General features: G+C 43.3%; 2 protein-coding genes and 1 long non-coding RNA gene across 5 annotated transcripts; 1 reads left to right on the top strand and 2 right to left on the bottom strand.

Moving 5' to 3' along the window:
• Nucleotides 1-34849: 34849 nt before the first annotated feature.
• Nucleotides 34850-42686, bottom strand: LOC148090981 (uncharacterized). Of its 2 annotated transcripts, XR_015716027.1 has the most exons (3): nt 42497-42686; nt 41694-41939; nt 34850-35126 (listed from the first exon to the last, which is right to left on the bottom strand). It is a non-coding gene; the product is annotated as an uncharacterized LOC148090981 (long non-coding RNA). The 2 variants fall into 2 exon arrangements; XR_015716026.1 differs by having other exon boundaries at nt 41694-42686.
• An 869-nt stretch (nt 42687-43555) lies between these two features.
• Nucleotides 43556-196040, bottom strand: LOC107543706 (DNA mismatch repair protein Msh3-like). The gene is made up of 24 exons (XM_087827169.1): nt 195843-196040; nt 194327-194444; nt 190540-190760; nt 188414-188629; nt 186188-186304; nt 185788-185905; nt 183844-183980; nt 181685-181851; nt 166060-166172; nt 162688-162802; nt 149669-149753; nt 143949-144058; nt 129985-130117; nt 113628-113815; nt 112738-112906; nt 106374-106438; nt 102674-102790; nt 92855-92962; nt 80130-80241; nt 67849-68006; nt 56285-56471; nt 52849-52978; nt 47157-47322; nt 43556-44248 (listed from the first exon to the last, which is right to left on the bottom strand). Exons 1-24 carry the CDS (start codon nt 196038-196040, stop codon nt 44146-44148), a joined length of 3351 nt encoding a protein of 1116 aa, XP_087683295.1. The 3' UTR covers nt 43556-44145.
• A 190-nt stretch (nt 196041-196230) lies between these two features.
• On the top strand, nt 196231-213647 carry LOC107543707 (dihydrofolate reductase). Of its 2 annotated transcripts, XM_087827194.1 has the most exons (6): nt 196231-196355; nt 196631-196677; nt 200388-200493; nt 206901-207027; nt 209163-209278; nt 212412-212677. In XM_087827194.1, the coding sequence occupies exons 1-6, from the start codon at nt 196270-196272 to the stop codon at nt 212488-212490; spliced, it is 561 nt and encodes a 186-aa protein (XP_087683320.1). In that variant the 5' UTR covers nt 196231-196269; the 3' UTR covers nt 212491-212677. The 2 variants fall into 2 exon arrangements, with proteins under 2 accessions (XP_087683320.1, XP_087683319.1); XM_087827193.1 differs by lacking the exon at nt 196631-196677 and having other exon boundaries at nt 196267-196355; nt 212412-213647.
• The last annotated feature ends 31869 nt before the right edge of the window (nt 213648-245516 follow it).

Below are 245516 nucleotides of genomic sequence, written 5' to 3'. Positions count from 1 at the left end.
GGGGCGGGGGCGGGGCCGGGCGGGGCTCTGGGGCTCGCGGGCGCTGCCAGCTCAGCGCGCGGGTCCGCGACGAGCCGACGGGCGCCGGGAGCCGCGGCCCGGCTGGGTTCTCTCCTCGCCCGAGCAGCGAGAGTCTGACGGGAGCCTCTCAAGGGGCGGGCTCGGGTCCGGTTCGGGTCGGGCTCGGGTCTGGCTCGGGGCGGGCTCGGGTCGGGGTCGGGTCGGGTTCGGTTCGGGCTCGGGTCTGGCTCGGGTCTGATTCGGGTCTGGCTCGGGGCGGGCTCGGGTCTGGCTCGGGGCGGGCTCGGGTCTGGCTCGGGTCTGGCTCGGGGCTGGTTCGGGGCTGGCTCGGGTCTGATTCGGGTCTGGCTCGGGGCGGGCTCGGGTCTGGCTCGGGTCTGATTCGGGTCTGGCTCGGGTCTGGCTCGGGTCTGGCTCGGGGCGGGCTCGGGTCTGGCTCGGGTCTGGCTCGGGGCTGGTTCGGGGCTGGCTCGGGTCTGATTCGGGTCTGGCTCGGGTCTGGCTCGGGTCTGGTTCGGGTCTGGCTCGGGGCGGGCTCGGGTCTGGCTCGGGGCGGGCTCGGGTCTGGCTCGGGGCGGGCTCGGGTCTGGCTCGGGGCGGGCTCGGGTCTGGCTCGGGGCGGGCTCGGGGCGGGCTCGGGTCGGGCTCGGGTCTGGCTCGGGGCGGGCTCGGGGCGGGCTCGGGGCGGGCTCGGACGGCCGGGCAGGCCGCGGGACGGCGCCTGGGTCTCGGCTCTGTGAGAAGGGGCAGAACGACTCCCGAGGTTGAGACGGTTCCGCCGAGGAGACGGGGATGAGCTGTCGCCCTCGTCGCGCTGCCCGCCCACCCTGGCCTCCTGCGGCCGCCCCGGCGCCCCTCGGCCCTCCGGCCCCGCTCTGGCCCCGCTGCCCGGTGACCCGCAGGGGGATCCATCCCCGTGGCCGGCGCTGCTCTGGGTTCGGGGACCTTTTCTTCCTGCCGACGTGCGTTCCCTGATGACTGACCGTGAGCTCCGATCGCCCGCGGGTTCGGGGTCGGGCCCAGCGGGCCGGGTGCTGACCCTGCAGCAGCGGCGGGAGCGGCCGCGGGGGGCGAGGGGGACCCTCGCCGGGAGCGCCCGGCACGCCCCGCGGGTCTTCGGGTTACTGGCGGTGACCCCAGAGAGGCTCGCGCTGCTGCGGCGAACACCTGCGTGTGCGGGGGACCAGGCTGTCCCCGGGGGACACGTGACGAGCCCCGCCCCCGGCCCGCCCCGCCCGCCCCCACCCGGCTGCACCCGGAGCCGAGGAGCGGGGCGGGCGGCCCTCCGGAGGGAGGCCCGGGGCCCTCAGCTCAGGCCGGCCTCTGGGAACCGGCGCCACCAGCGGACGGGAGGCCGAGCGGGCCGCGCCCCGAGCCCCCTTTAGCACCTGCAGGCAGATTGTGCACCGGTGCTCTTCTTCCAGACCCTTACTTACTGGAGAACTGTCATAGTCAGTACTCAGAGGGCCCATCTTTGGATTCAAACAAACATAATAAAACGTGAGAACACTTCAGAACCATGAAGCGCCTGCAGCGTGAGGCGCGCGATGCTCCGCGCCCACGGCGCCGCCCCAGGGCGCGGGGACCCGGGCTGCGCCCCGCCCGCGAGCCGAGACCCCGGCGCCGTGGCCAGCGGCGGCCCCAGGAGAAAGGACAGTTGTGGCGCGAGGACCAGGACACCCGCACAGCAGGCAGTCCTGCTGAGAGCCGCCGCCGGCGCTGTCCGCCCGTCCTGGCCCAGGGCAGGGCCAGGGGAGTGGGGCAGGGCTGACCGACGCCCCGTCTTCTCAGCGGTGCCCGCCTCGGCTGTGTTCTAGGCGCTGCCGTCCGCCCGGAGTCTGGCGGCAGGGGCCGGCCCGCCCACGGCGAGCGGAGGACGCGCGTGCTTGGTCCCGATGCCCCATCTGGGCACCTGGAGAAGAGCGCACACCAGCCTCGCCCCCTCGCCCCGCAGGAGTGTCCACAGGCCGCCCTTCCGAGGCGCGGGGTCCGCTCCGCGCAGGGTGTGCCTGGCGGCTGCCGCCCGCGCCGGCTCCTCGGTGCGCCGCTGGTGGGACGCGGCGGCAACGGCAGCAAGAGGCTGTGCTGACCACGGACCCTCGGGCCCTGAGCGGCTGTCAGCCAGAGGCGGCAGCGCCGCCGCCAGTCAGTGCCCGAGCTCCGCCAGGCGCCCTCTGACTCAGTCTCCAAGGCGAGCACGGCTCCCTCTCCTAGGTCAGGCACGTGCAAGGGAAAGCGGAGCTCAGTGGGAATGCCTGACCCCGTGAGACCCTGACATCCGCCCCTCACCGCGGGAGCAGCGCTGGGTTTATCGCTGGGGACCATTTAAATGAGAGATGTGCCTCCACATTTCTGTTATGGGAACGAAGGCATGAAACCCTGCCGTTCTCCGTCTGTGTCCTGGCATTTCTGTCTTGGGATCAAGGGGCTTCATCCAGAGGAGAGGGCTTCTCAACTGTGGCAGGCCCAACAACAGCGGCCCTGCCATTTCAAAAGAATTTTTATTTTTAGGTTACATCTCCCAGAGCAGAGAGAGTGGGTTCTCTGAAGTTAGATGAGTCTGGGTTCAAATCTAGCTTGGGTGTCCCTGTGTTAGCCTCATCCCATGCCATGGGACAAAAATCCCTGTGCCCTTTTCATAGATGATAAATAGGTAGGTCTGACCACTTCCCTACCTGATCAGCTGTCTGCTCTGTATGTCTACAGGACAAGGCTGACAGGAGCAGACAAACTCCTTAACCTGCACCGCAGCTCTGGAGGCAGGTGCCACTGTGAACTGATTTTGATGAGGGAAACAGAACTGAGAAGGAGATACTTGGGACTTGAATCCAAGGCCCACTGCCTTCAGCGTGTCCCTGGAATTTAGGCCAAGGCCCTACCTCCTTTCCCCAAAAGAAAGCAGCTCAGAGCTGAGGGCCCCAGATGCCCCAACCAGGTGGCCGCCTGTCACCATTCTCTGTGGCTGAGCAGGGCCAACCTGAGGAATCCAGACCCCATGTCCCTGGGCTTACGCCCAGTAAGCACCAGACAGATACGTCTAGGTTAGAGCCCTTTAAGGCCAGCCAAAGCATCCAGGCTTGTGTGGCCTGTAGGCCTCACCCAGAATCATCCCCATGCCTCTGGCAGGGCCATGGGCTGCCTAAGAGCAGGCACGAGGGTCTGGCCTAATGGGGCCAGTGCCAGCTCTGCCATTGTTGCTGTGTGACCCCCTGAGCTATAACCCTGTGGCCTAAATACCTTCTGTCCAGGAGTGGCCATGCACCACATTCTGGCTCATGAGGGAGCTCCTGGTATGGAGAGATGTGCATGGCTCTTGCCCTCCTCCCTCCATGTCTTTCTGGCTGGACGAATGTGATGCCAGACATGCAGGAGCCCCCTTGCTGCTAGGAGGACAACACACACAGTCTCAGGGAGACGAGCAGAAAGGCAGAGGGAGCTGTGTGCTGGCGACGCTGCCTGGCAGCTGAGGCTTCTGTGTCTGGACTGTGTGACAGGGAGCAGTAATCCAGTCATGCTGCTGAACCACTCTGCTGACATATCTGGGCACGTGGCTGAGGAATCTCTGCCTCGTGGAGTTAAGGTCATGCAGGTGAAACATACGGCATACACTGCTCAGGACCCTGGGACTGATGGAGAGACACTGGTGTGGAAGAGACACGCTGACTGGTGGCCTCACACAGGCCCAGCCAGGGCCAGGGACCAAACTGCCGCTGGGCCCCTTGTATCATTCACGGCTCAGAATGTCTTGTACTCCCACGTTTCCTTCCTGTCTTTGAACCGCTCCTGCGTGTGGGGGTCCCTGACTCTCTCATGAATGTGAGGTTCCCATACCCACGTATGTCTTAAATTTGTCTTTTTTCTTTTCTTTTCCTTCAAATATGTTTTTATTGATTTCAGAGAGAGGAAGGGAGAGGGAGAGAGAGAAATATCGGTGAGAGTCACCCATCAGCGGCCTCCTGCACGCCCCCTACCGGGGATCGAGCCCGCAACGGGCACGCGCCTGACTGGGAATCGAGCTGGGACCTCCAGGTTCATGGGTTGATGCTCAACTGCTGAGCCACACCGGCCGGCTAATTTGGTTATTTCCTGTTCTTAATCTGCATCATATCTATTTGATTATTAGACCAGAAAAAAACCTTGACTTTAGAGAGAAGTGTGTTTCTCCCCCACATAAGCAAATAATCAGATATTTTATAGGATGTAACTTTTGGAAGTACAGCTACTTCACCCTGTCCTGAAATAAGATTTAACAATTTATGTAAAGTAACATTCTCTGGACCGAATGATTTTATCAATGAAATATAGAACAGTGTACTAATTTAGCTTCTGGATGTAAAACTTTTATTTACCATTCCAAAGGTGGAAATGAAGATAACCACAGTTTAGCATTTTGCATGTTGATTTTAAACTATTAGTTAAGAAAAAAGAAGCTAAGGAAGAACCTATAGTTCTTTCCCATTTCTTCCTAGGAGATTTCAGTGGAAAAGCCTGGTTTTCAGAAGGGAACGTTGCCTTAGCTTGAGACATTAAGGCTCCAAAGGAGCCTGTGGACCACCCCACCCCTGCATGTCCTGTTGCTCTTGGGGTTGCCTTACAAAAAATAACCTCGCAAGGGTGCTGCACTTCTCCTAAATAACCTGCATTTCACTCTGCTTCACCATTTTCCAAAACATCTTATACATCAAATATCACCTCATCGTTTTTGGCAATCAGATGTATGCGAATTAATGAAACAGAATAGGAGGTTAGTAAGTGACCCAAATCCACGGTTAAATTTAGTATGATAAAGATGTTTCCTCAGATCAGTTGCAAAACTACCCCTTATAAAACAAATGGTGCTGGGACATGAGGCAAGCAGCCGACGACCAGCAGGATTTTTTCCTGAATCCAGAGGCATGGCAGTCCTGGCTGGTGTGGCTCAGTTGTTAGAGCACCAGCCGGCGCACGGAAGGGCAGTGGGTTTGATTTCCGGTCAAGGGCACATAACTGGGTTGCAGGATCGATCCCTGGCCCCATTCAGAGTGTGTGTGAGAAGCACCCAATCGATGTGTCTCCTGCAATGATGTTCTGATGTTTCTCTTTCTCCCCCTCCCTCCCTTCTGCTGTCTCAAAGGAAGAAAAAAAAGTCAAAGGAAAAAATACCTTTGGGTGAGGATTTCCTGTGGGACACTTTTCATGAGCACACCCCAGGCTGAGATGCAGAACCCCGAGTGCGCGGCTTCCCTGAGCACTGCCGGGGCCAGCCTTCGTCCCCTGGAGGTAGAGTCCAGACCTAGGTCCTTCAGCAACGAATGTTCTGCGCAATGAAAGTAGGAAGCTGTACCAGTGACAAAACAAAGGCCCCGAGAGGTCTGCTCCATGTTCCAAATAACCAGCTTATAAATGTCAGAGCCAGGCTCGGCCCACGCCAGGGCCCAGAGCCCAGCAGCTCCCTCTGTGGGACGCCTGCCCTTTCACAGGGAGAGGGGCAATGAGAAGCAGCCACTTTGAGCTAAGCAACCAGAAACAGTCTTCACCCTCTTCAGACCGACAGGGGACCAGGCTGGCTGAGCAAGGACAGGCTTCTCGTGCTCTCACCACAACAGTCTAGCTTATTCCTTTAAAATTGTCTCGTTTCCTGTGGTACTTTCCCCCTAAGATGAAAATGGCGAATAAAACTTATTCAGAATTCTACCCCAAGAAGTAAAACCTGCAATGGTTTTGTGTCTGTGCCCTTCCAGACGACTCTATGGGCATTCATTTCCTTTTTTCTATTTTCTGTGGATATAATTTATGATTCTATGTTCTTAAGAAGGGTGCAAAACTTTTGAATTTTCAGTTTTATTTTTAAAAATATGTTCGGTCCTGGCCGGTGTGCCCAGTGGTCAGAGGTCCACCTGTGCATCCGCAGGGACGTGGGTTTGATTCACGGTGAAAGGCGCGTACCTAGGTTGCAGGTTCCATTCCTCCCACTCCAATCGGGTGTGTGCAGGAGGCAACCAATCACTGTGTCTCTCTCTCACAGATGGTTTTCCCTCTCTCCCCCCCTCCCTCCCTCCCTCTCAAAAGGAAAAAAAATCAGTGGAAAAAAATCCTTGACTGAGGATTAACAACAAAAAACTGTTATAAAATATGTCCATTTAAAGCCGTATATTTTTCCATGTTTTGGAATTTAGTATTTTTATTATCATTCAGTTCAAATTATTTTCTAACTCGAATTGTGATTTATTTTGGGGGTTATGTAGAAGTGTATTTCATAATTTTTAAATAGAAGGAGTTTCTAGGTACTTTCTGTTCCCGATTTCTAGATTAACTGAAATGACAACAAGAAACATACTGCATATAAATTCAATCCTTTGAAGTTGAAACTTGCTTCATAGTCACTTAAAAAAACGTTCAAGCCGGGAGGGGCGAGGCTCAGCTGTTGAGCCGCTAGAATCCAGGAGATCGTGGTTTGATCCCCGGTCAGGGCACATGCCCGGGTTGTGGGCTCGATCCCCAGTGGGGGGCGTGCAGGAGGCGGCTGATCAATGACTCTCTCTTCATGGATGTTTGTCTCTCCCTCTCCCTTCCTCTCTCTGAAATCAATAAAGACACTTTAAAGAAAAAATAAAAAAAATCCCAGTGTGCCTCTCTGCTGCCATCTCGTGTGCAGCTTGGGAATAACACCTTAGTGCCGTTCAGCAGGGAAAGTTGTTGGGTGCAGCGGATTATCTGAATGTTGAATCCAATTCGACATTTTCCACATTCTTACTGAATGTTTTGTGGGAGTCTATTGGTTCTGAAAGAAGTATGCTCTGTGTCTGAATGAGAGGTGTGTTAAATTTTTCATGATTATAAATTTTTCTATTTTTCTTTGTAGCTCTCTTCTATATACTTTGACTTTATGTTATAAAGCGCTTGTGAATTTAGATCTTCCTGGTAAATTAAACTTATTCACACAAAGTGCTCTTCTTTATTTCTACTAATGCTTTTTGCCCTCAAGTCTCCTGTATTATTACATTATTTTTATGTGGTTTATGTTTGCATTATACAGCTTTTCCCATTCTTTCACTTTCTATATCTTTGTACCCTTATGTTTTAGGCTGCTCTCAGTGTTTTATATTAGTTATGAGTAGCTGTTAATGTGAATTAATTTTGGTGGAGGGTATGATGTAGGGGTTCTATATTTTTACCCATTCAGTTGTTCCAACACCATTTCCCACTGATCTAAGGAGACATTTTTATTAAACAAAATTTTCATATGGATTTGAGTCTATTACTGGACTTTGTATTGTTCCATCAATTTATCTATTCACAGGGCATTGCCCAGATTTTTAAGTTACTGCAGCTTTATAACACAATACATTTTTATATCTAGTTGGGGTAGATTTTATTCATTACTTTGCTTTTTCAGAATTTTCTTTTACATTTTTCACTTTAACATGTGAACTTAAACGAGCTTGCCTTAATCTTAAAAATCTTGCTGATATTTTAATCAAATCATATCAAATTTATAGTCAACTTTGGAAAATTGACATTATTATGTTTTTTCTATTCAAAAATTCAATGTTACTTTCCCATTGTTCAAGACTCTATTATTGGGTAGCATTTAAAAATTTTGTTCATACAGATCGTGCACATTCTTGTTAAGATCACTCCTAGGCATCTTATGTGTTTTGTTGCCATTGTGACTTTTCTTTGATTATATACAACTTACTTTTTGTAAAGGATGTGTATTTATGCATGTTATCTATTTCTCACTTTACTAAATCCTATTATTTTAAATAATCTGAAAGTTCATTTTTGAGAGTTATTGGGGTAAATAAGCTATCATGCAACAATAAAATGACATCAGTTTAACTGTATAAAAACATGTACAAATAGTTAAAACATGGAAGAAAATATGAAGAAATGTGGTAATGTGAAGAGTTAAAAATTTTCTTTTTGTTATACGTCCATTAATGATTAAACAAAATTGTAACAGAGTTCTTAGCATTTTTAGATGAGTTGAAGACCTGGACCCACGGTGCTTTAGAAATCAGAAATTTTTTTTAAGTGAAACTGTGCCCCCGGTAGTTTATCTGAGAAACTCTCGATACGACACCTGCCCACGTTTTCAAAGGGGGGCACTTTAGATGGTGAATTCTGGGATCTAAAGGAGGAAGACTACTGATTTTTAGCAAAATTATGGAAGTTTTTAAAGAGCGATTTACGAGCGACGGGTGAAGAGCGGCGACCCGCGGACGCCGGCAGCGGTGGCCCCAGGACCCGCCCCGAGGCGCGGCCCGCCGCCCGCTCGACCCCCGCCGCCCGCTCGACCCCCGCCGCCCGCTCGACCCCCGCCGCCCGACGCCCGCCCGACGCCCGCTCGCCCCCCGCCCGCCCGCCGCCCGCCGCCCGCCCGCCGCCCGCCCGCCGCCCGCCGCCCGCCCGCCGCCCGCCCGCCGCCCGCCCGCCGCCCGCCCGCCTCCCGCGCCCCGCGCCAGGAGCCCGCCCCGGGCACGGTCTCCCCGCCGCGCTCTCCGCCCGCGTCCCTCGTGCGCCCCGAGGGCCCCCTGTGGTCCGTCCGCCTCGGCCAGCGGCCAACCCCGTGGCGTCGTAACCGCGGCTCGCCCGGTTCGCCGTCCCCGTGGGAGGGAATCGCGGGCAGGGAGGCGGCGGCGTCTGCGACCCGTTCCAACCGCCGGGCTTTCAGCTCTTAACGCGGCGGGAGGGGCACCGGGGGCGTCGGCGGGCGCGGAAAACCCGGAGTCCGCCTGGACTCGCCCCCGCGCTCTCCGCCTGCCTGTCTCGCTTCTTTCATGGTTCTAGGAAGAAGGGACCCGGGAAACTCACGGGCGTGGTCGGGGGTCCCAGTTCTCAGCGGCGCAGGAGCAGCGGCGTCGCGGCCGGTGGCCCCGCGCTGCAGGGGGCGCCGGCGGGAGGCGCCGCCCGCTGCCGCCGCCCGGTGTGCGCCGTGGGAACTGCAGCCGCAGGACGCGCCGGCGGGAGGCGCCGCCCGCTGCCGCCGCCCGGTGTGCGCCGTGGGAACTGCAGCCGCAGGACGCGCCGGCGGGAGGCGCCGCCCGCTGCCGCCGCCCGGTGTGCGCCGTGGGAACGGCACCTGCGCGCGGGCGCCGCTGCCGCGGCTCTGCCGGGACGCGCCGACTCCCCGAGGCGCCCTCCTCCTTCCCTAGCGCCGCGGCGTGTGACATACTCTCGGGCAGGACCCAGAGTCCACGCGACAGGGCCCACCACTCTCTCAGGTGGCACTTTCCCCGACCTACGTGACCCAGGACTGACGTGACCGCCTCCGCTCTCTCGGGGGCTCCTCCGCGACTCTCGGGGGCGGGGCTGACCCCCGGGCACCCAGCTTTCCCAGGGAGACCTTTCGAACAGGACACCCCGCCCCGCGCGGTGACGCGCTGCGCTTGCACCCAGGGGCGGTGGGGTGGGTTCACTCTCAGCCGCGACCCCTCCGCGCTCCTGAGACCCCGAGCTGGTGCACAGGAGCGCGGACCCTGGGGCGCCCTCGCCGCGCTCACGGGCGCGGAGCGGACGGCGCACCCCCGCGTCCCCGGCGGAACCGCTCAGTCCCAGGACCTGACACCCCTCCTCCCCAGAGGCGGGCCGGGCCGGGTGTGGAAACGCCCGTTTCACAGGGAGCGGCGTGTACGGATCCGCACAGCGCCCGGCGCTGCGGGACAGGACGCCCGCCTCCCCCGTGCGGCCCGCTCCCGCCACGGGACCGGACCTGAGGTCACGGGGCGGCCGTGCTCTCGGGGTCACCCCTCCCTTTGCTCCCAGACCCAGGGCTGACGACGCGACCCCTTATTCCCTCTGCTGAGGGCAGAGACGATGCTGCAAGAGCCCGCACGTTCTCAGGTGACGCTTCTCGCGCGGGCCGAGGGCCCGCAGCCCTGGGACCAGACCCTCCGCCTGGGGCGGGACCTTTCGCGGGTGGCGCACACTGCCGCCCAGTGGACGCCGTGGGGACAGCACCTCCCAAGGACGCTTCGGCCGCGTCTTTCTGCGGGGGGCTTCTGAAGCCCCCAGGACAGCTTACATCGCGACCTCAAACTGCTTTATCTTTTTATTATTTTAAAAGTTTTGTCTTTATTGTTGAACGAATTACAGGTGTCTCCTTTTTTACCCATTGACCCCTTCTACCCCCCCCCCCCCCAGGCTTTCACTACACTATTGTCTGTGTCCCGGGTTATGCATTTATGTACATAAGCTCTTCGGTTAATCTTATCCCACCGCCCACCCCCCACCCCGGCCTTCCCTCTGAGAATCCTCAGTCTGTCCGTGCTTCTGTGCCACTGGATATATTTTGTTCATCAGTTTATTTTGTTCCTTGGATTCCACATATGAGTGAGAGCATGTGATGTTGGTCTTTCTCTAACTGGCTTATTTCACTTAGAATAATACTCTCTAGTTCCCTCCATACTGTCCCAAAGGGTACAAGATCCTTCTTTACAGCTGCCTAGTGTCCATGGTGTGAATGTCCCACAGCTTTTTTTATGCATCACCTACTGACGGGCACTTGGGCTGTTTCCAGGTCTTAGCTGTTGTAAACTGGGCTGCTATGAACATTGGGGTGCGTATATTCTTTATGATGAGTGTTTCAGGATTCTTAGGATGCATTCCTAGACGTGGGATCACTGGGTCAAAAGGCAGCTCCGTCTTCAATTTTTTGAGGAACCTCCACACTGTTTTCCACAGTGGCTGCCCCAGTCTGCATTCCCCCCAGCAGTGCACCAGGTTCCCCTTCCCCACACCCTCGCCAGCACATGTCGTTTGTTGATGTGTTAATGGAGCCATTCTGACAGGTGTGAGGTGATACCTCATTGTGGTTTTAATTTGCATCTCTGATGATTAGCGATGTCGAGCATTTTCTCATGTGTCTCTTGGCCATCCGTGTGTCCTCTTAGGAGAAGTGTCTATTCAAGTCCTTTGTCCATTTCTTAATTGGGTTGTTCTTTAGATTCCTTGTCTGTTTGCTGTTATATCGCAACTTTCATTTCTGATTTTGTTGAGTTGTGTGAATTCTTTGTATATTTTGGAAATTAGCCCCTTATCAGATGTATCCCAGACCGTGGGAATGGTTCCTTTGTATTTTGAGGCTGTTTTCTTTTGCTGTGCAGAAGCTTTTAGTTTGATGTAGTCCCATATGTTTATTTTTTCCTTTGTTTCTCCTGCCCTAGGAGATGTATCAGTGAAAAGTCCACTACATGGAATGTCTGTGACTTTACTGCTTACCTTTTCTTCCAGGATTTTTATGGCTTTGTGACTTACATTTAAGTCTCTTATCCATTTTGTATTTATTCTTGTGTATGGAGTAAGTTGGTGGTCTAGTTTCATTTTTTTCCATGTACCTGTCCAATTTTCCCAACACCATTTATTGAAGAGACTGTCATTCCATTGTATGGTCTTGCCTCCTTTGTCAAAAAGTAACTGACCTTAATGGTGTGGGTCAATTTCTGGGTTCTCTGTTCTTCTCCATTGATCTATATGTCTGTTCTTGTGCCAGTACTGGGCTCTATTGATTACAGTGGCTTTGTAGTACAGTTTGATGTCCGGTAAAGTGATCCCTCCAACTTTGTTCTTCTTTCTCAAGATTGCCATGGCTATTCAGGGTCTTTTTTGGTTCCATATACATTTTTGGAGTATTTGTTATAGTTTTGTGAAATATGCAATTGGTACTTTAATAGGAATTGCACTGAATCTATAGATTGCTTTGGGGAGTATGGATTTTTTAATGATATTAATTCTTCCAAACCATGAACATGGTATATTCTTCCATTATTTTATATCTTCCTCTATTTCTTTTTTCAGTGTCCTGTAGTTTTCTGAGTACAGGTCTTTTACATCCTTGGTTAAGTTTATTCCTAGGTATCTTATTTTTTTAGTTGCAATGGTAAATGTGACTGTTTTTTTAGTTTCTCTTTCTGAGAGTTCATTGTTGGTGTATAAAAATGGCCTCGATTTCCAGATGTTAATTTTGTATCCAGCTACCTGGGCCAAATTCATTTCTCAAATCTAGTAGTACTTTGATGGAGTCTTTAGGGTTTTCTATGTACAAATCATCTCATCTGCAAATAATGAGAGTTTTACTTCCTCCTTTCCAATTTGCATGCCTCTTATGTTTTCTTCCCGTCTGATGGCTGTGGCTAGGACTTCCAGAACTATGTTGAATAAGAGTGGTGAAAGTGGACACCCCTATCTTGTTCCTGTTTTGAAGGGAAATGATTTTAGTTTTTGCCCATTGAGTATGATGTTGGCTGTAGGTCTGTCATTTATGGCCTTTATTATGTTGAGGTATGATCCCTCTATTCCCACTTTGCTGAGAGTTTTTATCAGAAATGGGTGCTGGATTTTGTCGAATGCTTTTTCTGTGTGTATTGATATGATCATATGATTTTTGACCTTCATTTTGTTTATGTATCACATTTATTGATTTGCAGATGTTGTACCAACCTTGCATCCCCGGAATAAATCCCACTTGGTCGTGGTGTATGATCTTTTTAATGTATTGCTGGATCCGGTTTGCTAGTATTTTAGTGAGGATTTTAGCATCTATGTTCATCAGGGATATTGGCCTGTGATTTTCTTTCTTTGTAGTATCTTTATCTGGTTTTGGGATTAGGATGATGCTGGCCTCATAAAAAGAGTTTGGGAGTTTTTCCTCCTCTTGAATTTTCTGGGATAGTTTGAATAGCATAGGTGTTAATTCTTCTTTGAGTGTTTGGTAAAACTCACCAATAAATGCATCTGGTCCAGGACTTTTGTTTGCTGGGAGTTTTTTGATTACTGCTTCAATTTCATTAGTTGTTATCGGCCTATTCAGGTTTTCTGCCTCTTCTTGATTCAGCTTTGGAAGGTTGTATGTTTCTAGGAAATTGTCCATTTCACCTGTGTTGTCCAATTTGTTGGCATACAGTTGCTCATAATATTTTCTTGCAATCCTTTGTATTTCTGTTGGGTCAGTGGTTACATCGCCTCTTTCATTTCTGATTTTATTTATTTGGGTCCTCTCTCTTTGTTTCTTAGTGAGTCTGGCTAAAGGTGCATCAACCTTATTTACCTTTTCAAAGAACCAGCTCTTGGTTTCATTGATTTTTTATATTTTTTTCATTCTCTGTATCATTAATTTTTGCTCTGATCTTTATTATTTCCTTCCTTCTACTTCCTCAGGGCTTTTCTTGCTGTTCTCGTTCTAGTTCTTTTAGTTGTTGTGTTAGATGGTTCATTAGATGTTTTTCTTATTTCTTGAGATAGGCCTATAATGCTATGAATTTTCCTCTCAGGACTGCTTTCGCTGTGTCCCATAGATTTTGGGTTGTTGTCTGTTCATTTTCATTACCTTCCATGAAGTGTTTGATTTCTTCCTTGATCTCATTAGTAACCCATTTGTTGTTTAATAGCATGCTATTTAGCCTCCATGTGTTTGAATGTTTTTGAGGTTTTTTAAAGTGGTTGATTTCTAGTTTCATGGCATTGTGATCCGAGAAGCTGCTTGATATGATTTCAGTCTTCTTATATTTGTAGAGACTTGCCTTGTGCCCTAACATGTGGTCTATTTTTGAGAATGTTCCCTGCGCACTTGAGAAGAATGTGTATTCTGCCGCTTTGGGGTGAAATGTTCTGTAAATGTCAATTAAATCCATTAGGTCTAGTGAGTCATTTAAGGTCTGCGTTTCCCTGTTGATTTTTTGTCTTGATGATCTGTCCAATGCTGACAGTGGGGTGTTAAAGTCCCCCATTATGATTATGTTGCTGTCAATCTCCCCTTTAAAGTCCCCCAAGAAATTTTTTATATATTTAGGTGCTCCTGTATTGGGTGCATAAATGTTTGTAAGGGTTATTTCCTCCTGTTGGATTGATCCCTTTAGTAATATGTAGTGACCATCTTTGTCTCTCGTTATGGTCTTTATTTTGAAGTCTGTTTTGTCAGAGATAAGAATTGCTACTCCAGCTTTCTTTTCCTTTCCATTTGCATGGAATATTTTACTCCATCCCTTCACTTTTAGCCTGTGTGAGTCCTTTGCTCTCAGGTGGGTCTCTTATAGACAGCATATATTTGGGTCCTGTTTTCTTATCCATTCAGCTACCCTTTGTCTTTTGATTGGATCATTTATTCCATTTACATTTAAGGTTACTATTGATATCAACTTACTTAATGCCGTTTTCCCCTTTTATGCTGATGTACCGTTCTCTCACTATTCTTTCTTTTTCTTAAAGCAGTCCTTTTAGCGTTTCTTGCAATGCTGATTTGGTGGTACTGAACTCCTTTAGCCTTCTTTTTTGCCTGGGAAGCTTTTTATTTCACCTTCAAATTTAAATGATAGCCTTGCTGGATAAAGCAATCTTGGTTGCATGTTCTTGCTTTTCATTACTTGCAGAACTTCATGCCACTCCCTTCTGGTCTGAAGAGTCTCTGTTGAGAAATCTGCTGTCAGCCTTATGGGGGTTCCCTTGTAGGTCACTGCTTGTCTCTCTCTTGCAGCCCTTAATATTTTCTCTTTGTCCTTGACATTTGCCATTTTAATTATGATGTGTTTTGGAGTGGGTCTCTTTGGGTCCCTCTTGTTTGGAACCCTCTGTGCTTCCTGAACTTGTGTGGCTTTCCCCTTCACCAGCCTAGGGAAGTTTCCTATAATTATTTCCTCCACCAAGTTCTCTATCCCTTGCTCTCTTTCCTCCCCCTCTGGCACTCCTATAATGCAAATGTTGTTTCGCTTCATGTTGTCCCAAAGCTCCCTTAGATGGTCCTCATGCTTTTTTTAGTGTTTTTTCTTTTTGCTACTCTGATTGTGTGATTTTTTTCTACCTTGTCTTCTAAGTCACTTATTCTATCCTCTGTTTCATTGAGCCTGCTTTTAATTCCTTCCAGTGCATTCTTGATATCAGATACAGCACTCTTTATCTCTGTCTGAGTTGTATTTATGGTATGTATCTCTTTTTCATGCTTTCACTAAGGTTCTTGATCTTATCATCTAGAGTCTTCTTAAGTTCCTTGAACATCTTCATCATCCATACTCTGAACTCCATTTCTGATAACTTGCATAACTCCATCTCATCAACGTCTTTTTCTGGCGATGTTTCCTTTTCTTTAATTTGGGGGTTGTTTATTTGTCTCCCCATTTTGGTAGGTCTTAGTGTTTGTATCTATATATTAGATATATTTGCTGTCTCCTAGTCTTGTGGGGTGGGATTTTGTCTTGTGGGTCCAGTGGAGCCCAGAGGTGTGTTTTCCTTACACTTCTGATCTCTTTGCTCTAGGCGTGTTCCTCTTGTGGGTGCCCCTTTTGTGGTTTCTTTATGTTCTCCTGTTGTGGTTGGGTCTAGATTGTTGTTGATCAGTCCTTAGGGAGGACCCTGCTCTCAGGTTGGCTAGCTGTGTCTCAGCCCCAACCTCGACGTGTAAGCTGTTGTACGGGCGCTGGCAAGGCAGGGCAATACACAACTAAAATTCCAGGAAAAAAGAGGTAACTTACAAAATATCTTGACAGTCACAATGAAAACAACCCATGTGAAAATAGAACTGGGAGAGTGAAGAGAGAACGCATACACACACACACACACACACACACACACACACAAAAGAATGCTTAAAACAAAAGAGAGAAAGAAAAGTAAAGCTTAGAGAGAGAGATGTATATTGTTAATACTGGTGAAAATTTAGAAAATAATAATAAACTAAAATGTAAAAAATAGAGAAGCTACTGGGAGATAACAGAAGCAGAGAAAGATTCTGAAAGAAGGGCCAGCAAAAAATTAAGGGAGAGAATAAGAATAGGATAATAGTTGAAAATGAGAAAACGAAAATACAATAAAGAGAATAAGAGAAACTAACAATCGGGCAGGACGACAGAAGGGAGCATAATGAAAAAATGAGAGAAAAGTAGAAAAAGAAAAAGAAGAAAAAAGTTATGCCAATGGATTGAGAGGAGAGAGAGAGATATAAAGCCCAGGCAGGCAGGGAGTCCAGTAAGAGATTTGGGGTAAACTATAGAGGAAAGCAGTAAACTTGGTTATAATGATAAAGTCCCAGTCGTTAAGCAGGGATATCAAGAAAGTCTTGATAGTAGAAGTAAGGATAAAACAAAACAAAGCAAATAACCAAAACTAAACTAAAAACAAGCTAAGCAAGACAAAATTCTTTTATAAAAAAGAGAAAATTTAGTTAAAAAAATGTTTTAGAAAAATTATTATAAAATTTAAAGAAGAAGAAAAAACAAATATTCTCCCCTTTCTCTTCTTCCTAAGGAAAAAAAGAGAAAAAATAAACCCACAAACAAAAACCAAACAAAAAAACCCCAAAACCAAAAAAACCCAAACCAAACCAAACCAAACTAAAAAACAGCAGAAAAAAAGGTAGTCAATCAGCTGAGTTTCTTCTGGGCAACTTATGTTGTCTGAGGGTCACTGTTTTGTGGGCTGGTTTCAGTTCTCCTGGGAGGTGCTTATGTATCACCCCAATGTGAGGAGCGTCTAGGTTTGGCTCTGGTGTCCTCAGGTAGATGGTTGATCTGAGGCTCTCCGTGGGCCACCTCCCCTTGTCAGCTATTTTGCAGCCTTGTAGTTGCCTGGTCTTGCTCCAGAGTCTCCTGTAGAGTCTTTAGGGTGCAGGGTGGCTAGTGTAGCTCAGGGTATCACTCCCCTTGAGGTGTAGCTGTCAGGCGCTCACTCTGCAGGAGTTAGTCTCTGCTCCACCACCAGCTCCTCAGTCCCTACCCTGTCCTCTGATCTAGGTCCCCAGGCTCTGTCCTGGTGCAGTTTCAGATTGACTTCAGCCTGTTGCCTTTTCTGTCTGGGCCGTTTCAGCAGCCTGGGCTCAGTGGGTTCCATTAAAGAACATTCCAATGAGCACTTTGCCTGCCCAGCCCCCAGGAGGGGTTTCAGCGTTTCCTCCAGCTCCCAAACAACAGTCCCTGAGAGTCTTATTCTTGTAATGTCCTCCTGTGAGCTGCTCTCCCTTCCCCCTCAGGACTGTGCCCTTCGCGTGTGTCTGGGGCTTCAGTGAGCGGGACCCGCCCCTTTCCTGTTGGGGGCGGGGCTCCCAGCTCCTGGAGAGGCTGGCGGGCTCCACCCCCCCTGCTCAGCTCTGGTTGGCTGGTCGCACCAGGCCCGCCCCTCAGACCGTCTACTGTGCAGATGCCAATCCCAGCCTCCACTGGTCTATCTGTGCAGTGCACCCCAGGAAGGTGGGAAGCAGTTCCAAGATCAAACTTGCAAACACACAAAGCAACACACAGGCAGAGAGCCCGCCCTGCAAGGTCCTGCCGCGGGACCCAAAGTCAGCTCCACGCAGCTCTCCACACCGCTGGTCTCAGCACAGCTGGAGCGGCTTCACGTGCCAACACAGGGCCCCTCAGGGCTGGTCACAGATCCCAGCCTCCCGGAGCCGGGAGCTCAGGGCGGGAGGCCTCCTCCCCTCCCCCGTGTCACGCAGACTCAGCGCTTTCTGGGGCTCAACACAGTTCCCCACAGAGAGGCAGAGGGTCCCTGTGTGCGGCTGCTCAGCGCAGTCCTCTGGTCCCTTACCACTTGGGTGCCACCGACCTTGGGACAGCCTTCCCTATGGTCGGCACCCCGAGCACCAGACGCTGGTCACAGCCGCCACTAGATGCTTTGTTTCCTAGGAAGGCGCCATCCCCTCCGACACTCACCGCTCCCCGGGGTCCCGCTGCCCTGTGCGCGGGGCGCTCCTTCCCCTCTCTTTGCTCTGGGTGTGGGATCCCCGTTTTTGGATGCCGTCCGCACTCCTGAGGGGCAGGAGCTTTGCAGCTTCCAAGCCTCCAGGCTCGGAGCCCAGCATAGGCTTCAGGGGGACTCCCCCTTCTTACGGCCCCCCTCTCTTACCGGGCTCCGTGATGTTTCTTCAGTGCTCCCCACTCGCACTCCGTCCACTCAGGTATGTTTCTCTGGCTTTTCCAAGCTGGTCACATAGGATTTTAGGAGTAAATTGAGTCTGTGGCTGGGAGCGGGGGCCTCTGCTGCTTCTCACAGGGCCGCCATCTTTCCTCCCCTACCCCATGTCTTTTGATTGGACCATTTATTCCGTTTACATTTAAGGTTACTATTGATATAAACTTATTTAATGACATTTTCCCCCTTTATGCTGATGTACCTTTCTCTCACAATTCCTTCCTTTTTCTTAGAGCAGTCCCCTTAGCATTTCTTGCAATGCTGGTTTAATGGTACTGAACTCCTTTAGCTTTTTTTTTTTTTTTTTTTTTTTTTGGTCTGGGAAGCTCTTTATTTCACCTTCAAATTTAAATGATATCCTTGCTGGATAAAGCAATCTTGTTTGTAGGTTCTCACTTTTCATTACTTTGAGAACTTCATGCTTCTCCCTTCTGGCCTGAAGAGTCTCTGTTGAGAAATCTGCTGTCATCATTATGGGGGTTCCCTTGTAGGTCACTGCTTGTCTCTCTCTTGCAGCACTTAGTAGTCTCTCTTTGTTCTTGACATTTGCCATTTTAATTATGATGTGTCTTGGAGTGGGTCTCTTTGGGTTCCTTTTGTTTGGAACCCACTGTGCTTTCTGAACTTGTGCAGCTTCTCCCTTCCCAGCCTAAGGAAGTTTTCTGTCCTTATTTCCTCCACTAGGTTCTCTATCCCTCGCTCTCTTTCCTGCCCTTTTGGTACCCCTATGATGCAAATGTTGTTACGTTTCACGTTGTCCCAAAGCTCCCTTAGACTGTCCTCATGCTTTTTAAGTGTTTTTTTCTTTTTGCTGCTCTGAGTGGTTTTTTTGTACCTTATCTTCTAAGTCACTTATTCAATTCTCTGCTTCATCAATTCTGTTTTTAATTCCTTCTAGCATATTCTTGATGTCAGATATAGTGTTCTTCATTTCTGCCTGATCCTTACTCTTCATTTCTGCCTGATCCTTACTCATAATATCTATGTCTTTTTTATGCTGTTGTAGCTTTCACTAAATTCTTTGTATTTCCTACTTATTTCTGATTGTTCCCATTAAGTGTCTTTTGGTTCTCACTAATTTCCTTGAGCATCTTTATAACCATTACTCTGAAATCTATTTCTGACAACTTGGTTACCTCTAGCTCATCAAGGTCTTTTTCTAGCAATTGTTCTTTTTCTCTAGTTTAGGGGTTGTTTCTTTGTCTCCCCATTTTAGTGTCTCTTTGTATTTGTATCTGTATATTAGATATATTTGCTGTCTCCCAGTCTGGTGGGGTGGGATTTTGTAGTGCGAGTCCAGTGGTACCCCAAAGTGTGTTTTCCTTGTACTTCTGAGCTGTATACTCTAAGCATGTCCCTATCATGGGTTCTTTGGGATCTCTTGTTGTGATTGGGTCTAGATTTTCATTGACCCGTTCTTGAGAGAACTCTCCTCTCAGGCTGACTAACTGTGAGGCTCAGCCACAGCCATGTCCAGGTGCTGACAGGGCAAAACAAAACACAACCAAGTTGACAAGAAACAAACAGGAACTTATAAAATATCCTGACAATCACAATGAAAACAAGCCATGAAGGTGGATGTCATGGGGTGCTGTCCAGTAATAAAAAATATATAAAATAACAAACAGGTAGAAAACATTCTTGGTGACTATCTGGCATCCTTGTACCTCTAGTCCAAGCAGGAGTGGTTACAAAGTCAGCCCCACACAGGTCTCCCACATAGCTGATCTCAGTAAAGTTGGGGCCGCTCTGTGCATGCTATCTTGGCTTTCTTCAGGGCAGGTCAAGAATCCCCAGTCCTCCCCACTGCCAGCTCTGGTCTCTCTCTGGAGGCAGGAGGGCTCTCTTCTCCTTCCTTGAGCCACACAGTTCAAATGCTTTCTGGGGTTCTACACAATGCCTTACAGGAAAGCAGAGGATCCTTTTAGGTCACTTCTAGGTGTAGTCCACAGGCCCCTTCCTATTCTGGAGCTACACACTGTGGGACAGCCTTCCTGCAGTCAGCACCTGGAATGGATCTTTCCTGCCTGGGCTGCCACCACTAAGCAGGTTCTTTCACTGGGAAGGTGCAGTACCCCCCTTGAAGGCAGACTGTTCCCCCAGCTCCCTCTGCCTGACATGCACAGGCTTTCTCTCCTTCCCTTCTCCACCACTCAGGGTTTGAGATCTCTGCTGCTTTCTGTTTTAAAATAAAAAAAATGCTATTACAATAAGTTTATTAAAAATATTTATATATATAAACCCCAAAACCTAATTATGAAAATATACCTACCTCCAAACCCAATAAAGACTACTAACTATATTCATTCCAGTAAAAACCACAATGAATCTAAAAATATGGCCCTTTATAACTGCTATTAAGGCACAAAAACTTTACTTATAAAACTCTTACTGTTCTCCTGGCTTCTGAAATTTTAAATAATAACCACAATTTGCAGCATTATATTCTTACAGCCTTTACCTCAATTAAAAAAACACACATCACATGGCTGGCGTGACTCAGTGGTTGAGTGTTGAGCTATGAACCTGAAGGTCATGGTTCAATTCCTGGTGAAGGCACATGCCTGGGTTTTGGGCTCAATCCCTAGTGGGGCGCTTGCAGGAGGCAGAGGACCAATGACTCTCTCATCATTGATGTTTCTCTCTCTTTCTCCCTCTCCCTTCTTCTCTTTGAAATAAATAAAGCATATTAAACACACACACACACAGAATACAGTTTCCAGTTACACAACTAGAGGGAATAAAATTAATAACAGCACCTGAATGTTTCCAATGGGAAGTAAATGGGCCAAAATAAAAATGCACCTCATAATTATAAGAAATAAAAAATGTATGTTTTGCCCTCAAACTATAAGTATTATACCAGATACAAAATACAAAAAATAAGGCAACAAAACCTGAGTCTTAATGAATTATAAATTAAAAATACTCCATAATGTTTTTGTTAATAAAGCCCCATAAGACTTAACTGCCTACCATTAACCTGCCTTTCACTTTGGAGAAAATAAAATTTTGCCTTGACTTCCATCCAAGGTTACAGTCCTGCCTTTTTCCCAATGGTCCATTGGTTAGTAAGACAAATGCTAACGCTAAAACTTCCTAGAAATAAGCCTTCCTAGCACTGTGGGAACTCATCACTCAACCAAAAGGTTGGCTATCAAATACATCCCTGGAATTATTTTATGACCAAAAGGGAAATATATGAACAAAAAAGGGGCCACATACTAACCTGACAAGCTCAGTGAAAGCCTGTGTGATGGCCTTGCAAACTCAGAGACCTAAAATAACCACAAGCGTGGTCTGAAATTAAAACTTTATAACTAAAAGCAGTTTATTGAAGGTAGTCATGTCCTACAACAGAATCTTACCTGAAAAGTCAATCTTTACCATAACTAATCCTGTCAATTGTCTTTTACATTTACGATAACTTCCCTTTAAAATGTCAAAATAGCCTGGCTGGCATGGCTCAGTAGTTGAGCGTCGACCTATGACCTTGGAGGGCACAGTTCTACTCCTGGTCAGGCACATGCCCAGGTTGTGGGCTCAACCCCCGGTAGGGGGACTGCAGGAGGCAGCCGATCAGTGTCTCTCATCGTTGATGTTTCTCTCCCTCTCCCTCCTCTCTCTAAAATCAATAAAAACATTAAAAAAATGTCAAAATAACTTCCCCTTTTCCGGACCCCTCAGTATACATCCAATACAGCCGAACAGAAACCACAAATGCTCTCATTATTATTTTTGTCTTGTTAATTATTAACTATCCTATACCCACCTCTATAAAAAGTATAAAGGGTGTCCCAAAAAATGTATACACACTTTGGATAATTATTAATTCGAATGGGTTAAATCTGAAAAGAAAGAAACATCAATTGAGCTGTCAGCTCTTAAGTGTGCATACATTTTTTTGGGACACACTATATGTATATTTCTATCATTTTACTTTTTACCTGATCCCAGAGGTTTCCCCACTTTACTTTTTTCTGTCTCTCTAATCTGTTACAAATAAACTTCATATAACCAACTTACGGTCTTCTTTTTCAATTGTAATATATAAAATAAAATACAAAACTGCCATTCTCTAAAACATTATTTCGATCCGTTAAAATTTTGCTTCCCAGCAATTGTCAACAGTTTGACTCAAATTCACAAAAATTCTTTACAGGTTCACATATTTCTTACATTGACAATTGTCACCAACTTTAATAAAAATACTCTCCAAATCCCCTGGACTTGTGTTGTGGAATTTTTGCCGCACGAAGTCAAGAACCCCACATTCCCGACCGTGCGGGGCACTTGCCTAGAGCTCAGCCCTTTCTAGTGACAGAGTGACAGAACCTTGTGTACTCACGCGCTTGTTGGGTACTTTCTACCTTTTGGTTACTGTGAACAGTGCTATTTTCAGTTTCTTGGTTACATATTTTGCAGTGGAGTTATTGAACACTGTGTGGTAATTGTTCATTTTACACGGGCTATGCTGCACTATTTGCACAAGCAATGTTTAAGAGCTCCAGTTTTTCCATTTCATTATAAATACTTGTTTTCTTGATTATAGCCTCGTCTGTGAAGGGGCTATCACAGCATGCTTTTGATGTTGAACAGTCTTTTGTGCTTGTTGACTTAGTGTGTCTTTTCTGGAGATGGAATTAGTCAAGCTCATTTTTGAAATTTACTTGTCTTTTCATACCTAAGTTTTACAAGTTCTTGGTTATGGATAGCAGAGTGTTATTGGAGATGTGGAGTGTAACTATTTTCTTGCACTCGTGGGCTCTCTTTTTCCTCTTTGGATAGCTTCATCTGATGCACAGAAGTTTTTAACATTAAAGACATTTTATTCATATGTTTATTTTCCACTGCTTGTGCTCTGAAAGAGTTTGCTCGGGTGCCTCAGCAGCAGCCGCCTGCCTCTCGTGTGTAATGTGCATTGTCATTGTGTCATTTCATTGTGTTTGATATGCTCTAATGATTTCCCCCCTTTTAGGTTAGATTGAAAGTTTAGGGGGGTTGGGGCTCAGGCCCTAAGCCCTAAGTGTCACCCTAAGTGTCAGGTCAGGGGTAGGGTCAGGGGTAGGATGAGGATGAGGAGTTGGGTTAGAGCTGGTGCTGGGGTAAGTGTTGGAGTTAGGGTTAGGGTTAGGGTTAGGGTTAAGGTTAGGGTTAGGGTTAGGGTTAGGGTTAGGGCTAGGGTTAGGGTTAGGGTTAGGGTTAGGGTTAGGGTTAGGGCTAGGGTTAGGGTTAGGGCTAGGGCTAGGGCTAGGGTTAGGGTTAGGGTTAGGGCTAGGGTTAGGGCTAGGGTTAGGGCTAGGGCTAGGGTTAGGGTTAGGGCTAGGGTTAGGGTTAGGGTTAGGGTTAGGGCTAGGGCTAGGGTTAGGGTTAGGGTTAGGGTTAGGGCTAGGGTTAGGGTTAGGGTTAGGGCTAGGGTTAGGGTTAGGGTTAGGGTTAGGGTTAGGGTTAGGGTTAGGGCTAGGCCTAGGGCCAGGGTTGGGGGTTAGGGGTTAGGATTTGGGGTTAGATGGTAGGGGGTAGGGTTAAGGTTTACAGTTAGATTTTTGGTTTATAGTTTATGGTTTATGGTTAAGGTTTGGTTTAGGACTATGGCTCGGGTTAGGGTTAGGGTTAGGGTTAGGGTTCAGGTTAGGGTTTGGGATAGGGCTAGGTCTAGGGCTAAGGCTAAGGTTAGGGTTACGGTTAGAGGTTAGCTTTAGGGTTGAGGTTAAGGTTAGGGGTGAATGTTAATTTATTTTTATTTTTTCATTTGTGTGTTATCAAAGATTTATTTGAATATGTTCCAGATATTTAAAGCATGAACTAGTTTATGCCTAACAAGAATTCAATACATTTTGTAAATGCTAATAGCAAAGACTTTGTAGAATTGTGTACTTTTATTTTATTTTATTTTTTAAAATAACTCTTTATTGAATTTATTGGGGTGACAATGGTTAATATGAACAGAGAGGTTTCAGGTGTGGGTTTCCATGTTACAAGATCTGCATATTGCTCCGTGTGCTCACCACCCAAAGTCATATCTTCTCCCATCACCACATATTAAGACCCCTTCACCTCCCACCCCCTTCCCTCTGGCAGCCACCACACCACTGTTTGCGCCCACAAGTTTCAGTTTTATATCCCACATATGAGTGAAATTATGTGGTTCTTAGCTTTTTCTGACTGACTTATTTCACTCAGCACGATATTCTCAAGGTCCATCCATGTTGTGGCAAATGGCAGCATCTCACCCTTTCCACGGCTGAGTAGTGTCCATCGAGTGCATGTCCCACAGATTCTCTATCCCGTCCTCTGTCGCAGGGCACTTGGGTTGTCTCCATGCCTTGGCCACTGTAAATTATGCTTCAGTGAACGTAGGGGTGCAAATATCTAGGTGAATACGTGTTTTCAAGTTTTTCGGGTAGACACCCAGGAGAGGGATGGTCCTATGGTAGCTCTATTCTTAACTTTTTTTTTTTTTTTAAATATATCTTTATTGATTTCAGAGAGAGGAAAGGAGAGGGAGAGAGAGAGACAGAAACATCAATGATGAGAGAGCCGTTGATCGAGCCCACAACCCGGGCATGTGCCCTGACCGGGAATCGAACCCCGATCACCTGGATCCTAGGTCCACGCTCAACCGCTGAGCCACGCCCGGCCGGGCTATTCTTAGCTCGTTGAGGAATCGCCAGGCTGCTGTCCATGGTGCTCGTGCCAGTCTGCATGCCCACCAGCAGCGAGGGAGGGCTCCCTTCTCTCCACAGCCTCCCCGACGCTTGTTATTACCTGTCTTGTTGACAGTAGCCACTCTAACAGGCGTGAGGTGGTAGCTCGTGGTAGCTTTCGTATTTCCCTAATAGCTAGTGAGGTCGAACATCTTCATATATATCTATTGTCTGTTCATATGTCTTCTTGGGAGAGGTGTCTGCTCAGGTCCTCTGCCCACTGTTTGATTGGGTTGTTTGTTTATTTGGTGTTGAGTTTTATGAGTTCTTCGTATATTTTGGAAATTAAACCTTTGTGGGAGCTTCTGTTTGCAAATACCACCTCCCATCCGGTCGGCTGCCTGTTTGTCTTGTTGTTAATTCCTTTTGCTGCACAGAAGCTTTTTAGTTGGATATAGTTCCATTCATTTACTTTTGCCTTTACTTCCCTGGCCTTTGGGGTCAAGTTCATAAATTGTTCTCTGTGGCTAAGGCCTACAAGTTTGGTGCCTGTTTTCTTCTATGTATCTTATTGTTTCAGGCCTCACATTTAGGTCTTTGATCTATTTTGAGTTAATTCTTGTACACGCGGACAAACTGCAATCCAGTTTCATTCTTTTGCATGGGGCTTTCCAGTTTCCCAGCACCATTTATTGCAGAGACTGTTTTTACTCCATTGTGTGCTTCTGGCTCCTTTGTGGAGAATGATCTGCCCACATACAGTGGTTTTATATCCGGGCTTTCTGTTCTGTCCCACTGATCTGTGTGTCTGTTGCTGTGCCAATGCCATGCTGTGTTGTTGTTGTTTTTAAAATTTATCTTTATTGTTGAAAGTATTACAGGTATACCATTTTTTCCCAATTGACCCCCTCCACTTCGCTCCCACCCCCTCCTGAGGCCTTCACCCCGTTATTAACTGTGTCCATGGGTTATGCATATATGCATATAACTTCTTTGGTTAATCTCTTCCCACCCTCCAAACCCCTTCCCTCTTTCCTCTGAAATATGATCGTCTGTTGCCTGCATCAGTGTCTCTGGATCTATTTAGTTCATCAGATTCTTTTGTTCATTAGCTTCTTCTTAAAGAAGACCCTTCAGCTTTTCCTGTAGTGCTGGTCTGGGGGTGACAAACTCCTTTAGCTTTTTCTTATCTGTGAAGCTCTTTATCTGACCTTCAATTCTAGTTGATAGCTTTGCTGGGTAGAGCAATCTTGGTTGTAGGTTCTTGCTTTTCATCACTTTGAATATTTCTTGCCACTCCCTTCTGGCCTGCAAGGTTTCTGTTGAGAAATCAGCTGACAGTCATATGGGTGCTCCCTTGTAGGGAACTAACTGCTTTTCTCTTGCTGCTTTTTAAGATTCTCTTTGTCTTTAACCTTCGGCATTTTAATTATGATGTGTCTTGCTGTGGGCCTCTTTGGGTTCCTCTTGTTTGGGACCCTCTGTACTTCCTGGACTTGTAAGTCTATTTCTTTCCCCAGGTAGGGGAAGTTTTCTATAATTATTTTTTCAAATAGGTTTTCAATTTCTTGCTCTTTCCTCTCCTTCTGGCACCCCAATAATATGAATGTTGGGCCTCTTGAAGTTGTCCCAGAGGCTCCTTACACTGTCTTCATATTTCTGGATTCTTTTTTCTTTTTGCTCTTCTTGTTGGGTGTTTTCTGTTTCCTCATGTTCCAAATTGCTGATTTGATTCTCAGCGTCCTCTACTCTACTGTTGATTCCCAGTAAATTATTCTTCATTTCAGTTCGTGTAGCCTTCATTTCAAATTGGTACTTTATTATGTCATCGATTTTCTCGGTTATTTCCCTAACAGTCTGCTTAAACATTCTTATAAACAAAATTGTGAACTCTCTATCTGTTAGCTTGCTTGGATCTATTTCATTTAGTTCCTCTTCTAGAGATTTCTTCTGTTCTTTCCTTTGTGATATGTTTCGTTGCCTCCACACTTTGGCTGCTTCCAGGTGTTTGTTTCTATGTATTAGGTAGAGCTGCTATGTTCCCTGGAATTTGTAGAGTGGCTTTGTGTAGTAGGTGTCCAGTAGGGTCCAGTGGCTCAGTCTCCCCAGTCACCTGAGCTGGGCCTTCCAGGTGCTCCCCTGTGTGGGCTGTGTGCACTGTCCTGTTGTAGTTGAGCCTTGGTTGCTGTTGGTGTCCCTGGGAAGAATTGACCCCCAGGCTGTGGGGACCAGCTGCAGCTACAGCCAGAGAGCTGCTGTGCTGGAGACACCCCTGTGGAGCAGGATTTACTTCAGTGGGGCTTTGGTGTTCACCAAGTGCACCCCTTGAGTGTGTCACTCGTGGATGTGGTGGGGCTGTAATCCAGCATGGTAGAGCCTGATCACCAGGTGCACTGTCTCTGGGCCTACTGGGAAGTGCAAAGTCAGCCTGTGCCAGTGCCTTGCCCAGGGCCACCCAGCATGAGCTACACAGCAAAGTGTAGTTGGCTGCTACTTGTACTGGGCTTGGAGGTGTCCAGGAGAGGCCAAGCTATGAGCCAATGCAGCTGCCACTAGTGCCAGGCCTGGGGCCGCTTATCAAGCTGTATGGGGCCCACTGCTGCTTGTTTGAGAGATTTTAGGAAAGTCCTAAGCATGAGGCACGAGAAGCCACTTGCATAGAAAAGCCACTGGAAATGGCCTGGATGAGCTTGCAGGTGGGGAGGGGCGGGGCCAAAGGTGTGAGTCAGGTGCTGGCGATTCAAATAAGTTACCTGCCTGCTGGCTGTATGCGGGGACGACTTGCCAAAGAGCAATGGCCTCTGCCAGCTCTTCTGCCTGGGAGAAAGCCACCCCTCCACCTCTCGCCCCAATTTCAGGCAGGTTAGTTCCTCCGCAAATGTCCCTGGTTCCTTTCAGGCTGCTGGCCGGTGCTGGGGCTCAGAGGGAGTGCATCCGAGTGAGTCCGTGCCCGCCCTTTAAGAGGAAAGCCTGGGGCTCCCGCGGCCTCTGCGACCCTCAGGGACAGTCCCGCTGGTTTCACAGCCCGGAGTTGTGGGGACGTCTCTTCTCTGCCCTGGAGCCCTGGGCTGGGGGCCTGCTGTGGGGCTGGGACCCCCCCTCCTCGGGGAAACCTCCACCGCCGAGATTCCCTCCCAAGTTTAAACCGCAGCACTGGGTGTGGGCCGGAGGCATGTGTCTCCTATTCAGCCCCGATCCGCCCTCGTCTCTGCCCCTCCTACTGGTCTCCCGCCCTCGTCTCTGCCCCTCCTACTGGTCTCGATGCTTCTTCAGCTCCCTGGTTGCAGGGCTTTTGTTCAGCCAGATTTCAGGAGGCCCTGAGTGATGGTGGTTCTGTGTTTTAGTTGTAATTTTGATGTGGTTGCGGGAGGCGGCGGGTGCGGCTGTTACCTACGCCACCGTCTTGTTTCTCTCCAGCCATGCTGTTCTGATTATCGTAGCTCTGTAGTGTAATTTGAAGTCAGGGAGTGTGATACCTCCAGCTTCCTTCTTTTTTCTCAGGATTTCCTTGGCTATTCAGGGACTTTTGTGGTTTCATACAAATCTGATGGTTTCTCATTTGATTTCTTTATAAAACAACACTGGTATTTTGATGGGGATGCATTAAACCTGTGTATTGCTTTGGGTAATATGGCCATTTTAACTGTGTTGATTCTTCCAACCTCTGAACACAGGATATTTTCCCATTTTGTTGTCTCATTTTCAGTCTATTTCAATAATGCTTTGTGATTTTCAGAATATAGTTCTCTCAGGTTCTTTGTTACGTTTTTTCCTGGGTACTTTATTCTTTTCATTGTAATTGCAAAAGGAATTGTGGGATTTTGTTTTCATTTCTTTTTCTGAAGTTTTGTTGTTAGTGTACAGAAAGGCAATGGGTTTTTGTACATTGATTTTGTATCCTGCAACTTTACTGTATTTGTTTATTGTTTCTAATAGTTTTTTGGTGGAGTCTTTAGGATTTTCTAAATACAGAATCATGTCACCTGCAAAAGCATCAGTTCAATTCTTCCTTCCCTATTTGGGTGCCTTTTATTTCTTTCTCTTGCTTGATTGCTCTGGCTGGGACTTCCAGGCTATGTTGGATAAGTGGTGGAGTGGGCATCCTTGTCTTGTTTCTGATCTTTGAGGAGAAGCTTTCAGTTTTCACCACTGAGTATGATATTAGCTGAGGGTTCATCAGATATAGCCTTTATTATGTGAAGGAATTTTTCTTCTATTCCTATTTTATTGGGTGTTTTCATCACAAATGGATGTTGTATCTTATCAACTGCTTTTTCTGCATCTATTGATGAGGTCATGATTTCTATCCTTTCTTTTGCTAATGTGGTGCATCACATGGGTTGATTTACACATGTTAAACCATCCCTGTGCCCCTGGAATAAACCCCACGTGATTGTGATGTATTATTTTTGATGCACTACTGCATTCAGTTTGCTAGTCTTTTGTTCAGGATTTTTGCATCTGTATTCATCAGAGATACTGGTCTGTAGTTTTCTTTTCTTGTGTTATCCTTGCCAGGTTTTAGTATCAGGGTTATATTGGCCTCATAAATGTGTTAGAAAGTATTGCCTCTCCAATTTTTTAGAAGAGTTTGAGAAGGACAGATGTTAAATCTTTGAACATTTGGTAGAATTCACTGGTGAAGCCATCTGGTCCTGGGCTTTTATTTTTTGGGAGGTTTTCGATGCTTGTTTCAATTTCCTCACTGCTGATCAGTCTATTTAGATTTTCCAATTCTTCATGATTTAGGCTAGGAAAGTTATATATTTCTAGGAACTTATCCATTTCTTCTAGGTTATTGAATTTGGTGGCATATAGTCTTTCATAATATTCTAGTGTGATCCTCTGTAAGCACCCAATGAGGGAGCACTTAAACATATAAAGCAACTGCTCACAAACTAAAGGGAGAAACAGATCAAAACACAATCATAGTTGGGGGCCCCAATACTCCATTGGCAGCTCTAGACAGATCAACCAAACAGAAAATCAATAAAGAAATATTGGCCTTAAATGAAATGCTAGACCAAATGGACATAATTGACATTTATGGAGCCTTTCATTCCAGAACATCAAATTATACAGACTTCCCCAGGGCACGTGGAACATTCTCAAGGACAGACCATGTGTTGGGTCACAGCACTAGCATCAACAAATTCACAAAGATTGAAATCATACCAAGCACAGTCTCCGGCCTCAGTGCCATGAAATTAGAAATCAACTGCAAAAAGGAAGTAAAGAAACCCACAAATACCTGGAGATTAAACAACATACTGGTAAAATATGACTGGGTCAAAGGAGAAATAAAGGATGAGCTCAAAATATATAGAGACACAAATGAGAATGACAATACAAAACCTCTGGGATGCAGCAAAAGCAGTAATAAGAGGGAAGTTTATATCATCACAGGCCTATCTCAAGAAACAAGAGAAATCCCAAGTAAACAACCTAACATTTCATCTTAAAGATCTAGAAAAAGAACAGAAGCCACCCAAAGTCAGCAGAAGAAAGGAAATCATAAAAATTAGAGCAGAATTGAATGAAATAGAGAACAAAAAGACTATACAAAAATTAATAAAACAAAGAGCTAGTTATTTGAAAATATTAATAAAATTGACAAACCCCTGGCTAGAGTGTGGTTACTATCAGGTTTATAAAAAATAAAGTTGCATGTATACAATAGTTTTTTTCCTTCGAGTGCATCTGATGTTCACCCTCCTTTGCCAGTTCAGACCTTTATATTTAAAGGATACTTTTGCTGGATATATTATTTGTGGCTGGTAATTTCTCTCTTTCAGACATTTGAATATTTAGTTCCACTCTCTCTGGCTTGTAGAGTTTCTGCTAAGAAGTTGGATGAATTTCTGATGGGTTTTCCTTTGTAGGTGACTTCTTTCTTTCCCCTGGCTGCTTTGATAATGTTTTCATTGTCATTAATTTTTGACACTTTTAGTACAATATGCCTTGGAGGGGGCTTCTTTGGATTGAAGTAACTAGGTGTTCTGTTTTCTTTTTAGATTCAAAGATCTAGTTGTTTCCATAGGTTTGGGAAGTTCTCATCCACTATTTGTATGAATAGACTCTCTGTTCTCTTCTCCCTCTCTTCTTTTTCTGGAATGCCTATTATTCTAATATTGCTTTTTCTGATGGAGTCAGAGAGTTCTCGTAGAGCTCTTTCATTTTTTCTTTGTGCTCAGGTCTCTCTTCTTTCCTCTGTGTCATTTCTAGATTCCTATCTTCAATATCACTAATTCTCTCCTCCATCTGGTTGGCTCTGTTTTCTGTGCTCAGTGGCTCATTCCTAACCTCCTTAATTGCATGCTTCATTTCCAGGATTTCTGACTGGTTCTTTTTTAAAGTTTCAATCTCTTTGCTAAAGTACTTATTTTGTTCATTGATTTATTTTTTGAATGTACTGAATTGCCTTTCTGTATTTTCTCACATCTCGTTGAGTATTTTCAGGACTGCGATCTTGAAATCTCTGTCACTTATATCACATGTTTCCATGTGTTTCAGCTTGCTTTCTGGGGATTTTTCATTTTCTTTCTGATCATCCTCATTACCATGATTGTTCATAGTATTTGCTCCTCTCCTTTGTCTAGGCATGAATAGCTTTTCTATAGCAGTGTTCTCTGAAAAGGTCTTTCTGCTATTTTCAAGTAAGTGGTACTGAATTGCAAGATTTTTTACCTCTGTGCTCTCCCAGACTCAACTTCCATGTGCTTCCATAGGACGGTACAGCCATGCTGCTTGGGGATGGGGTTTGATTTGCCCTCACTGTAATGGCGGCCCCAACATCCATGGGGGTCCCACCCCAAGCACCAAACCCAGGGATCAGTCACAGAGGGAAACAGTGGTTCTACTGCAATAGCTCTTTGTTTACAAATAAAATGTTCCTCAACCCGACACTGAGGGCAACAGGAGATGAGTTTTGGGAGCACAAGGGGCAGCAGGGCTCTGTGGTTCTATTTCTTTGTCAGAGACACTCCTGCCTGACAGTGGACAGTGGCAGATCCCCACACTCTGTCAGCCATCTGCTGGCTCAGTCACTGTTCTCTCCCCTCGTCCTGCTGGGCTGCACCCCACAGTTTTCTGTTACTCCTGGCCAGCCAAAGAAAGCTCCTGCTCGCAATGGCTTCCTCCCCTCTCTCAGCTGTGCTGCAAGCTCCTGGATACAGGGCTGCACCTGAGGGCCGTCTGAGCTCTTCTCCCTTCCTGCTTATTCCCGGTTGCCCACCTTTAGATGTTTCAGTGGGCGGGTCTCTCGGGCATGCCTCTCTGTGTTGAGTAGGGAATTATGTGTTGAATTACAGTTGGTTAATTTGTTGAAATTTTAAGGGGAGAGGCCAAGGGTATCTCTCACGCCTTCATTGCTCTGACATCACTCCTCTATTGATTATATCTTATGTTATAGACTAATACATGCATTAATTATTTGGAATATGTTTCAATCTTTGAAGAAATACACAGGTGAATTAATGTGTAGAATGTTTATACCTTCTGTGAGGTCCTATAATATAAATCCATTTTCTGTGGATGCATGTTGGAACATTCACTATATAGTTAGTTTCTTTTTATTAATTTTAGCCTTTGCTTAAAATATTTCATCAAAATCCTGCTTTGTATGTATTAATTTTAGAATGATCAAGCAAGTTTTACACAATGAGTGGCTCACTGAATCTCTAAAACTGGGCTATTATAATCATGTTTTGCTAGGGGCATTTACAAATGTATTGATGACATGTTATGTAACACACTAATACGTGCATTTTCTACTTGGAATATGTTTCAATCATTGAAGAAATACACAGGTGAATTACTGTGTAGAAAGCTCATATCTTCTGTGAAGTATAAAGCCATTATCTGAAGGAGCATGTTAGGACATTCATTACATAGTATAAGTTTCATTTAGTAATTATAATCTTTGCTAAAAACAGTTTATCAAAATCTTGCTTCACACAAGTTAATCTGTGTGTGTGTTTTTTTTGTTATTGGGCATGAGAGTACTCGTACCAGAGCAAAGCCTTATAAATTTGAAATATGTGGTAATGCCTTTCACCTACATTTTCTTGCTACTGTACTTGAGAGAATTCATACTGTAGAGAAGCTTTACAAATGTAAAACATGTGCCAAAGCCTTTGATTACATTCAACTGTTACACATAATGAGAGAATTTAAACTGGAGAGAAGCCTTTCAAATGTGGAACATGTGCCAAAGCCTTTAATAAGCATTCCCTTGTAACTGCACATAAGGGAATTCATACCAACAGAAGCCTTACAAAAGCAAGCAGTGTGGCAAAGGTTTTATTCTGCACTCACCACTTGATTGACACAGAATTTATACTAGACAGAGCCCTAGTACTGAAGACTGCAGGAAAGCACATAACTGGACCTGCGGCCTCACTTGATACCAGAGGACAAGTACTTGAGAGAAATCCTGCATTCATACCACACAGTGAATGAACTTAGTCCAAAATAGACACGTCAGAAAACCATAGAAAATTCATTTTGCCAAGAGAACTTAAAGATATAAAAAAAAGTGTTGAAATTTTGAATTGAAATCAAATCTAAGATATCAGTGACAATCAATAACAGTGTTCAGATATTGCTCTAAATTATTTATTATAGAGAAAAATCCAAAGTTTAAAAATGTAGATGACTTACTTTTTAGGATTCTTCAAAATATCAAGAGGATGGACATTTGCATTTATATAATTACTTACACAATCTATTTTAAAAAATACTGACAGTATTTGAGATGTTTAACATATATATGAATGTGACTCCTCTCTCAAATCACGTAGTGCTATGTTTTTATTTTTAGTGTGCATGTGAAACTGTGGATTGACTGTTGTTGCCTCAGAGACCTGTGAGCTTTCCGTATTAAGTTGGCTTCATGCATATTTACTTCTCATTGAGTATCGAGGACACTGTAATGTATTATATATGAAGAAAACCTAAACGGAGATGCTGTTTGTGGTTGACCTAGAACATTGATGTACGTCAGTCACCGTGAAGGATGTGTTCAGAGCAACATTTTTTGAATTCATGTGATACAGGGGAATATTCTGAATTTTAAATCTTGTTACCATTTTCTCTTTAAAGAAAATAAAGTGGCAGTTTGTTAAAATCTGATGTATCTTCATAGTAACCACAGGTAGGTGTGATGAATATTAGTAGATGTGGTGGAAATAAAAGTTTCCGGAAATATCTGAGAATGTATAGAAAACTCACCCCTAAATAAATAAAATTATCGTACATCCATGTTTCCCAAATAATTAGCCTCTGTTCTGAAAACCAAAAAGCCACAACACTCAGATCATTATTAGAAGATCAGGAGTGCTTTATGAATGTGTGATGTATTTGGACAAATGGCCCCACAGTGGGTTTGGCATGCTTTATTCAGCCTATGTTTGAACTTAATATTTTCATTAATAAAGCTGTATGACCGAATGTTTTTACTATCCCTCCTCGTTCAAAGTTGCACTTAACGGTATACTCTTTGGTAACTCAGTGGAATTACTTTATTAGCAGTCCATTTCCCAGCACCCACAGACCTTAAATAATGTGAAAAGATTTCTCAGTAATTATATTTTTCTTTAAAAATATTTTTAATCCTCACTCAAGAATGTTTATTTATTTTAGAGAGAGAGGAAAGGAAAGAGAGGAAGAGAAGCATCAGTGTGAGACAGAAACATTGACTGGCTGTTCCCCGGATGAATGTGCCCAGACTGGGAATCAGCCCCCTTCGCAGTGCCTGTCGCTGAGCCCCAGCCAGCGGGACGCAGGGCTCAACCCACAGCAAGTGCGACACGTACCTACGGGGCGCAGAGACGGAACGTGGGGCAAGGGGACCGAGGAAGGGGTGTGCGCGTGTGTGTACACACCGTCTTCAGAAGTAAGGGAAAGAAGGGAATAAGTGATTTAAAGTTATGCGATAATTTACTAGAAAACTAAAAATCTAACAGATACATAATATGAATCATTTTCTGTGCATTACATTAAGTTGTTTTCCATATGCCGTGGCTCTTGAATTAAGCATCTAAAATTTCAGGTGCCTTGTTTACCTCCTGTGTCTCATATAAAACCTATTTTTCCCCTTCTCATAACTTTTTTCTTCTATGTAGGTGATGAAATACTTTTTACGAGACCCTCTCAAAGATTTTAAGAATGGTTTTTATCGAATTTAGTGGTATACAGAAATCAACTTGAAAATGGAAATAGTTCCACAGAGATCATATTAGTTGCATTTTGTTTAGCATATTTTATTTCATTTGTCTTTTAGAGAAAACACTATTAAATTAATGTCCTTTATGGATTCTCACTTTATAGAACTGATTTCACCAAAGTTACTCTACTTTCTCTGCCAATCACTGTGGCTGGAAACTTGGCAACATCATAAGCCTGTGTTTTGATGCTTATATGAAGTAAACACACACAAGACAGCACTGTCCATGCAACAGCTGCTCCCCAACGGAGAGACACCCCTTCCAGTCGCAGGGGTGCAGCACCAGGTCGCGGCAGAAAATGTACAGATGCGTCGTCAGAGAGGGACAAACACCGTGTGACTCCACTCATATGTGGAATCTAAAAAACCAAAATAAATAATTGAAACAGACTCATAAACACAAAGAGCAAAGTGGTGGTTGCCAGAGAGGATGGGGTTTGGGGGCTGGGAGGAGGTGGGAATATTAAGTGCAAGTTGGTCGCCACAGACTAGCCCCAGGACGTGAAGTGCAGCACAGGGCCGGGTCAGGAGCACTGTGGTAACTGTGTGGTGGGTGCTGGAGACGGGGGCACCACTTGATAAAGTACATGCTTATCTAAACACTATGCAACACACCTGAAACCACTACAAAATAATATTGAAAGTAAACAAAAAATTTAAAAAGTATAAAAAATATCCATGACGAAGAATTGGCATGAACTCTGCATGTGGAGAGAGGGCTCCTGTTCTCAGTCTGCACTACTCACTGAACTCAGGAAAATGAAATCTAATCGTTTCATTTCCTATTTCCCATCTGTCTCTGTTTTCTCATTCGTATTCTCAGCTGGAGACATCACATTCTCCTGTGAAGTGCTATGGCCACAGCATCACTGCTTTCCCTCTTCCACATCAACCACGCGAGCCCTCGAAGGTTCTGTTCAGTAATTTAGAATTTTTCTTACAATGACACACATCAGAATTTGATGAATATTTTGCATTATATTTTTCTAGAAGTATGTAGCTCACAACTCGTTTTCATGCAGAACCCTCTATATTTGAATTTGAATATGGATTTTTGGAAAAGAGCAGAATGGCATCTGTGTGTTAGAAAATTGGAATAATCTTCCTGTTTTTGATTTTTATTAGTGTCCTAAAGAATTTCTCCGGGTGACATGATTACCTTCTCCTTTACAGAAGTGGGACCAGGACATGTTTAATAGGTTTTACCCTCACTCATATATATATCTTGGTCACTATTTATAAAGAAATCTTAGACAAACAACGATAGCTTTGGTTCAAACATTTTATTACTTTGGATGCAAATTTATTTTTTATATTCACAGCATGGCCAGAGGTATGTCCATAGGCATTACTTGGCCTTGAGTGTTCCCTAAGCCACCACCATGAGTCCCAGGGACTCCAGGTGAGCAGAGATTAAAAGGAAAGCTCCACAGTCCAGTATTTCTCCAGTGTCCTGTGCTGGATGGCACAAGTTGGTAAATATCAGTTCCTGTGCATGTGTCCACACCAAGGAACAGCACAACCATCACATAAACTGTAGACACTGGACACTGTTCTACTCTCCTTCCTGACAGACTCACCATGTGCAGCGTTCACGTCTACATACATCTACTGATGTTGTGTGTCCGGGACTCATTACCTGGATTTGCGTCTCCACAGTTTTTTTTCTGTTATAGACCAAAGTACAGGGCTTAGAACATGCACAGAATGAAGTTGCAGCTAGATGGGATTCCATTTCCTGGGACCCTGGCGAGAAATCCTAGGCAAATGCAGCGATCTAAACGATGCGTGAGTCTGTTCTTTTGTTTCGCGTGGTGATAAATCAAACAGATGAAGCGTTGTACTTGCATTAACTGATCATTTTATTTAGTTTTCTTTTTCTGTTGTATGTGAGCTAAGGGGACCTCTTGATGGACAGACAGAAGAGGTGTTGTTAGTAACAGATTTCATATTCGTATTTCATTGTCATACTTAAGAATAAAGCATTTTTTCATATAGTTGTTTCAGAGAATTCTAAGTATGAACATTAAGTCGTTTATTTTATGTAACAGGCAATTAGGTTAATAGAACAAAATCAGACAAAGCCTGGGAGTATAGTTTTTATGGAAAGACAGCTCTGGAAGGAACCCAGATGCACAGGATGAGAATTTAAATGCCTTCTCTGCACCAACGCGCCCCCATCTGCCTCCTCAGAGGCTGTTCCCAGCTCTGGCCTCACCTCGGACTCTCTTCACACCAAACAGATTAGTCAGAAGTTTGGTGGCTGGTAATTTTAATTCTCTGGGCTGGTGTTTAAAATTTTCAAAAACTTAAAAGCAGGTACATGAAACCAAAGACAAGTTCTGGTGCCTTCACGTCATTTTCATTAAAACCTGTGCTCTGAGAGGCTCCTGTCCAGCTCTCCGCTTCCCACCCCTGCAGATTCAGGAGGGCGCGGGGGCGGGAAGCCCTGAAGAAACATCACAGCTCTGGTAAGAGAGGGGGGCGTAGAAAGGGGGAGTCCCCCTGAAGCCTGCGCTGGGCTCCGAACCCCGAGGGTTAGAGGCTGCAAAGCTCCCTCCCCTTGACACTGTGGACTGGCATCCAAAAGCTGGGATCTCAAACCCGGAGCAGAGGAGAAGGGAAGGAGTGGCCCGCGTGGAGGGCAGAGGGAGCCAGGGGAACAATGTGCCTGTAAGGAGGGGACTGCGCCTCCCAGTGAAAACATGCCCCTAATGCTGCAGACGGCACAGGTCTCTTTCACCCCGGCTGCTGCCTGTGGGAAAGGCCGTCCCACAGTGTGTGACTCCCAAATAGAAGGGGCTGGAGGGCTGCACTGAGCAGCCACATACAGGGACTCTCTGCCTTCCCGTAAGGCATGGTGTAGAACCCCAGAAAGCATTTGATCTGTGCGGTGCGGGGAAGGAAATGAGAGCCCTCCTGCCGCCAGAGAGGGTCCAGAGCTGACAGAAGGGCAAATCAGGACCCCAGCTCCCAGAGCTGCCAGGGTTTTTTGACCTGCTCTGTGGGGAGCTGGGGTAGAGCTCAAGGAGCTGCCCCAGCTTTACTGAGATCAGCTGTGCAGGGCAGCTACGGGGGGGTGAGGCTGACCTTGAGACCCCTTCTGCTTGGTACCAAGGCTCGGGGGCGACGGGACCTTGCAGGGTGGGTTCTCTCACTCTGTGTTGCTTTGTGCGCTTCTGAATTTTTCACTGCTCAACAGGTGTCCACCTTCCTGGCTTGCACTGGGGAGACAGACCAGCAAAAGCTGGGACTTGTGTCAGCATTGTGGAGAGTTTGAAGTAAGTGCCCTGTGCTTTTAGCCAAAACGAACTGGGGAAGGAGGGGCGGACGGAGGACAACTACCTTTCCTGCAGCCGGGAGCACCGCCCCCAGTAGGAAAGGGGCTGGTTCAGCTCACTGAGGCCCCAGGTATCCCCAGCAGGGCAGAGTCCTGAGGGGGAAGGGAGATCAGCTCACAGGACAACAATACAAGAATAAGACTCTCAGGGACTATTGTTTGGGAACTGGAGGAAATCTTAAAACTCCTTCTGAGAGCTGGGCAGGCAAAGTGCTCACTGGAATTTTTTAATCAAACCCACTGAGCCCAGGCTGCTGAAACGGCCCAGACAGAAAAGGCAACAGGCTGAAGTCAATCTGAAGCTGCAGCAGGACAGAGCCTGAGGACCTAGAATCAGAAGACAGGGTAGGGCTGAGGAGCTGGCTGTGGAGCAGAGACTAACTTCCCCACAGTGAGCCTGACAGCGACACCTCTAAGGGGGGTGACACCCTGAGCTTCACTAGCCACCCTGCACCCTGAAGACTAGACTCTGGAGCAAGACCAGGCCACTACAAGGGGGAGGCAAATAGCTGACAAGAGGAGGTGGCCCGCGGAGAGCCTCAGATCAACCATCTACCTGAGGACACCAGAGCCAAACCTGGACGCTCCTCACATTGGCTGAGACACAAGCACCTCCCAGGAGAAACAAAACAGTGACCCGCAGACAACACAAGCTGCCCGGAGGACTCACCTGACTGACTTTAAAAAAATTTTTTTTGAAAAGAGAAAAAAACAAATTTTTCTTTTTAAATTTAAAAATTTTTAATTAAAAAAAATTTGTTTAGCTTTGCTTTTTCTTTTTTTTTTTGCTTTGTTTTGTCTTTTGTTCTATTATCAAGGTTTTCTTGACATTCTCTGCTTACCTGCCAGGACATTACCACTGTAACCAGTAAGTTTACCGATTTTCCTCTGTTGTTTCCCCCGTATCTCTTACTGGTCTCCCTCCTTTCTCTGGATTTATCTCTCTTTCTTCTTGTTCCATTGGCATAAATTTGCTTTTATTTCTTTTCTTTTTTTCTTTTTCTCCCTTCTGTCTTCCTGTCTTTTTGTTTGTTTCTGTTTATCTGTTTATTGTATTTTTTCAACTATTTTCCTATTCCTATTCTCTATCATTAATTTTTTGCTCACCCTTCTTTTAGAATCTTGTCTCTGCCTCTTTTATCTCCCAGTAGCTTCTCTATTTTTTACTTTTACTTTTATTTTATTATTGCTTTTTTAACTTTTCATTACTATCAGCAATAATATCTGTTCTCTATTTTCTCTCTCTCTCTCTCTTTTTTTTTTTGCTTTAGCATTTGTGTTTTCACTTCGCTCTCCCAGTTCTACTTTCACTTGGGATGTTTTCATTGTGATTGTCCGGATATTTTGTAAGATGCTGCTTGTTTCCTGGAAGTTTGGTTGTATATTGTCCTGCCTTGCCAGCACCTGTGCAACAGCTCACATAACATGGTTGGGGCTGAGCCACACAGTTAGCCAACCTGAGAGGAGAGTCCTACCAAAAACGGGTCAACAACAACCTAGACCCAATCACAATAGGAGAGCCCAAAGAACCTACAAAAAGGGACACGCCTAGAGAAAATAGCTCAGAAGTAGAAGGAAAACACACCACTGGGCTCCACTCAACTCAGACTACAAAATTCCACCCCACTAGACTGGGAGACAGCAAATAAATCTAATATACAGATACAAATACTAAAAGCCACCAAAATAGGGAGAAAAAGAACCCCCAAACTAAAGAAAAGGAAAATTCATCAGGAAAAGACCTTGATGAGATGGAGTTAAGCAAGTGGTCAGAAATAGAGTTCAGAGTAATGGTTATAAAGGTGCTCAAGGAAATTAATGAGAACAAGACACTTCATGGAAAGGTCGAGGAACTTATTGAAAAAATGAAAAAGTAGATAGATATCACAAATAAGAACCAGGCAGAAGTGTAGAACACTATATCTGATATCAAGAATACACTGGAGGCCTGGTATTGGTACAACAACAGGCACATTGACCAATGGAACAGAACAGAGACCCCAGAAATAGACCCACGCCCTTACGGTCAGTTAGTATTTGACGAAGGAGGCAAGAGCATCCAATGGAGTAAGGACAGTCTCTTCAATAAATGGTGCTGGGAAAATTGGACAGATACTTGCAAAAAAATGAAACTAGACCACCAACTTTCACCATACACAAAAATAAACTCAAAATGGGTAAAAGACTTAAACGTAAGTCATGAAACCATAAAATTCCTGGAAGAAAAGATAGGCACTAAAGTCACAGACACCCCACGTAGTGGACTTTTCACTGATACATCTCCTGGGGCAAGAGAAACAAAGGAAAAAATAAACACACGGGACTACATCAAACTAAAAGCTTCTGCACAGCAAAAGAAAACAGCCTCAAAATACAAAGGAACCCCACGGTCTGGGAAAACATATTTGCCAGGGATGCATCTGATAAGGGGCTAATTTCCAAAGTGTACAAAGAACTCATAGCCCTCAGCAAGAGAAAGACAAACAACCCAATTAAGAAATGGGCGAAGGGCCTGAATAGACACTTCTCCAAAAAGGACACACAGGTAGCCAAGAGACACATGAGAAAATGCTTGATGTCGCTAATCATCAGAGATGCAAATTAAAACCACACTGAGGTGTCACTTCACACCTGTCAGAATGGCTCCATCAGCAAATCAACAACGGACATGTGCTGGCGAGGGTGTGGGGAAAGGGGAACCCTGGTGCACTGCTGGGGGGAATGCAGACTGGTGCAACCACTGTGGAAAACAGTGTGGAGGTTCCTCAAAAACTTAAAAATGGAGCTGCCTTTTGACCCAGTGATTCCACTCCTAGGAATGTATCCTAAGAATCCTGAAACATTCATCAGAAAGAATATACGCTCCCCGATGTTCACAGCAGCGCAGTTTACAATAGCTCAGATCTGGAAACAGCCCAGGTGCCCATCAGGAGATGAGTGGATAAAAAAGCTGTGGGACATTCACACCATGGAATACTACGCAGCTGTAAAGAAGAAGGATCTCGTGCCCTTTGGGACAGTATGGATGGACCTGGAGAATATTATGCTGAGTGAAATAAGCCAGGCAGAGAAAGACAAACATCACATGATCTCGCTTATACGTGGAATCTAAAGAACTTAATAAACTGATGAACAGAATAGATTCAGTGACATGGAAGCATGGATCAGACTGACGAATGTCAGAGGGATGGAGGAGGGCGGGTGGGTGGAGGGGGAGAGAGTGACTAAAGAATTTATATGCAGATATGCACAACCCAAGGACACGGACAATGGTGGGGAGAGGGGCTGGGGAGGGGTCAATTGGGAGAAAAGGAGACATTTGTAATACTTTCAACAATTAAAAAAGAAAAAAGAAAACTATATCCCACAAAACACCACACATTTACAGCAGCTTAATTCATCGAGAGAATGGAATATTACTCCAGTGCTAAAAATAAATGCGCTTTCATACCATGAAAATACATCAAGGAAAGTTAAATGCGTATTACTAAGTGAACTAAGCCAATTGGAAAAAGATACATCCTGTATGATCCCAACATTGGGACATTCTGGGAAAAACCAAACTATAAAGAGAGTAAAGAATCACCGGTTGTCAGGGGTTAGAGAAGAGGAAGAGAAGGCCGGGCGGAGCACCGAGCGTTGTCAGGGCAGTGAGCGCTCTGTGACGCGTCGGGCGCTGTTGTCCAAACCCAGTGTGCTGAACGCCGAGGGTGAAGCCCGATGGAGATGCTGCGGCTGAGTGATGCGGCCACGGAGGGGGTCAGCTCAACCAAACGTCCCCTCTGGCGGGGACGCTGTGCGCAGACGGGTAGATGGCACCTCGCTCGACTTCCTGCTCCAGAAAAAAGTCTACTTAAAAAATTTATTAATAAAGTTTCCTGGGCCCCACACAAGACCTACTGAATCAGAATCTTGGAGAGGGGTTATGATCCAAGAAATATGATTTTTAGCAAATTCGTTTACAGATAAGATTATTAACAATGTAGGGAGAAATGAGAAAGGGAAAGGGGAGAGAAAATGGGACGGAAGAAACGAGCACAGAAACGAACGCTGGCTGATGTTCCTGCTGGGTGCCGACCTCAGAGATTCAGACTCAGCAGAGCTAGAGTGGGGCCCAGGAATGTGCTTAAAAACTTCCTTAGGAGATTCTGCCAGAGGGAGGGACAGCCCTGCGTCCAGCGAGGGAGCTTCACGGAGCGAGGATGTTAGAAACGGAGCCTGGGGCTGAGCAGCAGGTTAGAACGGCCCCGTATTTCTGCAGGAGAAGCGAGAGTGTCCTGTGTAAAAGGGGGGGGGGGGGCGGCGAGGCAGCGAGGGAGGCAGCGAGGTGGTTTCTGCAGGAAGGCGCCCTGCGACGTGGCCCGTGAAGTCGCGCAGGGGCACACTCACCGTGGCCTCATGGAAGCTGCAGGTCGTCTCAGACGCAGGCCAGGCAGTGGCGCTCTACGGTGCCAGGCAGCAGAGCTGTAGTTTCTAAACGCTGCAGCTGAGTATTTCTTTTGAACAGGCAAAGCAAGTGGCAGGCCTGGGGATAAAAATCAGTACAACGGGCAAGAAAAAAATAGATTTTTTAAGACGACATTCAAACCTATCAAGGCAGTGAGTGTGCCTGTGAACCAGCACCTTAGCTGGGGAAACCACATCATTTATTACTCAGAACAGGATGCTTGAGAGTAAAAGAGGCTTTTAATAAATATGCCAGGAAAACAGGTACAGGCCAGGACTGTCCCAGGCAAACCAGAGTGGATATCCCCCCCGATGGTAAACTTGTTAGAAAGAATATAAAACATTCAGTCACATAGAGCATTGAAACACCAACAAGTATTGTTCTTTTTTAAAATTTAAAGAGGAAATCCCAACTAAGTCTATTTTGAAACATTTCTGAGAATTTCTGGAGGGGCGGTGGATCAATCGAACTACATCACACTCTCTCCGGAAAGGCGAGCGGCTGAAAAGTGTGGCGACCAACTACCCTTCGTCAGCCTGGGGGGCGACACTGACTCCCACGTCCGGGGTCGCTGCCGGGGCCACTGCAGGAAATAATCTAACAGAGGAATTAGAAATACACCCATCAAATGTGTGTGGGAGGCGTTTAACTGAGCGGCAGTAACTGTGGGAAATGGGACGGCAGCCTTCCTGCAGGCCATTTATTTAGAAACGAAAGATGCATGGATCTGAGAAGCCAGATGTAAGTGCTGTGAAACCTCAGGAACACAGCGAGCAGGTGCTGTGCCTACCAGGGCGCGGGCACTGCCCTCAACCCACAGGGTGCGACTCAGCACGGAGCTGCACAGCCGCGGCTGCCTGACCAGGGCCCAGCTTGCTCGGCCCAGGGCTGTGCGCCTCGTGGGAGAGCAATCTTGGTTCCATAATTAAACTTTAAAAGTAGTAACTGCCAGAAAGTTGAAAACCCCAAAATTCAACAAAGAAATTATAATTTATAGCAAGTATTCATTAAATGTTTATTATTTGAACGAATGACAGATAATTTCATCCAACAATCTTTAAATTGCTGAAAACTGACCATACTTAACATTTCAAATTTCATATGACTTTATTCCACCTGTGGTCGTTTCTAAACGCTTGGTAAGTCCATTTCTTATCAAAAATACTCAAGCCCAGAGTGAATAAAGGGGTGGATTATAAAATTACTTTAGTTCAAGTGAAAAGGGAGAGTCTTACCAGACATTTCACCCAGTCGCAAGTTATCTAAACTGAAACAGATAAAAATATAAATTAAGTTTTTAGGTCACTCCTTACACACTCATGCACTATATTCTACCACGTTAGGCTTCCTCCAGGTTCTGATTTTATGTGAAGCTTACCGTCCCTGAGGTTTTCTAATTACAGAACACAAGTCTTAATATTCACAAGCGTTTACACTTCAAACCAGGGCGCCAGGACCGAGGGAGACCTTCGACACTGATGCCGTTTCCCACAGGAACGTCCCACGTCCTGCTTCACGCTCAGAGGGGGGCTGCTCTGCACAGTTGGTGTCAATTCTCTAGTTTTCATTTGAAACGTAGTCTTCACTTTAATCAGGAGTCTGCCATGCCTTCCACTTCAAACTCATCTGCCCACGTCCGCAGGTCTTTGGCATCCTTTATTGTCCAGAATTTTGTAAAACACTTTAGCCTTTTCCTGGAGAGAAAATAAAACACTATTTACTTTATAAATGAAATGCTGGGGAAAAGCACATCTCACCGGAAGCTCTGCGGCCGGGACATCAGACCCCACCCGGGCTGCGGGCGGGAGGGGCTGGTGTGGCGTCCGGGGTTCTCAGGGCCGCCTCCGTTCCTCCCTCTTCTAACTCAGCCAGAGGCTGAGTGTGCTCACAGGATAAAAAGTAAAACTGATTTAATAAAATAAAGCTAACTAACGGGTAAAGTGCCAACATAACACAGCCCTGCTTTTTTCTGCAGAGAGCGACCCCGCTGTGTGTCTGGGTCCGAAGCGGTCTCTCCGTTCCAGTCGCTGCCGGCCACTAGCTTCCCGGGCGACCCGGTTTCTCGGGGAGCTCCCACCCGCCACGTGGGCCTACAGCAGCCCCTCTCCCCCGGCTGCCGCGGACTAAATGGGCTCATGGACACACAGCAGCGGGAACAGGAGCTGAGGCTGGTCCAGGCTGCTGCAGACGCCGCAGCTCCATTCAGCAGGTATTAGCACTGTAACCAACCCCATCAACGCACAGGATCTGGCCAACGGAGCTGATGAGATAAGCACTTTTAGTGAAAAGGTAAAATAATAAATATCATGTCCTGATAAGTCAGCAGATTTTATCCCAACACAACCTTTTCCTACAATTCTCTGTTTGTCAAGGTAACTTTCTAGATTTCAGAATGCCACACAGTAGTTGGAAGGGTTAAAATATTTATTTGTAAGTCACCTGTGAATTTTATCACTTTTGATTTACAGGCTATATAGTAGCAACAAGTATAAAATATATTCTATTGACACCCAGCAGTGCATGTTTTGTAGTAAAGTTTTATTCTAGTTTCTTCAGGGAAAAAGGAAAATCATAGTTAAGACAACCAAAGAGGAATTAAAGTTGTCTTTGGACTTTGCAAAGAACTAGGGCTAAGCTTTTCTTTTTTAAAAAAATTTATCTGTATTGTTGAAAGTATTACAGATGTCCTTTTTTTACCCCCATTGATCCCCTCCACCCTGTACCCCCTCCAGGCCCTCCCCATAGCAAGGTCTGTGTCCGTGGGTGATGCTTATAGACACACAAGTTCTTCGGTTAATCTCTCCCCACTCCCACCCCACCTTCCCTCTGCGATCCCTCAGTCTCTTCCATGCTTCTGTGTCTCTCGATCTGTTTTGTTCATCAGTTTATTTTATTTATCATATTCCACATATAAGTGAGATCATGTGGTACTTGTCTTTCTGACTGGCTTATTTCGCTTAGGGCTAAGTTTATTTTCAAACGCACAGATAATTCCTTTTCTCTTTGGAAAAATTTTGTATTAACTATTTCGTAACAATAGTTACAAATAGAATAATTACACATATTTATAATTAGAAATAGGCTGTTGCTGATTACACCACCCCTCCTAATCTGGCGCTGCAGATGACCCAGGAGAGAAAGCCGCTCGTCGCCTGCAGCCCAGCCGCACCGCGAGGCGCGGAGCCCGGGCGGAGCCGCAGGGGAGGCAGAGCCGCGCTGCACACTGTTCCGGTAACTGAACTGTGTATCAACACTCAGTGTGGTCACGGCCCGGCCGCGGGGCTCGGCGGTCGAGCGTCGCCCTAGGATCCTGGCGATCGGGGTTCGATTCCCGGTCAGGGCACAGGCCCGGGTTGCGGGCTCGCCGATCAGTGACTCATCATTGATGTTTCTGTCTCTGTCTCTCCCTCTCCTTTCCTCTCTCTGAAATCAATAAAGATATATTTAAAAAAAAAAAAAAAAATGTGGTCACGATTTCCTGTTGGGGGCCTCAGGTTGGCGCCTCCCGGCCTGCAGCGGCTGCTGGCCGGCCGCCGGGCCCTCACGGGCTGCGGGCCAGAGGCAGGTCCTTCCCATGTGGGCCTCTGCACACAGCAGCCCACGGCAGGGCCACTGGCTTCCCTCGGAGCCAGCAGGAGCCCCCGACAGGCCACGATCTTTTGTGTCTAATCTCAGATGTGACATCCCATCGTTTCTGCCGTATTTTGCTCATGGACGCAGGCCACTGGGTCGGGCCTGCACTCAAGGAGAGGGGGTGACGCGTGAACACCAGGAGGCAGGGATCTCAGAGGCTGCCCACGACCCGCCCAGCAACCTACCCCCAGGCAACTCAGAATCTCCAGGCCGAGCAGGAGTGGGGCAGGAGGTAGATGAGAGCTTATGTGGTTTGATAATATAATCTTATATTTGGGGAACAAAATACTGTAATTTATTATTTATTTATGTGATATTTTCCTAGGAATGTCTTCCAAAGTATATCTTGGGTACATCTTAAGAACAGCTTATATACTGACTATGTCCAGGCTGGGCATCCAGGGTAAAGGGTGGAGTGCATTCACATACGTATTCTAGGGACAGAGAGAAGCTGGGTTTAGAATGAAAAATTTGTCAAAAACAAACCCACAAAGTGACATGTAGATACTGTCCAGGATTGCCTAGATACATAATACTATTTCCATTCTGTCCTGACAGACGTCCTAATCTCTGAGCAACCACTGCATATCTGAATGTAATGTGTGGGGGGGAAAGAGGTACCCCAAAGGTTTTATATATTGAGGTGTGTCTTTTTTAGTAATTTTTCTGTACAAATGAATGTTTTAAGCAACTAATGTGTTGGCACACATTAAGGAGTTAACAATTCTTTAGAAAAAATGACAGAAAAAACAATTTAGCAGCTTCCTAGATGACAATCTGGCTAGAGGAGCAGGCTGAATTTCACGCGCTTCAGGAGAGCTGTTTCCATTTCACTGTGATTAAATGTTTGTGTCTGAAAAGGTACTTAAAGGTAGAGATGCTCACGTACAGGACCAAGGACAAGCCTCTTCCTTGGAAAACTTGGAAGGTTTCGTTATAAATAAAAAAAAGCAACACAATCATTCTGACCTCTTCATATTTACTAATCCTTCCAGCTCTTCTGACTTGCTGGCTGCTTGCTTTAAAATTTCTCCAGGAACGTCTGCCAGCTTAGCCACATTCAGTCCGTAACTCCTCGCTGCCATTCCTCTGGTGATCTGATAAAGAAAAGTGACAGAACCAGGGGCTTCCTCACCTGCAAAATAAAGTAAAACCAAAACAGATGAAAACCGACCTGAAAGTTGGAAGAAATTAGAGGACTGAAGACAGTATCTAAGTTCTTGTAACTTTATTAAAGTTTCTAATCTGAAAACGAAACCCTCGCTCCTTATCGCCGGGTAGCTCCTTTGATCAAGTTTACATTTCCAGAAAAAGAATAAAAACTGTTTTGAAAATGCTTTTGCATTCAGGATCTTTTAGCTTAAAATGGTTTTTTAAAAAAATGCCCGTCCGGGCGTGGCTCAGCAGTTGAGCGTCGACCTGGGATCCAGGCGATCAGGGTTCGATTCCCGGTCAGGGCACATGCCCGGGTTGCAGGCTCGATCAATGACTCTCTCATCATTGAGGTTTCTATCTCTCTCTCTCTCCCTCTCCTTTCCTCTCACTGAAATCAATAAAGATATATTTAAAAAAAAATAAAAACTAAAAATGATTCATTGCAAGCTAAGAAATACTTAGTTTTATGCTGCTCACTGAAAAACTTGAAGTGAACGTCTGTATCAAACAGAGATCTGATACGTGCTGCACTGTAATTTCTCCTTTAAAAACAGATGTTTAAAAGTGTTACTATGGTGAAAGAACTGTCCAAACAGTTAAGTAACTAAACAAACTGGTTTGTTTCTAAATGTGCCAGAAACAAAACAGCAACAAAAACATAAGGAGACATTACATGTTGCAGTTTAAGTAAGACAGAGAAATTCTGGTTTATTAAGTATCCTAGTAACCAAGTACATGTCGAGGTGGGTGCTGATCAGTAGCACCCAGGTCCCACTTGGGAAGGATGGCTTTATTGCCCCAACTGTTAGAAAAGCTGTTGGCCAGGCCCCCAGCTCCTGCCTCCTTAGGAATTGCCTCAGCTGAGGGGAGCTGCTTCCCCACGGTCACGACCCATCGTCCGGGGCAGCCTGCATCCAGTGACTGGTAGCTGGGCGGGTCGTGGGCAGCCTCTGAGATCCCTGCCTCCTGGTGTTCACGCGTCACCCCCTCTCCTTGAGTGCAGGCCCGACCCAGTGGCCTGCTTCCATGAGTAAAATATGGCAGAAACGATGGGATGTCACATCTGAGATTAGACACAAAAGATCGTGGCCTGTCTCGGGGGCTCTTGCTGGCTGGCTCCGAGGGAAGCCAGTGGCCCTGCCGTGGGCTGCTGTGTGCAGAGGCCCACATGGGAAGGACCTGCCTCTGGCCCGCAGCCCGTGAGGGCCCGGCGGCCGGCCAGCAGCCGCTGCAGGCCGGGAGGCGGACTTCACCAGTCACACCCTGAAGGGGCTGCCCCCCGTCAACACCTGCTGGTAGCCCGTGAGAGGTTTTCAGGCAGAGGTATCAGCTCAGCTGTCCCTGGATTCCTGACCCACAGGCATTAGGAGATAATATATGTTTGCTATTTTAAGCTGCTCTGTTTGGGGTAATTTGTTAGGCTCTAATGGATAACTGATAACGGGTTTAAGGCCTGAGTCCCTCACCCCAAGTTGCGGGAACTCTGAAGGACCAGCCCAGCCTGAGCTCTCTGCAGGGCTGCTGAAGCCTTCTGGCTGCCTCTCAGCCCATCCTGCCCTCAGGCGGGGACCGTGCCTGCACCATTCAGCAACCTCTGGTACGTAAATCTCAGGTTCAGCTTCCTGGGGAACCCAGGCTTCTACACACGTACATGCATATGGATGAAAAACTTTTAAAGAATTGGTATGTAATGAAATACAATAATACAAACACAATACTGCATACAGTTTAATCTTTGATAAACCTAAAGCAACTCAGGATTATGCAACTTTTATTATAAAATTCAATATAATTACACTGTGTTGCAAAAATGTCCACCAGGAACCACTTTACAATGATTTCTGATCCCCTCATACACATGTGATAAATGTGTCTGCATTAGTCTTTCATCAGCTAAAAATTAAAACATCAAAAGAGTGAACACAACAGAAAAACCGGATAATGGAATTTTCCTTTAGGAAAATAATACCTTTCTAATGGTGGGTGCTGGCAGTGGGAGGTGCAAAGATATAGACTAAAACTCACGTTACAAAGCACCAAAAATACCTTCTGCCTCCAAGTAAAACTTAAGGAACACAAAGAACAGGTGAGGAAGTGGGCGGGAACAGACAAGGAACGGAGGCACGGGGAAGCCAGTGCCTGCGACCCCACGTCTCACCTGCGTGCTCACGGACCAGGAGGGACGTGAGCAGCCGTCGGCTGTGAAGAAAGCAGCTCTTCTCCTCTTGCCGACAAACATTCTCTTTATCACTTCCACTGGGTTAGTGCTAACTGATCTCCCGCGCCCTGGACTCACCTCTATGACCTAGCCTCATGCTGGTCTTTCTGATAAAGATTCATTCATCTATCTGTCGATTATAAACGGACAGATGGACAGACACAAAACGCCTTACTTAAACCTTGCCTTGCCGACATGTTTTTTGCTTTATATATAATATATAGTATATACAGCTATAAAGTGCTTTTTACATTTCATATCGCTATCAAGCAGCTAAGTATATAAAATGTTACATTGTTCTGAATAACTTACTAACATACCTCAGTACTGGTTATGGTAGTTTTCACACCATCGAAGTGAGTGAGTGACCGCTCTCCCAGCACCACCCGGGGCACGTTCTACCTAAGCGGGCTCCGCCCGTCCTTTGCCCCGTGACGGGCGGGGGCGTGTGCACCGGTGCAGCGGGAACGTGAGGCGGAGAGCACAGCCCACTTCTCCACGGCCCACAACGGAAAGCCGTGGTAAGAACGGCACTTCTCAGCTGTGACACTCTCACATGGGTGCCCTGAAAAGCCCGCCTGACACAGCGGGAGGGAGTCGGGAAGTTGTGACCCACGTTCTGCTTGTTACAGGGAAGCAGTGGGATCATTTTACAGCCAAACTCCTACAGGCAGTTATTAAAGGGACGCATCCTGATCATATAGGCTCTGAAGCCACTTTGAGGACAGACCCATTAAAATGTAGAGGTGGGAGACTTGCCCCAGATTTTAGAGACTGGAACAGCCTAAAACACAGGTTTCTCTCAGGTCCACTGCTTTATCCACCAGGTCATGGTAAATGGATAAACACAGTGTCCTGGAAGACACTCAAAAGGGGATTTGGAGCATTTTACTGATGAGCTATAATGGCCCCTAATTTAGACAGATGACTTAGGTTAGAGGTAACAGATGGAATAACACTGGAAGTGAGCAGGCGATGGAGCAATGCTTCAAATATCTGAGTGAAAATGATTTTCAACCTAAAATTCTAGCCCTTGCTAAATTATAAATCAAGTATAAGATATAATGGAGACACGTTGACTCACTCAGGCAAAGGAATTAACTCCCTGAGCATTTAACTCAGGGAAGTGTTCTCATATCCAGCTCTCAGTTGACCCTGACTACAATCTAGGCAGATCAAAGCCACCCTGCCCCTCTCGCATTTAAGAATGAGCATGTGATTCAATTCTGAAAAGGAGATGGGACAGTGACGAGCTGCTAGTGAGCATCTGAGAAAAGGTCCTTTGCTCCTAAGACAGAGTCGCAGGGGATGCTGACCCTTCTCTGCCTTTGGACACCGTCAAGTCTGGATGCAATTCCCGAAAGGGCTGCCGCCGTCTTGCCACTGGCCCGACGGCGAAGCCAGCAGAACAGGAGTCGGAGCCTGGAGATTTGCGAAGAGGAGCTGAGGCCACTCTTCCTTGGAGGCTTCTGTGAAGGGAGGCTGCACACAGCTGTACTGCTGGAGCCAGCGTGAGTCCAGTGCTCTGTTACTTGCAATCAAATGTGCAGTAGAGAGGGTAAGAGAATTCCTAGGATGGCGGGATGGCAGGTCTCAGGACAAGAGCTGGGCGGCCGAGGGGGTAATCAGGTCAGACGGGCAGGAGAACAGGGGGCTCCAGGAGGAATGACCCCAGTGGGGAAAGGTGGAACCAGCAGACTCAGTCATGGAGAGAAATGTCTAGAGGGGTTTTACAAAGCTACTGGAGGATATCGGAGATTCAATCACAGGCTCAAATAAAACAATGAAATGAAAAAATAAAAACAAGGCAATTATTACCTTTAAGAAAACAGAAAATGTTGTGAAAGAAAGTGCACTTTGCCTTCACACCTGGTTCATGAGAAAGAAATACCTACTGGCAATAACTGAAAATAAGGAACATGAACAAAATAAAAAAATGCAACTGCACTGGGGCGAGGGTGAGGGGAAAGCCAGAGGCTCGTCTGACAGAATGGAAAGTCGGTCAGCACTCAGCCGAGCCGATGAGCCGGGAGGAAGCAAACAGAAGCTAAGGGGAGGGCTGAAAGCAGGAGCTCTGACGGAGATGGGAGGGCGCGTGCGGGGAAGGCTCAGGCGCAGGGACTGCCGCCTGGTAGCTCGAGCCTTGAAGCATCACTTAATTTTTAAAATTATGTTCACAAACAAAATTCCAAATCAGTAAAATGAAATGCCAAACACAAGATGTAAGGCTCCGGGTTAGTCAGTTCACATCAAATACTTATCACTGACCCTTGCCTACTGGACCTGTTTTGCTTATCCCACTGGGTTTTAGCCTAGAAGCTCCTCCTGTCACTTTGGATGCAGATTAATAGACATGAAACTGCTTCCACGAGGGAACTTATAATGTGTTTTTCAAGCCTGCATGGTGGTGAAAGGCCAGGGCTGCCTCACATTACTTTATCTTGGGCCCAGTGCATTGTTTTATTTGGGTTCGTGGCCCGATTTCTTTTTCAGGTCCATACTTGTTGCTCTTCCAAAACAAAACTTGGACTCTGAAGTGTCCTGGATAATGGACTTTCCACTGCAGCACATCGACTGTGCAAACCATCACGGGCCGACATACTGGTGGCTTTAAAAAACTGCCACCACAGGAAGGCACTCGCGCTAAGATTTACTACATTACACACCGCACTTGGATTTGTTTCTGTTGGCTAATGGTGTTCTTCTTAATGAAACATCTCATTCCTGTGACGCTAAATGAGTAATCGGAAAGGCTGGGGCAACACTGTAGATGCCACGCAGCGGTCCAGCCGAGTGGAGAGAGAACCGGCAGCGAGGACACGGACCCCGGGCTCGGCCAGCCCCACCCAGGTGGCCAGCACGGCAGCCACTCACCTGTCAGATTCAGTGTCCTTATGTCCACACGGAGTATGGCTCTTAGTGAGTAATTAATGCTAAATAATGTTTTGGGAAAATATTGGGCATTTCAAAAGACGGCTAATTATACTCGAGCCCTGACTGTCAGGGCATCTCTCCTGAGATGAGTCTCAGAGGAAAACCTGCTGTCCCCACCCCACCCTCTTCTTGTGAAAAAGCGAGTCAGGAATAAAGGGAGACTCAGAGACGGCAAGGACGGGCGAGTTCCATCTGGCCCAAAGCGTAGACAACATTTGGACAAATGTCATTTACGATCAACAGTCACAGCTTTTATTATTAATGAACAGTAAGTTCATGTTCTTATAAACTTTAAGTTATCAAACACGAAAGCCAACCCCATCCTGGCTGCACCTACCGCGGGACGGTCCATACCTGGCTCGGGTCCGTGCTCACCCTCCCCGACCAAGAAGCCCATGTGGTGGTTCCCCGCCTGCTGGGAGTAACGTTTCTCTAATTCACACACTGGCGGATAATGGGTGACAAACAGGGTTAAGGATCGCACCTAAAGTAACAAGACATATGATAAATGTTATTTTATTTTTAAATTTTATTTAATTAAAACTTTTCTCCAATTTTGATTTGAAAAATGTTTAATTTTCATTAAAGTTGCAGTAGAGGTAAAATGAACACCCGCATCCTCTTATCCAGGTAACATCAATCCTTTGCCGTGTCTCCCTCCTTCCCTCCCTCCCTCCCCACTCCACACACATACACACTCCCCGCCCCCCCGTCCATCTGAAAATTAATGGCAGGCACCGTGACACTTCATCCCTAAATACTTGATTCTTACTTCCTAAGAACAAATACATTCCCCTAATCAGGATAAAATTTATTATACTCAAGAAACTTAACACTGGTATATTACTATTCTAGCTAACATACAGCCGATATATTTCCCTAAACGGTTCCTCTAATGTTCTTTATAAGTGTCCTTTTCTTTTTTTAACCAGGGGTCATGCAGTGCGCTCAGGCACGTCTTTAATTCCCACTACTCGGGAAGAGTTCCCCAGCCCTTTTTTTGGTCTTTTATGACACTGACATGTCTGAAGTATCTAAGAGAGCTGTTCTGCACAATGTCCCTCAATTGTGGTTTGACTGACTGTTTCCTCCTGATGAGATTCGGATTAAACCTCACTGCCAAGGTCGTCACGTATCTGTGTGGGTGACATGCCCTCTCCAGGTCGTCACACCTGGCAGCACACATCAACTGGACCCATCACTGGGCGTGCCAAGCTTGATTATTTGGTTTAAGTGGGTGCCCAGATTCCTTCACGTACTGATACCTTCCTCCTTTGTAATTAAGATCATTAGTTCATTACTTTGAAACTCCAACCACCTTTCATTCAAAGGTTTTACCACCTATTATCTGCCAGAATCAGTTATTACGGTAGTTACTAAACATTTTTAAAAAACCCCCCCATTCTGTACATAATTATTAACTGGCATTCTATAAACAGTGCTTTCTTTCCCGTATCTCCACCCTACCCCTACCATTTTAAAATTTATTTTTATTTTGTTGGTATCAATATGGATTCAATGGATTCTTTAACAAGCATTATTTTAAAGCCTACATTATTACGCATTCTAGAAATCCCTACCTTGAGGGAAGTGAATACCGAATCCTGGTCTGAAATTACCAGGAGAGGGAACCTAAACTGAAGGCTCCGGTTCTGGTTCCTCTGCCATTCCTGCACCCGACTGGAGGTCAGGGCATGGGCCTTCTCTCTCAAAATAGTCACAAATAAAGCTATTAAGCAGGGTTTCTTTGACAAGCTCCTCCTAAAATCCTCCCTGAAGGGTCTCTCCGCGCGCCCCTCCCTGAGCTGAGGGACGGACGGACTGACGGGTTTGCTCCGGCCCTGCTCCCTCAGGGCTGTGCTAACCTGCAGCAGCAGCGACACACAGCCTCCCCCATGACTCCTCTCGGACCTCTCTTCCCCATCTCAGCAATAAAAGGTCACCATGAAAAGAAGTATTTTCATCCATAAAAAGGTTGGAGACTTGTTCCAGAAGAATCCTCTTCAATGACTTACCTCTAAGGTAAATTTTATCTGAAAATAACACTTTCTTCATTAGCATTTAAAATATCCCCAAACTGCTAGAGATGTGACAAATTCAATTGTCAGAATTTGTTCCTGAAGGTTCCTAAAAGAATCTCTGAAATATTACCAAACTGATTTTGATAGCCAGCCTCCAGCACGGCTCCCGTATCTCCCCTCCCACTGTCCAGCCTTTCGGGGTCCCTTCCCACTTCCCACCGTCGGGACGGCCGTGGGCTGCAGGCGGCAGCGGGAGTGCGTGGCGCCCGAGGCCCGGCCACAGAAAGCACTGCTGCTTCCACCGTGGTCTCTCGGACTGCCTTCTGAACGGACACCGAGGCGGCCCCGCGGACGGCCCACCGGGAAAGCAACGGAGGGTCCTGGCCAAGCGCCAGCACCGGCTCACCCCGTGTCAGTGGGCCACGCCGGAAGGACACCCCACCCCAACAGGCCCTCGGGTGGCTCCAGCCCTGGCTGACCGACTGCCTGACTGCAACCCCAGGAGACACCGTGAGCCAACACCACCCGGCCAGGCTGGGCCCTAGTGCCTCACCTCCAGACGCCATGAGAGGCAATAAACGATGACTGCTGTTTTAAGCCACTACACTCTGGAGTAACTTGTACTCAGTCGCAGTAAAACATGCAGTGTTGCAGAGCAGAAACAGTAAAATCAAACTCAAGGTGGCAGACTCTGTCCTGCCACACTTTCCTGAAGGCTCTGAAGGATGTTTACAGTGTGTGCTGGAGGCAGTGCTAGGACTTCACTAACCCTGTCACGTGTGCCTTCTATGATAATTACAGAAAACTTTCTGAGCTGTATCTTTTCGCAAATAAAGTATTTCTTCTTAAAGAAAAATAAAGGTATTTATTTCACAGTAGAAAACATGTCATCATTAACTAATCTAATTGTTTAAATAAAAAAACTGAGGGCCACCAAAGTTTAAAGAAAAAGAGATATTATTTTTGCATTATTTTTTTTGCTAAGAAATCTTGAGTAAAAAGACAACAATGTGGTGAGTGGGGCAAAGGGGGGGGGAAGGGAGACATCTGTAATAATCTCAACAAAAAGAAAAAAAATTAAAAATATGCTTTGATTGCCTATTTATAGAAGAGGGGAAGAAATGGAAATGAGGGGAAGACACAGAGACATGAGTGAAAGAATGGGGAACAAAACAGAAAAAGATAAACCGAAGGGGAGCCAAGGCTCAGGGCAGAGAGGGAGAGAGACCAAAATGAACACACACAGAGAGAGTAAATAAAAGCCAAGTCTGATGGAGACGCCTGGGATTGAAAGTTTGACACCATCAAAATTTCACACTGAGCTGCTTGGAAAGCGCTCTGAGGACAGATGCGCAGTGTGGGAGGGAGGTACTGGAACAAGGGCCCAGCCGAGATCAAAGGCCTGACGCAGGCCGCTCAGGATACTGCTGCAAAATGTAATCCACAGGCTGAAAAGCGCCTCCTTTCTGTTCTTTCCTCAAGGATCGGGTTGCAGGTGGATGGTCCCTGCTCTTGACACAGAGCTTGCCACCAACAATAAGATACAGTTGTTGGTGGAAATATTGCCAGGGAGGCACATCAAATAATTACAAATAATTAATTAGGGCCCATGTATCGGAGCTCAACGTATTGCACTTGAATAAATCAATTGCAGGGATAGCGTCAATTGTAAAAATTAAAGATGATTTTGAATATTTAGAAACTGAAGTCAGGAAAACAATTTGTATAGTATGTACCATTCATGTACAAAAAATATGCAAGATACTTACATCTCTAATAAAATGCTCAAGTGTAGCATAAGCAATGGCAATCCCATCATGGGTGCTCGTCCCTCTTCCCAGTTCATCCACAATAACCAAGGATTGTGACGTGGCTTTTCTCATTATTTCTGCCATGTCAGTCAGTTCTTCCATAAAAGTACTCCGTCCTTTATATATATTATCTGCAGCACCCATCCTACAAATAGGAAACTAGGCATTATTTTTCAAGCAATAAATATAAAAGATCGTTAGGAGTCTATACACTTTGAGCCAATAACAGCTGAAATTACATTAAACAAAAGGCAACGTATTGGACATAAAGAGTGCCTAACATCAAACTGCACCTTACAGAAACATCCCGGATAGAAGAATCTGAGTGCTGGACAGAGCTCTTGAAAAGAAGGGAAACTTCTGACTGCCTTTTCCTGACCGTTTCAGACCAAAGTTTTGGTACTCACAGGAGAAAACAGTGCTTTTCTGTGTCGCCGTGTTTAAAATCCGCAAGTATGAGGATATTGTACAATTAAAGACTTTTTCCAGTCTTTTCTTAACTGATATTTCAAATTAAAAGCACCATGTTGACATAACTTATTTAAAATGACACTTTCTTACTAAAACTAGAATTATGGAGGTTTAGTAACCTCAGACACCTGATACAGGTTCCTCAAGTTAACTTCCTGGAACACAGTTCTCGGCGATGTCAAGAAACGGGTAAAAGGACGTACAGGTTTCTTTGCTGTAAACTTCTTAGAGCCTTTGTTATCCTGTGGTGGCTGACTAATTGTTCTATCCCCTATTCCTGCCTTGCCTATAACCCTTTTATAAATCAACAAAGCTTAATAAAGCATCAGTGGAGGAAATAAATTATTACTTTTTTGAGTTAGTTTCTAAAATGAAGAACATTTTCATGAAAATTTGAACAAGAGTTTGTTTTTATGCCCAGCTGGCGTGGCTCAGGGGTTGAACATCGACCTAGGACCCAGGAGATCGCGGTTCGATTCCTGGTCAGGGCACACGCCCAGGTTGTCGGCTCCATCCTCAGTCGGGGGCGAGCAGGAGGCTCTCTCATCATTGATGTTTCTCTCTCTCTCCCTCTCCCTTCCTCTCTCTGAAATCAATAAAGATATATTAAAAAAAAGTTTGTTTTTATGAGATCTTGATATTTTCAGATAACATTCTAAATGTTGCTAAATTATAGCAAATGGGGTGGGCTTCTGTCTCTTCAAATCACAATCTCTGAGCCTTCTGTAAGTAAAATGCTAACATGAGGGAGAAATACTATAATTATGGTGGGGGTGGGGGGAGGTTTTCATACTGAAGGTTAAGTAATTGGAGCTTAAATATAAAAATTGTTAAACACAGGCAATGATTATTTATATTGCATCAGTTTTAACATACTTTAAGGGCTTTTAAAATAATTGTGGGTTTTTTTATATAAGTAAATAAAAATGACCAATTTTAGGCGTGTAACTCAGTAATATGGAGCACACTCAACGCTGTATGGTCATCACCACTATCCACCAGCAGAACTTTTTCACCATCGCAAAACAGTAATTCTGCACCCATTAAAAATAACTACCCCTCCTCCCTGCCTTCAGCCCCTGGCTGCTGCATTTTACTACAGTTTTGGAAGTGTTTCTGTAGCCGTTAACCTGATAATGATTTTTTAAATGAAAAAAATCTACTTTCTGGGTCTATGAATGATGTGTTCTAGGCTCCTCCTATGAGTGGAATTATGCCCTCGGTGCCCTCTAGATGTTTTCGGGAGGGTTCTTGCTGGCTTGTTTTCTCTTCTTTTTGAGATTGAAGATGTTCTATTCACTTTACTTCGCTAAACACCTATGCAGAATTCTGTGTGGTATGGGAACCTACATTTCTTGTGTGTGTTTTTTTTTTGTATATTAAGTAAATTTTACAAAAGGAAAATAATCTCCTGCATAACAAAGTACTCTAACTTTTGAGAAAGATGGCGTTAAGTATGGAAGAAAAAACCAAAATTTAAAGTCGAAGAAAGAGAAAAGGCGGCAAAAGAATAACAATTATTAACAATTATTAAAAAATGTGTAGAATCGCGTGAAGGATTCCATGATGGCGGCGGACTCAGTGGAAGATACACTGACTCTCTCCTGGGACCAAACTGGAATGACAACTAAAATATAGAAAAACCACCCTGAATCATCAACTGCAATTGAAGACGAGCTGGGAAGCACCCTCATAACCAAGGAGGAAACGTGGAGACCGCATAGAGATGGGTAGGAAATGTGGAGGTGCAAAGAGGGCTGGCTGGGCTCCCACAGGCAGCAGCTGAAGGTCCGGAGGGAGATCTCAGCTGTGGGGGGCTCCTACCGAAGACTCTGGGGCCTAAACCCCAGGCTGGGCTCCCCAGTCAAGAGACAAGAACTGAGACAGGTGCCCACATAACATCTGGCTGTGAAAAGCAGCTCGGTTTCTGTCGGCCAGGGAGAGACGCCTGGAACTGCAGGTACCCACTTAAAGAGCCAATGCACAAAGTTTCATGTGCAGCCACTCACCTTGGGCTCCAGCAGAGGGAGGGCAGAGTGGACTGCAGCTCTGTGAGGAGAATCCAGGATTGGGGACTCTGGAGATCGAGCTCAGAGGGCACCCCTCTGGATTCCTGTGCCAAGTCATTCCCCCATACTGCAGAGGCAGACATTTACCTTCCAAGTGGCTTTTACCTGGGGGGGGGGGGGGAGAGCAATAGCCCCATCCAATGAAAACCTCTCACCCCACCCTGTGGAATTTCTAGAGCCTGAGGCTCATTAAGAGACTGAATAACAGCCTCTGGGTGATTTGAGTCTTTGCCTGATCTGCTTCGGGACCCAGGGCTTGGAAAAGCAGACTTTGGTGTGCATCTTGGTCCTGTTCAAACACACCCAGACCCAGCAGAGGGAACTACAAGCTGTGGAGTGTGGAAAGCTTTAAACAGGGTACTCAAGGTCAGTCACAGACAGCATCGGACACTGGCCTGCACCAGAGACTATCCAAAAGACTGGGAGTCCTAGCAGATCTACCTAACACACAGAAACAAATCCAAACAGGCAGCCCAAATAGGGAGACAAAAAACAAACCCCAAGTGAAAGAACAAAAGAAGTCTCCAGAAGAAGAGCCAAATGAAATGAAGATAAGCAATCTATCAAATATATAGTTCAGAATACTGATTGTAAGGATTCTCAACAACATGGAAAAGATATGGAAACTATGAAGGAAATTAAGAATGACATAACAGCCTGGCCAGGTGTGGCCCAATGGTTGAGCATTGACCTATGAACCAGGAGGTCAGGGTTCAATTCCCAGCCAGGGCACATGCCTCGGTTGTGGGGTCGATCCCCAGTTGGGGGCGTGCAGGAGGCAACTGATCAATGATGACTCTCTCATCATTGATGTTTCTCTCTCTCTCTCCCTCCCTCTCCTTTCCTCTCTCTGCAATCTAAATAAAGATATATTTAAAAAAAATAAAATAATGACATAGTAGAAATAAAGAATACACTGGAAGGAATAAACAGCAGATTAGAGGCAGCTGAGGAGCAGATCAGTGAACTGGAAGACAGGGTAGAAAAAATCAGAGATCCAAAAGGAAAAAGCAATTAAAAAACAGGACAGTCTAAGGGAGCTGTGGGACAACATGAAATGTAACAATATTTGCATCATAGGAGTGCAAGAGGAGGTTGAAAGTAAGCAAGGGATAGAGAATCTGTTTGAAGAAATAATGGCAGAAAACTTCCCTAATCTGGTCAAGGAGAAAGTCACACAAGTTCAGGAGGCACAGAGAGTCCCAGGCAAGAAGAATCCAAAGAGGCCCACACCCAGAGACATCATAGTTAAAATGCTGAAAATTCAAGACTAAGAGAAAATCTTAAAGGCAGCAAGAGAAAAGCAAGCTGTTACTACAAAGGAGCTCCCATAAGGCTGTCAGCTGATTTCTCATCAGAAACTCTACAGACCAGAAGGAAATGGCATGATGTATTCAAGGTAATGCAAAACAAGGATCTGAAACCAAGACTACTCTATCCAGCAAGGCTATCATTCAGAATAGATGGTGAAATAAAGATCTTCCCAGACAAAAACAGGCTAAAGGAGTTTATCACCAAAAAAACAGGACTACAGGAAATGTTACAGGGACTGCTGTAACAAGAACTTGAAATATATAGAGAGAAACATAGGCATAAAGAAATAAAATGGGAATAGATAAGTACCCATCAATAATAACCTTAAATATAAGTGGATTAAATATCCCAATCAAAACACACAGGGTAGCTGAATGGATAAGAAAACAAGACCTGCCCGGCTGGGCGTGCCTCAGCAGTTGAGCATTGGCCTAGGATCCAGGAGATCGAGGTTTTGATTCCCGGTCAGGGCTTATGCCCTGGTTGCCGGCTCGGTCCCCAGTTGGGGGCATGCAGGAGGCAGCCGATCAATGACGACTCTCTCATCATTGATGTTTCTCTCTCTCTCTCTCTCTCTCTCTCTCTCTCTCTCTCTCCCCCTCTCATCGTTTCTCTCTCTTAAAGCAATAAAGATATATTAAAAAAAGAAAAAAAAAGAAAACAAGACCTAAATATATGCTGTTTACAAAGACAACTCAGAACAAAAGACTCACAGGTTGGGAAACAAACAAACAAACAAACAAACAAACTTCTGGAGGACTTTAAGGGAGGGATCGACAGCAATACAGTCATATTAGGGGAGTTTAACACCCCAATGACTTTACTGGATAGGTCTTCCAGACAAAAAAATCAACAAGGAAACAGTGACTCTAAATGACACACTAGATCAGATGGATTTAATTGAGATTTACAGAACATTTCCCCCAAAGCTGCAGAATACGTTTTCTCCTCAAGTGCACATGGGTCACTCTCAAAGATAGACCGTATGTTAGGACACAAAACAAGTCTCTACAAGTTCAAGAAGATTGAAATCATATCAAGCATCTTCTTGGGCATTTACGCCATGGAATACTATGCAGCTATAAAAACGAAGCATCCCTTACCCTCTGAGACAGCGTGGTGGGGCCTGGAGAGCATTATGCTAAATGAAATAAGCCAGTCACATGATCTCATGCATACGTGAAATCTAATGAACAAAATAAACTGATGATCAAAATAGATCCAGAGACATAGAAGCAGGGAACAGACTGAGGGATCTCAGTTGGAAGACAGTGGTGGGTGGGTGGCTGGGGAGAGATTAATCTAAGAAGTTATATGCATATGTGCATAACCCATGGACACAGACAATAGTGTGGTGAAGGCCTGGGGAGAGGGGTGTACGGTGGAGGGGATCAATGGGGAAAAATGGGGACATCTGTAATGGGGATGTGGACATTGGTGTGGGGAGGGTGTGGGGGTGGGATGGATGTGGGGTCGAGGGGATCAGTGGGGTTAAAGGGAGACATCTGTAATGGTCTCAACAATAAAGATAAAGTCAATAAAAAAAAATTAAAAATAAAAGATGTGTAGATATTGCATGGTATTTAAAGGGTATGAAAATGTGAAGTAGATCTGTATTGCATTTAATGAAATATAACCATTAACCCAGAAATGGAATGAAACCACAAATGATTTATCAGTATATGTGTGCATTTTGTAAGAGACTGGAAGGCCATATATCTAAAGAACAATGATTTTCATGTGGTAAAATTATAGGTGATTTAATATTTTTCCTTTTCGAGCTTTTCTATAGTTTTAAGTTTTGCACAATGAACAAGCATTACAGGATAATTAGAAAAACAAATGTTATTTTTTAAAATCACAAATGATACATTTAAAAATACTTTATAGTCCTATTTTATCATTATATTAAAACAAAGTAATTACCAGGTTAAATAACTAGCTTTCTTTCACCAATCTCAAAAATACTTTATTAGCACTAATGTAATTATTATAATAGACAAGAAAAAGCTTCCTTCTCTAGTAAAATTGTTTCCAGTAACAGCTGCAATCAGATCACACTATAGTATGCAAAGTCAATTTACAAAAGCTCTAACACTGAACTGCAAATACAGCCAAGCAAAAACCACTGTAGCAATCTTTCAATTTCAACTGAAACATTGAGAATCAACACAGCAATCCAGGAAAATGCCAAACTTGTATCGGCTCATAAGATACCCTGTTCACTGGAACCGCCTACAAAGCACATGCAGACCATCTATGAAGGACACAAGTGCTTTCCTATCAAGGGAACCCACAATGTACCGACCGGGCAAATCATTCTTTTAACACATCCACTAGTCCACTCTGCGAGGAAGCCGGAGGATGTCAAAGGAAATAATCAACAGAGCAAATGCTCTTTACCAGCCTTAACTAGATCTGTGAAAACCACAAGTAACCAAGGCCATCAAAGGAAGGGTAAGATTAATCAGAACAATCAGTAAGATCAATAGAGGGGAACATGAGGCATCCTTAAAATTGAACTCGCAAGCAAATCTCAATATGTTTGATTCTGTTTTTCCTTCTGTAAAATGTCAAGAATTGAAATTGAACAACAGCTCCTAAGTCTGGAAGAATCACAATGCATGTGAAACCAGGATTACAAACCATACAGTAGATTCTGAAATTTAAGACAGCGAATTTCGCATGAGCTTTTCAAGTGCAAATTGTGGGGTCTCACGCTGGAGATTCCAGTTTAACGGGTCTGTGCCAGGCCTCAGGAAGAAGCATTTCTAACGAGCACCCCTGCTTCTGACGCAGCTGTTACAGGAACCATGCTGGAGACATATTCCCAGGTAAGAAGAGAGGGGGAATCAACACAAATCTGCTTCTACACCTGAGCCTTGAAGTTTAGCTCTTGCCTTCTTGGCAGTCAAGACAAAAAGGAATTAAAGAGGAAGCAGCCACTGGTGATGCCAGGAGTCCTGGAGGTTCCTCAGGGAAGCCAACCAGCTGTTTTACATCTCTGTAAACAGGCACAGCATGTGAGTGCAGAGAAAACAATCTCTTAGCATGAACAAAAAGTGAGTTATGTGATGGCACTGCATGTAAAAGATATTAAGTAATAAAAATAAAATATCCTTATGAAAAACTTTGGAGAAAATAAAGAAACATCATCCAATGGGTATTTCTCACTCAAATTTAATTTTAAAGCATCAGGTCCCACTTTCGCACTCTGCTGGTAGGATTCTGAGCTGGCCCAGCCTCTCCGAATAAGGAAGACGTCCATTCCTCACTCCACAGCCCTGCGCCTGGACAAAGCCTAGGCTCAGGAAACTCATTTCTGTGCACTAGGAGGTGTATAAGACAAGTACCAAGACTGTTTGCACTTGCAATACATCTGCATCATATTAAATATAAATCAATGAAAATAAATGAACTTTGGTATATGCATACAGTGGAATATCATCATTAGAGAAAAAACAGGTGGACTAGAATTTTATGTATTCATATAGACGAATTTCCTAAATATAACATTGCTGGGGGAAAAGTCACTTGCATAGTGTGATATGGTACATATAAAACTGAAAAGCATACCAAACAATTCTATGTATTGTTTCAAAAAAAATACCTACATAGTAAAGTTACAGAGGAATTCATGGGATGAAAACCAGAGCCAAGAAGGGCAGTTACTCGGGACAGGGAGGAGCGGAGCGGACGAGGGTTAGGGAGGCTGGAGGGTCCCGTGTACTGGCAATACTTTATCTTCTTTTTTTTAAATACAGCTTTACTGATTTCAGAGAGAGGAAGGGAGACGGAAACAGAGAAACATCAATGATGAGAGTCACTGACCGGCTGCCTCCTGCTGGGGATCCGGCCCACAACCGGGGCCTGTGCCCTGACCGGGAATCCAACTGTGATCTCCTGGATCACAGGTCGATGCTCAGCCGCTGAGCCACGTTGGCCGGGCCAATACTTTATCTCTTTAGTAGGGTGGTAGCTACACGGGAGATTATGTCTGAAATATTTCATAATAAATAAATGGAAAACATCCTAGTAAACGTCCTTGGGATACAACTGAACATGTTCCACACAGACTCCTTTCCCATGGTAACAGGAAGAGGGGCTGAGGCGAGGGAGTGGACAGGGAACAGGGCTCTGGCTCAAGCAGCGCATCCCAGGTGGACAGGGAACAGGGCTCTGCTCAAGCAGCGCATCCCAGTGGACAGGGAACAGGGCTCTGCTCAAGCAGCGCATCCCAGTGGACAGGGAACAGGGCTCTGCTCAAGCAGCGCATCCCAGGTGGACAGGGAACAGGGCTCTGCTCAAGCAGCGCATCCCAGGTGGACAGGGAACAGGGCTCTGCTCAAGCAGCGCATCCCAGTGGACAGGGAACAGGGCTCTGCTCAAGCAGCGCATCCCAGGTGGAGCTCTGTGGTTCAAGAGGTGGAGGCACCTCCGCACAGCAGATCCCGCAGCTGTCAAAGGGCTAATCCGCATGAGCTAAGGGAGAAATGCCCCTGCATGTTAAGAAATAAAGTCAAGCTACATAATAGTAATGCTTAGTATAACATCATCGAGAGAGGGAAGATTTCTGTCACCTGTAAATTTGTAAAATGTGACACAGAGTCATTACAAGTTGCTGAGCTGGGGAGGAGGTGAGCGTGTCGCCTCATGCTCCATAAGCTGTACTGCTGATCCGGGCGGGAGGAGCGGCACCGCCAGTGCTGAGGCGGCTGATGCCACTGCGGTTTCCACTGGGACGTGGGATGTGGCGGCCGCCTCGCCGCGCCACAGGCTCGGATGCCCCGGGCAGCAGATCCCCTCCCGCACTGCAGTGTCCCCAAAGCGCCGCCCTTCCCTTGCCGTGGCCACCAAGCTCAGGCCTCAGTCTTCACCCAGCTTCCTCTTCTGCTGCACTGCTAAGGCCTGTCTACTCCTTTTATTGTTCGTTTAATCCTCACCTGAGGATATCTTCTCCATTGCTTTTCAGGGAGAGTGGAAAGGGGGAGAGACACAGGTGTGAGAGACACGTCGATGGGCTGCCTCCCGCACGTGCCCCAGCAACTGAGGTAGGTGCCCCTGGCCAGGATCGAACCTGGGACCCTCCGGTCCACGGGCCGATGCTGGAACCACTGAGCCAAACCAGGGGGGCAGGCCTGTCTATTCTAACCCTGCAACATCTCTCCTCTGTTCTCCACCCACTTCCATTTCCGTCAGTCTAATTAAGACGCTCAGGATCTCCCCAAGAGCGACTCCATGACATCATCCCTGCACAGAGGCTTTCACAGTGCTGCCAGACTAATCTTCCTGAAACCTAAACTGTACGCCTGGTCACATTACCTTCCCACCCACAGGTCTTCAAGGACTCTCCACGGTCCGTGGGATTACTGTCTCCTTGCCTGATCTTGACACAAGGGTCAATTCATTCAACAGCCCTGTCCTTGAGCGTCTGCTATGTATGCACAGAGCAAAGCCCTAGGCTAAGAGAGGGGAGAGAAATGTACTAAACAGGAGACTCATCTTCTGGGAGCAGATAACACCATAGCAGAGGTAACGTACACAAATATCTACAAAACTAAAGGTGGTAAGAGCTTTAAAAGAGGAAAAACACATGTAAGACGGAAATAGAGAGGTGAGAGGTGTTAATACTTCCTATGGGACTCGAGGAAGGCTTCACGAAGGAGGCATCTGAGTGAGATCTTGAACAGTAGGTGATATTTTAACAGAAAACACCCCACAAATTTCAGTGAGTAGCAGGCCAAGGAAACTGCAGTCACTGAAACAGCAGAAGCAGCCGCCCACCTCAAGCCTTCTTGTTTTGTAAGAAAAGTTTACCTTCATTTTCTTTTCTATTACTTGCATCTAAAAATCTCCCTGACTGGTGTTCTCCTCCCTAAGAAGATTCTCTTTCAGACCCTTACCTTACCCAAGATGCTTTTTTCTTCTTAAATTTATTCTCTTTATCACATTTCTGTCACTCTCCCTAATAATATAACCAAAGTAAAATACCTAGCCCAGCCGGTGTGGCTCAGTGGTTGAGCACCAACCCAGGAACCAAGAGGTCACCAGTTCAATTCCCAGGGCACATGCCCGGGTTTTGGGCTTGATCCCCAGTGGGGGGCACACAGGAGGCAGTCCATTGATTCTGTTTCTTTCTTATCGATCGATGTTTCTATCTCTATCCCTCTCCCTTCATCTCTCTCTAAAAATCAATAAAAACATATTAAAAAAATAAAAATAAAATACCTAGTGTATTTTTCTTACAAAATGGAAGGTTCATTATGATTTAAAAACTAAAGAAAGGGTCTTTAAATTTCTCATGTTGAATTAATTTACAAATATGTGAAGATCAAAATAACATGTTTGGTTCATATGGCATAAAATAGAATTTAGGCTGCTCTGTTCATTCTCAGATTAAACACCAAGCTTTAATGTACTTTAATGTCTACTCAAGTACATCAACATTAATGTGATATATTCTGATGTGATTCCAGAGTCAAATATTAAATAAATATGAAGCTGGATAGTAAATAAGATACTCTATATACACAGCTTGACTATACACTATGGACTATATTCACTTTTTTTCTAAAAATGTAATGTAAGAAATATAAATAATATTTTAAGAACTAATAAATCTAATGTCTAACCACTATCTGTACACCTAAAGCTAATACAGTATTGAATATCAACTGTAATTGAAAACATTTTTTTAAATAATCATATTGTGGTAAGTTTGAAGCGACATCACTCGAGTTAGTGGGTGGCCATGCTGTAAAGGACAAAGATGCCAAATCACTACCTTGTACACCCAAAGTTAGTATAACTATGTAGTGCTGTACACCAACTACACTTAAATTTTAAAAATCTCAAAAGCAAAAAATACTGATAATATCTAAATTGATAAACCTATATAAATAGATTAAACTATGAATTCTCGTGAAAGAGACCAGAGTATTTCAGTGATATTCCTAGTAAAAGGCATGAAATTTAGGTTTATATACTGAGGGTTGAGACCTAGTCAGTTGTATGCAATATTATTAGTAAAAAAAGATGAGGAATTATCTTGGGCCAGTGCCTTTTTCAGTCTGTTCTCAGTTCCCACCTACCAAACAGGGAGAATACACTAGTTTCCGGACTGGGCCAGGTCTCCAGGCTTCCCACCCCTGATCCAGGCAGAACAGGTCTTTTTTTTTTTTTTTTTTTAATAAATATATCTTTATTGATTTCAGAGAGGAAAGGAGAGGGAGAGAGAGAGAAACATCAATGATGAGAGAGTCATTGATCGGCTGCCTCCTGCACGCCCCCGACTGGGGACCGAGCCAGCAACCCGGGCATGTGCCCTGACCAGGAATCGAACCCTGATCGCCTGGATCCTGGGTCGACACTCAACTGCTGAGCCACACCTGGCCGGGCTGCTTTTATTTTTGTTTAAATACTAACCTTTGACATAAGATTTTTAAAGCAAGCATTCAGTAACTAAAAATAACTGAAAAACTACTGGACAAAATGATCCTAAGTCCCTCCTAGTATTAATATTCATGATGTAACGATTTCTTTATACTCTTAAGTTCTAACTATCTTAAGAACCTACCTGTCCATCAAAATATGTACATAGTAAGAAACTGCATGTGATAATATGGGCTTGATTTATTTCAGGAATATATTCAAACAGAAGGCTTTTACCTCGTGAAAATGCCATCCACAATTCCAATGGTCGCTTCCTCTGCAGGAACATAGGAGCCCATCTGAGCCATGATTGTAATCAGTGCAACTTGTTTTATGTAGGAGCTCTTTCCACCCATGTTTGGTCCAGTGATTATCATCACTCTCTCTGAGTCTCCCTAGAAAATTAAAAAGCAATTTCACTATTATACCAAAGGAGCTCTTAGGTAATATTTACAATTGATTCCATAAATGGGGATGCATTAGGTAAAAGACTGCTCTGTGGTATTTAGATGTTCATCAATTAAGTATCAGAGGGAGAGAGGACCTCTCCATCTTCAACCGGACCAATGCTATTGCAGAAGTTCTTAGCAGCACACAGTTGTTTCTAGGCATTAAAAAGTTGTTCTCAGAGCCACCTCAGGGAATGGGGAGAGGGTAGAGGTGGGGTGGAAGGGGTTAATGAGGAGGAAAGGGGATATCTGTAATATTTTGAACAATAAAAAAAGAAAAAAAGAATGCAGGAAAAGGAAATAAAAGGTATGAGGTTTGAAAAGAAAATAATGAAACTCATTATTCCTGTATGTCATGATTGTCCTCCTAGAAGATCTAAACAAATCTATAAAAATTATTAGAATCAATAAATGAATTTAACAAGATATTCTGGTATAAAAGTTCAGTATTCAAAAGTCAATTTTATTTCTACATTTTAGCTGCAATTGAAAAATTGTAATTAATGATATAATTTACCACAATATAAAAAAAAAAATCAAACACTGAGAAATAAATCTAACAAAATGAACAAGATTTCTATACAGAAAACTACAAAACATTATTGGAAGAAATGAAAGAAAACCTACTTAAAAGGAGGAATAAACCATGTGTCTCAGTGGTTGAGCATGGGCATGGGACCCAGGAGACCGAGGCTTGATTCCCAGTCAGGGCAGTTTTGGGCTCAATCTCCAGTGGAGGGCACGCAGGAGGCAGCCCATCAATGACTCATCACTGATGTTTCTCTCTCCCCCTCTCCCTTCCTCTCGCTGAAATCAATAAAGACAAATTAAAACAAAAAAAAGAAGGTATATACCAGTTCATAGACTAGAAGGCTCCATACTGCAATGTTGCATTAACTTAGTATAATTCTGGCACAAAGGCATACGAAGAGACCAGAGGAACAGAGGAGTCCAGAAACAGATTGTGTGTATCTAGTTTCTAAATTTATAACAAAGGTGACAAAGGATGGCATTTTCAATAACTGGTGCTAGGTCAAAAGGGTATCCATATAGAAAAACAAAGAATTTTGATTTTATAACTTACATCCCAAACAAAAGTCAATTCCAGGTGGATTACAGGTTTGAAAGACAAGAAAAACAATGAATTATTAGAAAAAACATGACCTTGGGGTAGACAAAAATTCCTTTTTTATTTTTTTATTATTGTTTAAAATATTGCAGATGTCCCTTTTTCTCCCCAATGACCTGTTCCACCCCGTTCCTTCCCCCTCCCCAGTCCCTCTCCCCACCATTGTCCATGTCCTTGGGTTGTGCATATCTGCATATAAATTCTTTGGTCACTCTCTCCCCCTCCACCCACCCGCCCTCCTCCATCCCTCTAACATTCATCAGTCTGATCCATGCTTCCATGTCACTGAATCTATTCTGTTCATCAGTTTATTAAGTTCTTTAGATTCCACGTATAAGCGAGATCATGTGATGTTTGTCTTTCGCTGCCTGGCTTATTTCACTCAGCATAATATTCTCCAGGTCCTTCCACACTGTCCCAAAGGGCACGAGATCCTTCTTCCTTACAGCTGCGTAGTATTCCATGGTGTGAATGTCCCACAGCTTTTTATCCACTCATCTACTGATGGGCACTTGGGCTGTTTCCAGATCTTAGCTGTTGTCAACTGTGCTGCTATGAACATCGGGGAGCGTATATCCTTTCTGATGAATGTTTCAGGATTCTTAGGATACATTCCTAGGAGTGGAATCACTGGGTCAAACAGCAGCTCCATTTTTAATTTTTTGAGGAACCTCCACACTGTTTTCCACAGTGGCTGCCCCAGTCTGCATTCCCACCAGCAGTGCACCAGGGTCCCTTTTCTCCACACCCTCGCCAGCACATGTCGTTTGTTGATGGAGCCATTCTGACAGGTGTGAAGTGACACCTCATTGTGGTTTTAATTTGCATCTGTGATGATTAGTGACCTTGAGCATTTTCTCATGTGTCTCTTGGCATCTGCATGTCCTCTTTGGAGAAGTGTCTGTTCAGGTCCTTCACCCATTTCTTAATGGGGTTGTTTGTCTTCCTGTTGCTGAGTGCTATGAGTTCTTCATACACTTTGGAAGTTAGCCCCTTATCAGGTGCATCCTTGGCAAATATGTTTTCCCAGACTGTGGGGTTCCTTTGTATTTTGAGGCTGTTTTCTTTTGCTGTGCAGAAGCTTTTTAGTTTGATGTAGTCCCATATGTTTATTTTTTCCTTTGTTTCTCTTGCCCCAGGAGATGGATCAGTGAAAAGTCCACTACATGGGGTGTCTGTGACTTTACTGCCTATCTTTTCTTCCAGGATTTTTATGGTTTCGTGACTTACATTTAAGTCTTTTATCCATTTTGAGTTTATTTTTGTGTGTGGTGAAAGTTGGTGGTCTAGTTTCATTTTTTTGCATGTAGCTGTCCAATTTTCCCAGCACCATTTATTGAAGAGATTGTCTTTAACTTCATTATATGCTCTTGCCTCCTTTGTCAAATATTAACTGACCATAATGGCGTGGGTCTATTTCTGGGGTCTCTGTTCTGTTCCACTGATTTCTATGTTTGTTGTTGTATCAATACCAGGCTGTTTTGATTACAATGGCTTTGTAGAACAGTTTGATGTCCGGTAAAGTGATTCCTCCCACTCTGTTCTTCTTTCTCAAGATGGCTGCAGCTATTCAGGGTCTTTTTTGGTTCCATATGAATTTTTGAAATGTTTGTTCTAGATCTGTGAAATAAGCTGTTGGCATTTTAATAGGAATTGCACTGAATTTATAATTTGCTTTGGGTTAGACAAAGATTTCTTAAAACATAATAAATCACAACTAACTATAAAGGAAAACATTGGAAAATTAGAGTGTCTTAAAATTATGAACTCCTTATTCATCAAATGATGCCATTAAGAGAATGAAAAGCTGCAGATCAGAATACATATTACACATTTCCAAAAGTGAACAGTATACATAAAGAACTCCTACAAACCCCTAGAAAAATGGTCAAAATTTTAAAAGAACATGAGAAAAGAAAATATACAAATGGCCAATAAACTTATGAAAAGGTGTTTAACTTCAAATCTTTTGAGAAGACACTAATCAAATCATAGAGACATCACTTCATAGGTACGAAATAGCTATAGTTAAAACACACAACAGCCCTAGCTGGTTTTGCTCAGTGGTTAGAGCGCTGGCCCGTGGACTGAAGGGTTCCGGGTTCGATCTTGGCCAAGGGCACGCACCTCGGTTGCAGGTTTGGTTACATGTGGGAGGCAACCAATCAATGTGTCTCTCTCACCTGGGATGTTTCTCTCTCTCTCTTTCTCTCCCTCCCTTCCACTCTCTCTAAAAGATCAATGGGAAAAAAATATTCTTAGTTGAGGATTAATAACAAAAACCCCCAAAACTGTCAATATTAAACTTTGGCAAAGATATAGAACAACTGGAATTCTTATATAGAGCTGTTTGGGAGTACATTGCACACTATTTTAGAAAACTGTTTGGCAGAATCTACTGAAGCTGAAAACAGATCTGAACACTTCTGCTCCTAGGTGTATGTCCAACACGAATGTATACCAAAATAAGACATGGAAACACATTTAATTAGAAAAAAAACCTGCTAAAAAAAGTCATCAAACTCAAAATGAAAAGGCATATAACAAAGGAGTACTCCTACATATTAATAACATCAAGACAATGGAAAAGCGGGCAAAGGATGTGAATAAGATAGAGGAAGAAACAAAGGGACAAAAATATATTATTAATCAGGAAAAAAATGAAATCAGTAGTGTTTTTCAAGAAACCTAAAAGTGATTTGTAACATTCATTTGAAAGAATAAAGATATAGGAATAGTAAAAAATTCTGAAGGCACAGCCAACAAATTATCCACAGGTTTGAAAATCTATTCATGCAGCGTGTTGGCAGGATGTGGAGAGCACTTTGGAAATATCCAGTACAGTTAAAGGTTTCCATATACTGGTCTATAACACCCAGCAATTCCTCTCTTCAGAATCTACCCTAGAAAAATATACAAGTGCTCAAAATGCAAAATCAACTGCACTCTTCCATAAGAGCAACAATTAGGAAATATAATTATAAAAAAGTTATGACAGAAATAGCAAAAAAAAAACACACACAAAAAAAACTGAGTAATAAATATGACCAAAGATGTAAAAATCCTTTATGGAGAAAATTTTAAAATTTTGAGAGAACTTACAGAAAACCAGATTAAGTGTATACTATATTCATGGAGAAACAAACTCTGTCACATCTAGATAAAGATATGAACTCTTCCCCAAATTGATCTATAGATGTCAATGTAATTCCAATAAGAATCTCAATTTCCCCCCCCCAAAGAACTGGATAAGTGGACTCTACAATGACATGCAGAAAGAAATGCTAGAGAAAACTCAAGAAAAAATGTTGGGAAGATGAAGACCTAAATCTGAAAAGTAAAACTTTAAAAGATTTATAAAAACTTTTAGGTGAATATCTTTATAATCCTGGGAATAAAGAATTTCTCCCCCACCCCAGTTTTCTTTCTTTTTTTTTTTTTTCATATCTTTATTGATTTCAGAGAGAGGAAGGGAGAGGGAGAGATAGAAACATCAATGATGAGAGAGTCATTGATCGGCTGCAGCCCGCAACCCAGGCATGTGCCCTGACTGGGAATCGAACCCCGATCGCCTGGATCCTAGGTTGACACTCAGCCGCTGAGCCACGCCCGGCCGGGCCACCCCAGTTTTCTTGAGAAATAATTGACAAACATGATGCTTTGACTTACACATAGGTTCGGCTAACACCCATTTTCTCATATAGATACAAAGAAAACAATTTTTCTCTGTGATGAGAACTCCTAGGAGTTACTCTTTTAACAACTTTCCTGTCTATCCTACAGCATGTTAGCTGTAGCCACCACGCTGTACGTTGCCTCCCTAGACCTTATTTATCGTATAACTGTAAGTTTGTGCCTTTTGACTATCTTATGGTATTCTATGTTGTAAATAATTTGCCTTAATAATCGGCAAAAAACTTCCTTTTCACCCACTCTGGAACGGGCTGAAATGACTGGGAATGCACCAAAATGGACTGACCTGGCAGTACCCAGCCTGTGCCATGCGCCGAGCAGGATGCCACACCCAGAGCAAGTTCTCAAGAAACCACAGCTGAGTGGATGAGTGGCAGTAAAGAAAAGCTGAAGTATTGCACTAAGGGGACTATATTTCCAGGTGGCATGTACTGTCTTCATGAACCTTTGGAGCAGCTGGAAGTTCATTCTTTAAGGTTTTTGCCTTAGTACTGGCAATGTGTCTGCAGAGTATCCGTCATAAGATCTTAGCATTGTGTATCAAGCGTCAAACACTGCATCTAAACCAGTAAGTTTTGAGAAACTAATCAACTTCCACATTTAACGTGATCTTCTGTGGGAGGAAAGGAGAAGGTGCGCTTTAAGGTGTCATAAGGACAAGTGCCAGGCATTGTGCTAATGATTTCATACAAATCATGCAGTTCTCACGAGGCCCGTGGGGTAATGCTAGGTCACTGTGTTAGTATTACTGCCTTCCCCCGTCACAGGCGAGAAAGCGCTCAGAGAAGCCAAGTGCCTTGCCCTGCAATGCAGAGCTGCTCAGGGGTGGCAAGGGGGTGTGAAGTGAACCGGCTCAAGGGGTTCCCTGCTCAGGGCCATCAAGGCACAGCTGCTGCTGAGCTGGGGGCCGGCTGCCCTTGCTCAGGGTCCCTCCCTGGACCCATCACCGACTGCGCTGGAGTGATGGTCAGGAGACCCCTGAGGTGGAAAGATGCACAGCAGAGAAAAAACTCACGTTAATGTGCAAGACTTGGGCATCAGCTAATTTTCCGCAGAAAATGCTTCCTCCCTCGACAGGTACAAATATTGACATGTCTTAAACAAGGATCATGGCAGACCTATTTTCATAGTAGCTGCAGGCTTTTGAAAATGTTGGCAAGTGTTTTATTCCCATAATGCCAATGGCAGGTTCAGTAAGAGACCCTAGTGAAGGCTCCTGCAGTCGCACTCAGCCCACCCCTTCCTTCCCTTTAAACCGGAGGGGACCTACGAACCCCAAGCGGTGACCTACGAACCCCAAGTGGTGACCTACGAACCCCAAGGGGGGGGGGCCGCCGGCTGCCCGCTGAGACGCGGGTGAGGCCAGTTACGCCCGGGCCGGTCGTTAGCGCCCCCGTTTCACACGTGAAGACGGGAGGCGCCCGAGCGCCCGGGAGGAAAAGCAGCGCGCGGCCGGGACGGCGCCCCCACGGCCGCGGGCACGCGCCCCCCCCACGCACAGGCGGCCGAGCGCGAGGAGTCTGAGGGCGACCAGACAGGCGCGGGCGACGGAGGCCCTGGGGCGGCCCACGTGCGGCCGCGGGGACCAGCGGCTTCGTTCCGCGGAGACGGACGCGGGCGGGAGGACGCGCGGGGTCAGCGCGCTCGGCGGCCCCGCGGGAAGCGGGGCTGTTCCGGTGCCCGAGCATTTCCTCTCATTTTTAATAAGATGACGCAACGACCGTGCCACGTGGGAAACGCATTTATAGCAAAATCTATGAGAAGAACCCAGACATGGAATTAAATTGAGCTCAACACTCAGACGAATGTCACGGCTGTTCCGCGGGGGAGCCAGGCGCAGAGCCCACAGCTCGTGGCTATGGCTGCAACTAGTCTTCAGCTTTTATGTGGCCAAAGCCGATCCTGGGAAACGGGGTGGCCCCCGCCTCCCCATCTTCACCAGCTTCAGCATCGCTCCCGCTCCTCAGCACGTGGGCACCGCCCCGGAGCCCCTCCTGATCGCGGGGGGCTGTGCCAGGCGCCGGGTCTGCCCCGCCCCCGGAGCCCCTCCTGATCGCGGGGGGCTGTGCCAGGCGCCGGGTCTGCCCCGCCCCCGGAGCCCCTCCTGATCTCGGGGGGCTGTGCCAGGCGCCGGGTCTGCCCCGCCCCGGGAGCCCCCTCCTGATCGCGGGGGGCTGTGCCAGGCGCCGGGTCTGCCCCGCCCCCGGAGCCCCTGGGCTGCAGGGGCCTCGGGGAGACGCCAAGGTCCCCGCACCCTGGGGAGCCTCCGGCTCGCACACTGGGTTCGGTTTCCTCCCTTCCACAACCTGAGGTCGTTCACCCCCCGTGAATCTGTGTTATTTATATTAAAAGCAAAAGCAAAACACACAAACCAAAAACCTCCACCGTGACAGCTGTAAAAACCCGGCCACCCGGGGGCCGTTTGGTGAAGGGACCCATCGGGCGGCAGGGACCACGGGCCCCGGGCAGCGCCCCGGCGCCGGCCCCGACCCCCCCCCCCCGCCGCGACTGGGGGGCTCCCGCGGCGTGGGGACGGGCGCGGGGCCTCGGGACCCGGCCGTCGGGAGCGCAGGCCAGCCCCCCGCGCCTCAGCTCGCCACGGGCGCAAGGCGGTCACACGGGACCCCGTGTCCCCTGCCCCCGACACCCTGAAAACGACGCTCGCGGAGAGCCCAGGACGCGCTCGAGGGGAGCCCGGGGCGGCGCGGGGGGGGGGGGGGGCGCGCCTCCCGCAGTTCAGCTCGCGGCCGCCCGCCGCACTCCCCGCCCCCAGCCGCAGGCACCGGCGCCCAGCGCCCCCAGGGCCGGGCGACGCCGACCCGCCCGCGGGGCTGGTGCCCGCTGGGCCGAGGGTCACGAAGCCTCGCTCTGCCCCAACCCAGCAGCAGACAGAGGAGGCGCCGCCCTCGAGCGCGGGCCGCGGGGCGCTCGGCCCGGCCCCCAGGCCCCGCAGGAGCCGCGGGCTCAGGGCTCCGGGCCGGGGCTGCAGGCATCGGTTCAAACGGGACGCGCCGGGACAAGCCCCGTGGAGGCGGAGGGCAGAGGCGGGGGCGGCGGGGAGACCCGGGCCCGGGAGCCTCCCGGAGACGTGGAGCCGGGGCCCGGGCAGGAGGCGGGCACCGCGCCACCGCGGCCGCGGGGTTCTCAGTTTCTTGACGTTCAGGCTAAACCGTGACTCTCAATCCTAAAGGTAAGAGGGAAGTACGTTTAGAGAGCCCTGACCCGCCTTCAGCCAAAGCCCTCCAGCGGAGCGGCTCCTCCGCGCCGCGCCCCGGTCTCCCCCGGCCTCCCCGCCCGCCCACGGCCGCCCCCCGGCCTCCCCGCCCCCCGGCCTCCCCCCCGCAGTCCCCCGGCCTCCCCACGGCCTCCCCGCCCCCCGGCCTCCCCCCCCGCAGTCCCCCGGCCTCCCCACGGCCTCCCCGTCCCCCCCCCCCGGCCGCCCACGGCCTCCCCACGGCTGCCCCCGCAGTTCCCCGGCCACCCCCGGCTGCCCCCCGGCCGCCCACGGCCTCCCCACGGCCGCCCCCGGCCGCGCACAAGCTGCCGAGCGACAGCCGGAACCCAAACCCCCGCACACGCGCTGCGGTCACCGAGCCCCGCGTCTGCAGCGCGCCCCGCTCGCGGGCATCGCGTCCACCTTGGCCTTGGGCTCCCCACCCAGTGTCCCTCAGCCCTCAGAGCCACGGCTCCCTCCTGTCTGGCTCTTTGCTATGGTCCTGCCAGGGAAGCTACGCAGTCACATCTCTCTTCTTGTAGCCTGGCATCAGGAACAAAATAAGTGTCAAGATCCATAAGAACATACATTCATAAAACAATGCTAACAAAAACTCATAAATAAATGCAAGATCATGAAATGTGGAGGGTGGCGGGAGTCTTCTAAAAACCAGGAGAGGAAAAGAGGGCAGGAAGCTGGTTTGCTGGGAAGCACTGTAGGTTAATGGAACACAAACTCCAGAAAAGTGTACTTGTACTTACATGGACGAAAGACCATTGCTTACTTACAAAGCAACAATATCATTTGACTTTCAGCAAATTATTTTCAGGGTATATTTTATAATTAACACCTAAAAAATACTTTAAATTGCGTTTACACTAAGTTCCTTCTAACACTATCCCTCCACACCCTGCAAAACAGACTGCGCGTCACCACCACAGCAACAGTTCCCCACCCGCTCCTGCTCCAGTTGGAAAAGCGCAGGCGGAAGAGTCGGATGTGCTGCACATCCTGAGATGCCTGCTGGAATAAACCACTGCATTGATTTGGTAATAATTTAAATGTAAGAGTTCAATGTATCTTTAAAACATTCTTGCAATTAGGCAGAAAGCTATTTTAGTTTCTCAAGTCTGACTTTATTAAATACTATAATACATTATTTAAAAGAAAGAGGAAAAGAGAAAAAAAAGAAAAAGGGGAAAAAAACAAAAAATGTCAAGGCCAACACACTTGGGGTCGAGCTGGCTGCTGTTCTGGGGGCACTGAGCTGCGCTGGGGGCGGGGCAGTAACAGGAAATGACGCCGAAGTGATTTATTAGTAAATTATAAATCAAGGGACTAAATGTTCTAACCATACACTTTCTCAAGAAAAGCTATGCCCTACTGGTAGGAGGGAACTGAGAGTCCTCACATACACGTAACCTTCCTTTAAAAGACAATGAAGCACAGTGCTTATTCACTGGGTTTGATAAATTGAGTAATCTACAAATTCCCTAACAAGAATGAGCAAGTCTATACGTACTGGGGATCGGGTTATAATACCAAAGTCTTTGTATGGTATCAAAATGTACCATTAAACTAGCTGTAAGTCAAAGCCTTCCCTCCCACTCTACCCTGTGGTTGGCCTAATTCATCGGCAGCATCTTTGCCATCCTTGCTCACAGCCCGAGATGGCTGTTATCGTCCCAACACCCCTGGTGTTCTCAGCTTCCTCCCTCTGACCTAATTTCCAACTGCTCCCCTACATTTCCATTCGTCCACTGTCCTCTGAAAAATTCCCCAATATGCCTACGTTTCTGACCTCTGTGGCTAACGTTTCCTTCATACGCTGGCTTAACCGACGCCTGGCTGCTCTTCCCCTCAGTCCTCTCATTCGGAGGCTGAGTTGGTTGCCACATCCTGCCCCATGTATCTCAGGGTTCAGAGGTTCTCCTATCTGCTTCTTTAGGGCTTTCCCATCTTTACTTGTCCTCAGGGAAGACATCTACAAACCTCCGGGTCACCAGTCCCCATCCCTTGAAATCTGATATCTGGACAACCTGCATCTTCAACTACAAATCCTGCAGTTACCTTAGGTGATTTCAACATTCACATGGATGACCTTCCCCAAACCCTTTCCTTGATCTCCTCATCTCGAGGCCATACCTAGGATCTTGCCGTTACGCAGAAGAACATGACCTCTGAAATCTTAAAGCCACACATATCATTCTCTGATAGGACCTCTCTCACTTCACTATGCCCTACATATTAATTCTTTGATCTCACCACCAGATTAATTTTACTCTATGTTGATAAAGACTCTCTCTCCTTGACCAAAGGCTAGCAGGCCTCAAACCTGGCCTATAAAAACTGCACCTGCCTGGCCAGCGTGGCTCAACCTAGTTGAGCATCAACCTAGGATCCAGGAGATCGAGGTTTGATTCCCGGTCAGGGCACATGCCCATGTTGTGGGCTTGATCCCCAGTAAGGGGTGTGCGGGAGGCGGCCGATCAATGACTCTCTCTCATCATTGATGTTTCTATCTTCTCTCTCTCTCCCTCTACCCTTCCTCTCTCTGAAATAAATAAAAATGTATTAAAAAACAAAACAAAACACACAAAACTGCACCTTCTCTGTACAAATCATTTCATTTACCCTCTCCACTAAGAGACCAGAACTAACAGCTCAAGGCCACAGCACTGCCAGGAGCATTTACTGTTTGTTCCAGCCAAAACCTGGTGATAAGCAGATAGGCCCCTGAACCCTCTCTTAGAGCAGTTACTTCAGAAAGCTTGCAATTATAATTCATTTCTCTGTCCCTTTGAGATGTAAATCTCCCACCAAGAACTGAGCTCTCAAGGATAGAGAACCATCTCTTTGAAACACAAAACATTTCCTTCCCAGTCCCTGTGGGAGGGTATGAGCATTAGTGCCAGTCAGTAACCCCCAATTAACCAGTCCCCTTTCGTGCTCTTAGTCAGGTCCCACTTCCCGAAATGTGCTCATCACCGCCCACCCCCACTCCGTCCCCTCCCTGTTCTCACGGCGCCTTTAAAATGCCCAGTCCCTCGGCACAAATGGAAGATGAGAGTTCAGTTCATGCTAGACTCTTTACCCTACTGCAATACTACTAAATAAAACTACCTTTACCGCTTTAATTTGCATATGGCTTTATTTATCTTTGACGATGAAACTATGTAGCGCGCACACGCCATCCCACAAGATCACTTCTTTCCCCAGCTTCAGTCACTCCTGCTAGTACAGTAGCCCCCACTTGTCCATGCTTTCACTTTCCATGGTTTCAATTACCCAAGGTCAACCAAGGTCCAAAAATGTTACATGGAAATTCCAGATATAAACAATTCCTAAGTTTTAAATTGCTTGCCATTCTGAGTATGGTGGATTTCTTGCCATCCTGCTCCATCCTGCCCTTGGATGTGAATCACCCCAAACCCTACCGCAACGCCTGCCTTCTCCGCGGGACGCAGCCTGCGAGGGCGGCAGGTACTTCCGTCTTGCTTACCACTCTCTGTCCTAAACTTGCTTCACTACCTGGGGCCAAACAGGCACTCAGTATGTGTAAAATGACCAGGTATTTAGATCATTAATGCTCTGTAAGAGAACTCTAGCCCAGATGACAAAAATTCATCACTGCAATCAGCATCTGTGAGTCTCTCACTGGACGTGTGACTACAGTGGAAGCCCAGACAGAGCACAGAACACAACACACAAACAGGAATGTGCAAAACCATCGTGTGACCCCACTTCATTAGCACCCGTGGGCATTTATAAATACAGAACTTTTTGCTGGGTTACCTAGGATAGCTAATTAAGACTAATCCTTTGGTTGCTAAATCTTTCCCTCTACAGAATACTTTTCACTGGAAAGGGCACCAATTCCATATTTAGCAGTAAATATAAAACTACAGCCAAGGATTAGACCATTTAAAGCCAAGGTCAGAACTTGGGTAAATTTAAAAAAAAATCACTTGGTATTTAAAAGTTTGTGATCGATGTTATCACCTTCTATGTATCTGAGGCATGATGTACTTACTGATAAACTTGTACTGTTGGGAACATACTGATCCTGTTCGCCCAGCAACACGTCAATCACAGGGTGCCGGCCATTTTTTATGATGATTTTCCTTTCTTCTAGCACAGTTGGTCTGTAAAAAGAAGCATGTTTTAATTTACTAGGCAGCCCGGCCAGGCACGGCTCAGCAGTTGAGCATCGACCTAGGATCCAGGCGTTCAGGGTTTGATTCCCGGTCAGGGCACATGCCCGGGTTGTGGGCTGCAGCTGATCAATGACTCTCTCATCATTAGTGTTTCTCTCTCTCCCTCTCCTTTACTCTCTCTGAAATCAATAAAGATATATTTAAAAAAAAATTAAAAAAAAATTAATTTACTAGGCATAGAAAATAGCCTTTAAAAATCTCTAAGATAACATGGAAAATTTCTGTGGTCAGTGTGTCAGACAACAAAACCTTAGGTGTGAATTTCAGGAGCATATGTCAAGATGTAGTCTTTGAGTATAAAAGTTAAATTTTAACTATAAAATAAGCATTGGGAAGACAATTATTATAATAACAGTTCTCTGAAGCACAGACTTTAGTAGAGTCTTATGATGGCTCCACTACTGAGATCTACGTCTACAGGACCCTTTATTTCTATATTTCTATTATTCTCTAAGATACTTTCGTTAATAAAAAGTACAGTTCAGATTACTGCTACTTAAGTCATTTTAGTAATAAGAAAAAAGTCATGTAAAATCATTTCTAGATTTAATGATCACATTGATGTTGGACTTGGGGACAGAAGGCCTCAACATTTTCATATTCTGTTTCATTCAACACCCTTCTATGGCCTTTGATACATTTTTTTGCTACTAAAACATTTTTTTGCTTTGCTAGTTTTGTTCTGTAATGGTATTTTTAGTCTATAGCTTTATCTATTTATCAGATCTTCAGCATTCTTTGGAAGCTGCTGCATAGATGAGCGAGCTGTTCTCTGTTGCTGAATATTTAGACTGTTCAGATTTTTCACTGTTACAAGCAATGCTGCAATGAACAACCCTACACATGTGCCCATGCGCCTATGTTCAAGTATTCTCTAAGCAAAAAGAAATTCCTGGAGTGGAAATTCTAAGTCATAGGGTATGCATTTAAAAAAAAATTTTAGTAGATAAGAGTAGCTGTATCAATTTACCTTCCCAACAGCAGGATATGAATGTTAACTTGTTTTTTCATATCTTCACCTAAGTTGGTATTGATTCTAATATTTCATAATGTGGTGGTGAGGTGCTATCTCATTGTTTTCATTTGCCTTCACTGACTACTAAGGTTGAAGATCTTTTCATCAATTCCTTGGCCACTTGTTGGTCATTTTCATCATAATACCCTATCAGTGATCTCCTCAAGCTCTATGACACAGAGTTTTCACATCTTTTAAAAAAAAAATTGTCTTTATTGATTTCAGAGAGAAAGGGAGAGGAGGAGGGAGAGAGAGAGAGAAACAACGATGAGAGAGTCATTGATCGGCTGCCTCCTGCACGTCCCCTACTGGGGATCAAGCAAGCCCACAACCCAGGTATGTGCCCTGACCAGGTATCGAACCTCGATCTCCTGGATCCTAGGTCGATGATCAACCACTGAGCCATGCAGGCCGGGCTACAAGTACATTTCTGAACTTACTCATAACACCAAGAAATACTACTTTCCTAAATACTTAAATTCTTCTTAATATATCTGGCTAACAGAACCCTAAGAATGTACACTCACATTCCTCAAAGAAAGTGACTAAAGTAGCTTCTGAGTAAGCAATTTAAAACCATCCTTTCGAAAGAGACATTTGTAATTACAGGAAAAGGACAGTTTTTAAATTTTAGAGTGTGCCCGGCCGGGTATGGCTCAGTGGTTGAGCGTCGACCTAGGATCCAGGCGATCGGGGTTCGATTCCCGGTCAGGGCACATGCCCGGGTTGTGGGATAGGCAGCCGGTCAATGACTCTCTCATCATTGATGTTTCTATCTCTCTCTCTCCCTCTCCTTTCCTCTCTCTGAAATCAATAAAGACATATTAAAATAAATAAATAAATAAATAAATTTTAGAGTGTAAGTCTAAAAATAGAATTTTTATCTTAATGAGTTATGAATTAACTGTAAAAGAAAAAAATAAAACCATCTGTAAGTGATATCAGTTCCAAAACTCTGAGGGGCTCTGCCAAGTAAAATCAATGTGTCATATTCATGACATTGACATGGCTTTCCAGGGAGGTTTCACTTCAGAATAAATTTTGAGTGATCTGTTCTGCTCTAAAGTCTACAATGACTTATTTGGTTGCTATAAAAATTATATATGACAAAACACTTCCTGATAGAGTAAGGAGCAAATGATAATTCACAGAGCTGAGAGGATACACTAGGAAAGGGTAGTTATAGGAAAAAAGATATAAAAATCATGCTGATGAAATCTTATGTCATTGAAGAACTCAGGAAATCTGGGTGCTGCTGGAAAGACTGAAATATTGAACATAAATAAATTTATTTATTTTACTTTGTATTTTAAAAATTACTTCTTTTTTAACTGCCCCAGAGAAAAAGAACATGTTTTACATTAGTAAAAACAGTATAATAGCCAGAATTCAACTGAGCAGGGAGACCCTGAATAGGAACTTCTGCCTACAGCTGACAAACTGTCTTAATAGGAAGAAAAGATACAACTAATGACGTCAAACAATCAATCTGAACTCACTGCAACAGCTCAAATGCACAAAAATCTTTAAACAAGATGGAAACCTACAAAAAAATCCCCCCAAAACTTCAGATACTTAAGTACTAGCTTAAAATGTATTTTAGATAAAAGTATTCTATTCCAAGGCTATTTGCAATCAATTTTATGGCTGCTAAAAGAAAAAACTGATCACACTACTTAAGGCTATGGAATGATTGTTTATTTAAAAATTTTCAAGTGGGAGATTCCAAGATGGAGGCAGACTGAGTGGAAGCTACACTGACTTTCTCCCTGGACGGAACAGAATTTAAAACTAAACTATAGAAAAACCACCCTGAATAACGAACTGCAACTGAAGATGAGCTGGAGAGCACCCTCATAACCAAGGAGGAAAAGGGGAGACCACACAGACGGGTAGGAAGTGCAGAGGCACCAGAGGGCTGGCTGGGCTCCCACACGCAGCAGCTGAAGGTCCAGAGGGAGATCTCAGCTGTGGGGGTTCCCACTGAGGACTCTGGGGCCTAAACCCCTGACAGGGCTCCCCAGCCCAGAGCACCAGACCTGAGACAGGGGCCTACATAACATCTGGCCCTGAAAAGCGTCTGGGTTTCTATCTACCAGGGAGAGAAAGCCTGGAAATGCAGGCTCCGCTCCCTCTTAAAAAGCCAACACACAAAGTTTCATGTGCAGCCATTCACCTTAGGATCCAGCAGAGGGAGGGCAGAGTGGACTGGAGCTGTGTGAGGAGAACCTAGGGCTGTGGGCCAGGGACATGGAGCTCAAAGGGCAGGCCTCTGGATTCCTGGAGCGAGTCATTCCCCCATACTGCAGAGGCAGACACTCGCCTTCCCAGAAGCTTTGGCCTGATGGGGGAAGCAATTGCCCCACCCTGCTGGAAAACCTCTTGCCCTACTCCCAGGAGCTTCTACAGTCTGAGGCTCATTAAGAAAATCAGATTAATCAGCCTGCAGGCAGAGGCAGACCTCAGAGTGTTTTGAGTCTTTGCCTGATCTGCTTTGGAAACTGGACCTTGGAAAAGCAGACTTTGGTATGCATCTTGGGTCTGTCCAACCTCACCCAACACCAGCAGAGGAGAACTCAAGCTGTGGGTTGTTGATAGCTCCAAACAGGGTACATGGGTCCAGTCACAAACTGCGTCTGATACTGGCCTGCACTAGAGACCATGTAAAATGACTGAGAGCCTGGCCGGGCGTGGCTCAGCGGTAGAGCGCTGACCTAGGAACCAGGCGATCGGGGTTCGATTCCCAGTCAGGGCACATGCCCGGGTTGTGGGCTCGATCAATGACTCTCTCATCATTGATGTTTCTATCTCTCTCTCTCCCTCTCCTTTCCTCTCTCTGAAATCAATAAAGATATATTAAAAAAAAAAAATAAATAAATAAAATAAAATAAAATAAAATAAAATAAAATAAAATGACTGAGAGTCCTAGCAGGCCTACCTAATACTTAGAAACAAACCCAAACAGGCTTCCAAAATGAAGAGACAAAAAAAACAAGCCCTAAATGAAAGGACAAGAGAAGTCTCCAGAGAGAGCTAAATGAAATGGAGATAAGCAATCTATCAGATATAGAGTTCAGAATACTGATTGTAAGGATGCTCAACAGCATGTAAAAAAGATATGGAAACTATGAAGGAAATGAAGAACGACATAGCAGAAATAAAGAATACATTGGAAGGAATAAACAGCAGATTAGAGGAAGCTGAGGATTGTATCAGTGAATTAGACGACAGGGTAGAAAAAAATCACTCAATCAGAGATCCAAAAAGAAAAAACAATTAAACAGAAGGAGAGTCTAAGGGAGCTCTGGGACAATATGAAATTAACAATATTCGCATCATAGGAGGGCCAGAGGAGGTCAAAAGTAAGCAAGATGAGAGAACCTGTTTGAAGAAATAATGGCAGAAAACTTCCCTAACCTGGTCAAGGAAAAAGTCATACAAGTTCAGGAGGCAGAGAGAGTCCCAAGCAAGAAGAACCCAAAGAGCCCCACACCCAGACACATCATAATTAAAATGCCAAGAATTCAAGATGAGAGAATCTTAAAGTCAGCAAGAGGAAAGCAAGCTGTTACCTACAAAGGAGCTCCCGTAAGGCTGTCAGCTGATTTCTCATCAGAAACTCTACAGGCCAGAAGGGAGTGGCATGAAGTATTCAAGGTAATGCAAAACAATGACCTGAAACCAAGACTACTGTATCCAGCAAGATTATCATTCAAGGCAGATGGTGAAATAGAGCTTCCCAGACAAAGAAAGGCTAAAGGAGTTTATCACCACCAAAACAGCATTGCAGGAAATGTTAAAGGGAGTGCTGTAACAGGAATGAGAAATAGAGAAAGAGAGAAGCAAAGGAATAAAGAAATAAAATGGGAATAGATAAGTACCTATCAATAATAACCTTAAATGTAAATGGATTAAATGCCCAAATAAAAAGACAGGGTGGGTGAGTGGATAAGAAGACATGACCAAAATATATGATGTCTACAAGAGACCCACTTCAGAACAAAAGACTCACACAGGATGAGAGTGAAGGGATGGAAAAAAATTTTCCACGAAAAGGAAATGAAAAGAAAGCCTGGGTAGCAAAACTTGGACAAAATAGACTTCAAAATGAAGACTATAATGAGAGACAAGAAAGGTCACTACATAATATGAAAGGGATCAATCCAACAAGAGGATATAACCCTGATAAGTATATATGCACCCAATATAGCAGCACCTAAATATATAAAAAAACTTCTATAGGACTTTAAGGGAGAGATCGACAGCAATACAGTCATACCTGGGGACTTTAACACCCCACCGACTTCACTGGATAGATCTTCCAGACAAAAAATCAACAAGGAAACAGTGATTCTAAATGACACACTAGATCAGGTGGATTTAATTGACATTCACAGAACATTTTACCCCAAAGCTTCAGAATATACATTCTTCTCAAGTCCACATGGGACATTCTCAAAGACAAACCACATGTTAGGACACAAAACAAGTCTCTACAAGCTCAAGAAGACTGAAATCATAACAAGCATCTTCTCGGACCACAATGGCATAAACTTAAAATTCAACCACAATAAAAACACTAAAAAACATTCAAACACAAGGAGGCCAAATAGCATGTTTTTAAACAGTGAATGGGTTACCAAAGAAATCAAGGAAGAAATTTAAAACTTCCTGGAAACAAATGAAAATGAACACACAACAACTCCAAATCTATGGGAAACGATGAAAGGAGTCCTGAGAGGGAACTTCATAGCACTACAAGCCTACCTCAAAAAGCAAGAAAAACTTTTAATAAACCATCTAAACATACATCTTAAAGACTTAGAAAGAGAGCAACAAGAAAAGCCCAGAGTAAGTAGAAGAAAAGAAATAATAAAGATCAGAGCAGAAATAAATGACATAAAGACTAAAAAACAATACAAAAGATCAATGAAACCAAGAGCTGGTTCTTTGAAAAGATAAACAAGATTGATGAACCTTTAGCCAGACTCATCAAGAAACAAAGAGAGAGGACCCAAATAAACAAAATCAAAAACGAAAGAGGTGAAAGAACAACTGATCCAACAGAAATACAACTATATACCACCAAGCTGGACAACCAGGACAAAATGGACCAATTCCTAGGAAAATATATCGTGCCAAAACTCAATCAAGAAGAGTCAGAAGACCTGCATAAGCCAATAACTGCTGACCAAAGGGCTCCCAGCACACAAAAGCTCTGGCATGGATGGCTTCACAGGGGAGTTTGACCAAACATTCAAAGAAGAACTAACACCTATCCTCCTCAAACTATTCCAAAAAATCCAAGAGGAAGGAACACGTCTGAGCTCTTTTTAAGAGGCCAGCATTAGCCTAATTGCAAAACCAGATAAAGACACTACAAAGAAAGAATTACAGGCCAATATCCCTGATGAACATAGATGCTAAAATGCTCAACAAAATATTAGCAAATCAGATCCAGCAACATATTAAAAAGATCATACATCATGACCAAGTGGGATTTTTCCAGGGATACAAGGCTGGTATAATATTCACAAATCAATAAGCGTGATACATCATATAAACAAAATGAAAGACAAAAATCACATGATCGTATCAATAGATGCAGAAAAACCATTCCACAAAATCCAACACCCATTTCTGATAAAAACTCTCAGCAAAGTGGGAATAGAGGGATCATACCTCAACATAATAAAGGCTGTATATGTCAAACCTACAGCCAATATCATACTCAATGGGCAAAAACTAAAACCATTTCCAATAAGAATAGGAAGAAGACAGGGATGTCCACTTTTACCACCCTTATTCAATATAGTTCTGGGAGTCCTTGCCACAGGCATCAGACAGGAAGAAAACATAAAAGGCATCCAAATTGGAAAGAAGGAAACAAAATTGTCGTTATTTGCAGATGACATGATATTGTACACAGAAAACCTTAAAGACTCCACCAAAAAACTACTAGATTTAATAAATGAATTCAGCAAGGTAGCAGGATACAAAATTAACACCCAGAAATCGATGGCATTTTTATACACCAATAATGAACTTTCAGAAAGAGAAACCAAAAAAAGAATCCCATTTACCATTGCAACTAAAAAAATAAGATACCTAGGAATAAACTTAACCAGAGATGTACAAGATCTGTACTTGGAAAACTACAGGACACTGAAAAAAGAGATAGAGGAAGATATAAACAAATGGAAAAAAATACCATGTTTGTGGATTGAAAGAATTAACATCGTTAAAATGTCCACACTACCGAAAGCAATCTATAAATTCAATGCAATCCCTATTAAAATACCAACAGCGTATTTCACAGAGCTAAAACAAACACTTTGAAAATTTATATGGAGCTAAAAAAGACCCCAAATAGCCACGTCAATCTTGAGAAAGAACAAAGCTGGAGGGATCCCAATACCAGATATCAAGTTATACTACAAAGTCACTGTAATCAAAACAGCCTGGTACTGGCACAAGAACAGACACATAGATCGGTGGAACAAAACAAAGCACCCAGAAATTGACCCATGCCATTATGGTCAATTAATACTTGAGAAAGGAGGCAAGACCATACAATGGAGTAAAGACAGTCTCTTCAATAAGTGGTGCTGGGAAAATTGGCTAGGTACATGCAAAAAATATGAAACTAGACCACCAACTTACACTATACACAAAAATAAACTCAAAATGGATAAAAGACCTAAATGTAAGATGTGAAACCATAAAAATCCTAGAAGAAAACGTAGGCAGCAAAATCTCAGACATCTCTTGTAGCAATATGTTTGACGATACCTCTCCTAGGGCAAGAGAAACTAAGGAGAAAATAAACAAATGGGACTATATCAAAATAAAAAGCTTCTGCACAGCAAAAGAAACTATCAACAAAACAAAAAGGGAGCCCACTGTATGGCAGAACATACTTGCCAACGACACACCAGATAAAGGGTTAATATCCAAAAAATATAAGGAAATCATACAACTTAACAAAAAGAAGACAAACAATCCTGTTAAAAAAATGGGCAAAGGATCTAAATAGACACTTCTCCTAAGAGGACATACCGATGGCCAAGAGACATATGAAAAAATGCTTAATGTCGTTAATCATCAGAGAGATGCAAATGAAAACCACAATGACAGCCCGGCCGGGCGTGGCTCAGCGGTTGAGCGTCCACTTAGGATCCAGTCGATCGGGGTTAGATTTCCCGGTCAGGGCACATGCTCGGATTGCGGGCTCGATCAATGACTCTCTCATCATTGATGTTTCTATCTCTGTCTCTCCCTCTCCCTCCCTCTCTCTGAAATCAATAAAGATATATTTAAAAAAAAGAAAAAAGAAAAAAAAAGAAAACCACAATGACATGTCACTTCACACCTGTCAGAATGGCTGCCATCAACAAACAACAAGTGCTGGCGAGGGTGTGGAGAAAGGGGAACACTGCTGGGGGTGGGAATGCAGACGGGTGCAGCCACTATGGAAAGCAGTATGGATTTTCCTCAAAAAATTAAAAATTGACCTACCATTTGACCTAGTGATCCCACTTCTAGGAATATATTCTAAGAATCCTGAAACACCAATCAGAAAGAACTTATGCACCCCTATGTTCATAGCAGCGCAGTTTACAATAGCTAAGATCTGGAAACAGCCCAAGTGCCCATCAGTAGATGAGTGGATAAAAAAGCTGTGGGACATTCACACCATGGAATACTACGCAGCTGTAAAGAAGAAGGATCTCCTATCCTTTGAGACAGCATAGAGGGAACTGGAAAGTATTATGCTAAGTGAAATAAACCAGTTAGAGAAAGACAAGTACCATATGATCTCACTCATATGTGGAATCTAATGAACAAAGTAAACTGATGAACAAAATGGATCCAGAGACATAAAAGCATGGAACAGATTGAGGGATCTTAGAGGGAATATGGGGATGGGGATGGGGGAGTGGGCGGGGAGAGATCAATCAAAGAACTTACATGTTTATAAACATAACCTATGGACACAGACATTGGTCTGGGGAAGGCCTAGGGGTGGGGTGGATGCGGGGAGAGGTGATCAATGGGGGTAAAATGGGACATCTGTAGTATTTTCAACAATAAAGGTAAAAAAAAAAAGGAACGGAAATTTCTACTTGTCAACAGCATTCTTACTTGATTTATACTCTGTGTAAAGATATATCATATCTTGGTTATTAATTTTCCCGGGAGACTGTTCTTATCTTTAAAAACAAGCAGATTAAAAAATTTTAGGTGGAATTTTCTAAATATATGATATGCAGTTTCTGAAGTACTTTAGCATGTGAAATATTTCTTGAAATTGCCTTATTGATAGAATAGGTGTTTTGGAACAATCCTATTGAGGACAAATAAAAAGTTGGGTAAAGTATAGAAAACAGCTACTTGAAGGCACCTGGTAAGTAACAAGACCAGGCCCGGATCTGGGGTCAGACATAGGCCGAGGGTGGGTGACATCTCTGCTCTAGGCCGAGACACTCGGGGTGTCATGCCAGGTGTTAGAGTGTATTTGCAGTAAGAGGTGCAGTCTTTGACATCTTGACCATCTTACACCCAGATGTGGATTAAGTGATGCCAGATTGTTATGTGTCTTGAGATGCCTAACGGAAGCAAATGTGACTTTCAGAAGAAAGGCACCATCAAATTATTTCTACAAATGATTTTGCAAATACAATGCCCATAGATAATCTAAACAATGAGACATTCAAGGAGATACATGAGCGAGAGAGAACCAGCAGAAACAAAGAGAACAGAACAGGCTCACAAAGATTCCACATATTTGAACGATCAGACACAGACTTTAAGATGACTATGCCTATTGTATTCTTAGAGACAAAAGACTGAGCACTGACACAAAACTAAAAACGATTTTTAAAATATAATAAATTACTATGGGTATGAAAGACACTAACAACCTTTTAAGTTCAGATATTTTTATTAAAAATAAAATTTTTTATCATACTTTAAGAATTTTTACCATACTTAATTCTTTCTGATTTTTGAATAATTAAACATCTTTCAGTAAAACAGTTACTATTTACTAAGTGCCTATCATTTGCCTGGTCCTGCTTTCATATATCTTTATCTCATTTAATCTGTACAACATCTTTGAGAGACAGGTTATTATTTTGTCAATGTAGGAACTGAGTATCAGAGAGGTTAAGAAACTTGCTTGAAGGTCAGATGTTAAATAACTGAGCAGATATTCAAAACCCCATGCCTGTCTGATCCGAAGCTGAAGGACACGCCTAGAACAGAGATTCAAATTTCCCTTATGCAAATCAAGGAGCCTCTTGAAATATATACTGGAAGATGCCAAAAGAACAAGGGGAAGCATCAAATTGAAAAATCTAGGATGAAACTTGCATACAGTGGATACTCTAAAAACGTGTTAATTTTCTGCTAAGTCTAGGAGTTCACCATAAAGTTTTACAGTGATGTACTAAGACATATTTTTACTACTCAGGTAGCTTTTGCTAAAACTACATCTCAATAAAGAATCTCTATAACTTGAAGATTTATCCCATTACTAGTTCATAACTTTACTTCTTACGTGTCTGTATGGATATGTAAGACGTAAGTGAGAGCACAGGACTGGTCGGTGACAGAGGGTGGGCGGGAGCCAGGAGTTCCGACAGCAAAGCCAGATGCTGATCGTTACGTCACACCGAAAGTTGGATGTTATGTGTAATCATAAGTATGTCTCGGTGTGCGTTCAGGTATGTATAAACATGCGTGCACACGTGGCTGCGACACTTCCGACGTGATGCTCTGCGGCACAGCACTACCTGTCCTCCTTCCACTACCTACAGCATCAGCGGCTGCAAACAGCAAAAAGCCACCTGAAGAAGCCTAAGAAGCCATAAATAACAGGCCTAAGGATTCCTCAGTGGGAAGGGCTTTGCCTGGACACACACCAGGTGCACAGGCTGTGGCCAATCCTCTGCTTCATTCAGAAGTAGAATCCATCGGGAACAGTCTGCTTCACAAACCTGGCGCACTGAGAAGGGACCCCTAGTAAGACTGAGACATCAGGAGGACACCAGCCGCTGAGGGCAGGCTCTTACTCTTCCAGCACTCAGTTCCGCTGCAGGAGAGGTGTGCAGCTCATTTTATACATTAATAGAATATAATTTTCCCCATTTACTGCACTGTAAAGTTTCAGCTCTAAAATGGCAAGAAATTGGGCAAAAGTGAAAATGCAAAGATTCTATTTTAAACAAAACTATTGTGCTTGACACTGTAGGTACACTCCACATCCATGGAGAGCAAAACACAATGAAGCAAAACAGCAAACTCAGTACTTTCTGAGTCTATAAGTGGTGTAGCCAATTCCTTCTCCTCCCACAAATAAACAAACTATTAAACTGTTTTTTGACATCCACTATGGGTACTATGCTAGGTACAGAGGATATTTAAATGTTAAAAAAGATATCTGGCACAAACTAGAGAGGAAACCAAGATATGGAGGAAGTATGAACAGCAAAACGCATCTCCTAATGCTCTGTGTGCCACAAGCGCTGATAAGAGAGCATCTCTTCCATGTTTTCTTTTTAGTCCTTACAATAAGCCATCAAGTTAAACACTCTCTAGTTCTTAGGTATATGAAAAACTAAGGCTTTGAACCACAAACCAAACACTTGTGTCCCCCTTCCCAAATTCACATGTAGAAACCTAATGTCTAACGTGATGGTATTCCCAGGTGATTAGGTCCTAAGGGCAGAGCCCTCATGAAGGGCTTCCCCAGACAGCCCATATGGGGCAATGTCCACCAGAGCCACAGAGAGCCACCAGCACAAAATTCCGGCCCAAGCTGGAGCAAGCCAAGTCCAGAGTGCCGGCACTAGCAGAGCCACCACAGAGAACCCCCGCAGGGCCAGGCCGGGCCCAGGCACAGCACCACCATGGGGACAGGGACACCTGACTCCTGGAACCTAAGTCATTGCCCAGAAAAGCTATGGGAACAGGGCTGCCACCCTAAAGAGTCTGGAAGGCAGGGCGCACCTCCTACCAATCTCCCACCCCCAATCCCAGAGAGCTCAGCAAAAAGACTGGCTCAAGTTTAAGGTTTTGGATTTAGGAAGAGCAATAGGGAGCAATAGGGAGCAATCTGCCTCAGAATGACCCACAGCTTGAGAGTCACCCGTATCTGATTTAGATATTTAAATGATACTTATAATTATAAAGTTAAGCATATTATATCAAGTGCTCAAGTCAAAGCTAACAAAGGAAAGGATTGCACCTTTGTAAAAATGTCACCCACATAAATTTAAAGATTGAAATATCTAACATTCACCTCTAGAATTATCATGACCATCTGCTATCACTGTATTTACTGACAGACCAAGAGAGGGATTTAATTTTAAATTGAGCTGTATGTGTACGATATTCAACTTCACCAACACTCCAGCGTATCTGAGTAATTTTAGTGTTTTATAATAAAAGCACTAAAATTGATTGAATAATGCCATCTGATCTAAAGCACTGAAATGGGGGGGAAATAAAAAAATGTATTACCTGCAGTAATCGCCTTGCTTAGTGACCTTGGCCAGGGAGAAAACGCAGTCAACAGTTGCTAGGTGATGTACTGCTTTGCACAGGGAGTGATAATGTTCATTGAAATTCCTACAGAAGCAACAAAAAGGTGAGCAGAAGTGATTTCTCAGACTCACAAAGCTGAAGGACAAGTCCTTTATTAGCTGAGATCAACTAAAACAAAATAACCAGTCATAACTAGCAGTTAAGAGAGTTGGAAATTACATAGAACTACTTTTCTGTTTAATATAATAATTTAATCACTGAGGCTTTTTCTTCCATTTGGATAGAATTTTATGTATTTAAAAGTGTCTATGCAAAAACGTTTACTGTTAATACCTATTGCACATTTCGTCTCACTATGACATTTCAACTTAGATATAATGAACACAAATGCAGCGAATGTTTTCATTTAGTTTCAGTACCACTGAATTGGAAGCTTCTCCATGGCAGAGTTCACGTCCATCTTACTTACCTATCAGTACAGCCCTAACATCTAGCCCAAAACCTTGTCATAATCTTGAAGGCAAGCACAAAGAAAAGGACTTTTTTCAGTGATCTGCAGTTATCTTATTAATAGTGCATACAGAAATTTACTTTCAGATTTGTTTCCAAAGGATGATGGCCACTGCCTCAAATCTTTGGCTAATATTTAAATAACTGATGGTCTAGAAGCTTAAAAGCACCCTTTATTGAAAGACATAGTCAGAAAAAAATACAGGAACGTACACAGGTGTGTGCACTCTCTCTCTGTGGCTTAAACTACCCTGTTATCTCAGGAGCACAGGCATCCCTTACAGTGTCCTTTTAAAGAAGAACCCGGCCCCAAAAGAGATAACATTCACCACAGTACTTCTCTTAAAGCAGATTTCACTATTGTACTGTGAGTTTCAGAAACCTTGAGGTTTAGTCTGTCTGCTCTGTAAGAACAGAGGTTTTCAGAGCGCCTCCTAGCTCGAAGAGGCGACCAGGTTAAGCTGCCACATGACCAGTTGTTGTTATACTGTCACTATACTGATTTTTAAAAAAATGTATCTTTATTGTTGAAAGTATTACAAATATCTCCCTTTTTCCTCCAGTGATCCCCTCCCCCTTGCAGTCCTCCCTCCAGGCCTTCACCACACTATTGTCTGTGTCCATGGGTTACGCATAAGTGCATATAAATTCTTTGGTTTATCTCTTCCCACTCCTACCCTGCCTTCCCTCTGAGATCCCTCAGTCTGTTCCTTGCTTCGATGTCTCTGGGTCTATTTTGTTCATCGGTTTATTTTGTTCATTAGATTCCACATATGAGTGAGATCATGTGATACTTGTCTTTCTCTGACTGGCTTATTTCACTTAGAATAATACTCTCCAGGTCCCTCCATGCTGCCTCATAGACTAAGAGATCCTTCGTTTTTACAGCTGCATAGTATTCCATGGTGTGAATGTCCGAGAAGATGCTTGATACGATTTCAGTCTTCTTGAACTTGTAGAGACTTATTTTGTGTCCTAACATGTGGTCTATGTTTGAGAATGTCCCATGTGCACTTGAGGAGAATGTATATTCTGAAACTTTGGGGGAAATGTTCTGTGAATGTCAGTTAAATCCATCTGATCTAGTGTGTCATTTACAGTCCCTGTTTCCTTGTTGATTTTTTGTCTGGAAGATCTGCCCAGTGAAGTCAGTGGGGTGTTCAAGTCCCCTAAGATGACTGTATTGCTGTCGATCTCTCCAGAAGTTGTGTTTTTTTTAGCCTGTGTGAGTCTTTTCTTCTAAGTTGGGTTTCTTGTAGACAGCATGTATTTGGGTCTTGTTTTCTTATCCATTCAGCTACCCCATGTCTTCTGATTGGGACATTTAATCCACTTATATTTAAGGTTATTATTGATAGGTACTTATCTATTGCTATTTTCTTTCTTTATGCCTATGTTTCTCTTTCTCTCTTTTTCTACTTCTTATTACAGCGGTCCCTTTAACATTTCCTGCAATGCTGGTTTGGTGGTGATAAACAACTTTAGCCTTGTTTTGTCTGGGAAGCTCTTTATTTCACCACCTATTTTGAATGATAGTCTTGCTGGATAGAGGAGTCTTGGTTTCAGATCCTTGCTTTGCATTACCTGGAATACTTCATGCCACTCCCTTCTGGCCTGTAGAGTTTCTGATGAGAAATCAGCTGACAGCCTTATGGAAGCTCTTTTGTAGGTAACAGCTTGCTTTTCTCTTGCTGCCTTTAAGATTCTCTTTTTATCTTGAATTTTTGGGATTTTAATTGTGATGTGTCTGGGTGTGGGGCTCTTTGGGTTCTTCTTGCTTGAGACTCTCTGTGCCTCCTGAACTTGTGTGACTTTTTCCTTGACCAGGTTAGGGAAGTTTTCTGCCATTATTTCTTCAAACAGGTTCTCTATCCCTTGCTTACTTTTGACCTCCTCTGGCACTCCTATAATGTGAATATTGTTACGTTTCATGTTGTCCCACACTTCCCTTAAACTGTCCTCCTGTTTTTTAATTGTTTTTTCTTATTGGATCTCTGATTGAGTGATTTCTTTCTACCCTGTCTTCTAATTCACTGATACGATCCTCAGCTTCCTCTAATCTGCTGTTTATTCCTCCCAATGTATTTTTTATTTCTACTATGTCATTCTTAATTTCCTTCATAGTTTCTGTATCTTTTCTCACGCTGTTGAGTATCCTTACAATCAGTATTCTGAACTCTATATCTGATAGATTGTTTATCTCCATTTCATTTAGCTCTACTTCTGGAGAATTCTCTTGTTCTTTCATTTGGGGCTTGTTTTTTTGTCTCCCCATTTTTGGCTGCCTGTTTGGATTTCTTTCTATGTATTAGGTAGATCTGCTAGGACTCCCAGTCTTTTGGATGGTCTCTGGTGCAGGCCAATGTTAGACACTGTTTATGATTGGCCTGTTTGAAGCTTCCCACACTCCACAGTTTGTGGTTCCCTCTGCTCTGGCTGGGTGTGTTTGAACAGGACTTCACTATATTGATTTTTAAAAGTCTGTAATTTCTGCCCAGCCGGGCGTGGCTCAGCGGTTGAGCGTCGACCTAGGATCTGGGCGATCGGGGTTTGATTCCCGGTTAGGGCACATGCCCGGGTTGCAGGCTCGATCAATGACTCTTTCACCATTGATGTTTCTATCTCTCTATCCCTCTCCCTTCCTCTCTCTGAAATCAATAAAGATATATTTAAAAAAAAAGAAAAAAAGAATATCATGAAAAAAAAAATCTGTAATTTCTGATTTTTCTTATAACATCAGACTAAAGTATTCTATGTAAATGAGTTTTTCAGATACTAAAAACATTTTAAGTGTCCAGCTTTATTTTTGTGTTAACTATTTATGAATTAAAAAATGTACTTATGGTATATTTTATACTTCTCTGAGTACAGAGAACACAGTGAATATAATATACCTATTTCTCACTGAATTAAAATTCATCAAAACAAACAACATGAATCCCACTAACAGTGTTAAGAGTCAGTGCAAAAGTCCCACACAAAGGAGACTGGCCCCTGGTACCAGACAGGTGGTGCTCAGTTGCCACCTTAAAATGCCTCTTGATTTTGAAGATGCCACACGCTGCATGGACCTAACATTCCTGGAGTGGTTGCCCAGAGATTATACCTTGACCTTCCTGTTCTGGCATCAGTTTTAGATCTGACCACTCATTTACCTCTTGGACTGTGCCCATCCTGTCCCTGTTCTAATTACTGACCCAGTTAGTCTTCCTATCCTGGCGTGTGTGCTCTCTCTCTCTTTTTGCCAGAGAGCAGCCATGCATGGTATTTCTGCTCTTGCCTATCTGGATACGAGTGTCAGAGGACCTCTGGCATGAAAAACAGTCCATTTTTTGTTCCTCTCACTCCGTTTTCCTAATGTCTTGTCACTACAGCCCTAATTTGCTTTAAGATAGCAGCCTCAGGGTGAGGGGAACTGTACCTGATGATATTTCTAAATTTCTAGAAATGAAATGAGGGACACAGTTCTTAGTAGAGACCATTTCAGTTAAAAAAATTATAAGAAAAAGTCATGGAGGGATAAGGTAATTATTTTGATATGGACAACAATGTTCTTTCTCATGCCAATTATATGAAGCTCTGAATGCGATGAGCAAAGGCCCTAAATCTTGAGCATCGTCACCATACCTCTACCGAGCCCTGCTTGGCTTCTTGCCCTTATCCACTTTCCGTATCACAGTCATTCTCACACTGAGAATGAGCAGTTGAAAACTGGGCGATTCGGGTAACAATCGGAGAGACTGGGTTCATGTCAGACAACATGCAACTCCATCGATAAGCCACCAGCCAACGAGAGGGCAGCCAAAGCCTGAACCTCAGTCTCAGCTCAGAAGGTGCTGCGGAGGCCGGCTGAGACACTCGGGTTCTAAGGCTGCCGGTACAGTTTACCATCAGGCGTTGCTCAATGATATCTGAAGTTAATAAAAATGGAAGGGATTTTATATTTTAGTTGAGCTACTGTGTAAAAGATATTATAATTCAATTTTAAAAGAATTTGCAATTGAGGAGATTCTTCAATATCCACAGCCCATTTTCTAGAAGACAGAAGATGAGACATTTTTGAGAGAGGGTTCCATTGATAGAATTTCTTACAGCCTTGATTTCTTGCAGTATTTTGATCAAAAGTAATATGACTAATGTACAACAGTTCGTATCTCAGTAACAGACAAACACACTTGTAATAGCTGGTATTCAATCCTCTGATGTCAGGTTGTTGAGGTCTGGCACCTCAATTAATAGTGCACATAACAACCAATGCAGGAGCGCTAGCTGCAAATGTCTCAGTCAAATTTCAGCCAGTATCCTTTTTTAGATAAAAAGTAATATATTTTTCTTATTTTGAAAGTAATACTTGTATGTCATATAAACTTCTGAAATCATGTATTTGCAAAGTAAATTAAAATTTCCAGAAACCTTTCCATTGAGAAATAATCAGATATTTGAGACTACATACATGTGCACGTATATGAATAGATTTATACAAAGAATATAAAAAAATGGACAATAATCATATTAACATAAGCATATATATTTGATTTTTAAAACATACAGCTTTATATGCTGTGCACAAATGTGAATTTACACATACAGAACTGTATCACACTCGGATACTGTTGTGCATCCTTCACTCAACAATGTATCACAAGCATCACAGCCTCCTGGTGTGTCTAGTTAGTGTCGGCTCACTCTCCGCAGCTCTCAGCTGCAGTAGACGGTGGTGCAAGGAGGCAGAACTCCCCTGGGTTAATCTGGCAGAAGGGCCCAGGCCAAGGGCTGACACAGTGAGAGAGGCATCGGTACTGGAGGGATGACAGAAGAGAAGAGGAGAGGGCAAGTCAAAGAGATATTTCAAAAGGAAAGAAGACAAACAGGAATCTGGTAACAGCTAAGGGACGAGGGAGGAAGAATGAGAAAGCTCATGTAGGAGCTGGGAGACGCCTTCTTCAGCCCAGAGTAATGACGGGAGAGCAGAGCCCAGGTTTCTGCAATCATGCCACTATGACTGAATGAATACCAAGAACCTCACCGAATCCCAGAGCCCGAGAATGTGGCCTGTGAAGCTGGGAAGAAGTCATTTTAGTCCAGTTTTCACATCCTCAGTGATGCTGCTAAGGGAAAAGCCAGGAGAACTAAAGGACTCAAGGGCCCTGAAAACCGTTAAAATGGGAAACTGAAAGTGAATTGGAGATATCAAGACGGCAGCGTAGGTAACAGCTGCACCTGCCACCTCCTGCAACCATATCAAAATTACAGCTAAAATACAGAACCACCATCACTCGGAGCCTCCTGAAATCTGGCTGAACAGAAGCCCTGCAACCAGGGAACTGAAGCAGCACCGAGACTGGTAGGAGGGGCGGAGACGCGGGCGGATCGGGGCTGAATTGTGGAGACGTGGTTGCAGGCCCACACCCGGTGCCTCGGTTTAAACCCAGGAGGGAATATCAGGGGTGGAGGTTTCCCGGAGGAGTGAGGGGTCCCAGCCCCACAGCAGGCCCCCAGCCCAGGGCTCCAGGGCCGGGGAGAGACGTCCCCACAATTCCGGGCTGTAAAACCAGCGGGGACTGTCCCTGAGGGTCACAGAGGCTGCGGGAGCCCCAGCAGCTCCTCTTAAAGGGCCCGTGCTCGGCCTCACTCAGACGCTCCCTCTGAGCCCAGCGCTGGGCAGCAGCCCGAAAAGACCTGGGACACTTGGGGAGGAACTAACCTGCCTGAAATCCGGGAGAGAGGTGGAAGGGCAGCTTCCTCCCAGGCAGAAGAGCTGGCGGAGACCACTGCTCCTTTGGCGAGTCCTCCCTGCAAACAGCCGGCAGGCAGGCGCCATATTTGAATCACCAGCACCTGACTCTCACCTTAGGCCCCGACCTGTGATTGTCGGAGGCCCCGCCCCTCCCCACCTCCAGGCTCATCCAAGCCATTTCCAGGGGCTTTTCTGTGCAAGTGGCCTCTCCATCCTCATGCTTAGGACTTTCCTAAAATCTCTCAAACAAGCAGCAGTGGGCCCCATACAGCTTGATAAGCGGCCCCAGGCCTGGCACTAGCGGCAGTTTGCATTGGCTTATAGCTTGGCCTCTCCTGGACACCACCAAGCCAAGCACAAGTAGCAGCCAACTATGGATTGCTGAGTAGCTCATGCTGGGTGGCGCTGGGCAAGGGACAGGCAGAGGCTGACTTTGCACCTCCTGGGAGGACCCAGAGACAGTACATCTCTGCCCACAAGTCTGGTGGTCAGACTTGACTAGGCTGGATTACAATCCTACCACATCCATGAGTGACACACTCAAGGGGCACACTTGGTGAACACCAAAGCTCCGCTGAAGTAAATCCTGATCCATAGGGGAGTCTTCAGCACAGCAGCTCTTTGGCTGTAGCTGCAGCTGGTCCTCACAGCCAATTGGCCAGGGGGTCAATTCCTCCCAGGGACACCAACAGCAACCAAGGCTCAACTACAACAGGACAGTGCACACAGCCCGCACAGGGGAGCACCTAGAAGGCCCAGCTCAGGTGACTGGGGAGGCTGAGCCACTGGACCCTACAGGACACCTACTACACAAAGCCACTCTACAAATTCCAGGAGACATAGCAGCTCTACCTAATACATAGAAACAAACACCTGGAAGCAGCCAAAATGTGGAGGCAAAGAAACATGTCACAAAGGAAAGAACAGAAGAAATCTCTAGAAGAGGAACTAAATGAAATAGATCCAAGCAAGCTAACGGATGCAGAGTTCAGAATTTTGTTTATAAGGATGTTTAAGCAGACTGTTAGGGAAATAACTGAGAAAATTGATAACATAATGAAGTACCAATTTGAAATGAAGGCTACACGAACTGAAATGAAGAATAATTTACTGGGAATCAACAGTAGAGTAGAGGACGCTGAGAATCAAATCAGCAATTTGGAACATGAGGAAACAAAAAATACCCAACAAGAAGAGCAAAAAGAAAAAAGAATCCAGAAATACGAAGATAGTATAAGGAGCCTCTGGGACAACTTAAAGAGGCCCAACATTCGTATTATTGGGGTCCAGAAGGGGAAGAAAGAGAGCAAGAAATTGAAAACCTATTTGAAAAAATAATGACAGAAAACTTCCCCTACCTGGGGAAAGAAATCGACTTACAAGTCCAGGAAGCAGAGTGTCCCAACAAGAGGAACCCAAAGAGGCCCACAGCAAGACACATCATAATTAAAATGCCAAAGGTTAAAGACAAAGAGAGAATCTTAAAAGCAGCAAGAGAAAAGCAGTTAGTTACCTACAAGGGAGCACTCATACGGCTGTCAGCTGATTTCTCAACAGAAACCTGCAGGCCAGAAGGGAGTGGCAAGAAATATTCAAAGTGATAAAAAACATGGAACTACAACCAAGATTGCTCTACCCAGCAAAGCTATCAACTAGAATTGAAGGTCAGATAAAGAGCTTCACACAGATAAGATAAAGCTAAAGGAGTTCATCACCCCCAGACCAGCACTACAGGAAAAGTTGAAGGGTCTTCTTTAAGAAGCAGCTAACGAACAAAAGAATCTGACGAACTAAATAGATCCAGAGACACTGATGCAGGCAACAGACGATCATATTTCAGAGGAAAGAGGGAAGGGGGTGGAGGGTGGGAAGAGATTAACCAAAGAAGTTATATGTATAACCCATGGCCACAGTCAATAATGGGGTGAAGGCCTGAGGAGGGGGTGGGAGCAAAATGAAGGGGGTCAATTGGGGGGGAAAAATGGGACACATGTAATACTCTCAACAATAAAGATAAATTAAAAAAGAAAGAAAAAGGAAAAAAGAAAGTGAATTGAGAAAGGAACAGAATAAACCACATTTCCATCCCTGGATTTAAGACTCTGAGTCAAGATACCCTCAAAAGACTCAGGATAAGTAAATTAGAATCTCTTTCTGACCCTATAATTGAAGACTCCTCCGGACAAAAAGAGATACAAACCTTTTAAAAACTGTCATATTTTATCTTTTTTGTTCTCCTCCCCCCACTTGTAGGGTTGTTTACTTTAAATATATAAAGCTCCCTGAAGGAACTTACTGAATATTTGCTGTTCAAATTTTTAAAAGAGAGATTTTTGTTTAGAAAGATGCCTATGGATTCATCTTGGGCAGGCTCGACAGCCTGAGAGCAAAGGGTATAGATGCCACCACCAGACACCCTGTCTTGAACCTGGGATCTGATCCTTAACCCATGAGCAACTTATTTCTGCATCTCATTTTATTCGTTTATAAATTGGGGGTGATGATAACACTTAGTTTGCAGGGCTCCTGTGAGGAGTAATGAGCTGGTACATATTAAAGTGCTTATATGAGTGGTTGTCCGGAGCCAGCGCCTACGGACTTAATGCAAGCCAGCTGTGCACATCTCTTCCCAAGTCCTTCCAACAGGAGCTGAAAATCAGTCATGGTGCAAGTATTCACCACAGGGATCAGCAGAGAGTGGCCATAGCCATTCTCCAGCACACTGCTGACTTAAACTTGCCAATATGAACACAACTATCAACAAATCCAGAATGAGAAATCTCTAAGACAACGGCAAGTACTCTTCCAAAAAATCTGATACTATGAAAAACGAAATCTATTCTAGATTCAAACAGACTAGAGACAGAATAGCCAAATGCAGTGTATAAAAATTGATTAGATCTTTCATTTAAAAATTTGAGGGAGGTAATTCAATATATTCTTAAATTAATATTATTTTTTCTTAGGTGTGATAATGGTGTTAAGATTATATAGCAGAACCTCCTTATTTTTAGAAAATGTAAGTTTAAGTATTTAGGGGTGAAGTGTTATGTCTAAAACTTACTTTCAAGTATTTCAGGAGACAAAGTGCATGAGAGACAGAAAACAAACACAGCAAAATGCTAACACTTGATACATCTAGGTGAAGGGTACAGAGGCATTCATTCCCATAAATTTAAATTTTTAAAAAATAAAAATTAGGGAGTAAACAAAACAACTCACCCACACTCGTCCAACTCTGAAAATGTTAAGCCTTTATATAAGAAAAGTAAAACAAGTCCAAGGTGGAATTTCAAAAGAATGACTCTAGTAAACATCCTTAGCAACAAAGTGTTAGTACAGTAACAATAAAGTATATTTAGTCTCTCAACAAAGACCAAAATGAGCTTACATTTCAGTGGATTAAATATAAAATCAAACACACATACCCAATTGTTCTACGGCAGGTCACAAGCAGTAATCCTGGCTTTTCTTTTTTTATGGAAAGATTTTTTTCTGGTCTATTTCTAATAGCAAAAAGTCAGGTTACGTTTTTATTGTAAACTCACTCTAGAAAATCCAGCCATTCAGCACTGCAGTCCAGGACCAGCTGCTCCCGGAGCTGACTCAGATGTCTGTAACTTTCTACAATGAAAGGAGAGTGGAAGCGGCTCACAGCTTTTGTGCTAGAAGAGGGGGAACATAAACAGGAAATCAAGGTTACTAAGAAGCCAGTAATGCCATCTCTTCACAAAACTAAAGAAGATATTTATTATTCTCTGATGAACCTTGAAAGTAAATAGTGGTAAAAAGAGAACATTCTTTAATTATGGCCCTGAACTTTTATTTATTTATTTTATTTTAAATATATCTTTATTGATTTCAGAGAGAGGAAAAGAGAGGGAGAGAGAGATGGAAACATCAATGATGAGAGAGTCATTGATCCGCTGCTTAGCCCGCAACCCGGGTACGTGCCCTGACCAGGAATCGAACCCCGATCGCCTGGATCCTAGGTCGATGCTCGACCACTGAGCCACGCCCGCCCAGGCTGAACGTTTTTTTTAAAAAAGATGTTTTTATTGATTTCAGAGAGAGGAAGGGAGAGGGAGAGAGAGGTAGAATCATCAATGATGAGAGAATCACTGATTAGCTGCCTCCTGAACACTCCCTACTGGGTGGGGATCAAGCCCACAATCTGGGCATGTGCCCAGACTGGGAATCGAATGGTGACCTCCTGGTTCATAGGTTGATGCTCAATGGCTTAGCCACGCTGACAGGGGTGGCCCTGAACTTTTTTGATTCCAAAGATTTTGTTGTAAATAAAATACTTGGAGTTCACAGGACTTTGTTCAGGCAGCTTTTAAAATGCATTTCAAATTATATCCATATATGGCAAAATGAAAATTTAGAATTTTCATTTCATATGCAGAAAGCCTTTTCTTTAAATTATATTAAATGAAAATGCTTGCTTTAAGGAAAAAAAGATCAGAAGCAAACATGGCAAAATAAGTGCTGACAAAGCTGGGAGGTGGATATGTTGGTGAAGCCCATACTATATATTCTATACTTTTCTGTATCATTAAAGCATTTCAGTGAAAAACGGAAAAATACAAAGCATCACAAAGAATAGTGACACGTTAAATCAGGAGGCAAAGAGGAGCTTTGTCGATCTCACTGTAGATTCCCGGGACCGGGCATGGAAAGGAACGCCCCGTGCCCTTCCTCTGGGCTTGTGCACAATCTCTGATTCTTCATCAAGAAGCTGCAGTGCACACCGGGGAGGCCGTGGGTCCCCAGTTGGAGAGTCTGGCCAAGACCCCAACTCTGCCACTTACTTGCTAGCTATATGACTTTGTAAATATAACTGACCTCTAAACATCACTTTCCTTGTCTATAAAATGTGCAGAACAGTATCATCACCTCCAGGCACTGTTGAGGATCGAACAGAGAGTGGCTAAGAGTCCCTCTGTCATTAATACTCAGGGTTCGGACTCGATCTGTGGTGCTACCGCGGTCGATGTTATTACTATGAGGAGACCTTCAAGAAGAAAAGGTCAGGGTTGAGTGATAAGCAGGTGGGGACAGAGTGCACTCCCATCTCTGTCTGCTCCCCACTCTATCTTTAATGTGGCAAGCGGCTGGACTAGGGGTGACCCTGTCACACTGAAATCTGACCAATGATGTTCTAACGTATCCCTGTCAGGGCTCCAAACAACAGATAAAAATTACAATGAACCTTCCCCAGACCACCTCACTCATTCAACTGACATCACTGAACGTTCAGAAGACGCTGGCACTGATTTGGGCCTGCCTGTTGCTTTTAAATTATGTCACCTAGATTATTATGCAAACATATTTATCATAGCTTTCTCTTCTACCAAACTCATTCAGTGAGACATTTGTTATTGTTCTACATAGACTAACATGATTTTTTGTAATTCCTCTTCATAAAGCATATTTCCGTTCATTAGCTGTAGTACAGGAAAAAAGTAAACAAAGGAAAAATGCCTGCAAAAAGAAAACAGTATCCCCTAAAATCAACAATACTCAAATCTCAATTACAGTTTCTGGTAGCACAGAAAACAAAGAGGCTGGTATTTAGAACTAACAAAACCCGTGATGGTGTCTTCAGCATCCTGTGATAGTGGCAATGGATAACTGTTGTCGTTTTTTATTAAAATAATTAATTACCATTCACACATCATGTCAATATTTTCTTCCATTCTTAACATTTATTACTTCATGCCATCACCAGCTATAGTCAATCTTCTATTATCTAAGGCAAATGTAATGTTTTCATCCCAAATTCATGCAAGCATATTAATAACAGTAGCAATAAATATTCCACAAAGGATGCTACTCAGAGGGGGATGCACTTCTCTAATACCACTTCTTCAAGTGAGTCCCCTCTTGGGGATTAATGCCTGACCAAGGCGGAGAGGCGGCGTCTCGGGTGGTCCCTTGAGTTCTGTTTTTGATTTATTTTCATCAATTCATGATATAACTCACAGAAAAGATGTAATGAACTATTATAATATGTGCCATGGAAGGCACCGAGAACAATGAAATGCAGAGCTCCCTGAAGTAGAAAATGAAATTTCAGCTTCGTAAAAGTTCAAGCAACCAAATTTATCTTTCCTCTGATGGTTCCTCAACTTTCTTTCCTCATGTGTTTAAAGTGTACTCTGAGGTATAAAAATAAAACAGTAATTTTACAAAACAAGAAAACAAATGTTCACAAATAAAATACCCTTTGGAAAAAATGTTTTAAAATTAATGATAAAAAGAATAAAAAATCAATTTTTCTTTCGTTGAAGTTCCATTAAAAGAAACAGGCAAGGAAAATGCTCGACATCGCTAATCATCAGAGAGATGCAAATTAAAACCACAATGAGGTGTCACTTCACACCTGTCAGAATGGCTCCATCAATAGATCAACAAATGACACGTGGTGGCGAGGGTGTGGGGAAGGGGAACCTAGTGCACTGCTGGGGGGAATGCAGACTGGGGCAGCCACTATGGAAAACAGTGTGGAGGTTCCTCAAAAAATTAGAAATGGAGCTGCCGTTTGACCCAGTGATTCCACTCCTAGGAATGCATCCTAAGAATCCTGAAACATTCATCAGAAAGAATATACGCTCCCCGATGTTCATAGCAGCGCAGTTTACAATAGCTAAGATCTGGAAACAGCCCAGGTGCCCATCAGCAGATGAGTGGATAAAAAGCTGTGGGACATTCACACCATGGAATACTACACAGCTGTAAAGAAGAAGAATCTCGTACCCTTTGGGACAGTGTGGAAGGACCTGGAGAATATTATGCTGAGTGAAATAAGCCAGGCAGCGAAAGACAAATATCACATGATCTCGCTTATATGTGGAATCTAAAGAACTTAATAAACTGATGAGCAGAATAGATTCAATGACGTGGAAGCATGGATGAGACTGATAAATGTCAGAGGAATGGAGGAGGGCGGGTGGGTGGAGGTGGAGAGAGTAACCAAAGAATTTATGTGCAAATATGCACAACCCAAGGACATGGACAATGGTGGAGAGAGGGACTGGGGAGGGGGAAGGAACGGGGTGGAACAGGTCATTGGGGAGAAAAAGGGACATCTGTAATATTTTAAACAATAATAAAATGAAAAAACAACAACAGGCAAGAATTGCTTTTATGAAAAGGGTATGGTTATTATCAGTCAGTAGCACAGAGATATACAGATATCATTATAGTTCATGTTAATTTAAAAATATACATTTTTAAACCTACCTTCCAACTTTAATCCAATCAGATGGTATACAAGATACAGCAGAGTTCTTTATTTCAATCATAAACTAAAATAAATATAAATCAAAATTAGATATTTAAATGATTATCCATATTTTAAAGTTTCCTCAAAATTATGCTAAATATTGATTATAAATAGTAAATATTATTCTGAATAGTCAAAACAAATCCAGTACTGTTTTTGGGAGAGTTTATATATGTCCTTACAATCCAATATTATTAATTGGGGTTCCAATACTTGGGATAAAGTACAATCTGTATTGAGCAAAGGAGATCACTGGACACTTTAATGTTGTAGCACTGCATTGTGCATGCCACAAATGGTGGTTTTTTTCCATCAATGGCCTATTTCATTTATTAGTACCCACTTATCTCGAGAAATCTGTTACTCAGTAGTAAGACTGAATTTCTAAGTCCATAAAATTTTTAGATGCTCAATTATTAGATGCTATACACACTTTAGATATGGCCTCTCCCCGATTCTGAACAGAAAGGGACTTTACTATAATAGTTTCTATTCAAGGAACCTAACTCCTCCAAAAGTCCTACGAAGAAAGCGCTGACTGTCACGGAAGGTGCTTCCCCTGCGTGCCTCGTGCCTCGCCTGTAGGAGCCTCAGCTCTGTAGGCACAACGCGCTCTGCAGACAGCGCCTCTGAAGCCAGCCAGGAGCAAGCGAGGCCGAGCTCCTCTCCCGCCTTCCGTCTCCAGGGCTCGTAAGGCAGCATCTGGCCCTCCTGCGCACACTGCAGGGCTGTTACAATGAAAGCCAGTATTTTATTCAAATAAAGAAACTTATTTTGTACAGGATGGAACCCAGTGGCACTGTGGCCATCACTAATCTTAAGATGGCTATAGGAATTTTTTTTTTAACACTAATCAGATTTATAACATTTCAGGTATTTATAATATGCTTATTATTAATAGTATCAGCCTGGCTCTTGAGTTTACCTTTCTATTAATAGAAACACTAGCTTTTACATTAATTATAATAGGAACTAATAGTTAATTTTAAGAATTTTCATTCTTAGCAAAAATTCTGTAACTAATGACGTCCTCTTGCATAGAGGTAAATGAACACTTGAGTCTGCCACACCCAGTTCAACAGAGTGAAGAGTCCAAAGTTCACTTTGGCTACAAAAATTGAGGAAAATACACAAAATAAATATCATGGGTGGGAGAGATAAAATCACTTTAAAACTAAGCTAAAAATTTTTGCTTAAATATTATTTTTAAATGTATGAGAAAACATATTGGTCTTTTGATAAAATAACTCTGGGAAGAGCTATCTATGCCAAAGGCAAACTGAAAAATTTGGGAACATACTGGATCACTAACAATCGGGAAGGACACATCTAGATCAGAACGGTTGTGACTAGGGGATGGTGGAAATTTTGCAGATAAGCCCAAACCGCTTCAATGAGGCCGTGGGCAGCCAGCGAGGCTGGTTACTTAAGCGCATAATTTGACATACTTTGCCACGACAGCGCTGGATTCAAATGTGTGTCTTATACACCTGACAAACTGCTACTGGTCACAGCCCCCTGGAGTGGCTTATGAATAGTCTGGAGCATACTGTTCGATCTGTAAGTATCAAGGGTCTACGCTAAGGAGCACAGCCCCTCAAGAAGGCCGTGTGCAGAACCTGCAGGGGGCCGAGGGAGCCAGGAGAGCCCATGCGGTTCTGCGTGGCAAGCCCGGGGCCACTTCCTCGGGGTGCTGATCCTGGGTTTCCTCCTTTTTCCTTCGGTAGTCCCAGGTTTTCAGCCTGGGTTTCTCCTCAGCATTGTGATCAACCAGCAGTTTCCCTCTTCTACATCGTTAGTGGGGGAGGAAAGCCGCCACTGCCTTTTACGAGCATTCTAAGAATGGGCAGAGAGGCCTTTTGTTTAAAGATGGCTCAAGAAAAGAAAATCAACTAAAACTGGAAAATAACATCTATTTCAGAAATCTTGGGAAGTTCTCACAGCAACTCTCCCTGCTCTATAGTCCCTGGCTTTGTTTCTTAGGTGTGATGTGAGAAGCCTGCCTTGATTTTTGCAGCAATCCCTCGTGTGCTTCTTCCGGATCCAGGTCTGTCTCGGTTACGTGTCAGATACTGTGGCTCACTACAGCCTGTGGGATCCCTGGCCGGCATCACTGCTGAGTCTGCTAACGTTCTTAACACCCCAGAAGCTGCTTTGTTTCCCCAACAGCACACTCAAGCCAGTCCTCTCCCCTTTTTTTTCTTACTCTCTTAAGAATGTGCAACTGTTTTTTTTTAAATGTAGGAGATTTAACAGAGAATGCTTTCCACATCTTAAACACCCTAAGCTGGTATTTGGATATGCTGCATCCTGAGAATGCAATTCTTCTAAAGATTTTCTGCCAAATGTCTTTCCCTTTCCTTAAGAATACTACTACTTATCAATACTTCCCCAAATCTAAATATCACCCGTTATCCTTCCATGTTTAATTCAAGGTTAAGAGAGAATTCTCTATACACATAACATGTGACAGAGACCATTGCAGGAGCAGTGAACCAGGTACAGCTATGCAGGCTTTGCTTTCATTATTTCCTTATAAGCTAATACTCTCAGTCAGCGACGAGGCTCAGGATCCTCACGAGTGTATAAAAGCTGGGAACGGGGAAAACCAATGCTGCCTAAAGGAACCCTGGCGTGGCAGTCTGTCTACTTATTGATTTTAAGTGATAACAACAAGATCCGTGTACCGTGTGGGACTGCTATAAACAGGTTTATAAAAACTGTAACAGTTACTGTATAAAAGAAAGCTTCAGAGGGAGGGTATGAAATAGAAGCACGTGGACCTAAGATAAGGGTTTCCTCCCTTCTTCCCTCACGTCTTGGAGGGAATCACATTTGATGAAGTCTGTTCTCAGTCCTTCAAGTATCTCAAAATAATTTGCTAATACCTTTAGTACAAACTTTTAAACAGAATTTGATTATAACAATGCCAAATACTTAGAATTCATTTGGTGTTTAAATAAACAGACTCACTAATTCTAAAAAATGTTGCAAAAATTATTCTGCATTAATTTGTACTATTAAATTTCTAGAGAAGGTTTTAAAAAACCAATGGGACTCCATCCTACTGTTAATAACCAAGAAATTTATTGTCTCAGAGGCATCATCTTAACCTAGTAAAGATTAAGAATGGAGTGGGGCGGATGCGGGGTGGAGGGGATCGATGGGGGGGTGGGGGACATGTGTAACACTGTCAGCAATAAAGATAAATTTAAAAGCAGAATAAGAGCATCTATCTCCCTCCCCAGTCATCTGTAATCCAATTACTTCATCTCCGTGTGGGGCTTCTTCTTAAACTTCAATGCTGCACTGATAAAGAGTAATAATTTAGTATCTTTTACAAATGCCTGGTCGTTTTTACTTAAAAACTGCCAATCAAATCCAGAACTGTCTTCCCAAGACTTAAGCATTATTTCAGTTTGAATAGTACGAGCTCTAAAATGTCTGGATTTTATCAAATAAAATCTATGATGCTGATAATCCCTTATGTTAATATCTATGAGTAGAGTGAAACAATGACATGGTAGAAAGACTGGAGTCAGGCAGAACTGGGATGGAATTGGGCTTCTGACTTGGACAACTTACCTCCTACTCCAGCTTTCTTTCCAGCAAAACTGGAGTAACCCTCCTTATGCTGTGACAGGGATTAAACAGCATGTGCGAAGCACCCAGCACTGTGCTGGACTCTGACAAGGGCCAGATAAAGGGCAACTACATCAGTATTAGTACCATCATCATCATTATATGAGTGACATCTGTGTAGTGCTATATGATTAGAAAGCACATGCATGTATTTAACACGATCGGTCTTCATGGCAGACTCACAACAAAGGTGACCTTCTGCGGTCACACCGCATGCGTGCGCAAGAACTGGCACTTAAACTCAGCTTTCCTCACCGCCACACCAGGGAAGCACTTTTCTTTTTCTTTTCTTTTGAAAAAAATATATCTTTATTGATTTCAGAGAGAGGAAGGGAGAGGGAGAGAGAGAGGCAGAAACACCAATGATGAGAGTCATTGATCGGCTGCCTCCTGCATGCCCCCGACTGGGGATCAAGCCCACAGCCCAAGCCTGTGCCCTGACCAGGAATCGAACTGCGATCTCTGGATCCTAGGTTGATGCTCAATCACTGAGCCACGCTGGCCGGGCTCTACTATGTCTTTCTTTAAAGTTACTAAGCAGTTTTGATTGTCTCATTTCATTTTTTAAAAATTTAATCCTCACTTGAGGATATTTTTCCATTACTTTTCACAGAGAGTGGAAGGGAGGGAGAGAGAGATCGATATGAGAGAGACATGCAGATTGGCTGTCTCTCGCATGCACCCTGACCAGGCTGGGGATCGAGCCTGCAACCAAGGCACGTGCCCTGGGCCAGAATAAAATCTGGGACCCTTCAGTACATGAGCTGACACTCTAACCACTGAGCCAAACTGGCCAGGGCTGGTTATCTCATTTCAATAAAAAGCCAGAATAGTGGCACTAAGGTCACTTGTCACTTTGCAAGGTCATGATTGCATGCTGACACCAAAACATACAATTAAATATTTGGTATCTGGTATTCTGGTATTTGTTCAGGGGAAAAAACCAAAATACAAATACTGTCAAATAGTTTTCCTGTTATGTACAGACAGCTCCATGTGGAATGGCTGTAAAATGTCTGCCTGAGTATAACATCTTAATAATTTTAGTCCAGAAGACAGGCTGACTTTATCAATGGTGTATTCAATGGCATAAGAATAATAAACATTTTAACGATTATAATTTACTATAGCTTCTTATTTCAAATAACCATATAAATAAATCATCTTTTGGCTAAATAGATAAAGCAATGTAAATACCTAAAAACTTGATTTGAAATTAAGCTTTTCACTCCAAGGAAAAAAACCTGTTTTTAAAATCCTACAAACTTGCCCAGCCAAGCGTGGCTCAGTGGTTAAGGGTCAACTTAGGATCCAGGCGATCAGGGTTCGATTCCCGGTCAGGGCACATGCCCGGGTTGCGGGCTGCAGCTGATCAATGACTCTCTCATCATTGATGTTCTATCTCTCTCTGTCCCTCTCCTTTCCTCTCTCTGAAATCAATAAAGATACATTAAATAAATAAATAAATAAATAAATAAATAAATAAATAAATAAATAAATAAAATAAAATAAAATCCTACAAACTATTCACAAATATCTTAATTTGCTATTTCAACAAAGCAAAATTTCTCAAATTCCTCCATCAGGATCTTTATCTCTTGTTAAACGTAAGACCTAGAGGAGGCATACCTCAAGAGCCCTAACAGGGCCACAGGGCACAGCCACGCCTAAACGTGTAGTTTATCCTGGTTCTCGTTCGGAATGAGTATCAAACCCTAAACAGAAGTCTATACCAAGACCACATTCTAAACAGGGCCATAATTCCATGGAAGACGCACTAACGTAGGTTTTCACTGTCGTTTTGCTCTTTGTTTTTAGCACCTACACCAACATCAGAAGGAAGCCCTGCCATTGTCCCTGTGTGATCCATCAGCGCTGGTGGTTCACTTGTAGCCTTTCAGCATCTGCAAGCACGTGACCAAACACTAACTTCACTCTCCTGGATTTAGGGTATATGAATTCTGTAAGTTACTATTTACAATAGTCAAAGTTTTCTATAATTTCAACAGATAATATTAAAGCACATATAACATTAAGTTACATGATTTTACCAAGTTTATTTGCTGTAGTAAATAAGCAAACAAAAATACTTATTAAAATAATTATCAAAATAAAGTGCTACAACATATTTCTTAGGAACAAAACAGAAAATCTGAACAAAACAATGTTTTCATCCTATCCTCGTATTTTTATTTACATTAAAAAATATATATCTTTATTGATTTCAGAGAGAAAAAAGGAGAGGGAGAGAGACAGAAACATCAATGATGAGAGAGTCACTGACCGAGCCCACAACCTGGGCGTGTGCCCTGACCGGGAACCGAACCCCGATCTCCTGGATCCTAGGTCGACACTCAACAGCTGAGCCACGCCAGGCTGGGCTATTTACATTTTTTAAAAGAATAGTTGATTGGTTTTTAGAGAGGGAGGAAGGGGGAAGAGGGAAACATCGATCTGCGAGTGATCCATCGGCTGGCTGCCGCCTGCACGCCCCACGCCCCCCACTGGGGATCGGGCCAGTAGCCGGGCACCTGCCCTGACCGGGAATCCGACCAGCGGCCTTTGGTGCAGAGGATGCTGCCCAGCCCACTGAGCCGCACAGGCCAGGGCTTTATTTACATTTTAAAACACTTCTTTACGGAGGAAAACTAAAGCAGATAGAGGTCTTTTTGACATTACCTCCTGTCCTGATACTGTCACATACTGTGCGGAGGGATTTTTCAGTAGTTTTCTTATGTCTTGCAAATGCATTTGGATCTTGTCCGTCACTCCTTGAATTTCATCCTTCCTCTTTCTTATTAAAGGGAAATCAGAAAGTTCTTTGAATAATTCAGTTTTATCCCCAATTCTAAAAAATAAAAATGCAAATATACACACTGAGGCATATAATGTAGATCAATTATCAATTATTTTTCACAACATCATGAAAATCCAGAGGGTTGGGAGCCCAGAAAACTGGTGCTAAATATTTATGGGTAAGTTTCTTAATTTCTTGGAAGACAGACAAATTTACCCTAACATCATTTTCATTTTGCAAGTTCATGATTCCAATGATAAAACCAAGAGAAAAAATATTCATTGTTCGCCTATTCAGAAGACAAACACAAACACAAATACTGTCAAATGCTCTTTCTTTTACAGAGTTCTTTGTGGGATGAATTGTAAAAGGCCTGCTTATGAAAGGATCACTCTGCTTCTGCAGTTTCTCAATATAAGGCAGATCATGCCTAGATTTCAAGCAAATGAGTGAGTGTAAGATGCCACCTGACCCCCATTTTTGGATGAACAGACTGCTACTACTTGCTCTGTCTGGATTTTAAGTTTCATCATCTGATGCCTGAGCAAGTACTACATCTGTCCTAGATGATGAACTGCCTAGATTTTGGACAGCAAAGTGTTACTTCTGGCTGTAATACAGAGCCTTCAGTATCCAATCACAATTCTAATTTCACATGCAACTTCTTCCACTACTTTCAGTGAAGCTCACGAATCCACACATCAAATGGCAAATGCACTGGGACAAGCAAAGTAACCCTCCACCACTGGAAGAAAGAGCCACGTCTACTTACTGGGCTGCTTGCTCATTAAGGACCTTTAGGTAACGCTCCACTGGACTGAGGAGCTCAGGAATTTCTAAAATAAGTGTCTGGAGCAGGTCTGACTGAACGTGGGAATTAACAGCAGGTATTAATGCTTGAAATTCTGACTTCAGGTGATAAAGGGTTTTGACAATCAAGAAGAATTCTTTGGTAGAACACTGAAAATAGAAATACGTTTTTACCTAAATAGCATATAATACATGAAAATAAAATTTAATGAGTGATCTATTTAAAGTTAAAATAATAATTAAAGAAAAAATTAATTTATTTTATAAACTAGTTAATTGAAATAAAGTCCTGTTGATACCTTCTAAATGTCAAATCAATAGTTGAAACACTTTTTAAAATAATATTTTAAAGCTATAAGGAAAATAATTTGAGACAGGGATAGTAAAGCCAATAGTTGCTCAGTATTTTTTCATTTTCAAATACACTGATCACATAGCAAAAATAAACAATGTCAAAAATATAAAGAACAATTCTGGGGAAACATCTGTAAGACATATGAGTGACAAAGGACAAAGTTCCCCCAAATATAATGAACTCTTACAAATCTTACAAGGAAAAGATAAATAATCCAAAGAATAAACTGAACTGAATCTGCAACTCATGAAATAATGTCCAATAAGCACACGATCGACCTCACATATAATTAGGACGAGCAAATAAAAAAACACAGCAGCATTTTCCACTTATCAGGATGTCAAAAATTTTAAAGCCTGATAATAACCAAGTCACACAAGGTGTAAAAAAAGACACTTTTATATACCATTGGTAGAGAAATAACCTTTTTGAAGGGCAATTTGGCATATCATCATAATAAAAAAGTAGGCATATCTTTTGGCTAAGCAATTATACTTTTAAGAATTTAACTAAAAATACACTATAGCAAGTAGTGAAAATATGTGTATCTGAATATTTATAGTGAATTATTTGTAATAACATTAAAAAGATAAATAAGAAACAAATATCCAGCAACTGAGATATTAGAAAAACTCATACACTGTATGAAACAGTTTTAAAAATTCAGATGTGTGTATATACTGATGTACAAATTGATATGGAACTCCAAAATTTCAATATATATTAAATATACATAGTATGAATATACTATATATATTTGCACAGTAAAATTTCATTTGTGATTCTTTATATGCATTATTCTATAGAAATAAAAGTATAAATAAAACATTTCTGGAAAGGTACACATGTAATTACTCTGGGCAGTAGTTGTGCGGAGGGGGTGGAGGCTTCTCATCCTGTTTCATTCCTGTGAACACTGTTGTAATCTTTTATTTTATTATTATTATTTTTTTTTATGGTTTTGAGAGCACTCTTTTTTTTTTTTTTTAAATATATGTTTATTGATTTCAGAGAGAGGAAAGGAGAGGGAGAGAGAGATAGAAACATCAATGATGAGAGAGTCATTGATCGAGCCCACAACCCGGGCATGTGCCCTGACCAGGAATCGAACCCCGATCGCCTGGACCCTAGGCCGAAGCTCAACCGCTGAGCCACGCCTGGCCAGGCCACTGTTGTAATCTTTTACATGAGCATGACTAACTTTTACATTAGAGCTTCTGAGAAAGAATGGGCTAAACATGTGCATCTAATTTCACCATATCTTGAAACTACAGTCAAAGACAGCTTAAAAAGGTCCGACACCGCAAGAATAACTAGGAGAAAAAACAACAGCAACACCATCTTATACTGGGTCTTGGCCTTTTGGCTAAGATCAAATGCAACAACATCTTAGATATTCTAAAGTACGCAGAAGTGGTAAATGACTTGGAAGACTCAAAATACTTTAATCTTAAACTGGCCCTGAGGAAAACTAGGACCCAACTTGAGTTACACCAAGAATCCTAAAATATTCAGGAGCTGGTGGAACAAATTCCCTCTGGAAGTGAAATCTGGGAGGCAGGTGTAGAAAAGGACTGTTTGGAAGGATTTAACAAGCAATGAAATCCCTCAATCTCCCATTATTCCTGTCCATGTCCCTGAGCAACCACCACTCTCCCACCCTAGAAGACTAGTTTTAGTTTCTGGAGAAGGTAAAACGGGCTATCTTGAACCAGCCTCCGGCACTGTGAAGGATGAGGGTACCACCAAAGCAAGGGATTAAAAGAATGGTTACAAACTGAACACTGAGATTCCCAGTGGTCCCATCTAGCCCCCAGAATCTTGTTCGTTAGTCCAGGGGCTGAAAGGGTCTCTGGGGAATCTCACAAGCCCAAAGGAAAATTTAAAAAATACTATACGAGTTCTCCCAATAAATGGGCCAGCTGGTTGCAAGTCACATTCAACCACAGAGACCTTCCTATAGGCATTTTTGTCTTCTGATCTTAAAAAATTATCAGACCATATAAAAATTCTAATATGAAATGCAAAGACCAAATCAATCAATCAGTCAATCAATCAATCAATCAATCAAAAAACCTGACAGGAATAGAGCCTATGCAGACAGAAGAAAACTTCTAAATAGTAGTAGTAATACTAATAATACTAATATCCTCAGTGAAAAAGAATGTTTCAAACACGGAACAAAAATGGGATGCTATGGGGAGAAAAAGAAACATTAAAAGAATAACAAGAAAACATTCTTAAAAATTAGTAGCCCTGGCCCGTTTGGCTCAGTGGTCAGAGCGTTGTCCCGCAGACTGAAGAGTCCTGGGTTTGGTCCCAGCTGAGGGCACGCACCTCGGGTGCAGACTCGATCCCTGGACTGGCCCCGGCGGTTGGGGCACGTGCGGGAGGCAGCCCATCGATGCTTCTCTCTCTCTCCCTTCCACTCTCTCTGAAAAGCAATGGAAAAAATATCCTCGCATGAAGATCAAACAAACAAACAAACAAACAAAACCAAAAACAAAACATTAGTAGAAATGAAAAATTCAACAGGAGAGGTAGGAGATAAAGGTGATGAAATGCCCAAGAAGGTAAAGAGATGAAAAGTACAGAAGAGAGACACTCGGTTCAAGTCAACTCAAATAAGAGTCCAGAAAGAAAGAAATCACCAAAAAATTCATTCATAAATACTTCCCAGAACTTCAGAATTCAATTTGCCAGGCTGAAAGGCCAAATCATGACAAGTCATCATGACATTTCAGAACTGTGGGAACAAAGAGAAAATCTTCCAATTTCCAGAGGGGTAGAAAAAAGTAAGGAAAAAAAAAAGACATGCAAAGACTCCATAATCAGAATGACTTCATACTATGCAAGGTAACAGAAGCTAGAAGACAATGGAGTAAAAAAATTCAAAGGAAAATTATTTATTTGTTTATTTTACTTTTTATTGAACTTACTAGGGTGACATTGGTTAATAAAACTATATAGGATTCAGGGTACAATTCTATAATACATCACCTGCAAATGGTACTGTGTACTCACCACCCCAAATCAAGTCTCTTTCCATCACCGTTTATCTCCCTAAACTCTCTTCTGCTTCCCCGCCCTCCTCCCCTCTGGTAATCACCGTACTCTTGTCTACGTCCTCGAGTTCTGCTTTTTGTTTTGCTTAATCCCCTTCCCCTCTGGCAGCTGTCAGTCTGTTCTCTACCTATGAATCTGTTTCTGTTTTGTTTGTTCATTAGATTCCACACGAGTGAACTTGTCTTTTTCTTGACAGGCTTATTTCACTTAGCATAATGCTCTCCAGGTCCATCCATGCCATCACAAAGGGTAAGAGTTCCTTCTTTTTTCATGGCTGAGTAGTATTCCATGGTGTGAATGTGCCACAGCTTTTCTATCCACTCATCTACTGATGGGCACTTGGGCTGCTTCCAAATCTTGGCTATTGTAAATAATGCTGCAATGAACATAGAGGTGCTTGTATTCTTTAAAATTAGTATTTCAGGTTTCTTTGGATATATTCCCAGAAATGGAATTGCTGGGTCATGAGGCAGTTTAACTTTTTGAGGTAACTCCATATTGCTTTCCACAGTGGCTGCACCAGACTGTATTCCCACCAACAGTGCATGAGGGTTCCCTTTTCTCCACATCCTCGCCAGCACTTGCCGTTTGTTGATGGCAGCCATTCTGACAGGTGTGAAGTGATACTTCAGTGCGGTTTTAATTTGCATCTTTCTGATTAGTGACATTGAGCACCTTTTCATGTCTATTGGCCATCTGCATGTCCTCTTTGGAGAAGTGTCTATTCAGGGCCTTTGTCCACTTTTAATTGGATTTTTTTTTGGTACTGAGTTTTATAAGTTCTTTATAAATTTTTGATATTAAGACCTTAGATGTATCATTGGCAAATATGTTCTCTGATTCTGTGGATTGTCTTTTCAGTTTGTTGGTGGTTTCTTTTGCCATGCAAAAACTTTTTAGTTTGATGTTGTCCCATTTTTATTTTTTCTTTAGTTTCCCTTGCTCGAGGACATATAACAGAAAAAAACATCACTAGGAGAAATGTCCAAGATTTTACTGCCTATGTTTTTCTTCCAGGATTTTAACATTTAAGTTTTCAATCCATTTTGAGATTATTCCTGTGTATGGTGTAAGAACGTGATATAGTTTCATTTTTTGCATGTATCTGTCCAATTTTCCCAACACCATTTATTGAATAGATGATCTTTACCTCAATGTATGTTTCTGCCTCCAAAGAAAAATCATGTGTAACCTAGAATTTTATACCCAAACTACCAAAAAATGTGAAAGTAGAAAAAATAAGTCATTTCCAGACATCAATGTTTCAAAACATTTACTCTCAATACCCTTTCTTGTAATGCTTCTGGAGAATATATTCCAACGAAAAGAAGAAAGCAAAACAGGAAGACATGACGTAGAAAAAACAGAAAAGTCCATTCAAGGGAAACAAAGGGAATCTCAGACAGTATAAAGGGAAACTGGTCCTGGTGTATCAGGTCAGAAAGTTCAAGAAAATACAATGAATAAAATATTTGATGCAAATAAATATCTTGAGGTGAAAAGATTTAGGGTTGAGTTAAAGGTAAGTATATATAGTAAGTAGTATATATAAAATGAATTAATGCTAAGAACATATTTAAAAAGATAATTATTAAACTACAGGGAATGAAGTAAATTATGCAGGAAAATAAGTTAGGTGCAACTGAACAAAAGTTTAGTTGAAAACGTATCATAAACCACCTCTTCTCCAGACAGGTCCCTGTGTACTGGGAAAGGTACAGACAGGAAGCTGGATGTTTGCATAAATGTGGGACATAGAAGCTTTTTGGACAATAGTCACTTAATGATACAATTCTAACAAAAATGAAGCACTAAAAATAAACATTAAAAAATTTTTTTTTGAATAATAGATGAGTTTAAAGATTAAAGATGGCGGTGGACTGAGTGGAGGCTACACTGACACTCTCCAGGACCAAACTGGAATTACAACTAAAACACAGAAAAACCATCCTGAACAATCAACTGAAGACAAGCTGGAGAGAACCCTCATAACCAAGGGGGAAAAGTGGAGACTGCACAGAGACTGGTACAAAGTGCAGAGGCACAAGAGGGCTTGCAGGGATCCCACAGGCAGCAGCTCAAGGTCCGGAGGGATATCTCAGCTGTAGGGGGTTTCAACTGAGAACTCCGGGCCTAAACCCCAGGCTAGGCTCCCCAGCCAAGAACTAAGAAACTAAGAACTAAGAAAGGTGCCCACATAACACCAGGCTGTGAAAAGCAGCAGTGTTACAGTCTGCCAGGGAGAGATAGCTGGAAATGCAGGCCCCCTCTTAAAGAGCCAATGCACCAAGGTTTCCTGTGCAGCCACTCACCTTGGGCTCCAGCAGAGGGAGGGCAAAGTGGACTAGAGCTCTGTGGGGAGAATCTAGCGTTGTGGGCTTTGGAGAGAGAGCTCAGATGGCAACCCTCTGGATTCCTGTGCCGAGTCATTCCCAAGATTGGAGAGGACATCTCTCTCAGGCACACAATTTTTGGCTTTTGCCTGGGGGGTAAGCAATAACCCCTCCCTGCTGGAAAACCTCTTGCCCTACCCTCTCGAGTTTCTACAGCCTGAGGCTCATTAAGAGAATCAGGTTAATCAGTCTGAAGACACAGGCAGACCTCAGAGTGCTTTGAGTCTGCCTGATCTGTTTCTGGACCCGGGCCTTGGAAAAGCAGACTTTGGTGTGCATCTTGGTCCTCTCCAACCTCACCCAGCACCAGCAGAGGAGACCTCAAGCTGTGGGTTGTTGATAGCTCCAAATAGGCTACTCAAGGCAAGTCACAAACTGGGTCTGACATTGACCGGCACCAGAGATCCTCTAAGAATACTGAGAGTCCTAGCAGATCTACCTAATATTTAGAAACAAACCCAAACAGGCAGCCGAAATGGAGAGACAAAAAAACAAGCCCCAAATGAAAGAGCAAGAGAAGTCTCTAGAAAAAGAGCTAAATAGAGATAAGGAATCTCTCAGATATAGAGTTCAGAATACTGATTGTAAGGTTGCTCAACAGCATGAAAAAAGATATGGAAACTATGAAGGAAATGAAGAATGTCATAGCAGAAATAAAGAATACATTGGAAGGAATAAACAGCAGATTAGAGAAAGCTGAGGATCAGACCAGCGAATTAGAAGGGTAGAAAAAATCAGTCAGAGATCCAAAATGAAAGAAACAATAAAAAAAACAGGAGGGCAGTCTAAAGGAGCTGTGGGACAACATGAAATGTAATAATATTGACATCATAGGAGTGCCCAAGGAGGTTGAAAGTAAGCAAGGGTTAGAGAACCTGTTTGAAGGAACAATGGCAGAAAATTTCCCTAACCTGGTCAAGAAAAAAGTCACACAAGTTCAGGAGGAAGAGAGAGTCCCAAGCAAGAAGAATCCAAAGAGGCCCACACCCAGACACATCATAATTAAAATGACAAGAATTCAAGACAAAGAACCTTAAAGGCAGCAAGAGAAAAGCAAGCTGTTACCTACAAAAGAGCTTCCATAAGGCTGTCAGCTGATTTCTCATCAGAAACTCTACAGGCCAGAAGGGAATGGCATGAAGTATTCAAGGTAATGCAAAACAAGGATCTGAAACCAAGACTACTCTATCCAGCAAGATTATCATTCAAGATAGATGGTGAAATAAAGAACTTCCCAGGCAAAGAAAAAGGCTAAAGGAGTTTATCACCACCAAGCCAGCACTGCAGGAAATGTTAAAGGGATTGCTGTAATTATAAGTGGAAACAGGAGAGAGAGAGAGAGGGAGAAACATAGGCATAAAGAATAAAATGGCAGTAGATAAGTACCTATCAATAATAACTTTAAATGTAAATGGATTAAATGCTCCAATCAAAAGACACAGGGTGGCTAAATGGATAAGAAAACATGACCCAAATACATGCTGTCTACAAGAGACCCACCTCAGAACAAAAGACTCACACAGGATGAGAGTGGGGGATAGAAAAAAATTTTCCATGCAAAAGTAAATGAAAAGAAAGCCTGGGTAGCAAAACTCATACTGATCAAAACAGACTTCAAAATGAAGACTATAATGAGAGACAAGAAAGGTCATTACATAATACTAAAGGGATCGATCCAACAAGAGGCTATAACCCTGGTAAACATATGCACCCAATATAGGAGCACCTAAATTTATAAAAACTTCTAGAGGAATTTAAGTGAGAGATCAACAGCAATACAGTCATACCTGGGGACTTTAACACCCCACTGACTTCACTGGATAGGGCTTTCAGAAAAATAATCAACAAGGAAACAGTGACCCTAAATGACACACTGGATCAGTTGGATCTAATTGACATTTACAGAACATTCCACCCCAAAGCTTCAGAATATACATTCTTCTCAAGTCCACATGGGACGTACTCAAAGACAGACCACATGTTAGGATACAAAAAAAGTCTCTACAAGCTCAAGAAGACTGAAATATCAAGGACCTTCTCAGACCACAGTGCCATGAAATTACAAATCAACTACAATAAAAACACTAAAAAACATTCAAACACAAGGAGACCAAGTACCATGTTTTTAAACAATGAATGGGTTACCAAAGAGATCAAGGAAGAAATCAAACACTTCCTGGAAACAAATGAAAATGGACACACAACAACTCCAAATCTATGGGACACGATGAAAGGAGTCCTGAGAGGGAAGTTCACAGCACTACAAGCCTACCTCAAAAAGCAAGAAAAACTTTTAATAAACCATCTAAACATACATCTTAAAGACTTAGAAAGAGAGCAACAAGAAAAGCCCAGAGTAAGCAGAAGAAAATAATAAAGATCAGAGCAGAAATAAATGACATAAAGACTAAAAAACAATACAAAAGACCAATGAAACCAAGAGTTGGTTCTTTGAAAAGATAAACAAGATTGATGAACCTTTAGCCAGACTCATCAAGAAACAAAGAGAGAGGACCCAAATAAACAAAATCAGAAACGAAAGATGTGAAAGAATAACTGACTCAACAGAAATACAAAGGATTGTAAGAAAATACTATGAACAACTATACGCCACCAAGCTGGACAACCTGGATGAAATGGACAAATTCCTAGAAAAATAAAACGTTCCAAAACTCAATCAGGAAGAGTCAGAAAGCCTGAATAGGCTGATAACTGTTGATGAAGTTGAAGCAGTAATCAAAGGGCTCCCAGCACACAAAAGCCCTGGCCTGCATGGCTTCACAGGGCAGTTTGACCAAACATTCAAAGAACTAACACCTACCCTCTCCAAACTATTCCAAAATATCCAAGAGGAAGGAACACTTCCATGCTCTTTTTACGAGGCCAGCATTAGCCTAATTCCAAAACCAGATAAAGACACTACAAAGAAAGAGAATTATGGGCCAATATCCCTGATGAGCACAGAGGCTAAAATCCTCAACAAAATATTAGCAACTTGGATCCAGCAATATATTTAAAAGATCATACACCATGACCAAGTGGGATTTATTCCAGGGATGCAAGGCTGGTATAATATCTGCTAATCAATAAAAATGATACATCCGATAAACAAATTGAAAGACAAAAATCACATGATCATATCAATAGATGCTAAAAAGCATTCAACAAAATCCAACACCCACTTCTGATAAAAACTCTCAGCAAAGTGGGAATAGAGGGATCATACCTCAACATAATGAAGGCCATATACGACAAACCTACAGCCAACATCATACTCAATGGGCAAAAACGAAAACCATTTCCCCTAAGAATAGGAACAAGACAGGGATGTCCACTTTCACCACTCTCATTCCACATAGAACTGGAAGTCCTCGCCACAGCCATCGGACAGGAAGGAAACAGAAAAGGCATCCCAATTGGAAAGGAGGAAACAAAACTGTCATTATTTGCAGATGACATGATATTGTACGCAGAGAATCCTAAAGGCTCCACCAAAAAACTACTAGATTTAATAAACAAATTAGGCAAGGTAGCAGGATACAAAGTTAACACCCAGAAATTGATGGCATTTTTATACACCAATAATGTATCCTCAGAAAGAGAAACTAAAAAAAAAAAAAAAAAAAAAATTCCCATTTACAACTGCAACAAAAAATTTAGATACCTAGGAATAAACTTAACCAAGATGGTAAAAGACCTGTACTTAGAAAACTATAGGCTGCTGCAAAAAGAGACAGAGGAAGATATAAACAAGTGGAAGAATATACCGTGTTCATGGATTGGAAGAATCAATATCATTAAAATGTCCATACTACCCAAAGCAATCTATAAATTCAATGCAATCCCTATTAAAATACCAACAGCATATTTCACAGAGCTAGAACAAACACTTTGAAAATTCATATGGAACCAAAAAAGGTCCAGAATAGCTGCAGCAATCTTGAGAAAGAAGAACAAAGTTGGTGGGATCGCAATACCAGACATCAAGTTATACCACAAAGGCACTGTAATCAAAACAGCCTGGTACTGGCACAAGAGCAGACATAGATCAGTGGAACAGAGCAGAGACCCCAGAAGTTGACCCACGGCATTATGGTCAGTTCATATTTGACAAAGGAGGCAAGAGCATCCAATGGAGTAAAGACAGTCTCTTCAATAAGTGGTGCTGGGAAAATTGGACAGGTACATGCAGAAAAATGAAACTAGACCACCAACTTACACTATACACAAAAATAAACTCAAAATGGATAAAAGACTTTAATGTAAGATGTGAAACCATAAAAATCCTAGAAGAAAACGTAGGCAGCAAAATCTCAGACATCTCTTGTAGCAATATGTTTGCTGATCCATCTCCTAGGGCAAGAGAAACTAAGGAGAAAATAAACAAATGGGACTGCATCAAAATAAAAAGCTCCTGCCCTGTCCAGTCTGGCTCGGTGGCTGTGGCGTCGGCCCAAGGACGCAATGGTCCCAGGTTCGATTCGGGCCTGGGGCATGTACCTCGGCTGCAGGCTCGCTCCCAGCCCCCAAAGGGGACACGTGGGGGAGGCGACCCATCGATGTCTCTCCCTCCCTCCCTCCCTCCCTCCCTCCCTCCCTCCCTCCCTCCCTCCCTCCCTCCCTCCCTCCCTCCCTCCCTCCCTCCCCTCTCTCTGAAAAGCAACGGAAAAAATATTCACAGATGAGGATTGAATAGAAAGAAAAAGAATAAACCTCATTTAAAAAACAAACAAACAAACAAACAAACAAGTAAATAAAAAGCTCCTGCACAGCAAAAGGAACCATCAACAAGATGAAAAGGGAGCCCACTGTGTGGGAGAACATATTTGCCAACGACACGTCTGATAAAGGGTTAATATCCAGAATATAAAAGGAACTCATACAACTTAAGTAACGGAAGACAAACAATTCAATTAAAAAGTGGGCAAAGGCCCTGAATAGATGCTTCTCCAAAGAGGACATGCAGATGCCAAGAGACATGAGAAAATGCTCAATGTTGCTAATCATCAGAGATGTAAATGAAAACCACAATGAGGTATCACTTCACACCTGTCAGAATGTCCACCATCCACAAATCAACAAACGACACGTGCTGGCGAGGGTGTGGAGAAAGGGGACCCTGTTACACTGCTGGGGGGAATGCAGACTGGGGCAGCCACTGTGGAAAGCAGTTAAAAATGGAGCTGCCATTTGACCCAGTGATTCCACTCCTAGGAATGTACCATAAGAATCCTGAAACACTCATCAGAAAGAATATATGCGCCCCGATGTTCATAGCAGCACAGTTTACAACAGCTAAGATCTGGAAACAGCCCAAGTGCCCGTCAGTAGATGATGGATGAAAAAGCTGTGGGACATTCACACCATGGACACTATGCAGCTGTAAAGAAGAAGCATCTTTTATTCTCTGGGAAAGCATGGAGGGAGCTGGAGAGAATTATGCTAAGTGAAATAAGCCAGGCAGAGAAAGAAAAGTGTCACATGATCTCACTCATATGTGGAATCTAATGAACAAAATAAACTGATGAACAAAATAGACCCGGAGACATAGAAGCATGGAACAGACTGAGGGATCTCAGAGGGAAGGTGGGGATGGGGGGGTGGGTGGGGAGAGATTAATCAAAGAACTTATATGTCTATAAGCATAACCTATAGACACAGACATTGGCCTGGGGGTGGGGTGGATGTGGGGTAGATGGGTTCAGTGGGGGGAAAAATGGGACATCTGTAATACTTTCAACAATAAAGATAAAAAACCAACCAACCAACAAACAGATATATGGAATGAGTTTAAGAAAAAGCTAAAAGCCTGTAAACACGTAAACACACACACACACACTTGTATCCCTTAGTATCACCGGCAGCATCTGCTTTTACACCCCAAAACCTTCATTTGAGTGGACAGTACACAATGAGTGGCCATGTTCTCCAGCTATCACATCGCAGGGGTCGTCTCTGCATTGGCTGCCCCTATCAATGCCCCATTAGAACTGGGCTCCATGCTGCAGAGCAGTCAGAAGTCCATAAAACTGAACCCCTTCTCTGTGAGGGTGCTTGCCAAACGCATCACAGGTGGGGTGATAAGGTGTGTTCAGATCTGACCCATCTTCCCCTTCAACCTATGGAGCTTCAGAGGCTTTTGGGGGCCAGAGAAGTCAAGAGGGTCCCCTCCCTGCTAAAGGAAAAACCAACTCTGGCTGGAGGAACCTAAAGGTATAACCAGCCTTTACTTCCATGGCTCTTCAGCAAACATCTTTATTGCAAAAGCATCTTAGATTTAGAAAAAGTTATAAAATCACCTTCTACACAATCTTCCAAAACATGGTCAAGACATGCCCCAGTATTCACTTTCACTGAGCATGTTAGACAGACTAAGGTGTAAAAAAGCAAAAGACGTATTGAGACTTACTGGGCATCCTCACAAAAACTGTCTAAGCATCTTATCCTGATTTTACAAATGAAACCAAAGACTAGAGAAATTAAGGCTCTCATGCAAGGTCACAGCTGTCGTTTATTGAAATGAAAGGAACTATGTGATTGCCTAGAATCACATACCTGAGACAGGATTTGCTCCTAAGCCGATACATCTGCCAAAGCTATGCTAGTTTCATACTGTTCCTCCACCTCTCTCGGTGCACCAGCCTGTGCTCAACCTACACCACGAGTGACTGTTTGAATAATCAGTTAACATTTGTCCCCGACTAATGTGGCAAAGCTGCATTGTTCAGTTAGCCCATTGCTTCTCAAATTCTATTTTTGCTCTAATGCTCAGGAGAGGAAGATGTTTAACTTATATTTAAGTTACCTCTCCTGGGGGAAAATACTTAACTTATACATGGAAAAAATAATTTACATGAGATTATTGCATCCTCAGAAGCAAGAAAAAGGGTTGATTTTTTCATGCTCAGATATGATGTAAAGTTTAAATCAGCAATAGAAGCAGTCTGAAAACCAGAAGTGCTTTTCAATCAAGTCCTAAGTGCCCAAGGGAGGTTGTTTTCAAGTTTCTTTCAGTGGATCTGCAAGAAAGCTGAGGCTGAGGGTGAAGCGCTGCTCCTGAGCCGCTCTGGTTGGCCTGTGGAAGAACTTAAGTACAACCCGCGAGCCCCAGCTGGAGCTTGACGCTGGAACCTAACATTAGGCTTTCAAGGTCTGGCGAAGAAACTACTCTCACCTAGGGAGAATTCTGGGATCACTGTCCTCCCACCATTTCCTAAGTGCTACTATCCTCTAAGTGTACTTGCCAACCTTAGCAGCTGTGTGTCACTTTCTTACAAAAAAGTTCTTGAGCTAAGTTAATTGCTTCTTGTGAGTATCCGTATTTTCTAAGATTTGAATTTTAAGTTCTATGAAAAAAAATGTTTATTTTATTTCAGGATTAGCCCACTTGGGACCCTCTATTATTATCTCCATAAAAATACCTACTTGTGCCTATTCCATGGCACTTTTCACACAGCCAGATGGCCTAGGCTCACCACTTCTACAAGAGCCAAACAGTGTTCCTTACTATGTTATAAATTTCACATAGTGGAAGATTTTCAGAATAATCTAATGATAAAGAACAGATATGTGGTTGATGGTCGGTTCCAACAGCCACCAAGGTTTCAAGAGTCTAAGTATCTATAAAAAATTGGCTTAAAGCATTTAGACTTCCTAGTGATTTGTTTTGCTACCGTATCTTTTCTAACCTTCACTTTTCAAACCAATCTTTAGGCACATTAAACACTAAAACAGTAAACATTAAAAGAGCAACAAGGAACAGCTTCTGAATGAGTCATAAGTTCTTTAGTCAAGTGTATTTTGAAACTCTAAAATAAAAGCCATTCTTTCTCAACATATTGGATACTTTTAAAATGAATTAGATTCTATACTGTATGATCTCACTTACAGGTGAAATCTAAAAAAGCTAAAAAACAGAAACAAACAAGCTCATGGGTACAGACAACAGATGGGTGGTTGCCAGCGGTGGGAGTGGGTGAAATGGGGGAGGGTGGTCACAGGGTAAACTTCCAGTTATAAAATAAGTCAGTCCCGGGGATGTATGTGCAGCGGGGTGACAACAGTTAACAATTCTGTATTGTATATTCAAAAGTTGCTAAAATAGTGGATCTTAAAAGTTCTCATCACAAAAGGGAACCTTCATGTACTTTTGGTAGGATTGTAATTAGTGAGGTACTATGGAAAATACAAAGATTCCTCAAAAAATTAAACACAGATGGCCCTGCAGTTCCACTTCTGGGTGTTTATCTGAAGAAAATGAAAACATTAATTCAAAAAGATATTTGCACCCTTATGTTCACTGCAGCATTATTTATGATACATGGAAGCAACCTAGGTGTCCACAGATGGAGCACAGATATGCAGAAGAGCATGACTCAGCCACGTCAAAGAAAGAAACCTTGCCATTTACAACAACATGGATGGGCCTACAGGGTGTAGGCTAAAGGAATAAGTCAGACAAAGAAAAACAAATAACATATGATTTCACTTACATGTGGAATCTAAAACAAACAAACAAAACAAAATAAAAACAGACTCGGAAAAAGAGAGCAAGCTGATAGTGCCAGAGGAGAGAGGTAGGGAAATGGCTGAAAACGGTGAAGGGAAAAAGAGGTACAGACTTCCAGTTATAAAATAAATAAGCCATGGAGAGGGAGAGCACAGCTCAGGGAGGACGGTCAACGTGGACGAACCATGATGCGGACAGACCGTCACTAGACTTAGTGCAGTGATCACGTCCTAAGGCGTATAAATGTCAAATCACTGTGTTGTACGTACACCTGACCCCTAATGTACCATTGTATGCCAACTATATTTTAATAAAAAAATTGTTTTAAGTTCTCACATAAGAAAGAAAACTTAGTAAGTATGTGCAGTGATGGATATTAACTAGACTTATTGTGGTAATTGTTTCACAATATTACTTATTAAATCATGTTGTACACCTGAAAATAATATGTTATATGTCAATTAAAAAAAATAGATTCTGACCTTTATCCAGAGTTTTAAAATTTTATAAATACACAAACCTTATGACATGCAAACATCAAAGTCAAGTTTATAGAGAGGCAAGAGGCATAACAGAAACCACAGCTGCATGGAACGATGCTGCCATCTTGATGCCATGGAGCCTTGACTAGCTCTTTTGATTTGCAATTGATAATTTTTCCAGCTTTGCTCCTATTTTTCTCTCCCTATCTTATCTTAAGAAAAACAGACATCTCTGACATCTGCCAGTGAGCCCTTTCAAGTAGAGGCAAGGTGCTTGGAGATCTGCTGCTTGAGGAGGGCAATATACTATGCACTGATTGCCAGGTACCGGCCAAGGATACAAAGTAACAAATGGTTTGGCATCTTCTCTGTATCCCAAAAAAGTCAATCACAAAACTTTCAGCTGTCAGCACAGCCTCTGATGTTGCCAGCAAACAACGAGTGCACCAATAATGGTACAACAGACTCCACTGGCTCCATGAACAACTCACGCATTTTTCCCTGGAGATTAGAATTCCCGATTCTGGCTTGTTCTTTGTTTTCAAATTCAGCTGGAGCATAGAGAACAGATACACACATCCTCTTGGGCACTGCAAGTATCCTCAGAAGCACTACTTTTGGTTCTAGTAAAACTATGTAACAGAAAAAGCCTAAAAGAAGTAAAGACTAAAATTCGGGGGTGTAAAAGTCAAGTGTTCTACAATGACATTATTAAGTTGGCAAGGATTTACATTTGGAACAAAAATTATAATTTACAACCAGGAAAAAAATGTAAAGGCAGTCCAACTACTACTATCACTATGACAGTGTCCACAAGTGCAGCCACCAAAAACCCAGTAAGGACCCTGGTTAAATGCTCATTCTGGTACTTACTAGCAAGTTACCAGCCCTCTCTCAGCAGCATCGCTGTACCCAAGGCGATGCAGGCTGTTGCAGCATTACACATAGATAGCAGTAAATACAATTTCTCATCAGCAAGAAGGTGACAAACATGGTCTCGTCTCAATCTCTTGAAATAAGGAACAAAGGGTATAATGTAGGTGTATGACTTCTGCAAAATAATGTTTTAAAATTACCTTCAATATCTAAACTTGTTTTCATATTAAACCACCACAAATAATACACAAGCAGATTTTTTCCTTTAAGTCAAATTAGAAGCTATTCTGAGGTCAACATAATCAGGCATCTCTTTTTAAAAGTAGCTAGTCTAAGCAAATTTCCCAGTTTGACAATGGTCCACACTTTGAGGCTGAAACATAAGAATATCCTGTATTATAACAGAAGGGCCTTTGTGTGTTGCTGTAGTTAACAGAAGTGGGCAAACTTTACTTTTTACAGTGCAAAAATTGGGCTACCCTTAATTTGTGCCATTAAAATTTTCCAGGATTCTCTCTGTTCTCTGCAACATTTTACAAGATACAATAACAACACAGCTGAGATGTTTTCCTTTCTATCTGGTGTCTTCATGCTGAGGAACATTATCAGTTTTAATAGATTTGATTTCTAGCACTTACTTTTTTGTGATAAATGCTACAGAGTCCTCTCTCTAAGTCAGGCAATTTACACAGATGATTTTCTATCTGACCAAACACACTGGATTCAGAATGGAGAACTTCGGACACAGCATCCAGCCGAGCATTTATTTCCCTGTGAGAACAGTAATAGCAATTATGAGATACATTAACAATCAGAATGTAGACATCTCCCACCCTAAGGCCCAGTACTGGATATGAAGCACTTAGAAAACCACACAGGAGGCTTCTCCACATCTCTGGTCCTTTCCTGACCCTCACCATTTGAATCAAAAAGCAGGTACCACACAAGGAGAGTCATTAGCAGGGGCAGAGCCTGGAACACTGGGCTTTCCCTTCCTCCTGGGCAGACACAGAGACTGCATTTCTGTCTCCCCTGAAATTAGGTATGGCCATGTACCCAAGTTCTAGCCAATGAAAGGTGGGTAGGAATGATTAAGCCTCTCCTAGCCCTGGCCCATAAAAACCTCCTGGGTCTGCTCTCTCCCCCATGCCAGCTGGATGTTGAGCTCAGGGCAATCTTGTTGACTCCATCAGCTTGGTCCATGAATGGAGCAAAAAACCACTCCAATCCCACATCCACTACCCACTGGACTTTACATTAGCAAGAAATTGCATTTAAACCAGGTTGAGGATTTATGTGCTACAACTGCTTGTGTCAATCACCTTGGCTACGGTAACAGTCAACAATGGGCAACCAGATACTCCTGACTGAAATGACTGGACATCTCAGTCAAAAACAATCCATTCCGTTAACCAACAGCTTTAACAGAGGGCATGGTGGTGGGTGAGCTGACCAAGTGTTCGAGTGAAGTGAGATTAGCATGTGGAGCAAAGACTGGGGGCAGCTACAGAAGGTGCTGAGGACATGACATCAGAGACGGGAGAACAGGGATGGAGGTCTATCAACGTCTACACCCTATGTGGAGGGTCACGGGGAAGAAAGGTGAAGCTCTGTCACCTTAAAATGGAAACCAGACTGACTGTCCTACACGCGATGTGGCCCATCTATTCCTTTAAACACCCGAAGCCCACCCTGGGCATAGTGGCTGCATGTGGTATTCAAGACTGAGAGGAGTGAACCTTCCTAGCAGCTAGCAGGCCTCAGCAAATGTTATTCTGAATCAGTGAGCGAGCAAATGAAAGAAAGAATGGACGTCTTGGGGGGAGGGGAACGTCAGCTAAGTGCACATGTGCTCATCAAAGTTCTGTTGACATCACACACATTCATGTGAGAGGGCAGAGCTCACACCAGAACCCTGTCTAGGTGACTGTTAATTGAATACTTTGCCATTCATTGGGTGCTGTAATCTTTATTAGCTTTATAACTATCCTGTGAGGCCCTGCCTGTTCCTGATACAGAAACTAATTTCAGGTCTCACTTCTGCTCTGCTTTTCTCTGGCTGCGAAATGGGCATTTGTTTACATGACAGAGCAGAACAAGGCAGAGCGCGGTCGACACGCAGACTGGCTCTTCTGTTCCCGCTGGGTGGCCTCTTAAATCCACCCATTTCTCTCCATCTCTGCTGCCATTAACTAGTCTCCGTGAAAGATCGTTTCTCAGAGAGATGCCTGGAACAGCCCCCTAACAGTCCTCCCACAGCCATCTGCCTCTTTTCCATCTGTTCTCCACCCTGTACCCTGAGAGGTCTTCCTAGAACCCACGTCTGTTCACGCCATACCTCTGCTGTATGCTCATCAACAACTTGCCATTGATCTTAGGTTCCAATCTGGAATCCTGACCTGACCTACAAGGCAAGTGACCCTGCTTACCTCTCGAGTCTCACTCCGAGCACCTGTCACCCTCTTCCTCTTGCCCGAGGCTTTGGTCTGAGGGAACTTCTGCCCATAGCTTGGTCACTCCAAGTTCTCTGACATCAGAGCTGCCAGGCTCACTGCCTACTGTGCCTTCAGGACCCTCCCCTCTCCTCCCCACGATCTCCATCCGCGCTTCCCCGAGAGGCTCTCTGGACACACGAGACCAACCTAACCCTTTCCATCCCTGTCCACACCACCCTCCACTTTCTTTCCATAACGAAAACCCCAACTCCGGTCACTTCCTCACTGTCTTTTCTATTCAAACGCAAGCTCAGTGAGCACAGGGACCTTATCTTCATTCCCATAGTCTGGGATCACAATATGTTCAATAAATAGCTGTTGAATCCCATCCATCCCATCCCATCCCATCCCATCCCATCCCATCCCATCCCATCCCATCATCCCATCCCATCCCATCCCATCCCATCCCATCCCATCCCATCCCATCCCATCCCATCCCATCCCATCATCATCCCATCCCATCCCATCCCATCCCATCCCATCCCATCCCATCCCATCCCATCCCATCATCCCATCCCATCCCATCCCATCCCATCCCATCCCATCCCATCCCATCCCATCCCATCCCAATGACTACATATGAACTAAAGCAAGATGAGGTAAAAAGTAAATCAATAAAAAAGTAAGTTTTCTTTGCATAGGATTGTTGTGATAAAATAAATCAATGTTTTACCCTAACATTTACCTAAAATGCTAAACAAATATAAAGTTTATTTTAATAACTCACTCCTGAATAAATGAAAGACGACACCAGCTGAAACAGACTAAGATGATACCACGACAGAAAAAGGAACCACAAAAGAACACCACCCGTGAGTGCAGAAGAATGACAAAGAACACTGGGCTCTCAGCAGTTAAAGAGGCTGGCTGAGCTACGAAAAGATAAAAGCAAAAGAGGCGAATAAAGAGCCAAGTCATACCTATGAAGTCCACCAGAACATTTTTTAACATAAACATAAAACTATAAATTTCTTAGAAAGACACCGAAAGGTGTGCTAAGTTGGTTTGCACTCTGGGAAAATACAAAGGTAGTGGCTTTAATTTTGGCTTAGGGACACCACAGGCAAAAGCATGTTCACGAGGAATCATTCTGGCTGTAACCCAGCCTCACTTGTTCTAGGGAGGTAACAGCTCAGAGGTTAGAAACTGGGGCTAAGGCGGCAGGTGCTCTCAGTTCAAATCCAGCCTCTACAATTTCCCCTCATAAAGTTACAAGGATTCAATGAAATAATACATGTTAAACATTTAGTACAGTGCCTGGTACATAGTAACACATACTCAAAACATGTTAACTGTTACCATCGTCATTTTTATGGTGATCTTTATTGGTTTACAAATTTTTTTTTTTTTTAAATATATCTTTATTGATTTCAGAGAGAGGAAAGGAGAGGGAGAGAGAGAAACATCAATGACGAGAAAGTCACCGATCGAGCCCGCAACCCGGGCATGTGCCCTGACTGGGAATTGAACCCCTATCACCTGGATCCTAGGTCGACGCTCAACCGCTGAGCCACGCCTGGCTGGGTGCAAAATTTGTTTAGTAGATTCCACAAAGAACAGCACGGGGAGGGGAGAAATAGCATCCCAAATATAAGCTTGAAAGTAACTATGTGCAGACAAAGCTTAAGACGTTGACAAGGAAAAAGATATTTTGTGCAAAGTGAACAAGGAAGGATGACACAAGGAAAGCTAGTTCTTGGATCTCAAGTGTTAAATCTGATTGGCAGCAGTGACGTGAAGGACCAGGTTGAGACGGGTCGATAGGCTGCGCTGAGAAAGAACGCCACAGCCGGCCACACATGTCTAACAAGGGCGGGGGGGGGGGTGCTGTTTACCAGGGTCTCTCAATACTGAGGCAGCTCTAAGTCCACTTTATCTCCTGCGAGCAGGTCATAATGCAAAGAAATAAAAACGACCTCTAATCAAGTTTTTCAAATAAAACAGCTTACATATCTCAGAACTGTTCTTTAATTAGCAGGGGTAAGAAGGCTTTCCAACCAACTGGAAAACAATGTGTCAGACCACTAGAACAGAACAACTACTCCGGTGCCATCAATACGAGATTTGGTGCCAGTCAGCAAAACAGGAAGAAGCACTGCCAATTAGATGACGGTACAGATATTACCCCAAGGTGCCCTGTAGTATTCTGCAGCTGACCTTAACACAAGGCTCAATCTAAAGCTTCCTCAAGAAATGGTGTTGGAAAAATCAGATAGCCACATGCAAAAGAAAGAAACCAGACTGCTACTGGAGACCATACACAAAAATTAACTCAAAACGGATTAAATACTTAAATATGAGAAAACATTAAAGTACACAGAAGAAAACATAGGTATTAAACTTATGGACCTTCATCTCAGAGAGGTCTTTGTGAACTTGACCCCAAAGGCAGGGGGAGTAAAAGAAAAATAAGTGAATGGGGAGAGCATCAACCAGAAACTCCTGCGCGGCAAGACCCCATCAACACGATGGGGCAACCGACCAACAGGGACGAGATACTTGCAAACAACACTGCAATAAGGGGCTAATATCCAAAGTATAACTCATACGATTCAACAACAACAAAATAAACAACACAATAAAAAAATGAGCCAAGGACACTTCTCCCAAGAAGACATACAAACGGCCAACAGATATTTAAAAAGATGCTCAACTGCACTAACTATAAAGGAAATCAAAACCTCAATGAGATACCGCCTCATGCTTGTCAGAGTGCTATTATCAACCAGACAATACTAACAAGTGTTGGAGAGACGGGAGGAAAAAGGACACCCACACAGTGCTGGCGGGGATGTAGACCAGGAGGGCCAGTATGGAAAACAGCAGGGAGGTTCCTCAAAAAATTAAGAACAGAGTTGCCATATGGCCCCGCCATCCCTCTTCTGGGTATCTACTAGAGAATTTTGTAAAGACAGACATACCCCTATGCACAATTATTCAGGGTGGCCAGCATGCAAACAACCCACCTTCGGCGGGCAGGTGGAGAGAAGCTGCGGGACGTGTGCACAGTGGAACACGACTCAGCCACAGGAAGGACGACGCTGCCGTTTGTGACCACGTGGGCGGGTCCTGAGTGTCATGCTAAGGGAAACAGGTCAGGTGGCAAAGGACAAGAACCCTGTAACTTCACTCAGAGGCGGGATGCAAAACGGAAAGCAACAAAGGAACAGTCGAGTCGAACAAACAAACTCACAGGCAGATAACTGCGTGGTGGCCGCCGGAGAGATGGGGCGAGGCGCACGAAGGGGGAGGGGCCAAGAGGATGGCGGTGACAGGAGACCAGACTCGGTGATGAGCACACAGTGAAACACTGTCTACCGTACAGGAACCAGTCACCCCAATAAATTTAATTTCTTAAAAAACCACGATACATTCTAAACGAATGGAAAGAAGACACCTGAGTAATTTCATTCCATATGATAAAAACAATGAACTTGAGGTTCTGGGGACGACAAAGATTGTTTTTTACCACCAAAACCCCAAGGACTAATTGTGGGTGTCACTGAGTCCTTCACATCTGGAGATGAACGAGGTGATGGCGTCAGAGTCTGCCGGTGTGGCTGTCGCCGAGAAGTGCGGCGCGTGGCCCCAGCTCCTGCCACTGGGAGGGCGTGCGGCGGAGTCTGGGCCTGTCGGCTGCTATTCATGGAGATGCCTCTGCAATTCTAACTTAAGGTTATTTAGGGGAAAACATTAAAATACAAACTGCTGAGGAAAGGTGGTTTTTTGTTGTTCTAATTTCTTCTGAAAGGTTTGCTCTAAAGAGAGTCAATATAAAATGAATAAATTAAATTCAGACATTAACACACTGGTCATGCAATATGGCTAAAGCAACGACCTAAACAGATTCCTCCTGTCCTAAATGTCTCTCTTACCTCTCTTTCAGATTCCTACTGATACTGATTTAGCTCAGGCCCTCAGAACCTCTCCGTGAACTTGGTAATTTGTCCCCCCCCACTCTGTCCCCTCCTACGCACATGCCCAGCTCTGACCCTGCCACTCCCATGCTCGGAATCACTGAATTAGCTTCCTCTGGCTGCCAACCCCTCAGCCCAGCCCGCAGAGCCCTCTACAGAAGGCAGCGCCACATCTCTCCAAACACCCACTTACACTGCTGATGATCAAACTAAGTGCATAACCCACTTTCCGCCAGAAACCCCATGTCTTCCAATCCGCAAACAGGCTCGTTCCTGGGGAAAGGAAACTTCTCACAGTATTGACAGTCTACTGCCAGATACAAAAGAAAATCTTCCCCAATTTAAAACTGTGTTCTTTTGAGCAAGGAAGATGGTGGCACTGTGACAAGAAGCAGAGCGCCCTTACTCCCAGCCATGGACTTGATTTACCACTAAAATACTGCGTAACCAGCTTGGAAAAAGCAGAGAAATATACCTGAGTGGATATATTTCAAGGAGGGAGCCCTGAAGAAACAACACAGAGTCTGGTAAGAGACGGGGGCGTAGAAAGGGGGAGTCCCCCTGAAGCCTTTGTTGGGCTCTGAACCCCGAGGGTTAGGGGCTGCAAAGCTCCCTCCCCTTGACACTGTGGACTGGCATCCAAAAGCTGGGATCTCAAACCCGGAGCAGAGGAGAAGGGAAGGAGTGGCCCGCGTGGAGGGCAGAGGGAGCCAGGGGAACAATGTGCCTGTAAGGAGGGGACTGCGCCTCCCAGTGAAAACATGCCCCTAATGCTGCAGACGGCACAGGTCTCTTTCACCCCGGCTGCTGCCTGTGGGAAAGGCCGTCCCACAGTGTGTGACTCCCAAATAGAAGGGGCTGGAGGGCTGCACTGAGCAGCCACATACAGGGACTCTCTGCCTTCCTGTAAGGCATGGTGTAGAACCCCAGAAAGCATTTGATCTGTGCGGTGCGGGGAAGGAAATGAGAGCCCTCCTGCCGCCAGAGAGGGTCCAGAGCTGACAGAAGGGCAAATCAGGACCCCAGCTCCCAGAGCTGCCAGGGTTTTTTGACCTGCTCTGTGGGGAGCTGGGGTAGAGCTCAAGGAGCTGCCCCAGCTTTACTGAGATCAGCTGTGCAGGGCAGCTACGGGGGGGTGAGGCTGACCTTGAGACCCCTTCTGCTTGGTACCAAGGCTCGGGGGCGACGGGACCTTGCAGGGTGGGTTCTCTCACTCTGTGTTGCTTTGTGCGCTTCTGAATTTTTCACTGCTCAACAGGTGTCCACCTTCCTGGCTTGCACTGGGGAGACAGACCAGCAAAAGCTGGGACTTGTGTCAGCATTGTGGAGAGTTTGAAGTAAGTGCCCTGTGCTTTTAGCCAAAACGAACTGGGGAAGGAGGGGCGGACGGAGGACAACTACCTTTCCTGCAGCCGGGAGCACCGCCCCCAGTAGGAAAGGGGCTGGTTCAGCTCACTGAGGCCCCAGGTATCCCCAGCAGGGCAGAGTCCTGAGGGGGAAGGGAGATCAGCTCACAGGACAACAATACAAGAATAAGACTCTCAGGGACTATTGTTTGGGAACTGGAGGAAATCTTAAAACTCCTTCTGAGAGCTGGGCAGGCAAAGTGCTCACTGGAATTTTTTAATCAAACCCACTGAGCCCAGGCTGCTGAAACGGCCCAGACAGAAAAGGCAACAGGCTGAAGTCAATCTGAAGCTGCAGCAGGACAGAGCCTGAGGACCTAGAATCAGAAGACAGGGTAGGGCTGAGGAGCTGGCTGTGGAGCAGAGACTAACTTCCCCACAGTGAGCCTGACAGCGACACCTCTAAGGGGGGTGACACCCTGAGCTTCACTAGCCACCCTGCACCCTGAAGACTAGACTCTGGAGCAAGACCAGGCCACTACAAGGGGGAGGCAAATAGCTGACAAGAGGAGGTGGCCCGCGGAGAGCCTCAGATCAACCATCTACCTGAGGACACCAGAGCCAAACCTGGACGCTCCTCACATTGGCTGAGACACAAGCACCTCCCAGGAGAAACAAAACAGTGACCCGCAGACAACACAAGCTGCCCGGAAGAAACTCACCTGACTTATTTATTTATTTTTTTTAGAAAAAAGAGAGAAAAGAACAAATTTTTTCTTTTTAGATTTCTAATTTTTTTAATTTTAAAATTTAAATTAATTAAAATATTTTGTTTAGCTTTCCTTGTTTTTTTTTTTTTTTTTTGCTTTTTTGGTTTTTTTTTTTTTTGCTTTCTTTTGTCTTTTGTTCTATCATGAAGATTTTCTTGACATTCCCTGCTGGGACATTATCATTATAACCAATAAATTCACTGCTTTTCTATATTGCTCCCCGCAAAACTCTAATTGGTCTCCCTCCCTCCCTGCCCAGGCTCCATCTCTCCCTCTTCTCTTTCCACTGGAATAACTTTTGTCTTCTTTCTTTCTTCTTTGTTTTTCTCCCTTCTGTCTTCCTGTCTATTTGTTTGCCCTTTGTTCATAATCTTTTCTCTGCCCCTTTTATCTCCCAGTAGCTTCTCTATTTTTCACTTTCTATTATTATTATTTTTTTCTTTTTTGATACTATTAGCAATAATATTCTTTTTCCTCTCTCTCACTGTATTTTTTCTTTCTCTTTATTTTTTTTTTTTGCATTAGCATTTGTGTTCTCCTTTCACTCTCCCAATTCTACTTTCACTTGGGATGTTTTCATTGATTGTGAGGATATTTTGTAAGATACTGTTTGTTTCCTGGCAGTTGGGGGTGTACTGTCCTGCCTTGCCAGCACCCGTGTAACAGATCACACGATGTGGTTGGGGCTGAGACACACAGTTAGCAAACCTGAGAGGAGAGTCCTTCCAAGGACTGGTCAACAACAATCTAGACACAACCACAACAGGAGAACCCAAAAAACCCACAAAAGGGACACCCACAACAGGGATACAACTAGAGCTAACAGCTCAGAAGAATAAGGAAAACGTACCTCTGGGCTCCACTGGACATACACTACAAAATCTCACCCCACAAGACTGGGAGACAGCAAATATATCTAATAAACAGATACAAACACTAAGAGTCACCTAAATGGGAAGACAAAGAACCCCCAAACTAAAGAAAAGATTGCCAGATAAAGACCTTGACGAGACTGAATTAAGCAAGTGATCAGAAATAGAGTTCAGAGTAATGATTATAAAGATGCTCAAGGAAATTAATGAGAACAAGACAATTCATGAAAAGGTCCAGGAACTTAGTGAAAACATGAAAAAAGAGCTAGATATCATAAATAAGAACCAGGAAGAAATGAAGAATGCTGTATCTGACATCAAGAATTGCTGGAAGGAATTAAAAGGAGGCTCAATGAAGAGGAGAACAGAGTAAGTGACAGAAAATAAGGTACAAATAACCACCCAATCAAAGCAGCAAAAAGAAAAAAAACTTAAAAAGCCTGAGGACAGTCTAAGGGAGCTTTGGGACAATATGAAACGTAACAACATTCATATCACAGGGGTAACACAGTGAGAGGAAACAAAGCAAGGGACAGAGAACTTTTTGGAGGAAATAATAACAGAAAACTTCCCTAGGCTGGCGAGGGAGAAGCCACACAAATTCAGAAAGCACAGTGGGTTCCAAACAAAAGGAGCCCAAAGAGACCTACTGAAAAACACATCATAATTAAAATGGTAAATGTCAAGGACAAAGAGAGAATCCTAAGGGCTGCAAGAGAGAGGCAATCCCTAAACTACAAGGGAAACTCCATAAGGCTGACAGCAGATTACTTAACAGAAATACTTCAGGCCAGAAGGGAGTGGCATGAAGTTCTCAAAATAATGAAAAGCAAGAACCTGCAACCAAGACTGCTTTATCCAGAAGGCTATCATTTAAAATTGAAGGTGAAATAAAAAGCTTCCCCGACAAAAAAAGGCTAAAGGAGTTCAGTTCCACGAAACCAGCATTGCAAGAAACGCTTAAAGGACTGCTCTAAGAAAAAGAAGGAACAGTGAGAGAAAGGTATATCAGCATAAAGGGGGAACTGTCATTAAATAAGTTTATATCAATAGTAACCTTAAATGTAAACGGAATAAATGCTCCAATCAAAAGACATAGGGTAGTTGAATGGATAGGAAAACAGGACGCAAATGTATGCTGCCTACAAGAGACCCACCTGAGAGCAAAAGATTCACACAGGCTGAAAGTGAAGGAATGGAAAAAAAATACTTCATGCAAATGGACACACACAAAAAAAATCTGGAGTAGCAATACTTATTTCTGACAAAATAGACTTCAAAATAAAGACCATCACAAGAGACAAAGACGGTCACTACATAATACTAATGGGATCTATCCAACAGGAGGAAATAACCCTTATAAATATATATGCACCCAATATAGGATCATCTAAATATATAAAAAATTTCTTGGTGGACTTTAAGAGGGAGATTGACAACAACACAGTCACATTGGGGGACTTTAAGACCCAAATGTCATCACTGGACAGATCATCAGGACAAAAAATCAACAGGGAAACACAGGCCTTAAATGACTCACTAGGTCTAATTGGTTTAATTGACATTTATAGAACATTTCATCCCAACGAAGCAGAATACACATTCTTCTCAAGTGCACATGGAACAGTCTCAGAAATAGACCACATGTTAGGGCACAAAACAAGTCTCTACAAGTTCAAGAAGATGGAAATCATATCAAGCATCTTCTTGGATCATGATGGCAAGAAAGGGGAAATCAACCATTCTAAAATCAAAAATATTCAAACACACAGAAGCTAAATAGCATGATATTAAACAATGACTGGGTTACCAATGAGATCAAGGGAGAAATCAAACACTTCCTGGGAAAACATGAAAATGAACGACAACAACCCCAAATCTATGGGGCACAGTTACAGCAGTCCTGAGAGGAAAGTTCATAGCAGTACATGCAGACCTCAGGAAGCAAGAAAAAGCTGTAATAAACTATCAACACAGCTAAAAGAATTAGAGAGGGAGCAGCAAGAAAAGCCCTATGTAGAAGGAAGGAAATAATAAAGATCAGAACAGAAATTAATGAACTAGAGACTAAAAAAAATACAAAAAAAATCCAAATCAATGAAACCAAGAGCTGGTTCATTGGAAAGATAAATAAGATTGATGCACCTTTAGCCAGACTCACCAAGAAACAAAGAGAGAGGACCCAAATAAATAAAATCAGAAATGAAAGAGGCGATATAACAACTGACCCAACAGAAATACAAAGGATCACAAGAAAATACTATGAGCCATAATATGCTAACAAACTGGACAATATAGGTGAAATGGACAAATTCCTAGAAGCATACACCTTCCAAAGCTGAATCAGGAAAAAGCAGAAAACCTGAATAGGTCGATAACAAGTAATGAAATTGAAGCAGTAATCAAAAAGCTATCAGCAAACATAAGTCCTGGACCAGATGGATTTATAAGCAAGTTTTACCAAACATTCAAAGAAGAATTAACATCTATTGTCCTCAAACTATTCCAGAAAATTTGAGAGGAGGGATGACTCCCAAACTCTTTTTATGAGGCCAGCATCACCCTAATCCCCAAACCAGATAAAGATACTACAAAGAAAGAAAATTACAGGCCAATATCCCTGATGAACATAGATGCTAAAATCCTCAACAAAATACTAGCAAACCAGATCCAGCAATGCATTAAAAAATCATACACCACGACCAAGTGGGGTTATTCCAGGGATGCAAGGCTGGTATAGTATCTGCTGATCAATAAATGTGATATATCATATAAACAAAATGAAGGACAACAATCATATGATCACATTAATAGATGCAGAGAAAGCATCTGACAAAATCCAGTACCCATTTCTGATAAACACTCTTGCAAAGTGGGAATAGAGGGATCATACCTCAACATAACAAAGGCCATATGTGACAAACTTACAGCCAACATCATACTCAATGGGCAAAAACTAAAATCATTTCCCCTAAGAACAGGAACAAGACAGGGGTGTCCACTTTCACCACTCTTACTCCACATAGTACTGGAAATCCTAGCCACAGCCATCATACAGGAAGGAAACATAAAAGGCATCCAAATTGGAAAGAAGGAAGTAAAACTGTCATTATTTGCAGATGACATGACTTGTACATAGAAAACCGTAAAGACTCCATCAAAGTACTACTAGATTTGAGAATGAATTCAGCAAGGTTGCTGGATACAAAATTAACATCTGGAAATCGAGGGCATTTTTATACACCAATAATGAACTCTCAGAAAGAGAAACTGAAAAAACAATACCATTTACCATTGCACCTAAAAAAATAAGATACCTAGGAATAAACTTAACCAAGGATATAAAAGACCTGTACTCAGAAAACTACATGACACTGAAAAAAGAAACAGAGGAAGATATAAAGTGGAAAAATATACCATGCTCATGGATTGGAAGAATTGACATCATTAAAATGTCCATACTACCCAAAGCAATCTACAGATTCAATGGAACACTGTATTTCACAGAGCTAGAACAAATAGTCCAAAAATTTATATGGAACAAAAAAAGACCACGAACAGCCTAGTCATCTTAAGAAAGAAGAACAGAATAGGAGGCATCACTTCACTGGATATCACACTGTACTACAAACCATGGTAATGAATACAGTCTGGTATTAGTACAACAACAGACATAGAGATCACTGGAATAGAACACAGACCCCAGAAACAGACCCATGCAATTATGATCAATTAATATTTGGCAAAGGAATCAAGAGCATACAATGGAGTAAATAAAGACAGCCTCTTCAATAAATGGTGCGGGGGAAATTGGACAGGTAGCTACAAATAAATGAAACTAGACCACCAACTTACACCATATACAAGAAAAAATTCAAAATGGATAAGACTTAAATGTAAGTTGCGAAACCATAAAATTCCTTGAAGAAAAAATAAGCAGTAAAGTCACAGGCATCTCACATTGTGGAATTTTCACTGATACATCTCCTTGGGCAAGAGAAACAAAAGAAAAAATAAACATATGGGAATACTTCAAACTGAAAAGCTTCTGCACAGCAAAAGAAAACAGCCTCAAAATACAAAGGAACCCCACGGTCTGGAGAACACATTTGCCAGGGATGCATCTGATAAGGAGCTAATTTCCAAAGCGTACAAAGAACTCATACTACTCAGCAAGAGGAAGACAAACAACCCAATTAAGAAATGGGCAAAGGACCTGAATAGACACTTCTCCAAAGAGGACATGCAGATAGCCAAGAAGCACATGAGAAAATGCTCAACATGGCTAATCATCAGAGAGATGCAAATTAAAACCACAATGAGGTATCAATTCACACCTGTAAGAATGGCTGCCATCAGTAAATCAATAAACAACTTGTGCTGGCGAGGGTGTGGGGAAAGGGGAACCTTAGGACACTGCTGGGGGGAATGCAGACTGGGGCAGCCACTGTGGAAACAGTATGGAGGTTCCTCAAAAAATTAAAAATGGAACTGCCTTTTGACCCTGTGATCCCACTTGTAGAAATATATCCTAAGAATCCTGAAACACTAATCAGAAAGAATATATGCACCCCTGTGTTCATAACAGCGCAATTTACAATAGCTAAGATCTGGAAACAGCCCAAGTGCCCATCAGTCGATGAGTGGATAAAAAACTGTGGGACATATATACCATGAAATACTATGCAGCTGTAAAGAAGGATCTCATACCCTTTGGGACAGTATGGATGGACCTGGAGAATATTATGTTAAACGAAATAAGCCAGGCAGAGAAAGACAAACATCACATGATCTTACTTATACATGGAATCTAAAGAACTTAATAAACTGATGGACAGAAATGATTCAATGACATGGAAGCATGGATCAGACTGAGGAATCTCAGAGGTAAGGAGGGGTTGGATGAGTGGGGAGGCAAGAGACTAACCAAAGAATTTATATGCATATATGCATAACCCAAGGAGACAGGCAATAGTGTGGTGAGGAACTGGTGAGGTGCGTGGGGGAGGGTGGAAGGGGTCAATCGGAAGGAAAGGGGACATCTGTAATATTTTGAATAAAAGAAAAAACAAATGAATCAAACCAAAAAACTGTTCTTTTAAGTCATGGTAATCTTGGTTTTAATGAGGTCAGCATACCTTTAATTTCACAACTTTATATAATTTCAGATTAAACACACACGCACAAAAATTTTCTCTTTACCTTAATTTAAGGAGTGGTTGAGTCACCCACTTCTTTAACTTCCGTCTCCCAAATGAAGTTTTAGTATGGTCTAAAACCCAAAATAAACTTCCTTTGGTTTTCATATCAGTCTAAGAAAGATCAGAAAACAAACAAGTTTTATTAACTGGACAACTGTATTTGTATCAAAATCACTAGTTGATTATGAGGTCTAATTATTCCATGTATCAAAATTTTCAATGTCACATATGCCTAGTATAAAGTATGGCTCATAACAGGTGTTTATTTAATGTTGCTGAATAAATATGTGTGTACACACACACACAAACATACACATACACACACACACACTATATATAGAAAGTATTGATATTTTGCTCAGAAAAGGGATAGTCTATGTGTCGTTTTTGGTTAACTAAGAATAAATTATTCAGAAATCTCTTTTGAAGTATATATTTGTCCTAAGCATCTTAAAAATATAATTGTATATTTTCCTGCCTTGGGAAATACAGGGAAGATAATTTAATTTTCCTTTGGCAATTCAGTCTCTCTCCCTGACTCAGCATGACTGTCCTATAGACTGACCCTCCCATGACAGCACAGACTGAGCCGAGGCCCAGACGGACATGAACTTGCACTGCCCCCAGGGAATTTACTTGGAAGGGTTTTATTTTAGTCTGTTTTATTAAATCCTTAGTAAGTTTATTTATCTATACTTTGCTATTTGAAAGTTGAGTCATAAAAAAATTTACAACTAACTAGAGATGATGGTTTATTTTAGCCAAGGTTTCATTGTATTACAGAAAGTCTATTAGTAGATTAAACCTTGTTTGGAAAATAAAGTTGCAGTTTTCCCGAGAGGTTTTAACTTTTTCCTTTGCCTCTGAAACCATCAAGCAGGTGCTTACAGGACACCTGCCCACGCACTCAGACGTGCGGCTGGCAAAGATATATTAAGATGTGTTCCCTCCCTCAGGGCACTTATATCCAAGTTTGGGGAAAAAGGCTCATGATTAGGATACAATGCCATCTGGCAGAAAGAAACTATAAAAGGTATGACATAAGCTCCCCAGGCCTTCAGAGTTTAAAGCAGAGCACAGGGAAGCTACAGTGGTCTCAGAGGTTCCCTAAGGATGGAGCTGGACAGGCAGAGCTGACCCACGAGGCTGGTCCAGATCAGCAACAGCCCCACTTGTCTGAGACAACGACTTGACTGGATACCTGCAGTGAAGGGTCCCAGAAAGAAGGCAGTGGAGGGGAATCGTGTTCCAGTTATCTGGCGTCACTGGAGGAGCAGGCTCAGCAGAGAGAGGAGGGGGAAACACAAGTCCTGTACACCTATGCTTGCCCTGACACCTGCCCACCTCACTGCCCCTTTCCACGCTCACCCCTGGGGGAGGCCAAAGCTGATGTGTAAAGACACGCAGATATTCATTCTCAGCTTCTATTCTATGAGGGCCCAAGTCTTGGTAATGAAAGGACTTTTAAAGGGTATTTTGATTGCAGATGATTTTTTCCTTAGGAATGTGACCTCAGAACTGACTCCACAGTAGTAGGATTGGAACAGGGAGGGTGTGGCAGAACAAGGACACCTTGGAATGCTGGGGCTGTGTCTGTAGACTGACTGAGCTCTTCTTCATCCAATCAGCATCCTTTTATTCCTCCTGTGTGTTTCCTACTACGGGGATGTACAGAGAGCTTATTAGAAAGACTTATGGGAAAGACTCTCACTTCTGGACAGTGAAATGACAAGATAAGCAAGTTACTGAATGGAAATAAGGTGGACTCTAGGATAAAAAGATAGTGTAGAAGAGGGAGAAACTAGTTAGTAATGTACACATTCCGGAGCCTGGAGAATAAATTAGGCGTTTACTGTAACTCACAACAGTAATAAATATTTCTGAAGAGCTTTAAACCATTTGACTCAGATGGTTCAGTTTCCACTACTTATTCAAATGACTTGAAACTGCTTATTTTTATTACTTTGTTATAATAACATCAATTTTATAATATAATATCTCACATTACCAAGTGACAATGAAATAAATAAAAGCAATAGTTTCAATGACTCCATTCTTTTCCTAATTCATTAATAAAGGGCAAGTAAACAATGATGAAAGTTTGTAAAGGGAACTATTACGCGCCTTATAGTTTAGTGAATATCACAGAAACTTTATAAGCTGTGTAACAAAATAAGACTGCAGAGATTTCAAGAAAAAGTTAAAGTATGTAGAAAAATATAATCAATCATACAAAACAATCCACTTCAAATGAATTTTCAAAAATGCTGCTCTTCCAGGATTCTAAGATGGCGCGTGTTGAGAGGAAGCTACACCGACACTCTCCTGGGATCAAGCCGGAATGACAACTAAACTGTATAAAAACCACCCTGAATAATCAACTGCCAAATGAGGATGAGCTGGGGAGCACCATCATAACCAAGGAGGAAAAGGGGAGACCCCATAGAGACAGGTAGGAAGTGCGGAGGTGCAAGAAGGCTGGCTGGGCTCCCACAGGCAGCAGCTGAAGGTCCGGAGGGAGATCTCAGCTCTGGGGGGTTCCCACCAAGGACTGTGGGATCTAAACCCCAGGTTGGGCTCTCTAGTGCAGAGCACCAGAACTTAGAAACGTGCCCACATAAGATCTGGCTGTGAAAAGCAGCAGGGTTTCTGTATACCAGGAAGAGATGGCTAGAAATACAGGCTCCTTCTTAAAGAGCCAACACACAAAGTTTCGTGTGCAGCCACTCACCTTGGGCTCCAGCAGGAGGGAGGGCAGAGTGGACTGCAGCTGTGTGAGGAGAAACTAGGGCTGTGGGCCCTGGAGATAGAGATCAGAGGGCACCCCTCTGGACTCCTGTGCTGAGTCATTCTCCCATACTGCAGAGGACATCTTTCTCAGGCAGACATTTACCTTCCAAGAAGCTTTTGCAAGGGAAGGAAGCAATTGGCCCACCCAATGAAAAACCTCTCACCCCACCCTATGGAGTTTCTACAGCCTGAGGCTCCTTAAGAGACTGAATAACAGCCTCTGGGTGCTTTGAATCTTTGCCTGATTTGCTTCTGGACCCAGGGCTTGGAAAAGGAGACCTTGGTGCATATCGTGGTCCTGTCCAAACACACACAGCCCCAGCAGAGATAACTACAGGCTGTGGAGTGTGGAAAGCTTCAAACGGGGTACTCAAGGCCAGTCACAAACGTCTGACATAGGTCTGCACTAGAGACCATCCAAAATACTGGGAGTCTTAGCAGATCTACATAATACACAGAAACAAACCCAAACAGGCAGCCAAAACATGGAGACAAAAATACAAGCCCCAAATGAAAGAACAAAAGAAGTCTCCAGAAAAAGAGCTAAATGAAATGGAGATAAACAATCTATCAGATACAGAGTTCAGAATACTGATCATAAGAATGCTCAACAGCATAAGAAAAGATATGGAAACTATGAAGGGAATTAAGAATGACATAGTAGAAATAAAGAATACATTGGAAGGAAAGAACAGAATATTAGGGTAAGATGAGGATCAGATCAGTGAATTAGAAGACATGGTAGAAAAAATCACTCAATCAGAGAACCAAGAAGAAAAAACAATTAAAAAACAAGAGGAGAGTCTAAGGGAGCTGTGGGACAACATGAAACATAACAATATTTGCATCACAGGAGTGCCAGAAGAGGTCTTAAGTAAGCAAGGGTTAGAGAACCTGTTTGAAGAAATAATGGCAGAAAACTTCCCTAACCTGGTCAAGGAAAACATCACACATGTTCAGGAGGCACGGAGAGTCTCAAGCAAGAAGAACCCAAAGAGGCCCACACCCAGACATGTCATAATTAAAATGCCAAAAATTCAAGACAAAGAGAGAATCTTTTTTTTTTTTTTTTTTTAATATATCTTTATTGACTTCAGAGAGAGGAAAGAAGAGGGAAAGATAGAAACACCAATGATGAGAGAGTCATTGATCGGCTGCAGCCCGCAACTCGTGCACGTGCCCTGACCGGCAATCAAACCTCGATCGCCTGGATCCTAGGTTGACGCTCAACTGCTGAGCCACGTCCGGCCGGGCCAAAGAGAGAATCTTAAAGGCAGCAAGAGAAAAGCAAGCGGTTACCTACAAAAGAGCTCCCATAAGGCTGTCAGCTGATTTCTCATCAGAAACTCTACAGGCCAGAAGGGAATGGCATGAAGTATTCAAGTTAATCAAAAGCAAGGATCTGAAACCAAGACCACTCTATCCAGCAAGGCTATCATTCAAAATAGATGGTGAAATAAAGAGCTTCCCAGACAAAACAAGACTAAAGGAGTTTATTACCACGAAACCAGCATTGCAGGAAATGTTAAAGGGACTGCTGTAAGAAGTTGAAATAGAGAGAAAGAGAAACACAGGCATAAAAAAATAAAATGGCACCTTGGCAAAACAGCTCAGTTGATTAGAGCATTGACCCAATACACCAACGTTGTGGGTTCAATCCCTTGCCAGAGCACATACAAGAATCAACTAATAAATGCATAAATAAGTGGAACAACAAATTGATGTTTTTCCCTCTCTCTCTTTCTCCCCTTCCTCTCTCTCTCTAAATCAATAAATTATTAAAAAAAATAAAATGGCAGTCGATAAGTACCTATCAATAATAACCTTAAATATAAATGGATTAAATGCTCCAATCAAAAGACACAGGGTAGCTGAATGGATAAGAAAACATGACCCAACTATATGCTGTCTACAAGAAACCTACCTCAGAGCAAGACTCACATAGGCTGAAAAACGACTTCTGGAGGGCTTTAAAGGAAAGATAGCAATATAGCCATATTAGGGGACTTTAACACCCCACTGACTTTACTGGATAGATCTTCCAGACAAAAAATCAACGAGGAAACAGGGACTCAAAATGACACACTAGATGGATTTAATTCACATTTACAGAACATTCCGCCCCAAAGCTTCAGAATATACATTCTTCTCAAGTGCACATTGGACATTCTCAAAGACAGACCACATGTTAGGACACAAAACAAGTCTCTACAAGTTCAAGAAGATTGAAATCATGTCGAGCATCTTCTTGGGCATTTATACCTTGGAATACTCTGTAGCTGTAAAAAGAAAGGATCTCTTATCCTTTGGGACATCATGGTGAGACCTGGAGAGTATTATTCTAAGTGAAATAAGCCAGTCAGAGAAAGACAAGTATCTCTTGATCTTACTCATATGTGGAATCTAATGAACAAAACAGATCCAGAGACACAGAAGCATGGAACAGGCTGACAAATCTCAGAGGGAAGGCAGGGGTGGGCAGTCAGTGGGGACTGAATATCCTAAGAGCTTACATGCATATGTGCATAACCCATGGACACATACAATAGGGTGTTGAAAGCCTGGGTGGAGGGGACCAATAGGGGGAAAAGAGGACATTTGTAATATTTTCAACAATTAAGATAAATTAAAACATTAAAAAAATGCTCTTCCAAGGAAATATTTGATATGGATATTATTTGGATGAGCATGTTACTTCAATCACTGAAAAGGACAGCTCTATAGCTCCCAAAGTAACTCACAGAAGTATTTCCCATATTGTATTTGATTCTCCAAAAATTGGGTGCTACAATTATAAGTCGATAACAGGCAGAGTGGTCAGTTGAAGACAATACTGTTGCTTTCACCTGTACTCCTAAGAAGAAGAAACTGCTACCTTATTCCAAATTTTGTTTTCAAAACCATTTGAATCAGCTCTTATGTTTACCTGACCTGATTCTGTAGTATTTCAAGATTCCTTAATGTTGTTCCGTTAATTGTCATAAATTCCATTTCACTTGACAACTGTTTAAAATTCCTGTAAAAGAACAAAATTGAGCCATGATGTAAGATCTTAAAGAACTTTTAAAAACTAACTTAGGTACTAGAAATATTCCAGTCATGTAACAAAAATCAGCTTCTTGATAGAGAATCAAACCAAAAGGAGCCAAGAGAATATTCCCTGGGAGACTGTCTCCACTGACGCCAGCGTCATTAAATAGACTTGACAGCAAAGGAAGGACAGTTGCTCTCAAACCAAACACAAGAACAAGGAAAGGACACTAAGTGCTACCAATAATTTTTTAAATATATTTCCAGAAATAGAACCAAGCATAGTCTTCTATCATTGGCCGGGGATGTGGTAGTGTGGTATCTTCTGGAAACAACTATATAATTAGCTAAAAAATATGTCAAGATACTTAAGAACGTCCTTCTTATTCTTTAGCATGAGATCATTTTGATAAACGCTTTAATAGATTTTAATAGACATTCTGATATATGCAAAAAATGTAATTTACTCTATAATTAACAACACACATTAATGTGGCTAAAGTTTCAGTAGAGTATAAAACTGAAAAAGCTAGCAGAAATTATTTCCTTATGCTCAAAGAATTCATATTCTCCTTATGTCCCTGTAACTATCTCAAACTAGATTTAAAATGTAATAAATTTCAAATAGACTTGAGTACTGAGTTGCAATATGATTAACAAACGTATGAGCAATTCCAATTTTGTCGCTGTTAGTTAAAAAGTGTATTAATCAATGCACTACTGATACAGGAATTCAATTTCCTTCATAAGTCAGCCAGTCCTTTGTCGTTTCTATCAACAGCACTTACAGACTTGATGTCTTAAAGGCAAGAAACATAATGGCAAGGCCACTAAACTATTTGCAGGGAGAGCATGAGTGTTTCCATTATGAACCTAACTGCACTTATCACGGCTGCAATAAGATTTAAATAAAACCCAGTTTCCCAAGCCAGTTGTGGAAACAAGCTCTCATCCAGGAATCCAGAGCCTAAAATCAAAGCCAGTGTTCATCACAAGATGCCTCCACTTCTGGATGACTTCCCAATTACAGTTTTAGAGCCCGGAAAAAGAAACAACTTATAGCACATCAGGAATGTTGCCTAGTAACCGAATGCTGTCCTTTGTCAGTGTAATTTATCGGCAAAGGATCTGACCTGGCATCGAAAGGATGGTAACCTGTTAATGATTTTCAGAGGGAAGCAACTCCAACCCTGATTGATACTAGGAGTATGTTGACTTTTCTCTCCTTCTTATAGCAGTTATTCATTCAATAACTTAATTAGCCTTGCATTATAGCAATTAATGTTCTTGGTCTGTCCTCATCAATAGATCGTAGCCCCTAGGAAGGAGGAGTTATTTATGTCACACCCTTTGCAGCACCTGCAGGGTCTAGCAGACAGTAGATGCTCAATCAATGTCTCCCATCTTTCTATAGGGAAGCCAGTGTGAGTCTGTTTTCCTTTGATCAGAAATGTCTGTAAACACTCAAGATCAGTAATAAAATGTCAAACATTATTTTCAGGAATAATTAAGCAGTAATTGGCTGTGAAGCTGACAGGTGCTCACACAGCTTCATGGTAAAAAATCCAAGCTGGAAGAGCTGACAGCCTAGACTCAGAGTTGGTACCTAACCAGTCCCACGTGTTTAGATATGTCACTTACTTCCCCTGTTCATGAAAGTTGGGTTTAACCTACACAATTAACACTTGAATACCTTAATCAAACATGGACTCTAGAGGTTTGCTTAGCTGGTATGAGAGACTAATCAAAAACACATAACCCAGCAGTGTTCCTTAAAACATCTCAGCAAGCTGCCTTATCTCCCAGGAACACCACAGGTGTAAAATAAAATAGCAGCACATAAAATATGTGGGCTGTCCACAAATACTGCTCAGTTGCCTTTACCCTCACAAGAACTTGTAAACCCAACAGTCCATATCCTGACGAATGGTGTCTTAGGTTTAGGATTCCGAAAGGCTCTCATTCCACCAATTATCTGAGAGTGTTGTCAACACCAACGAAAAGTGAAATCCTGGTCCTCCTGTGTCTTGAGTGAGCCTCTGAAGCAAGGCCCCGTCAGAACACCGAGGAGACCCAGAATTTGAATCTCAAGATGCTTACAGAAGAGTTTACATGACTGCTTTTGCATTTGTTTGCTAAAACATATCTACATATGTGGCAGAATTTTGTTTGGACTTACAACCTGGAAGGGAGAGGGTTGGGGAGGAGGCTTAGGCCTCACCTACACATAATTACTGGGGCTCCCAATATCTACAATATCAAAAAGAACCCAGTAACTGTGAAGAACCAAATTGGTTTGTTCCTTTTACTGAGCCTCACGGATCTGCATATGCAGCATTACAAATAGATGGCTAGACCCTCCACCAGCAAAATGACTACAGCTCACTTTATAATGATATTGCTTTACCGCAGTGGTCTGGAACCAAGCCCACAGTGACTCCGAGGTCTGCCTGTAGGTGATTTCTCATTTAGCAGTGTTAATGAGATGTGCATATGGTTCTTCTGTTTATGTTTGGCTTTTGCCATTACTCAACAAGTCATCTGGACCTCAAGGTAGATGCTGGGAGAAGCAAGAGTTTCTTTAAACTGACATCTGCATTGATTTTTAATAAAAGATCAACCCCTGGACAATATTAAATTAGACTGATCCCCATGGAACAATAATGATCTAGCAATTACAAGAACCAATTTTGCTGTTGGGTTTCCCAAATGTTTGGTTGATAATATGTTCTGGAGTTGGGACTCTTCTATCCAAACACAGAAGAGATTTCCTTCTGTCAGCCCTAGATCCATTGGAAATTGTATACATTTTTGAACTAAGGGTTGAATCTGCCAGCATCCTTAGGAATTTAGCAGTATATGGTCACTGAACTAAAATACTCAAACAATTCTGAATTATTTATCCTTTTGCAAGAAGCCAAATTTCATGTGCTTTGAAATGAACCTCATAAATAATGCCTGACTAGAATTCATGCTGTGTGAACCTGGATAGAAATATTATAAGTAACATGAGAAAATATTTCATTAATATTTAAGACAACAAAAATATAAAGAATGCTTTTGTTTTCTCAGGTTTTAAAATGGGAGGAATATACTTGCTACTAACTTGGCAAAGAAATTTAAGACACTACTACATCATTCCTTGAAAAATGGAAACAAAGAAAAAAAATCTATCATGTTACATATGAAATCAATAGTGGAAAATAGTTCTCTACGTACAGTTTTCAGAGGTCATACATTTATCATCTGCCTAATCTTTTGATGGTTAATTTATTATACATTTAATTTTATAAAATTAATTTTAATTATCATAATTTATATTGTATTACAAAATTTGTTTTATTATAGATTCACTTCTAGTTGATTTGTAATTAAACAAAATGAGTAAGCATATTAGAGAGGAAAATAAAGGTGTGTAACAGTCCCCAGTGACTGCCAGGTTCAACGACTCACTAGGAGGGTAGAGGGGTCAGCATGTATCCATTCGGCTCTGATTTATTACAGCGAAAAAATACACGGCAAAGTGTGTCCTATCTAATAAAACCTCACTTAATCCATCCTTAGGAACAATTCCTGAAATGGTATATATCCCTCCAATAACCTTTGTAAAGGCATAAAGATCTTTAAATAAAATGTATATCAAGATTTTTAGGAAACACGCAGCAACTTTTGTGAAAGCATTTTCAAAACAACACAACTAAATTTCCCCCAATCACACGGCTCCTGAAGTAACTATAATCATATCTTATGTTACTGAGTTTTTAAAGCAATACAACTGAATTTTAGATACAGAAGGAGAACATTCATATTTCCCAAGGTAATTACCTGAAGAGGCTACATTCTTTTTTCAAGATATAAGAACCGCAGAATTACACTTTGGGAATTATACTCAGAGTCAAATTACATGCCACCCAAAAAACATCATCACTCACGTTTCATTTTTAAGCAAAAAAAATAGTACCAGTTGGATCTTTATTCATTAATCTTGGCTCCCAAGAACATTTTTTGCAATTTCTAATCAAATCCATGCTCACAGGATGAAGAATTCCTTCCTTTCTTTCTTGTTAATCCTACATTTAGCCTGCTAAGTGCTGGGCATATGCTAGTGACGATGTGAGGGCCTAACATTTTGGAGCTCTTTATACCTTCTTTTGTCTGCTCTCGGGAAGTGAGGGGAGGGTTGCCTGACAGGCAGATGAGACACACACTAAGCCAGCAGCAGATCCTGCCCCCTGACCACTCCCCAGCACCACCCCTCAGTGTAAGTCCAGCTGCATTCAACTTATCAAGTCAGGTCATTTTAAAATAAGCTATTTTAATTTCAGGACAAATAAACATTTAATGTCTGAATGCCTAGTACTATTTTTACTTTGAATTGCATATGACGAAGACACAACAATGTTTTCAGATCCAAATTAATCTTCTAAACACATGAGAGCCTGATTTTAGAAAAGGTCAGGTTTCTAGAAACCAATCTTTTATTTTTTCAGAAACTTTTTGCTTTTATTTATTTTTGAATTTTTTTAATGTTTTTCAATTATGGTTTACATTCAATATGATTCTGTATTAGTTTCAGGTATACAGCATAGTGGTTAGACAATCATGTCCTTTACAAAGTGTCCCCCCTGATACTTCCAGTACCCACCTGGTAATGGGCAAGCTGTTAGTCACTAGTTGTACCTCACCAAGTTAGGGGTCCCTGTGAGGAACATGTCAAATGGTAGACAGCTTGTCATCCTTCCTTATGGCGACCCAACACTATCAGCCACACAGAGCAAACTCTGCGATGTCTCCTATTATTGGATCTTAAAGAGGAATCTACAAGGTATAATGCCAGGGCGCTACTTTTTTTAATAAAACATTTCTGTCATACTGAAACATACATAGATTAATATAACACTCAGGTTAAAAAATAAACATCAAGCAGAACCTCCCTGTGCCATTTCCCTCACTGGGCTCTACAGATTCCCCTCCATACCCTCTTCTGAGCTGTTGCTGCTCATTCCCGCGCATGTCTTTATACCTTCTCAGGATACGTATGTATTCTTTTTTTTTTTACTATATCTTTAATGATGTCAGAGAGAGGAAAGGAGAAGTGGGGGGAGAGAGAGAGAGAGAGAGAGAGAGAGAGAGAAACATCAATAATAAGAGAGTCATTGATCAGCCGCCTCCTGCACACCCCTGACGCGATCGAGCCCGCAACCCAGGCATGTGCCCTGACTGGGAATCGAACCCCTATCTCCTGGATCCGAGGTCGATGCTCAACCGCCGAGCCACCCCTGGCAGGGCTCAATATATGTATGTATTCTCAGCAATATACCCTACTGTTTCACATGCTCCTCAATTCACATAATGATCTGCATTGTATGTCCTTCAGCAATTGGATTTTTGACTCAATATAATGCTAATGAACTTTTTAAAAAGAATACTGACACATTAACTCGAGTCCACTCATTTTCATTGCTCTGTAACATTACAGTGCAAGAATATAACACAGTGAACCCACGCTCCTGTGGATGGACACTTAGGCTGCTTTTCAACAGGACAAAACTATTTCCAGAGAAATTATACTCTGTTCTATTCTAAACACCACATACTAGAATACACACCAAAATAAGACATTACAAAAAGATTCACAAGGGACCTGCCTTTCTTCCACTTTCTCCAGCAACCTCAAACCAGCACCACCTTTTTGTTCCTCAGTTCACACCCAGCCACTTCACTCAGATAGCTCCTATGTGTCCACCCACCTCTGCAGGGCAGGAAGGAGTTGATTTATCCAGGGTCAATGCGGTGGAGGGTAATTCTTTAAAGAGCCAAAGACAAGGGGCTGGTGAAGGTGCACAACAGAAAGCAAGAAAATCATCCCCTTTTAATTCCACTGACTTTTAAACTAGTATTTCCCTAGAATGTCACTTGCCAGCTTTCAAATCTCTAAACTCTACAAGTTAATCACTCTTTTAAAAAGCTGTCTATGTTAGAAGCTGTCCTCTCTGTCTCCAACTTTATGGTCTATGAAATGAGAACTGAAACCAAGAATAAGAAAGGCAGTGAAATTTTATGAATGCTTTTTTTATTTTTAAATTTATTAACTGTTGAGAGTATTACAGATGTCCCCATTTTCTCCCCTTTAGTCCCCTCCCATTTCTTCCCAGTTCTTCAACTGTCTATTGTCTGTGTCCATGGGCTGTGCATATATGCTTATAAGTTCTTTGGTCAATCTCTTCCCGCCCTCCTTCCCACCTTCCCTCTGAGATCTGTCAGTTTGTTTCATGCTTCCATGTCTGTGGTCCTCTCTTGTTCATCAATTTATTTTGTTCCTTAGATTCCACATATAAGTGCGATCATGTGATATTTCTCTTTCTCTGACTGGCTTATTTCGCTTAGCACAATACTCTCCAGGTCCATCCATGCTGTCCAAAAGGGTAAGAGATTCTTCTTTACAGTTGCATAGTATTCCATGGTGTGAATGTAATTAGTGCTGCTATAAAGATAGGGGTGCATATATCCTTTCTGATTGGTGTTTTGGGTTTCTTAGGATATATTCCTAGAAGTGGGATCACTGGGTCAAAAGGCAGTTCCATTTTTAATTTTTTAAAGAACCTCCATACTGTCTTTCACAGTGGCTGCACCAGTCTGCTTTCCCACCAGCAGTGCACCAGGGTTTCCCTTCCTCCACACCCTTGCCAGCACATGTCATTTGTTGATTTGTGGATGGTGGACATTCTGACAGATGTGAAGTAATATCTCATTGTTGTTTTCATTTGCATCTCTCTGATGATGAGTGATGTTGAGAATCTTTTCATATGTCTCTTGGCCATCTGCATGTCCTCTTTGGAGAAGTGTCTATTCATGTCCTTTGTCCATTTTTGTTGAGTTGTGTGAGTTCTTTGTATATTTTGGAAATTAACCCCTTATCAGATATATCATTGGCAAATATGTTCTCCCAAACTGTGGGTTCCCTTTGCATTTTGAGGATGGTTTCCTTTACTGTGCAGAAGCTTTTTAGTTTGATGCAGTCCCATTTGTTTACTTTTTCCATTGTTTCTCTTGCCCTAGGAGATGTATTGGCAAAAATTTCACTAAGTGAGATGTCTGTGATTTTACTGCCTATGTTTCCTTCTAGGATTTTTATGGTTTCACAACTTAAAGTCTTTTACCATTTTGAATTAATTTTTGTGTATGGTGTAAGCTGCTGGTCTAGTTTCATTTTTTTGTATATATATGACCAATTTTCCCAACACTATTTATTGAAGAGACTGTCTTTACTCCACTGTATGCTCTTGCCTCCTTTGTCAAATATTAACTGACCATAATGGTGTGGGTCTATTTCTGGGGTCTCTGTTCTGTTCCATTGATCAATATGCCTGTTCTTGTGCCACCACCAGGCTGTTTTGTGCCAAATTCATTTATTAAATCCAGTAGATTTTTGGTGGAGTCTTTAGGGTTTTCTATGTACAATATCAAGTCATCTGCAAATAATGACAGTTTGACTTCCTCCTTTCCAATCTGGATGCCTTTTATGTTTCCTTCCTGTCTGATGGCTGTGGGTAGGACTTCCAGTACTATGTTGAATAAGGGTGGTAAAAGTGGACATCGCTGTCTTGTACCTGTTCTTATTGGAAATGGTTTTAGTTTTTGCCCATTGAGTATATGATGTTGGCTGACGGTTTTTCATATATGGCATTTATTATGTTGAGGTATGATCCCTCTATTCCCACTTTGCTGAGAGTTTTTATCAGAAATAGAATGCTTTTTCTGCACCTATTGATATGGTCATATGGTTTTTGTCTTTCAATTTGTTTATATGATGTATCATGTTTATTGATTAGTCGATATTATACCAGCCTTGCATCCCTGGAATAAATCCCACTTGGTCGTGGTGTATGATTTTTTAATGTATTGCTGGATCCGGTTTGCTAGTATTTTGTTGAGGATTTTAGCATCTATGTTCATCAGGGATAATGGCCTGAAATTTTCTTTCTTTGTAGTGTCTTTATCTGGTTTTGGGATTAGGATGATGCTGCCCTCATAAAAAGAGTTTGGGAGCCTTTATTCCTCTTGAATTTCCTGGAATAGATTGAGGAAAATAGGAGTTAATTCTCCTTTGAATGCTTAGTTAAATGCACCTGTAAGTCCACCTGGTCCAGGACTTTTGCTTGCTGGGAGTTTTCTGATTACTGCTTCAATTTCGTTTGTTATCGGCCTATTCAGGTTTTCTGCCTCTTCTTGATTCAGCTTTGGAAGGTTGTATGCTTCTAGGAATTTGTCCATTTCATCCAGGTTGTCCACTTTGTTGGTATAGTTGCTCATAGTATTTCGTTATGATCTTTCGTATTTCTGTTAGGTCAGTTGTTACATCGCCTGTTTCATTTCTGATTTATTTGGGTCCTCTCTTTGTTTCACGGTTAGTCTGGCTAAAGGTGCATCAATCTTATTTATCTTTCCAATGAACCAGCTCTTGGTTTCATTGATCTTTTGCATTGTTTTTTAAGTCGCTATGTCATTAATTTCTACTCTGATCTTTATTTCCTTCCTTCTACTTCCTCAGGGCTTTTCTTGCTGCTCCCTCCCAAATTCTTTTAGCTGTGCCGATAGTTTATTACAGCTTTTTCTTGCTTCCTGAGGTCTGCATGTACTGCTATGAACTTTCCTCTCAGGACTGCTGTAACTGTGCCCCATAGATTTGGGGTTGTTGTCTGTTCATTTTCATGTTTTCCCAGGAAGTGTTTGATTTCTCCCTTGATCTCATTGGTAACCCATGATCTTATTGTTTAATAACATGCTATTTAGCTTCTGTGTGTTTGAATATTTTTGATTTTAGAATGGTTGATTTCCCCTTTCTTGCCATCATGATCCAAGAAGATGCTTGATATGATTTCCATCTTCTTGAACTTGTAGAGACTTGTTTTGTGCCCTAACATGTGGTCTATTTCTGAGACTGTTCCATGTGCACTTGAGAAGAATGTGTATTCTGCTTCGTTGGGATGAAATGTTCTATAAATGTCAATTAAACCAATTAGACCTAGTGAGTCATTTAAGGCCTGTGTTTCCCTGTTGATTTTTTGTCCTGATGATCTGTCCAGTGATGACATTTGGGTGTTAAAGTCCCCCACTGTGATTGTGTTGCTATCAGTCTCCCTCTTAAAGTCCACCAAGAAATTTTTTATATATTTAGATGATCCTATATTGGGTGCATATATATTTATAAGGGTTATTTCCTCCTGTTGGATAGATCCCATTAGTATTATGTAGTGACCATCTTTGTCTCTTGTGATGGTCTTTATTTTGAAGTCTGTTTTGTCAGAAATAAGTATTGCTACTCCAGATTTTTTTTGTGTGTGTCCATTTGCATGAAGTATTTTTTTCCATTCCTTCACTTTCAGCCTGTGTGAATCTTTTGCTCTCAGGTGGGTCTCTTGTAGGCAGCATATATTTGCGTCCTTTTTTCTTATCCATTCAACTATCCTATGTCTTTTGATTGGAGCATTTATTCCGTTTACATATAAGGTTACTATTGATATAAACTTATTTAATGACATTTCCCCCTTTATGCTGATGTACCTTTCTCTCACTGTTCCTTCTTTTTCTTAGAGCAGTCCTTTTAGCATTTCTTGCAATGCTGGTTTGGTGGTACTGAACTCCTTTAGCCTTCTTTTGTCTGGAAAGCTCTTTATTTCACCTTTAATTTTAAATGATATCCTTGCTGGATAAAGCAATCTTGTTTACAGTTTCTCACTTTTCATTACTTTGAGAACTTCATGCCAATTCCCTCTGGCCTGAAGTGTTTGTGTTGAGAAATCTGCTGAAAGCCTTATGGGGGCTCCCTTGTAGTACACGGATTGCCTCTCTCTTGCAGTCCTTAGGATTCTCTTTTTCCTTAATATCTGCCATTTTAATTATGATATGTCTTGGTGTGGGTCCTTTTGGTTTTATCATGAAAGATAAACTTTCTGAACTTTGTAGCTTTGTCTTTCACCAGGTTAGGGAAGTTTTCTGTGATTATTTCTTCAAACAGGTTCTCTATCCCTTGCTCACTTTCCTACCCCTTTGGTACCCCTAGGATGCAGATGTTGTTAGGTTTCATGTTGTATGTTGTCTCAGAGTTCCCTTAAAGTATCCTTGTTCCTTTTTTTTCTTTTTGTTGCTCTGTTGTTTTTTCCTACCTTGTCTTCCAAATCACTGATTCTATTCTCGACTTCATCTGGCCTACTTTTAATTCCTTCCAATGTGTTCCCGATGTCAGCTATGGTATTCTTTATTTCCAACTGGGTCTTACTTAGAGTTTCTATCTCCTTTTCACATTGAGGTAGTTGTCATTAAGTTCTTTGTAGTTCTCACTAAAGTTGTTTGAGCATCCTTATAACCATTATTTTGAACTCTGTGTTTGATAAATTGCTCGCTCCCATTTCATTTAGCTTTTGCTGCAGATTTTTCTTCTTTCATTTGGGGATTGTTTCTTTGTTGTCTCTGCATTTTTCCTATGTGTAAGATAGAACTACTATGACTCCCAGTCTTCATAGGGTGGCCTTATGTAGTAAGTGTCCTGTGGAACACAGTGGTAAAGTCTCCTTGAACTCCTAAGCTTAATGCTCTAGTAATGTCCTTTGTGTGGGTTATGTGGACCCTCCTGTTGTAACTGGGAGCTGATTGTTGTTGGCCTGTTCCTGGGTGAGATTGACTTTCACCCCACGGAAATGAGCTTAGCAGGATGGGGTCAGCTGGAAATGGGAGTGCCAATCCAATCCTCCCTTTGATTGGGGTGACACAGGCTCTCAGACCTCAAGAGGGGAGCTAAATGCTTGCCTTCTAGCTCAGCAGTGCCCCATCAGAGACCCTGAAGGGAGGCTCCAAGGGGTTCACACCAGCTCTGGGTTATGTCCCCTTTCCCCTGTGAGGCTGCATCAGCAGGGATGTACTGGCAGGGCTTTGAGGAAGATAAGAAGGTTGCCCCCTCCACTTGCAGTGCTGCTTTCCCTTGGGAGGAAAGAGAGAGCTGCTTGCCTCCTCCTATATCTGCAGTGGTCTGCCAGAAGCTCTGTTGAAGTGCCCTGAGTGAGTCAGGTCCGATGTCCAAGCTCTTATATTCCCCAGTGGATATGATTAGCAGGGTGGGACCAGTAGAATCTGAGGATGATAGTTTTAGCCACTCTATGATTGACGTGGAACAGGCCCTTAGCCCTCAAGAAGGGAGGCAGGTATTCTCCTTTAGGCTCCACTACAGAGCTCTGGAAGGAAGGCTCCTAGTGGGTCACATCAGATTTCACAGTTCTGATTTATGACCCATTTTCCCTGAGTCTGCCCCTGCAGGATGGTGCAGGTAGGGTTTGCAGTAATAGATTAAGGTTGCCCCCTCTGCTTGGGGTTGCTCCAGCTCTTGTGGGGGGACAGCTTGTTGCTCTTCTCTATTCCTGCAGCTCACTGTGAGATGCCCTAGTGAAGGCCTCTGAGGGGGGTGGTACCAAAGATCCAGATCTGGACTGCAGTTTGTTCCTCCTGTGGATCTGCTCTAGGCTTGTGTAGGCAGGTTTTGGAATGCAAATCCAGGCTCTGGGAATGCAAATTCAGACTGTCCCTTGTAGGGGGTGGCACAGGATCTCAGCAGGTTAGCTGCTGGCTTTCTAGCTTGGTGGTGCCTGCCAAATATCCTGAAGGGAGGCTTGCAAGTATATACCTCCCCCTCATTCTGCAGCTTCCTAAAGCCTGAGACCCTGCCCAGGGCGCCTTCCACTGGGGACTGCGCCCGCCTACCCCGTGGGGGGTAGGTGGGAAGATTAGCTTTTGTTTCCCAGCTACTCAGTTCAAAGTCTGTCTAAGGCTGTCTATAGTTTCTCCAGAGGAAAAAGCACTGTTCAGGTCCCTTTTGGGTAGAGCCTAAGGTTCTTTATGCCAGACTCAAGCTTGGCAGGGTGGTGTTGCCAATACTTGGAAGACAGGGTCAGTGCACTTTCTCCAGCTGGTGATGAAAGAACAGAAGTGCTGGACCCTGGGAGATGGTGTCTGGGGAAGGTGTGGGATGTTGGTTTGGGACTGGGGACTTAAAAGCCTGCCTTCCCGATCACTGGAGCTATGCTACCCCGATCTTCTCCTTATGGCTTCCGTGTGCCCTGAGTCTCCTTGCCTCCAACAGAGCCCCAGGTGAGTGACTGCAAGTAAGTGCCCGTGTGTTAGCCTTTATGCAGAACGTTCGCCTGGGATTCAAGCAGACTCCCTCCCCCTTCCAGTGGGCCAATTCCCTGCTTATTTTTGCTGCCAAATGTTATGCAGGCTCTTCTTTCAGGCCCTGGTGTTCTGGGTTGGGGGTCCTGGTGTGGGATTGAGAACCCTCTCTTCCTCTGGGGGGCTTTTGCAGCCACAATATTTTTCTGGCTAAAGCTGCTGCCCCTGGGTGCTGGGACCAGTCCTTTCTGCACCTCCTCCCCTCTTACCAGTCTCTGTATAGCTTCTTCTTTTCACTCCTTGGATATAATACTTCTGTTCAGATGTCTTTCTGTTGTTAATTCAGGTTAAATGCTCTAAGTTTTAGCTGTAACTCCAGATCAGTGCCAGGTGTGTGTTGCTTTCACCTATATCGCCGCCATCTTCCTTCTCGTATGAATGCTTTTTAATCCCACTTCTTATTACTACTGGTTAATTAACTGTGCTTTAGAATAAAGCACCATTTTGTAGTAAAAAAACTAGACTACATTAAATAGCTATCATGAATACAAACTGACAAAATTCTCAAGGATTCTATCAATGTTTTTGTACCAGTTAATATTTTTAATATTCTTCAGCAACAATAACACACAGCTCATCCTTGCCCTCGGACAGAGTGCTTTATCAACAGCAAGTAAAATTCTGAGTATAGTTCTTACCGCATTAAAGAGATGTTGCTAATATAAGCCCACCCCTTTTTTTATTTTTGAAAAATCACTTACTTGGGTTTGGAAAGCACCTTTGCCAAGTTAAAGTCTTTGAGGTATCTTATTATAGCAGCCAAAGAGCAAATCACAGGCTTCTCCAAGTTAATGATGTCAGAAAAACTTTGGGAACCTAAAAAACAGAATATATACCTTTGTTAGAATTATTATCCACCATTATTATAAACAAATTTTAAGTTAAAGAAAATTTAATTTATGGCTATTGAAATAACAGTTGTCTAGACAATAGCACCTAAAACTGCCCTCTGGAAAAATGCAGACGATGACGAATACTGTGGGCAGAGGGGAAGGGGTGCTGCCTGGCATGGAATAAATCTTTGTAAAGCAACTGAGCAACTTTTTCAAAATGCAGAATGCTCATCTCCTTTGACCCAGTAATACTCCAGAATGCATGCCAAAGGTGTGTAAACAAGGGAGTTGAAAAATCTTTTGTAATAGCAAAAAACTAGAGACAATCTAATTGAATGTCAACAGAGCAATAGTTAAATAAATTGTGGTAAATCCAGATTATTATACACCTGCTGATACGAATGACTTACCGCCATCTGTACTGATATGCAAAGCTATCCACACTACACTCCTGTGAGGAAAAGAAGTTGTACCATCTTTCTCATCTCTCAGCAGCAATCTTGCAACAGTGTTCCATCTGGTCTCTCAGCTCATCCCTGTGCCCCACAGGGTAATTCTTAACAAAAATCCGAAGGAATCCTTTTTAAAATGTACATCAAATCATTAGACTTTGCTAAAAAGTCTTCCAACATCTCCAGGCTCACTGAGAGAAAAAGCTTAAGCCCGTAAGTCTGTAAGGTCCTACACACCTTGCCTTCCACCTCCTCTTTAACACTGAGCTCCCCTCTTAACATTCCCCACTGGTTACTCTGCTCCAGCGCCAGCTCCTTGCTATTCCTTAAACACAGGAGGCACTTGAGGGAGCTGTGCTTCCCTCTCTCTGCCCGCAGCTCCTTCACACGGCTTCCCTCACTCCCTCCATCTCTGTGAACAACTTTGTTCCAGGGCCATTTCTCAGTGAAGCCTTCCTTCACCACCCTGTTTAGAAGTTCGCCCTCAGGGATAGAGAAGTACAAATTGGCAGTTATAAAACAGTGACAGGGACGTAAAGTACAGCATAGGGAATACAGTCGACAAAATTGTACAGCCATGTTCGGTGTCAGGTGGGTACAACACTGATCAGGGGGCTCACCTCGTAAGTTATATAAATGTCCAACCATTATGTTACATACCTGAAACTAAAACAATATTGAATGCGAACTTAATTTAAAAAAATAAAATAAAATAAAAGTTCACCCTCTTCCCTGCCTTACTTTCTTCATAGCACTTGCCAGCTTCAAACACACTAACTTATTTTATGGTTCACCTTCCCCCCATTAGAATGTAAACTCCAAAAGAGTGGGGAATTCTGTGTTTTATTCCTTATTGAAGGCGCAAGGCCTCACACAATAGGCATTCCAATAAAATTAGCTGAAAGAATAAATTCAAGTTAATAAACAAATACACACAATCACATATGTATGTTTATGTGTACATGTGAGGATTTGTACATAAAAAGATTCATAAGGATTTGAGGGGGGACTTTTACTTTTTTCTTTATTATTATTATTTTTTTCTTTTTAAAATATATCTTTATTGATTTCAGAGAGAGGAAAGGAGAGGGAGAGAGAGAGAAGCATCAATAATGAGAGAGTCATTGATCAGCCGCCTCCTGCACGCCCCTGACTGGGGATCAAGCCCGCAACGCAGGCATGTGCCCTGACCGGGAATTGAACCCCGATCGCCTGGACCCTAGGTCAACGCTCAACCGCTGAGCCAAGCCCGGCTGGGCTACTTTTCTCTTTAAACACAACTATGTTTTGACTTTTTTTGCAATAGGCATTTATTACTTTTAGAAATGAGAATTTTATCTTCCATTAACTTTCTAGCTCCATTACCCAGGAAACCTGATAAAGATGAAATGCCAGTGTGTTATGAAGCAACATTGCATATGCTAAAAATGACCTGAAATCAGTAAATTCCACCTGGACTAGGAGGAGTTATGAACACCTGATTCCAGAAATTTGGCCTTCCCTGAGAGCACAATGCCTCTTTGAACTTGGCATGTCCATTGTAGAAATTCCAGCAAGGAAAGTGGGTTCCTGCAGAACATGGGGTTTCTGAGCCAGGATGACCCTGCACCCACCTAATAAGAGTCTCCTTTCCTTTCAGCTAAGCTGTCACTAGCGGAGAAGGGAAACGTAAGCACCGATGGCTCTGTGAAATGCTACAGAGACCACCGAGGACTACTCCCACTAAAAGGAAAACATGTGCCCTTCCGGCAAGTTAGATTTTTGGTCTTACATCCTAAATCAGGGGTGGGGAATGTCCGGCCCACGAAATCATTTGGTCTGGCCCTGCCAAGGCCTCACCAGAGAGAAGCAGTTCCAGCCATCACTGTATGGGCGAGCTAATTAAATGTCTGACCAAATATAGCAGGCTAAATTTTAAGTGGATAATTCTGTATGGCCCACAAATGAGGTTATAAACATCCAAGTGGCTCTTGGCAGAAAAAATGTTCCCCATCCCTGCTGTAAGTGATCTGATGCCAAGAGTGGCTTATGGTAATCTTGTGACTTAGTCTTGTCTTTAGTTGAGCATAAGACGATGACCCGTTGGTGATACTGCAGACTGGTGTCAGATGTGGGTCACACCCTGAAACACTCGATTCAATTTGGCCAAGGCACCATGAGATTAAAGGGATAGGGAGAGAAACGCTAAGACACTGATGCCTGGGAGGGAGCTGGGGGAGGCTGATCTATCTATAGGCTAACAGTGAAGGCTCTGTAGCCTGTGACAAGGGATAAAAATGGACCTTCACATAAGCTGGACTGGCAAGAAGGAGGGGTCCGGACCAAAGCAAGCATAGATACCTGGATCAGGAAATGTGAATCAGACAAACAGTGGTTCCCTAACATATTCAGGCCCTGTCACTAATGTTCTTTCCAGAATTTATGTATTTAACTTTTGGTAATCAACCTTGTGAAATGCTACCCTTCATCAAGAGATTTACTTATCCAAACATCCTATAAAGCTGCCAGGAAAATGATGGGCCATCTTTTAAGAGGAACAAGGGAAGTTGGTCAGTGAGTGACTCCTTACACTACAATGGACAGGTCAAACATCAAATCGCTAAATGGTCATAACTACAAAGGGAGAGCTATAGTTCTGCTCTGATGAGTGAGAACAGTAAACTCTTTCCTCTGCTTCTTCCAGCTATGTACTGGCAACTAGTTTTCACTACATCGAAGGTCAAATTTGCACCTTTATGTAAACCTCAACTCCATTAAATTTGAGGACCTATGGTAACATATAATTTACCTTTGATGTCAACCACATCTTTTGCATAAAATTCTGTGACCACCTGGAAAGCATGGCTGTATTCAAAATACATGGCATCCATCCTTTCTACTCGAATTCTGTCGTCCCGCACACTGCAAGGGAAAAATGAAAATGTCAAAGACAATTCTCTATAATCTTGCACTGTCTGTATTTAGGCCTTGGCCTGGCCAAAAAAAAAAGACTATTTCTTATTCTCTCCCAAGTTGGAAAAAAAGAAAGATCTAAAGTTTCCCTGTGGAAAAAGTTCCACTTCATAAAATATCATTATTACTTTTACTACTCATATTTTATGTGCCCTACCACATTTCGAGTACTTTATACATGTTGTCAAGAACTCACTGAAATTACGGTCAATTACTTTAATAAATACCAAAGAGAGAACAGGGAAGTGCTGTGTGATTTACCTGCACCATCTGTTTCACACTCTAGTGACAGAGCCCATCATCAAGCACATCTTTCTCCAAGGTATGGTTAAATCTATGTCTGGTTGGCGATCTGCTAGCTCTACTTCTACCACAGCCTCTGGTGAAATACAGTAAATTCCCCTTAGGTCAACCCTCACTCTTTATTTAAAGTGGGTGTGTAGGTTTTTAAAAATTTTAAATATATACATAAATGTGTATACATAGATATGTGTGTGTATAATTACATATATGTAAAATTATGTTAGTATGTAAACAAAATTACATCATCCATGCTGGGTAGTGCAGTTTCTTTTTTTCTGTTTTGCTTGGCTTCCCATTCCCCTCTCCTCTCCTCTCCCCTCCTCTCCTCCTCATCTTATTTCTAACCCATGTAAACAGCCTAGAATGAATCCTTCCTAATTTTTTTCATGTTCATATACAAATATATCATATACATATTCATTCATGTCATTGTTTTATAAAGATAGGATCACTCTGTACAAACTTTTGTGTCGTTTTCTTCACTAAGCAGTAACTCTTTGAAATCCCTCCATCTAAAGTACCTTAGTTACCAATCGTTTGTTTGTTTTTTAATTTATCTTTATTGTTGAGAGTATTACATGTGTCCCATTTTCCCCCCCCCAACAGGCCCCTCCACTTCGCTCCCACCCCCTCCCCAGGCCTTCACCCCGTTATTAACTGTGTCCATGGGTTATGCATATAACTTCTTTGGTTAATCTCTTCCCACCCTCCACCCCCCTTCCCTCTTGCCTCTGAAATATGATCGTCTGTTGCATGCGTCAGTGTCTCTGGATCTATTTAGTTCGTCAGATTCTTTTGTTCATTAGCTTCTTCTTAAAGAAGACCCTTCAACATTTCCTGTAGTGCTGGTCTGGTGGTGATGAACACCCTTAGCTTTTTCTTATCTGTGAAGCTCTTTATCTGACCCTCAGTTCTAAATGATAGCTTTGCTGGGTAGAGCAATCTTGGTTGTAGTTCCATGTTTTTCATCACTTTGAGTATTTCTTGCCACTCCCTTCTGGCCTGCAAGGTTTCTGTTGAGAAATCAGCTGACAGTCATATGGCTGCTCCCCTGTAGGGAACTAACTGCTTTTCTCTTGCTGCTTTTAAGAGTCTCTCTTTGTCTTAACCTTTGGCATTTTAATTATGATGTGTCTTGGTGCTGGCCTCTTTGAGTTCCTCTTGTTTGGGACCCTCCGTGCTTCCTGGACTTGTAAGTCGATTTCTTTCCCCAGGTAGGGGAAGTTTCCTGTAATTATTTTTTCAAATAGGTTTTCAATTTCTTGCTCTCTTTCTTCCCCTTCTGGCACCTCAATAATACAAATGTTGGGCCTCCTGAAGTTGTCCCAGAGGCTCCTTGTACTATCTTCAAATTTCTGGATTCTTTTTTCTTTTTGCTCTTCTTGTTGGGTATTTTTTGTTTCCTCATGTTCCAAATTGCTGATTTGATTCTCAGCGTCCTCTACTCTACTGTTGATTCCCTGTAAATTATTCATTTCAATTTGTGTAGCCTTCATTTCAAATTGGTACTTCAGTATGTTATCGATTTTCTCAGTTATTTCCCTAACAGTCTGCTTAAACATCCTTATAAACAAAATTCTGAACTCTGCATCCGTTAGCTTGCTTGGATCTATTTCATTTAGTTCCTCTTCTAGAGATTTCTTCTGTTCTTTCCTTTGTGACATGTTTCTTTGCCTCCACATTTTGGCTGCTTCCAGGTGTTTGTTTCTATGTATTAGGAAGAGCTGCTATGTCTCCTGGAGTTTGTAGAGTGGCTTTGTGTAGTAGGTGTCCTGTAGGGTCCAGTGGCTCAGCCTCCCCAATTACCTGAGCTGGGCCTTCTAGGTGCTCCCCTGTGCGGGCTGTGTGCACTGTCCTGTTGTAGTTGAGCCTTGGTTGCTGTTGGTGTCCCTGGGAGGAATTGACCCCCCGGCCAATCAGCTGTGAGGATCAGCTGCAACTACAGCCAAAGAGCTGCTGTGCTGGAGACACCCCCATGAAGCAGGATTTACTTCAGTGGGGCTTTGGTGTTCACCAAGTGCGCCCTTTGAGTGTGCCCCTCATGGATGTGGTAGGGTTGTAATCCAGCGTGGTCGAGTCTGACCACCAGGTGCACTGTCTCTGGGGCCTCCCAGGAGGTGCAAAGTCAATCTGCCAGTGCCTTGCCCAGGGCTACCCAGCATGAGCTACACAGCAAACTGTAGTTGGCTGCTACTTGTGCTGGGCTTGGAGGTGTCCAGGAGAGGCCAAGCTATGAGCCAATGCAGGCTGCTGCTAGTGCCAGGCCTGAGGCCACTTACCAAGCTGTATGGGGCCCACTGCTGCTTGTCTGAGAGATTTTAGGAAAGTCCTAAGCATGAGGATGGAGAGGCCACTTGCACAGAAAAGCCCCTGGAAATGGCCTGGATGAGCTGCAGGTGGGGAGGGGCGGCGCTTCCGGGAATCACAGGTCGGGGCCAAAGGTGAGAGTGACGTGCTGTTGATTCAAATATGGTGCCTGCCTGCCGGCTGTGTGCTGGGAGGACTCGCCACAGGAGCCATGGCCTCTGCCAGTTCTTCTGCCTGGGAGGAAGCTGCCCCTCCAGCTCTTGCCCGGATTTCAGGCAGGTTAGTTCCTCCCCAAGTGTCCCAGGTCCTTTCAAGCTGCTGCCCGGCGCTGGGCTCAGAGGGAGCGTCTGAGTGAGTCTGTACTGGGCCCTTTAAGAGGAGCTGCTGGGGCTCCTGCAGCCTCCGCGACCCTCAGGGACAGTCCTCACTGGTTTCACAGCCCGGAGTTGTGGGGACGTCTCTTCCCGGCCCTGGATCCCTGGGCTGGGGTCTCCTGTGGGGCTGGGACCCTCGCTCCTCTGGGAAATCCTCACCGCTGAGATTCCCTCCCGGGTTTAAACCACGGCACCGGGTGTGGGCCCAAGGTGAGTCTCTGATTCAGCCCCAATCCGCCCTCATCTCGGCCCTTCCTACCGGTCTCGGTGCTACTTCAGTTCCCTGGTTGCAGGGCTTTTGTTCAGCCAGATTTCAGGAGGCTCTGAGTGATGGTGGTTCTGTGTTTTAGTTGTAATTTTGATGTGGTTGCGGGAGGCAGCGGGTGCAGCTGTTACCTACACTGCCGTCTTGTTTCTCCCACCACTTGTTCTTTTTAACAGCTGAAAAATGTTCCATAGTACGTGAAAGTCCTAACTTTTACACACTATTTATTACAACCATTTCTTTACTGGCAAATGTTCACTTGGTGCTGAAATTCTGTCACAAGTTGCTTTAAAACATTTTTACCTAAATAATAATAAAACATTACAAATGTATAACATCCCATTGTTGAAGAAAACATAATTTATTCATGCATTTTATATCTAGCAACAATGTTCTATAATTTTCTTCATGTTTTATGCAACCGATTGTGCTCCCTCTTAGGTATAAAGGGGTGGGCAAAAGCAGGTTAATAATAAATAGTACAATAATTAATATATAATAATACAAGAATGAATTCTGTTTCGTGAACTCACAGCTATAAGCCTAATTTTGCCCACTCTGTATTATAGATTAATACTACCATAAAGGGAATCTTTTCTTCTATTATATTTACTAAAGTGTTATCACTACCATACATGAGCCTATCAATTTTTATATGTAACAACTATGCTGAACACTAATTGATTTTTTTGTAATATCTTTGCATGCATCAATGTCATCTGTAAATAAAACCTGTTTGCCTCTCTCTTACAATTTCTATTCCTCATTTTTTTTCCCTACCTCATTACACTATTGGCTAAGACCTTCAGGGCTGTGTTGAACGGAAGTAATGTTATCAGATGTCTTCTTACTGACACCAATGGGAGTGCTTCTAAAGTTTCAACTCCTAAGTGTAACGTTTGCTGTAGGTTTTGAGATAAATGACTTATTAGCCTAAGGCTTAGTAAGTTTCCCAGTTTGGACAAAAAGGAAAATTTTAGCATAAAGGATTATTAAATCTTACCTAATGTTCTGTCTACATGTGTTAAAATGACCCTGTGGTTTCTCTCACTTAATATCTTAATATATTTTCGTATTTTCTGATGCTGAATGATTCTTGCTTTCCTGGGATATAATATCCTTGTCATGATGTTCCAGGTTGATCAAATTAAGTTATAAACCCAATTTCTTAGTGTTTTAATCTTTCCTCAGGAAATCTGTGCCAGCGTACCTGGCTCCAAAGGCTCTTCCTGTTCTACTACAAGACTAGGCAGGCATCGAGGATTCAGGAAAAATCTAAGGAGGATTTTCTCCCGTCTGTGGTGCTAAAGAGGAATTTTCCACTTTGCTCCACTGGAGGGAGAGTGTCAGACTAACTACTACAACAAGTCTCCTATCAATTTTTATCTTGCTATAGACTCACTCCTGTAATACCTGGATTTTGAAAAGCTAGAGCAAAGTTATTATTTAGCAACTCAAAAAGCAAGGAATGACCTTACATGAGCTCCATGATGTTTTTGTACAAGTTCCTACAGTGAACACAGAGGCAGCTGGTAACTCAATTACTGTTCTAATTAAGGTTTTGCATAAGCAGGAAAGGATTTAGAAACCCATTAAATCTTATAAAAAAGGCCTTGTCAGTTATCTTTGAAGCTTTCATGGAAGTATTACAACAGTGTTAAGTTCATTGTTCTGCAAACTGTAAATTAAACGTCCTTATGCAAAGTTTTTTCACAAACCAGTTAGAGCTAAAATCTCGTATCTGTGTTTTCCTGGATTTCTTAAATTGAAGATAGTTGAAACAGTTGTATATATAATGAGTAATATCCAACCAGAATTTTGTCAAACTGTATTTTAGTAAATTTCTACATTAAACACAGAACTGTCAATCTTGATTTCCTCAAACTGTACGTGGAACACCTACATCAGAATTGCGTGCAACACACAGTAAGAGCTCAGATTCCATACTTCAAATGTGTTCAGTCTGAACTCAGCAGGAAGCTACAGAGGACAGCTTTTCATTTTTAACAGGGTTTTGCAGGGGTGATTCACAGGCAAACTGCAGACTGAAAACACCCGTCTACACAAACAATACTGGCAGCCATCCTAGGATAGGCTGCAAAGTAGAAATACAAATCTCCAAATATAGTCCATGTTTCAGCTGCTCCATCAAAGATGGGCAGTAAATACCTCTTCACCAAAAGAAATCAAAAGTCAACCATGGCCCTGGGCGGTGGCTCAGTTGGTTGGAGGATCATCCTGTACACAAAAGGGTTGCAGGTTCGATTCCCAGTCAGGGCACATCGGCAACCGAGTGATGTTTTCCTCTCACACTGATGTGTCTCTCTCTGTGTTCCTCCCCTCACTCCCTCCCCCCTCCCTCTCTCTCTAAAACCAATAAAATTATATCCTTGGGTAAGGATTAGAAAAAAAGTTAAAAAGAACAAAACAAAACCAAGTCAACTATGGTCATATAATTGACCCGGGCCTAACGTATAATGAAGACACCTTCTGTTTCCCAGCTTCCAGGAGGCTGTCTGTTTCCCCCGGGCTGTGGTGGCGAGTCCCCTTCAGTGCTGGACGGGCCTAATACCAGGGTACGAGCCTCAGTCATTACATGAGGTAGCCACGCTGGACCGTTTTAAGATAAGATTTGTAATTAAAAAAAATTTTTCATACGTGACATGTCTCTCTGTTGCCAAATATGTTGTTTTTGAAATATTAAATGGTGATAAAACTTTCAACAAGTGTGGAGCCCACACTAAAAAAGGGGGGGACTTCAGACCCAATAATAACTTTTAATGTCAATGTGGTGGCTCTGGGGTTGAAGAACAGATCACTATAAAGACTCTGAACTAACATCCAATTGTGACAAACAAACGGCAGCTTACCAAGTCTATAATCTATGCTGACTTTAGAAACCATAATTTTATAGACAAAAAGCCTCTGGGAAACTCACAAGGCCTCTTCTGACAGTGTGCTGCTGCTGCTAATAATCCTGACTGCGTTCCAAGCTTCCTGGCTGAGTGATTAATTCTCTCCTTTGAGAACAGAATACAACAGAGGTGTAGACTGAATAAAAGAGACTACATAACATAGTTACAGTGTCTCTACTGTAGAACTGGGTATGAAATTAATTTCATCACCATTCATAGTAGGAACCACCACCCTTCTCTTAAAGACTAAGGGCTTTATGTGAAATTATAAATATAAAGACAACCACTAAAACAAAGGTATCAGAACCACCCCATGGACCACATAATGAAAATAGTTTTAAAGGTATAAAAATAGAAAACAAAACAAAATTATATGACCAGCTAATATAAAATATATCTGCCACATAGACAAATGTAAATTTGTTAAACTTGCCTATTAAAAGAAAATTTATCTCAGATTGGATTACGAAGGGGAAAAATAAAAGTTCTGCTACAAACAGGAGCACAACTTAAAACAAGTTTTGAAAGACTGAAAATAAAAGGATAGATGAAAAATACATTGCCCAGATGGATATACTAGGCAAATGCAAATACATAAAAAGAAATCAGGGAACAAGGTTTTATTATCAAGGATGATAGAATTCAGGGCAAAAAGCATTAAACAAGACAAAAAGAGGTACTTTATGATAAAAAGGGCACATAAGATGAAAACTTTTACCCCCATGTCCTCTGAAAATACTTTTAGGTTTTCAAACCACTGGAATCTACTACTTATTCAAAAGTTAAAATTTTTCATGAAAAGGAAAAAGCGAAAGGAAAGGAAAGAATGGATTCAGGGTTTACGCGGGAGCTCCCAGGAGCCCTTTGTGCCCTTTCCTCGGACCCGGAGGCTGAAGTCCTGGAATGGAGTGACGGGCGCCCTCTGCCGCCTGTAGGCCTGAGGGGAAGACAAACCCAAGGAGGAGAGAGAAGGGGGAGCCCCAAGCCCAGCCCCCCGGGCTCTAGCCTGCCTTCGCGCTTCTCTCTCACCTGAGCCAATGTTAATTCACCTTTAAAATATTCACTGAGTGTCCACTAGAAAGGATTTAAAAAGAAATAGGGGTCCTTTGATGTCCAAAGAAAGAAGTGGACATAATCTAATGAAGCAGCCAGCTTCTCAGGAACATGGCCACCTCTCTGAAGCCCTCATGGCCCACAGTGGACCAAGGTGAGAAAAACCCAAAGTCTGATTTCCGCTAGTGAATTTGCTTCAGACCAAACCAACAGGCAGACAGAACACAAGTGAGAGATTCTGGGGACCAGGAGGATCTCCTCCCAGTCCTCCCCACCAAGCAGAGGGAAGGGGACCTTAGCCAAGTTACCACTGGGGCAGAGAAATTAAAAGCAAATTTAGGGCCAGGTCCCTGCAGGATTAAAAAGAGCTGAGGTAAAGAAACAGCAGGACCATGCCTGGAGGACAGGCCCGCTGGGGAGCGAGGGGGAAGCTGAGGATTTCCTCCCTCACTGTGTGAGCTCCACGGGCCTCAACAGAGGCCTAAGGCTCAGGAAGTAATCAAGCTTGCACAATGGTTGTGCTGTTCAAAAAACAAGAGATGGGGGATAATATCTGGATATAAAAATTCTGTACTAGGTAAATTCATGTGTTGGTAAACCCTTCTCTAGCCTTTTCTAAACTTTAGGGTTTACTTTTTCCTACAGTGGTTGCCACCCTTGTGAGGTAAAGCTCTGTCAGAAACTTTCTGATCTGTCCTGCAAACCTGACAGAAAAGTACTTGAATCTGCAATGAGGCCAGGAGTGCTGCAAGCGCTCAGACCTGGGAGCCCAAAAGGAAAAGAGAAGGAGAAGGGGGAATGGGAGGCGCAGAGCCCTAGGGCCTAACGAGGCCGTTGGTCTGCCTGTAGTCCTGACCTCCCTGCTCTTCTTCCCTGACCCCGGGAATCTTCTCTAAGGATGAATTCCCTTGTAAGGATATTTTAAAATCTCCATCCTTTCTTAATGTCTCAGCCCATCCCAGTCCTGGGTCTCTCTCTACCACCCATCTGCACATACCACACCCCAGCCCAGTGTGTACATTCTTATTTAACAAGTGGGCCAGGCTCACCTCCTCTCCGATGCTTTCCCAGAAGGATGACCACAGGCTAGGATGGCCTGAGCTTTCTATTGGACACATGGGACTGCAGTTTGCAAAGTAAGACCTTAAGAAAGAGAGTGACTTTGTTTTTGGCACACAGGCTTTGTGTCAGAAACTTTACTGCCAGAGATAGAAACACAAACTGTAATATGCATTATAAAGGAATGAAAATTTCATAAGATATTAGCCAAAATGTCAACTATGCTATAAAATATTACTCCTTTTGAAATCCAGAAGCAGGAGTGAAGGAAGGAATGGCTGCTCTCCTGTGTTATTCCTAGAGGCCATACGACGTAGTGGTTAAGAGCATACACTTCAGAGCCAGGAAGTCTGGGTTGAATCCCAGTTCTGCCACTTACTAGCTGTATAATCCTGGGCTCAACATCTCTCTGCCCCAGTTTCCTCATCTATAAAATCTGTATCAAAAGAATAGTAGATCCTTCACAGGGTGTTTGTGAACATTAAAGCAGTCAATAAATATGAAGCCCTCAGAATAGTGCCTAATACACAGTGTTAGTTATTGCTGTTATTATTACTGCTACTGTTGTGCTCAAAGGAGAAGGGAAAAGGGGGAGAGAGCTTTAGGATAAAAGTCACTGGGCAGGATGAGCACAAATAAACCACATGTCAACAATAATGACTACTCTCAGCAGCTACCAAGGTATGTCTCTAACACCACCCTTTTCACTCCAGGGTAACAGGGGATGAAGGTGGGGAAAAGCTAATGTGTGATATTAGAAACCACAGCTCCTCCACAAAATCCCACCTCACCTACTTCTGATGCTTGAAATGATTTTAAATAGACACAAGGCATTTTCCTTTCAAAAGTTGAAACTAAAGGAGTTACTCAAAGGTCACTTAAATAGCTGTCTTCAAAGATGAGAAAACAAAAGACATAGAAAGTCCAACACTACATACTAAGGAGAAAAAGGAACTTCAACCCTTACTCACATACTGTGGCCAAAATTAAATAAAAATATTGAACAGAGTTAAAAGTAAAAGCTAAAACAATTAAACTTCTAGAAAAAAACATAAGAGAAAATCTTCATGACCCTGAAGTAGGCAAAGATTTCTTAGGACACAAAAAGCTCTAACTATAAAAGAATTAACTGATAAATTGGACTTCTATCAAAATTAAAACCTTCTATCCTTCCAAGGTCATCAAGAATTTAAAAGTCAAGCCACAGAGTGGAAGAAAATATTCACAATACATGTATCTGATAGTAGGTTTTTATTCAGAATCTAGAAAGAGTTCTTGCAGCTCAATTATCATAAGCAACTCAATTTTTTAAATAGGCAAAGGAAGATATAGGAATAACCAATAAGCACATGAAACATCACTGGTTATCAGAAAAAGCAAGCTAAAACCAAAACAAGATGCCACTTCACACCCATCATAATGGCTAAAATTTAAAAGGCTGGCAATATCAAGAGGTAGCAAAGATGTGGAACAACTACAACTCTCTTATCCTGCTGGTAGGGTGTATAATTGAGGCACTGCTTTTAAAAACTTAGTTTGGCCCATTCTTACACAGTTAAACATATACTTACCCACACAGCCCAGAAATCCACTCCAATTTACCCATAATAAAAAGATATGTCCATAAAAAGCCTAGTTACACATATGTTTTACAGGTTTTACTGAAAAATCCAAACACCCAAATGTTCAGCAAGTGAGTGGATGAACAAATTCTGGTATATTCATACAATTCAATTCTCCTGAATAACAGAAAGGAATGAATTACTGACATACTTAATAATATAGGTGAACTTCATGGGACCTATGCTGAAAGGATCTGGACACCAAAGAGCACATACTGTAATGATTCCATATATATGAAATTCTAAGAATCTAAAACATCCTATAGTGAGAAATCAGATCAGTATTTGCTTGGAGTAGGAGGTGGAGGTGGGGCTAAAATGACTGTAAAGAGGCACAGGGGCTTTCTCGGAAAATAGAAATGCTCTTCTTAATTGCTGGAGATGGCTACATTGATGTATATATTTGTCAAAATTAATTGACTCATCCACAGAAAATGCATAAACTTTATTGCATGTAAATCATACTTAATGTAATGAAAAATAAAGCTTCTGGTATTTGCCATATAATTTATAGCTGAAAATTTTCTATTAAAAAGAAATCTGAACAATTAGACTAACAAATTCCTGTGCAAATAAGTATTCCAAACACATTTTGGGGAGTAAGATTTTGATGTATCTCATTTGAAGAAAAATATTTAACTTCATAAACTACACTCCAGATTTACATGCTTTGAGATAATCACAGTTTAAATGCATATATGTATATATTACATCATCCTAACACAACGTAAATTCTAAAACATAATTTATGGAAACACACCCAGCCCCAGCAGAGGGAACCACAGGCTGTGGAGTATGGAAAACGTCAAGCAGGGTTCTCAAGGCCAGACACAAACAGCATCTTACACTGGCCTGCACCAGAGACCATACAAAAGACTGGGAGTCCTAGCAGATCTACCTAATACACAATAACAAATCCAAACAGGCAGCCAAAATGGGGAGAGAAAAAAAACAAGCCCCAAATGAAAGAACAAGAGAAGTCTCCAGAAGAAGAGCTAAATGAAATGAAGATAAGCAATCTATCAGATAGAGTTCTGACTATTGATCTAAGGATGCTCAACAGCATGAAAAAGATATGGAAACTATGAAGGGAATTAAGAACGACATGATATATCAAGATGGCGGGGTAGGTAAGAGCTGTACCCGCCGCCTCCCACAACCACATCAAAATTACAACTCAAATACAGAACCACAATCACTCAGAACCTCCTGAAACCTAGCTGAACAGAAGCCCTACAACCAGGGAACTAAAGAAGCATCGAGACGAGTAGGAGGGGCAGAGATGCCAGCGGATCAGGGCTGAATCTCGGACACGCAGCCAAGGGACCACCCCCATTGCGGAGATTTAAACCCAGGACGGACATCTCAGTGGTGGGGGTTTCCTGGAGGAGCAGGGGTCCCAGCCCCACAACAGGCCCCCAGCCCAGGGATCCAGGACGGGGAAGAAAGGTCCCCACAACTTCAGGCTGTGAAAACCAGCGAGGACTGTCGCTGATGGTTGCAGAGGCTGCGGGAACCCCAGGCTTTCCTCTTAAAGGGCCCGTGCTCGGCCTCACTCAGACGTGCTCCCTCTGAGCTCCAGTGTCCAGCAGCAGCTTGAAGGGAACCTGGGACATTTGGGGAGGAACTAACTTGCCTGAGATTGGGGCGAGAGGTGGAGGGGTAGCATTCTCCCAGGCAGAAGAGCTGGCAGAGGCCATCGCTTCTTTGGAGAGTCCTCCCCCCACACAGCCGGCAGGCAGGTGCCATATTTGAATCACCAGCACCTGATTCACACCTTTGGCCCTGCCCCTCCCTACCTACAAGCTCATCCAAGCCATTTCCAGGAACTTTTCTGTGCAAGTGGCCTCTTAAGCTGTATACTTAGGACTTTCCTAAAATCTCTCAAACAAGCAGCAGCTCACCTCAGTGTGCCCCATACCTCTCGATAAGTGGCCTCAGGCCAGGCACTAGCGGCAGACTGCACTGGTTCATACTTTGGCCTCTCCTGGACACCTCAAAGCCCAGCACAAGGAGCAGCCATCTACAGAGTGCTGTGTAGCTCATGCTGGGTGGCCCTGGGCAGAGCATAGGCAGAGCCTGACTTTGCACCTCCCGGGAGGCCCCAGAGACAACACACCTGGTGGTCAGCTTCAACCATGCTGGATTACAATCCTACCACATCTATGAGTGACACACTCAAAGGGTGTACTCGATGAACAGCAAAGCTCCACTGAAGTAAATCCTGCTCCATAGGGGTGTCTCCAGCAAACCAGCTCTTCAGCTGTATCTGCAGCTGGTCCTTGCAGCCGATTGTACTGGGGATCAATTCCTCCCAGGGACCAATAGCAACCAAGGCTCAACTACAATAGGACAGTGCATACAGCCCACACAGGGGAGCACCTAGAAGGCCCAGCTCAGGTGACTGGGGAGGCTCATCCACTGGGCCCTACAGGACACCTACTACACCAAGCCACTCTACCAATTTCAGGAGACATGGCAGCTCTACCTAATACACAGAAACAAACACCAGGAAGCAGCCAAAATGTGGAGGCAAAGAAACATGTCACAAATGACAGAACAGAAAAAATATCCAGAAAAAGAACTGAAGGAAATGGAGCCAAGCAAGCTACTAGACACAGAGTTCAAAATAATGGTTAAAAGGATGTTCAAGGATCTCAATAACACTATTAAGGAAACTGGTGAGATCATCAATGACAGAATAAAGTACCAGTCAGAAATGAAAGCTACACTAACTGAAATGAAGAATAATTTACAGGGAATCAACAATAGAATAGAGGACAGTGAGAATCAAATCAGAAATTTGAAACATGAGGAAGCAAAAAACATGCAACCAAAAAAGCAAAAAGAAAAAAGAATCCAGAAATATGAAGATAGTGTAAGGAGTCTCTGGGACAACTTCATGTGGCTCAACATTCGCATTACGGGGTACCAGAAGGAGAAGAAAGAGATCAAGAAATTGAAAACCTATTTGAAAAATAATGACAGAAAACTTTCCCTACCTGGGGAAAGAAATAGACTTACAAGTCCAGGAAGCATAGAGGGTCCCAAACAAGAGGAACCCAAAGAGGCCCACAGCAAGACACATCATAATTAAAATGCCAAAGGTTAAGACAAAGAGAGAATCTTAAAAGCAGCAAGACATAAAAGCAGTTACCTAAAAGAGGTCACCCATGTGACTGTCAGCTGACTTCTCAACAGAAACCTTGCAGGAAAGAAGGGAGTGGCAAGAAATATTCAAAGTGATGAAAAGCAAGCACCTACAACAAAGATGACTCTACCAAGCAAAGTTGTCATTTAGAACTGAAGGTCAGACAAAGAACTTCACAGATAAGAAAAAGCTAAAGGAGTTCATCACCACCAAGCCAGTACTACATGAAATGTTGAGGGTTCTTTTTAAGAAGAGACTACTGAACAAAATAAACTGACAAACAAAATAGACCCAGAGACATTGAAGCATACAACAGACAGTCATATATCAGAGGGAAGAGGGAAGGGGGGGTCGAGGGTGGGAAGAGATTAATCAAAGAAGTTACATGTATATATGCATAACCCATGGACATAGGCAATAATGGGGTGAAGGCCTGGTGACGGGGTGGGAGCGACGTGGAAGGGGTCAATGGGGGGAAAAATGGGACACGTGTAATACTCTTAACAATAAAGATAAATTAAAAGAAAACAAAACAAATTAAGGAAACTTGATGTGAAATTTTTCATCTATCCGATTGGCAGAGATTATTTAAATTATCACCCCAAATGTTGGCAAGGGTTCAAACAAGTCTCCTATACTATAGTGGAAATATTACTTGAAGTTACCAATTCTAGCAAGCAATCAAGAACTTTAGCCTGGCTGGTGTGGCTCAGCAGGTTGGATATTGTCTGAAAGGTTGGATATGCACTGAAAGGTTGCCAGCTTGATTCCTGGTGAGGGCACACGTCTGGGATGCGGGCTCGATCCCTGGTACAGGGTGTGCAGGAGGCAGCCAATCGATGTTGTGCTCTCGTATCAATGTTTCTCTCCCTCTCCCCCGTCCCTTTGTCTCTCTCTAAAAATCAATAAAAGAATCTTTAAAAAAAAAAAGAACTTTATAAATATTTATATCCTCTGACCCAGGAATTCCACTTTTAGGAATTTAGCTTAAGGACATCATTGGAAACACACACAAATATTTCTATGCATGGATATTTATTATAACAATATTTGAAATACTAGAAAAAAAATGCAATATAACAAAATAGGAATGGATAGGTTATGATCCATTTATATGACTGAATGTTATGTAGTCATTTGGTTTTCATGAGCACTCACTGAATATTGGCAGATCAAGTGATGTTCTCTAGGATTTGCTTCAAGTAAATAATCCACGGAAGGAAGGAGTGAGATTGGCTGAGTTGAGAAATGTTAAAGTTGGTTGATAGGTTCATGGGGGTTCACTACACCATTCTGTCTAGTTTTGTATATGTTTGAAAATTCGCATAATACAGAAAATAATATATGGGAAATTTTAAGTAATAAAAAATAACAGGATACAAAACTGATTCAAAACATAAATCCAAGTTCATAAACAGAAAAAGATGACATACATACAGGGGAAAAAGACACTAAAATGTTTAACGGTAACTATCTCTGGGCTGCAGTATTTGACATATTTTTATCTTTTTAGTAACTCCTAACTTTTCCTAAATAAACACAGGTTCATATGATCATCAGAACAACATATTATAACAGCTACTTTGAAAGATGTTCAAGTCCAATTAAAAAGGCACCTTCCTAACTCTAAGAACAAAAAACATACGGAACTTCACTTACTCAGTTAGTTTGATTTTCTAACCGATTTGTTATCCTGCGAACGGAAACTCTTCACGGGCTCTCCTGCACAGCCTCCGGTCCAAAGTCCTCAGTATATGGACCTCTCCTCCCTGGAGCCCCAGCCCTTTGCAGTCCCTTCTCCCACCACACTCCTCCAGGAGGCACCTTCACAATCGTCACTTAATACACACTGTGCTTTGTGAATCTAGTTAGCTGTGTACATATCTGTCTCTCCAGTTGGGGTATAAAGTCTGCCCGGCACCAACCACAGCCACATCTTCCTCTCTCCGCCAGTGCCCGGCATACCGCCTCATAAAGAAGAGGTATGACCTTAGATCTCATAAATAAGAGTCATGGACACAGCCACAAATTGAAACTTACAGCTTAGATAACGCATTTTCAATATTATATAAACTTCCTAAGAAATGAACTCTAAATTATCTCCAGAAATTGAAGATTAATTACCAACTAATATCATTAACCCCTCTTAACAAAGCCAACTTCCACAGTCCTACATGAAGTCCTCCATTACAGGCAAATCTGTTTTTCTTAAAAGCTTTTTTTTTAATTCTCACCCGAGGATATGTTTTCATTAATTTTTTTAGAGACAAAGGAATAGAGAGAGAGAAACAGCAATGGGAGAGAGAAACATCAATCGGCAACCTGCTGTACACACCCTGAGGGGACGGAACAGCAGCCCAGGCGTGCAGCATGGCCTGGCGCTGAACCCCGCCTCTGTGCACGCCCACTTGCCTGGCAGCTGTGACCCTGTGGATGAGCGACTCCGTCTGCTCTGACAAATGTGATGGAAGCAGCAGCTCCACCGGCTGCAGGCACAGCATCCGAGTTTCCAGCTCTGAACGGGCACCAGAGTCCTGGAAACTATCAAACACAACCGCTCCCGTGGCAGGCTGCACTCCCTGAAAGCAAATGAAAATGTAAAGGCTCTTAATCAGTCAGATTCACTAATATCCAAACTATGCTAAATGAGATTTTAGAGCAATACCAAGTCCAAGTCCTCCTTGACCTAACAAACCTGAGAGAGTGGCTGTGACAAGTCACCAAACCCTCTGTTTCCTCCTCTCCAGGCAGGACGACACCAGCCTACTTCCCAGAGGGTCGTCAAAAGGTCCCAATCAGAAAACAGACACGAAGGCTTTTTCAAAAAAAAATCAAATATAACAAACTCTGAATGTACCCCAAGGGGACAATCCATCCAGGGACTAAGCATGATAATTGAAAGCCACCCCTATCACCCCAAGCCAGTAACAGCAAAGATAAACTAGAAAAGATCACGGTTTAAAACAGGTGAAAAAAGTTCTTAAGTGATTTTCCCAAGGTCACAGGGCGATACAGTGGCAGAGCCAAGATTCATGTAGTCTGACTCCACAGGCCACACTCTTATCCACTACGGATACTTAAGAAATGTATGGGGCTAGTTACAGACTGTATTAGCTAACAGGGAAAATAACCAGTCCCCACACTTATACGTGGCTGATGGGAAGTCGACTGACGCAGCTGCTTCTGAAACAGCCTAGCACTTTCTAGGAAAGCTGAAAACATCCATACTCCACAATTCAGCAATTCTTCCCCTAGGTATATAGTCCTGAGAAACTCAGACACATGTACAGAAAGGTTTATAGCAGTGTTCTTGGTAAAACCAAAAACTGGAAAGAACCCACACATACGTCAACAGAAGACTGAATAAACTGTAGATCATAAAATGAAACACAGCACAGCAACTGACAGTGGAAGAACTCCAGTGACACATGTAAGTAAACCTTGTACACAAATAGTACTTTCTAAACAAAAGCAGCAAGACCCCCCAAAATACATACAATATGTTTACATCTGTATGAAGTTTAAGGAGTAAAACTGGAAGCAAGGAAATTATTCCCATAGTAATCTGGATTAGTTCCCTCTGGAGGGAAGGGCCCTTCTGCAGGTGGTTCTATTTCCTGACCTCAGTGGTAACTCACATTACACTGTAGTTACGTATCCTCTTTTATGCATTTTTCCTCTTGAACACTTCATAATTTTTAAAAATCTTTCATTTCTCGGTTCAAGCAACCTCCTTAATTCTAGCCCAAAGGACTTCCTCTAGTGCCGAGATGGCTGGACTAAGGTACATTAGTAACATATGTAAGTTTATCTCCCACTCTACAAACCATTTATAAAGGCCATTTATAGAAGTTCAAGTAACAAATTTATCAGCCAAACAAATACCCCTTTGCTTTTTTAAATCAGAGAAATGGTCTATATTGTAACATCTGCAACAGACATGGGAGCCTAACAGTTCTGAAGGGCCCTAAAAAGTCTAAGATTCTGAGCAGAGTCCAGGAAGGTCTGTAAATGGGCAAATTTACTCAAAAATTGCCAGAAGGCAAGATCAATAAAACTAAGACTCGCAAGTTACATGTATTTGGAAGACTGGTTGTAAATATTCATAATATTAATTAAATATGAAGTTTTGTATTGGCCGACTACATTTCCCCTCCCTTACCTATCCTTTCCTCCAACTCTACATACAACAATCCCACAATCATCTGTATTCCATTTCAAACCTCTAGGAAGTCTGTAAAACCCTTTGCTATCCATGCATGTGCTGGTTTGGTGTTTTGTCTTGCTATCTGTATTTGTTCACACCCACGCCTATCACCATGTCTGTCTGCAACCCTAAACAACTAGAGCACAGGAACAGAAACTACCTTGACCTCTCCTGGCAGAGCGCCAAGGAGCCATATGAGAAAACTGAAACTAGTGATCTAATACAGAAATTATGAGGAAATGTGTGTTTTTAAGTACGATTACGTGAGAGCACACTTCACCAGACACCCTCCTCACAAACCACGTGATTACTCCTATTTCCAGACCCGACATTGTCGCTCACCCTTCCCCTACAAGGCACTCACCACAACTCCAACAAAAACGTTCCCCTTTTTTTTGTCCTTAATGTTTTCACAGATGCACAGAAGACAGCCACTGGAGGCGTCAGTCACCGTCTCGTCGGCATGGAGAGCGTCACCCAGCTGGGCCAAAGGGCTCACATGTAACAATGATTAAAGAAGAGTATACACTCCATTCCCATGAATATTAACTGTGTTTTCCTTTAAATTAGCGATTCATTTTTCCAGGCATTTTTGCTCTGTGCATAAATCTTCCACACAGCATTAACTGTTCTGATTCACTCTGGTCATAGTTCCATGAGGACCAACAACTATTATCTTCTCACTTCCAAAGGGCCTAGGAGAGATCCTCAGACCTTGTGGAAACCCAAATGTTATTTGATGCTGAGACTTGAATCTTTAACCATCTCCTAATGTATAATTTCGTAAATCGAAGGGTGAATACACTAAAATAGTATACATTACTTTCCTCCTTTAAAGTGCATAATAGTTCTCAGGAGAAAAGAAAACCAAAAAAGGAAACAGCCCAGCTGGCGTGGCTCAGGGGCTGAGTGTCAAGGAGATCGAAGTTCGATTCCTGGTTGGAGTACATGCCCAGGCTGTGGGCTCGATCCGGGGTGGGGGGGGGGGGTGCAGGAGGCAGCTGATCCATGACTCTCTCATCATCGATGTTCCTATTTGTCCCTCTCCCTTCCTCTCTCTGAAATTAATGAAAATGTATTTTTAAAAAAACTATAGAAAAACGCGCAAAAAAAACAAAAAAGGAAACAGAAACATACATTCATACGTGTCTATGTGCATGTGTGTGTATATGTGTGTGAATATGTGTTGAGTCCATTAATTAAATTCTCAGGGATAAATGCTGATTTTAGACAAGGTCAGTCTGGGAACATCCAATCTGGGCATCAGCAGAGGAGCTATCGCAGTAGCAGAAGAGAAGCAGAGAGGAGAACTGTTTTAGGATTCCGTTAAGAGACTCAAGTTCAGGCAAAAGAAACAATAAAATTACCACAGTCTTACAGCCTCATCAGCATGGAGTACACAGAACTGTTCATGGCTTGGGGCTCATCTTGAGTGATAGCCATTCCCTATTCATGATATTAATAAAACAAAAGTCTTCACCATTTGGACAGAATCTGAGCAGGTCTCTAAATATGCAGGTTTGTAATAACCTGAAACAGAAATTTTACTTTCATGCAGTATCACTTAAGACTTCACCCTTATATCCTTTCATCCCGAGATCTGACTCCATCTCATATACATTTGAAAATATATCCTTATTTCATTTTATACATAATTATTTGTTTTTAAAAAATTGACAGAATTTTATGACTTTTCTATTAAAGTCCTCTTGCTTTAAATAACTCACTGAATTTATGAATGGCCATAAATTTTGGGGCAATCATTGTGCACACTAAGGATTCTTAAAAAGTGAGAAAGCTTCACCTATAATCCACTCTCAAAAATAATACAATTTTCATGAAGCTAACAATTAAAGAAGATGGACTATATTCCATGAGCAGTTCACTGTGTGTTGACTTCGTGGTTTTCTTTTCTCATTTTGAAGTTAGGAAGTTATTTTTAGGTCCTGTTTAGGAAGATCTGAAGGAGCTTATAAGCCTAAGTGCCTAACCACTGCCCATCCTGGCATAGGAAAGTTGTGACTGCAAGTTAGTTGCTAACCTGCAGTCATCTTTTATCAGGCTGTCCTTTTTCTTGCTCTTAAAGTATGATGCACTCTCCTTCACTATGGCATTAGAAAAAAACAATGTGTGTTTCCAGCCATTACCAACCCACAGCTCTCCAGGAGCACACTGACGGAAAGCTAGAGGAATGACACCGCCTCATCATCAAAAAGATACCCATCCAGAGAACAGTGTTTTTTTAAAGTGCTACTTAAAACAAAGATTTCTAAAATTTAAGAGAAAATTTCCCATTCAAAAAGGATATCTTCTCCAATAAGTGTAGATTTTGTATAAAGAGCAGTCAATTTCCGGGCAAATAGTGAACTTTTGTTGTCCCCAATGGCCTTCAGCGCTGCTGTTTCAGTCTGCTTCACAACTCCTACCTTCAACAGAAATAAGAAATATTAAATATCAAACATGATAAAAAATTTTAAAACATGTTTTGAGATTTTAAAAGGTTAACTAAAACACCAGTTTTTTAAAAATTTAGCCTAAATATCTAATATGTTAAAGCTCATGAAGATATAATGCTAATAATTATGACATACTTTCATTTCCCCAAAATGCCAAATTCTAAACCAATTAGAGCTACCACCTTACAAAACATGTTTTCTCTCTGGAAGAGAATCGGACCCCTTTTCCCACAAGTTGAAGCCAAAGCTGACCTTATATCCCTTTGCCACAAGGCGGCGCACGTGCACAAACAGTCTGTGAGCCGGTATGCTCGCTGTCATGAAGCTGTGATCTAAGTGGCAATAAATATTGAGCTCCCGGGCTGCAATCTAAAAAATTGAAATAGAGAATATCAATAAATTTCTATTTCAAGATCCCCTGTGTGATTTGTTCAGTTTGTTAAAAATCCATTGAGATAAACCTGCAGGACTTGTGCCCTTCTCTGTGGTACATCAATAAAAAGTTTAGAAGTCATTCCCTATGCAGGAGCCTACAGTTTCACCTGGTATTTTTGGCAGTTCCCATGGCCTAAGCTCTGGGTCAGCATCTGTATCTACAAATGACTCGGAAGTAAATGACAGGTCCTTTTCTACGTCCTTAGCTCCATCAAAACTTTAAAGTGCTGAGCTTTCTCTGTAATGGGACTAGAATAAGAAACTGTAATGGAATAAGAATTTGATACCATAGCACATGCAAATAACTGAAAATTAGGAGATACTAAGGGTATGTGTACATAAATTATAAACCTACTTGGACAGAGGGCATCTTTGAGGAAGTGAGAAGAGAACCCTCGGTGAGGTTAGCCAATTGTGATGCACGAGTGATAGAAATGCAGAGCCGGGCAGTACCACCTGGCACCCTGCCTTCTAGACAGGACCACGGCTCGGAGGCTGCCCACCAGAGCCACAGAGCTCTCATTCCAACATTCTTACTCCCCTGCCCTATCCATTTCTGAACTGTATTAGTTCATCCGGGCAGGGCAGGGCAGGGCAGGGCAGGAAAACATAAGCCTTTACTGTGGTCAAGGCTCAATCTATCATTTGACCTAGAGAGAAGGGGAGAGAACAGTATTTCCTTTCACCCCTTCACTTATCGGGTACTAACTACATACGTGTTCCCGTCTGCAGCAAACGTGCTGTCTCAAATCTGACTTTTAACACAGAACACAGCCCAATGGCATCTGAACTAGGCAATACCACTTTCCTGCCACAACAGGATTTAGGAAACTGGAAGAAAAAAGTTGGCCAAGTCTTCACTCCCCATCCATGAGGCAGAAGTGCCACCTCATCACTCTGATGGTGTGCAACCCAACCAGGCCTGAAAACTATGGAATCATCAAAACCACCCAGGACTCCAACAAAGCATTTCCTTAAGCCTGCCCTTAAATACTCTCAAGTTCACTTCTAACCTTCTTAACTTAGGCCTACGTCAAATACCCCAAATTAAATACAAACCCAACTTAGACCAAGAGAGCAATGTGACTAATATAGAGAGACCTGTAAGACTTCAAACATTATTGGTGGCTGGTAGAGTTAATGGGCTCTTCTATTGAGACTTAACAATGCTACTGGCTGTGAAAATTCATAAATTAAGGATAAACAGAGGAACTTACATCTCAAAAATTTTTCCTTGCTGGAGTTTTCATTAGGAAACACATGATTATGGTTCACTTACTAATTGATTCGTCCAGCTTTTGATGGATGAAAGGTATTAAATGAACACCATGGAGGAGCACCAACATTCCAACAGGAACCCTCATCTCCTTCCCCACCAGTCTAGCACTCAACACGTTTGTGTTCTAGTTTTTACTTTAAATGAAAGCTTTTCATTTTTTTTAAATCCTCACCCGAGGATATTTTTTCATTGCTTTTCAGAGAGAGTGGGAGAGAGAGAAAAAGAACACATCGATGTCAGAGAGACACACTGATTGGTTGCCTCCCTCACGTGCCCCGACAGGGGCCTGGGATCGAGCCTGCAACCAAGGTACGTGCCCTTGACCAGAATCGAACCCAAGACCCTTCAGTCCGAGGGCTGAGGCTCTAGCTACTGAGTGAAATCGGCTAGTGCTACAGGACAGCAGTTTTAAAGGGTAATTGATTACATAAACTTCTTCATAAGGTCAAAAAATGAAACAAAAAAACTGGCCCAACCGGGTGTGGCTCAGTGGTTGAGCATCGACCTAGGATCCAGGAGATTGCGGTTCGATTCCCGGTCAGGGCACATGCACGGGGTGCAGGCTCGATCCTCAGTTGGGGGCGTGCAGGAGGCAGCTGATCAGTGAGTCTCATCATTGATGTTTCTCTCTCTCTTTCTCCCTCTCCTTTCCTCTCTCTGAAATCAATAAAAATATATTTAAAAAAAACAAAAATGAAAAAAACTGGAAAATATTTAAGGCTGGACAAGAAAAATATGAAACGGTGTTTGAAAGAACAACTTACCTCTGCATCTTCCCCAAAGAATCTATACTTATATCCACATTCCACACACAGAATTGCATCTTTCTGCTGCTGCTTCATTTCTATGTACTGTAATTCTAATGGCGTGTAGATGCTTTTGGTTCTTTTGTTAGGTGGTTTAGAATCAGAGATTTTCTGTAAGTTTTCACAACTCCCATGTGGTGATCCAAAATGACTGAGATCAGAAAGTGTCTTGTCCTGGCAACCAAGAGATTTTGAGAGTTTAAAAAGTACTAACCATAACATTAGTTCCCAGAGTGAGACTGCAAATTTGACACAAACCTAACTGGTGAATCTGAGGGGAACACAGTATATTAAGGCAATTTTTTTGGTAGGTTTGAAATTTATATATATGTATTTCCTAGGGGGAAAAACTCCTTACTATAAAGTCCTTACTCATATGTTGAGTGAGAGGAGGCATCCAGGAAAAAGGTTCACATACACAGGTCAATCTGTATACTTGAGCAGTAAGCAACATTTTTTCAGCACTTGGAGCAAAATACTCCTCAGATACGTTGTAGTCTTTCACGTTCCCAGAGACGGCATTCTGAACTCAGTTTAACTTGTCCTGACAACTCAGGCTGATCAGGTTAATAAAATGGGAATTTTAGGACCTATCAAGGCTTATGGGGTTGTTGAGCCCACACTAACAGTCCCATACCACTGGGCATTCAAGTTTATTCAGTAGCTTTTTTCCATTTGTCTGTGTCCTTCCATGCCATTAAATACTCAGCTATCACTTGTAATAATATCCATATACTACTTCTAGGTGTCCCTTCTAACTGGTTACTTCTAATTTTCTATGAATCAGAGATGCCAAGTTGGTCATTCTATTCATAAAGCTATAGTAAACAGGCTCTTGTGAGGTCCTACAGTAAATTCCCCAATTAATAAATTGTGAACTTTAGTAGATAAAATGTTTTAATACTTTAATGATTTTTCTAGAGAGAGAGGAGGGAGGGGGGTAGAGAGAAACAGAGATAGAAACATCCATGAGAAACATTGAAGGGCTGCCTCCTGCACGCCCCCTACTGGGGATTGAGCCCAAAACCCAGGCATGTGCCCTGATAGGGAACTGATCCAGTGACCTCCTGGTTCATGGGTTGATGCTCAACCTCTGTATTTTATGAGATTCTGGCTAACTGCTTTTAGGTACTAAAGAACAAAAACACCCTTTTCCCGTGATGACCTAAGATAAGCCAATGGATTTTAGCTTGGTATTTTTCTGAGAAAAGAATCTATAGCTTTCATTAGATTTAAATCACTCAAAAAAAAAAAGAAAAAAAAAGTAAAGACTACTTCTCTAATTCAGTGGTTCTCAATCAGGCTGCACATTAAAGTGAGAGTTCTTAAACAAAGTCCACGTCCAGTTCTTATCGAAAAAGAGTTAAAAACCAGTTATATAATTCTAAGGAAAAGTTTTGCTATCAGTATTTTAAGTGTTCCAGAGATTCTAATTTAAAGCTGGGCTGAAAACCACTATTATGAATTGTAGATTTCAATGATGGAGCAAGAGTTAAATTCCCTGAGTTTGCAATGGTGAAAAACATCAATAAATTATAAAACAGTAGAAGGACCCATATTCAGTTGGTTTACCTTTGAATTTACTTTATGTCAGCCAAGCTTTCAACTGAAAACCTCAGAACATCTATATAAGTGGCCCACTGTGACCATCCCAGTTGACCATGGAGGCCATAAAGAGGACTTTAAGAAACTGAGCTTGTCCTATCAGCAAAGAATCCCCCAAGTCAGTGAATGGCTCCTTATCCACGCCCCATACATCAGAATCACCTGAAGCTTTTGCTTTGTTTTGTTTTAATACAACCAATTCATCCCTTCTTAATACACAGTAAATCAGAATCTCCAGGGACTTAATAAAGTAAAATAAAAAGATAAAATAAAATAAAATAATAAAATAATAAAATAAAATATAAAATAAAATAATAAAATAAAATAACATAAAATAAAATAAAAGGTAAAAGTTCCCTGAACTAATTTAGATGATCAGCCAAGTTTGGGAACCATGCCCCGAGTGGACCCAAAGAACCTCAAGGCACTTTAGAACCTACCATTCTGGGGAGTTGGGTATTTGTCACTCTGTTACACACCTTCTGACTAGTTTGAGATCTGGACTCTTGGGAAGAAACTGCATTCTTTGCACGCAGAAGACTGATATCGTCGAAATCAGTACATTTTGGCAGAACTGCAAATCTCTCCTGAAGAGGCTCTCTCTGGACTTGATTTTGAGGAAGGGTAGAATCGCGGCAGAATTCTTTCAATTTTTCCAGAGACTTTAAAACAATCCTGGTCCTCAGACATTTCCTTGACTCTTAGTTAGTAAATCAGAAGAAAATATAACAATAGTATTTTGTCTCATTATGTCAATTCATAGCCGGCATTGGATTTTTAAAAAATTTATCTTTATTGTTCAAAGTATTACAAATGTCCCCCTTCCCCCCTCATTGATCCCCTTCACCCCGAACCCCCCCCCCCCCAAGGCCTTCTCACTATTGTCCGTGGCATATAAGTTCTTTGATTAATCTCTCCCCACCCCTCCCCCAACCAGCACTGGCTTTTTAAAGAGGGAGTTTTGTACTAAAGCAATGGCTCTAGTTATAACATAATAGGAAAATAAAGTAACTTGGGTTCAAAATAAGCATAGCACACTTAAAATATACATCTACTTTCTTATTTTACTTGGTCCTAAAAGCCCATTAGAAACTATAGGGTTTTACTTTCTTTCTTCCTTTTTTTTTTTTTAAAGCTTTAAGCCCATATGTACAGAAAGAAAAGAAGAGGAGAGTATTGCAAGTGAAATACCTGAAGCTAGAAGAAAAAAATGAATGAGCAACAACCAACTTAGCATACCGGAAGCCTAAATCCTAAATCAGCAGTGGAGAAAACCAAGAACCAGTCCTCTACTCACAACACAAAATACTTAAAAGGCTCAGGAATTAGGACACCTGTAGCTCTGAAAATGGAATAAAGGGAGGTTATAAAATAACGAGGATTGGCTCAAAGTAATTTGATCCCTAGACCCCACGTCCTAACTCAAGGGCAGCTGTCCATCCGCCACATCAGCAGAGAATTGGAGACTTCTCTGGAAAAGGTAAAACAGGCACACTACTGTGCCTAAGCCAAAAGAATACAAACGGAAATAGTCTTGCTGTGTGCTGAGAAACGCAGCCTCTTCTAAGAGCCTCTTCTCAGAACAGGGCTGTCCCCTAAGGCAGAAGCTGGGGAGACTCTTGACTGGAAAATCTGACCAGCTCCATGTGAAAGACCTAGAGACGCTGACGCCAAGAGTGCACCAAGGAAACCACTCCAGGCACAGCTGCTCTCCTGCCTCCAAGCTTTGCTCATGCTAGTCTCTCTCTGTGGTATGGCCTAGCCCCCAATTTCCACATGTCAAACCTGCACTCATTCATCAAGAGCCATCTCAAAGCTACCTTTCCCATGAAACGCTCTGCTAATTCCCCAGCTTAAAAACAATCTTTTCTTTCTCTGTGTTCCTGTAACAAGGTCATAGCTCTCTACAGCATTTATCAGTCTGCTAACTAGAAGTTATTCATAAGCAATCAATCCATAAAAGAAGTGACCACTTACCAGTTATCTGCTATGTGCCAGAAAACATTATTTTACCCTTTAGAGCAACATTATTTTTGTTGTTGTTAATCCTCACCTGAGGGTATTTCCCCCTCCACTGATTTTTAGAGAGTGGAAAAAGCGGGGAGGGAGAGGGGGGGAACACTGGTATGAGAGACACAGCACCTGGTTGCCTCTCGCACAGCCCCGACCAGGGCCAGGGAGGGAACCTGCAATCCAGGCACGAGCCCGTGACTGGAAATCGAACCTAAGACCCTTCGGTGTGAGGGCTGACACTGTAACCGCTGAGCACACTGGCCAGGGCCTTTTTTTTTTTAATCCTCACCTGAGGATGTTTTACTGATTAAAGAGGAAGGGAGAGAAACATGGATCAGTTGCCTCCCGTACGCACCCCCACAGCCCTCACTGGGGATCAAACCTGCAGCCCAGATATGCTTCCTGAAGGGACTGACACTCCGACCGAGCCACAGCGGCCAGGGCTGGAGCAATGCTATTAAGTAGCTAATATTATACATCAGGAAACTGGGACTGCGTTTATCGTCTCCTGCCTTCCCTAAAGCAAAAACACTGAGGTAAGTGGTATGTCTTCTTCATTTCTAAAAGTTTAAAAACCTCTTTTCAGATGGATACTTTATCTTATCTCCTGTTAATCTCATAGCTAGAAAAATGTCTCTTTGAATCTCTTCAATTGTATATATTCATCCTATTTACTATTACTCTCTCCCTTTGAAAATATATAACTGAATCACTTTTCAAAAGTTAAGTTTGTGCCCTGGCAGGTTTGGCTCAGTGGTTAGAGCATCAGCCGGCGGACTGAAGGGTTCTGGGTTCAATTCTGGCCAAGGGCACGTACCTCAGTTGCAAGCTTGATCCCTGGCCCCAGTGCCTGCGGGAGGCAACCGATTGATATGTCTCTCTCACACTGATGTCTCTCTCTCCCCCTTCCGCTCTCTCTGAAAAGCAATGAAGTAGTATCCTCAGGTGAGGGATAAAGAAAAAGTTTGTATATTATACAAGGGAGTCCTTCCTAAGGATACAAAAAACCTTCCCCAGGATGGGGGTGGAGGGCAAATCTTGCCAAAGACAGAACCTAAAGCTAACGTGTTAGACACCTGCAGTGATGGGGATGTAAGCAGAGCACAGGGGCTATAGCCAACGATATTGTAGTAACTACTGATGGTGTCCGGTGGGCACTAAACTTATCAGGGGTCACTTCGTAAATTACATAAATGTCTAACTACTATGCTATACACGTGAAACTAACATAAAATAGTAGTGACTGTCAACTGTAATTGGAAAAAAAAAACTTTAGGTGAAGTAGCCAGTGACTCTTCTGGCTGGTGGATGCTCTTTTTTTCTTCCCAGTATTTATTTTTATTAAGTAAACTGTATTTAAAGTTCCTGTTTCAACAACTGCCATGTCTATGGCCTTATTTCCATACGCTTCAGAGTTCACTTGGCCAATCTGGAGCTCTGTGGACTACGGACCGGGACTGGCGAGCGGCGGGCTGAGACCCGCGTGGGAGCGGCTCACGCCCCCTCCCCCGCCCCCGCCCCCGGAGGTTCTGCCGCCGCTTCATTCCCGAGCTGCGGGCAGTTCAGTTCAGCTACGAGGGTAATGAAGAAAGGAGCGTTTTCCGTCTTCCCTTATCACATATTCTTGAGGCAAAAAACAGAAAAATCTGCTCAACCAGCTGTATATCCAACACCTACAGAGGTCTAGGACCTCAGGAATGGTGGCTTTAGCCAAAACCTTTCTGCATATGGAAAAAGTAGCTCCATGATAAAAAAGGACAGGGGAGAGCTACATGTCCTGAGATGGAAATTCTCCAAAACGTTAAGCGGAAAAAGATAGTTGCAAATTAGCATATACAGTATAAAACTTATAGAACATTATTAACTAATTTGTGGGCCTATGTGTATACACATACATGTGAATAAATAGAAAGACCTGAAAGAATATAGTCTCCCCCCAAATTAGCAGTAGGCCTCACTGAGAGGGAGGGATTGTGGGCCTATCACTGTCCACCTTCTACATTTCTGTATTGCTTTTTTTACAACAAACATGTTTTACTTTTATAATCAAGACAAAAATAATCTAGAGGAAGCTACAGCCACGCTGCAGACCCGCAGCTCCTCCCCGCGCCGCCGACCCCGACACAGCAGCGCCGCCGGCGGCCCGGTGCGCAGGCGCAGCGGAGGCCTGTCTCCGCCGGGAGCGCCCGCCGCGCGCTGGGTAACGCAGCAGTTTCAGAGCCGCGGCGGCGAGCGCGGAGAAGCAGGACTCACCGGGGCTCCCCGGCGCCGAGTCACCGCGGCCGCCCCCGTCCCGGGCTCGCTTTGCTCGCTTTTCAACAGGCCCGTCACTCTCCGGGGGTCTCCTGGCGCTTGCGTCGGTGTTTGCGGCCTGTGTGGGGTAAGTCAGACATGACGTCACCGCCAGCCCACAACCGAAAGTCAGCCATGACGTCACCGCTAAGCCACACCGGAAGTCAGACATTACGTCACTGCTAAGCCACAACTGGAAGTCAGATGTGACGTCACCGCCAGCCCACAACCGGAAGTCAGGCTTGGTGTCACCGCTAATCCACAACCACGAGGCTGCGAGGTAATTTACACGCACTTCTAACCGACAGCAGGGCCCTGCCGCCCTTCCTGCCCGCCGTCGGTTTGGAGCCTGGAGAGACCCTGAGGAAGGCTGTCAGCGCCCCAGGGCGGGGCTGGAGAGACCCTGAGGAAGGCTGTCAGTGCCCCAGGGTGGGGGGGGGCCTGGAGAGACCCTGAGGAAGGCTGTCAGCGCCCCAGGGCGGGGCTGGAGAGACCCTGAGGAAGGCTGTCAGCGTCCCAGGGCGGGGGGCGCCTCGCACCCGCCCGCGGGGAGCCCCAGGGAGCGAGGCCGCCCCTTCGCGCAGCCAGCGCGCCCGTGGGACGTGGCACCTCAGCCACTCGGCTCCCTCGTCCAGAGAAGCACCCTGACGCGCAGGAGGTGCCCGTCTAGCGCCGGGCAGTCGGCTGGGCAGTAAAGACGGGCCCCTCGAGCGCTGGCTGTGACTGCACTTGACGGTCACCACCGACCACGCCACGAGACGGTGACCCGCGGTCGGCGGGAAGCCCGTCAAGCCCCAGGTCCCCCAGTACCCTCGGGACGGCGGGCGCGAGGCAGGGCCCGGAGAGCGCCGACCTGCGGACCGCCGTCGGCGCCCAGGACAAGGCCACGCACCCGCGGAGAAACGGAAGGGACGGGGCAAGGCTGCGACGGGCCACGCTGCCCCGTGAAAACGCGGAGCCGCCCGCGAGCCGCTCCGCGCCCCTCGCCCTCCTGCGAGCGGAACGCGGCCCTGGCGGGCGGGCTCCGCGGGCACCCCCGCCGCAGGGCCCGGGAGGCGGCGGGGACGCGGCCGCGGGTGCGCTCGCCGACGGCGGGGTCCCACAGGCCCGCGAGGACGACGTGGGGCTGCTCCTCCAGCCCCGCCCCGGGGCGCGGAAGGCGGCGGCGGGAAGGGGCCAGGCCGACCCTCTCCCGCGGGCCTGCCCTGTCCCCACGGGCGTCAGGACGCCGGAGGGGCTGCCCCGGCCGGCCCTTAGCCCCGGGCCTGGGCTGTCACCCGGGGACGCGACAGTCTCCCAACTGCCTCAGCGCGGAGGGCAGCTGGCCGGTCCCTGCCTGCCCGCCCGCGCCCCGCCCCTCCTCGCCCGCGCCCCGCCCCTCTTCCGGCGCCGCGCCCCTCTTCCGGCGCCGCGCCCCGCCCCTCCTCGCCCGCCCCTGGCTCCCGCCCCGCCCCCCCCTCTCCGGAACAGAACCCACCACGTGCTGCGGCCGCTGAGGCGGGAAGGCGGCCGCTGGAGGCGCTGCGGAGGCGGGTGCCCCCCGCGCGGCCCCCGAGCGGGAGGCGGCAGCGCGCAGGCGCCCGCTGGGCCGGAAGAACCGGCTCGAGGCCGCTGGCCCTGCAGGGGCCGGACGAGCGCCCGCCGCACCGCCAGGGGCTGGCTCTCGGCGCGACATGAAGGCGCGGGCAGGACGGGGACGCGCGAGCCGAGAGCCAGCGTGGCCCAGCTCCGGGCGCCTGCGGGAGCGAGCACGTCGCGGGCGGCCGAGCGCGGGGCGGGCGGACGGGGCGGGGCGAGGCGGGGCATCGCGCAGCAAATGGGGCCGAGGGGCGGGCCGCGCCAGCTACGCGCCAAGCTTGATCTGCGCGGCGGCCGGCGGTCTCCGAGCGGGGGGTGCGGCCCGCATGGCTCGGACCCTGAACTGCATCGTCGCCGTGTCCCAGAACATGGGCATCGGCAAGGCCGGGGACCTGCCCTGGCCCCCGCTCAGGTAGCTGCCGCGCCGGGCTGCGGTGCGAGCCGCCGTCTGCCGGGGCCCCGGCCGGGCGGCGCCGGCCCGGCTGGCCGCGGGGGGCGGGGGGCGGACTTGGGACCCAGCCGCCCGGAGCCGAGCCGGTCTGCCGTCCGCGCCGGAGGCCGGGAGGCGGGAGGGCGGCCTTTCCCCGGCCTGCCCCGGGGCGCCCGCCCCGCAGAGCCCCTCCGCGCCTGGCCGGGACTGGAGCCCGCGGGAGGGGCGCCGAGTGACGCCGCGCTCTCGCCCTGCAGGCAGGAGTTCGCCTACTTCCAGAGGATGACCGCCGCAGCGGCAGCAGGTGACGGGACCGGCGGCGGGCTCCCGAGGGCCTCCCAGCGCAGACTCGACCCAAGCGTGGTTCCCCACGGTCGTCCGGGAGCTTCTGTCTCCACACTGATCTGTGTGCCGTTCCCAGTCCTCATTCCTCTTTTTAAACGGGCTTTGAGATTTTACGCGGGTCGCGTGCAGTTGAGGCCCTGGGCCGGAGTGGCCGCTGGGTGGCGCTTGGCGCGGGGCGAGACGAGGCCTCGGGCGGGGGCGGCGGGCGACGAGTCCGCGCCCGGCTCCTGGCCCTCGGTTTGAGGTGGGGACGTTCAGAGTGATGCCGAGAGCTGGGGGAGGCGATCGCAGCGGTTTCGAGGTGCTTGTGGGACACTGGGGCACAGGTAGCTCGGACACTGGAAGAAGTGGACAGCCAAGGAAAAGGCTCTGCGGTCGGGGGACCCACCTGACACCTGAGGCGCAGCCCGGCGCGTTTGCTCGGGCGGAGCGCGGCCCTGCGCCGGAAGCTGCGGGCTGGGACCAGCAGGGGGCGCGCAGGAGGCGGCCGGGGAGTCGATGTTTGGTCTCTTCCTAAAGCCAATGAAAAAACATTTAAAAAATAAAACCTTCGATGTATATCTGGTCACAGGAGGAGGAATAGCAGCGTAAACAGGGAAGTAGGAAGGAGCAGGTGCAGCATAACTTTAACGGAACAGACACAAGTTCTCGGCCTTGGCACTTAGATCATTGGTAGAGACAAGATGGCAAGAGCTTGAAGCTGAAGGGCTGAAGTGAACCACCCTCTAGAGCCCTAAGCCCCTGGCCCTTGCTGCTGTGGCCCAGTGAGCTGGACTCCAGGTCAGGACACGGGCCCTGGGTTTCCGGCTGGATTCTGGATCCCTGGTAGGGGGCGGGCAGGAGGCAGCCTGTCGAGGTCCTCTCTCTCTTCCTCTCCCTCTCTAAAAATCAATAAAAATATCTTTAAAATAGAACAAAGAATCCTAAGTAGTCTGGTAATAGGAAACAAAATATGGAAAAATGCCTAGTCTTGCTAGTTTGTAAACATTACTGCTTTTTTTGTTTCTATTATCTTTTAAATTTATCTTTATTGTTGAAAGTGTTGAAAGTATTACAGATGTCCCCCTTTCCCCCTATTGATCCCCTCCACCCCGGATCTGCCCTACCCGCAGGCCTTCTCCAGACCAATGTCTGTGTCCATGGGTTATGCATGTAAGCATGTAAGTTCTTTGATTAGTCTCTCCCTGCCCACTCCCCCATCCCCACCTTCCCACTGAGATCCCTCAGTCTGTTCCATGCTTCTATGTCTCTGGGTCTGTTTTGTTCATCTGTTTATTTTGTTCATTAGAGTCCACATATGAGTGAGATGATGTGATATTTGTCTTTCTCTGCCTGGCTTATTTTCACTTAGCGTAATATTCTCCAGGTCCCTCCATGCTGTCCCAAAAAATAAAAGATGCTTCTTTTTCACAGCTGCGTAGTATTCCATGGTGTAAATGTCCCACAGCTTTTTTATCCACTCATCTGATGGGCATATGGGCTGTTTCCAGATCTTAGCTATTGTAAACTGCGCTGCTATGAACATAAAAGTGCATAAGTTCTTTCTGATTGCTGTTTCCGGTTTCTTAGGATATATTCCTAGAAGTGGGATCGCTGGGTCACATGGTAATTCCATATTTAACTTTTTGAGGAAACTCCATACTGTTTTCCACAGTGGCTGCACCAGTCTGCATTCCCACCAGCAGTGTACTAGGGTCCCCTTTCTCCACACCCTCGCCAGCACGTGTTGTTTGTTGACTTGTTGATGGAGCCATTCTGACAGGTGTGAAGTGATGCCTCACTGGTTTTAATCTGCATCTTTCTGATGATTAGTGACGTTGAGCATTTTTTCATGTCTCTTGGCCATCTGTGTGTCCTCTTTGGAGAAATGTCTATTTAGGTCCTTTGCCCATTTTTTAATTGGATAGTTTGTCTTCCTTTTGTTAAGTTGTGTGAGTTCCTTATATATTTTTGATATTAACCCTTTATCAGGTGTGTCATTGGCAAATATGTTCTCCTATACAGTGGGCTCCCTTTTCGTTTCATTGATGGTTTCTTTTGCTGTGCAGGAGCCTTTTAGTTTGGTGCCGTACCATTTGTTTATTTTCTCCTTTGTTTCTCTTGCCCTAGGAGATATATTGGCAAACATGTTGCTATGAGGGATTCTCAGATTTTGCTGCCTGTGTTTTCTTCTAGGATTTTTATGGTTGCACATCTTACATTTAAGTCTTTTATCCATTTTGAGTTTATTTTTGTGTATAGTGTAAGTTGGTGGTCTAGTTTCATTTTTTTGCATGTACCTGTCCAATTTTCCCAGTGCCATTTATTGAAGAGACTGTCTTTACTCCATTGTATGTTCTTGCCTCCTTTGTCAAATATTAATTGAGCGTAATGGCTTGGGTCGATTTCTGGGTTCTCTGTTCTGTCCCACTAATCTACATGTCTGTTCTTGTGCCACTACCAGGCTGTTTTGATTACAGTGACTTTGTAGTATATCTGGTATTGTGATCCCACCAACTTTGTTCTTCTTTCTCAAGATTGCCGTGGCTACTCCAGGTCTTTTTTGGTTCCATATAAATTTTCAAAGAGTTTGTTCTAGATCTGTGAAATATGCCGTTGGTATTTTAATTGAGATTGCATTTAATCTATAGATTGCTCTGTGCAGTATGGACATTTTAATGATGTTAACTCTACTGATCCATGAACACAGCATATTCTTCCACTTGTTTATATCTTCCTCTCTTTTTGCAACATCCTGTAGTTTTCCGAGTACAGGTCCTTTACCTCCTTGGTTAAATTTATTCTTAAGTATCTTAATTTTTTTGTTGCAATGGTAAATAGTATTGTTTTTTTAGTTTCCCCTTCTGACAGTTCATTATTGGTGTATAAAAATGGCATCGATTTCTGGGTGTTAATCCTGCTACCTTGCTGAATTCATTTATTAAATCTAATAGTTTTTTGGTGGAGTCTTTAGGATTGTCTCTGCACATGTTAGTTTGATTATAAAGTCACTCTAATTCAGTGATTATAAATGTGTACGTTCCTTTGATCCAGATATCTGACTCACAAACTTTTTTCTCCTAAATAATTAAACCAGAAATGGAAGCTATGTGTATAAAAGTTTTAAGGAAAGAGGCACAACTTGAAAGTATTTTCAGCTAATTGAGTGGAATATTAAGCAGTTATTTTTTAAGTATGGCTCTTAATTTAAACCTACAAAGTACACAAATGTGAGTACTGTTATTATCAAACAGTTAAACAACACTTTTTAGATGTCAAACATTGTCTAAGGCTTCAGTCCCCACAATCCTAAAGTAGGAGCTATATGTTATCCCCATTTCATAGGTATGGATAGTAAGGCCAGAAGATTAGCAGGACCTGTGTAGTAGGTAACAGCATACGTTCCCCTGGAGCATTTGAACTCTGAATCTTTGCTTTTCACAACTATGTTATACATGACTGATTAAAACTATATTGAATATAAGTTGGATAAAGTCAAAGGGAAAAATAATTACTATATTTAGATAATGAGTGATAAATGGTAAATTTTGGTAAACCTGTTAAAAATTTTAATTTTTTTAAAGCAGATCCACTAGAGGTCAATGTGATTATATATGCATAAATATAAATGTATGAAAATATATATGTATATTCCCAAAATATATCTATTCTTTCTATGTGATTTTATAGGTAAGCAGAATTTGGTGATTATGGGTAGGAAGACCTGGTTCTCCATTCCCGAGAAGAATCGACCTTTAAAGGACAGGATTAATTTAGTTCTCAGTAGAGAACTCAAGTAAGTACACCTTCACCACATGAAAACCATGTGCCACTTCTTATGTTGGGGTCAGTATATGACAAAGTAAAATACTATAAATGTAGCTATTGATGAAGCTGCTTAATATCACTAGGTGATTATAGGAAATGAATAAGCAGTTATAACTTATTCTGCTGCTCAAGTGAGTGGTTTCAATTCTCCTCAAATGATGAGTCTTAAAAAGTTACATTAAATCTCACTATGGTAACAGAATTGCATGTTTCCCTGAATTCAATTCAATTTAGTAGGGTCAAATATCAGTTATATAAATTAATAACTTGTCAGTTGTACATAAAATCAAAATACATATGTTTTGGGACTTGCCAAAATGAAGTTGCTATCATTTCCCTAGACTCAGTCCTAAATGCAGCAAGATAAATTTTAAGATGGGCAAAAAACTGTCATAATCTTGTACTCTAGTTTTCCTCAAAACCCAAATAGTATTTTGTACTTCTGTTCTTTATCCTGTGTCTGCAAATAAATTTCGAAGTATTGAAATGGTCCTAGGGATCCTAGAAGAAGGGAGTATGTGCAGTTGGCCTCTGCTAGGAATTTTCCTGTCCTTGAGGCCAATATAGTTAGTTCCTGATGCCTGGAAATGAACTTGAAAGAGGTGTGGGCAGCTGGGGTGGTAGTTAACAGCATTAAAACTACCCGTGAAGTGACATTCTGATTTCCATATTTTTTGGCGTTTACATTGGTCCTAACCCAATAAAATAATTTTCTGAACTTCAAGGGTCTGTTTGGGGGTAGTTGGCCTGAATTAGACCTTAAGGAAAAGTTTGGGATTGGCACGCTGATTGTTTCTTAAACTACTAATATAATCATAAAAATATCTTACAAGGAAGTGGATTACACAGTTGTGAGGGCTGGCAAGTCCAGAATTTGTAGGGTAGGCCATCAGGAAGGGGAGGCTACCACTCTTCAAGGGCTGAAGCTGATGTCTACAGCTGAAATTTCTTCAGGGACGTCTTAGATCTGTTTTTAAGGCCTTTCAACGGATTGAATCTGGCCCACCCTGATTAAAGTCATCCAATTATCAGCTTGAATCACATCTATAAAATACCTTCACAGCAACACCTGGATTAGTGTCTGACTAACTAAGGACTATTTCCTAGCCAAGTGAACACACCAAAGACCATCACACCACAGGAAGGAAAAAACATTGCACAACTGTAGGCTAAGGGGGCTTGGGGTTGTATAGATTTTCTCCCAGATCCCTCCTAGAATGGCATAGGTAAAAACCTGGAAGAAAGTGTACCAGAATATGTACATTGCTTGTCTTTGAGTGATGGGGAATATGTTGATGTGGATCTTGTCACCTGCCTCAGTCTTCATTCTGTTCTCTTTCTCCTGGTTGCTAGGATATTCTGATTATCTCTATACTTGGTAAATCCAAATTGACAGACTGTATTGTCATTTCTAGAGACTCCTTAATATATTCTTGAATACTACTCAAGTTTATTTATGGCTAGCTTGAGCTTAAAACAAACATAAAGAAATCTCAGTGGGAGAGATGTTCAGTTGAGACAGCAAATCTCCTCAAATGATGAGTCTGATTTCTTTTTTATGACCCATCTGGGGTATGTGTAATTGGGTTTGGCTGTTTATTATATGTTTATATATAACATTTATTGGTGTATTTCACTTTTTATTTATAGGCAGAGAGAAAATTTAAAGTCTTTATTATCAAGCATGCTAAGGAAATAGGGATATCAGGAAAAAAATTTAAAGTTTATTTTTTATCCTGCCTTCTGCTTCCCTGGTCAATTGCTGGTCAGTTCTATACATGTCCTGAGCACCTGCTATGTAGCAGGCACTGCTGGGTCCAGATAAAAGGGGAGAGATTTACACATGTGAATCACTATTGCTCCTGTAAGTTTTCAGAGACAGTCTTTCACCACCACCCTCTCCCCTGTGTGAGAAGAAACTGAATCCTCAAGATAATCCCCAGATTTGCTGGCCCGTACTAGTTATTCAGGGTAACTATTTACTTAATAAGTTATAGGGGGAAAATGCTTTTCCATGGCTTTCTAGACTATCAAGTGTGGCTTTAAAAGGAATGCTCTACAGCTACATTTGGAAAACAGATTGGCACTTTCTCAAAAGGGTAAACAGTTATGTGAACCAGCAATTCTCCTTGGTATATACCGAAGATAAATGAAAACATATGACCACACAAAAACTTGTACACAGATGTTCACAGCAGCATCATTCATAACATCTAGAAATTGGAAACATCCCAAATGTTCATCAACTGAGGAACAATAAACAAAATGTGCTATATCCATACAATGGAATATTTATTCCTCCACAAAAAGGATTACGTGCCAAGATATGCTACAGCACAGATGAACTTTGAAAACAGTGTGCCAACTGAAACGACCAGACACAGCAGACCACACGATGCCCTTTCTATCAAATGTCCAGAATAGGCAAATCCCTGGAGAGAGGGGGTGGAAGCGGGGATACCTGATAATAAGCACCGGGCTTCCTTTCAGGGTGATGGAAATGTTCTGAAAGTAGACGGTGGTGATGGTTATACAGCTCAATGAACATACTGAAAAGTTAACTGAATTGTACGCCTTGCAAAGGTAAATTGTATAGTATGTAATTTCTCTCAATAAAGCATTTTTTTAAGGTCTTTGGGACCAGAAATTAAATTAAGAAGCTTTACTGCAATGTTGTAGCTTTGACAGCATCTTTAAAAAATCTAAAATTGCCTCCATGAAATAAGATGTTATAACTGATGTTCAATCCAAAAATTATCATTTCATGGTGTAATATTTTTGCGGTCTTACCATCAGATTCTCTTTATTGAAAGAATTACAGATGTCCCTCATTTTTCCCCCATTGATCCACTCCACCCTGTACCCCTCCCCGCAGACCTTCACCCCACTATTGTCTGTCTCCATGGGTTATGCACATAAGCATCTAAGATCTTAGGTTAATCTTTCCCCACCCGCCACCCCCTGCTTTCCCTCTGAGATTCATCAGTCTGTTCTGTACTTCTATGTCTCTGGATCTATTTTGTTCATTGGTTTAGTTCATTAGATTACACATATGAGTGAGATTATGTGGTACTTGTCTTTCTGTCTGACTTATTTCACTTAGCATAATACTCTCCAGGTTCCTCCATGCTGTCTCATAGGGTAAGAGAGCCTTCATTTTTACAGCTGCGTAGTATTCCATGGTGTAAATGTCCGAGGAGATGCTTGATATGATTTTCACCTTGAACTTGTAGAGACTCCCCTACTGTGATTGTATTGCTGTTGATCTCTCCTTTAAAGTCCTCTAGAAGTTTTTTGTATTGTGTTTTCCCCCCCCAGCCTGTCGGAGTCTTTTGTTCTGAGGTGGGTTTCTTGTAGACAGCATATATTTAGGTCATGTTTTCTTATCCATTCAGCTACTCTATGTCTTTAGGTTGGCGCATTTAATCCATTTATATATAAAGTTATTATTGATAGGTACTTATCTATTGCCATTTTATTTGTTTATGCCTATGTTTCTCCTCTCTAGTTCAACTTCTAATTACAGCAGTCCCTTTAACATTTCTTGCAATGCTGGTTTGGTAGTGATAAACTCCTTTAGCGTGTTTTTTTTTTGTCTGGGAAGCTCTTTATTTCACCATTTATTTTGAATGATAGCCTTGCTAGATAGAGTAGTCTTGGTTTCAGATCCTTGCTTTGCATTACCTTGAATACTTCATGTCATTCCCTCTGGCCTGTAGAGTTTCTGAGGAGAAATCAGCTAACAGCCTAATGGGAGCCCCTTTGTAGGTAACAGCTTGCTTTTCTCTTGCTGCCTTTAAGATTCTCTCTTTGTCTTGAATTTTTGGCATTTTAATTATGATGTGTCTGGGTGTGGGCTTCTTTGGATTCTTCTTGCTTGGGATTCTCTATGCCTCCTGAACTTGTGTGACTTTTTCCTTGACCAGGTTAGGGAAGTTTTATGCCATTATTTCTTCAAACAGGTTCTCTAACCCTTGCTTACTTTCAACCTCTTCTGGCACTCCTATGATGTGAATATTGTTACGTCTCATGTCCTCCTGTTTTTTATTTTTTTATTTTATTTTTTTTTTGGTTCTTGATTGAGTGATTTTTTTCTACCCTTTTTTTCCCCCCTAAATATATCTTTATTGATTTCAGAGACAGGAAGGAAGAGAGGGAGAGATAGAAACATCAATAATGAGAGAGTCATTGATCAGCTGCCTCCTGCATGCCCTCTGCTGGGGATTGGGCCTGCAACCTGGGCATGTGCCCTGACTGGGAATCAAACCGCAATTCCCTGGATCCTAGGTCAGTGCTCAACTGCTGAGTCATGCTTGGTCGGGTGTTACCCTGTCTTCTAATTCGCTAATCTTATCCTCAGTTTCCCTTAATCTGCTATTTATTCCTTCCAATATATTTTTTATTTCTACTATGTCATTCTTAATTTTCTTTATAGTTTCCATATTTTTTCTCGTGCTGTTGAGGAGCCTTACAATCAGTATTCTGAACTCTATATCTGATAGATTGCTTGTGTCCATTTCATTTAGCTCTTCTTCTGGAGAATCCTTTCATTTGGGGCTTTATTTATCTTCCCATTTTGGCTGCCTGTTTGGATTTGTTTCTATGTATTAGGTAGATCTGCTAGGACTCCCAGTCTTTTAGATGGTCTCTGGTGCAGGCCAATGTCCGATGCTGTTTGTGACTGGCCACAGCTTGTGGTTCTCTCTGCTGGGTCTGGGGGTGTGTTTGGACAGGATCAAGACGCACACCAACATCTGCTTTTCCAAGCCCTGGGTCCGGAAGCAAATCAGGCAAAGACTCAAAGCACCCAGAGGCTGTTATTCAGCCTCTTAATGAGCTTCAGGCTGTAGAATCTCCACGGGGTGGGGCCAGAGGTTTTCCAGCTGGTTGGGGCAATTGCTTTCCCCCCATGGAAAAGCTGCTTTGAAGGTAAGTGTCTGTCTGAGAAAGATGTCCTCTGCAGTATGTGGGAATGACTAGGCACAGGAGTCCTGAGGGATGCCCTCTGATCTCTATCTCCAGGGCCCACAGCCCTAGGTTCTCCCCATACAGCTGCAGTTCCACTCTGCCCTCCCTCTGTTGTAGCCCAAGGTGAGTGACTGCACATGAAACTTTGTGTGTTGGCTCTTTAAGAGGGTGCCTGCATTTCCAGGCGTTCTCTCCCTGGCAGATAGAAACCTGGATGCTTTTCACAGCTAGATGTTATGGGGGCACCTGTCTCAGGTCTGATGCTCTGGGCTTGGGAGCCCAGCCTGGTATTTAGGCCCCAGAGTCCTCAGTGGGAACCCCCCACAGCTGAGATCTCCCTGTGGACCTTCAGCTGCTGCCTCTGGGAGCCCAGCCAGCCCTCTGGTGCCTCTGCACTCCCTACCCGTCTCTGTGGGGTCTCCCCTTTTCCTCCTTGGCTGTGGGGTGCTGTCCAGCTCGTCCTCAGTTGCAATTCGATATTCAGAGTGGTTTTTCTATAGTTCAGTTGTCATTCCAGCTTGGTCCAGGAGAGAGTCCGTGTGGCTTCCCCTCGGTCCGCCCCCATCTGGGACTTTCCGTGGCATTTTACTTGTTAATGACAGAAACCCTGACATGCTCCGTGTTTAGTGCTCACCCTTCTCTGTATTATTCGGAATGTGAACCTCCTTTCCCCGCGTGCCACATAGTAACAGTTTGAATATCACTGGAAACTATTCATTCAAGCATTTTACTTTTTCCAACATTTTGTCATGAAACTTTGAAATGTAAAAAACTTTGCGGCAAACACTTGTGTACCCACCACATAGATCTTGCCATTTGAACATTTTGCTCTGCTTGTTTTATCACCCATCCATCAATCCGTTAGTCTTGTTCTTTTTATGCATTTCGAAGTAAATTGCAGACATTAGTATGTTTTCCCCTAAATATTTTACCATATACGTCATTAACTACAGTTCAGTATTTCTTTACACTTTTTCCTTTTGAGATAATTATGTACTGTGAAGCATACAAGTCTTAAGTGTACATTCCCTAAGTTACAACAAATATATGCACCTGTAGAACCCATATCAAAGATACAGAACGCTACCATAACCCCCAGAAAGTTTCCTCATTCCCCTTCCCAGTAATCTTTACTTCATCCCTCCAGAGACAACTATTCTTCTGAGGTTTTTCTGCAATAAATATCTTGAGATAAGAGAAGTATTTTTTGTGTTTTTATTCCTTGTGGACCATACATACACAAATGTGGGTTAAATTATTGGTCATAGGCAATACTGCTAACTGTTTTTTGTTGAAAGGATTCACATTTATGATGATTTTAGTTTTTTAATTATTGCTTCCTGTACAGATTATCTGCCTAGTGTCGATGGCTTTTGTAGAAATTGTAATTCTTTCCCTTAACCTCAGGGAACCTCCAAAAGGAGCACATTTTCTTGCCAAAAGTCTGGATGATGCCTTAAAACTTCTTGAGGAACCAGAATTAACAAATAAAGTGGACATGGTTTGGATAATAGGAGGCAGCTCTGTTTACAAGGTAAGTAAAGTTACCCGTGAACAGAGTGTTCCCTCTGCTTCCTTTCGACTCCCCTGTGTCTGTACTATCAGGTCACAAGCGAAGGAAGCACATTTCCCTGCTGTCAGTTAGACATATTGTCAATATGAATTCTTCGTTTTTGATGCTATCATGCAAACTAAATAAAAATGTAAAAGTAAGTTTTTAAGTCTTTATCAGTTTATTTCCAATTCAAAATAGTTGATGTTTCCAGTTTTAAAACATTCTAAATCCTTCCCTTTGAAACATACTGGGGCTGCACTGTTTTCTACTCCCTGGATATCCTGAGACGCTGAGTTACCCCTTTTCTCCAAGGAAAACTACGTCTCTTCCTAAGATAGTGATGGGCTCCCAGCTGATGTACACTGACCAGATGTATATGAATTTGTTAAAAACAGAAAACTCTACCTCAACAATTTTCATACAGTGTGAGGGCAAGGGAAAAGTATTAAATTATTTTATTTCATAAGGGAAAACAGTAGGTAAAAGAGAAAATATTCCTTGTTCTTGACACCAAATGACTTCCAGCTTTCAAAAATTTTGAGGAAAACAAAAGGAATTTTCGTACTCTTTTAAAGTACTCATGAAAGATTAATATTTATGGGAAGGGAAAAAGCAGCCCCTACCTTTGGGGGCTTGTGGGAGCATGTGTACTGGAGTTACCTGAGAAGAGGCGTACCAGGATCTGAGCTGGGATTACAAAAACTGTTATGTTCCTTTTTCTATAACCTTTTAAACAATATAAATACTTCAAATTAAATTCATCTATATAATTTGATAGATCTACATATAGTAGGTAAGGAAGTGTAATCTCTAAGTTATAATTCTGCATTATCACCTACCTCATATCTCAACATTTGTAGAACATTCAGGCTTCTCTTCTCGTGGGCCAACGTGGGCCTACTCAGTTGCTTTTGTAAATAAAGTTTCACTGGAACATGTATTCACTGGAATATGGCCGTCGGCTTAGTATTGTCTGTGGCTGCTTTTGCCTAAATGGTAAGAGAAACCCTGTGACCCTAAAGCCTAAAAGATTTACTCTCTGACCCTTTACAGAAAAGGTTTGCCAAAAAGCATTGCCTTTGCTACAGACTTTCACATGCTGTGGGGTTGGTCCTATTCAATTTTCCTAAATTTTGATACAGCAAGAATTGGTAGAATATTTATTTGTTTGGGGCAAGAGAATAAACAATGTAATACTATAAACTGTAATATTGAAAATAAAAAGTAAAATTTGTTCTGTGCCCTTTATTTGGAATTTTAAAGATAACAAACACTTGAAATTATATATATATATATGTAAGTATATATTGTTTTTTCTTTTTCAATCCAGAGTTATTTCAATCCAGGCATATTATTGCTTTCTTGGAGCTGCAGCTGGGACTCATGATTTTTAATATATATACATATATTTTTAAATATCTTTATTGATTTCAGAGAGAGGAAAAGAGAGAGAGAGACAGAAACATCAATGATGAGAGAGTTATTGATCAGCTGCCTCCTGCACGCCCCTACTGGGGATCAAGCCCGCAACCCGGGCATGTGCCCTGACCAGGAATCAAACCCCGATCGCCTGGATCCTAGGTTGACACTCAACCGCTGGGCGGGACTCATGATTTTTAATCAACAGTACTATAGGTGATAGTTAGAAAAGTCATTAATAGTATGAGACCAAATATAATCACTAGCAACAAGAGCAGAATAAATTACTAGCGTTATAACTATCTCCTGGGAAATGAAAGCATTATTAAACTTTGTGTAAATGTACCAAGTATACCCTTGAGGTTTTCATTATAATTTATACTATCTTATCCATTTATGTATATGTAAATTTTTCTATAGCCCGTAATTAGATAGTTTGAGGTTCTTAATTCTTAAGCAACCACCAAGAAAAAAGACAAAACTGAACACTTAAATGAAAAAAGAGTTCATGTAGGGAAACTAGAGGTGAGAATATATTTTAACTCTCATAATTATATATAATGATTAGTCCATTCTCAACATAAATAAGGCGTACTTTTCAGGGCTCCAAAGTAAAGAATGGGATATTTAAATAGGATTCTTTCGTATCTAGTACAAACTTGCTATATAATTTAAACTTTTGTTTTATTTCAAAGGAAGCCATGAACAAGCCAGGCCATCTTAGACTGTTTGTGACAAGGATCATGCAGGAATTTGAAAGTGACACATTTTTTCCAGAAATTGATTTAGAGAAATATAAGCTTCTCTCAGAGTAAGTAAAATGTTACTAATTATTCCGAAGCACTTCTGGATTTCTAGCTTAAGAATTATAGGAAAGAGTATGTCTCTCAGATTAAATTTGGGGTAGTAATGTGTTTTATAGACACGTACTATAGAAATTATTGGAATTCTGCTTTAACAGACTTGGGAATGTTCAAGTTCCCAAAACAGGTGCAGTCAGTGTTCACCAGATCACGTGTTTGCCACAGAGAGGGAGGGCTGCAGACAGGAGATAAACATTAGCAGTTGCCTTGTGGAGACCTGAAGTACTGTGATGTGGTAAATACTGTTGGTCTGAGAAGTCGTCTCTGAAGAGTGATGTTTGCACTGTTATCGGGGAAATTGGGGTATGCTCTTCCCCACTGGGCACTGGGGGCGGGGTCCTTACAATATCTCAAGAAAAAGAATTTCCCGCGACTCACACAGGAGGATCAGTGATTTTTATTTGGGTGGAATTACATACCTGGGTTTCCAGTCATAGAAGAAGTGTAGCTAGGGTTTCAGTTACACTTCTGAAGCAAAGCCAGTGTCCAGAGTTCCACTCCATGTTGCAGCCGGGTGCAGTTCAGCATCAGGCTACTTGCAGTGCATTAGTCCACTGTGTGTGGGGCCCACATGGTCATGGGCCACGTGGGCGAGTGCAGGGGAGCAGGAGCAAAGGCCTGGTAAGCCAGGAGTCAACCAAGAGAGTGGACTCCTTTGTTTAGGGAATTTAATATCCCAAATTTCAAGCCCTTGAGTAACTGACAGGCAAGTACCTTCCCGAGGGCACCCCAACTTTACTGGGCATGCGTCTGTTCTCCCTGTCCCTTCCCTCAGCGATTTTTAGGGAATAGACCAGTGGCTCCCTGGGGAGTATAAAGCTTTAGCTTCCTAGTGAAGCTGCCCAAATGACATGCCTATAATATTTCTCCTTTCCTTTGTTCCTTTCCTGTGATTAATAGCTAGATTAATTACAACAGTACCGTTATTAGAATCTAAATGACAAGCCAGCCATGCAAAGAACAGCGAAGAGCATTCCAGGAACCAGAAATGGCCAGTGCAGAGACCCGGTGATGGGAACAAGCTGGGCATGTTTCCTGAGCCTTGAAAGCCGCTGAGGGCATTGTGAGCAATGGGAAGACCCAAAGGGGTGAGGCCAAATGCAGGTTTAGGGGGCTTTGAATTGAGCGATGCTCTAGCTGTTTGTGGAGAATGGACCGGAGGGGACAGGAGTGAAGCTGGGAAACCAGTTAGTTGCTGTAGTTCAGGTGAAAGACGAAGGGACTTAGCAGTGGTGGAGATGGAAAGGAGAGATTACACTTGCTTTACGGTGGTGTGATTTTAGCATGAAACTGCCTGATTTTGAAAACTTACAGCATTTTAGTTTAAAAACACTTTTCAGCTTTAAGATTAATTATATCAACACTTTTTACTAGCTTTTAACAGATTCTTTCAAATATTCTCAGTTGAATTGAGTCAATTGTTCTTTGAGTGTTTGTTTTGTCAAGACCTCCCAAAAGAACATTCAGGAGCCAAGTCTGAATAAATAGGTGGCTAAGCTTTAGATTGATAGTTTATAGAGTAATAGGTAGTAGTCTTGAATCAAATGAAATGTATGACTGATTTTCTTGGCCTCTTAACTAGCTCTGAACAGCTGAAGTTCAGGCTTTTGCTTATAGTTTGCAAAGGTGACCACATAGAAGAGTCTCACTTACTGATTTCATATATGTTTACATAAAAATACGTGTGTTTTTCTTTGCTGCACCTCATGTATTTTCTTACACTGCTCAGGTTGCCAATTGTCACATGATGTGAAAACTGATCTCTGTTGTCCGTCATTTCTTCTCTTTCTCTTTGCTCCTGGCAAAGAGTAGGTTATTCTGTGAGTTGGCTTCACATGAATACCTTTCCACATCGGTTCTCAGTCAGGCCTCTCCAGAGCTCTGACCCTTCAGGATCCTTGATGGCTTAAACACCATTCTGGCTCTCTGACTCTTAGAAATGAAGAATTTAAGATCTTTAGTGAGAAATGATTCATAAATCACAACATTCACCCACTGGAAGTATATAATGCAATGGTTTTAGTATATTCGCAGAGTTGTGCAATGATCACCACAATCTAAGTTTAGAACATTTTCATCACCTTCCAAAAAACATGTACTCAGCCCTGGCCGGTTTGGCTCACTGGCTAGAGCACTGGTCTGCAGACTGAAAGGCCCCGGGTTTGATTCCTGCTGAGGGCATGCACCTTGGTGTCAGGCCTCATCCCTGGCCCTGGTTGGGGCGTGTGCAGGAGGCAGCCCGTCAGTGTGCCTCTCCTATCGGTGTTTCTCTCTCTGTCTCTCCCCCCCTCTCCCTTCCTCTCTCTCAAAGCGGAAAGATACCCTCAGGTGAGGATTCAAAACAAAACAAACAAAATGTGCACCCTCGGCAGCCATTCTCCACCCCGCCCCCCGAGCCCTGGGAACCAGCTGCCTGTTTTCCGTCTCTGTAGAGATGCCTCTGGAATTGGCTGCTTTCTTTTAGCGTACCTTTTTGAAGTTCATCCATGTTGTACTACAGGGGTGGGCAAAAGCAGATTTATAGTTGTGAATCACAAAACAGTTTATCCTTGTATTACTATTTATTAATTATCGTATTATTTCCATATGGACAACTGTAAACCTACTGTTGCCCCTCCCTGTATGTATCAGTACTTGCTTCACAAATTTTCTCCCATTATTTGAATTATCTTTTCACTTTTAAAAAAAATTTACATTTATTTCTTTTTTCACTTTCTAAATGGTATCATTTGTAGCACAAAGGTTTTACTTTTGATGTCCAGTTTTTCCTTTGGTCACTTGTCCTTTTGGTCTTAGACCTAAGAAACCATTGCCACCCAGCCAGTGTGGCTCAGTGGTTGAGTGTTGACCCAGAAACCAAGAGGTCCTGGTTCGATTCCTGGTCGGGCCACATGCCCAGATTTCTGACTCGATCCCCAGTAGAGGGTTTGCAGGAGGCAGCTGATCGATGCTGCGTTCTCACATCGATGTTTCTCTCTCCCTCTCCCTCTCCCTTCTCTCTCTAAAAATCAATAAACTATTCTTTTAAAAAAGTCTTTTTAATTGATACATTTTAAAATTATATGTATATTTCTTTTACAGATACCCAGGCGTTCTTTCTGATGTCCAGGAGGAGAAAGGCATTAAGTACAAATTTGAAGTCTATGAAAAATACAAGTAATGTGAAGGTGTTTTCTGGTTCATTTCAAGCTGTTCCCTCTCCCCTCCAAACGATTATGTATTTAACATTAGAAAAAGAGACTTCTGTTGACTAGATCTGGATAATTATTTCTAGCAATGTATTTTTATTAATTAGTTTTAATCTTAACTAGATTTGGTTAAATTAATCTTAACGGTGCTACATCATATACCCTTTGTGAAACATCTGTTGCTATAACTGTCTGAATGTCCATCAAGGGCCCAGGATTACGTCCCAAGCACCAGCCTAGGGTAACATATACCAAGAAACCACGATGAGAGAGTCCCCTGATAGCATGAGTTGAAACCCAGGCCTATAAAGAAAGGAGCTAGCTAAATTTGTCCAAATGTCAGAAATGGGTTATAAACCAGATGAGTTAGAACTTAGGTATTAAAAGAGAAGCAGATCGAAATAGGGACCAGAATTTCTCTCTGCACATCACACTTCTGAAAAAGTTCTGTTTACTCGGTTCCTGCAGCACATTCCACAGACATAGTAAGAGGCAGGTAGGAGATTCCTTTCATTATGATTAAAAGAGAAGGTCAGAGACCTTTAAAAACTCGTTGGGATGTTCTAGTGATAGAACAAGAATAGGTTGCTCTTCACACAAAAAAGTAACCTCACAACAAGCAGGCGGCCAGAATGAAAAACTCGAAGAGAATGGGTATTGTGAGAAACCAAAACTAGTAGGTTAGAAAATAAACTTCACATAATTAAAAATTAAAACATGTTTTACCCATCATGTTAGCAAATATTTGGATTTTTAGGTATCCAAAGAAATAGCATTTTCTGCCTGTACATTGGTACAAACTTTTTAGGGTAAGAGTTAGCAATAGCAATCAAAATTCAAAATAACCTGGGTTTGGATCCAGAACTTCCACTTCCAGAAATTAATCCTGAACAAAGAGACAGACGCAAGAGCATTTGTTGCACCATTTAAAAAATTTAGACTAGTATCCAAAATTTTCAATGTGGGGAAAATTACGCTGTAAACTGCTGACAGTATCACAGTTGAGTGTGTTATTTTGTGCATTAGGTACTTTGACTTTTTTGAACTATCATGTGCTTATTTTCATGAAAAATTAATTAAGGTAATAAATTGAGCCCTTTACATTTAGCAGTACAATTAGGATACAGAACATCAGGAGTAAAGAGAAATTTCCTAAAAATCTTTCATAGAGAAAAAAACAAAAGCAGATCACACAGAAAAACAGAAATAACACTGCATAAGATTTACAAACCACAAGAAAACAATGGAGCAAGGAGCACAAGCAGGAAATTGTTAGTGTCCAGAGTTTTTAGAACTCACATATTAATAAGAAAAAGAAGCCGCTTAGAGAAGAGGAGAGACAAGGCCGTGAATATGTGCACAGACATATATCCCCACTAGTGACTGGGGAAATGCAAATTAAAACTGCAGACAGGAACCATTCCACATGCACCAGACGTGGCCTTCTCACCAGTACTTGACACTCAGCCTTTTAAAATGTTGACCAGATTTATGAAGGATGGAGATGAATATACCCTTTGACCCAGCAATTCCACACACGGGTAAATGCCAAGAGCAAACCTGCATACATATCAAGAGACTTGTAGAAATATGTCACATCCTTGTTTGTAATAGTAAAAAACTAAAAACAACCCAAAAGGCCAATGACAGGAAAATGCATACATTACTGTCTTAGATTGGATTTCCCCCAAAAGCAGATCCCAAGACTAGAATTTAAGTGAAAGCACCAGGTGGTATGTGGAAAAGTACAACTAGGAAGGTAAGCCAGTTCAAGATCAGTGAGCAGGCTCTCCCTGGGTACCACGCTCAATACTGGTGAGATATCTGGGAAACGGAGGGAAGGAAGCGGGAGTATTTATCCCCTGCTCATTGTTTGAGGGCTGTTCCCAGGGCCATCAATTCCCTGCCCTCTGTGTGGGCTGAACACACTTCAGCTGCTAGATAGGGCCCCGGTGTTTGCATTAAGAAGTTGCTGACAGGCACAGGACCAGTGAAAGCTAAACACCTAAACCAATTCCATATACTTGTAATTATGTGTGAGATCTTCATACTTATGTAGTAAAAAGTATAAAGCAACATACAGTTTGTTATTTTACAATTTAAAGAAATACAGAAGCAGAAAGACCAATTAGAAGTCCAGGTGACAGATGATGGTAACTTGGACCAGAGGCTTGAGTACAGTGAAAAAATTGTGATTCAGGATATATTTCGAAATTGGAGGTAATGGGATTTTCTGATGGAGTTTAATTTTGGTTTTGGACCCACCAAATTTGAGATGCTTGGAAGGAAAGGAAGGAGAGGAGTAAAAGGAAAACAAAACTAGACTCATGCCTTAAATTCTGAGAAGATATTTCCGGCTGGTAAATCTATACTCAGCCGAATAATCAAAGACAATTGAAGCTAGGGAGAGATAGATCAGGAGACGCTCTAGTTTTCACTTAGACTTTTGGAACCATTTGATTTTATGTAACCATTTTCATGTATTTCTTTAATAAATACAATTATTGCTTAATAAGTTGTACTAGTTCATAAGTGCTGGCCTCCTGTTGGTCTTTGAACACTTCACATAAAATGTCAAAGACTCTTATGGCAATTTATCTCCACAGTCAGCTTAAAAATGTATAAAGGAAAACAAAATTAGCCAAGGGTCACAAAATTCCAAAAGCCAGTTGTTGGGAATATTAGCCTTTCTGTCGTGGTGCCTGGTTTGTTCATCTTTCAAGATGGGGAGTCAAAGTCTCACTTTTCCCAGATTGATTTATGAAACAGCACTATAAGGTGATGGTAATTCAAGGCAAAAAATAATAAACCATGACCACATATTCTAAATACTCAGGTTAGCACATTTTATGTTTTCATGAGACTGAAATTCTGTAACATCCATGTCCTAACAGGCTCTCAGGTCTTCCCCAGTCCCCATGTGAGGCCTTTGAAACAAGCACCCAGATGGTCCTGAGGCCTCCTCAAGGTTCTTGTTACAGGTAGGGTGCTTGGAAGGGAGAAAACTGACTGAAATTTTATTTCCTGTATCTAGAATATCGACATGAAGCAAAACAAAAACAAGCTAATTATAAGAACACGTGTGAGATTGGAGAAAGTAAAATGGTAAAGATTAGGTCTACATGTTGCTATCTGTTAGGAACTAATGACAATCCCTTCATCAGGAAAGCAAAGCTTGTCCCCAATCCTCCTAGTATCGGAGTCTAATTCTAATTAATGCACATCAGAATTTAGGATCACTGGCTTAAAACTGTTCTTGACCTATCATCTGGGGCTGGTATATTCCCCAACAAAATCGGAGTCTAATTCTAATTAATGCACATCAGAATTTAGGATCACTGGCTTAAAACTGATCTTGACCTATCATCTGGGGCTGGTATATTCCCCAACAAAATCGGACGTCTGGACAAGGAAGAGGGTGGATATGAGAATACAACCAGTGATTGCCCCATCCACACGGCCAGACTGCCCGCTGTCAGGCAGAAACTACCTTATTTCCTTGTCTCCCCTCAAGATGTGTAGCATCTCAAGTGTTTTTCAGTTGTGAAACATATTCTTGTTTGGCTTTTCCATCTAGACCAGGAAGCCTGTCCTTCCCTCAAATGCCATTAGTACATAAACTTCTCCACATTCTGTCCTCAGAACTCACTCCAGGAAGATGTTTGTTTCAAGTTGTACATGGGAAGTGGGGCTGAACCTGTGGACCCCCCGTTGGTGAGTGTTCCTTGCTGGTCCTCTCACTACCCAGACTTCTCCTAGGAACACCCCCACGCAGCCTGACACCCAGACATCTTTATCACTTACCACCTCTATAGCATTGAGTGGCATTTGGGTTGAAATTAAGAATATTGTCAACTCAGTACAAACTAGAGGGTCAGAAAGCAGGCTTATTTGGATGGAACGGTTCTGAGTTTCCATTTTAAGAACTTTAGCTATTACTTGGGTATATAAGTGTGATTATATTGGTCAGGGTTTTCCATAGAAATAGGACACAGGCACATCCTATTTGTGTATGTGTATATAGAAAGAGCTTTATTTTAAGGAATTGACTCATGGACTTATGAGGAATGGCAAGTTTGAAATCTGTAGGGCAGAACCAGCATGCTGGAATTTCAGCTAGGAGTTGATGTTGCAATATTGAGACACAATTTCTTCTCCAGAAAACCAGTTTTCCCTCTTAAAGCCTTAAACTGATTAGATTAGGCCCACCCAGGTAGTTGAGTGTGATCTCCTTTCCTTAAGGTCAACCAATTGTAGGTGTTAACTATACCTACAAAATACCTTCATAAAAACACTGAGATCCATGTTTGTTTAAATCACCAAGTACTATAGCCTGGCCAAACTAACAGAAAACTAATCAAAGTAGTCGAAAATGTGATTGAGCTATAGGCCTCCCTGGAGTTATTTCCTTTTCATGTCAGAAAGCTTTTTGAAAAAAAGGCAACACTCTCATAAGCACTAATGTCACAATTGTGGGTTTATCAGGGTGTTTTTCTTAAAGAGTTTGTGGTTTGGTCTAAATAGAATGTCAACCACATTGGAGGTTTTTGATTTATGATTGGGTCTCAGTTGTCCCCTCTTCCATAGTTCAGTAATTGTTCAAGCTTAGATTAAAATCGAAAAGTGAACTCTAACTTTTAAAATTGTTTCCTCTGTGCCCCTGAATATCCAGTTCTGATAGGACATCTCACTCTTGCTTTTTATCAGTGCCTCTAGGTATTTGCAGCTTCTAAAAGCATTCCTTTGGAAAATCAAATCTGAAAATATTCCAAGGGCTGGCCTGCAGCTCTGCAAACTTATGACAATGTACATTGAATGTAGTTTGTTAAAATCTGTTTCTTTTCATAGCCTGTGGCTCTTGAGCAATTTCGGGGAAATGTTGATTATAAGATAAACTCTTTTCAGTCAGTTTCAAAAGATGACCCCCAGATAGGTAATCATCAAGTAGAGGCATCTTTTCAGAGAAATGAGGGGGTGAGCAAACCCCTCTGAGCTGCCATTGTCCCTACTGGCATCATGAACCTGCCCATTCAGTGCTTGAAAAGCAGGGCTGAGCACACACCAGGTGCATTGGAGAGCCTGCTGCCCCCACAGGCAGGTACTAACTTCAACACAAATTCTAAAGCCAGAGACAAGGGCAGGAAAACAGCCAGGCTTCAACACGAGTCAACCCTCACATCCGTCCTTGAGTCACTTTTAAGTGGAACCATGTAATTGTCTCATTGGAGACCTGCAGAAAGAGCTGGTGGGAAAGAATGATTTGTACCTGAAATATATCACTAGCTTGTGAACCAAAAGGCCACATGTGGATAGCAACCATGATCTTGGCATTCTTTGCACTCTGCAGCCTTGAGACTTGAAGGGCAGAAGCCCATGTGCCCAGGTTACTTACCAATTGTCCCCTTTCCAAGCCCCACCCACCTGGCAGGCGGGGGCAGCAGGTGGAGATGGTGGAAGTGGGTGGCCAGAACTCCCTAAGATTTGGGTCAAAAGAGAGCAGAGAAGGCAGATGCCTTATAAAAATAAGCATTCCATTAAGGGCCTATTTTCTGTTTCTTGGGATCTTTCTACTGGTCTAGCTTAAATTGAGAGGGGATTTGGTTTGCCTCATGGCTGTTTCCTCCCACTCACATCACAATTACAGCCATGCTCATTGTCATTAAAATACATTTAATATGGACCATTTTTGCATGGCCCTCTGCCAAAATCTGCGCAAAGATACTGTCTCTAGCCCTGAAATAGTGGAAAGAGCACTGGACAAGGGGAGAGAAGGCCTGGGTTTCAATGCTTGGGTCACCTGGGAATGGTCTTTAAAAACCTTAGTTGCAAGGAGCAGGCGCTCACTAGAATCAGCTCACAGTGACTGTGGGACAGGCTGTTGACTAAAGACACACACGTGGACACGAGGATGTGAAGCCGGGAACCAGGGGTTTGGCTGGTGGTCAGTGGTGGTTTCTCTCCTGCTGTGTCCGACTCCCTCTCTGTGCCTCTTCTAACTCCAGCCTACCTCCCACAAAAACTCTGTTTGGGATCCTAACTACTAACTTCTTTTCTCTGTTTCATCATTCAAATTCTCAATCTGTAGTATAATTGTCCCAGCTCATTTTTTAAAGTCAGACCTTATGATAGACCAATAAGGAGTGGCTGCTTGTGGGACAAGGTCAATCGAGAGCTTTCCAGGCACTGCTCAGCCATGGGGATCAGGGTGAACAAAACTGATGCATATCAGCCCCCATGAAGCTGACGGTCTAGGATCAAGCAAGAACACAGCTGTGAAAACACAGCCCTCAATTCCTTCATTCATTTTATTCAAGAATTTCTTGAGCATCTACTGTTAAGTCACATCAGCACTAGGGATTCAAACATAAATAAGACATGGTTTCTCATCTCAAGATGCTCGTGGTCTATTCTAGAAACAAATATGCAAGCAAATGGTGGTGAAAAAGCACAAGGTAACAGGTAGAATCTGATAGGGAAACGGGAACCTCATCTTGGCTTCCTAGAGGAGGCAACACCTGAGCTGAGATTTAAAGGACTAGTTTGTCAGGTGTTCAAGCAGAGGAGGGGTAGGGAGAAGAAGAGCTATGGACATCCCAAGCAAAGAAAATACCATGCAAAGCACAGAAGTTGTAGAAACACTCTAGGAGTGCTGGAGCATAAAATTTAAGAAGCATGGCAATACCTATATATGAAGCTACATCCCGGGGGACAGGGAGTATGACTTTTGCGATCCCCTTACCAGGGCTCCCCGGGAGGGCTGCTTCATCATCGAACACAAAGGCGAGAACTTCATCATGCACAGCGACCCCAACGTGCTTGAGCCTCACTTCCCCATGACGCCGGAGTGGGACATTTCCTGGGAACTGGCCAAGAGAACTGAGATGCCTTTTCCTGAACCTTCCAGGGGCAGCTTCCACTCAAAAGTGCACCGAAGCCACCGCCATACCCAGGACCGATGGTCCAGGAATGAGAGGTACAACAAAGCCCAAGAGAGGTCCAGGTCCATGGACAACTCCAAGGGACCTCTGGGTGCATCCTCTCTGAGGACACCTGATGACCTTGCCGAAGGCTGCAGCCAGGATGACCATGTAGTGGAAAAGACTCAGGCCGTACACAGGAGGAGGCGAAAGGAGACCTTTATTTAACGCATGCGGTCCCAGAGGAGGCAGTCTCCAAATTCTGGGCCCCGAACAAAGGGCTTGGGTCAGCTTTATAGGGTCGGAGGTCAGGCCTGCTTTTGGCACGAAAATAGTGGGCGGGGTTACAGAGGTCAGATAAGGTTACATGTACATTCAGGCAGGGAATCTGATACCTGAAATGGGGAATCTCCCTAAAATGGTGGCGGGTCCTGCCTCATTTCCCCCTCTGATGCTATTGTTGCTGCAGCAATTATTGCATCATGATCCACGTCCCTCTCTTCCGGGTCTTCAGTTTCCCGGAGTCTACGATACTGGACCTGCTGAAGGGCTAGAATCTTGGCGGTGGCCCTTCTGGTAACTGGTTTCTAGGGCCCGGATGGCCGTCCTAATTACATACGGCCTGATAGATATTCCTGTTAGGATGATAAGAACGGGCCCGGTTAACGGAACGAGCCACCGGACCCAGGCCTGAGTGTCTAGGCCCCAATTCTAGTTCCTAGCCTCCTCTCTGCCTCTCTGTGTGCTTCCTTTTAATTCCTTTACTTTCTGTGTTACTTAATGGCCATATTAGGTCCCAACATACCTGCCGCCTGGGTGGTCCATATCCTCGGCATTTCTGAGCCTGGTAGCCCCTAGTTCCCTGCATAACCCCTGTCCAGTAGACCTTATTATTCCAGGTACACTGAGCCTTGTTTGGTTTTGCACAGTCTGGTGGCATGTCAGTGCTATAGGAAAAGGGGTTTCCTTCAACTACATACAATACTACACCCGAGAGTCTTATTCTCTCTCTCGGGGTGCTGCACTGGCACCGGGGCACTGTGATAACGGCAGGAGCACTTACAGGAAGCAAACTATGTACCCACACAAACAAGCAAAACTGAGGTATAGCCCCCCAAGGGCTACCCGCCCCCACAGGTTCCAGTCCTGAGGTGCTGTCGCCGCCAGTCCTACTCCGAAGATTGTGGCGAGGAGCCTGGCAGCTGCGAGGTGCTATTCTGGACAACGATCCGTTCGTGGGTCGGTCCTTTCCTTAGCTTCAGGGAGGGCAGCCGCGGCTGGGGCCGGTCCTCAGGTTCTCCGTTGACCTCAGGATCGGCTGCCCTCTTGACTCGGGTGTGATGGACCCAGGGTGCTGCTCCTGCAATCTTAAGGGCAGTGGGGGTTGTTAATATGACTAAGTGGGGTCCGGTCCAAGCCGGCTGGAGTGGCTCCTTCCTCCAGTCCTTAACCCACACGTAATCTCCCCGCCTAAAAGGGTGCGCTGGCCCCCCTCTAGGGACTGGGTCTGGGCCTAGTCCGGCCTTGTGTACCTGTTCTAGTGTCTTCCCCAGTTTCTGGAGATACCTAATCTGATTGGCTTCCCCGATTACTCGTAGTTCTCCCCTCAGGATGGGCAATATTGCTGGTGGTCGCCCTACACGAGCTCGAAGGGTGTGTAGCCCGTGGGGTTAGGAGCATTTTGAACCCTGAACAAAGCTAAGGGGAGTAAATCAGGCCATGGCAGGTTAGTGTCTTGATGGAATTTTGCTAGTGTCTCCTTCAGAGTTCGATTCATCCACTCCACCTTCCCTGAGCTTTGAGGTCTGTACGCCGTGTGTAGCCTCCAGGTTATTCTTAGTTGCCTTGCTAGCTCCTAGATGACTTTGGCGACAAAGGCTGGCCCATTATCGCTGCCGATGGAGGTCGGCAGTCCAAAGCGGGGAATTATTTCTCTTAAAAGGGCTTTTACTACCTCGGCTTTTCTCAGTCTGGGTGGGGAAAGCCTCTACCCACCCCGAAAAGGTGCAGACAAGGACTAACAGGTACTTGTAACCCCAGCTTGGCTTTATTTCAGTGAAGTCGACCTGCAAGTCCTCAAAGGGCTGCTATCCCCTGTGTTGAATGCCGAAGGGCCTTTGTGGGTGTGGAGCAGCGTTGTTCTGAGCGCAGGTTGTACACCGGGCCACAGTTGTAGCACGTATGCTGGCCAGGTTGGGGAAGTAGTCCTCTCTCCCGGTAGATGGCGCCATGGATATGTACAGTGGCAAAGGCATCCTGGGAATCTGCATATATATTGACTTTCTTCCCTTCCTACAACTCTAGGGTCCTGATTAATGCCCACAGTTCTGCCCTCTGCGCCAACCACCCAGCTGGTAGGGGTTTTGCCTCTAGTGTTTCTCGTTTCTCGTAGGGCGGTACTCCTCTCCCCTGGGAATGAGGACTGCCATCACAGACGGCGCCCCGACCTGTAAGTGGGCTTCCTCCGATGGCTGAAAGGAGATCTGGGCCCCTAGTTTGGCCAGCAGGTCCTGTCCCAGGAGTGGGACTGGGCACTCTGGGAGGTACAGGAATTCATGTCTTACTTGATGGTCCCTTAATTCTACTGTTTGGGCTTGGCAGAACCTCTTCGGGCCACTTGATAGTCTGGTTGCCCCTACAATGGAGATCTCACGCCCCGACGGGGGGGGGGGAGGGGGGCTATGGCAGTGGTTACCACGGAGTGCTCAGCTCGTGTGTCTACCATGAAAGGGAGAGTTTGGCCCCCCACAGTTAACTTGACCATGGGCTCGTGGGGGCCAAGATTCAGGGAGCCCGATCTGTCCTAGCCTGAGTCCATGCCCACCAGGCTGAGGACAGTTGGGGCGGGAGTCTTAGGCTGAGGATCACCCTGGATCTGCCTCTTCTTCCTGTTGGGGCACTCCCTTTTCAGTGGCCCCTCTCCTTGCAATAAGCACACTGATCAGCTTCTACCTGGCCGTGCCCGACCCTTTCTTTACTCGGGGGTCCTCTCGGAGACGGTGCGGATTGTCCTAGGGCTGCCACCAGGAGGGCTGCTTTCTTCTCCATTCTCTTTCTGGCCTCCCTTTCAGCCGCTTCCTCCCAGTTGTTGTCGACCTTATTGGCGATTTCTATGAGCTGACTAATGTTCATTCCTGCAAAACCTTCGAGCTTCTGAAGCTTCTTCCTGATATCTGGGGAGGACTGGGAGATGAATGCTGTATTTACCATCCTTTGATTGTCTGGCCCCTTGGGGTCATGGCGTATAAATTCGGTATGCCTCACACAGTTGCTCGTAGAAATCTCCCGGGCATTCATCTGGTCGTTGGGTCACATTGGCGACTTTAGACATACTGGTGGGCCTTCTGGCCCTGCTCGGACGCCACCCTGCCCTCTTCGGGGTGGTGGTCCCATTCTGGCCGGACTTCAGGCGCAGCCATTCTGGCCCACTGGGCCGGGTCTAGGGTCCCCACTGGCGCCGTGGTTTCTAGGTGTTGGAGGCCCCCTGGAGTATGCGCCGGCGCTCCTCTGTACTGAACAGGGTGAGGAGTAGCTGCCGGCAGTCGTACCGCGTGGGCTGGTGAGTTTGCATAATCGACTCCATAAGGTTGATTAAGGCCCATACTTTTTCAGAGTACGAGGGAGTGTGATGCTTCCAGTTGAGGAGATCTGTGGTAGTGAAAGGCTGATAGTAGACTATCATACGCCCTGGTAGCTCAGTCCCATCGGGCCCGACTTGCGGGGGCCCTTGGGTCTCCCTTAAGGGTAGCTGTAGGGCCTGCTTGGGACGGTGTCTGGGTGCCGTTGGTGAGGCTGGGGCTGCTTCCACCTGACACCGTGGTGAAACTGACGGGGGAGGGGGTTCTAGCTCTGGGACCTTTGATTCCAGAGCATTCGGTTCCGGGGCTCTCGGCTCTGGGGCATAAGGCGGGGATGTGCTAAATGGCGGCTCTTCCTCTGGGTCACTCTTGTAGATTGGCGGGTGCCGGCCTTCCCTAGGGCGGGCCACTAGTATTCGGGAAGCCTTCTTCTTGGCCCCGGCGACCCCGACGGTTTGGGGCGTCTGTTTCTGGCACTGGCGAAGCCAACTCGGTAGCTCCCAGGCTAGTTCCTGCCACCTGTCTATGTATGTGTACTGATCGGGATGTCCTGGCTTCCCTGTAACTACTAGGTGTTCTGCCTGGACAATCCCCAGATTAAGAGTTCCCTCAGGGGGCCAGCCTACCCCGAATGATGGCCACTCGACCGAGCAGAAAGTGCCCAGCTGATCCGGGGTCATCCAGGGGTCCTGTCCCCTGAACCGGTCAAAGTTCCTAAGCATACAACCTAATACCGTCGACGAGGGGCCCCCCATAGCCCTTCCTCCCACGTCGGCGCAGACAAACAAGGGAGGGGGTATTCAGTTCGCCCACCTGGCCGCTCCCCTCGTGGGGATTTAGGTGCCTCTTAGCTTTGGCAGGTCAGTATAAACCCCTGACCTGAATCAGACTCACAGGGAGGGACGGGGTCCCCCAGAGTCTGATGCTGCCCTGAGCCGTATGAGGTGCACCACGGACCTGCAGGCTGGGGCCCACTCAGACTCCATGCCCGTGGAGCCGCAGACATTCACTCACTCACACTCACGCTCCAGTCAACTGAGTTTAGACATCTCCGCCCGATAGGATGTCCCTGCCTGTGGCCAAAGGGCCAAGAGAGGCGATCAGTCTCTCCTTCCACCCGCAGGGTGGGCCTGGTCTCGGGCTCCTGGTCCCCGGACACTCACCGGTTTTGAAGAGATCTCGTCGCATGTCCAGATCCGTTCGTCCTCCCCCGGCAGCCCGGGTGGGTGGACTCCGCGTGGCCATCCACGCAACTCCGGCCGGGCCGGGACCGAAAAGACCGGGGCGCACGCTTCCCTCCCACCTCCGAGCTCCGCAGACCCCCCGCGGGTCCCGCACCGGTAGCAAAGGGCTTGCACGCGGGAGTCGTTTGCCGGTCAGGGAACCAAAATGTAGCGGAAAAGACTCAGGCCGTACACAGGAGGAGGCGAAAGGAGACCTTTATTAACGCATGCGGTCCCAGAGGAGGCTGTCTCCAAATTCTGGGCCCCCAACAAAGGGCTTGGGTCAGCTTCATAGGGTCGGAAGTCGGGCCTGCTTTTGGCACAAAAATAGTGGGCGGGGTTACAGAGGTCAGATAAGGTCACATGTACATTCAGGCAGGGAATCTGAGACCTGAAATGGGGAGTCTCCCTAAAATGGCGGCGGGTCCTGCCTCAACCAAACCCCCATCCAGTCCTACACTGACGACAGCACTCTAAGGCCTGTGCAGACTGCCGGTCATCAAAGGGCTCATCTTTTGTCCACAAGCTATAAAGAGCTGTGTATTCCAGAAATAGTCGGCAACAGCAAGGAACCTCCCAGTGCTTGCAGCCTCATGGAGCCAGGCAAACCACCTGTTTCACGTCCTATGGTGAACTCAACTCTTGTCTGACAAAAACAGCTATGGACGACTATTTCCAGTGCAACACCCCCAGCGAGACGGTGCTCACGGTGCCGTCACCCCTGGGGAAGAATAAAGAGGACCATGACACTCTGACCCTGGCGGAAGGGGTGAAAAAGCCGCCTCTGTCTGATAGGCAGACCCCGCTTTCCTCCAGGGAGGCTGGAGCCACAAGGAGGAGCCACACCAGTATTGTCTGTGTCCTTTGGTTATGCACATGAGCATGTAAGTTCTTAGGTTAATATCTCCACACACACCTTTCCTCTGAGACCCCTCAGTCTGTTCCAGCCTTTATGTCTCTGGATCTACTTTGTTCATCAGTTTATTTTGCTCATTAGATCCCACATATGAGTGGAATCATGTGACTGGCTTATTTCGCTTAGCATAATACTCTCCAGGTCCCTCCCTGCTGTCCCAAAGGGTAAGAGATGCTGCTTTTTTACAGCTGCGTAGTGTTCCATGGTGTGAATGTCCCACGGCTTTTTTTATCCACTTATCTACTGATGGGCACTTGGGATGTTTCCAGATCTTAGCTATTGTAAACTGTGCTGCTATGAACATGGGGGTGCATAGATTCTTTCTGACTGGTGTTTTGGGTTTCTTAGGATATATTCCTAGAAGTGGGATCACTGGGTCAAATGGCAGCTCCATTTTTAATTTTTTGAGGAACCTCCATACTGTCTTCTATAGTGGCTGCCCCAGTCTGCATTCCCCCCAGCAGAGTGCCAGGGTTCCCTTTCTCCACACCCTCGCCAGCACGTGTCATTTGTTGATTTGTGGATGGTGGACATTCTGACAGGTGTGAAGTGATACTTGATTGTGGTTTTCATTTGGTTCTCTGATGATTTGCGACCTTGAGCATTTTTTCATGTCTTTTGGCATCTGCATGTCCTCTTTGGAGAAATGTCTATTCAGGTCCTTTGTGCATTTTTTAATTAGGTTGTCTGTCTTCCTTTTGTTAAGTTGTGTGAGTTCCTTATATATTTTTGATATTAACCCTTTATCAGGTATGTCATTGGCAAATATGTTCTCCCATACAGTGGGCTCCCTTTTTGTTTTGATGAATGGTTTCTTTTACTGTGGAGAAGCTTTTTATTTTGATGCCGTCCCATTTGTTTATTTTCTCCTGAGTTTCTCTTGCCCGAGGAGATGTGTTGGCAAACATGTTGCTATGAGAGATTCTCAGATTTTGCTGCCTGTGTTTTCTTCTAGAATTTTTATGGTTTTGCGTCTTACATTTAAGTCTTTTATCCATTTTGAGTTTATTTTTGTGTATGGTGTAAGTGGGTGGTCTAGTTTCATTTTTTTGCATGTACCTGTCCAATTTTCCTCCACCAAGTTGTCTATCCATTGCTCAGTTTCCTCCCCCTTGGCACCCTTATGATGGGAATGTTGTTTTGCTTCATGTCACAAAGCTCCCTTAGGCTGTCCTCATGCTTTTTAAGTGTTTTTTCTTTTTGCTGTTCTGATTGAGTGGTTGTTTTTTTTTTTACCTTATCTTCTACATCACTTAATCTATCCTCTGCTTCATTGAGCCTGCTTTTAATTCCTTCTGGTGTATTCTTGATATCAGATACAGTATTCTTCATTTCTGCCTGATTCTTATTTATATTTATCTTTTTTCATGTTTCCACTAAGTTCCTGAATCTTTTCATGAGCTGTCTTGTTGTTCTCATTAATTTCCTTGAGGCATTAACTGTAAGAGCATGTTCGAACACCTGTGACCTAGTGTGGGTTTTGTTGGATTACAAATAATTTGTGCTACATATACATTTTTTCCAGATACTCTAAGTATAAAACATTCTATAGTGTGTATCACCTTTGCTAGAAGTTAATGCAAGAGAAAACTCATTCCAACACTAAAAATAGACTTTTCTCAAAGACTTTGAAGGAGCACATACAAATGCACTGATTTTAGGTTCTTTCATATAGAAATTCATGCATTTCATCCCATCTTGCTTATGTCTTCTAGACTGTAGTGTCATGTAAGGGCCTTTCATCGAGGAGCAGTTCCAACTTTCATTATTTGGCTAACATCTCCCTTCTTAGTATTGAGTGTGCTTAAAACTTTGCCCAAATTGTGGTTCGTACAAATTAATTTCACAATGCTCAATCCAGGGTTCCACAATGAGCTGCTGCTATCTGAAGCCTTCAAACTACACTGGTCCAATACTCTTTTGCTCTTCCCATTATGAATGCATCCGTTACATGTTATGTCTGGTAAAATACAAGTATTATTTTGAGAATGTTTCAAACTTTGATGAAACACACATGAGAAGTTCTGTGCAGAGTGCTCCTCTCTTGTGTGAAGTGTTTTAATGTTATAGTCTTTACAGAAGGTGCCTGTTACTGCATCATTCACACAGTTTGTAGCTCTTTCATTGATTAATCATGATTGTGCTAAAAACGGTGTTTCACATATATATTTTGTACAACTCTCTTGAAGTGTACCAAAAATTTACACCATGTTTAGACAGTTTAATGCTATTTGAAACCCTAAAACTACATTTTTCTATGCAGTCTTTGTTATGGGCTTGTAAAAATGTACGGAGTTCATGTGATGACATGAACTAATTCATGCATTAACTATCTGGAACCTATGGAATACTACACCTGGGATACTACACAGGTGTACGCACTGTAAAATACCTTTATTTTCTCATTTGTTTTATGAGCTAAAGCCATTAACTGTAAGACCATGTTTGAACACGTGCTACATACTTTGGATTTTCTTGCATTACATACAATTTGTGCTAGAAACCCGTGTTTCCAGATCTCTATGTATACTGCATTCTAAGAATGTACATCACCTTTGTTACAAGTTTAAACAGTGTAAGACAAAACTCATTCAAACACTGAAAATAATCCTTTCTCAAAAGATTTTGAAGGAGCATGTAGAAATATATTGATTTTAGGTTCTTTCATAGAGAAATACATGCATATCCTCTCTTTGGAGTATATATTTCAATCTTGGACAAAGTACACGCATTTATTACTGTGTAGCATGCTGATAACTTCCATAAAGTATTGTCATATTGCCTCTGTAGGGGGAGGATGTCCCAATATTCAATATTTTGTTATCTCTCTTCTTAGTTTTGTGTGTGCTTAAAAGTTTGCAAAATTCACTTTGTAGAAATTAATTCTACAATGCTTAATCAAGTTCTACACAATGAGCTGCTGCTTGAAACCTTAAAAATACACTGTTCGAATTCTGGTTTGCTATTACCATTACAATTGCATTGGTTTCATGATATCTCTTGAAAAATACATGCATTATTTTGAGTATGTTTCAATCTTTGAATAAATACACAAGAGAAGTCCTCTGCAGAGTGCTCATCTCTTCTGTGAAGTGTTACAATGTAATGCTCTTTATGGAAGTTGCCTGTTATTTCAGGTTTTTCATATTTCCTAACCTTTTCATTTATTAATCATGACTGTGGGAAAAATGGTGTTTCATATATGTGTTGTGTATACCTTTGTAGAAATGTACAGATACTTCATTCCAAGTTTAAACCATTCAAGGCACATATAAACACTAAAACTACACTCTTTCACACATTTTTTGTTACGAGCCTGAACACATGTGAAATTCATGTTATGTCATAAACTTATTCATACATTAACTATCTGGAACATATTGAAGTTAATCTTTGATAGTACACACTATATTGTATTTACTGCTTCTAATAGTTTCTTTGTGTGTCTTTTGTGTTTTCTATATATGTGTAAAATCATTTTATCTCCTACAAGTGGCAGTTTTACTTCCTCCTTCCCTACTTTGATGCCTTTTATTTATATCTCTTGCCCTATTGCTCCGGCTAAGACTTCCAGATCTATGTTGAATAACAGTTCTGAGAGTAGACTTCCTTGTTTTGTCCTGATATTACAGGAAACACTTTCAGTTCTCACAATTATGATATTTGCTGTGGGTTTAAGCTGGAAGCCATTCCATCCTTGCTGCTTGACACAGTACTTCAAGGAGGAGACATCTGCACAGCAAATGCTCCGTGGGACTTGGTGTATGGCATATCCCTCTTTCTACACTTGTTCCCCTTCCTTACCCTCTGAGTCACTTCACCAGAAAAGGGTTTTGCCCTAGCTGGAAACTTTTCCCTAGCAGGGGAGTCGAATAGAACTGGAAAAGACAATGATTCCGTAAAAGCCTCAAGTATTACAAAGATATCATGTGGCGCCTATAAGGTACTTAGACTCAGATTGTCAGCAGAAGAGTTAGGACTTGTTAGGCCCACTACCCCGGGGGCCTTCCCACCAGGGAAGAGGCCTGGGTTGTGGCCCCTGCTGAATCAGCGGTGCAGGGCCATCCATAGGGAGTCCACCAGTGAGTTCCAACTAAAGAATGTATTACTGGGGGAGGTTTATATTAATGGAAAACTCTGGGAATCCCCACAAGGAAAGAGCAGTCTAGAAAAGATTATTTCAATCTACACCTGAACCCATATCATACACAGGATATTACAATGAGGATGGACTGCTGCAGGGAATGCAAATGGAGAGACGAAGGCAAGGTGCCAGTTAGGCAGTCAATCACCATAGCTAAAAACAATCAGGCACAAGCTACATAACCCTTACTTAGGACTTGCATAACCTTCACATAAGAAAAGCTGGCTTAGTTATTCTCCTTTTAGCTATATGGTAGAGCAATAAAATATTAACTTCAGAATATAAATAACAAACTAGAGATTAACCTGTAGAATAGCCCATAAACAATAGATAAGACTAAAATTAACACACCTAAAAAGATGTAAATTCTAGAGCAAAGGTCAGATAAGAAGATATAATCATTAACTGTGAAAGGCCAAAACAGAAACTGGAACAAAGCATGATGCCATCTTGTTTAACCAGCAATAAAACCAAATAGTATAAATACAGTTGAAACAGAGCAGTAAAGGGAGAAGCTGATTGTTTTGATGCTCTGAAAGCTGTCTCACTGTCTTTCGTTCTGCTCCGATGCCGTCCACACCTTGGGGACCCCTGGATTGCTGGGGCTGGACCCTGGCAGAAAACATCTTTTTCTTCAAAGCCTTTTTTTAGTGTAAGTGGAAATGTAAGGATTTCATTTACAACATGAAGTAATTCAGGCTTTAGTTCTCTGCAACCTATTGAAATGAACATTTGTACATACTCAGCTGAATTTCACTGCAAAATTCCCTTACTTTCTGCTTAGTTATATCATCTAAATGCATTAGGTGTAAAAGCGTGTTTGAGCAGGAATTATGTACTGTGAGTTTTCATGGATTACAAGTCATTTGGGCTACAAATCTGTGTTTTTCCAGGTTATCTAATTAACAACATTGAAGGCTACACAACAACCTTGTGAGAGGTTAAAGATTGCAACACAAAAACTAATTCCAGCAGTCAAAATGCACTTTTCTCAAAATACTTTGAAGGAGTGAGCACCAATGAAGTGACTGAGTGTTCTTTGAGAGAGAAATACATGCATTTCATCCTTCTGGAGTGAGTTTTCATCCTGGAATTCATATGCATTTTGTACTGTGTAGAATGTTGATATCTTCTGGAGGGTTGTGTCATAAAAACATCTTTCACACAGGACTTGTTGCAACATTCATTATTTGGATAAGTTCCCTAGTGGTGTATTTTGGAAGGTCTTTCTTCTTTGGCCAAATGCCGCTTCGTACGAATTCATTTCACAGTGCTTTTTCCAAGTGTCCACAAAGAGGTGCTGCTTGAAATCCTACACATGCACAGTTCACATACAGGTGTGCTCGTTTCACTACCTAGATATTGGTTTCCTGTTATGTCTTGTGAAATACAAGACTTCTTTCCAGGATCGTTCTACCTATGAGTAAATTGACAAGGGAAGTCCATTTTTGAATGCTCCTCTCCTATCTGATGTGTTATAATTGTCTCCAAGAAAGATATCTCTTTCTCCATGCTTCACACACTTTGTAGCACTTTCAGTTAGAAACATGACGGTGGTCTAAAAACACGGTTGAACATATATAGAGCACTTTTTGGAAGCTTAAAGTAAATTGAAACACAAAAACTTCTTTTTCTTCAAAGGCTTTCTTTAAGGGCACATGGAAAGGTAAGGATTTCATCGACAACATGAAGTAATTCATGACTTAGCTCTCTGCAACCTATTGAATGGAACTTTTGTACATACACAGCTGAATTTCACTGCAAAATAACCTTTTTTTCTGCTTTGTTATATCTTCTAAATGCTTAGATATAAGAGTGTGTTTTAGCAAGAATTTTATAGTGTGCATTTTCATGGATTACAAGTCAAAAGACCCACAAATCTGAGTTTTTCCATATTCTCTAAGTAGACAACATAGCAGCCTGCACATCACTCTTGTGAGAGATTAAACAATGCAACCCAAAACTAATTCCGCCAGTCAAAATACCCTTTTATCCAATGACTTTGAAGGAGCAAGCACCAAAGTGGAGACAGAGTGTGCTTTCAGAGAGAAATACATGCATTTCATCCTTCTGGAGTGAGTGTTCATCCTGGAATTTATATGCATTTTTGTATTGCCTAGAAAGTTGCTATCTTCTAGAGGGTTGTGTCATAGAAGCTCCTTTTCTCCAGTAGCTTGATGCAACATTCATTACATTGATAAGTTCTCTAGTGGTGGTTTTGGAAGGTCTTTCTGCTTTGGCTAAATCCCGCTTCATACAAATTATTTTCACAATGCTCTTTCCAAGTGTCGACAAAGAGCTGCTGCAAGAAATCCTACACATGCACTTCTCCCATACTGGGGTGTTCATTTCACAATGTAGATATTGGTTTCCTGTTATTTCTTTAAAATTACAAGCCTTGTTTGCAGGGTCGTCCCAACTTTGAGGAAATAGACAAGGAAGTCCACTTTTGAATGCTCCTCTCCTCTTGGATGTTTTATAAGGTAAATCTCTCCAAGGAAAATACCTCTTTCTCCATGCTTCACAAAAGTTGTAGCAGCTTCAGTTTCCAACATAATGGTGGTCTATAAAGGCTGTTTGACATATGCAGAGTGTGTTACTCTTCAGCACTGAATACACACATTAGAGCTCCTTTAGGAAGCTTAAAGTGAATGGACAGGCAAAGACATCTCTTTCTTCAAAGTCCTACTTCAGGGCACTTGAAATGTAAGGGTTTCATTGAGAACATGAAGTCAATCATGCTTTTGCACTCTGCAACTGATAGAAATGACCTTTTGTACATGCCCATCTGAATTTCACTGCAAAATGCCCTTCTTTTCTGCTTTCTTGAATCTTCTCAATGCATTAGGTGAAATGGCGTGTTTGAGCAAGAGTTATGCAGTGTGCGTTTTCCTGGATTTCAAGTCATTTAGGATACATAATCCACGTTTTCCACATTCTATAAAGAAACAGCATACAAGGCTGTACATGAGGCTTGGAAGAGATTGAAACAATGCATCCCAAAACGTATTCCACCAGTGAAAATACACGTTTCTACAAAGACTTTGAAGGAGCAAGCAAAAGACTAGTGGTTGAGTGTTTCTTTCAGAGAGAAACACATGCATTTCATCCTTCTGGAGTGAGTTTACACCCTGGAATTCATATGCATTTTGTCCAAAAAGAGCTGCTGCTTGAAATTGTACAAATGCACATCTCCCATACTGGTGTGCTCGTTTCACTATGTGGATTTTGGTTTCCTCTTATTTCTTTGAAATGACAACCCTTCTTTCGAGAGTTGTCCCATATTTCGGGAAATTCACAAGAGAAGTCCATTCTTGAAAGGTCCTCTTCTCTGGGATGTGTTCTAAGGCAAACTTCTCCCCAAAACATGCCTCTTTCTACAGACTACACACACCTTATAGCAGTTTCAGTTTTAAGCGTGTTGGTGCTCTCAAAACCCAGTGTAACCTATGTAGAGTGTGTCACTCTACAGCACTGAATACACAAGTTAGAGCTTCTTTCGCGAATAGAAACGAAAACACATCTTTGTGTGAAAGTCCTACTACAGGTCACTTGGAAATGTCAGGGTTTCATGAGGCTTGCAAGAGATGAAACAATGCATTCCAAAATTTATTCCACATGTGAAAATACACGTTTCTACAGAGATTTGAAGGATCAAGCAAAACCCTACTGGCTGAGTTTTCTTACAGAGAGAAACTCATGCGTTTCATCCTTCTGGAGTGACTTTTCAGATTGAAATTTCTATGCATTTTATACTGTGCAGAATATAGCTATCTGCTTGAGGGTTGTGTCATAGAAGCAACTTTCCTGCCAGAGCTTATTGCAACATTCATTGTTTTGCTAAGTTCTCTAGGGCTAGTTTTGGAAGGTCTTTCAACTTTGGCCAAATCCCGCTTCGTACGAAATTTTTTCACAGTGCTGTTTCCAAGTGTCCACAAAGAACTGCTGCTTGAAATCCATCACATGCACTTCTCCCATACTGGTGTGCTCCTTTTACTACTTGGATTTTGGTTTCCGCTTATTTCTTTGAAATGACAAGTTTTCTTTCCAGGGTCTTCCCATCTTTGGGGATATTAAAAATAGAAGTCCATTTTTGAAAGTTCCTCTTTTCTGCGATGTGTTATGAGGCAAACTTCTCCTCGAGAGATGCCTCTTTCTGCATGCTACACACACTTTGTAGCAGTTTCACGTTTAAGCATGTTGGTGCTCTCAAAAAGCTGTGGAAGATATGTAGAGTGTGTCACTCACCAGCATTGAGTACACAACTTAGAGATCCTTTTGCAAAAACACACGCAAACACAACTTTTTCTTCAAAGTCCTCTTCAGGGCACCTGGAGATGTCAGGGTTTCATCGAGAACATGAAGTCCATCATGCTTTGGCACTCTGCAGCCGATAGAAATGAACTTTTGTACATGCCCACCTGAATTTCACTGCAAAAGGCCCTTCTTTTCTGCTTTCTTGAACCTTCTCAATGCATTAGTTGAAAGAGCTTGTTTGAGCAAGAGTGATCCGGTGTGCGTTTCCTTGGATGTCAAGTCATTTGGGATAAATAATTGGTGTTTTCCCACATTGTCTAAGGAAACCACATAGATGGCTGCACATGAGGCTTGCAACAGATGAAACGGTGCATCCCAAAACTTATTCCACCTGTGAAAATACACGTTTCTACAGAGATCTGAAGGAGCAAGCAAAACCCTACTGGCTGAGTTTTCTTACAGAGAGAAACACATGCGTTTAATCCTTCTGGAGTGACTTTTCAGACTACAATTTATATGTATTTTGTAGTGTGCAGAATGCAGCTATCTGCTCGGGGGTTGTGTCATAGACGCACGTTTCCTGCCGGAGACTTATTGCAACATTCATTGTCTGACTAAGTTCTCTAGGGCTAGTTTTGGAAGGTCTTTCAAATTTGCCCAAATAACGCTTCATACGAAATTTTTTCACAGCATTGTTTCCAAGTGCCCACAAAGAGCTGATGCTTGAAATCCTACAAATGTGCTTCGCCCATACTGGTGTGGTCTTTCACTACCTGGATTTTGGTTCCTCTTCTTTCTTTGAAATTACAAGCCTTCATTCAGCATGCCTCACACACCTTGTAGCAGTTTCAGTATTAAGCATGTTGGTGCTCTAAAACGCTGTGTAACCTATGTAGAGTGTGTCACTCTCCAGCACTGAATACACAACTTAGAGCTGCTTTCACCACAGACACGCAAACACATCTTTTTGTGAAAGTCCTACTTCAGGTCACGTGGAAATGTAAGGGTTTCATCGAGAACATGAAGTCAATCATGCTTTTGCACTCTGCAACCGATAGAAATGACTCTTTGTACATGCCCGTCTGAAATTCACTGCAAAATGCCCTTTTTTTCAGCTTTCTTGAATGTTCTCAACGCATTAGGTGAAAGAGCGTGTTTGAGCAAGAGTGATGCACTGTGCGTTTTCCTGGATTTCAAGTGATTTGGGAAACATAATCTGCGTTTCTCCACAGTAAGAAACAACATGAGGCTTGCAAGAGATGGAAACAATGCATCCCAAAACGTATTCCAGCAGTGAAAACACACGTTTCTACAAAGACTTTGAAGGAGCAAGGAAAAGCCTAGTGGTTGAGTGTTCTTTCAGAGAGAAACACATGCATTTCATCCTTCTGGAGTGAGTTTTCAGCTTGGAATTCATATTCGTTTTGTACTTGCAGAATGTAGCTACCTGCTCGGGGTTTGTGCCATAGAAGCACCTTTCCTGCAGGAGCTTATTGCAACATTCGTTGTTTGGCTAATTTCTTTAGGGGTGGTTTTGGAAGGTCTTTCATGTTGGTCAAATTCCACTTCGTACGAAGTTTTTTCACAGCGCTGTTTCCAAGTGTCCACAAAGAGATGCTGCTTGAAACTGTCCACATGCACATCTCCCATACGGGTGTGCTCGTTTCACTACGTTGATTTTGGTTTTTCTTTCTTTGAAATGACAAGCCTTCTTTCCACGGTTGTCCCATCTTTGGGGAAATTGACCAGAGAAGTCCATTTTTGAAAGGTGCTCTTCTCTGGGATGTGTTCTAAGGCAAACTTCTCCTCGAAAGATGGCTCTATCTGCATGCTACACACACCTTGTAGCAGTCTCAGTTTTAAGTATATTGGTGCTCTCAAAACGCTGCGTAACCTATGTACAGTGTGTCACTCCCCAGCACTGAATACACAACATAGATCTCCTTTCACCACAGACACGCAAACACATCTTTTTGTGAAAGTCCTACTTCAGGTCACTTGGAAATGTAAAGGTTTCATCTAGAACATGAAGTCAATCATGCTTTTGCACTCTGCAACTGACAGAAATGACTTTTTGTACATACCCATCTGAATTTCACATCAAAATGCCCTTCTTTTCTGGTCTTGAATATTCTCAACACATTAGGAGAAAGAGCGTGTTTGAGCAAGAGTGATGCAGTGTGCGTTTTCCTGGATTTCAGGTGATTTGGGAAACATAATCCGCGTTTCTCCACAGTAAGAAACAACATGAGGCTTGCAAGAGATTGAAACAATGCAACCCAAAGTGTATTCCAGCAGTGAAAACACACGTTTCTACAAACACTTGGAAGGAGCAAGGAAAAGCCTAGTGGTTGAGTGTTTTTTCAGAGAGAAACACATGCATTTCATCCTTCTGGAGTGAGTTTTCAGCTTGAAATTCATATGCGTTTTGTACTTGCAGAATGTAGCTACCTGCTCGGGGTTTGTGCCATAGAAGTACCTTTCCTGCAGGAGCTTATTGCAACATTCGTTGTTTGGCCAAGTTCTTTAGGGGTGGTTTTGGAAGGTCTTTCAACTTTGCCAAAATCCCGCTTCGAACGAAATACTTTCACAGCGCTGTTTCCAAATGTCCACAAAGAGCTGCTTCTTGAAACTGTCCACATGCACATCTCCCATATGGGTGTGCTCGTTTCACTACCTGGATTTTGGTTTCCTCTTCTTTCTTTAAATGACAAGCCTTCTTTCTGCATGCTACACACACCTTGTAGCAGTTTCAGTTTGAAGCATGTTGGTGCTCTCAAAACGCTGTGGAACCTATGTGGAGTGTGTCACTCTCCAGCACTGAATACACAACTTAGAACTCCTTTCACCACAGACACGCAAACACATCTCTTTGTGAAAGTCTGAATTCAGGTCACTTGGAAATGTAAGGGCTTCATCGAGAACATGAAGGCAATCATGCTTTTGCACTCTGCAACCAATAGAAATGACCTCTTGAACATACTCGTCTGAATTTCACTGCAAAATGCCCTACTTTTCTGGTTTCTTGAATGTTCTCAACGCATTAGGAGAAAGAGCGTGTTTGAGCAGGAGTGATGCAGTGTGCGGTTTCCTGGATTCAAGTGATTTGGGAAACATACTCCTTGTTTTGCCACATTGTCTAAGAAACAACATGAGGTTTGCAAGAGATTGAAACAATGCATCCCAAAGCGTTTCCAGCAGTGAAAACACACTTTTCTACAAAGACTTTGAAGGAGCAAGCAAAAGCCTAGTGGTTGAGTGTTCTTTTAGAGAGAAACACATGCATTTCATCCATCTGGAGTGAGTTTTCAGCTTGGAATTCATATGCGTTTTGTACTGTGCAGAATGTAGCTACCTGCTCGGGGTTTGTGCCATAGAAGCACCTTTCCTGCAGGAGCTTATTGCAACATTCATTGTTTGACTAAGTTCTTAGGGGCTGGTATTGGAAGGTCTTTCAGGTTCGTCAAATTGCACTTCGTACGAAGTTTTTTCACAGCGCTGTTTCCAAGGGTCCACAAAGAGATGCTGCTTGAAACTCTCCACATGCACATCACCCATACGGGTGTGCTCGTTTCACTACCTGGATTTTGGTTTCTTCTTTCTTTGAAATGACAAGCCTTCTTTCCACGGTTGTCCCATCTTTGGGAAATTGACCAGAGAAGTCCATTTTTGAAAGGTGCTCTTCTCTGGGATGTGTTCTAAGGCAAACTTCTCCTCGAAAGATGCGTCTATCTGAATGCTACACACACCTTGTAGCAGTCTCAGTTTTAAGTATATTGGTGCTCTCAAAACGCTGTTTAACCTATGTACAGTGTGTCACTCCCCAGCTCTGAATAGACAACGTAAAGCTGCTTTCGCAAACAGACTCGCAAACACACCTTTTTGTGAAGGTCCTACTTCAGGTCACTTGGAAATGTAAAGGTTTCATGTAGAACATGAAGTCAATCATGCTTTTGCACTCTGCAACCGATAGAAATGACTTTTTGTTCATACCCATCTGAATTTCACATCAAAATACCCTTCTTTTCTGGTCTTGAATGTTCTCAACACATTAGGAGAAAGAGCGTGTTTGAGCAAGAGTGATGCAGTGTGAGTTTTCCTGGATTTCAGGTGATTTGGGAAACATAATCCGCGTTTCTCCACAGTAAGAAACAACATGAGGCTTGCAAGAGATTGAAACAATGCAACCCAAAGTGTATTCCAGCAGTGAAAACACACGTTTCTACAAAGACTTTGAAGGAGCAAGGAAAAGCCTAGTGGTTGAGTGTTCTTTCAGAGAGAAACACATGCATTTCATCCTTCTGGAGTGAGTTTTCAGCTTGGAATTCATATGCGTTTTGTACTTGCAGAATGTAGCTACCTGCTCGGGGTTTGTGCCATAGAAGCACCTTTCCTGCAGGAGCTTATTGCAACATTCATTGTTTGGCTAAGTTCTTTAGGGGTGGTTTTGGAAGGTCTTTCAAGTTGGTGAAATTGCACTTCGTACGAAGTTTTTTCACAGCGCTGTTTCCAAGTGTCCACAAAGAGCTGCTTCTTGAAACTGTCCACATCCACATCTCCCATACTGGTGTGCTCGTTTTACTACCTGGATTTTGGTTTCCTCTTCTTTCTATGAAATGACAAGCCTTCTTTCTTCATGCGACACACACCTTGTAGCAGTGTCAGTTTGAAGCATGCTTGTGCTCTCAAAACGCTGTGGAACCTATGTAGAGTGTGTCACTCTCCAGCACTGAATACACAACTTAGAACTCCTTTCACCACAGACACACAAACACATCTCTTTGTGAAAGTCTTAATTCAAGTCACTTGGAAATGTAAGGGCTTCATCGAAACATGAAGGCAATCATGCTTTTGCACTCTGCAACTAATAGAAATGACCTCTTGTACATATTCGTCTGAATTTCACTGCAAAATGCCCTACTTTTCTGGTTTCTTGAAGGTTCTCAACGCATTAGTTGAAAGAGCGTGTTTGAGCAAGAGTGATGCAGTGTGCGGTTTCCTGGATTCAAGTGATTTGGGAAACATACTCCTTGTTTTTTCACATTGTCTAATAAACAACATGAGGTTTGCAAGAGATTGAAACAATGCATCCCAAAGCGCATTCCAGCAGTGAAAGGAGATGTTTGTACAAAGAGTTTGAAGGAGCAAGCAAAAGCCTAGTGGCTGAGTGTTCTTTCAGAGAGAAACACATGCATTTCATTCTTCTGTGGACAGTTTTCTGCCTGGAATTCATTTGCATTTTGTACTGTGCAGAATGTAGCTACCTGCTCTGGGGTTGTGTCATAGAAGCACCTATCCTGCAGGAGATTATTGCAACATTCATTGTTTGGCTAAGTTCTTTAGGGTTGGCTTTGAAAGGTCTTTCAACTTTGGCCAAATCCCTCTTCGTACGAAATTGTTTCACAGCGCTGTTTCCAGTGTCCACAAAGAGCTGCTGCTTGAAACTGTCTACATGCACATCTCCCATACTGGTTTGCTCGTTTTACTAACTGGATTTTGGTTTCCTCTTATTTCTTTGAAATGGCAAGCCTTCTTTCTGCATGCCACACACACCTTGTACCAGTTTCAGTTTGAAGCATGTTGGTGCTCTCAAAACGCTCTGTAACCTATGTAGAGTGTGTCACTCTCTAGCACTGAATACACAGCTTAGAGCTCCTTTCACCACAGACACAGAAACACATCTTTTTGTGAAAGTCCTACTTCAGGTCACTTGGAAATGTAAGGGTTTCATCGAGAACATGAGGTCAATCATGCTTTTGCACTCTGCAACTAATAGAAATGAGCTCTTGTACATACTCGTCTGAGTTTCACTGCAAAATGCCCTACATTTCTGGTTTCTTGAATGTTCTCAACGCATTAGGAGAAAGAGCGTGTTTGAGCCAGAGTGATGTAGTGTGCGTTTTCCTGGATTTCAAGTGATTTGGGAAACATACTCCTTGTTTTTGCACATTGTGTAAGAAACAACATGAGGCTTGCAAGAGATGGAAACAATGCATCCCAAAACGTATTCCAGCAGTGAAAACACATGTTTCTACAAAGACTTTGAAGGAGCAAGCAAAAGCCTAGTGGCTGAGTGTTCTTTCAGAGAGAAACACATGCATTTCATCCTTCTGGAGTGAGTTTTCAGCCTGGAATTCATTTGCATTTTGTACTGTGCAGAATGTAGCTACCTGCTCGGGGTTGTCTCATAGAAGCACCTTTCCTGCAGCAGCTTGTTGCAACATTCATTGTTTGGCTAAGTTCTTTAGGGTTGGTTTGGGAAGGTCTTTCAACTTTGGCCAAATCCCGCTTCGTACGAAATTTTTTCACAGCGCTGTCTCCAAGTGTCCACAAAGAGCTGCTGCTTGAAACTGTCCACATGCACATCTCCCATACTGGTGTGCTCGTTTCACTACCTGCATTTTGCTTTCCACTTCTTTCTTTGAAATGACAAGACTTCTTTCTGCATGCTACACACCCTTGTAGCAGTTTCAGCTTGAAGCATGTTGGTGCTCTCAAAACGCTGTGTAACTTCTGTAGGGTGTGTTACTCTCCAGCACTGAATACACTACTTAGAGCTCCTTTCACCACAGACACGCAAACACATCTTTTTGTGAAAGTCCTACTTCAGGTCACTTGGAAATGTAAGGTTTTCATGGAGAACATGAGGTCAATCATGGTTTTGCACTCTGCAACCAATAGAATGTCCTTTTGTACATAGCTATCTGAAATTCACATCAAAATACCCTTCTTTTCTGGTTTCTTGAATGTTCTCAACACATTAGGAGAAAGATCGTGTTTGAGCAAGAGTGATGTAGTGTGCGTTTTCCTGGATTTCAAGTGATTTGGGAAACATACTCCTTGTTTTTCCACATTGTGTAAGAAACAACATGAGGCTTGCAGGAGATGGAAACAATGCATCCCAAAACTTATTCCAGCAGTGAAAACACGTTTCTACAAAGACTTTGAAGGAGCAAGCAAAAGCCTAGTGGCAGAGTGTTCTTTCAGAGAGAAACACATGCATTTCATCCTTCTGGAGTGAGCTTTCAGCTTGGAATTCATATGCGTTTTGTACTTGCAGAATGTAGCTACCTGCTCGGGGTTTGTGCGATAGAAGCACCTTTCCTGCAGGAGCTTATTGCAACATTCGTTGTTTTATCTAAGTTCTTTAGGGGTGGTTTTGGAAGGTCTTTCAGGTTGGTCAAATTCCACTTCCTACGAAGTTTTTTCACAGCGCTGTTTCCAAGTGTCCACAAAAAGCTGGTGCTTGAAACTGTCCACATGCACATCTCCCATCCTTGTGTGCTCGTTACACTACCTGGATTTTGGTTTCCTCTTCTTTCTTTGAAATGACCAGCCTTCTTTCTGCATGCAACACACCTTGTAGCACTTTTAGTTTGAAGCATGTTGGTGCTCTCATAACGCTGTGGAACCTATGTAGAGTGTGTCACTCTCCAGCACTGAATACACAACTTAGAACTCCTTTCACCACAGACACGCAAACACATCTCTTTGTGAAAGTCTTAATTCAAGTCACTTGGAAATGTAAGGGCTTCATCGAGAACATGAAGGCAATCATGCTTTTGCACTCTTCAACCAATAGAAATGACCTCTTGAACATACTCGTCTGAATTTCACTGCAAAATGCCCTACTTTTCCGGTTTCTTGAATGTTCTCAACGCATTAGTTGAAAGAGCGTGTTTGAGCAAGAGTGATGAAGGTGTGCGGTTTCCTGGATTCAAGTGATTTGGGAAAAACATACTCCTTGTTTTGCCATATTGTCTAAGAAACAACATGAGGTTTGCAAGAGATTGAAACAATGCATCCCAAAGCGCATTCCAGCAGTGAAAAGAGACCTTTCTACAAAGAGTTTGAAGGAGCAAGCAAAAGCCTTGTGGGTGAGTGTTCTTTCAGAGAGAAACACATGCATTTCATTCTTCTGTGGACAGTTTTCTGCCTGAAATTCATTTGCATTTTGTACTGTGCAGAATGTAGCTACATGCTCTGGGGTTGTGTCATAGAAGCACCTATCCTGCAGGAGATTATTGCAACATTCACTGTTTGGCTAAGTTCTTTAGGGTTGGTTTTGAAAGGTCTTTCAACTTTGGCAAAATCCCGCTTCGTACGAAATTGTTTCACAGCGCTGTTTCCAGTGTCCACAAAGATCTGCTGCTTGAAACTGTCCACATGCACATCTCCCATACTGGTGTGCTCGTTTCACTACCTGCATTTTGGTTTCCACTTCTTTCTTTGAAATGACAAGCCTTTCTGCATGCTACACAACCTTGTAGCAGTTTCAGCTTGAAGCATGTTGGTGCTCTCAAAACGCTGTGTAACTTCTGTAGGGTGTGTTACTCTCCAGCACTGAATACACTACTTAGAGCTCCTTTCACCACAGACACGCAAACACATCTTTTTGTGAAAGTCCTACTTCAGGTCACTTGGAAATGTAAAGTTTTCATGGAGAACATGAAGTCAATCATGGTTTTGCACTCTGCAACCAATAGAAATGTCCTTTTGTACATAGCCATCTGAAATTCACATCAAAATACCCTTCTTTTCTGGTTTCTTGAATGTTCTCAACACATTAGGAGAAAGATCGTGTTTGAGCAAGAGTGATGTAGTGTGCGTTTTCCTGGATTTCAAGTGATTTGGGAAACATACTCCTTGTTTTTCCACATTGTGTAAGAAACAATATGAGGCTTGCAAGAGATGGAAACAATGCATCCCAAAACGTATTCCAGCAGTGAAAACACATGTTTCTACAAAGACTTTGAAGGAGCAAGCAAAAGCCTAGTGGCAGAGTGTTCTTTCAGAGAGAAACACATGCATTTCATCCTTCTGGAGTGAGTTTTCAGCCTGGAATTCATTTGCATTTTTACTGTGCAGAATGTAGCTACCTGCTCTGGGGTTGTGTCATAGAAGCACCTATCCTGCAGGAGATTATTGCAACATTCATTGTTTGGCTAAGTTCTTTAGGGTTGGTTTTGAAAGGTCTTTCAACTTTGGCAAAATCCCGCTTCGTACGAAATTGTTTCACAGCGCTGTTTCCAGTGTCCACAAAGATCTGCTGCTTGAAACTGTCCACATGCACATCTCCCATACTGGTGTGCTCGTTTCACTACCTGCATTTTGGTTTCCACTTCTTTCTTTGAAATGACAAGCCTTTCTGCATGCTACACACACCTTGTAGCAGTTTCAGTTTGAAGCATGTTGGTGCTCTCAAAACGCTGTGGAACCTATGTGGAGTGTGTCACTCTCCAGCACTGAATACACAACTTAGAACTCCTTTCACCACAGACACGCAAACACATCTCTTTGTGAAAGTCTGAATTCAGGTCACTTGGAAATGTAAGGGCTTCATCGAGAACATGAAGGCAATCATGCTTTTGCACTCTGCAACCAATAGAAATGACCTCTTGAACATACTCGTCTGAATTTCACTGCAAAATGCCCTACTTTTCTGGTTTCTTGAATGTTCTCAACGCATTAGGAGAAAGAGCGTGTTTGAGCAGGAGTGATGCAGTGTGCGGTTTCCTGGATTCAAGTGATTTGGGAAACATACTCCTTGTTTTGCCACATTGTCTAAGAAACAACATGAGGTTTGCAAGAGATTGAAACAATGCATCCCAAAGCGTTTCCAGCAGTGAAAACACACTTTTCTACAAAGACTTTGAAGGAGCAAGCAAAAGCCTAGTGGTTGAGTGTTCTTTTAGAGAGAAACACATGCATTTCATCCATCTGGAGTGAGTTTTCAGCTTGGAATTCATATGCGTTTTGTACTGTGCAGAATGTAGCTACCTGCTCGGGGTTTGTGCCATAGAAGCACCTTTCCTGCAGGAGCTTATTGCAACATTCATTGTTTGACTAAGTTCTTAGGGGCTGGTATTGGAAGGTCTTTCAGGTTCGTCAAATTGCACTTCGTACGAAGTTTTTTCACAGCGCTGTTTCCAAGGGTCCACAAAGAGATGCTGCTTGAAACTCTCCACATGCACATCACCCATACGGGTGTGCTCGTTTCACTACCTGGATTTTGGTTTCTTCTTTCTTTGAAATGACAAGCCTTCTTTCCACGGTTGTCCCATCTTTGGGAAATTGACCAGAGAAGTCCATTTTTGAAAGGTGCTCTTCTCTGGGATGTGTTCTAAGGCAAACTTCTCCTCGAAAGATGCGTCTATCTGAATGCTACACACACCTTGTAGCAGTCTCAGTTTTAAGTATATTGGTGCTCTCAAAACGCTGTTTAACCTATGTACAGTGTGTCACTCCCCAGCTCTGAATAGACAACGTAAAGCTGCTTTCGCAAACAGACTCGCAAACACACCTTTTTGTGAAGGTCCTACTTCAGGTCACTTGGAAATGTAAAGGTTTCATGTAGAACATGAAGTCAATCATGCTTTTGCACTCTGCAACCGATAGAAATGACTTTTTGTTCATACCCATCTGAATTTCACATCAAAATACCCTTCTTTTCTGGTCTTGAATGTTCTCAACACATTAGGAGAAAGAGCGTGTTTGAGCAAGAGTGATGCAGTGTGAGTTTTCCTGGATTTCAGGTGATTTGGGAAACATAATCCGCGTTTCTCCACAGTAAGAAACAACATGAGGCTTGCAAGAGATTGAAACAATGCAACCCAAAGTGTATTCCAGCAGTGAAAACACACGTTTCTACAAAGACTTTGAAGGAGCAAGGAAAAGCCTAGTGGTTGAGTGTTCTTTCAGAGAGAAACACATGCATTTCATCCTTCTGGAGTGAGTTTTCAGCTTGGAATTCATATGCGTTTTGTACTTGCAGAATGTAGCTACCTGCTCGGGGTTTGTGCCATAGAAGCACCTTTCCTGCAGGAGCTTATTGCAACATTCATTGTTTGGCTAAGTTCTTTAGGGGTGGTTTTGGAAGGTCTTTCAAGTTGGTGAAATTGCACTTCGTACGAAGTTTTTTCACAGCGCTGTTTCCAAGTGTCCACAAAGAGCTGCTTCTTGAAACTGTCCACATCCACATCTCCCATACTGGTGTGCTCGTTTTACTACCTGGATTTTGGTTTCCTCTTCTTTCTATGAAATGACAAGCCTTCTTTCTTCATGCGACACACACCTTGTAGCAGTGTCAGTTTGAAGCATGCTTGTGCTCTCAAAACGCTGTGGAACCTATGTAGAGTGTGTCACTCTCCAGCACTGAATACACAACTTAGAACTCCTTTCACCACAGACACACAAACACATCTCTTTGTGAAAGTCTTAATTCAAGTCACTTGGAAATGTAAGGGCTTCATCGAAACATGAAGGCAATCATGCTTTTGCACTCTGCAACTAATAGAAATGACCTCTTGTACATATTCGTCTGAATTTCACTGCAAAATGCCCTACTTTTCTGGTTTCTTGAAGGTTCTCAACGCATTAGTTGAAAGAGCGTGTTTGAGCAAGAGTGATGCAGTGTGCGGTTTCCTGGATTCAAGTGATTTGGGAAACATACTCCTTGTTTTTTCACATTGTCTAATAAACAACATGAGGTTTGCAAGAGATTGAAACAATGCATCCCAAAGCGCATTCCAGCAGTGAAAGGAGATGTTTGTACAAAGAGTTTGAAGGAGCAAGCAAAAGCCTAGTGGCTGAGTGTTCTTTCAGAGAGAAACACATGCATTTCATTCTTCTGTGGACAGTTTTCTGCCTGGAATTCATTTGCATTTTGTACTGTGCAGAATGTAGCTACCTGCTCTGGGGTTGTGTCATAGAAGCACCTATCCTGCAGGAGATTATTGCAACATTCATTGTTTGGCTAAGTTCTTTAGGGTTGGCTTTGAAAGGTCTTTCAACTTTGGCCAAATCCCTCTTCGTACGAAATTGTTTCACAGCGCTGTTTCCAGTGTCCACAAAGAGCTGCTGCTTGAAACTGTCTACATGCACATCTCCCATACTGGTTTGCTCGTTTTACTAACTGGATTTTGGTTTCCTCTTATTTCTTTGAAATGGCAAGCCTTCTTTCT

The sequence above is a fragment of the Miniopterus natalensis genome, chromosome 18 (genome assembly GCF_054644295.1).
Source record: "Miniopterus natalensis isolate mMinNat1 chromosome 18, mMinNat1.hap1, whole genome shotgun sequence".
Lineage (NCBI taxonomy): Eukaryota > Metazoa > Chordata > Mammalia > Chiroptera > Miniopteridae > Miniopterus > Miniopterus natalensis.
This window is presented reverse-complemented; position numbering and strand designations above follow the sequence as displayed.

Bases quoted from the DNA above. Each gene is read 5' to 3' on its own strand.
- LOC107543707 (XM_087827194.1), top strand. From the start codon at position 196,270: ATGGCTCGGACCCTGAACTGCATCGTCGCCGTGTCCCAGAACATGGGC. The intron at 196,356-196,630 runs GTAGCTGCCGCG...CTCGCCCTGCAG, and splicing joins CTGCCCTGGCCCCCGCTCAG to GCAGGAGTTCGCCTACTTCC. The intron at 209,279-212,411 runs GTAAGTAAAATG...TTTCTTTTACAG, and splicing joins AAATATAAGCTTCTCTCAGA to ATACCCAGGCGTTCTTTCTG.
- LOC107543706 (XM_087827169.1), bottom strand. From the start codon at position 196,040: ATGTCGCGCCGAGAGCCAGCCCCTGGCGGTGCGGCGGGCGCTCGTCCG. The intron at 166,173-181,684 runs GCAAGTGGGCGT...TTTCCCTTGCAG, and splicing joins CACAGGGTCACAGCTGCCAG to TGTGCGGGACGACAGAATTC. The intron at 106,439-112,737 runs GTAATGTCAAAA...TATTTATTTTAG, and splicing joins TGACAGTATCAGGACAGGAG to TTTATGATTGAAATAAAGAA.